This window comes from Microtus pennsylvanicus, chromosome 10 (assembly GCF_037038515.1).
Source record: "Microtus pennsylvanicus isolate mMicPen1 chromosome 10, mMicPen1.hap1, whole genome shotgun sequence".
Lineage (NCBI taxonomy): Eukaryota > Metazoa > Chordata > Mammalia > Rodentia > Cricetidae > Microtus > Microtus pennsylvanicus.
Genome location: NC_134588.1, coordinates 5,127,356 through 5,408,736, shown reverse-complemented (window position 1 = coordinate 5,408,736; position 281,381 = coordinate 5,127,356). Strand labels below are relative to the sequence as shown.

General features: G+C 44.7%; 1 protein-coding gene across 2 annotated transcripts; it reads right to left on the bottom strand.

Moving 5' to 3' along the window:
- Positions 1-83,883: 83,883 nt before the first annotated feature.
- Bcl2 (BCL2 apoptosis regulator) lies at positions 83,884-269,191 on the bottom strand. 2 transcript variants are annotated; one of them, XR_012912026.1, is made up of 3 exons: positions 266,557-269,191; positions 126,816-126,881; positions 83,884-84,133 (listed from the first exon to the last, which is right to left on the bottom strand). XR_012912026.1 is itself a non-coding variant. In XM_075987626.1 (2 exons), exons 1-2 carry the CDS (start codon positions 267,130-267,132, stop codon positions 83,999-84,001), a joined length of 711 nt encoding a protein of 236 aa, XP_075843741.1. In that variant the 5' UTR covers positions 267,133-268,978; the 3' UTR covers positions 83,884-83,998. The 2 variants fall into 2 exon arrangements, 1 of the variants encoding a protein (XP_075843741.1); XM_075987626.1 differs by lacking the exon at positions 126,816-126,881 and having other exon boundaries at positions 266,557-268,978.
- Positions 269,192-281,381: the final 12,190 nt, after the last annotated feature.

Here is a 281,381-nt window from a genome sequence, read left to right as displayed (position 1 = left end):
AAGGGGAGAAAAACCCAGTGTAAGAAGAAGGATCACACCAAACTAGAAATAAAGGTTAGCAAAGACAGGAGAATTACAAAAGATCAACAGACACATCGGGGAAAATACACCCCACCCCAGCTGCCACACTGGTGGGCACCAGAGCCACCAGAAAAGGCCTCTTCAAGGAGAAAGGAGGAGCTGGGACCGTCCATCTTGATCAAGGGTCAATGTCTTGACACTCACAACACCAACAGGAGGAAAGCCATGGGCCATGTGGTCCACATGGTCGTCTGTCACCTCTCCTTTCTCACACATGATAGAATAGCAGTAAAAAGCATATATATGAGAAAGGGTGTTAGCACAGAGTTCAGTGAATGTGTGCAGGGTGTTGGCCAAGCGGGACTGAGAGGCCATGCCTGAGGCACACAAGGAGTGTGGCCGCTGTCTTTTGAGGATTCTACTCCCTTGAACTCTGACAAGCTGACACTTGGGTGGTCTCAAGCAGCTCATACACATGCAGGCTCCTAGCCAGTCTTCTGAGACTCGTGGCACTGAGTCACTGACACCCGAGCATCTCTGACCACACAAGAACCTCCAGCTTGAGGAAGTCCAAAGAGCAACTATCAGGTAGAACTAATACAGGGAAGAGAAAAATTAAGTTTCAAAACAGGGCTAAAATGCTATAAAATAAAATGAGTTGGGATAAGAATGACTCCTGGGAAATTTAAACATTTATTTGTTTATTAATTTTATGTGTAGGCAGGTGCATGTGTGCATGCGGAGGGAGGAACTGGGCTCAGAACTGGTTCTCTCCTGCCACTTTGCCAGGGAACTCAGGCTCAGGCCTGTACACAGTTGTTTGTGCCTCTGCCTGCTGAGCCACCTCACTGGATATGAAATTCTTAAATAAATACAGTACCCAGAATGAAAACATTCAATGTAGGGATCAGAACATCTGGCTAGATAAGTTAATATGAATGATAAAACGAAGGTATGGGAGGAAAGAGGAAAGAGGCATGGGAGGTGATGGGCACAGGCCCAGCATCTCAGCGGCAGTAGTTTCTGGAGGAGAACATGGAGAAGATGGAAGAAGCAGCAATGAAACTCGCTAGAACTGAGACAGAGATCTGCATGCTGAAGCCGCAGAGTGAAGGGTGAGTACTACAAGGGTGAGGGCCCCACTCGGTTACTGTGTGCTGAAGATAAGTGGTGTACTTAAAGAAAGGGGAAGGACAGACAGAAACAATAGCCTGGCATCTGGCTCTTCCTAACAGACTGGTGAATGTGGGGATAATTGCCTTCTAGATCTTGAGAAAACTGAATTTCCTCTGATTTTGGCACACTACTAAATCCACTCATCTCTGAAGCAGAACAGATTTTCAGACATGATGGGACTCAAGATCTCTACTGGTTTTGTGTCATCTTGACACAAGCTAGAGTCACCAGGGAAGAAGTGCCTTCACGAGATCCAGCTGGATGGTAGTTTTTCAGTTAGTGACCAACGGGAAAGGGCCCAGCCTGTGGGGAATGGTGCCAACCCTGGGCTGCTGATAATAAAGCAGGCTGATAAAGCCATGGGGAACAAGCCAGTAAGCAGCACTCCTCCATTGCCTCTGCATCAGCTCCTGCCTCCAGGATCCTGCCCTGTTTGAGTTCTGTGCTGCAGAAGTATAAGCTGAATAAATCCTTTCCTCCACAACTTGCTTTTTGGTGACAGTGATTCATCATAGCAATAAAAACCCTAACTGAGACATCTACCTCTCATTTATTCTGTTGAGTGGAGCTTGTGCAATAGAAAGGTCCAAAAGCTGCTCAGGGCTGAGAGGTGGCTTACAGCCCTCAGCCGATTCCTGGGGCAGGAATATCAAATAAAGGAAAATAAAGGGAACTGTAAAAAAAAAATAACCTAAGGGAAAACAAGCATTCGAGTTGAGGGAAGAGTTGGTGCAGCCTGAGAAAGATGTGAGAGGTTCTGGAGACTCAGAAAGAAGCAAGCCAAATGGGAGTAGGGATGGCTATGGGGATTTAAATGAGGCAGCCACCATATTCTCTGGCATTTGGCTACCAGGGGTGGTTGTGTTTGTGGAGGCTTTGGAGGTGACCTTGCTGGAAGCGCATCCCTGGGTGGGCCTTAAGGCTTCAAAGCCTCATGCCATCTCCAGGGAGTTCTCAGCTGCTCCAGTCGCCATGCCTGCCTGCTGCCACACTTGCTTCTTTCCCTGAAACTGTAAACCTTCTCTAAGGTGTCCTGGACATGACATTTTATAACAGCAATAGAAAAATAGCAAATACACTGGGAGATATAGCAAAAAAGCTTCCTAATTATCAAGATAAAAGACAAAGAACGCCACCAGGATGTTCGAAACAAAATAAGTAATTTTTTATTGTCATGGCACTTTAAAATAGCGATCCATCAAAAGTGTACAATGCTATCTTAAAGGGATAAACAAAGCACAACCACACAAGCTCATTATTTGATGATGTCAAGGTGGTTGCCAGAGCAACAGCTTAAGAAGTCCCAAGTGGTCACTCTGACCAGAGAGGTAACATGGGAAGGGTGGCTGAGACTGTCCAGTTTTGCAAAAAGGTTGACTTTTTAAACTCTCTCTTTCTGTCTTTGTCTCTCTTTCAGTGTGTGTGTGTGTGTGCATGCGTGTGTGTGTGCACGCGTGTGCGCGCAGGTGCCCATGGAAACTAGAGGGGCCAGATGTCCTGGAGCTGTAGTTAGTACCCAAACTTAGTTTGTCTGCAAAAGACATCTCTCTGGTCCATATTTGACTTTTAACTCTGCATGTGACTTTGACTAAAAGGGATGTCTTACTAAAAGTCGGTCATGAGCATGTGACCTCATAGTTTAGCCTTCTGCTTTATTTACTAGTTCATTTATTCACTCATTCACTCATCTACCAAGTTCCAACTGTTATTAAGTATGAAGTGTGAGACTCAGTGGTTAGACGCTAAGACTATCTGCCATCCCAGCCACCCAAGAAAAAGTTGTCCTTCCTGATATCCAAAATATATAAAGAACTCAAGAAACTAGACATCAAATTACCAAATAATCCAATCAAAAAAACAGTTCTAAACAGAATTCTCAACAGAAGAATTACAATGGCTGAAAGACACTTAAGGAAATGCTCAACATCCTTAGTCAACAGGGAAATGCAAATCAAATGACTCTGAGATCTTATACCAGTCAGAATGGCTAAGATCAAAAACACTAAAGATAAATTATGGTGGAGAGGATGTGGAGTACAGGGAACACTTCTCCAGTGCTAGTGGGAGTGCAAACTTGTACAGCCACTTTGGAAATCAGTGTGACAGTTTCTCATAAAATTGGGAATCAGTCTACCTCAATACCCAGCAATACCACTCTTGGGCATATATGCAAAGGAAGAACACTCATACCGCAAGAACGTTTGCTCAACTATATTCATAGAAGCATTATTCATAATAGTTAGACTCTAGAAACAACCTAGGTGCCCCTCAACTGAAAAATGGATAAAGAAAACATGGTACATAGTACTCAGTGGTATAAAATGATGACATCTTGAAATCTGCATGAAAGTGGATGGAACTAGAAAAAAAAAGTCATCCTGAGTGAGGTAACCCAGACCCAGAGAGACAAACATGGTAAGTACTCACTCGTAAGTGGATATTAGATGTAAAGCAAATGATAACCAGCCTATAGGCCATAATCCCAGAGAAACTAGTAACAAGGAGAACCCTAAGAGAGACATATATGGATCCCCTGGGAAGGGGAAACAGACAAGATCTCCTGAAAATATTGGTAGTATTGGGGGGGGGGATAAGGGAGAGTGGAAGGGGACGGAGGAGAAGAACATGAGGGAACTGGAAAGGAACATAGAGTGAAGGGGGAAGGCTAGAGTGAGCAAGGAAAGAGGTATCTTGATTGAGGGAGCCATCAAAGGGCTAGGAAGAAACCTGGCACTAGAAAAATTCCCAAGAATCCAGAAGGATGACCCCAGCAAAGACGCTAAGCAACAGTGGAGAGGGTGCCTAAACTGGCCTTCCTCTGTAATCAGATTGATGACTACCTTAACTGTCATCATAGAACCTTCATCCAGCAATTCAGTACAGTGAAGCACTGGGCCAACCTTCTGGAGACCAATTCAAAGAGGGAGGAGCGATAATATAAGCAAAGGGGTCAAGACCATGATGGCATGATGGTGATACCCACAGAAACAGCTGACCTGAGCTAGTGAGAACTCACTGACTCTGGACTGATAGCACGGAACGTGCATAGGACCAAACTAGGCCCACTGACTGTGGGGGACAGTTGTGAGGTGTGGGCAATCTGTGGGGTCACTGCCAGTAGGACTAGGATTTATCCCTAATGTTTGAACTGACATCTTGGAGCAAATTCTCCTTGGAGGGATACCTTGCTCAGCCTAGATATAGGGGGAGGGCGTGGTCTTGCCTCAAAGTGATGTGCCAGACTTTTTACTGATTCCCCATGGGAAGCCTTATACTTTCTGAGGAGTGAATGGGAGGGTAGAGGAGAAGGGCTGGGCAGGAGGAAGGAAGGGAGTGGGAACAGGGATAACTATGTAAAATGAGAAAATATTATACTAAACAATTCTTTAAAAAAAGAAAAAGTTGTCCTTCATATCCCCACAGAGCAGTTTTTAAATATTTATTTATTTTTCTTCTAAGTGTATAAGAGTTTTGTCTATATGCCTGTATGTGATGCCTGCTTCTCACAGAAGTATGAAGAATGTGTTGGATACCCTGAAACTGGAGTTACCCAAAGTTGTGAGCCACCATTTATTGGGAATTAAAACTGGGCCATCTGGAAGAGCAGCAAGTGCCCATGACCACTGGGCTATCTCCCCAGCTCATAACTTGTGTCACTTCTTCCAACCCCTAACAGTGTCTAGGTGTGTACCTCAGACTGACCTTGAACTCATGGTCATCCTGACTCCATTTCTTGTCTGCTAGGACTACTGTCATGGGCCACTGCCTCTCCCCCAGAGCATTGTGAACAATGCTGTATTACAGACTGGTCCTGCTGAAATGAATGAATGAATGTGTAGCCATAAACCCTGTTGCTATCCAAATAAACCAACAGGTGAAGGTAGAGAGAACTTTCTGAGTTCTCAGTAGAACAGTTTTCTTCTAATCAAATGGAAATAAGTTCAGGTAAGCTCAGAAATGTGACATGCAAGTGGAAATAGCTCAGCTCAGTAGTGATGCAGCTTGGGATATTTACTCCTTTTTCTCACCCCTATAGTGAGAGCGATGATAATGTGTCACATTACAGCAATGAGATCCAATGAGGTAGTGGATGAGGCATTGTTAACGTCTGTGCCACGCGTGCTGGACTCCTTCCTTTAAGGCAGCTTGTGATGGTTTGAGTGATAATGGCCCCCACAGGCTCATATATGAATCCTTGATTTCCAGTTGATGGAACTGTTTGGGGAGGATTGGGAGGTGTGGTCTTGTTGAAGGACTTGTATCACTGGGGTTGGGCATTGAAGGTTCAGAAACCCATGCCATTCCCTGTTAGTTGTCTGCCTTGTGGTTATATCTCTTCAGAGCCGTGCCTGCCTGCTTACATGTTCACTGCCATGGTGGGCATGGACTCTAACCCTTTGAAACAGTAAGTACCAAATTAAATATTTTTTAAAATAAACTGCCTTGGTTATGGTGTTTATTACTCCAATAGAAAATAAAGACACAGCTCAACCCAGTTTTTCCTGTTTGGGCTCAGAGATTTGAATTCAAAATCAGTTGAAAGTGAAATGCTGTACTTTGAAAATAAAAAGAGAACTAGTCAAGTACGAAAGAGTTAAAAAATACAAAAGACAAAAACTGCAACAAACAGCCAAGCACAAACAAACACCTGCAAAAGTCAGAGAGCTTAAAAAAATACAAAAGACAAAAATTGCAACAAACAGCCAAGCACAAACAAACACCTGCAAAAGTCAGAGAGCTTGAATGGGAATGGGAATGGGTCATGGAAAGCAGGCTGTTGAGGTCAGGAGCCTTGAGTCCCATATCAAGTGATTGCCAAAAGCAGAGCAGACCCCAAAATGTAGATGCTTCGTGGATGAGCAACAGTCTGGAAAGCTCAGAGCTCTGGCTTCACCAGACTGTGTGTGTGTGTGTGTGTGTGTGTGTGTGTGTGTGTGTGTGTGTGTGAGAGAGAGAGAGAGAGAGAGAGAGAGAGAGAGAGAGAGAGAAAGAAAGCCCCAACATGGTGCTTAAACTATTAAAAATGAATGACATCAGATAACCCTGTGGAAACATCATTCAAAGAACTCTACTCCCAAAGCAGCATGTGACTTTAAAGAATAACAGCAACACAGAGCAGCGTCGTGTGCTCCATGGTTCTTCAGTGCCAACAGCCTTACCCACACTAGCCAGCCCACGTAGTCATTTCAGCTTTAAAGTGAGGAAAACAAGAGTTCCAGCTTCATTTCTGTTGCTGCAACACCCAATGAAAGCAGCTCATGGAGAGAGGGTTTATTTGGCTTATGATTCCAGGTGGTGACTTTGTCAAGTTAGCAGATTGGTACCAGGATGGGGCTTAACTAAAGACATGTTGACCTAAGATGTTCACGGAGGCCTGGCTCACATATGTGCATGAGCTGCTGGACCACACATGTGCACTCAGCCACTGATTCACACATGCACACTGAACTGCTGACTCACACATGTGCAATGAGCCACTGGCTCACATATGAGCACCACACCACTGGCTCACATATTGCACTGAACTGCTGACTCACATATGTGCACTGTGGCTCACACGTGTGCACTGAGTCACCGGCTCACTTATGAGCACCATGCTGCTGGCATGTGCACCAAGCCGCTGGCCCACACACATGACCGAGCCGCTGGCCTACACACATGCACCGAGCCGCTGGCCCTCACATGTGCACCGAGCCGCTGGCCCACACACATGCACCGAGCCGCTGGCCCACACACATGCACCGAGCCGCTGGCCCACACACATGTGCACCGAGCCGCTGGCCCTCACATGTGCACCGAGCCGCTGGCCCACACACATGCACCGAGCCGCTGGCCCACACACATGTGCACCGAGCCGCTGGCCCTCACATGTGCACCGAGCCGCTGGCCCAAACACATGCACACAGAGCCGCTGGCCCACACATGTGCACCGAGCCGCTGGCCCCCACACAAGCACACAGAGCCGCTGGCCCACACACATGTGCACCGAGCCGCTGGCCCACACACATGCACACAGAGCCGCTGGCCCTCACATGTGCACCGAGCCGCTGGCCCAAACACATGCACACAGAGCCGCTGGCCCACACATGTGCACCGAGCCGCTGGCCCACACACATGTGCACCGAGCCGCTGGCCCTCACATGTGCACCGAGCCGCTGGCCCACACACATGCACCGAGCCGCTGGCCCACACACATGCACACAGAGCCGCTGGCCTACACACATGTGCACCGAGCCGCTGGCCCACACACATGCACACAGAGCCGCTGGCCCACACACATGCACACAGAGCTGCTGGCCGACACACATGTGCACCGAGCCGCTGGCCCACACACATGCACACAGAGCCGCTGGCCCACACATGTGCACCGAGCCGCTGGCCTACACACTTGCACCACGCTGATGGCCCACACATGTGCACTGAGCTGTTTGCAGAATCATAGGAACCTGACAAGGGCTTGATGATGAAGTTGAGAGAAAACTCAGGGTGTCAGGATATTGCAGACTCAAACTAATTACCCAAAATGGTAGGGCAGATATGATTTTGTTTTTAAAAGTATTATGTTATTTGTCTTTTTGTTAAGCAGGATTGTGCATCTCTAAGAGAACATTCTATGTTAGCTATGAAAATATTAACCAAAGACTTGGAGAAGGCCTTAGAAGCCAGTGGGAGAGTTCCCTTGCTCACAGGAAGGTGGGAGAGGGAAACTGCTCTTACAGAAACGAGAAAGGGAGTAACACACAAAAACCCAAGGCCTGGGCTCCAGCAGGGGTAGATAGAGTAGCCCCTCCAAACTTCCTTCCCATACCACTGTCAGACACATGCATGTGTTTGCTATGCCCTGAAGGCTTTAAGTGAGCATCCAGAGCAATCTCACCCCAGTAGCTGTCATCTACCTACCTACCTATCTATCTATCTATCTATCTATCTCTATCTATCATCATCTATCATCTTTTTTATTATACATCTAACCATCTACCTGTCTGTATATCTACTTATAAGATATATAAAATGTAGTACATTTTTACTCATATATAGTGTACAAAATTTTTAAATGAATGTTATATCATATTTAGGGCTTGTGTATGTGTAAATGTGTGAGATTCACAGCAGCCTGGTTGCAGATGATACAATGGAAATCTATAGAGATTCTAAGCCAAAGGAACCTATTCTTAGGATATTGGGAAGGAAAGTCAGTCCTCACACTCTGAGTGGTGTGGTAGCGTGGATGCTTTATTCAATTCACTTACTACACAAACCATGTAGTGCTTCTAGCTAGGCCCAGGCACTGTGCCAGGCACCTTAAGCAAGTTTGAGATGCTTTTGTTCTGAGCTGCGTCGAGTTGCTAAGCTGGAAAATTCCATTTGGTGACCTCTTTCTCTGAGATGCCTTCTTGGAATCCCTTAGACCTGTAAGATATGCATCTGTTCAGGCCATAGGTAACAACCATATTTTGTGTGCCTCCTACTGGGGTCCTTGGGTCTCTGAGGGTTCAGGATGTGATGAAGCCCATGAGTTTCCACAATATTTGTTTTTAAATGTCGTACTTTTCATCTGACAATAATAGGAATGAATTCAGGCTCATCTGTGAACCACTTTAACACTGTCTCCCATCAGAGGTGATGGGCATGAATGCTTACAACCCTTTCATCTTCCTTCATCCTGAGCAACTGAGAGTGAGGTCTGGTAAGGAGAGACACACTAGTGAAGCCCAGTGACATCCTACCTGCCAAGGAAGTGATCTAACCATCTTATACAGCGCCACCAGAATACAAATATATCCGCTTAAAACAAAACCAGCTTCCCAGTACTCAGTGCTCGTATGCACACAGAACAACAGTCTCATTAGAAAACAACAGGGACCGGTGAGATGGCTTAGCAGGCGAGGGTGCTTGCTTCAATTTTATCTCACAGCACGCATGGTAGAAAGAGAGAATCAGCTCTTGCAAGCTGCCCCTGGCCTCCACTTATGTGCTGTGCTATGTAAGTATGCACACAGGCAGCAGAATAAAGAAATAAGAAAGTTCTCATTAATGTGTGCAAGAGGGCTCAGCAGGTTAAAGGACTTGCTGCTGGTCCTGACAATAAATAAATTACTGTGGGAATTCATTCAGCCAATAGCCTTTTGGGTACCGGCCCATTAAAGTGTGGTCTGAGGTGCTATGCGTGGACTGAAAGAGCAGGCCCTGCACCTTGCCTGGGCAAAACAGTAGAGCTGGCCCTACTGGTGTGGGTGTAGGGGACTGGCCCTGGGGGAGGAGAATGGGCCTCACTCCTTGCTGCCTGCTGCAGTGGGTGAGCTAACAGGAAATGATGGAGGGCTTGCCCTGGTGGTGTCAATGAGGGAAAACTAGCAGACTGACCACCCAGTTGCCACCCAGGCCCAGAACCAGGGATGTGAATTCACCCAATCCAACATCTACTCCATCTATGAATGGCTGGAACATGTGAAGGGGCTGGTCCTGCAGATCCAAAGCTGCAGGACCTCCATGACCCAGGACAGCAACAGGATATCCAAGAGTAGTCCCAGTGAGGGTACAGAAGAAGTCAGAGGCTTTGAACAAGACCAATGGCTCATTACAAAGAACACACAAGTCAGAATGCATGTCCTAGGGGACACTGTGTGACTCATGATGCCACACTACAGATTCCATGCTGAGGCTTGTTTGTTTGTTCTCAGTACAGGGTTTCTCTGTGTTGCTTTGGAGCCTGTCCTGAAACTAGCTTTGTAGACCAAGCTGGCCTTCAATTCACAGAGATCCACTTGCCTCTGCCTCTCAAGTGCTGGGATTAAAGGTGTGTGCCACAACCACCTGGTGAGACATTTTTTTCTCTTTTGTGTGTTAGTTTTTGGTTTTCTTTTAAATTTTATTTATTTTGGGAGGGAAGGTTGCAAGGACAGAGGACAGATGTGAAGAGATGGGGAGGTGGATGGGATCAGTATGCATGATGTGAAATCCACAGAGAATACAACAAAAGTGGGGAAAAATCAAGACAGATGCCCCAAACCAAAACCAGTATGTGCTAAATAATTACACAAAAGAGAATGTCACATCACCAATGCTGAAAAAATCATTTGTTTTAGAGAACTTTTAATTTTTTAATATTTAAAAATACACTTATTTTTGTGAGCATGCATGTGAATGTGTGTGTGCACATGTGCACACATTATGTGGATGCGTGTGCCACAGTGTACGTGTGTCAGAGGACAATTTGCAGGAGTGAGTTTCTTCCTTCCACCATGTGGGTCTCAGGGACAGAATTCAGGTCACCACTTTTAGCAGCACCTTTCCCTTCAGAGCCATCTTGCCATATTTGTCAAATTTTGATTTCTAAATTTGTTTTCATAAGTTGGTGTATAAAGGCTATGAATATGAAGAATTAAATATGGAACTTTATGGTCTTAAATAGCATTTTCTTTTGCTTTGTCGATGCATGTACTCACGTTGGAGCCAAGGTGGGGTTCGCACCTGTTGTCTTTCTGTCTATAGTTCTGCATTTGGGGACTGCAGGGAGTACAATGGCACCTGGCTTTAGGTGATTTCTCCAGAGAAAGAATTTAACCCAGCAATTGGTCCACAAGGTACGTCCATTTATAGAGGACCATTTGCTCAAAGAGGAAAGCTTATGTGTTGCCATAGTTTCCCCCCCTTCCTGGGGACACCCATGGACATATACACAAGAGGTAGGAGACCCTCCTCGTACAAGCAAAGCTCAGTACCAAACCTCAAGTTTGCTCCTGTAGCTATAGAACAATTAAAACAACAACACCCGACACCTGCCCACACATTTCTACAAATAATCTACTTTCCAGAGTGATAACAATATTGACATTAAAATATAAGTGTTATGGAGCTTTGAAAGTACTAACGATGAAGTCTAAACCCCATGAGTGGAAACCACCACAGTGGTTCATATATAAAGGATATGGAGCACTCCTACTTAATGCCTGGGGCTTCGGATTCACTCCATTTCATCTGTAACTCACACCTGTGTTCTGCATCTCCCATAGACTTATTCCACTATAATATCTGCACACAAAGTGTTCAGTGATCTCCCTTTGTGCTTCTCTGCCAGAAACAAAGCATACATAGAATAGGAGTTTAAAACTAGTTAGATGTTCAGTGACCACTGGGGGCTCAGTGCTGGATGAATTTATCACTGTAATTATTATGAGTTAACAGTAGACTCCACAGTGCAGTATTTCAAATGTTTGCTTTTTTAGGAAAAATCTTAAGATGAGCACCTCTGCCAGTGCAAAGAAATCCAGTCAGACCAGATAAGCCTAATTACATGCTCATGTTTAATAGTGGCATATTCCCGGGTGGTAGGGAGAGCATGGCGAGGGAAAGACACAGGGAGTGGTGTAGTTCTGTCTATGTGTTGCTTTCATTGGTTAATAAAGGAACTGCTTTGGGCCTATAGCAGAGGATTGGGGAACAGAGCTAGGCAGGAAAAAGTAAACGAAATGCTGGAAAGAAGAGGAGTCAGAGGGAACCACAGAGATAGGACGCTGTGAACTTTGCCAGTAAGCCATTGCCACATGGCAATACACAGATTAATAGAAATGGGTTAAATTAAGATGTAAGAGTTAGCCAATAAGAAGTTAGAGCAAATGGGCCAAGCAGTGATTTAATGAATACAGTTTCTGTGTGGTTATTTAGGGGCTAAGTTAGCCAGGAGGCTGGGAATGAGCAAGCAGCTCTCTCCTTCCTTGCAACAAGGGAGCACACATACAAACCCCAAACCACGTGTTCCTTGTTCCAGCATTACCCTAAATACCCTGTGGGAGTGGTCAGTGCTTGGCAGGCTGGGAGTGACACTTCCAAGTCAATATTACATTGCAGCCTCTTTGGATATAGGGGTGGTAGAGGACTGGGGGTCCACTTTTGACCAAGCATCCCAGAGTCCTTGGATATAGGGGTGTTGGCTCAAGTCTGGCTACTTCCTGCAGACTTGGGGCAACATGGGAGAGGGGAGAGCTTCGAGTTGGGGTCCATGCTCAGTGAGAGGAGTGGCTGTCATCCTGGAGTCCTCAGGTAGCAGATTTTTGAGGGAGATGAGAAGGCAGGTGGCTAGGAAAAAAATTATTGTTATTACTGGTCCTATGCATTAACTGACAGAAAGAATGGAACAGGGAAGTGCCCTGGTTGGACAGGTGAGGCTCGGTATATCAGATACAACCAGATTGTAGTCAGTATGTGTCCTTCATCTAGGAGAGTTGGTACCAATGGTGATGTCCCAGGAGCTGGTGCAGGTTCTTGCTGTTATAGAGCACGTTGTGAGTTGGTCTTGGCCCAGGCAGCACGAGTGACCTGTAAAATATGCTTGAAACTGGCTGGGGTTAGCAAAAGGCTCTGGAGACGGTTAGTTTTTTACCAGACCTGATTATGATTAGCAGTAGAACTTTCCCAGGAACCTGTAAGAAAACTGGAACAGATTTATATCATAGAAAGTAAATTGGGAACTCTGAGCCTGTGAAGATACACCTGAAACCTGTTAATCCTGGACTATAAAGCCTATTAAATAACAGTACCTTAAGTTGTCAAATGCCCTTAGACAGATCTGGGAGGGGAAAATGAGCAAAATGGGACAGCATTTTAGCTACACAGGCAACCTCAAAGCCTCTTCCTGGTCCTTGGAGAACACCAGTCTTAGAAGCAGTGCTTGCCGTTAGCTGCTGAGATTTTTCCTGTGTGGGAAAGATTAAGTCTACCTGGATTGGCAGGATGAGCAGATTGATTTCTGGGTGAAGCATCCAGAAAGCTGGAGAGGCAAAATGCCAAGTCTATTACAGCTGCAAAAGCTCTTGGGCCAGAACGGGGCTGTGAAAATTGAATGTTAGGCATCCCTAAACAAACAAAAAAGCGAAAAGTCTCAGCTTTTGCCGCTTGGATCAGACTTTTGTCGTGGAACGCATCTTCCACAAAGGCCTGATAATCTACAAAACTAAACACAAATGAATCCCCAAGCCCTAGTAGCATGGAAAAGAAAAAGGGACTCATCAAGATGCAGCCATCTAGCCTGGGAGCCAGTTTTAGCCTGGTGCAGAGAGCTGGAGGGGAGATAAGGTTGCTTCCAACACGGGGCTGTGGGCCCGCGGGAAAGGCTGCCCCCCCCCCCCCACCATGAGATCTGTTAGGAAAAAAATCTTAAGACGAGCATGTCTGCCAGCGCATCAAGAAGTCCAATCAGACCAGATAAGCCAAATTAAATGCCCGCATTTAATAGCGGCACACTCCCAGGTGGCCAGGAGCATGGCAGGGGAAAGACAGAGGGAGTGCACACGCAAACCCAAAACCATGTGTTCCTTGTTCCAGGGCAACCCTAAATACTTGCAGGCTGGGAGTTGGAGTCCTTGGCATGCTGGGAGTGACACTTCCAACTCAATATTACATTGCAGCCTCTTTGGATATAGGGGTGGTAGAGGGCTGGGGTCTCACTTTTGACCAAACAACTCTTTAATTTTATTAAAAGCCTGTTATCCCTGCTGAAAGAGTAAGCAACATGATTTACAAAAGATTCAAATGATTCCTTTATTCTGTTACTAGAGTCATTAAGTTATTTGACTTTGGGGAAACACAGCCCAAAAGGCTCCACTAAGACTTAGCATGACGGTGATGGTTCCCGCTGATTCCGTAAGCAGCCATGTGGGATTGCTTGCATGGACTCTTCTGTTTGCAGGCCGCCGATGCTGCTGTGACAGCTAGGAAGCCTCTGAAAACTGGGGCCTGCCTGGTGGAAGAAAGGCGCCAGGCTTTGGAAGGTTCTAGTTGCTGGGGTCTGCCTGGTGTAAGAAAAGTGCCACGCTTTGGAAGGTTCTAGCTGCCTTAGTTCTGTTCTCTCTACTTCCTGTCTGTCACATGTGAACAAGCTGCCTCTAGAGGCCATAGATGAAGCCAAGCTACCATGCCTTCTTGTTAAAATGGATTGAAATCCTTGGAACTGGCGAGTTAAAAATAAATCTTTCTTTCCATGGTTGTTGGGATAGGTATTCTGTCTCAGTAGTGAGAGAGGCCACCTTGTAGCATGCTATTCCACCAGCTTTACCAGAAGATTTAGGAAAATATAAACACTTCATTTCAGCATGCCTCTGCCAGTAGAGCTTTTTGATAAATCCCTTTGCTATTTTAAGGGCTCAATTAATTTATATAAAGTATGTGTCACATTTTAAAAAACTAGTAAAATCAGTCTTCATGGTCCACCAATCAGCTAAATTAGACTTTCTGCTGGATGAAAAAATGCTCAGCTAAGAGAGACGTAACACTTCTTTCCCTAGTCAGTTCTCCGGGAGACAAGGAGTTGGAAAGCAAAGGAGGTGAAGCCTTTGAACTTGTCCCTAAACCTACCTCAAGGTCTGACAACTTCAGCCCTGAAGGTGTGCTTCTCGTTCATGGAGACAGTGTCCAATGGCCCAGCGAGTTTCAGCCGGGGGTTGCCACCCCATGCTGCTGTGCTCACACAGGGTGCACTTCCCCTTCTAAGAACAGAGAAGGGCAGGGCTGGAAGGAGGAGACCAGCAAGACAGCATTAGACAGGCTCTCAAAGAAGCCTGGACATCTGCTAGCTTGGGTTAGACCTGCAGTGCCCACAGCAAGGACCAACTGATGTCCAGGGAGGATGCAGAAATGGATTTATGAAATACATTCTCAACTCTGGACTTCCTTGGGAATCTTGTCTGGTACTATTGTGCCTGACAGAGCTCCTTACCACACCCAGAAGGCACCAAAGTAGTAGGCGTTTTTTTTGTCCATCCCATGAGGACTGTGTGGCTCAGGCCTTCTTTCTAATTTCCCTCCCAACACCAGCTGAGGATGGGAAAAAATCAAAAAATGGTGCATGGTGTATTACTATTTGTTTGTTTTGCTTTGGTGTTTGGGGATTTTTGTTGTTATTATTTGTTTCTGAGACAGGACACCTTGTACTTGAGACTGGCTTCCACCTGAATGTTTAGCTGATACCAGCCTTGAATTTCTGACCTTCCTGCCTCCACCTTCTGCCACATTCGGTTGTACCTCTGAAGATGTGACTATAGATGTTCAAGTCAGGGCTAAATTGATTTGCAATGTGGTTCTGATCCTAGAAGACGATGGGTTTATAGAAATAGCCTTGTATATTTGACTAGTCTTAAAATTTCAAACTAATTATTAGTCAAGGTTATAATTCAAATATTGGGAACTGGGCTCAGCTCCTCTGCAGAGCAACAGTGTTGATGACTACTGAGCCATGTCTCCCGTTCACCAGTGAGCAGTGAGCAGGAGAATGAACCCCAGTGAAGTGAGACCAGGGATCCTTTCTCAGCCCCATCCAGCAGTCTATAAACAGATACAGGAGGTCTCCTTTGGGAAAGACCCGAGAGTTTTTACTAAGCTGGGTTTCTCTGGAGGTTTGTTTGGAAGAAGAAAAAAGGCCCAGGAACCAATCTCTGCGGGTTCTTTGAGTCCCAAACTGAGGGGATATGGAGTCATTTTGGGTGCTGACATAAAGGGTAGGGTGGTGAAAATCTGTAGGAGAGGGAAAAAATTTGTTTATCAAGTTTCTGTGTCCCAGAACTTCTGAACAAGGTGGAAGTTACACCTTGGATCCCTTTACTGTGGGAATATCTGGAATCTGAACATTTCTGGGCATTATAAGAAGACTATTTATAGTAGCGCCAATGTTAGGGAAGGCGATTATATGAAGTGCACAGTACCATTAGGTGTTTAAGATGTACCGGGCATGCAATACCATTTTTAAATATCTAAAAGTAAGTCAATCTATTCGGGATCTATTTACTCCAGCTCAGCCTGTTTTCCCAAAGCATCCAGATGACAAGTCTTTCCTGATGGACCAAGTGATATCATCATGTGACTCGGTCTTGCCCAAGTAGGCAGAGCCACCTGGGAACAGGAGACCAAGTTACTTGTGGCGTGTAGAGGCATAGCTGTTCAAAGTGAGTGGATGAAGAACCGCAGACACCAGATTTACCTAGCATCTCCATGCTGAGAAACTTCAGAAGAGTATTGGAAACTCTCTGTCTCTGAAACCTCTGCTTCCCTTTCAACACCAGCAGTATCTCAAACACTTAATGGCTGTTTTAAATTTCTAGACCGATTTTTGTGGCCGATTGAGTGTGTTAACTTAAGGCAGCAGCATTAAAACTACCAACACTGGTGAAAGGTCAGTATTTGGTTAACTCTATCAGCAATTTGGGTTAGTTCGCTGTGGTGTCTTTTTACCTTCTAAGAGCTGATAGGAGGAGACCCTGAGGAGTGCTTTGACACATTAGTGCGTCTCAGCCCTCTCCAGAGAAGCTTCTTCTTGCGGTAGATAGTGATAAGTGCGGAAACTCACATCCAGTCAATGTGCAGAGTAAGGGACTGCAGAGAGCTCAGATCTAAGCGAGACATCTATACTATATAGCCTTGCCTGTGATACAAGTGAGCAACGCTTTCCTCGCTATGCTTCTGACTCAGCTAGAAGCCTTTCAGTGAATGATGAGCCTTTGGCCATGCCACATTACAGCAATGTGATGAGATCCACACAAAACTATGGTGAGTTTCTTAACTAAAAGTGGAATTATAAATTATATTTAATTCTCCTTCAATTACAGTGTGTACCTGTATTTGTGTACGCTTTGCTTATGCAGAATTTAGAAAATGTTCCAGGGGTGATGGAGTAGGATGGGGTACCAGACGTGCGGAGTTCCAATCTGTGCCTTGGATTCACTATCTATGAGAATTGTTACAAGTATGCTGGCTTTTGTAGGCCTCACTTGCATCCATAAAGTAGGTGACTTCAGTATGTGGCATTCCTCTGACTACTTCTGAGCCCAAACTACTTATTGGTGAAAAATCATTGCTGGTTTATCCAAGCAACACCTCTAGAGGGAAGTGATTTCTTATTAAGGTAAAAATCGGAAAGACAAGAATCATGGTTCATATGTAGTATATACATCACAGAGCTGTTTAAAACAGGAAAGAGTGGAAATGCTAATGGAACGAAGCAAATGATGGACCACCCATAGATGGCATGATGTAGAACTCTGAAGGTGTCAGAAAGGCCTCCAACTACATGCAGAAACACTCGTAGTATATTCTTGGTTTAAGAGAAATGTAGCCATTTGGTTACTCTGTAGAACTTGCTAGTGAGACCCTATTGATCAAGACTTTACATACTTGAGTCATAGGACATGAGAAAATAAAGCTAATACCAAAATGGAAGCTTCATTGCTACTGGCTAGTTTTTATATTGCTGGAAGGTTCTATGCATGCTGCTGGGGGCGGGGGAGTCATCATGACTTTTATCCAGCATCTAACCCTGTGAGCTACAGCGCTGACTAGCCTGCCAAGACTTACCTGCTGACGCAATAGTGGCATGAATACTGTGGGAGTGAAGAACCACTTCTGGTTGGAACTGAACCCCACGGCACAAGATGGAACCTCTGCCTGGTACCGTGAGCTGGGCCAGAAACCTGTGGCTGGCTAGGTCATAAGCTGAGGGAACAATCTGCTACCATTATTCTGCTAAGTAGACACAGCAATAAACTATCCATAAGTTCTTTTCTTCTTTTTGCAGTGGACAGTGGTTAATGCAGAGACTCACACCCAGCCCACATACAAAGAATGAAAGACTGGAATGCTCAGCTCTAAATGGGCTATCTGTGTCATCCACCCAGCTCTAAATGGGCTATCTGTGTCATCCTCCCAGCTCTAAATGGGCTATCTGTGTCATCCTCCCAGCTCTAAATGGGCTATCTGTGCCATCCACCCAGCTCTAAATGGGCTATCTGTGTCATCCTCCCAGCTCTAAATGGGCTATCTGTGTCATCCTCCCAGCTCTAAATGGGCTATCTGTGTCATCCACCCAGCTCTAAATGGGCTATCTGTGTCATCCACCCAGCTCTAAATGGGCTATCTGTGTCATCCTCCCAGCTCTAAATGGGCTCTGTGTCATCCTCCCAGCTCTAAATGGGCTATCTGTGTCATCCACCCAGCTCTAAATGGGCTATCTGTGTCATCCTCCCAGCTCTAAATGGGCTATCTGTGTCATCCTCCTAGCTCTAAATGGGCTATCTGTGTCATCCTCCCAGCTCTAAATGGGCTATCTGTGTCATCCTCCCAGCTCTAAATGGGCTATCTGTGTCATCCACCCAGCTCTAAATGGGCTATCTGTGTCATCCACCCAGCTCTAAATGGGCTATCTGTGTCATCCTCCCAGCTCTAAATGGGCTATCTGTGTCATCCACCCAGCTCTAAATGGGCTATCTGTGTCATCCACCCAGCTCTAAATGGGCTATCTGTGTCATCCACCCAGCTCTAAATGGGCTATCTGTGTCATCCACCCAGCTCTAAATGGGCTATCTGTGTCATCCTCCCAGCTCTAAATGGGCTCTGTGTCATCCTCCCAGCTCTAAATGGGCTATCTGTGTCATCCTCCTAGCTCTAAATGGGCTATCTGTGTCATCCACCCAGCTCTAAATGGGCTATCTGTGTCATCCTCCCAGCTCTAAATGGGCTATCTGTGTCATCCACCCAGCTCTAAATGGGCTATCTGTGTCATCCACCCAGCTCTAAATGGGCTATCTGTGTCATCCACCCAGCTCTAAATGGGCTATCTGTGTCATCCTCCCAGCTCTAAATGGGCTATCTGTGTCATCCTCCCAGCTCTAAATGGGCTATCTGTGTCATCCTCCCAGCTCTAAATGGGCTATCTGTGTCATCCACCCAGCTCTAAATGGGCTATCTGTGTCATCCTCCCAGGACTCGGGGATCATTGGGAAGGAGGGACTAGAAAGACTGTGAGAGCCAGAGGGAGCTGATATTATTTACCAGAGGGGCAGTACAATTGCACACATGAGCTCATAGTGGGACTGGGACTGCATGCACGAGACTAGCACAAGTTCAAGGCCAGCATGGATTGGAAAATGACACGGAGTTCCAAGCCTAGCAATCGACAGCTATTTAGAAGGGTTCAATCAGTTCCTTCAAAGATGAAGGCTGAAAGGCCACCCATTCTCCAGTAGATAGTCTCACATCCTTAAGCATGCGGGCCTCACTAAGTGGACTCAATGGGGATTATATTTGAGAGAGGGGGAAGAGGAGAGAGAGAAAGTTAGGAAAGCAATGTGGTAGGAAGAAGGGGAGGAGCTGGGGCGAAAGAATATGGGGTAGATTGGGTTCAAACACATTACATGCATGGAATGAACAGCCCCACTAAGTCTCTGCTGGTTTAGAAGGTACGAACACTCAATCTGAATGTGAACCATAATCTAAAGAACATGGGTGAGCAGCCACACAGCCCTCTCTCTGTTCCTGCTCTTTACCTTTAATATTACATAACGAGAGGGAAATAAATTCAGAAGGGAGACAGGAGAGCCATGGGAAGGGAAAGGAGGTGAGTGGCTGTAAATCTTGTTTACTTTCAACGAGGTAGAACACAATGGGGGTGGGGTAGAAGGGTTAAGGAGCAGTTGGGAGAGGGCTGTCACAGTGGCCATGAAGCCAGAGGTGACCAATGGGGAAAGGGCTTACCTCTCTGTAGAAGGAAATTCTCAGCTGGAGGTCGCTGGCAATGCAGCCTACCCGAGCATGTGATTTCATTTCATTTCGGCCACCCAAATCCTCCCTTGAATATTAAATTCCACTGAAAGGCATTGTTTGTGGGATTCTTATCTCCATCCATGAAAGAGGAACAAAATTACAAAGACTAAAAGTAATTACATTTTCAATAAGCCTAAACCACCAATTTCTAAATGGGTTTTCTTAATTTCAATATAAAGTTTTATAAATATTTCACATTTCCCCTGAGCCCCGACCCCCTCCTCTTAGAGCCTGGAGACAAAGTTACTGATTAGTTATTTCTATTTTTGCAAATTGGAAATATGTAAAGGTTTAAAATATAGCCATATTCTGAATCAAACAAAAGTACATGCTAAATGTCCCAAAGAAACGATGTTTAAAAGCCACCACTTCAAGCGGAAGCTGAGTGCCGGGGTCTGAGCTGTCCCTGCTTCAGAGCATCGGAGGAAGCCGCGGTGGCTGAAGAGGGCTCCTGGCTTACCCAGAAGAAAGACGGTCTGTGTCCTCTGTGTGCTGTTGCCTTGTGTTCCCTGGAAGCAGATAATGCCTTCCCTCTGCCAGCAGCACCGCAACTGACCTCCGACCTTCCAAACCTGGCCCTCTTTCCCTTTCAGACAGATAAACAAATAATGAGCCAGGCGGGCAGAAAATAGGGAAGTGCTTACTGCCAGATGATGAACCCGAGTCTCCAGCGAGAGGAGGATTCCCTAAGAAAAAGGCACTTTAAGGGTCCCACTTAATAATAAATTACTGTTTTGGTGTATTCGATTGCACCCTAGAGGCCTAAAAGAGTTATGGAAAACTGCCTGCTTTACTTTTACAAAGTGATTTGTACACTGGGGTGCAATCTATCTCAATAAATCTGAGCCGCTGCAAAACAAGCCTCTCGGAAGACAGCACAAAGCAGGGAGACTTCCATTCCGTCATTATTTCCCCTCCCACCAGTTTCCTCATTCAATTCCGTCATTACTTCCTCTCCCACCAGCTTTCCTCATTCAATTCCGTCATTACTTCCTCTCCCACCAGCTTTCCTCATTCAATTCCGTCATTACTTCCTCTCCCACCAGCTTTCCTCATTCAATTCCGTCATTATTTCCCCCTCCCACCAGCTTTCCTCATTCAATTCCGTCATTACTTCCTCTCCCACCAGCTTTCCTCATTCAATTCCGTCATTACTTCCTCTCCCACCAGCTTTCCTCATTCAATTCCGTCATTATTTACCCCTCCCACCAGCTTTCCTCATTCAATTCCGTCATTATTTACCCCTCCCACCAGCTTTCCTCAGAGCCAGAGCCAAAGGAAATAGCACAGGCCTTCTCGTTAACTCATCCTGACGCCAGACTGTTTTCTCACCCAGTGTCACCCCCTGCTCCGTGCTCCTGTTTCCCCGGGCACAGCCCGAAGTGGCACACGCTTGGGCATTTCCAGAGGACTGACAGTGATTGTGCAGTTCTCACTCCCACAGTGAGGGGTGAAGCCTGCCTCCCGGGTAACGCGACTGCTCATCGTTTCCCATTACCTGCCTGTCCTTCACTTGCGCACATAATCAGAAGGCAACTCTCAAGTTCAATTAACGAGGCCATTCATTACCTGAAACACAGAGATGGCAGCCGAAACCAGAGCTTCATTAGATCAATCTTCTGTGACTCTGTGTTGAGTCTTGAGTTCACTAGACTCTTTCAAATTTAATATTTATTGGGGTATTTCCCCAAAGGACAATTGCTCAAAAGACACTGCCCGAAGCTGAATCATCGTTCATTCCAGAGCAGCGTTGTTTATGTAACTTTGCTTATTTGTGTGTGCGCATGCTAGTGTGGACATGTATAAATGCGTGGGTTGCCGCGGCCTGTGTGTAGAGGTCAGAAGACAACTTGTGGGAGTTGGTTCTCTCCTTCCACCATGTGGGTGCTGGGAAGCCAGCTCAGGTCATCAGGTTTGCTGTCAAATGCAGTTATTTACCGAGCTATCTCTCTGCTCCCAACTCGTATCTGTTTTTTAATAAAATGTATGTGTGTTTTGCCTGCATGTACTTCTGTGTACCATGTTGGATCCCCTGGAACTGGAGTTACAGATTGTAGTTGCTTTGTGGGTGCTGAGACTCCAATCCTGGGGTCCTCAGGAGGAGTGGCCCTCGTGCCAGCCCCAGGCGGCTTTGTTATCAGCAGTGCATCCTGCCCTTGGGAGAAGCGGTGTTAAGCAGGCATTTGTATCACCCATCAAGTTGTACAGCACTGGGTCCCTGTGTAGGAACTGCTACTGCTGGCTAGCAACGGTGGCCAGCAGAAACGGTCTCGCCCATATACGTAATATAGTAACATGGATCAGACTCCTCTGCATGAAGTGGATACACATCTAGGTTTATTCAAACAAATCAACCTGAAAGTCTGAAAATCCAACAAGCACAAAACTTTCAAAGGTCTGTTGGCAAGATCTCCTTTCTTGTTTCAATCCCCTAGTTCTTTCTAACACACAGTTGAAAACCCAGTCAGCCTTCTCCTGCCCACGAGGTTCCTTCTGTTTGTGTGTGTGTTCCTCCAAATGGCAGCCTCCACTTACGGGTTATCCATGCGATTTATAACCTATGAGCAGCCGCTGTGCTCAGGGGATGTCTGGGTGAGCAGCGGCTGCGCTCCGGGGCATCCGGGGGAGCAGTCGCTGCACGGGCCTGACTTGCAGTAGGTTCCAGGGCTTCTCATATGAGTGTCATGTATCTGGGCCAGGTGACCAAGGACCTCTGAACAAGGACAGATGCCACTGCTGCCCCCAAGCAACCTGTGTCGGTCTGGATCTAGATGAGAGTTATGAAGATTGAGTTTTTAGGTTTGCAAGGTTGTTTGGTTTCTAAGGAGGCTTTTGAAACATCTTCTCAGTGGCAGAGAAAGGAATGCTGCCCCTTACTGGATAATAATAGAGGACCAGCAGCAACAATACACCGCTAAAGGGCTGTCCAAATGAACTACATTGAGTAGCTGGGACACACTGGGCTCTCATCACACAGAGGGAGACAACTAGAAAGTACAGATTGGTTCATTGTGTGGTTGTATGTCTTTATGTTTTTAAAAATAAGTTGTTTGCTTAGTTATCAAATCTAGGTGCTTGGTTGTCTATAACACCTTGCCTCCAACACAATGCTAGAAGCATTCTCCATTCCCTGTGTGACACTGTGGTCCAAAGTGCTCAACCAGAGCCAGTCATAGGAAGCGACAAACCTAAAACAAGGGAAGTGTGAGGATTAAAGACAACCTGAGGAACGGTAAACTAGAGCAGTGGGTAAGGATCAGGGATGCAAGCTGGTGACCTGAGTTCCATCCCTGAAACCCACCTAATGGTGGAGGGAAAGCAGTGAACCCATGAAGCTGTTCTCTGATCTCTACATGTGTGTCACGGCATATGTGCTCCCACATGCACACACACACACACACACACATGCACACACACACACACACATGCACACACATTGACACACACACAAATATTAAAATAAAAAACAGTTGGTACAGACTTGAAAATCCTAAGTATTTGATTTGTATGTGGCATGTCCCACACAGTGCCCAGTTGGCTTTGGGTTAGGAACGAGACTGTAGTGGCATTTCATTTTTATTTTAATAAATAAAGCTTGCCTGAAGTTCAGAGAGAAAGAACAGCCACACTGGCCAGCCTTACAGACCAGGCCAGAATAACATATACCTTTAATGCCAGTTGCCACACTCGTTTGCCAGAGAAACCAGGTGGTGCACGCCTTTAATCCCAGTGGTGCACGCCTTTAATCCCAGAATTAGAGAGGATTATAAAATGGGAGGAGACAGCTCTAAGTCTCAGTCTCATTTTGAGGTTTCCTGGAGGCAGGATCAACATTTATGGTCTGCGGTCAAGGTAAGAGTCAGTGGCTGGCTGCTTTGCTTTTCAGGTCTTCAGATTGAACCCCAATTCCTCTCTTTGAGTTTTTATTAATCTTACTTCAGGAGAGAAACTCTGGGGACACAGTGTGTACCTGGCAGAAGTAAGTCCCTAGCTATTGTCTTCTCTGAGTGGTCTGTGCTCCTTTTCCTGGTCGGTCACCATGGCTGTCTGAGTCTTGGCCACCGTGAGCTCCACTGTGTCTTTCCCACCACCACAACAAACTGAGATCCTCTCAAATCTCTCTCTCTCTCTCTCTCTCTCTCTCTCTCTCTCTCTCTCTCTCTCTCTCTCTTTCTCTCTCCCTCTCTCAGTTTTTCTCTGTAACTTTGGAGCCTGTCCTGGAACTAGCTCCTGTAGACCAGGCTGGCTTTGAACTCACAGAGACCTGCCTGCCTCTGCCTCCCGAGTGCTGAGATTAAAGGTGTGCGCCACCACAGCCCAGCTTTTCTCAAAACTCTTAGGTGGACTTTCCCTTCTTTCCTAAGTTATTTCTCTCAAGTATTTTGGTTACAGGGATGAGAACAGCAACTAACACACCAAGTAATGGTAAAACAAGCAGAATAAAATGGACAGGGCTACTTTCCTAAGTTAAAAGACACTAAAAAGGATGTCAAAATCAAAGGCAATACAGGAAACTGAATTGCATATTAACATTTTCTATAAAAGGCAGTGTGCATGTGTGTGTGCATGTGGAGTCCAGATGACGATGTTAGGCATTCAGCTCAATCACTCTCTACTTTATCTTTGAGAGAGAATCTCTCACTGAACTTGGAGTTATCCTGGTGGCCAGCAAGCCCAGCAATGCTCCCATCATTGGCCCTTCCCTCCAGTGCTGAGGCTACAGGCACATGTGTGACCATGCGTAGCATTTTATGTGTTCTGGGGATCTGAACCCAGGTTCTTATGCTTGAACCTGCCGAGGCATATCTTGGTGCTGCTGTTTTATTTTTATGATTTTTTAAAAAGAGTGATTTTGTTTTATGTGTATAAGTGTTCCCCCTGCTTGTACACATGTGCACCATGTGTATGCCTGGTGTCTACAGAAGAAGGCATCTGACCTCCTGGAACTGGAGTTATGAATAGCTGTGAGCCACCATGTGGGTAGCAAGAATGAAACCAGCTCTTACTCAAGAACAGCAAGTGCTCTTAACTGCTGAGCCATCTCAGCATCTCTGACATTTTAGTTTTTGAAATAGGGTGTTGATGGTCTGTAATGGTCCTTAACTCACAATCCTTCTGCCTCAGCTTCCAAGCACTGGGACTATGGGTTGCACCACTCTGCCATCTACAAAAGACACGCAGGAGATGCTTTTAGAAACCTGAATATGGACTCTACATCAGATGCTGACTTTCTTAGGTATGGTCACAGTGCTGGGGTCGAGTGGGTGTCCTTTAAGGTGAACGCTTACCGATGAAGTCTCACAATGTTTAAATCCTACTTGGACTGAGGTATCCTGGCACAAAAGGTCCAGTCAAAGATACATATGTGAAGGAAACAATGGCATCTATGGGAAGAATAACATGGGCTGCACTTCTCTTACAGAATAGAGCACATTGCCCGGGGCTGGGTTCTCACCTCTGTTCCTATTGGAAGACACAAGGAATGCTTGAGGTTGTAGTTATACCTGGGGGATGAATCTAATGTTGTTACTCTAAAGAACCCGAAGAGCAGCTTTAGGTGCCAGAACAGAGTTTGCTCTCCTTGGAAAGCAGCCTTATAACAGACACACTGGGTCTTGTTTTCATTTCTAGATATGAGGCAGGACTGATCACACTTCAGAGACCAGGAGAAGTTGGCTTCAACCTAATCACAGGAAGAAGCAAGGTGGCAGATGCTTTGACAAGGACCTTGGCTACTGAGACTCATAGTCACTTAAAACTATGAAGAGTTCTCTCATTGTTCGGTGGCTAGGCTTGGAGAGGGAGGAAATGAATTGGTTTTGAAGTGTCTTTTCATTTCTCTTATGTGCCAGGCACTTGGTGTTGGCAGAACCCAGATAATTCCTGACTATCTCTTTGCAAGGAAGTATGGGACTCAGGCTCACCCTGGAGGTGAGATAGGAGGCGGCCAGTCAGGTAGTGACCACAACTCCTCCCTGTGAACCAATGCCCTGTTAGTGCATGACTGGGGAGGGACAGCAGGCGTTCATTAGCTTTAGCGCCGTACCTGAGCTTTGAGAGAAGGGCATTCTACATAGTTTTTAAGATGATGGGGCTGGAGAGATGGCTCCTTGCAAGCAGGAGGACCCGAGTTTGAACCTTGGAACCCACCTTTTAAAACACCCAGACAGGGAGTTGGGGAGAGTTCAGTTAGTAAAACTGCTGGCTCTGAAAGTATGATGATCCAAGTCTGGGTTCCCAGCCTGTGTGATAAACCAGGTGTGTGATGTCACCTGAATCCCTGCACAGCTGGCCAGTCTAGTCAATCACTAAGCTCCAGGTTCAGTGAGAGACACTGTCTCAAAAGATGATGTGAAAAAGGAACTGGGCATTGACCTCTGTATACATGTGCATGCACATGTATGCATGTGATCCTTTGCCACACAAACACCTTGTATAGAGCCAAGTACACACATACACATAGTACTAGGAGGTTGAAACAGCCAGATCCCTAGGGCTCACTGGCTACCACCCTAGTCTTCTTGCTGAGTTCCATGCTGGTGAGAAATTCTGTCTTAAAAACAAAACAGAAAAAGGTGGATGGTTCCCAAGAAATCAATTCTAGAGGTTGTCTTCAGTGTGAGTGTATATATACACTCATACATGTGTAAGCACATCTGTACACATGTGCATCTAAACACACCTAAACATGCCCAAGACAAGGCAAACATGCAGTTTACTTCATTGGATACTCACTTGCTGCTCACATGCAGCACAGCAGGGGACATGCACAGGAGTCTGTTAAAAAAATTGAGTGATTAATAACTAATTTCCGAAGGCAAAAGCAATCATGTGGTTGAAAATGAATAATCTCTACCCATCACATATTTTCAAATATTAGCAATTTTCTTTTCTTTTCTTTCTCTTTTTTTACCTTGGGGATTAAAAAAAAACCTTTTTATTTATTACAGAAATTTTGTTTATTTTGGAAGCATCTCCCCATTTGTTTGCCCCCTGTGTTCCATAGCCAGGACTTGTAGTTTGTTTCCATCCCCCTATCCTGACTCTGCTGTGTGGTTTCACACACCCTGCTGATGTGGGTGCTCTAGAGCCAACCTGGACGCAATCAAAATGTTTGGTTAGAAACAACTCCAAAAGCATAAACATAAACATAAAGCATTCGTTAAATTATAAAGAGTGTTTACACTATGCACAAAACCTTGAAAATCTGAACTAGTGATGTGTGACATTTGTTGCTGAAATATCATGAATACATTTACAGCTTAGGGTGTTGCAAGATGGGCCCACTTATTCATGCCGGCCACCTGAATAGCTTAGCCCCAAAATAACCACACAGAAAATGTATTAATTAAATCATTTCTTGGCCCATTTGTTCTAGTTTCTTATTGGCTAATTCTTACATCTTAATTTAACCCATTTCTATTAATTTGTGTATCGCCAATGTGGCAGTGGCTTACTAGGTAAAATTCCCAGTGTCTGTCTCTGGAGGATCTATGGTGTCTCTCAATTCCACCCTTTTTTCTCCCAGCATTCAGTTCTGTCACCCCACCTACCTACGTTCTGCCCTATCAACAGGCCAAGGCAGTTTCTTTATTTTTTAACCAAGAAAAGTAACACAGAGACAAAAGTACCTCCTACACCATTAGGGGGCAGAGCAGGTGAAAATTAGACAGAAAGTAAAAAGTCAACGTTTTTCTTACCTTGGCAATTATGCGTTGAGGGGATATGATTTTATTTTCATTAAGGCCACCATGTATTCATCCCATTAACAAGCACACAGCTGGAATCACTCAAGGACTAGGAGTCCTTGCTGATTTGGTAGAGGGCCAACAAAATGCCTCACAATTGTCCTTAACTGCAACTCCAGGACTCTGACCTTCTGACATCTGTGGGCACCAGACATATATACAGTGCACATACCTATATACAAGGTCATCCGTGACTCTGCTTGGCTTATCTACCAGACACAGATCATGTTCTCCCCTTGGACCCTCCTTGGAACATGTTCTTCTCCAAGAGTGCAGGATCCTCCTCCTCTGTAGCTCCTTCATGTTTTCCGTGATTCAACCTTCATCATTCTCACGTCTCTACCTTGAGAACAGAGGTTAAGGGATGCTCCCTCTGCCCTCTTCACTCTCTTGATACAACACTCCCTCCTTTGTCCTCACATGCTGGCTCTTACTTCATGAACCCCTGCATTGGTTCAACAAGTATCAGGTGAGAATCTGAGAAAATGCCCAGCACTGTTCTCGTCAATGATTTAAAGAAAAAAAAATCCCCCATGCTTTTATTCTTTTTATTCTTTTATTCTCTCTCTCTCTCTCTCTCTCTCTCTCTCTCTCTCTCTCTCTCTCCCCTTTCTCCCTCTCTCTCTCCCTTTCCCTCTCCATCTCTCTTCCTCTCTCTCTTCATCTCCCTACCAGTATGCTTTGAGCATGTGTATACACATGCTTTTATGTGTGTGGACACAAGAGTATGGGCGCACAGCACCTTTGAATGGGGAGGCTTACATTGAGAATTGTCTTCAGTTTGCTCTTTCACCTTATTCACTGAGGCAGGGTTTCTAAATCAAACCCAGATGTGGCTAGTCTTAGATGCCAGCCTTTTGAGGCTAAGATTATAAGTAGGCCATCATATCCATCAGGCATTTTGGTTTCTAGGCATCCAAACTTCAGTCTTCATGCTTACTCAGTAAATTCCTTAACAGCCAACCAAGCCTTTTCCCCAGCTTTTATTCGGCAAGCATTGGGATAAATTAAAATCACAGTATATGTGTCTGTGCTTCTATGTAAAAATAGACAAAGCATCACTTCTGGGAATAGAAGCAGAGTCTTTGGGGCAGAAGGACCAAGAGGAAGCTTCCTGGAATGATGGAGCTCTCTAGCCCTGTTTTGATTGATGTGGTGCATTTGTGCATGGCTTCTTTTGATTATACCTGAAGATGAGCATATTCAAGAAAATCCACATGAAGAGGGATTGAGTTCATGTCTTCTGTATTAGTCGGGGTTCTCTAGAGTCACATAATTTATAGTATGAATGTCTCTCTCTCTTTTGTATATGTATATCTATAAATATAGATACATATATTATATACATACATACACACATATATTCCCTCCATTCCATTCCTTCTTCCATTGTCCTTACATAAACTTCCAGCAGGTGGTGTGGCCCAGATTAAAGTTGTGCCTTCCAGACTCAAGGTCCAGATCATAAGGATACCCTCCTTTTCTGGATTGTAGATCATTCTAGATATAGTCAAGTTGTGTAAGCAATGCCATCCTATCTCTGGTGCAGTGTGAGGGCAGGGCCATCCTATCTCCAGTGCAGTGTGTGAGCAATTCCATCCTATCTCCAGTGCAGGGTGTGGGCAGTGCCATCCTATCTCCAGTGCAGTGTGTGAGCAATTCCATCCTATCTCCAGTGCAGGGTGTGGGCAGGGCAGTTCCATCCTATCTCCAGTGCAGTGTGTGGGCAGTGCCATCCTATCTCCAGTGCAGTGTGTGGGCAGTGCCATCCTATCTCCAGTGCAGGGTGTGGGCAGTGCCATCCTATCTCCAGTGCAGTGTGTGAGCAATTCCATCCTATCTCCAGTGCAGGGTGTGGGCAGTGCCATCCTATCTCCAGTGCAGTGTGTGAGCAATTCCATCCTATCTCCAGTGCAGGGTGTGGGCAGTGCCATCCTATCTCCAGTGCAGTGTGTGGGCAGGGCAGTTCCATCCTATCTCCAGTGCAGTGTGTGAGCAATTCCATCCTATCTCCAGTGCAGGGTGTGGGCAGTGCCATCCTATCTCCAGTGCAGTGTGTGAGCAATTCCATCCTATCTCCAGTGCAGGGTGTGGGCAGTGCCATCCTATCTCCAGTGCAGTGTGTGGGCAGGGCAATTCCATCCTATCTCCAGTGCGGTGTGTGGGCAGTGCCATCCTATCTCCAGTGCAGTGTGTGGGCAGGGCAGTTCCATCCTATCTCCAGTGCAGTGTGTGGGCAGGGCAATTCCATCCTATCTCCAGTGCGGTGTGTGGGCAGTGCCATCCTATCTCCAGTGCGGTGTGTGGGCAGTGCCATCCTATCTCCAGTGCAGGGTGTGGGCAGTGCCATCCTATCTCCAGTGCGGTGTGTGGGCAATTCCATCCTATCTCCAGTGCGGTGTGTGGGCAGTGCCATCCTATCTCCAGTGCAGTGTGTGAGCAATTCCATCCTATCTCCAGTGCAGTATGTGGGCAATTCCATCCTATCTCCAGTGCAGTATGTGGGCAGTGCCATCCTATCTCCAGTGCAGTGTGTGAGCAATTCCATCCTATCTCCAGTGCGGTGTGTGGGCAGGGCAGTGCCATCCTATCTCCAGTGCGGTGTGTGGGCAGGGCAATTCCATCCTATCTCCAGTGCGGTGTGTGGGCAGGGCAATTCCATCCTATCTCCAGTGCGGTGTGTGGGCAGGGCAGTGCCATCCTATCTCCAGTGCGGTGTGTGGGCAGTGCCATCCTATCTCCAGTGCGGTGTGTGGGCAGGGCAATTCCATCCTATCTCCAGTGCGGTGTGTGGGCAGTGCCATCCTATCTCCATTACTCCACCTGAGACTTCAAAGAGAAAAGGATGATGAGTAGGAGAATGTAAAGGAAAGCAATACTTCTGGGTGGAAAGAACTTTCATGGGGAACAAAAGAAAGATAGTAAAAGAAATAGAGCTAAAGGGAGGAGGGAGGGAGGGAGGGACGGAGGGACCGAGGGACGGAGGGACGGAGGGACGGAGGGAGAGAGGGAAGCCAAGAGAAAGAGGGAAGTCACATGCATGAGCAAATGGATGTATGACAGAGACATTCAATGCAGACAGTGCTTGAAAATTCATCAGAGACTGAATACAGCCCCAAGTTTCTTTTTTCTTTTTGTGTTAATTTTTAAAATTTGTTTTGCATACCGACCACAGTTTCCCCTCCCTCCTCTTCTTCCATTCTCTACCCCACCTCCTTTCTATCCCCACTCCATACACTCCTCAGAAATGGTAAAGCCTCCCAAGGGAGTCCACAATGCATGGCATATCAAGTTGAGGCAGGACCAAGCTCCTCCCATCTGCATCAAGGTTGATCAAGGCATCCTGGCGTGGGGAGTAAATTCCAAAAAGCCTGCTCATGTGCCAGGGACACATGTGGTCCCAGTTGTTGGAGCCCATGAGACTGTACAGTAAAAGTACAGCTGACATAAAGGCAGACCCACGAGTGGACAACTTATGGGACACCCATTTTGCAGAGCTGCAGGAACAGTTGTCTTTTGGGAAAGTCACTGTCATATCTGTGAAACCCTTGAGAAGCCACGATTCTTCCCTTCGAAATGGGATTCATTCCCAAAACACCTCAGCAATGTATCTTCTGCATCAGCAGTGGGATGACTTTGCTCGTTCCCCCACACCAGGAGGCCTTGGAGCTATGGCATTCACTCTTTACATAGAATCCATCCCACAAAGTTACCTGCTAACAGACCACACAGAAATTTCTATAGAAGACAGGCACCGAGCAGGAAGGCAGCATGCCCTACCTTTGCTAACAAACAAACCTTGGCGTCCCCACAGCTGGTTATCACGGAAGAGATTAGATGAGGAGAATGGGTGGATCCAGGATTCAGGGATCTTTTGTAACTTTATCCAATGGTTTGGAATGTCAGGTATCTCTCCTTGAATGCTGGCTCTTTCCTGGATCATGTCACCTGTTCTGGAGTACTGCTTTTGTCCGGTCTGCCTGCCCTTTTTGTGATTTTGATATGCATATCATCATTGTCTTTGCCTAGGAAATTTTCCAACTATGTCTGTAAAAACTAGAAACCTCATGGAGATCTCCCCTTCTTCTTCTTCTTCTTCTTCTTCCCCTTCCCAGTCACCTTCCCTTTTTCTCCTCCTCCTCCTCCTCCTCCTCCTCCTCCCCTCCTCCTCCTCCTCCTCCTCTTCTCCTCACTACTTCTACTTCTTTCCCTTATTCTCCTTTTTTCTCCTTGTTTCTTCCCCTTCTTCTTTTTCCTCCTCCTCCTCCTTCTTCTCCACGCCCCTTCACTTTACTTTTCTCCTCACACAAAAAATAAAGAACATGCAGAGGTAACGTACTTGAGTTAATTATTTTTAACCCTCAGATACTTGCCTGCTGTAGACATCCAATTGTGAGCCCTGAGGTGGTACTGAAACTGGTACTCAAGGCCCCTGATACCTGGTCCTCCTGCTAGGGGCCCCACAAACAGACTAAGTGTTACCCATAAGCAGAGAGACTAGATTGGTCCATGGAAGCTCCCTAACTATTGGTCCAGAGTCCACATCCTCCCAAGAACTCAGGTCAGCTGTCGCTGTGGGTTCCCCTGTCATGATCTTGACCTCCCACCCCCTTGCTCCCACAATCCTTCCTCCTCTCTTCAACTGGACTCCTGGAGCTTGGCCCAGTGCTTGGTTGTGGATCTCTATGCCTGCTTCCCTCAGTTACTGGATGAAGACTCCCTGTTGACAATTAGTGTAGTCACCAATCTGATTACGGAAGAAGACTAATTCAGGCACCCTCTCTGCTATTGCTATAAGTCTTAGCTGGGGTCATCTTTGTGAATTCCTGGAAATTTCCCTAGCATCAGGTTTTTCCTTAACCCCAAAATGGCCCCCCTCTATCAAGATATCCCTTTTGTTACTGGCCTACTCTGTCCCCCAACTCAATCAACCCTATCCCTCATGTTCATATCCCCCATCCCCACCCCTCCACCATCACCCTCAGCCCAAAGTTCCTAACAACTCACACCCCATTGTTATAAGTGTTAACAAGTTAACAAAACTCGTTTTTTTTTCTTTTTTTTTTTTGGAGCACTTTTTATTTCTTTTTTTTTAATACCTAAGCATATCAACTTTTTATTTATTTATTTATTAAGGATTTCTGCCTCCCCCCCTCATCCGCCTCCCATTTCCCTCCCCCTCCCCCGATCAAGTCACCCTCCCTCATCTGCTCGAAGAGCAATCTGGGTTCCCTGACCTGTGGGAAGCCCAAGGACCGCCCACCTCTATCCATGTCTCCAAAGGTGAGCATCCAAACTGCCTAGGCTCCCCCAAAGCCAGTACGTGCAGTAGGATCAAAAACCCACTACGATTGTTCCTGAGTTCTCAGTATTCCTCATTGTCCTCTATGTTCAGCTAATCCGGATTTATCCCATGCTTTTTCAGACCCAGGCCAGCTGGCCTTGGTGAGTTCCCGATAGAACATCCCCATTGTCTCAGTGTGTGGGTGCACCCCTTGCGGTCCTGAGGTCCTTGCTCGTGCTCCGTCTCCTTCTGCTCCTGATTTGGACCTTGAGATTTCTGTCCCGTGCTCCTCTGTCTCTGTCTCCTTTCATCACCTGATGAAGGTTAATATTCATGAGGATGACTATGTGTTTGTCTTTGGGTTCACCTTCTTACTTAGCTTCTCTAGGAACATGCATTATAAGCTCATTGTCCTTTATTTATGGCTAGAAACCAAATATGAGTGAGTACATCCCATGTTCCTCTTTTTGGGTCTGGCTTACCTCACTCAGGATAGTGTTTTCTATTTCCATCCATTTGTATGCAAAATTCAAGAAGTCCTTGTTTTTTACTGCTGAGTAATACTCTAATATATATATATATTCCATACTTTCTTCATCCATTCTTCCGTTGAAGGGCATCTAGGTTGTTTCCAGGTTCTGGCTATTACAAACAATGCTGCCATGAACATAGTTGAACATATACTTTTGTTGTATGATAGGGCCTCTCTTGGGTATATTCCCAAGAGTGGTATTGCTGGATCCAGGGGTAGGTTGATTCCGAATTTCCTGAGAAACCGAAACACTGCTTTCCAGAGTGGTTGCACCAGTTTGCATTCCCACCAGCAATGGGTGAGTGTCCCCCTTTCTCCACAACCTCTCCAGCAAAGGCTATCATTGGTCAAAACTCGTTTTTTGAAATGTTATAAATCTGGGTTCTGGAGAAATGGCTCGGTGGTTAAAAGCACTTGCTGCTGGAACACAGAAAGATTCCCAGCTCACAACCACTAGGGCTGCAGTTGGGAATCTACCTGTATACATGTGGAGATCTGCACACAGATCTGCATGTATAACTAAAAGAAATATTTAAAAAGAATATGCATTAATATATATTTTTTTAAAAGTTTGTTCCTTGTTCAGATATTTTTGCTCATCCCAACAGCTAGCTAATAGTTTTCTGTGCAAGCGTGTGAGTATATGTGTGTATTAGGGATTCAGCCCAAGGCATGGCATTTGATAAATGCTCTATCATTGAGCTTCATCCCAAAGCCCATTTTTATTTATTTATTTTTTATTATTTTGAGGCAGAGTCTACCTAAGTTTACCAGGCTGGCCTTGAAATTACCTTTTAAATCAAATATGCATTAAACTTGCAATTCCTCTGCCTCAGCCTCCTAAGTAGCCAGAATTTATGCCACCAGGACCAGTCTCTTAATGGCTTTTTGTTTTCTTTAAGTGATAGCAGGACCTGTTCTGCAGAGCATCCAGGGTGTGTCAGCCCAAGTTAGAGGCCAGCACTGTCAGAGCTGAGCTGAGCCCAGGAGGCACAGCTTCCGTTTTCCAGAATGTCTGAGGTGAGGGCCACAGTCTTCTTGGACCTTGGACTTTGCTTGAGCCACTCTGTTTTCTTCTGATACAAACTTGGTACTTTTTCCATGTTGAACTGTTTGGCAGCCAACAGCAAGGGTGATAATTCCCTATTGTAAAACAGTAACCACTCTGTTTGGATAAGGCCTACCATAATTTATTGTGGTTTTAACCTCCCTGTTGCCTAGGCAACCAATATCTTGAATTGAGTTAAGCTTACAAATTTATTACCTGATAGCACTCATCCCACCCCAGTCTCGTGAGTCACACTGACCCTCTTAGAGCGGCTCCTGCTTTAGATGAACTGTGTGACCTATGACTCCAGGCTGTGTGAAGAGCTGGGACAAAGGCCACATGTCTCACAGGCAACAGCAGCTTGGCCTCTTGCTGGGTGCACCAGGCAGAATGGGCTGTGGGAACCCCTTGTCCCTCTCTCTATGACCCTGCCCTCTCTTACCCATCTCTGTTTGCTGGAGAATGGGGCAGCCGGGCTGGCACATGATTGATTCTGTAGCACAAAGAGTGCCAGGGTCAAGGGTTCTTAGTTATTCAGTCAGTATCAAGCCCTCTGTAGGTTCCTAAGCCCTTCTAGACTGTAACTAAACAAAACATGACCAAATCGTGTTAGTGGTGCCTCTTAACAGCCGGAAGCTATCTCTTCAGGCCTGGAGGCTGTCAAGCTCAGGATTACTGAGACCGAGTCCCTCTTTCCTTGCTGTATCGTCAAGTGATAAAAGGGACAAGGTAGCCTTGGGAGTCTCTTTCACAAGGCCCTTAATCCCATTAATGAGTGTTTCCATGGAACCCATGCCCTTCTAGGAGCCCCACCTCCTATGACTGTCACACTGGGGGTTAGCTTTGCCATCTTTTTGGGATGTGTTGGGGGACAGAAGCATTCTTCTCACTGGTCAGGGTTTTGTAAGGATACAAATTCAGTGGATGAAGCCAAGCTTGGGGCTGTTTGGGGCCTGGACCTCTCCCTGACTTCTGGCAGGAATAAAATGTCTACTTGGTCTTTCATCTTCTTCCTGGTGTCTTAGTCAGTGTTCTGTTGCTATGAAGAGACACCATGACCAAGGCTACTCTTATAAAGGAAAGCATTGGGGGCTTGCTACTGTTTCAAAGACTTAGTCCATTATTATCATGGTAGGGAGAGTGGTGGCAGCAGACAGGCATAGAGCTGGAACAGTAGCTGGGAGCTTACATTCTGATCCAGAGAGAGAGAGAGAGAGACAGACAGACAGACAGACAGAGAGAGACAGAGAGAGAGAGAGAGAGAGAGAGAGAGAGAGAGAGAGAGAGAGAGAGAGAGAGAGAATAGGGCCTGGTATGAACTTTTGAAACCACAAAGCCTACCCCCAGTGGCACCTCTTCCAACAAGGCCACACCTCATAGTCCTTCCCAAACAATTCCACTATCGGAGGACATATTCAATTTTTGTTCAAACTGCCTTACACTGAGCATGTCTTCTCTCTCACCACAAGTCCAGCTTCCTATTCTTAGCTCCAAGCACTTCTTGACTTAAGAAGTGTGCTAACTTCTGGCCCTCGTGGGGTAGCTCTCCCTGGAGAGTCTTTATTCATGCAACTAGTATTCACAGTCTGTCCAAATGTGTGTTCTGAGGTGATAAGTAGTTCACTTTCCTGTAGGAGAAGAGATGGGTGAGCATATAGCTGCAATGCAGCTCAGGTTGGTCTTGTTCTGTGACACTGGTTTGCTGATGAGCACAAGTTGCCTTACTGTGACTAATAATCTGGCAGAGCAATTTGAAAGTTTACAGTTTGATTGAATGCGAGACCCCAGCCCTCTAACACCCCTATATCCAGGATTTTAAGTTAGTTAGCTAACATAAGTTTCTGAAAGTGCTTTGTTTGTCTGTCTGTTAGAATATGCTTATGCAGTATGTCTGTGTAACTTTGTGGCTATGTTCTCAAATCATGTGGGTTTATGTTTCTATGTGCATGTGTACTCATTTTAAGATAACTTCAGACTAAAACAGCTCTAGAAAATACAAACACGTGGGTAACCCCACCACCACTTTCTTGGATAAGAGCACCCACATGTGCTAGTGTTCTTTGACTTATTAAAATATTCCTTTTAATCTTCTTACATTACTAGCATTGGTAAGCTGTGATTAATTGGATAAAATACACATCTACATTTAGCTTATATGCCCAGTTTAAAATAACAGGTTATGGTATCCAATACTCAAGTACCTTTACAGATCTGAGGGTATGGAATTTAACAAAAGAGCTTCTAACCCAGAGACATGCAGCACCTAAACTTTTTTTTTTGTTTGAGTTCTTTCTTAGTTAAATATCTATTCTCTATGACAATAATTTTTTTATCAGTTCTTTTGTTATAGATCTTGTAGCTATGGCCTCAAAACCAGTTTGTTTGTCTCTAACACGAATGGAGTGTGATTTCTAGCACACTGTGCTCCATTCTGAGCTTGGAGGCCATCTCCTGCTGCTGCAAGTAACAGTCTTCTCAGATTCACTTAAGGCGAAAGGAGATGATAAGATGGAGGGGAGACACTCAGTGTTTAGGACAGATGGGAAGAGTCAGGAGTTGCAGTGAAGGAGACATTCCTGGAGCCAAATGGTTCTTTCAGGAAGGTTCCAGTTACCCCAGACCCACATCGTTCTGGGAAAATAAGAGCATTTAGAGAGATTGGGCAGCCAGCTCTCACCCACCTGGGTCTTCCCAGTCAGTAAAGGAGACTGGGGATCTGTTAGTTAAAGTCGTGCTCAGGAAAGCAAGACTCGAAGGGTAGGAACAAGCAGTGTTGACCGGATCCACAGAGTTTGGCAGATTCCCAGGGAGCAGGGATCTCTCTCCTCGGCATCCCAGCGTTCACGGTGCGAGTCTTTAATAGCGAGTCTTCGATTCTTCTCAGATTTGACCGTGTCATTGACCTACTTGGATTTTTTTATGTGAAAGGCCAGTATGTCCATCCTCACTTACTAAATAGACTGATCTATGAAGTCATCTCTGCCTATTGCTTTCCTGGCTTTCTTGTCATAAGACAAGGTTTTGTGCAGTTCAGGCTAGGCTCTGGTTTGCTGTGTATCCAAGGATGATCCTGAGCTTTTGGTCCTCCTGCTCCACCTCCTGAATGACAGGATTACAGGTGTGCACCCTCACAGCCAATTTACACCGTGCTGAAGGTTGACTCGCACTGTGGTTGCGACCAGCACTGTCTCAGCTGAGCTCCACCCTCCCCCGAGCCTGGCTGGTGTCCCTGGTTTGATTTCTGTACCTTTCTAGGATGCTTTCCCTGCCCACCCCTTCTCTCTCTCCGCACTATGTTGGCAATGACAATTTACTTTTCCACATAAATTTTAGAGTTGGTTTAGAAACCACCCCAGTTCTGCAGGGTTTTGTTTCAGACTGAAATTCCTTTATAGACAGTGGAGGCAGTACTGACGTGTTTATTTTTTGAGTCTCCTTGCCCATTATTTGGTTCTACCTTTTATCCTTAATAAAGTTTTATATTTTTTTCCATAAAGCTTTTAAATGTCCTATGTGTATATGCTGTAGGTCTTCTGTGCGTTTTTTCTGTTGTGAGTAAAGTGATGTTTTGTTTTTCCTGTTCATTATGGTTGCCAGGTAGAAAAAGGATCTACTGTTTCGGTTCTTATGTTAATCGGGCAGCCAGAGACTTGCTGTTTTCTTTTATCAACTGCAATGGCTTGTCTGTGATGTCTGTACCTTTGCATTTAAAAAACTAGTTTTGAGAATTTCATATAAATCCTGTATTTACATTATGTCTACACAACCCTATCCAACCCTTTTGTTTGTCCCCAATCCCTCTCAATTAATTTCCTCTTCTTTAATTATTATTGTTACATGCACACAGACAGTCATATATAACCTGCTCAGTGTATTGAGTGCTACTTGTGTGTACATGTGTTTCGGACTGACCACTTAGATCTGATTACCCAGTCAGGGGACTCGTCCCTGGAGAAAGCTGATTCTCCCTCTGTCAACAGCTCGTGACTGTCAGGAGCTCCTCATCTAGAGGTGGGGTCCTCTGAGGTCCCCATCCATGCTGGCATGCCAATGGGGTGGCCATTATGTGCGCTGCTTAGGTGACCATACAGTTGAGATCTCATGGGTTCAGCTTCCTCGTCATGTCTAGATGGCACTGTCTCTAGCAGGAACCCTCTTCCTCTGGCTCTTACAACTTTTCCACCTCATCTTCAGGGATGGACTCTGAGCCTTACACACATAAGGGATTGTGTTATAGATGTATCAGCTGGGCTTGGACATCCTATAATTACCTATTCTCTGAATTTTGACTAGTTGTGGACCAATGTAACAATATCCATCTGTTGTAAAACGAAGTTTCTTTGCTGAGGAGTAAGAGCTACACTTACCCGTGTGTGTGTGAGGACAAGTATTTACAATACAGCTACAAATGATGCTGGTTGCTCAGGATCCATGAGCTCTCCAGCCATGGGCAGTTGACTATGTTTGCAGTACAAGGCATGAATTCCCTAATATAGAGTAGGCCCTGAGTCCAATTAGACAGTTTTGGTTATCCCCTAGGTAATAGTGCCATTGCTGTGCTACTGGGCTGTCTCGTGACCAGGTACTACTGTGGTTCCTGGGTTTCACGGTTCTTGACTGTTTTTCTCCTTTGGAATCTTAGGGCCTTACTTTTATCTTCTGAGACAACCAACGGAAAGGGCAATAGCCTGTGTTGGTTTCTGAGTCTTCTGGGCCCTTCTGACCTCCAAGGGGAGGAGGTTTCCCATGCTTGGCACTGGAGTTTCTTCAGATACTATCTAATCCTAAGGGAGCATCATCTCCCTATATTGAGTAACTCCATCTAAACTACACACACACACACACACACACACACACACACACACACACACACACATTCATACATACCCAAATATGCATACATATATACACATCACACATTACACACATATATACATATATTTGCTTGCGCGCATACACACACATACACACACCACACACGAACACACACACACTCTATCATCTGTCTGTCTATTCCTAAGCAAACCTACAAGATAGTTTGTCTTTCTCAAACTTCTCTAGGGCCATTCATTCCTCCCTGTGTGTTAGACTCCCTCCCAGCCAAATCCCTGCCCCCAGTGTTTTCACCAGTCCCTCTTCCTTATCACCTGTGTCCTACCTTGCCTTCTCTAGCGCTCCCTCTCTCCTCTCCCCATGTGGTCCCTTTCTGCATCCTGCTTTCTGCAGTAGTCCAGAGTACGGACTCACATCTAAAGATCCAGAGCTGGGATGCACAGAATAGAGAGGACATGTGGCATTTCCCTTTCTGGGTCTGGTCACCTCACTCAGTATATGTTCCACTTCCATCCTTTTATCTGCAAATTCCATTCTTCTTTGCTGAATGGGGCTATTTCCTTCTCTGTGGAATGTATTGTTGGTATTCTGAGAAGGTTGAACTGTGCTGTGCACAGTTAGCATCTTTGCTACCTGAGCTCTGTTCTCCATGGGAGTGTGTTAGAGCACTGTGGTATACTGCTCTAGGTGTTTGAATAAAGACAGACCTCCTTTTGAGATTGAAGAGGTCACTTCTGTTTCTGGTTCTTAAGAGTTTCTCTTTAAAGAAGAGTGCTGGGGTCACAGCTGAGCTGATAGCACGCTTGTCTTGCAAACCTAAGGCCCTGGATTTAATCCCAAGTACTACCACTCCCTCCCACAAATAAAAATGAAAATACAGCTGGGGCTGGAGAGATGGTTCAGTGGTTAAGAGCACTAGCTGCTCTTCCAGAGGACCTGGGTTCAATTCCCAGCACCCACATAGTGGCTCAAAACTGTCTGCCACTCCAGTCCCAGGTGATTCAATATCTTCTTTTAGCCTCTGTGGGTGCCAGGCATGCATGTGGTACATAGAATTACATGTGGGCAAAATACTCCTATAAAATAAATAAACTAAATTAATTAAATAAAAGATGGGGTTAGCTAGTGTCCTATTTTTTTTAAAGTGAAATGGATGTTCAACTTGTAGAATCAAATCAAATATATCATTATTCTACTTCTTTTAAATTTACAAGCATGGAAAGCTTTGACTGATGGATTTTTCTTATTTTTTTGTTTTTATTTGTTTCGTGTGGAGTTCTTTGTCTGCATGTACACCTGCACACCAGAAGAGGGCATCAGATTCCATTACAGATGGTTGTGAATCACCATGTTTTTAGTGGGAATTGAACTCAGGACCTTTGGAAGAGCAGCCATTGCTCTTAACTGCTGAGCCATCTCTTCACCCTGGAGTTTTCTGATAGTCTCACTTTCTTGGTATAAATCCAAAACTAGCTGTCATTGAGAAACAGAATAGCTGCATTTAGCCTACTAAAGTTTGCTGAGAAGTATTTTGTTGCTTTTCAGACAGGTTCTCTCTCTCTCTCTCTCTCTCTCTCTCTCTCTCTCTCTCTCTCTCTCTCTCTCTCTCTCAAGTGCAAGGCTGTCCTTGAACTCAGCATGTAGATCAGGCTTCCTGGAACACAGAGATCCACCTGCCTCTGCCTCCCCTGTGCCCCCATTCCTAGCACTTTTAAATATCTTTTACATTTACGTGTATAGGTGTTTTACCTGAGCGTGTATCTGTGTGGTATACCGCGTGTATGATGATGCCTGCCGAGGCTGGAACCCCAGGAGTAGAGGTACAAACCATTGTGAGCCACCATGTGAGTGCTGGGACTCAAACCCAGGTCCTCAGTGCTATCACCACTGAACCACCTCCAGCCCCTGCCAAGGACCTCATCAGCATTTACAGAGAGAACCTTCTTCTTGCTGCCCCCTTTCCATCTTGGTGCCTTGCTTGTGCTCTGCAAGCCTGCTGCCCCTCCCACTCCTGGAGTACGCTCAGGATGGGCTGATCAGCGCGCAGGCGCATTGAGTAGAATCCCCAGCAAAGGTCTGACTCGGTGGAGTTGCAGGGAAGGAGATTTCCATGGTCTAATCGCTTTCTTAGTGCTGTTTGAGTACTATTTTAGTGAATTTCAGAAAGTTTTTGGTTTTGTTTTTTGAGAACTGTATTTGTCAAGTTCTTGATATAAAACTGCACAGCAGGTCCTTTTTTCTTTTCTTTCTCTGGCATCTATGGTCCTGCCATGGAGTTTCCATCCCTGGTACTGCCTGTTCATTCTGTTCCTTTTGTTTTTGTGATTAGCTCTTCCAGAAGTTTATTTTATAGGTGCCTCTCTTTGCTCTTTTCTCCCCAAAACTGGCTTTCAGTTTACTGACCACTTCATTCTACTTTTGTTTATTCCGTTTTTATTTTTGTATTTATTATGTTTTTATACCCATCACTTTTTATGCTTAACTCTGTTCTATCTTGAGATGCCTCAAGCTCGTGTGTAATTTTTTTTTGTGTCCTATGAACATTTTAGAGCTCCACACTTCTAACTATATACCTAAGTGCTGGTTTATGTTACAATTTCTTTATGATTTTCTTCTAATTTCATTGTTGGTCAATAGCTTTACTGAGCTGTAGCTTTCTATAGATCTGTTTTCCTGGTGTGTGGGGAATATGTGTGTGCCTGTGGTGCACACGCGCCATGCACACATGTGGAGATTAAGGGAGAAAAGTGGGCATTGCTTCTCACTTCTCCTGCTTCTCCCTGCTCTGCACACCCTGCCGGCCGGCCTGCGAGCTTGAGGGGAGGTGTTCTGGGATGACAGACATGTGCTCTCATGTCCAGTTTTTTCTCTCTTTTTTAATATAGATTTTTATTGAGCTCTTCATTTTTCTCTGCTCCCCTCTCTGCCTCTCCCATCCCCTTCAACACTCTTCCAAGGTCCCCATGCTCCCAATTTACTCAGGAGATCTTGCCTTTTTCTACACATCCAGTTTTTATGTGAGTTCTGAGGATTTGAGCTCAGGTTCTCATGCTTTCATGAAAATCTCTTTATACACCAAGCCATCGCCCTGAGGCCTCCATTTAAGTGTATGGTTTTGTAAGTCTTAATGTATTCAGACCCTTCAAGCTACCAGGACACCACCACTTTCAGCTGGCATCACCTCACTCGTCCCCTGCTTCCCACCATACATATCTACAAGTCCGCTTCCCCCCCCCCCCCGCTTCCCACCATACATATCTACAAGTCCGCTTCCCCCCCCCCCCGCTTCCCACCATACATATCTACAAGTCCGCTTCCCCCCCCCCGCTTCCCACCATACATATCTACAAGTCCGCTTCCCCCCCCCCCCGCTTCCCACCATACATATCTACAAGTCCGCTTCCCCCCCCCCCCGCTTCCCACCATACATATCTACAAGTCCGCTTCCCACCATACATATCTACAAGTCCGCTTCCCCCCCCCCCCCCCGCTTCCCACCATACATATCTACATACCCCCCCCCATGGATTTGCCGCCCCAAAGGCACCGTGTAATATGTACTCTCTGGAAACTGGCTCTTCACATGTAACGTGTACTCTCTGGAGACTGGCTCTTCACATGTAATGTGTACTCTCTGGAGACTGGCTCCTCACATGTAATACGGCTCTTCACATGTAACGTGTACTCTCTGGAGACTGGCTCCTCACATGTAATACGGCTCTTCACATGTAACGTGTACTCTCTGGAGACTGGCTCTTCACATGTAACGTGTACTCTCTGGAGACTGGCTCCTCACATGTAATACGGCTCTTCACATGTAATGTGTACTCTCTGGAGACTGGCTCTTTTCACTTAGCCTGCATTCCTTTTGGCTGCTGAATAATATTTCATCGTGTGGATATACAGCATTTTATTTATTTTTATTGAACTCATATATCAGTTTACAGGTATTTGGGGTTGTATCAGTTTGAGGCTATTGTAAACAGCACTGCTCTGAGCATCGGCACACAGTAAAAGTTATTATAGACATATATTTCATTTTGAGAAACACATCTTGGGAGCTGGAGTTGTTGTTCTCATGTTAACTCTACATTTAAGCCTCTGAGGAAATGATAGGCTGTTTTCAGCTGCTCAGTGAAAGAAACCAGACACAAAGGCCACATTCATAAAACTCCATTTCTGTGATATACAGACCCCCATTCTACTATAAGATTCCACAATGTGCCACAGTTACTTACTTTGTTGCAGTGACGAAGCAACTTCAGGAAGAAATGACATCTGGTTCAGAGTTCTCGCTTACAGTCCACAATTACAGGAGTCTTGGTGGCAAGAACTTGAGCAGTGATCGCCTTGCATGGATAATCGGGAAGCAGCGAGCAGCACGTGCTTGGGCTCAGCCTGCTTCCTCCTTCCTGTGCACACTGAGCTCAGGCCATGCAGTGGTGCCGCCTCTCTTTAGTTAGTCTTGATAATCCCTCTGAGCCACGCCCAGTGGCTCACCTCGTCTCAGTAACCCCTCACAGGCATGCCTAGAAGCCTGTCTCCTGGGTGAGGCTACTAGCTGTCAAATCCACAGTCAAAATCAGCCATCAGACAGAGGCTAGTCAAGCATGTCTCAACTCGTCATCCGTAGCCAGATCCTCATGCGGTTGGGTCAGGTGAAGTCTCACAGTTCAGCCTGGAAGACTTCTCTGAGGGCTTACATCCTTAAGTGACTTTTAGTGTTCATGTTTCTGGTTCATTTTCCTGTAAGTCATCAAAACAAGACTGTGGGGGACTTATTGGACCTAGCAGGGCTTATTCGTGAGGAACATGAGGCCATTACTTCCCGAAGACTGAGCTTCCCCAGGAGTCTGGGAGAGGAACAGTGTAATGTTTAAGCCTCACTGGAGGCACCTGATCCTTAACACCCATGTTCGGCTCACAAAGGCCTCCTGCCCGCACCCAGCCTAACAGAGCTGTCAGGCCAGAAACTGGGCATGGTGGTGCAATCTGTAATCTACAATCCTATTACTCAGTGAGTAGAGGCAGGAAGTCAGACAGTCAAGGTCATTTTCAGCTATATAGAGCTGAAGGCATGTCTCGGATGCGTGAGAATCAGCCTCAAAACACCACACACAAGCCTGAAACATTACAAAGTTCCATGAATGCATGGTAGCTTGTGATTCAAATACAAGAGGGAGAGTGATGTCATCACTTAGCTTACTCTGAGTTGACTCTGCCTTTCTATTATTTATTGATTCATATAGATTCTAGGGCTTATTCCAAGTCACTGATGTCAAAAGCCGAAACTGAGCAGGGCCAAAGACAAGTGTATCCACAAGTTGACAATGAGCCACTGGTCCGAGTGCCTACAAATTCCTGCAGTACAGGGTCCTTCAAAACGTGTCAGGTGGGGGACTAGTACGCTAGGGAGAAGATTTACTTTAAGGAAATAAAACTAGTTCTGAGTCTAATAAAGATGCAACAAGTAATGAACCACATTACTTATCAATGAAACGTTTTTTGGGGGAGGGTGCAGACGGCCTTCAGAGGACAGGGGCACTATACTTGTCCTGTTAAGTCAGCGACATTGTCACCGGAGACCATGTCTTCAATGAAACTTTTTAATAATACTGTTGATTAAGTTTATTAACACTGAGCAATATTTTCAAATGAATACTAAATTGTGCTCAGTGAGTCCCCAAGAACAGAACACCACCGATGTGAGTCTGGCATGTTCAGACCATCCTTTTGTCTTATACCCTCCCTCAGGGAAACCCGGATCAATTCTATTTCATGCTGTGTGTAAGTTTCCCACCAGATCCACTGTCATTTCAACAAGGGACTTTCCCAAGTGTTATGCTTTGATCAGAGCCACTGTGGCTCATCTGCCTAGTCCTCCTGACCCTTTAGCTCTATGAAGGCAGGAAGTGGGAGGCTGCTAACTAAGGGGTCAGGAGACCGCAGCTCTTGAAGTACCCAGAACGTATGTAGAATAAAAGTCAAGGATGGAATCACCTGGGCTGGGAGACAGAGCTCGTTCTCCAGGGAGGATCTGTAGGAAACTAGTCCAGGTCAGGATGAGTGGCTGAGGCGATCCCATCCCAGGAACATCTGCATCTGAGCCTGCTGTCAGGGGACCGCCAGATGTTGCTGAGTGGTGCTAGCGCTGTTTCCAGCAGTCATACAGTTCAGATGCCTCCTTCTCTCTGCCAACATGGTGCTGCCACCCCTGTAGATGAAAAGGATGAAAGTCACAGGGATTTTGTTTTGTTTTGTTTTTGTTTTATTTTGGTTGTTGTTGTTTGCACGATTTCACACAGGCCTTTGGGCTCTTCTCTCTTTTCTGTCACACGTTGGCTTTCTGTCCTGATATATTTCTGTGCTTTTTGCCTCTTGCAGCTTCTGTACATACTTTGTTAGCCACTGCTGATAGTGTGATTCATTTGGGAAGTGATTGTATTACCGTAAAAAGCATTTCAATGCTGGAGAGATGTTCAGTAGTTAAGAGCACTCACTATTCTTCCAGCGCTCTTGAGTTCACTTCCCAGCATCCACATGGTGGCTCATACGGATGCTCAGTGCCCTCTTTCAGTGTGCAGGTGTGCATGCAGACAAAACACGCATGTGCATAAACAAGTACATTTGGGGCTGGAGAGATGGCTCCGTGGTTAATGCTCACCAGTCCTCTTCCAGATGGCCTGGGTTTGATTACCAACACCCACATGGCAGCTCAGAACTGTCTTGTGCATCTTTGAGTACCACACATACACGATGCATGTCATACATGTAGACAAAATTCCTGTACACATAAAATAAAAATAAGTGTTTCTTAAAAGCTTTAAAAAAGCATTTCAGCAAAGTACAGCCCCTTTGGATGTCAATGTGGTGATTTCTCAGAAAATTAGGAAACAACCTTCCTCAAGACCCAGTAATACCACTTTGGGTATATATCCAAAGGATGCTCAATCGTGCCACAAGGACATGTGCTTAGCTATGTTTATAGTAACATTGTTTTTCATAGCCAGAACATGGAAACAACCTAAATGCCCCTCGACCAAAGAATGGATAAGGAAGATGTGGTACATTTACACAATGAAGTATTACACAGCAGAAAAAAATAACGACAACTTGAATTTTGCAGGCAAATTGATGGAGCTAGAAAACATCATTTTGAGTGAGGTAACCCAGATCCAGAACGACAATTATCACATGTACTCACTCATAGGTGGTTTTTAAACATAAAACAAAGAAAGCCAGTGTACAAATCACAATCCCAGAGAACTTAGACAAGAATGAGAACACTAAGAGAGACTTACATAGATCTAGTCTACATGGGAAGTAGAAAAAGACAAGATCTTTTGAGTAAATTGGGAGCAGGGGCACCTTGGGAGAGGGCTGAAGGGGAGGGGAGAGGCAGGGAGCTCAGTAAAAATCCATTTATAAATGCATTTCTACAAGTTGATTTTATCTCAACATGCAGGAGAGCCTTGAGTTGATGGGCACTCATCTGGCTCCTTCCCTGTACACTGAAGATGCTTCTGTAGGTCAGACAAGCTCTAATTGGCCTATTTTCTAAGTCCGTAGAGTTAGTCTTTGTAAATCATAGCTAAGGTCATCAGCAAACACGGCTTTCTGAAAGTTCCCAGGAAGCACAGGGCTGACAAGTGGCTGGAATACATTGATATGATTTCAAGACTGAGTTCACCACTGCAGTATGATTTAAGGTTGGCACTTAGTAAATGAAATGAGATCATTTTATAACTACTAATCGGACAAGTCTGACTCATGTGTGTAACACATCACATAATAATGGTCCGAGGTAGCTCGGATGGTGCTTCCTGTTGTTGCTCTTAGCATCATTTATTCACACACCCATCACTAGAATATTTGAATATTCTAATGTTAGATTATTAGAATATTCTGGAAACTGATAATACAAACACTCCTGGCTTCTCACAATTACTTAGAGTAATCCACAGCCAAGTACCCAAACCTAAATGGCTGCCAATGTGTGAATTACAAATTAGATGGGAATTAGCATCATCCAAGGAACTGAGCAGGCTTAGAGACATTCTGGACTCAAGCTAGGACGAAGTACAAATGCAATCTGGCTGATGCATAGTCTGGGGACCTGAGTTTGATCCCAGGCCCCACATTATGAAAGGGGAGAAGCAATCCCTTCAAGTTGTCTGCTGACCACAACATGTTTTGCTATGACCCTTGAACACACAAGGGAACACACATACACACAAAACAAATGTCTTAGATGTTAAAAAAGATAAATACAACTGGGAAATCCACAGCTGTTGGAGTCTACCTCCCCTTGTAAATGAAAAGGCTAAAGAAACTTGCCATGAGTATATGGGACATTTGCAAAGTTTGGTCCAGTTTGGGTCACGTTTTGGCAGCAAATGGCTAAAAGAATAGATAATGTTTGCTGTTTGTTTTGAATCAGCTAGTCCTTATCACGCCTTTATTGTGTGAATTCAATGTGTCCTGTACATGGCTATACTGTATGAAAACGAGGGGTGTGGAGGCAGAGCCTAGAGCCCTTGTCTTGGTGGCCTCAGGATGAAGTGAGGTGACAGTGGGTGCACAGCCTCGTGGCTCTCTGTAAATGTTGGATAAAATGAGATACCATCAAGTACTGTAGCAAACCACCAGTGTCAGAATCTCTGGCTTTCATCCACACAGATGGTCATGATTTACCTTGTAATAACTTAATCACATGATTTATACACGCCATCTCCTGTTGGAACTTGCTTCTGATGTGCAATGAAATAAATATTTTAGAAATTCAAGTGACTCATAAGAAAATGTATTTTATCTTATGAATAATAATAGACAGATTGACTACCTCAGACCAGGGGCCTTTGTGGACTCTTAGTTCAGGGTTTCCCTGCACCCTGTTCTTCTCCCATTGCACATATGGTCATCTTTCTCTGCATGGCCCGATGTCGGGATGACAAGCTGGGGGTAAGTAGTCACAGCTGGGTGCACATGAGAAGGGATCTATAAAAAGTGACTCATTAACGTAGGAGACCCCTTAGAGCTAAAACCTATCAAAACTGGGGATATCTTCCCAAAACACAAATCTAGGCCCTCTTGCCTGGTATGAGCCAATAAAAGCCAGCTTGAGCCAGAGCCAGGAAGTCCCTACAGTCTAAAAAACTTGGAAGTATGACCGAGTCATTACCTGACACTGGAAAGCCCTGGCTGGCTCTAGCAGGTGGACACCCAAGAGAAAGGGATATTCTGAGGAGACCTGTGCCTGGGGTGGGCTTTACCCATGATGGACACACTGAAATAAGAGGAAAACTCTGATCTGACCCATTGGGGAACCCACTGTTTATGTAGTTAGATCTTCATGGGCAACCTGGATGGGAGAGGCCAAGACTCAACAACCCAATTAAGATGGGGAGTACCAGAGGGCCACTGAGAGACGGGCCAGGACACCACAGCTGGGCACTGCCTTAAATACCAGAGGACCACTGAGAGACAGGCCAGGACACTCACGGCTGGCACTGCCTTAAATACCAGAGGACCACTGAGAGACGGGCCAGGACTCTCACAGCTGGGCACTGCCTTAAATACCAGAGGACCACTGAGAGACGGGCCAGGACTCTCACAGCTGGGCACTGCCTTAAATACCAGAGGACCACTGAGAGACGGGCCAGGACTCTCACAGCTGGGCACTGCCTTAAATACCAGAGGACCACTGAGAGACGGGCCAGGACTCTCACAGCTGGGCACTGCCTTAAATACCAGAGGACCACTGAGAGACAGGCCAGGACACTCACGGCTGGGCACTGCCTTAAATACCAGAGGACCACTGAGAGACGGGCCAGGACTCTCACAGCTGGGCACTGCCTTAAATACCAGAGGACCACTGAGAGACGGGCCAGGACTCTCACAGCTGGGCACTGCCTTAAATACCAGAGGACCACTGAGAGACGGGCCAGGACTCTCACAGCTGGGCACTGCCTTAAATACCAGAGGACCACTGAGAGACGGGCCAGGACTCTCACAGCTGGGCACTGCCTTAAATACCAGAGGACCACTGAGAGACGGGCCAGGACTCTCACAGCTGGGCACTGCCTTAAATACCAGAGGACCACTGAGAGACGGGCCAGGACACTCACGGCTGGGCACTGCCTTAAATACCAGAGGACCACTGAGAGACGGGCCAGGACTCTCACAGCTGGGCACTGCCTTAAATACCAGAGGACCACTGAGAGACGGGCCAGGACTCTCACAGCTGGGCACTGCCTTAAATACCAGAGGACCACTGAGAGACGGGCCAGGACTCTCACAGCTGGGCACTGCCTTAAATACCAGAGGACCACTGAGAGACGGGCCAGGACTCTCACAGCTGGGCACTGCCTTAAATACTAGAGGACCACTGAGAGACGGGCCAGGACTCTCACGGCTGGCACTGCCTTAAATACCAGAGGACCACTGAGAGACGGGCCAGGACTCTCACAGCTGGGCACTGCCTTAAATACTAGAGGACCACTGAGAGACGGGCCAGGACACTCACGGCTGGCACTGCCTTAAATACCAGAGGACCACTGAGAGACGGGCCAGGACACTCACGGCTGGCACTGCCTTAAATACCAGAGGACCACTGAGAGACGGGCCAGGACTCTCACAGCTGGGCACTGCCTTAAATACCAGAGGACCACTGAGAGACGGGCCAGGACTCTCACAGCTGGGCACTGCCTTAAATACCAGAGGACCACTGAGAGACAGGCCAGGACACTCACGGCTGGCACTGCCTTAAATACCAGAGGACCACTGAGAGACAGGCCAGGACACCACAGCTGGCACTGCCTTAAACCCTGTGTAGTCTTCCCACGTGTACTGAGTTCCCACTGGATGGGCCTGTTTTTTAAATACTGTTTTTATTCTAATACGATATAATTTCTCCTCCTCCCTTTCTCTACCCCACTCTAAACGTATGACCCCTTTTCTTTAACTACTGGTGTGCGTGCGTGTGTGTGCGTGTGTGTGTGTGTGTGTGTGCGCACACATGCACACGTGTGTGTTCCTAAATATAGAAATACAGCCTGCTCAGCCTGTTACTGCACATGTTTTAGGCTGACCATTTGGTATAGGACATCAAATTGGTGTGCTCTTTTCTAGGAAAGACCATTTCTCTCATCCTCTGCATTCCTTAGTTGCCAGTAGCTGTTTCTCAAGGGAGACCTTATGAGCCTCTTTCTCCACTCTCCAGTCCGCAAGAACATAGGCGATAGTGGTGAATCAAAGATCATGAATCCCTCTTACACCCCAGTAAATATTCTCAGTCAACACTTGAGGTCATCTCTTGTCCTAGGCACTGTATTCTGGGTTGGTGATGCAGAAACTTGTAGACCTCTGGGAGACCTTGAGCTCGGTAAAGGGATGGGACTTGTGCCTGACTCGTTGGGGAGGTATTCTGAGTTACATGGCTGCACACAGGGAGGTTTGGAGGGCAGTGGACCTTGCTGAGACCAGGAGATTTCCTAGTACAGGTGCCAGCAGGGGCTTCTGTGGCTATCTTTCCTGCCAGGTTTTCTCTCCATGGTCCAGTTCAGGGCATATCCACCGGGAAGGCTCTTTCCCCCCAGCTCTCACCTCTCGCCCTTCTCCGGGCTTTGCCACAGCTGGAGATTGCTTGTGGTGTGGAGTAAGTTATTATCCCTGGCTGGACTGGAAATACTCGAACGTAGTGGTTTCACTACCTGCAGTAGTGCTTTCTACATGGCATGTGCAGGACACTTGGTTCCACCACAAGAGAAAGAAATGTTCCTTCTCTCCCTCCTTCTCTCTCTCTCTCTCTCTCTCTCTCTCTCTCTCTCTCTCTCTCTCTCTCTCTCCCTCCCTCCCTCCCTCCCTCCCTCTCTCTCTCCCTCCCTCCCTCCCTCCCTCCCTCTCCCTCCCTCCCTCCCTCCCTCCCCCCCCCCCTCCCTCCCTCCCTCCCTCCCTCCCTCCCTCTCTCTCTCTCTCTCTCTCTCTCTCTCTCTCTCTCTCTCTCTCTCTCTCTCACACACACACACACCCTCTCAGCCTTCTTCCCGGTCTCTCCCTCCTCCTTCTCTCCTCTCCTCTCCTCTCCTCACCTCTCCTCTCCTCTCCTCTCCTCTCCTCTCCTCACCTCTCTTCTCCTCTCCTCTCCTCACCTCCTCACCTCTCCTCTCCTCTCTCTCCTCTCTTCTCTATCTTCCCTTCCCTCCCCTCCCTTTCCCTCCTTTCCTCTCCTCTCCTCTCCTCTCCTCACCTCTCTTCTCCTCTCCTCTCCTCACCTCCTCACCTCTCCTCTCCTCTCTCTCCTCTCTTCTCTATCTTCCCTTCCCTCCCCTCCCTTTCCCTCCTTTCCTCTCCTCTCCTCTCCTCTCCTCACCTCTCTTCTCCTCTCCTCTCCTCACCTCCTCACCTCTCCTCTCCTCTCTCTCCTCTCTTCTCTATCTTCCCTTCCCTCCCCTCCCTTTCCCTCCTCTCCTCTCCTCTCCTCTCCTCTCCTCACCTCTCTTCTCCTCTCCTCTCCTCACCTCCTCACCTCTCCTCTCCTCTCTCTCCTCTCTTCTCTATCTTCCCTTCCCTCCCCTCCCTTTCCCTCCTTTCCTCTCCTCTCCTCTCCTCTCCTCACCTCTCTTCTCCTCTCCTCTCCTCACCTCCTCACCTCTCCTCTCCTCTCTCTCCTCTCTTCTCTATCTTCCCTTCCCTCCCCTCCCTTTCCCTCCTTTCCTCTCCTTTCCTCTCCTTTCCTCTCCTTTCCTCTCCTTTCCTCTCCTCTCCTCTCCTCTCCTCTCCTCTCCTCTCTCTCCCCTCTTCTCTATCTTCCCTTCCTTCCCCTCCCTTTCCCTCCTTTCCTCTCCTCTCCTCTCCTCTCTCTCCTCTCCGCTGCTCTTCTCTCCCCTCCTCTCCCCTCTTCTCTCCCCTCCTCTCCCCTCCTCTCCTCTCCTCTCTTCTCTATCTTCCATCCCCTCCCCTCCCTTTCCCTCCTTTCCTCTCCTCTCCTCTCCTCTCCCCTCCCCTCCCCTCCTCTCCTCTCCTCTCTCTCTCCTCTCTCCTTTCTTCTCTATCTTCCCTCCCCTCCCCTCCCTTTCCCTCCTTTCCTCTCCTCTCCTCTCCCCTCCCCTCTCCTCCCCTCCCCTCCTCTCCTCTTCTCTTCTCTCCCTCTTCTCTCCCTGCCCCTTCCCCTCCATTCTTACTGGCTGTCAGGCTTGGCATCTAACTGACCATCTTTGTCTCGTTTTCATGTCCAGAGATGCTCTCGGGAAAGTTCCTGCAAGTGGAAGAATGCGTTTTGCAGATGGAGAACAGAAAGCCTGTTGTAGGTTTTTGGTGGAGGTGAAATTATACTCTGCATTGCTCTGTGGAGTAAGAACTCTGTAATTTAGGATTTTCCTAATTGGTGTTTAGAGTTTCCAGGGACTTCTGCTCCCCTGGAATTTCTGGCTGGGTTAGAGGAGTTGACTATGAATGGCTTGAAGCTTCTGACTGCCTTAAAGGTGAGATGAGTCAGGCCAGCTGGGAGGCAGGCCAGTCCACGAGTCCTGCTGCCACTGCACACAGTCCAGACTGGATAGCGAACAACGTGAAGGAGCTGGTGGCGCTGGGGCTTCCGGCGCACATCTGTCAGCTGAGAGGCTGGTAGACAGAGAGCAGGTGCCACATCTGTGTGTTCCCTCAGCGCCTCAGGCTAGGAGTCCCCTGCTTCTCATTCGTGCTGTGGACACTTGGAATATTCCATACTTCCTCTGAAAATCATTTTCAAGTGTTCTAAGAGGAAGCAGGAATGATGCGCGGGTTTCCTGCATTGGGGGCAGATGTTGCTTCTGCTTTTTCAGGGGTTCCAGGCGGATGCAGGCACAGCCAAACTCAACAGACACTCTCTGCTCCGGGGGCTTGTTACCTCCTACCCTCCTTCCTCTCCTCTTCTGCCCATTTGTCCTTTCTTTCTCAGCTCAGAAAAGGAGCAGAAAATCTGTCCATTTTGTATCTAGCAGTAACAAACACATTAGCAAATGAAAAGTAAGTGTTCACTTTATCCTGTTGTTCTAGACTGGTAGCTTCTTGTGGTTTGAAGACTGGAGATGTTAAAGCCACAGGATAAATACTTTCATGTGGAGCAGGGCCAATCTAGAAGACAGTCACCTTTCTCCCAGGGCCATCGCAAGATTTGGATTCCTCATATATTCCCAAACTATTTACCATTGATGTCTGGCTGAAAGACATCCTGGAAGTTCTATGGAACAGGGGTGCATCACCTTTTGCTACCATGTGGTAGAGTTTTCTATAAAAAAGGAGCCTCTCTCTGTGCGTGTGTGTGTGTGTGTGGTGTGTATAGTGTATGTGTATGGTGTGTATATGCGTGTGTTGTACTCTCTAGATGTGGGTGGGTCATGAGTGTGGTGTATTTGTGATATATAGGATGTTTGGTATATATCATATATGGTGTAGTGTGGTATGTATGATGTGGGGTACTATGCATTGTGTAGTATGTGCGTGTATGTAAAATGTGGAATGTGTGTGCGTGTGTGTGTAACATGTGTATGATGTGCATCTAGCACGTGTGATTGATGGGCCTGAAGTATGGATTTGTAATATGGTACATAGAGCACATGCATTGTATGGAATGATATGTTGTGATGTGTTGATGGAAGTTTCTGTCCCACCTGGTCCTGCACCATTCAGTCCCAAAGAAACACAGAGGCTTATATTAATTATAAACTGGCCTATTACCTCAGGATTACTATTATCTAGCTCTTACAACTTAAATTAACCCATAATTCTTACCTATGTTTAGCCATGTGGCTTGGTACTTTTTCTCAGGCATTCTCATCTTGCTTCCACTGCATCTGGTTGGTGACTGCATCTCTGCCTTTCCTCTTCCCAGAATTCTCTGTCTGGCAGCCCCACCTATACTTCCTACCTGGCTACTGGCCAATCAGCATTTTATTAAACTAATACAAGTGACAAATCTTTACAGTCTACAAGAGCATTATCCCACAGCAGTGAGATAAGTGTGTGTGTGTGAGAGAGAGAGAGAGAGACAGAGACAGAGAGACAGAGAGAGATGCCTGTGGTATGGTATGCATAGTGTGGTATGTGATATGGTATGTGTGATATGTATGGTATATGTATGTAAAGAGTGTGTTCTATGTTTGATATAGTGTGGTGTGTTCTCTGTATGTGGTTTGTTGATATGCCTGGTGCTTGTATGTAATTTTTGTGTGGTGTATATATGTGGTATATTTGACATATGAACATTGTGTGTGTGTGTGATGTATCTGGCATATGTGTGCATGGTGTGTAACGAAGCAGGCATCATGGCCAGGAAGGGAGTGCTGTGGAGAAGCAGCTCCCTCATTTGAGGAGGGTGTTGGGGCAGTCTACATCCCATTTGCCTTGACCCACGAGAAAGACTTTGCATCTATCACTGATTTTACCCTTCAGATCATCCCTTGACATGTCAGAAATGACCTTCTTGGTTTATTCCTTGTAACTGTGACTGTCTGTCCTCCTTGATGTCTGCTTCTGTCACAACATGCACTGTATTTTCCTATCTACAATTCCCTTCTTAGCCCCAGTTCCTGATTCCCACAAGAAGCAGACAAATAGAAGGGTTCTGGCTGAGGATCTGAGGAGCTTGGAGATGGTGTCTTCATCAGGGTCTAGTGTATGTATGTATGATGTATACACACAGATGCGGGTGCCTGTGGAGGCCAAAAAGGGCTGTCAGATTCCCTGCAACTGTGTGTGAATACAGGCAGTTGTGAGTTCCCCAGTGTGGGAGCTGGAAACTGAACTCGAGTCTTTTGGAAGAGCATAAAGAGCTCTTGACCACTGAGCCACCTTTCCAGACCTCTACTAAGTATTTTAAACAAAAATATTAAATACATAAGATAGTTATAGAAGCATCCACAAGGCAAAAGAAGCAAGAGAAGAGGAAATGGCAAGAACAGTGACGGAGGGGGGAGAGAGGGAGAGAGACTGTGACAGGAAACCATGCGTGGGCAACATGGCAGCTGAGACAGTTGTGGCTGCTTCTGTACAGCCTAGGAGGCTGGGGCAAAGAGGAAGAAAGGGAGATTGTTATAGTCCCAAGGGGTACAGGAGAGAGATACCCAAGCCACTGTTCATTCCACAGACATTTGCCATTCACATTGGCCTTGACCCTTGGTTCTTAAGAGACTGGGCTCCCAGGGCAGGAGATAAATCAGGGACACAACATGAACCATCAGATCAGGGACTCCTACACAGCCCAAGGCCCCTGGAGAGTGCTTTTCTTGAGCTAGAAAATAATACCAGAAAAACTGTTAAAGTACTTCCTTGTCTAGTTCTTAGCTCAGCTTAAAACAACAAAACAAAAACAAAAACAACCCTAAAAGGAGTTTCTGAAGGACCCCACACATCCCAAGTCCTTCATGATAGGGTTTGTATGCTTCCTTTTGTCCTGGTGTTTCCTGAGGGCTGAAGGTGTTTACCTACATGTAGTAAGAAGAAACCTCTTCTTTTATATGTTTTTCTTAATAAGAAAGAATATCAAGATGTTTTTGTTTGCTTAAGACAGGAGCATGATTCCTTAAAGGAGGCATATGCTGTCCACCTAGCTCTGCTTCCAATAGCTGAAGAGAAGCCCAGTTGGGAAATAAACCTCAAGTCCCACGCAGCATCTAGCTCCAGCCATTCGCCTTTGAACAGATACCTGAGTCCCTGTTTTGATGTCCGGAGTTCCGTCCTCTAATGCTGGCCAGTTTCACTGAGCATTTCCTGGGAGGGAGCTGAGCCCTGGAGTCGTGCTTCCCAGTGGCTTCCTGTAAGGGGCACTGCTGTACTAAAAGCAAGGCATCCTGCAGTAGGCAGTGTGAAGTCATCCAGTTCCTGCTTCCAATAGCATCACAGCTTCAGTTTAGTGGCTTCCAGCTTCCACCAGGCTCTTAAATTGATCACTTGGAATCGGGCTGTTAATATAATTTTCTATTTACATATTGTGTCACCCAGACTAAATGTGCTTTCAGACACGATATTAACTCCAATGAAGGACGCACTGTGTCTAAAGTCTGGGTGTGCTGGCAGTCTCTCTCCTAGGCAGGAAATTCATTTGCAGCCAGATTTGCTCAGGAACCAGATGTCTTTTCTGTATCTAGACACAGAATGGCTTTACAGCTGACCTCCATGTCCCCAAACATCCGGCAGATGAACTAAAAGACCTTGTACATTTAGCTCAGCTCCTAACTTTAACAAATCACCTGCTGTCTTAAAAAAATGGTTTCTTAATAACTATAAGCTAATCATGTGCTTCAGAGACAGTGGATGATATAAGGCCCTGCACTCTGGGGTTGCCTATTTCTTAATAACTATAAGTGGGTGGTGTAAGGCCCTACACTCTGGGGTTGCCTATTTCAGAGACAGTGGATGGTGTAGACCCTGCACTCTGGGGTTGCCTATTTCAGAGACAGTGGATGGTGTAGACCCTGCACTCTGGGGTTGCCTATTTCAGGGACAGTGGATGGTGTAGACCCTGCACTCTGGGGTTGCCTATTTCAGAGACAGTGGATGGTGTAAGCCCTGCACTCTGGGCCTATTTTAGTTTTGTTCTTGTTTTGCTTGTTTGCATTTTTAAACATTTTAAATTTTAATAATTTTTAAAAATTAATTAAATGTATTTCTTGATATACATATGTATTTATTTTCTGTACTGGAATTAAGCCTAGGTACTTTCACATACTAAGCACAAATTTGCTACCACTGAACTCTGCCTCCAAGCCCTTGTTTTACTTTTGAAAATTCTGAGCTACAATTGTACTAAACTACCCAACTCTGTCTGCTGTGCAGGCTGACCTTGAATTTTCCATCTTGCTGTCTCAGCCTCTTGAGCAGCTGGGATACAGGCTTGTGCCTCCAGGTCGGCCTTACCCATTTTACTGTTTTCTGGGGGATGGCGGACTTCTACCTGCCCAACTTAGCTAAGAATAATGGAATATTGATGACTTGGCTGCAAGGATGGAGAAGACATTTGAAGGGCGACATCTCCCAACACCCAGGACTTCCAGCCCACACGCTCCTGGGTGTGATGGCTTCAAGGAAGCTACTTGCTATTTTTAGGGGGAAATAAACACATGCTCTGAAAAGCAGATAGACCCTAAGACTGACAACCATCTGTCTAAATTCTAACAAAAGTAGTTACTAGCCCTTTCTCCCCCTTTACGGCTCAGAACATGGATGTAAAATTCTGTGTAATCCCCCAGGAAATTCTGCAGTGCAGTTTATGTTACTCCAGCAAGGTTCGGGTCTCAGGTGACATTAAAGGTGGCTGTGGAGATATATGTACAATGAAGTCATCTTATAATTAATTCGTTAGACTTAAGCAAACTGCAAAGAACTTCCAAGTTTCTCTAAGACAAAAAAAAATGATGCCATAAGCAAGAAGAAACGTGGTATATGATATGCCAGAGGCAAAGTGCTAATTCCTTCCTATACAAAGAGCTCTTAAAGAAAATAAACAGCAAAGAGCCCAGGGGAATAAGTCTAAACTAGCCTGACTCTGCCCTTGGATTTTATTCATTTGTGATTTTCATGCACTTTTATTTTATATGATCAAATTCCTGTGCTTTCTATTACTTTATGGTTAGATAACCCAGTTCACCAAAAATTCAAGTACAGAATTCTCTGAGCAACCATGAGGTCTACGGGAGGTTCTGTCCTGCCTTCTTAAGCTGTTGGATGAAGAGGTTTCTGCATTTCCTGGAAGGGAGGCAGGCTGGTGTGAAAAGATGGGAATTAGATGATTAGCCACTGGCCACCAGCGGTCCACATTTCCTGTAACTGCAGAGACAGCTGAGCTTCGTCCCTTTACATCCCAGGCCACACCCACGGACAATCACAGCTTCTCTTTATGAAGCCTATAGATTTAATGGAGTACTTTCTGATCCATCTGTGAGATTTGGAGTGTAGGATAAATGTTAGGTTTTGTTGGTTGGTTGGTTGTAGAATCATATTTTTCTAAATAATTAGCTAGTTAACCCGGTTCCATTTCTTGAGAGGTCCTTCCTTCCCCGCTGATGTGTGGTATAAACTCTTTATGCACTAAATTCTCATGGATGCTAAAAATTAAAAGCCATCTCAGCTCGGTGCTGCACCTTGCTCCGAGGCACCAAGAGGCAGTGTTTGTGAAAATGGATGTCCTTCCTCCCCTGGCCTCCCCAGAGACAGAAAACAGAGGGAAGGAAGCCAGGCAAACATTAAACAAAGTTGGCTATGCTGGATCATGTTTATGCCAGGAAACAAAAAGGATAGGATTGCATGATTTAAAGATGCTTATGCTGCTGGAAGAGCCTTAAAAAACTGAGCTGCTTCCTCTCAGGTGCTTCCTTCATACCCAGCTCTGTGTAGCAGTTTCACCAATGATGTCATCTCATGTCTACCCATGGTGATGGGTTTTGCATCATCACCTGGATTTGACCTGAGGATGCTGGGGCCCAGATATACCATGTGGCTTCTCCCAAGTCAGTCAGAAGGCATTCTACCCAAGATGCAGCAAAGCCAGCCAGTCATTTGGGACAGCAGGATGGTTCTTCATCTAATCTATTCTTCTCAACAAAAATGTCAGTTGATGACCAACACACCAAGGACAGTCCTGGTAGAGGCAACACAGGACAGCTGTATTGACACAAATCAACAAGCACACTAGTAGACTCACAGATGCTCACATTGCTTAGAAATCATTGTTCATTTATCTGTTATTTGCTGTCTCTGTAGGCCAGCCAGAAGTTATGCTGTGGGGGCACATGGAAGGCCCTCATGTCACCCTGGGATACAGAGACAGGTCCCAATCAAGGCTGGGGTGAGTGTTATGATGCCAGAGTGGAGCTGGACTGTCTTTGGCCAGATTTGTTCTAAGTTTGGGGTTCTGTTTGTAGTTCAGAAGAAGCATTTAATGGCTTTGGGTCAAGCATCAGGAATCTCAAGATTCTGGCACCTGCTTTGTTACTTCCTTCCATCCAAACATTCGTCAGGCCCAGTCCCACTCAGATCTGAGACCAGCATGCACTAGACAATTTCCTCACCCTCTAAGATCACAACCATAGTCCTAGTTAAAATTTTTAGCTGAATCTATGACTGTGAACACAGCTCTTTAGGCTGCTTTGAAAACAAATATACACAAAAATTTGTTGAGTGTTTGGCACTATTTTGATACAAAGGGTTTTCTGTCACTTTGCTGTTGTCTTTCGGTGATTGAGTGTGTGATGGTTGTTGATGTTGGTGCTATGAAGAAGGTGTATGAAGAAGGTAGCTGGCTGCTCTAGACTTAGAATGGCCATCTGGATGTATAGCCTCTCCCAACCCCCAGTATCCCTGACAAGCACCAGAGATGAGTGATTTGCTCCACTTTTGTCAGTTCAAACCACATCCTGCCCATTTCCACTTTCCACAATCGGCTCATGACACTGGTGGCTCTAAGATGTGGCAGGCTTCTGGACCAAGAAGTGAAAATCATCCAGCGGTCACCCATCAGGTAGGCTCCCCTCCCCAACTGGAGCCAGCTCCCCCATCTGCAGAAGAGGCTGATACTCGCTCGTGCTGTGGTCACCAACTTAACCTACAGGAAAATCAAGCCTGAGACAGGAAGGTCAGTGGTGCGCGCATGAAGGGGGCTGTTCTCATATAGTTTGGAGCCTGAAGCCAACTGGTGCCAGGGATGTAGCCTCCCATAGGTGGTAAGAACAGAGAGGAGACATAGCTCAGAGGTAGCCAGGCTGCAACCTCAGTCAGGATGACTCTAGACACACAGTTGAACCCCGGTCTATAATATTTCACTGAACTGAGCAATTAGTCTTAGTGACTAAGTTTGGTCCTGGTGATGAAAGGATGAATCTTACAGCTAGACACTGTTTGCAAAAAGCCAGAACAAAGCCAACACTGGGTTAGAAAACAGCACAGAAGTTACCCTTAAGGTGTCAGGTGAGCAAGAACACTGTAAGTATTTAAGAGTGGGTATGGTTACACACACCTGGGTATCCTAGCAATGGGAAAGTGGAGGCAGGAGGATCAAGAGTTCAAAGCCAAACTGGGCTATCTAGAAATACTGTACCTCTAAAAACAGAACAAAAATAAAAATAGAAGACAGAATAAACAGGTTGAAGGAATTTGATACTAAAAGTGGAAGAGAAAGGAGGGGGAAGGGAAGGCAGAGAGGCAGCAGAGAATAGAGAGAAGGAGATGACAGGAACACACACATGCATGCAATTTAAAATTGTTTAAATTAAAAAAATTTAAAAGAAGTCATCATAAAAAACAGTCATTTAGGAATTCTTAATCTTCTGATTTGGAAAGGATATGAGCTAGGAATGAAACCCAAGACCTTGAGGGCTCTACCACTGAGCTGTTTCCTCAAGCCCTGACTTCAATTATCAGATGCATTCCAGCACGCACTGACATCTTCTCAATGTTCAAGGGAAGGAAGCCAATAAAGAGTTGGAAGGGCTGTAGCCTCAACCAAGCTTGGGATGCTGGAATCCATGAGAAGGAGCAGGGACAGCCTGCATACCCAAATAACCTCCAGTGTACAGCCACGACCCCTCATCGAGGGGCAGGCCAGGCCAGTGGACACAGGCCTGCTTCTCTGCACCCGACCACAATAAGCATTGATTTTCAAACACATCTCCAGATTTCTGACCAAGGATGGTGCTTGTCACTAGCTGCTAGCTCTCCTTATCTTTCAAGGGTGTGATAAGGTCCTTAACTTATTAACTTGACTTTCCATTCTCACTGGAGAGCAGAGGACTAAAGGGAATTGTAAGGTGTGAGAATGTGTGTGTGTGTGTATGTGTGTGAGTGTGTGTGTGCATGTGTGTGTGCATGAGTGTGTGTGTGAGTGCATGCGTGTGTGTGTGCACATGCATGTGTGTGTGTGCATGAGTGTGTGTGCGAGTGCATGTGTGTGTGCGTGTGTGCTTGCGCATGTGTGAGTTTGTGTGTGCACGTGCATGTGTGAGTGTGTGTGTATGTGAGTGTGTGCATAGTCACGGCTGCCACTATGATATAGTTCCAGGACCTCTTAATCTGGCTAGGAAAGTGTCTTCAGCAAGGACCTACTGCAGGAGCGGTTCCTTCTAAGTATATAACCTGCAAACACCCTATCCCACGCCAGGGCTGGCCCTGTGCCTGGGTTATTTCAGCCTCATTGTGGGGAGACCTTCTCCGCTGTCGGTTTAACTGTCAGCCCAGATAAGAAGCACAGTGCTAAGGCCCGCAGGTTGCACAACCAACCACTCTGGTCAACCTAGGGAAGAGACAAGACTTTGCAGCCCCTATGGTCAAAAACGGATTTCATTTCTGCCTCCCCCCCCCCTCCCTATCCTATTTTTAGTGCTCAGGTTGGTTTTAATTAGGCTGTGGTTTCTAGTGGGGGGTGTGGCTGATGCTCCCTGTTAGTCATGCGGGCTCCAGCCTGGTATCTGGCCCTTGCCTTCCTTTCACGACTCAGGATGTGCAGAGTGGTCACACACTCTTGTTAGGGCTCAGTGGCCACGAAGTCAAGGCCAGTCCCATTTGTGATGAGCGGGTGAGCTGTGGGGCACTGAAGTCAGAGCGTGACCAATAGGTTCCTGAAGCCTTCTGCTCAGAGAAGGAAAACAGAGTTCCCCTGACAGCTATGTCCCTAAAGTCGCAATGTGCCAGCCTCCAGTCAGGTCTCCAGCCTGGCTGTGAAAGTCCCCTTATTAACACCTGTCTACCTTCCCTCCTGTGCCGCCACCCCAGTCTCCAAGGCAGAGCTGCTCTGCCCTGGGCACCACTGGACTTGTGTTTAATCTCTGCTACAGTCTCTTAACCAGTTCAGCCTTTTGACCTTGAGAATTAGGAGCCCTATTCCTTCAGCCTCTCCTAAGGATGAGAATATTTGAGAGATCCCAGGGTAGCAGTAGAAGCATCCAGTATAGGTAGTAATAGTTTCTTCTTTAAATTTGCACATCCAGGACGTCAGAACTGTGGACACAAGGATAGGCCCAATGCAAGAACAAAGACAATGGGCTACAAAGGTAAGCAAAGCAATGAGTGGTCAAGAGAGGCTGAGCACTCAGGGCAGAGAAGACAGACCCAGGAGAGGAAGCCACGTGCCACGCTTCATGCTTCATTTGCACATGTGCCACCAGTACCATGGGCCATTGGACACGGTGCTGCAATGTGACAATGCTGCTCTTGCATCTCTGGGCTTGAGGGCACGAGAGGGTGAGGATGAGCATCTTGAAGGCTTCATGGCATCTCGCTGTCTGATCCTTGATTCTCAGATATGGGGGCAGATGGAAAGAAAGGTAAGGACTCCATAGATAAGGTCCTGAAGGGCAGGGGGTCCTGGGCCTGAGCTTGTGGTAGTCTTATGAGACCTCTCAAACAACAGGGGTTTAGTGCACATTCTAATAATAAAAACCAGGAGTCAGATATCGGCGTAGGTGCTGAAAGATCAGAGAAGCAGAGCAGCCAGTTACTAGTTCTTACCTCTACTGAATCCTCAGATCCAATGGCGATCCTGTCTCTATGAATCCTCAGACTGAATGGTCTGAGCTCCTGTCTCCTCCCACCTTATATTCCTCTCTCCGCTCAGCCATATCACTCCTGTCTCCACCTCCCTAGTGCTGGGATAAAAGACTCCGAGTCCCAAGTGCTGGGACCAAAGTTGTGAGCTCTCTTTTTATTTTAGACTGCTCATTTAGCCCAAGGTGACCTTGAACTGACAGAGATCTGCCTGTCTCCTGAATGCTGGGATTAAAGGTGTGTGCCACCACTGCCTGGCCTCTAGATAAAGAACCAAGATCCTAACATAATAGGATTTGGGAGATCCTGAGGCTTGCCCAAGGATGTTAAAGTCCTAGCCTCCCAGACTGAATAAAACCTTGGAGTCTGGAATGCTGTCAAGCAAACCTCTGCAGAGCACCTGAACTGACCCTGAACTCATACTCTCCAGGCTGTCACAAACCCAGCTGAGAGCCTCCGGTCTCCTCTGCCTAATTTGGTGTTTTCCACTTCACCTACAGCCCCTCTGTGGGTGCTCTGCTTTCTAACGTGGGCTCTGCCGTGAGGCTGGGGCTTCAGGGATTCACTTCTACCCATCCGGTGGGGACAGCCTTTCAGATGTGCTGCCTGTGCTGAATTTGGAAGGGCCCAGGATGGAACTCGCAGGATGAGCCCTTGGGCTCTGCTCTTCATGTCTAATCCCCAGACCCCTTCAAGTGATCATCTCTTTGTCTTACCATCTCTTCTTTCTTCTCAGCCACCAGCAGTTGCTTATCAATGATTTGAAGTTGTCTTTTGTGACAGAAGAAAACTGTCTTTTGGGTCAGCAGTTTATCTGCTGTTAATGATTCCAAGAACTAAACCTGAGAAACAAACAAAAGCAAGAGTGAGCATTGAGAACAGAGATTTTCACTAGTCACTTGTATGAGATTCTTGTAAACCCATCTCTGTGATGGAACCGTGCAGAAAACAAACGTCTCTCACTGTCCCATCCCCCTCGTCCACTCCTCTTGCTTGGCTTTTCCATTCCACACCAAGACCCCCAGGGTTCCAAGGTCACAGACTGGAGCTTTCCCAACAGGGTCCATTTGGGCCATCGCAGTACCTTGTCACGACCAAGTAGATGAACAGTTGTTGACTAAGAGGAGCCTCCAGTGACAGGGAGGAGAGAGGCAAAGGCAGTCTTATTTCAAATTAGTTTAGGCAGAATGAAGAGGTGCTGACAGACAGGTGAGAAAGCCCAGCCTCAATTCCCCAGCATTTTAGTGTAAACCGTGAGGTTGTCTGCACCCAAGAACAGGACTGGAGGGAGGATGGTGTCGCAGATTGAAACGGGCAAGTGATGAAAACTGTTGAGAGACAGTGGAGAGGAGAAGATGGAGAGACTAGGAGACCTGGAGCAGAAAGCAAGGCCCGACAGATTACTTTAAAGGATTAAAGGGGTCGTTGCGAACATACAGTCCTGGGAAGCAGAGGTGGAGGACTCAGAACCTGGAAGAGAACAGGAAACAAGCCTCTTGTACTGAGTGAACAGGGCCTGGCCCGGGAATGCTCTTGGGATTCTCAGGCATCGTGATCACGTAGACCAGTCTTTTTGATAAAATAGAAATTAAACAAAAGATGGTTTTAAAAAAAAAACTAGCTGGGCGATGGTGGCGCACGCCTTTAATCCCAGCACTCGGAGGGCAGAGGCAGGTGGATCTCTATGAGTTCAAGACCAGCCTGGTCTACAGAGCTAGTTCCAGGACAGGCTCCAAAGCCACAGAGAAACCCTGTCTCGAAAAAGCAAAAAAAAAAAAAAAAAAAAAAACTTGGTCTATGTGGGTTTCTGTAAAAAAAAAAAAAAAAGGTCATAAAAGCAATAACAACTTACTCCTCCTGGTTCTGGGGTCTGAGAAGGCCAAGGTGGAGGCAGCAGTGGCTCTCCACCTGGCTGCAGGTTTTCCGGTCCCTAGAGGCATCTTCTCATTATGGCCTTCCTGGAGGATGGGTAGGCAGCTCTCTGGAGGCTCTCCTTTATTAGCCTTTCTCCTCTTCCTGCCTGCCTTTCTTTGTTTCCTTCTCTCACAGAACAGGAGGTTTGACCAAGAGCCTCCCTCATGATAGGCAAGTGCTAAAAATGCCAAGTCATTGGACTGTCAGCTATCTTTCCAATGGTTTTGTTTTGTTTTTCAAGACACGGTTTCTTTTTGTAGTACTGGCTGTCCTAAAACTCACTCTGTAGACCAGGCTGGCCTCGAACTCACAGAGACCTGCCTGCCTCTGCCTCCCAAATGCTGGAATGGAAGGAGTGTGTTACACACGCGCACACACACAAGTGCACATATAAACAACAAATTTATGTAAAAACTAACCCATGGGCAGTAATCTGAATTATAAGAGTATCATCCTTATGTTCCAGTCACTACCCAAAGTCTTCGACTCCTGCCCTCCCTACCTTGGGATTTTAGCATATAGAAACCTGAATTCTCATTCAGACATTGGCAAATTTCAGACCATAGGAATTCTATTAAATAGAAAGAGTCAGAAGGTCGGAGACTTCTTCCCGTGGTAGTGACCCCAGGCCCCCAGAAACATTGTATCAGGTTTGGGAGAACTCTGGCCAAAGAAGGAGCTCATGTGGGGAAGGAGGCTGGGAGTCTCTGGGGACTCCTGAAATGATTTAAACATTTTACTGAGGCGATGTTATTATTATCAAATGAGACATGAATCAAAGGGAAAACATACATCCAAAGAGACCAGGTACCTACGATATTGTCCTGCTGTTTCCATAGCCCCTCTTCTTCCTGTGCCCCAGGGGATGCACTCGATTGAGACTAGGGGTTCTTTATTGTGAACCTTCTATGACCTGAGCTCTGTCCATGTAATTGTGAAAGAAAGAAATGTAATCTATGGAGTTCTCGCATCTACTTGACAGACTATTCTCTGCTGGGCGCTCACAGGGCTGCTGGTACCCCACAGGGCTCTTGGTGCAACATCGCTATGACCTGTTCTGTGTACGGGTGTAACAGACTAGCTCAGAAATGTGAGGTGCAACTCACCTCTTATTTTACTGGCATGGTAAGTTTTCTTTGTTTTTCTGTTCTTGCTTGGCATACCCCCACTCCCAGGCAGCTGCGTTCTCTCTCCAGTACCTGACACTGCAGGACCTTCCGGAAGACGCATCTCTACTTATCGGCAGGGCCTTCAGGCAAGAAGGACTGGCCTCAGCAATAGCCCTGCTCTGACCACCGTGAGCACAGTGTGGAACTGACCCTGGGACTGAGGAGTGCTCCTTACAACTCTCTACTACGTACACAGTCCCACGGATACAAGAGAGCTGCTCTCTGTGCGGAGAACATGCTGCCCTGGGAAGACACCAACGGGGCCTGTGTCAGAGCCCACGGAGCACGGCTAGATCACAGCAAAAATAATGCTGTGACTCATTTGTCTCCAAAGACACCTCGGAGCACGAAGGATCTTGGACTCCATCCAAGGGGGGTATTGGTTACAATGGGACCGAAAGGACCTCCTTTCAAAGTCCCAGTGGCGGTGAGGCAGCTGGTGCCACAGGGACTCTGCCTAGGGCAACAGGGAGTATTAGGGAGAAAGGCTGTCTGTCGGCATAGTTACCAGGTACACAGTGCCTCTCGGGTGTCTCCAGGGAGAGCTCGAGGACCCAGCTCCAGGGACAGTTCAGTAGAGTGGACAGCTAGAGACCAGAACCTCTAGCCCCAGCCCAGCACTAACAGGCTGGCTGACCCCAGAGCAAATCACTTTGTGTGGTTTCTGCCTTTGGAAAGGTGGAGGAGGGAGATAAAATCTGATCTACCTCTTAGAGACTCAGGTGGTTTCTGTTTTGCTTTTTGTGAAAAGCAATAATAAAAATGATACCAAACTCTGCTGAAAATCAATACAGGCTCTATGCATTTCTAGCAATAACAGTGAGAATTCTCTTCGGGATTGTGGCTTACTTTACCATGATAAAATCACTAGTAAAATTCTAAAAAGTTACCCCTTTGTGCATTTGCCTTCTCTGTAGAAAATGGTTTTCTATTAGGGAAGAGGTACTTTGAGACGTTCATCTGGGCCTCTGTGTATTCCACTCCCCCAGCTGAATGGCGTTCTCTTTCTCTGGGTTTCCATTTTGGTCATATTTCAGAAATGGCTGAATGCTGGATTCTGAACTCTCACTGAGAAGTGAATTTAAGGAAAATAATGAGATTAGCAGATAAGTAAACAAACATTTTAATTGAGACTCGATCTACACAAGTATTGGAGCAGTATAGAATTGCACGGCTCCATACTCTTTCTTGGCCTGTATAAAAGCAAAACCTACAAGGTTATATGCAGCATGCTCACCTTGCTCCACAGGGCCTCAGGGAAGTGTTTGACTATGGCAGTCTGAAGGCATGTGATTGTACAAAACACAATGGCACAAATGAGTGTTGTTCTTGCTTTTTACAGAGAGGAAATTTGTTCAGGGGGGCATTGAAATGAGTACCAAATTTTAGGCCTTTCCCATCACTCTCCCACAACAGGGCCCTCACTCAAAGGGTCTCATTGGTCCCTTAGGTAGATGTGTGTTTGTCTCCCTGGGGTGAGGCTTTAAAGCAGCCCTTATGAGAGAGGCTGGACTTTCTTCCCTGGAGTGCTTCTAAGTTGAATACTTCATTGCATTCTTTTTTTCTTTTCTTTTTTTTTTTGTATTTAATACATATTTCATACACTTCCATCTTAAAAGCTTCCTGATTGATTGGCGGCAGGCGGCCAGCACTCTTATCTGACTGGACTGAGTTCCCGCTTTCCACAGCTGCTGAGTCGTTGGTGTCTGCAGCTGTCTGGAGTGTGACCAAGAACATCCAGGAGAGCCAAGGCTGCATGGAAGGGGCCGCTCTGTTTTCTCCTCAGCTGAGCTCTGGATGTGTTCACTAGACCTGAGAGGCATTCTCTTGTCTACTCCCATCTCTTTTGGATTATAAGCAATCCTTCCTGCTAGGGATGCGGATACAGCAGAGGTGGCAAAGTGCTTGCTAGGACCTGAGCTCTACTTAGAAAAAAAAAAAAAGCTGGGTATGGCAGCATAAGTTTGTATCCCAGCGCTGGGAAGAAGGGCTAGACAGGTTGCCAAGGTTCACTAGCTAGCCAGCCTAGCCCACTCCGTGAGTTCTAAGGCATCAAAAGACCCTGTCTCAAAAAAAAAAAAAGAAGAAGATAATCCATAGCTGAGGACTGTCCTCCATTTGCTCATGTATACATGTGTATACCCACCTGCATCCACATACACCTGATAATACAGAAACACACACGCATGCATGCACAACCCCTATATTCATAAAGCAAGTGTGCCTTCCCCAGCCCCAAAAGTTCCTTGTCTTCTCAGCTGAAGTGCCTATGAGTGCACACACCTCTGTCTTTCTTCCCATCTCTTTCGGAAAGGGCCTGGTTGGACTAGTTCACCTTGACAAACACATTGTCATCTCTAACTAATCACATGGGACGGAAGCCCTGCTTCCCCAGGCTACCTTTGTCCCATTACAAGGTCCACTCATTCTTCCACCTGCTTCTGCCTCTCTTCCTCAGTGAAAGCAGGCAGTGAATTTCCTCACTGTGTACTGTAAGTCTTGAACCAGCATCCTCTCTCAACCGGGTGGCTTGCCTTTATTTCTATATATGCAGCTAGCAAGAGTAGATTCGGAGACAAGAATAGTTTTTACGCTATTTGACCCAGGCAGTATTTGTCTTGTGTGACAAAGTCAGAGTAACATTTGTACCCTGTCAAAACCTAGGGCCCGCTCCTTGACTCTGTCTCGATGGAGTATATGGCTTCTTGTGGAGTAGGGCCGAGTGTGATGAGAGGAAGGTTGCCTGTGTTCTAACTGAACTTGAAGTTGGTATGGCGTACCTGGTGGAACATAAAGGAAGCAATTAGTGGAGGCAGATGGGATTCTGTTTTCAGGGAACACTTGGGAGAAAATGATTTAAGGATGAAGATAACACACTTCTCAATTCCCATGCCCTCAAACCTCATTTTAAAGAAGGTAAGCTTTAAGTGGTGTCCTAGGGAATGCTAGGAGCTAATGTCACTAATCTAAAAGCTATTAGTGCAAGGAAATAGCCCAGTGGTTACCAGGCGGTGATATTGCAGGAGCTCTCTGTGGATGCCTCACACTGTTGGACTTGGAAAATAAGGTCCACATGGAAAGCTCTCTGCAGAGCCATTGTCAAGATCGCAGTAAGTTTATTGCTGGGTAAAATCAAGCCACATTCCTGTGATGTGTACCTGGCTCCAAGGAGAGCAGTTGTTTATTAGCCTGGGGGCTTGCTTGTCATTCTCACCTCCTCTCCTCTCTTCCTTGTAAATAAAAATGACAAGTCAAGGTTTGGTTAAGAAAATGTTGACACTGGAACGTTACAGAAATCTGTTCTTCTCTATTTGAATCCTTGCTCTATCTGTGTAGCTGTTGTGTGTTGATTGCTTTCTGGGGTTGCACAGCTTCTAATGGTTTGGAATAGTAAATAATGTTGGTTTGCATTTTAGGTGTTACCCTAATACCCTTAACAGTCATGACTTTTATCTCCTCTACATTATCATCCCATGAGGCTGGTTAGGCACAGTATGATAGCCAACACACACCATTGAACTAGTGAGAGAGGAGGAATTAAGGAAGTACATGCTTTGACTTAAGTTACACACTTAGCAGGTTCCCACCAAACCCTGACCTGATATTAGGTGTTTACTGGATGCAGTTTAGACAAATAATCCAGCCATTAGGTAGAATCAGACTTAGTTTCCATTTAGAACTAACAGCAAATTATTATAGTAAGCTTGGCAACACGGAGTGGAGAGAGGTAAGATGTTGTATTCCTGCCTTAGCATTCTAACTAGCCAGGATTTACCTGAGTAGCATGGCCGTGTTGCTCACTGTGAACTGGAAACTATCCACCTTGTGATCCAGCACTCTGCTTTCCAAGATGGCAGCCACCAACTGCATGAGGTCAGTGGGCTCTTGAAGGGCCCACACTCTTGGGTCCACAGCAATTACAAAGACATTATGAGGGAAGACTATAAGTCATCACAGTAGTGTTTAGATTTTCTACAGGTGGATGTGATACAGTGGATTAAATAAGATACATCATTATGCTTAGTTTTGTGGGATTATGTTTAAAAATTTAATGTGACTGCTACAAAGTTAAAACTCACACGTGAGGTTCACATGTTATTTTTGTTGGGCAGTGCTGTCCCAGAGCTGTCTCTTTGAGTTGGGATGACACAATCACTCGGTAGATGAGGCTAAGTGACACCAAGCACCCAGCTGTGTCCCCATAAAATGGGGACTCTTTGGGAGGTGCCAAAGGGGAGATGTTTGGCTTACTCTGCCCTGGGTTAGGAACCTTGTTCTGCAAGAACACTGAAGAAGCCCTAGGAGCAATTTCAATGGAAGCATTTTCTCTTCTGAGACCAAATTTCTTTCCTAAACACCACCCAAGGCAACAATGGATTATTGCTTCCTGGAAATCAAACCAGGGCCTCTTTTTTAAAAAGTGTTTCATATTAAAAACAGAAAGACCCAAGAAGAAGACAATAATTATATTTCTAAAAGCTTTTTAGAACAAATGTCTGCTTGTGAGAAATAATTTTTCTATAAATATTTTATCCGTCCTTTATTTTTTTTCTTGTTCTTCAGCTAAGAGGTTCCACATGGTTTGAGCAATGATAATTCTCTTGGGGGAGAGGATCAAAACCCACACTGTTTCACTCCCATGTTTTCTACTTCCACAGCTCTGCTTGTGGCTCTGAGATGGAGAGGGCTGATTCTCTGGACAACAAAGTCTGCTGGGAAAGCTACAAGCACATGGTGGTGAGACCATTGTTCAAGGCTCAGCTAGAGGGATACATGAGTATGAGTATGGTTTACCTGTAGACAGTTGAAAGTTTTAGTATTCAACCTTCTGTCCTGGCCTGCCCTTAGGGTCCTGACAGGATATGTCCTCAGCTGCAGCCACTAAGAGCACTTCCTACGCACATTCGTTATGTTCCCTTTTAAAAGACTCCCTCTCCCTCGCTCCCTCTTTCCCTCCCTCCCTCCCTCCCTCCCTCCCTTCCCCTCCCCTCGCCCCTTCCCCTTCCACCCTACCCTCACCATCATTCTCTGCCCACTTCTCTGTCTCTTCTCTCTCCTCTTCCAATAAACATCCTATGTGAGCCCTATTGTATAGCATGACTTCTCTTTGCAGCATTTCTTGTCAATTTTTAAATAAATTATAATATTGGTGCTACGAGACTTTGAAGACCCTCCTGGTGCTTCCTCCTGCCCACCTGAGACCCTGGAATGCAGTCCACATACGACAGCCTTGCTTCTCCAACTATTGGATCACTGGGCCCCTCCATCCATCACCGGCATGATTGATAAGGCCCCTCTTCTCCACCTCTAGCCAATTCCCATGAGTGAGGACTTGTCTCTCGAGTGTGGTTTCTCGCCTTTTGGCCTCTTCAAGTCCTGGTACTGGGCAACCACGGCTCTCTTGGGCTTGGAACCCATTGCCCGTTCTTTGCATGATGATGCATGGGACAGCCTGTGCCTACTAATCCAATCCTCTTTGTATCCCTGGGATGCTAGGAATTGCAGACTCTTGGCTCTTGTTTTTCTGCCTCACTCATGGGAACTGCATCTACCTTTGCAGTCAGACCTGGTCTCAATACCCCTTAGATATCAATCCAAATGGCTACTTTCCAGCACTCTATATCTTGATATTTTACGGTACTTTTGTAACATTTTGCCAGCAAGATGGAAGGAGATACCGCCCTTTCACTCTTTCGCTCTCCCCCTCCCCCAATAAACCTCTTTTCTTACACCAACTCTGTGGCATACAGCATGTATGCTTAGTAGCACGGCCCACTGAAAAGTAACCACTTTACACGGGGACCCTACCCACCTGCTCCACCCTCCGCAGGTCCGCTCTCTTCCACCTGCAACATATCTGTTTTCTCGTTCTCTGCGGCTTTTCCTTCCATTCAACACTGGCAATTGGGTCTCTGGCGGGGCTACCTGCCTCTGACCATTCCCCTAGATGTGAGGCTTCTTTCTCGACCACAGTCCTCTCCTCACCTTCTGGCTTTTCTCAAAGTCCTGGTACCAGGCAACCATGTCTTTGTCGGGCTCAAAGCCCCTGTTTTAGTGTGACGATGCACAGGACAGCCCTTGCCTACTTAACCTGACCTCTGAATTCCTAGGATGCTAGGCATTGCAGAGTCTTGGGTCTTCTCTGCCTCACTCATGAGAACTGTGTCATTTCTGTGCCTTCTCACTCCCATTAAGTTGTCTTTTGGGGATGCACTGACCATTCATTTCAAATCAAATCTGGCCTGTTTTGATTTGGATTTGCTTGGATCAGGCAGTTTGAAAACCAAGAAGGAATTCTCCACTTTCTTTTTATCTGTCTGTTGTCCTTCTCCCTTCTCTAAATGTGCTGTCTGTTTGCTGCATCATGCAGGTCAGATGGAGAAGTCCACTTCCTCTTGCTCAGCACACACCAGCTTTCCTTTTCTTTTTATTTATTCAACTCCTGTTTAATTCTTCATTTCTTGTGAGCTCCAAGGAGTTGACTTGGATCCACCTTGAACAGCATTTTCCCATGTCCAAGAGGAGCCTGATGTTTCCACAGAGCCTGGACAGGGAAGTGAAACAGCCAGATACCCCAGGATGTGGCCAGCACCTCAGCTTTCTCAGGTCCCCCAAAGATGGCTGATGCTATTCAGGTCAGCAAGAAGTAGTCTTAAGAATATGGCATCCTCATCCCTGCCTCACCTGCTACCCCTTTCTTTCTTTCTTTCTTTCTTTCTTTCTTTCTTTCTTTCTTTCTTTCTTCCCCACCACCACCTCCCATTTCCCTCCCCCTCCCCCAGTCAAGTCCCCCTCCCTCATCAGCCCAAAGAGCAATCAGGGTTCCCTGCCCTGTGGGAAGTCCAAGGACCACCCACCTCCATCCAGGTCTAGTAAGGTGAGCATCCAAACTGCCTAGGCTCCCACAAAGCCAGTACGTGCAGTAGGATCAAAAACCCATTGCCATTGTTCTTGAGTTCTCAGTAGTCCTCATTGTCTGCTATGTTCAGCAAGTCTGGTTTTATCCCAGGCTTTTTCAGACCCAGGCCAGCTGGCCTTGGTGAGTTCCCAATAGAACATCCCCATTGTCTCAGTGTGTGGGTGCACCCCTCGTGGTCCTGAGTTCCTTGCTCGTGCTCTCTCTCCTTCTGCTCCCGATTTGGACCTTGCTCCAATGTGGGTCTCTGTCTCTGTCTCCTTTCATCGCCTGATGAGGGTTAATATTTAGGAGGGTGCCTATATGTTTTTCTTTGGATTCTCGTTCTTATTTAGCTTCTCTAGGATCACCAATTATAGGCTCAATGTCCTTTATTTATGGCTAGAAACCAAATATGAGTGAGTACATCCCATGTTCTTCTTTTTGGGTCTGGCTTACCTCACTCAGGATAGTGTTTTCTATTTCCATCCATTTGCATGCAAAATTCAAGAAGTTCTTGTTTTTTACTGCTCAGTAGTACTCTAATATGTATATATCTAACTCCCTGCTTTTTTACAATAAGAAAAGGGAGGGATTTTAGTATTTAGGCATTTGCACTGGCCTGCCCTTGGGGTGCTGACATCCTTCGCGACTTTGCACCTCCCGTGCACACTCGCTACTTTCCCTTTTAAAAGGTGGGCCTTTGCCCACCTCCCATCTCTGTCTGTCTGTCTGTCTGTCTGTCTGTTTCTCTCTCTCTCTCTCTCTCTCTCTCTCTCTCTCTCTCTCTCTCTCTCTCTCCCTTTCTTTCTTGCCCTCCATTCTTGTCCCCAGAGACTGGTCTCTGCCTCCTTCTCTGGCCCCTTTTCTGCCCCTTCTCTCTCCTCTTCCAGCAAACCTCCTATGTGAGCCCTGTTGTATGGTGTGACTCTTTCCTGTATTTTTAAAACTATAACAGAAATCTAAGTGGGGACTTCTTCCTCAGCACCAGGAATCCATTAAATGGTTCGAGAAATATTCTCTGAAGGTGCCAGGGACTAGCGTGGGCGCTCCTGTGTGGACGGAATGCTCTTCACAGATCCTGGTGCCTGCAGACCGTCAGTAGAACAACACTGACAAATGTGTTTTGAATGGCAGACTTCATTTATCAACCCACAAACGAGCAGAGGGTACATGGTTTGACCCCAGTATTTAATACGGAAAACCGGGGGAGTGATGGAAAGGAGGAGCTGAGGTAGGCCCTGGTCGTGGATGTCAGTTATATGTTGACACTGACCCCTGATTGGCCATAGCCGAGTTGTTAGCACACATTCAGGTGCTTGGATTGGTGGATGAACAGAGTAAGAGTCAAGGTTATCTGTGGTGATCAGCTGCCCCCAGGCTGCTCTTTACCTGGGGATTAGGATCATAGCTGGTATGATCCTTTTAAAGAGATAGAGATTGTTTACTATACTTACAAAAGTAGGTTGAGTCCTAGACACTAGGATTTTTTTTTTTAGATAGCTCATGATGACTTTGAACTTGTTGTGTAGCTGATGGTGACCTTGAACTTCTGACACTCTTGCCTATACATCTTTAGTGCTGGGATTACAGACATGTACCATGATTCCTTGTTTGCGTGATGCTGGGGATTGAACCAAGGGTCTTATGCATAGCAGCCAAGAACTCTACCACACTGAGTTACACACCCAGTTTCTGGAAAACCCTGAAGTAAACACACTTAGCCTTGGAACCCTCAGTTTAGTGCCTTGACATTAAAAAGTGTGTGTGTATATACGTGCGTGTGCATGTGTGTGTGTGCATGTGCGTGTGTGTGTAAGTACATACATACATTGGAGTAATGGACTCATATTAGTGTCCATGTATCAGGGATTGGGACTTGTCAATTACAGACAGAGTCACTGGATGACACGTCTGAGACTGTAGCTGGGACATTTAATTTTGGGGGAAAAGTCCATGGGGTGTATTTTTCTATCTGAAGCATTTGGTGACCCGACATTCTTATTCTGTGTCACAAATTCTCTGTGCATCCCTCTGTTCCTGTTCGTGCTGCAAGCAAAGCACTGACTGCCTTTGGCCTCACACTGTGGTTTCAAGAATGTGTGTCCAGGGAATAGCCTCAGAGGGACACTTCTCCTTCAAACAGGCCAGTCAAGCTTGTCGTCCAAGGGAAGATCACAGTTCCTGTCCTGTGGAACAATTGTGTCCTTGGGTGCCACATACCTGCCTTGACATTGACCTGTAAAAATGGGGATGTATGGATCCTGCTTAACAAGGCAAATCCCGCTGGCACCTGCGAGCACTGAGGACAGCAAGCTCTCCTTCATCTCTCAGGTTCCGTGTTCTTACACAGCATCTGTAAAACTTTGCAGAGGGACTTGCCAGTGTGCAAGGAAGGAAAAGCAAGACATCCTGGGTCTAGCAATGTTTGTCTGTCTGCTTTTGAGACAGGGTCTCGCTGTGTGTGCAGCCCTCAGTGCTCTGGAAGTCCTTATGTAGATCAAACAGGCCTCGAACTCACACAGCTCTCCTCGCCTGGGTTAAAGGTGTACACCTCAACACCTGGCTAGGCTTTCAGAGGTCCTCCTGGGCCCCCTTCAGATTCATTCTCAGGATTTATGGAGGAGCTGTAGCAGAATCTGAAAGGATTCTGTCATTAAAATCATGTCAGAGAGCCATTGCCCCGTGAGTAAGAAAAGACAAAACACGCAAACAAGCAAAACACTGCATTAAGTCAGGTCTTCCCGGGACAGTGAAGGCTGAGATGGTAAAGTATAGCTTAAGGATGATATTTTCATGGATTCATATTATTGATAAATAAGGTAAGAAAGGGAATTGGCTGCACATTAAAAGATAGCAAACAACAAAATGGTGTTCTGAAACATATTTGCAAGAGTACACACACAAGCACATATACATAAACACATACTAACACAGAGAGACACAGTAATAAACATACACTATCACACACACACCAACATGGGAGATGAGAATTTACAGAAAACATAGGAAGGGAGAAACTGTGAGACCAAAACAGGAACAAAAACAATACACCTTGCAGGTTAATGGGAGACCAAAACAGGAAAAATACACTTTGCAGGTTGAGATTCTGTTTGCAGTTAAACAGTTAAGAATAAGTTCCTGTTTGTCCTATGGATGTGTGCAGAAGGTATGTGGGTAGGAAATACGTCAGGATGGATGTTTGTCCCTTCATTGCCTATATGACAGGAAGTACATCAAGATATATGCTTGCCCTTGATTGGACCTGACAGAAGACATGGTGGTCTTATGGGTGCGCCTTTAGAAGCCTTCACAAATGTGGCTCATTGCCATTTCCTGGTAGCCCTGGGATGGGCATGGTCAAAGTTGACTAACTTGGTCAGGATTTAATTAATTAAAGCTGGCTTTAAATTGTGGTAGTGATCTTATTCTCAACAGGTGGGATTAACAAAACCTCAACTCTTTTGCCTTTATACTGCAGATTATAAAGCAAGAAACATAAAAAGAAGGAATCAGGGCCCACTTCCACAGGAAAGAGAATCAGAGAGTAGCAAGTGTTGTCTGGCCTAGTCTGTAACTTTACCGAAGACACACACAAAAGTCTGGCCAGTCCTTCAGATGGCACCCACATGGCCAAAGAGATAGAAACAAGAAGACCTCACAAGCTAAGGTATTTTGTTGTTTTTGTTTTTTATTTTTTAATAAAGTGCATCTTAATGAAGCTTTATCTTTTTAATGTGAAGGAACAAAAGCCAGTAGAAGATATTCTACTATCTTCATATTTGGGATCAGACACTGGGAAGGGAAGAAGACTTTTCTCTACGATGTTTAGAAGCCTTGAATGGCTACAAGCTTGTGTGTGAGTCTCTGTTGAAAATGATGAACCTCATGATAGAAAGGGGCTAGACTTGATCACTGATAGCAAATAGAGGTTCATAAGGTCCACTTGCATCCACACTGCACATTGGCCACTAAGGAGGCAGGCAGCTTTGGAAACAAACACATGTATCTTTGAAATATCTTTTCATTTTTTAGGTAAGGAGAAAGTTAAAAAGACCCAAAGGTGCTCCTCTCTGCCATCTTGATGACTCAGTTTATGCACTCGAATATTCCTATCTGTCATTTTAGTCTTTTGAATCTATGCTCAGTGGTCTTTATTTGGTTATGCCTCGGCATATTTTGGCCATCTTCCCTTCTTGAACTGTGACCTTCAGTTGAGCATGCTCAGGAACACATCATCCCTAAAGGACTTTCTATATAAGCATGTGGAGTCTCCTTGATTTGATTTCTTTATTGAGGTCCATAGTGGTTTGAAAGAAAATGGCCCCACATAGGGAAAGAGACTATTAGGAAGTGTGGCCTTGTTGAGGAAGTGTGTCACTGTGGGTGTGGGGTTTGAGGTCTCCTATGTACAGGTTACACCAAGTGACACAGTTCATTTCCTGTTGACTATGGATCAAGTTCTAGAACTCTCAGTCCCTCCTCCAGTACCATATCTGCCTGTATGCTGCCACGATCTGCCATGATGATAATGGACTAAACCTCTGAAACTGTAAACCAGACCATTATATATTTTCCTTTATAAGAGTTGTCATGGCTTCCTTTTCTATCTCCCTCTTGAAGAGGCAGCTTCTGTCTCTCCCCACTTCTTCCCTTTCCCCCGTTTCTCTCTCTCTCTCTCTCTCTCTCTCTCTCTCTCTCTCTCTCTCTCTCTACCTCTCTCTACCTCTCTGTGCTCTTCTTCCCTTCTCCCCCTCCCTTCCATATCCCACTAAATAAATATCCAACCTCAAAAACAAATAGCAACAAAGAAAAGTTGCCCTGGTCATGGTATCTCTTCATAGCAATAGAAACTCTAATTGAGATGAGGTCTAAGATGGCATTGCTTTCATGGTAACTTCTGAGCTCCTCTTACCTGCTGCAGGTAATCTGTTTCCTCTAATCTTAGTTTTTGGCTGTACTGTGGGTTTTACTCACCATAATGAGAACCAATTGCATTTGGTTGTGCATACATCTTATTATTTTCAAAGTTTCTTGTTGTTGTATCTTGTCTTCATCTACCTTAGCTTATAGACCTCTTTAGCTTCAATATTGTAAATATTGATTTATACCAATAAAAATGGGTGATAATAACATCTACTTTATGGATTATTATGAGGTTTAAAGAGGATGACATTATAATCATCATAATAAAACACCACAACAAGCCTCTAAGCATACTTTTTCCTTTTTCTCTGTCTCTTTTTTAAAATTTCCATTTATCACAAAACTACCTTCATTGCTGGTCCTCTATCCTGCTGGCTTAGATCAGAATTCTTCTTGGGCCATATTAAAACTGATACATTTACAGATTAACAAAGAGGAAATGCTGAATATTTAGTTGGATACCTAAGTTTGAAGTTCAAGAGGAAGATGCAGGATGGAGTTATCAACCTATAGAAAATTTGTCAAAAGGCAGAGACTTTGTGGAGTTGAATCTTAGGCTATTAGGACCGAAGCATAAATAAGAAACACTGAATCTCTTGTAACTACAGAGTTTATACACTCTCAAGCAAGTGTTGGTGTTGGTTGTCTTATAATATTAACGTCAGAATGTAGCTTTCAGCTTCTCACCTTTTCATATAGCATTTCATATTGTGGAATGATGATGGTTAGCTTTAATTGCCAACTTGTAGACACTATCCAGAATTAACTTGAAAGAGTCTCTAGGAGGGATTGTCTACATTGGGTTGGTCTATGGGGGATTCTCTTAAGTTATTTGATGTTGGAAGCTCCAGCCCACTGTGGGCAGCACCATTCCCTAGGCAGAAGGTCTTGATCTGTCTGAGTAAAGAAATTGAACTGAGCACAAGTATGCACATATGTAGTCTTCTGCTCTTGACCATCAGTATGAAGGGATTAGCTGTTTAAAGTTCTTATGGCCTTGACTTTTCTGCTATTATCAACTATAACTTGGAATTGTGATCTCAAATAAATCCTTTCTCTCCTAAATTGCTTTTTGTCAGAATATTTTATCACACCAATAGTAATGAAAATAGGTAGGTATAGAGGCTGGAATCCTCACCCATGTGAAAGAACTCATCAAACAGAAACATGAATTCTCTCGGGCAATAGAATTCCCAGTTGTTCTATCCCGAGCCAGCCCAGGTGACTAGCAACCAAAAAAGAAAGAGCATTCTTTCTAAGGTAATTTTGCTGGTAAGGCAATCCCACAGCCTTGTCTCCAAAGACTTCATTAGAATGTGTTCATGATGGTCCTAGTGGCTTGTTAAGAAGGATTTCCAAAGTCTTCTTCAATAATGATGAATGATAGGCACGGCCATGTTAGCATGTTATAAATAGTTCAAGAGACAACTGATGCTGCACACTGTTCTTTATTTTTCCTCAGACAGATAAGGGGAGTTAATGGCAATGTAACATTTTCCAGTAACACAAAGTGCCATTATATTTAATGGTAGCCAACTGGAGACTTACTTTACCTTAACTATGCAAAGTACACTTTTATAATTTCTTGTATGTACAGTACAGGTTAAAAGTATCAACCTTAAAAGCAGCCCGTGGATAAAAGTAAGAAAATCTTGGTAAGAAAGCTTTCAATACAAAAACACTTATTTGTACATTTACTTTACTTAAAATAACCCCAATATAACTGAAGCCCAAGCAAAGCTTGGTTGAAAACTTAAGAAGATATTATAATAAACAACCCCTCTCTCCAAAGGAAAGTGTCTCCTAAAAGAAACTGAATCTCCTATCAATCCTTCAGATGTTATCTTGGAGGGAAGAATTTAATGAAGTGAGCCAGCTGGAGGGCCCGCTGCAGGCTTCCCAAGTGGGTAGGTGCAGGCATTGCTGCATAGCCACATGGACCACACATTAACATACCCAGGATTTCTGGTAAGCTGGCTTTTCCATCTTCCATGACTGATCTTTTTTTTGTCTCTTGTACTGAACTCAGAGGATGAAACACTGCTTTCAGGTTATTTTTCTTGGCTATCCATGATGAAGTGCTAACGTACCATTCACCCTCCACCTGTTTTGGTTTTTTGGTGTTCTTTTTTTGTGCCTGGTGAGATGCACACTGCACAAGTGTCTATAGATGGAGGATTGAATGAGTCCCTGGTAAGGCTAAGGGACAGACAGGTACAATCATTTACCTAGTTCAGTCTCATAATATTTTACTTAATTCAATCTTACCTAATTTTTTTCCTTATTGTATATAATAAACATTGAGAAACAGATGTCCCTACCAACTGGAAAGCTGTTGTTTAAATATCCCATTGGTTAAAATATCAAACTTACTGTTTAAACATTCATTAGCCATATCCAACTTGAAACACATGTTATTGCATGGCCATATTAAGTCAGACTTTGAACTATGTCAGTGTCTCTGGAATCTAAATGTACCACACAGTTTTAAAACGATCCCCACTTCTTGCAAAAGGTCTTTAGAGGAACATAACATTGGCCCCTGTAAAAGTCCCTCGTTCCCCATAGTTCTGGTTTCGCAGAAGACGATCACGCCCTGGTCCAAGCAGGAAAATGTTCTGCTCATATAAGAATTTTCCCTCCCTCCTACCTCATAACAAATGTCCTTTGTCCCTTTAATAATAATGACATAGGAAAATCCCTGAAAGATTCAAATTGGGCAACAATACAGATCTGATTAGAGCCGTCATGAGTCTGACAATGTAGAATTGTATTTCTTAAGAAGTGTGTAACCATATTTGTCTAGGCTGCAATAGACACCATAGAGTACGATCAGACTAGCACCTCAGCGGCTCCCTAATCTCCTTTGACTGGCTTCTATTTCAGCCTTCCCTGTTGTTTCTCCTGACAGAGCAGGCATGCATTTCTGAGCATAAGTGACAAGAAGTCTAAAGAACCCACTACCTTCAGAGCACAGCTCGAGCTGGAACTCCCATTTAGGAGTTGTGTTAGTCTACTCACAATCCCACCCATTCTATTCAGTGTGGAGGCTGCATGTGTGGCATTGTCCCCATTATCTACATTCACTTCTGATTATTTTAATCCTTCTGGGTTTATTCGTATTTTCCAAACCCAGATATCCCCTCCCAAAGACACAGCAAGGTTCTTAGATGTAAGAAATAAGTATTTGCCAGAGAAGAAGAAAGTATGTATGAGTGAAGGCCACACCCAAACATGCAGAGACAAGCGAGATGGGCAGGATGGAGGGTTTTAGTTGAACTACATGAAAATGCTTCCTCAACTGTGGTTGTCATGGAAATCTCAAGCTTGCACACATGCTCAGGCCCTGAAAATTCTTCGGTGATGAGTGTCTGCATTTCCCATCTCTCTTTCAGAGCGCCTGGGTGAGGCTCCTGGAGCAGTGGAAGGTGTCAGGATGCTCTTCTCAGGAGCCTTCTATGAGCCTCTCAGCCCAGGTTGGGGAGTGTGTATGTTCTATGTCTTCTTGGCTCTGACATAGAGGAGATTCCAAATCTTACAGAGAAGTTGAAATTGGGGTGTGAAACCCTTCTTAATATGAAATGAATGGGGATGACTCTCTGTTGCCTTATTGCAAAATAATTGATACTATTTTTTAAAAGGAGGAAGAAAAAGGTCAGTCAAGGGTTCTATGTACACTCTTTTCTTCTAACACGTTTTTAACAAGAAAAAAATGCACCATCCACAATACTGTGGCTGGGGTTAAAACACTAGGGTCCAGTGACTGGGTGAATTTGCCATTCAAATCAGAAAACAAAATCCCACACCTGAAGGAATCCAATGACCTTTTTCTTTCTTTCAATATGTGTGTGTGTATATACATATACATTTTTCCCAAATGCTCTGCAAATCCCAGTCTGAAGAATAACAACAAAACCAAAAGAGAAACAGTTTTATATTAAAATGTCTGTGTTCTTCATCACTACTTCTAAAGCAGCTTGAAGGAGCCCGCCACTTGGCGTGTACTGTAAGCTGACTCCATGACGAAGCTCTTGGCAGGATAGCAGCACAGGTTTCTCATTCCATAGTCATCACGTGGAGAATGTAAACCTTTCAGAGGATAAGATTTTGCTTAAAAATGAAAATAACTTGAAAAGTTCTGACCATCCTGTTCTCCCAGACCTCCTGGGGAGCTTTGCTTTCCTGCCTCAGAGTGATGCTATCCGCCTCTGCATTTCAGGGAGACAGGCCCAGGGCAAGGGGTGGGAGGATTCCTGGTGCATCTGTGTTGGAGCAGGCCACACAAAGCACCTCTCTGAAGGCCAACTGCCATAGCCAGGTTCTAGCTCTTTGCTCTCTTTCCCACCTGGCTTTCCAACTGAATGAACCTCGTGGGTTTAACCAAACACGCATGTAATCCTAGGTAACTTGAGTGAGTAAACCTTGAAGAAATAAGGTCAAATGAATGAGTTGTATCCATCAGAGTAAGTATGGGGGGAGCAGCTGAGGGGACAGTGAAACCCAGGCTCTCTCAGGCCCCTCGTGTCTCTCAGGCTTAGCCTACATTTTCAGAAATGCTTTTGAAGAATCAAGAGACAAATATCTCAAATGGAAAAATTATCTTTCTTGTTTGTCTTGCTAACAAAAATTCTAGAGGTCACGACTAAACACAATTTAAACAATGCTGAGATGCACCTATTCTTCTGAAAGCAGCTTCTGAAATATCAACCACAGCAATAAACACTGTATGAATACATTCTAAAGTTAATCCAGATGAATGATACAGAGAGCGGTAGTGACACAAAGTCCCTCCACAAAGGTCTCCACGCTAATCCTAAACTCGGGAGAAAAGATGTTCCCCCTTTCATTAGCTGGAGATTTTACTTCTTCTTTCTCTATAACTTCCCAACTTTTTTTTTTTGCCCCAGGATGTACAGATAATCTTCACATTCCATACATACCTGAAATCTTTTTCCCCCTTCCCTCTGTCAGGTTTTCAAATAAAACCAAACTATAAAGACAGATAATGTTTTACATGTAACTCCATAGACATAGGCCATTGAATCCTTAGGCCTTGCTGCAGGGCTTCCTTTAGGATCTATGGCCTCCCCACAGTATTTCAGACCCTTTCCTTAAACAGGACAGACCAGGCTAGCAGGTACCCGTGGCTGCCTGGAGGGCCACAGGCTTCTTTTCTGCTGTGGTGGTGTCCCTGCCTCACTACACCCTCTGGCAGGAGAGGCGTGGAGCCTGCCTTCTCTCTACCTTGGCAAATGTCGTAGGAAGAGTTGTGGATCTCATGCTCCAGATGAGGCAGGGCCCACAGTGAGTCTCACTATTGCTCTTTCTTACTGTGCAATTCCGAGCTCTTCCGGCTTCCAGACATCTGTTCCAGCACCCAAGCGGAGGCTGAGGAGGGCCCAGGCTCAGTCAGGTCAAGGCCTCACTGGGCCAGGGAGTAGGTTCTGCAGGTGCCGGTCTCCTAAAAGCAGGCACTTGTGGCCGCCTGATGTTCTGGGTGACCCCATTCTTCCTGATGCTGAAGAAGTCACCACATGTCCACTTCCTCGAATCTAGAAGCTTCTGTTTCCTACTCAGAGTGAGTATAGGAGGATGGGTGGGTGTATCCAAAATATATGAATATCTACAATCAGGGCTTAAGGTACTGGATGATATTGTATAAACTGCTAAAATGCTTCTCGGCACAATTGGTAGCTAAAAAAATAATTTCCTATGGTTTGAGGGAATTCTCCCATCTCTGTCTTTCAGTGGGGACGTCTCAGTAGGTACCAAGTCCATCTGAAGTCCCCAGTCTTTGTCCTCTGACTGGGTATGTACCATGTGAATCATATACAAAATCTGCTCTGCAGTCCAAGGAAGATCAGACTTCCTTGGAGGCAACTACCCCTACGGTAGGTATCCTAGCCCCCAGGGCCAGTTTATACAGATCACGTGGAGACTTTATCTCCAGCTTCCAGCAGTTACACTGCAGGCTTCCCCAGCAGTCAGGGTCCTGGGACATTTGTTTTTTAGATGACCAGTCCGGCCAATATGGAAAACAGATTGGTGTCCATAGGCACAGGCCAGCAAGTGGAGCCACAAAGTGGTGCTTGGCAATTCCTGGCAGGGTTTCCAAAGCTTGAAGTTTCAATGGAACTGTCTTAAATAAATAAATCTTTTTTTTTCTAAATAATGTAAAAATTAAATGATATTTCCCTTTGGCAGTAAATAGCTGATTCGACCATTTGCCTGAATGTGTGTGTGTGTGTTTAAGAAAAAAAAAAGATCCCAACTTTGACTCATGGTTCATCGTTGATAATGCATATTGTTTCTACTGCTTTTGTGAACCTTTTGCATATTTGTTTGGGGCAGGTGTGTGGACCTCACTTGTGGCCCAGGTAGGCACCCAGAGTGATACAGGCCCCCACCAGGGCCAGGCTGAGCAGGGTCTTCAGAGACAGCCAGGAGAAATCAAACAGGGGCCGCATGCTGGGACCGTACAGTTCCACAAAGGCATCCTGCAGCAGGGGAGAGAAAAAGGACAAAGAAAGAGCTTTAGCCACCAGGAGAGCTAGAAGGCCTTCCCACCAGCAACTGTGAGGGATGAGAAGGGCTTGGCATAGTTGCCAAGACTACAGGCTGCAGCCAGAACTACATAGTCAACCTAGCTCACTTCTAGGAATTTACTTTGGAAAGTCTTCCTGAGGGAGCGGTGGGATAAGGCCCCAGGACTCATAGATGTTACAGAATGAGTGCAGTAAGTGGTAGAGCCAGGACTGGAACCCAGATCCAAGCAGATCCATCCAGATCCTGGCATGGGTTCTGGACGTGCGCCATCACACCTAGCTTTGCACAGAGTGCTGGAGATGAAAAGCAGTTCTTCACGACGGGGCAGCAAGTGCGTTACCAGCTGGGCCACTTCCTCAGTTCTCACGTTGTTTTGAGTCTGACCTACTTTACCCATACGCTATGAGTCTCCTTCTCTATGCATCCAGCTCTGAGGATTCTGAAGTAGTCTTCAAGGGCAGGCTAAGATCGTGGTTAGGGAACTGCTTACATTGCTAAATACATACTTACATAAATGATCCTCATGAGTGCATGGTATCCTACTTTATAAAAAGACTTTTAGTGTTTCAAACTTTAGGAATTATAAGCAATGCTATGGTATACTTTCGTACACAGGTGTTTAGCCATTCACTTTAAAGATAATAAGTTCCTAGAACTCTATTGACAACATCAAAGTTGTCACCAGGAATCATGACGAGTTTGTGCTGAACTGTTCTTGCCACCTCATAGTGGCCTTTTGACCAATGACACGGTTAAAGCTGGCTGTGGTTTAGGACAGTGGTTCATACGAAGGACATATGAACTGTCCTCCAGGGGACAGTTAGGGATGTCTATTTGGTCCTCTTTATTTGGGGCAAAGAAGCTCCTGGAGGGTGTCAAGGATGTCAACATCCCATGGACAGCCTTAACTCGCTCAGAAGAGCAACTCAGAGCCAAATACCAATGGTTCTAGTTTACAGGATGCTCAGACCAAGGACTACAGAACAATCAGCCCCAGGCGAACATCAATGGTGCCAGCCACATTAGCGGGCCCCAAGCAAACGCGGAGCATCTCTGGGGTGGCGAGATTAATTTTTGCCAGGAGGGGGCGCAAACGGTTTCCTTTGGTTATTCACTGTTGGGTTTTAGAAAAGGGCAAGGGCACAAAGGAAGTGTACGTACACAGGTCTCTCTGTCACAGCTCAGCTCCCACCCGATGACTCACAGAGAAGCAGCCTTCCCTGTGCATGAGGAGGTAGCACCGATGGTGGAGGAAGAAGAAAGACAGCCGCCACGCTCAGCGGTCAGCTTCCATCTCTTTCCTAGCCATACGTGTGTGAGCCCTAACGCCTCAGCAGAGACATCCTACTTCTTCAAGGCATCGTTCCTGGGCTGTTTGTTAACTCAGTTTTCTACTGAGAGGGCCAGGCTGCTCCTTGAATTCCATCAGTTTTCTGTGCCAAAAATCTAAAACAAATCAAACTATTGGTTTATGTGACCTTCCTGGTCATACAAACAGCCATCCTGGGACCCCTGGACCCCTCCCTTTCTGGATCTGGGTAAGCCCTTCATGACTCCACCCCTTCTTGCCAACAGCCACAGGCAGCATCCTTCTGAGGGTGAGGTGAGCTAAATTAGTCCCTCCTGGCCCAAGGGGGAGGGGGGCTTTGAAGAGCTAAGGTCTAGGAAGGCCTCTGAATGTGCAGAAGATCTAGGCGACTCCCCCAGCCCCGAAAAATCTGTCAGTTCCTGGCCTTATTTACCTCACCCACAGCCACATCATTGGTGGCTGTGAAGAGGGACATGTCACTTCAGTTTACCTGTCAGTAACAACAGTGTGTCCTGGTGTCTGCCCTCCATGCTGGGCACTGACGGCTCTGCGCCAGCTCCACCTGCCCATGCTCTCCTGTGCTTATGCCTACTTGCTCTTGCATGGAAGCTGCTGTACCGCTCCCCAAGGAACCATCCTCAGCTCTGAAGACGGAAGTGACAGTAGCAATGTCTCCTTGTCCCCTATATATTACTAACTAGTTCATCAGATTGCAGGACAGGGTGGCTGGTGAATCATTTAATCCCTGCAGCTTGCATGTGGCCCCTAATCCCCGCCCTCTGTAGTTCAAGCATGCAAGGCGACCCTGTAGGCTCAGGAGAGGCATTTTTAGAAAGACTCTTGCTTTCTCGAGCATCCCGATTGGGGAGATTTTTGAAGTCTGTTTAAACAGCCTGTCATTATTTGTTTAAGTCTGAAAACCATTTTTAAGCTACATATTTTTTCATTTTATGTAAAATGTTTTTTATATAAAAAAACAAAGGTGCTGGACAGATGGCTCAGAGGTTGACCTTATGTTGCTTTTGCAGAGGACCCAAGCTCCATTCCTAACACTCAGATTGGGCAACTCACAACTGACTGCAAATCCAGTTCCGGGAGAGCGATGCCTTTGACCTCTGTGGGGACCTGTACTCAGGTGCACATCCCCACCCCCAAATACACATAATTTAAAATAAAATAAATGTGTGTGTGTGTGTTTTTAAAAAAAAAAGAAGTAGAAAAGGAAACCCAGTCTTTGAATGTGACTCTGGCTATATCCCTGCCAACAGATCCAGTGTCAAGAGTGGCAAAGCTTCCTGCACTACATCTGTAGAAATGAGGGATGCTCACAGGCCCAGAAAGGTCTTTGCCCTCTGCTGGTCCCCATCTCCGCCAAGGGTGGAAAGGCCCAGTCTGGTTCTGTGCAAATTTCAGACTCAGAGGCCTTAGGCTGCATCCACCCAGGGTGAGCCACAGGGCAGAGAGTCACACTCAGGGTAGGAGTGCACAGAACAGCCAGGCCTACGAGTGTCTGCATTGCTCTACAGTGCACAATGGGTGTATCTCAGCCTCTCTAGGTCTCCACTCTCAGTCTCTCTCAAACACACCCCTGGAGGCTACTCACCCTTCAAAGCCTCTCTCCTCTACTCGAGTCTTCTAAGAAACAGCATTTAGGCTAAGAAAAAATAAGCTTGGAAAACTCAAACTGAGCTGGTTGGCCAAAATGTACATTATTTAAATAAAATCAAGAGCCAAAAGTGGCTGGGCTGGCTGTGACCCCAGGCAAGGGTAAAGAGACCCTGGAATCTGGGAATGCTAATCAAAGGACTTAAAATGATACCTTTTCCTTAATGTTTACATTTATATCTATTAGCTTGAGAAATAAACAAAACCCACAAATTGTGTTTTAACAGAATGACCCCCAAATAATTTAAATGCCTGAAAATAAGATCAGCACATCCACGTATGGAGCCACAAAATGGAAGCACACTTTGGACATGCTAGGGTACTGTAACCGTCACCTACACATGTCTGGGCACACGTGAAGACACATTTGTTCATGCACACCTGTGCTTTTCCCTCTGAGGTTGTACAGCATCCACACTGTGCCTCAGCTGAGCATCCAGGTATTGCTGAGTCCACAGCTTCCAAGTCACTTGGGAATTCTCCACCCATTGTCAGACCTGTCTTTGCCATGACTGCCCCAGCAGCCACCACTTTTCCTATGTGCACCGCTGCTCTTCCAGCAGTGAATGACACCCCTTTCTGAGTAAACTGGGACCAATGAACACAAAGTACAAGAACTTATTTGGGGTCACTAATCTCCACCCTTGATCCTGATTCTACTGTCTTCTATGGCTTCTGGAACTTTCCTCCACCAACTATTCCCATTCTGGACCCTCTCTTCCGCCTCTTTTCCTTAGCATGTAAACATGCCGGTTCTTCTCACACTTCTGTTCTGATGCATGGTCCACATGACAGCCAACTGCCTACCCCTTTCTCTGGTTGTCTTTTCACCTTAATTTCCCTATTTCCTACTTATTCCTCTCTTCCGCTTCTGAGACCACCTCACGGCAGTCACTCCTGTTGTGTGGTAACTATAGCATGCCAGGCAGGCAGCATTGCATAAGGACCTTTGGTCATTGCAAGTCATCCATGCACTCTTTGGGCTCCTCTGGCTTCCTGGAGAATTTCTGTGCTGTACCTTTCATGGGTACCTCCTCCTCTGATGGTCCAGAATGTGCTTGATGCATCTGACTTCTGTGTGGATCACTGTCTCTCTCTTCGTCAATCTCCTTCCCTGTCCCCATCTTAAATACCACCCTTGTGATGAAGTCTCTAAAGTTATTATATTCATTCCTATTCTCATCCAAACTGCAAGATTCGTATTCCAGCTGTGTGTTGTATGTATATGTTCATATAGGGTGTGCATGTACGCATGTGAATGCATACACACACACACTTGTTTTTTATGTGTATATGTTCGCATGGGGTGTGTATGTATGCATTCAGGTGCCCACACATGTGAAAGACAGAAGTTAACACTGGGCATCTTCTTCAGTTGTTTTCTGCCTTATTTTTTGAGATGCTGAACCTAAAGCCCAACAATTTGGTGCGCTGGATGGCTGTGAGCTCAAGGAAGTCTCCAGTCTCTGTTTCCCTAGTCCTGGGATTACAAGTACCTGATGTCATCCTAGGTTTTATGTGGGTGCTAGTGATTCAATTTAGAGCTTCCTGCTGTGCAGCAGGCACTTTGCAAACTGAGTCATTTCTAACTCTCCAATCACATTCTAACGTATCCTGTGGGAATTACAGAAAACTCACCCGGTGTGAAGGCACCACTACCGAGCCCTTCCTCACAGTGTATGTGAAACTAGCAATACAATTGAGAGAATTGTACTGTTAGATTGGTTCCCCTCACAAACAAACCCAAAGACAGACTGATCCCAAGACACTGTAGCTGAGGACTGGAGGTGGGAGAAAGAAGAGTGGCCAAGCTAGAATTGTCTTGTCCAGCAAGAAAGGCTCCATCCTTTTGGAGATTAACCCTGATGGAGAATCCTATGAACCATTGAGGAACAGTGAGCTGGGAAATTTCAACAAAAGCTCCCGGTACACAGAGCCTGAAGTTGTGCCTACACAGATACCAGTACCGTAGTGCTTTGGTTGTGTGCACGGGTGAAGGGGACTTTGGAGCAGAAACACGGGTTTCATGTAACCTGGAGCTGGAGGTGAATCTAGTTAACTCTGCAGAGGGAAAGTAGGAAGGTCAGGAGGGTGATAGCCACAGCACTGATGCCCACCCATGCAGGTCTGTCTCTATTGCAACATCTCACAATACCTGTATGTTTTCCCATCCATGCTCTCTTCCTCCATCTTGTGCCCTGACATTAGATATTTCCTATTGTAGACAGAATGATCCATCTAGTTACGAACCTGTCACCTCCAAGCCTAGTCTCTAAGACCAGATTCTTCAAGTCCAAGGCTTCCTGGCTCCGGCCCAGCCTGGTTCTTTTCCATTTCTTCTGCTCTCCATGGAAAGGCTCCTGAAAGGCTGTCTTCTACAGTCAGCTTTCCTCAACACTAAGTTAAATAAGTCCCTTGTCACCTACGCATGGATATCACCTGTTTCCGTGCTTGTCTCCTCTAACCCTTAGCACCTGGAGCTGCAGGTCCATATTTTATTTCTCTCTGGATCACTGGGGCAAGTATCTGTCACCTACTAGCCATTAGACAAATACACATGGAAGGGGAGAAGTTGATTTCTTTCATTATATAGCACGATTTCCAAACATAATCTAATGGAGATTTTTAAGAGAAGGGATGCTTGAAGACCAAATAAAAGACTAAAGAAAACTTGCAGTTCTTTGCAGCAGCCTGCAGTTCCTTCCCACAGACCCTGACGCAGAGACCCAAGGAAGCAGCACATCACCTACACGGGGCCTTGCGGGTCAACTTCCACGCTGCTCTCACCTACACCCCCTGTAAACATCCATGAGGGGGGTACCCCGGGCAGCCTCTGACCGCTTACTCTCTGTGGGGGACACCTATAGTGTTGTACCCACACTGGGAAGACACACTTATAAAATGCTCTCTAGAGGTAAGGGCACAACCATTCAGGGCATTGAATTTGGCTATATTCGTGTTTGTTACATAAAACAAGGGAAAGGAGCAAGGCCAAGGACTACTTCTGGACATTCAGAAGACATAACGATGCTGGGTGGTCATAAACTGTAGATGCTTCTAAGGGGACAGTAGGTCCACTCCCAACATCATCGATTTGCTGATATTAAACCATTGGGCCTAAGAGGGTGCCAGTGAGAGAAGGCAGTTAAGGCGAACGGAGGCAAGAACACAAGTCATCGGCAGAGTCCGGAAGCTCTCTGCATAGATGAGGAAGCGGTGATTGTCTTGACACCAGACTTGGCTCTGAGCAAAAGCAGAAGCATGCACTCATGAGGAAGCGAGGGCTGTTTCTACCTGAGTGAAGCAGCTGGTAAGGAAGTGACTCTATTTCCTCCTTATCGTTTGGCTGGGCAGGATTTCCTTTGTAGCCACTTTGCGCTGAATGGGCCCTGAGGGTCCCCTCCACAGCAAAGGCCGGCATTGTCAGAGGCACGCTGGCACCTGTTCCCTGTGCCTCCTGAGCCGCCCCTATCCTTCCCAAACACCGAGTTCAGGTTTGAGGGAAAAAAAATGGAAAAAGAGCCTATGAACATCTAGCTGAAGGCCATACCACTGCCTGACCTCAGGGAGGTAAAGGAAACCCCTGGCGAGGTCCGTCACTCTGTCAGTGCGGGCCAATCTTGGGGAGGCTCTGGGCCCAGAGGGCAGGACTCTTTGAAGCAAAGGCCAAGGACATACATGCAACGAAACCTAATCTAAGCGTCATTTGGTTGTAACTAGAAACCTGCTGGATAAATGGCAGGCAATGAGAAGCCCCAGTACAACAAAAATAAAACTTGCCGGACTGCAGTTGGTTGGGCTAGGGAAGTCTGGGGTATATTTTGTTATGAAAATGTAGCTAGGATGCAAATGAGGTGGTAGGTCTCAGGAGCTAAAGACGGTGCGAGATGAGAAATCTGAAGGCTTCGTTTCTTGAGCAGAACAGTTTGAAAGTAATTTCCAAAGGTACATTTGTAAATGCCCTAGAGATTATGTAGCCAGAAGGACAGCCAAAGGGTAATCAGCCATATCCAGCTGCTACAGGAGACCCACACCTAGATGTGGCCAAAGTCCTGGGTAGGAACTTGGAGGGCTCCTTGGCCCACTTGCCACCTGCCCTGCGGAGAGATTGTGTGCTGGAAAGAAGCAGATTCGAGCCCCTGGCGCACACCAGCTATGCAAATCCTGCAAGGAGGGCTGCCTAGCCACCTGTGGCTCAGGCCCCTCCTGCACGGGGAGCTGTGGTCAGTCCCATACTTCAAAAAGAATGCATGGGAATGGGTATCTGTCAGCAGCTATGCCCTTCCATTCACCAGGCTCACAGACAGAGATCTGAGGCTTGAGCAGCAACCAGTCCTGGCACCTCGGCTTCGGCTTGCTTGTCCGTTTAGTCACCAAACATGACTTTGTGGACCTGTCTCTGTCCTATAATTTATTAATAATACTCTGAAAACAGACAGTAGCTTTAGTGGGCATGACTTTTCTCATTTCATTGAAAGCATTTTGTGAATGCAGGCATACTGACCCTGCAGTGTACTGGCCGGCAGAGAACACACTCTGGGGCACTCTTTTATAGTTCGCCTGCAAACACTCAGCAGGAGGCACTGGTGTCCATAGTTTTCTTGTTAATGTGCTAGTACCTGGTTACAGAGAGGACGGATTTATTGTGAGTCCTGATTTGAGGATGCTGTCCATCATGATGAACAAGACATAGTGAAGTGTGCAGCTGCTTGAATAACATCCTGATAGACCAGGAAGCAGAGAGATAGGTCGGGGAGTGGGGCTGGGTCCACCCCCAGGCACTCAGTCCTAGAGGAACCACCTCTTAAAGGCTCTACAACCTCCCCAAACAGCGCCACCAGCTGGGGACCATGTGTGCAAATGGATGAGTTTGTGGGGGCTGTTTTACGCTTAACCCAGAGCAGCGTTTTCCTTGGGAGATTCACCGCTGGCCTCAGCAACCTGCCTATAAAACTTTGGCCTTGGAAGAATTTTTCCACTTCACTTTCTGCATTCCACTTTCTCCCTCTGGCCAGAGCTCTTCCTGCTACTCAATCATTTCTGGCTTTGGATTTATAACGTTATTTTTTGGAGGGGGTAAGAATATCAATTTATGATATTCTATTATTTAAGAAAATATGTTGTGTAAAAATCTTACTACAACCAGGTAATAAAAAGATAGCTGGCCAAACTTAAAAATAGGCAAAGAATTTGAATGGACATTTTGCTAAATGATCCTAATGTGACCAATAAGTCGATGAAAATAAACTGAAGATTATTAGTTATCAATGAAATGCAATTGAAACTCTAAGGAGCTGGCGCTTCAGACTCACTGAGGCAGTTGGACCAAGTGTTGGTAAGGATGCAGAGAACCGGCACCTTCCCACGGTGGCAGTGGGATGCTAAAGGGTCCAGGCACAATGCTTCTTTGAAGGGGAAAGTGCAGCTACCGCATGGGACAACAGTTTAACTCCTGGTATATAAGCAACATAGTTGAAAGCATATGCTCACGTAAGAGCTGATGCAGGGATTTTCACACCCGTACTACTGGCATCAGCCAGAGCAGAGACAACCTGACTGCCTGCTGACTGATAAACAGACAGAATGTGGCACACCCATACAGTGGAGTAGTATTCATCCACAGAAGGGATGAGGTGCTGGCTTGTGTGACAGACTGGGTGAACCCTGCAGCTCTTCCGTTCTTTTCTCTGCAAACTGTTTGGGCATGGGCTGTTATGGTCTTGTTCTGTTTCTCATGCGTCCTTGGGGATATGCCTTGGGATGTGCTGGTGCATGCCAAAATACATGTTAGCCTAACTGTTGCAGATGGCGACCTCCGCAGGCCCCAGCAGGCCTTAACTCCCAGAGCACGGGTCCCTCTGTCCCTCTTCTCTCCAGCATAGGAGAAACGCCTGGGCACTGGTTTCTCTCTGTGCTTCCAATCGCTCTGCTTCCCCGGGCTCCCATATCTTGAGTTTCTACCTAGCACCTAGCGTACCACTGTTTTATTCCCTAGGTTGGTCTCAAGCCTGTTCTGAGTGACTCTCCCACCTCAGCTCTCCAGTGTCCGGCTTTCATGCCAATTTTCATGCCGGTGTGCCTCGGATTGGGAGAAGAGTGTGAAGCTCAGCTTGTCCTGGGTGCCAGATAGGATTCTTCATGCTTCCCGTGGACTCAGCATTTAGATAGATGCACCACTGTCGTTCTTGGGATCGGGGGCTACTGTGTGGTCACTCAGCTCCACCTGCCCCAGTGTCCTGCTCATGCTGTATATGAGTATGGACATAAGCACCCAGGCTCCCAGGACCAGTGCAGCTGATCAACTCACCCTGCACGCCATTACTTGGGCTATACACACAGCGTTCCACTATGCCTGCCATGAGGCCTGTACACGCGGTATGGCCCAGCATGTCACTGCAAGAGTTAATTCATGAAAACATGCCAAAAATGGGAACTGAAAGCGCATGCCTATAAAGTTCTGCTAATCGCTGTCATCAGTGCAGTGCTGCTGGGTGGGGGTGGGGTAGGGAGGGTGCGGCTCTTCATCAATTAAACAGGGAAGACCAGAGCTGGGAGCCAAATGCTTGATTTGTTTAAATCAGTAAGTGTTGGCTGAGGATGATGGGAGGAGGGGACAGAGAACCTGGGTCTCCTCATGGGGATTGGCTGAAAATGAGACTGACCCTGGGGGTATGTTGAAGTAAGGAACACAAAGGGGAAGATATTCCCATGGGTGACACGTGCCGGGCATTGGCAGCTTCCAGCCACGCCTGGCCTGACAAGTACCTTCTGAGACTCAGCATCTTTCCTGGAAGCTCCATGCTATATTGGCTCACGAGTGCCTGCCCGATGCCCTACAGCAAACTCTAGCGTCTGTCAGAGAGGAGCTTTGGCCTCCACAGGGTGGGTCCCTCCTACTGTTTTTGGTCAGGGACAAATAAGTCCCACACGCTACTGAAAGCTCATAGTCTACTAATATCCCACCCCAAAACACCTCTAAGACATAACAAGTCTCAACCTGCTCCTAGCCCCCTACTTTGAAACCCAAGGAGCCATTAGGGAATTCTGCCACAGTCAAAATGACAGAGACGGTCCTTGGAGCAACTGTAGAAGAGGAGAGGCTTCCTATCCACACCGTCAGTCCAGCCATCAGTAAAAAATGATTACATCTTCCTTCTCTGTCTCCAGCAGAGCCTAGTACAAGGTGGTAAACTCGATGTGTTCCATGTGGGTGTGCTCAGGGAAATCTGCTTTCGTTTTGTAGTTTATGGTTTAGCTCACCTCACCTGGAAAGACTGAGCATGAACAAAACCAGATGCATTTCAAGGCACACTGGCTGGCTCTTTGACAACCTCCTCCTTTCTCAGATGGTCTTCCTGAGCCCAGAGAGGACAGCCAGCTCTACCTCAAGGAAAATGAGGGCTCCATCCCTGACAACGGCTGTTAGTAATGGAGCATGTGAATGCTGAGCAGGGTCAAGGCTAGCATTCTGGATTCAACCTCATTAACGCAGGGATGAGCTATGCTGGCGTGATGAAACTGAGAGATCCCAGTCAGTGTGTGTCTGGTGCCAGAACTAGATGGCCATATATGGAGAGGGAGAGAGAGGGACGGAGGGACCGAGAGGGCGGCTAAAATGTCATCCATCGGCAGAGTCTCAGGGCGCGTTGACGGCTGGCTGACTTGACTTAAAGCCACTGTCCTACAGTGAAGTGAGTCTGCTTTGGACAGGAACAAAGCCAGGAAGCCATATGAGTCCACCTACTATCTAAAGCCCACCAATGTTCTTGGTGCTTAACTTCCAAGGTGACTGTCTGCCCGACTGTCATCTTGTAGCTTGTATCATGGAGCCTGCTAGGCAATGCCTGCCAAAGGTCTGTGTATACTTGCTTATTGGACTGAGAACGAGAGTTGAGTCATGTCTCTGGGCCCACGTGCACTGGAGATTCCTGAGGCAGGGAGCATGTCTGAAGTTCTTGAGCTGGAATGGCATGTCAGAGGGCAACACCAAGTCTCTAGCTGTGACTTTCCAGCAACCCGTGCACTGAACCCGTGATGTGGGGCTGTGGAGGCAGAAGCCAAGGAAGCAATGTGTGCTAGCCGCCTGTGTGTGCACAGCCCCGCATCACTGCTCCAGGGAGCCAGTGACCCAGCTTTGTAGACAATGAGCCTACAACAACGCTACCCTCATCACACAAATCAAGTATTCCACAAATGCCAGTTCAAGAGAGCTTCTCCTAAGGGCATAAGAAGTTCAAATTTGGGTAGGTAAAGGCTTTAGTGGGGGACACTAGGAACTTCCTATTTTTCCCAAGGAACACCTTGGCTAATTTTAGATCCCTGTGCAACATAAATTTCCTAACAAAACTGGTGCAAACTTCATGAATTCCTGTTTTGTGGAGTCTTTTCTACTCCCTTTGATCTATCTTTGGAGTCTGAGTCAAGCTACCCAAAGGGAGTGAGACCACTCATCAAAGCATTTATGTAGTGTCTACTTCTGGCCAGATGCTAACGCTGGGCTGAGGAGTGAGAGCTAACTGCGCCAGGCCCCGTAGGTTAGCTTTCCTAAACAATACGAGACAAGAGACTAACATCGGAAAGGCCCCTCAGCTTGGCCCAAGTTCTGATGAAATTTGAATTTAAGGCCACAAAAGCCTACACATGCGCTTCTTCAACTACACTTTGCTTCTCCTGTTGGAGATAAAAATTACATATAAAACCCAGTCCTTAGGGAGACACATAACAACAAAGCCATGAAACTAGAGGTGCTCAAGACTGCCCAAAGAAGACAGAGTGAGTGTAATTCAGGAGATTTTAAGATGAACCGAGAAGGGGTAAATAGGAGGTTAAGGACACGAACCATAAGGATTTCAAAGAGAGTTGGGTAAGCAGCTTAGTGCTCATGCCTAGAATGCATGAGGCTCGGGGTTCAAAGCCCAGTACTGAAGGAAAAAAAATTCAACTGGAGAAAGCTGAGGATGGATTTTCAAAGCATGGGATTAATTGAGGGTTTGGGATTTCCCTGGGGCAGATCCCCAAGCCAGCTGGTGAATGCAGGCAGGGGTCCATCAATCCTTGAGACTCTATTGTCAGATAAAGGACCCTGTGAGCACGGGAAATCACAAGTCACAAGGTGGCCCATACAGGGTACAGAACTAGATCTCAGGGGCGTGTGTGTAGTGCACTTTGGACTCCTCTGAGTCTGTGGTCTGGCCCTGCGGGCTGACACGGCATGTGCCATCTCTCCAACTCACGAGTGTTATGCTGTGTGATAGACTCCAATCCCAAAGGAGACATTTTCCCTGAAATTCAGGGAAAGCCCTCCCTGTCACAGGGCTGCTTCACAGGGACTTCTGGAATGTGAAAGAGAATAAAATTTCCCTGAGTCACAAAAACAAATCCCACCTGAGACTTGTTTAGAATATTAAAACAACAGGCCCAAGGGCCTCCAAAGTGACAACTGGACTTTGTTCCTTTCTGGAGATCTCTTCAGCCATTCTGCAGAACGAAAAGGAATTTGCCCACAATATGAGTGGAGAGTGACAACTTTCACACTGTAGGGCTCACGGGGGCAGGTGGGGGCTGCAGTGAGCCACAGTCCTGACACTCTCCTGCTCATTGGCCTGTAACTCAGCCAGCAGCCTTCCTTCTGCAGTGGTAGCCCCAGATGGGGAAGCCTGCTGTGCTACTCTGTATTTTTCATTGTTACACAAAGACCTTTAAATTGCTAAGACCTTAGGCACAGACCTACTTCTCACAGACCCATCCATACCAATGCATTTGGCCTAGGCACAGAGCTTCTCACAGACCCATCCATACCAATGCATTTGGCCTAGGCACAGAGCTTCTCACAGACCCATCCATACCAATGCATTTGGCCTAGGCACAGAGCTTCTCACAGACCCATCCATACCCATGGATTGGCCTGGGTACACAGCTTCTCACAGACCCATCCATACCCATGGATTGGCCTAGGCACACAGCTTCTCACAGACCCATCCATACCCATGGATTGGCCTGGGTACACAGCTTCTCACAGACCCATCCATACCCATGGATTGGCCTGGGTACACAGCTTCTCACAGACCCATCCATACCCATGGATTGGCCTAGGCACACAGCTTCTCACAGACCCATCCATCCATATCCATGGATTGACCTAGGCACAGAGCTTCTCACAGACCCATCCATACCCATGGATTGGCCTGGGTACACAGCTTCTCACAGACCCATCCATACCCATGGATTGGCCTAGGCACACAGCTTCTCACAGACCCATCCATACCCATGGATTGGCCTGGGTACACAGCTTCTCACAGACCCATCCATACCCATGGATTGGCCTGGGTACACAGCTTCTCACAGACCCATCCATACCCATGGATTGACCTAGGCACACAGCTTCTCACAGACCCATCCATACCCATGGATTGGCCTGGGTACACAGCTTCTCACAGACCCATCCATACCCATGGATTGGCCTGGGTACACAGCTTCTCACAGACCCATCCATACCCATGGATTGACCTAGGCACACAGCTTCTCACAGACCCATCCATACCCATGGATTGGCCTGGGTACACAGCTTCTCACAGACTCATCCATACCAATGCATTTGGCCTAGGCACACAGGTTCTCACAGACCCATCCATACCCATGGATTGGCCTGGGTACACAGCTTCTCACAGACCCATCCATACCCATGGATTGGCCTGGGTACACAGCTTCTCACAGACCCATCCATACCCATGGATTGACCTAGGCACACAGCTTCTCACAGACCCATCCATACCCATGGATTGACCTAGGCACACAGCTTCTCACAGACTCATCCATACCAATGCATTTGGCCTAGGCACACAGCTTCTCACAGACCCATCCATACCCATGGATTGACCTAGGCACACAGCTTCTCACAGACCCATCCATACTCATGGATTGACCTAGGCACACAGCTTCTCACAGACTCATCCATACCCATGGATTGACCTAGGCATACCTCTGCTCCTGGGCAGAAGGCAGAATCAGGCTTAGGCAGGCGGAAGAGCATGGCGGATTCCTGCTGCCATACAGAGACGTGTTTTTAGACTGCGCAGTGCTCTGCGTGTCAGATTTGGATGTTACTTGGATGAAAAGAATTTCTGTGCTGCACGCTCAGTCTCAGAATTAAAGTGCTGAGTGTCGCTCCTACCTGGTAGCCCCAAGAGGCTTCCTGACTCAGCTTCAGCTGCAAAACCCTGCAGCTCATTAAGAGGTCCTGCCACGAAACACTTAAACGGTGTTGACGAAAAGCTGAACGCATGCTTTTCGGTTTACAGCCGTAGCAGGAAAAAAGCTGCGCCGTTTTAAAATGCCGGCTTTCTGGGCCATCCTGCCAGGGCAAACTCTGACTGTTTGAGGCAGGAGGGCCGGCTACCGAGAGAGGACTTGAGTGTTGTCTGTTGTAGCTAGCTGGCTGGCAGGGACCTTGAAATGCTATAAATATGTCTGCAGCCTGTATTTCCGCCATGAGGCTGGAAAGCTAAGGATCCAGCCGTCAAAGCCACGCCTTTAGTCCTACTGAGATTGCTTGGTAAATTAGACTCATGTGGTCAGAAAAACAGAGAGAGATACAGTAAAGAGAGCGTCAAAGACAAAGAAAAATTTTAAATGATTTACAGTGTTAAAAATATATACAGACTAAAAGTTAAAATTCTTAAAGTAAACCTCTGTGACTTCAAGGTGTAGTAGCACACGCCTTTAATCCCAGTGCCTAGAAGGCAGAGACGAACAGATCTCTGTGAGTTCAAGGTGTGGTAGCACACGCCTTTAATCCCAATGCCTGGGAGGCAGAGACAGGCGGATCTCTGAGAGTTCAAAGACAGCCTGGTCTACAGGGTTATTCCAGGTCAAAGATGTATGCTCAAAAAGCAAAAAGTTAATCTAGGAATGTCTCAGATTAGATTCTTAAGCGCCTAGTGATTTAAAGGCGTAAATCAAAAGTGCTCCTGGATAGTAAAAAATTGCAGATTCACAATAGGACAGATTCAGACCACTGAATGAGTCACACTGTTGGATGAATGTACGTTGGCTTGGGAGAGAGAAGAAAAAGAATATAGAGAATAAAGTTAATGGTTTTTTTTTAAAAAAAAAAAGTAAAGTCTTTAAAGAGACAGAATAAAGTAAAGTGATAGAGTAAAAATAAGCCGCGTAAAGATGAAAAATTCACAGAGAGTCTGGATTCTTTGTATTATTGTGTTTTCTTTAAAATTTTTGACTGTGAAGGAGCTAAGTACAGAGAGACATTTCATTACATGGGCTGCCAAGCTAAACCAGAATGGATATAAGGGTATTACGATTTCAGAATTTGGGTCTAAGGATATGATGCTTTGGAGAGAGTCTTCTTTTGTTTTCACAGAGGACCAGACCCTGTGGATTGCATCTATTCCGATTTGGTATGATGGACCATGTCCTCCTGAAGGGTTGCTGTGAATATCTTCAGAAAATTGCTCTGCTCAACTGCCAACTGAGATAAACCTGGCACACAGGTTACACCCTAAATAATCTGATTAACGACGCCCCCATTCAGCAGGAAGCAGTTTGGAGAGAAAAAACTGCGCCCATGTTCCCAAATATAGTTTATAAATGTTCTTTTACATTTAAAGGGGGATATGATATAGGTATGAATAATTTGCATTAGTATAGATTTTGCTTTATTGATAGAGATTTACTGTCAATTTTGATATATGTATAAATGTTTCTGATGTAACTTTTACTTGATAACTGTTTTGTTATATGTAATTTTGCTATGTTAAAGTTAAAGCCTTTCTTTTTTGTTTAAACAGAAAAAGGGGAAGTGATGTGGGAGTGTCATATCAATCTGTTGATTTCATTGGTTAAGCAATAAAGAAACTGCTTGGCTCATTGGTTAGGAGATAGGTGGGAGGAGCAAACAGAACAAAACGCTGGGAGGAAGAGGAAGTGAGGTCAGACTCCACAGCTCTCCTCTCCGGAGCAGACGCCTCAGAAGAGACGCCATGCTACCCGCTCCAGGGAAGACGCACGCCATGCCCCAGCTCCGACCCAGGATGGACTTAGGCTAGAATCTTCCCGGTAAGCGCACCTAGGGGCGCTACACAGATGATTAGAAATGGGCCAGAGCAGTGTTTAAAAGAATACAGTGTCCGTGTAATTATTTGGAGCATAAGCTAGCCGGGCAGGGCAGGCGGCTTGGGGTGTTGGGGACGCAGTCCTGCCGCCGCTTCTTATTACTACAGTACACAGCTTCTCACAGACCCATCCATACCCATGGATTGGCCTGGGTACACAGCTTCTCACAGACCCATCCATACCCATGGATTGACCTAGGCACACAGCTTCTCACAGACCCATCCATACCCATGGATTGGCCTGGGTACACAGCTTCTCACAGACTCATCCATACCAATGCATTTGGCCTAGGCACACAGGTTCTCACAGACCCATCCATACCCATGGATTGGCCTGGGTACACAGCTTCTCACAGACCCATCCATACCCATGGATTGGCCTGGGTACACAGCTTCTCACAGACCCATCCATACCCATGGATTGACCTAGGCACACAGCTTCTCACAGACCCATCCATACCCATGGATTGACCTAGGCACACAGCTTCTCACAGACTCATCCATACCAATGCATTTGGCCTAGGCACACAGCTTCTCACAGACCCATCCATACCCATGGATTGACCTAGGCACACAGCCTCTCACAGACCCATCCATACTCATGGATTGACCTAGGCACACAGCTTCTCACAGACTCATCCATACCCATGGATTGACCTAGGCACACAGCTTCTCACAGACTCATCCATACCCATGGATTGGCCTGGGTACACAGCTTCTCACAGACCCATCCATACCCATGGATTGGCCTGGGTACACAGCTTCTCACAGACCCATCCATACCCATGGATTGACCTAGGCACACAGCTTCTCACAGACCCATCCATACTCATGGATTGACCTAGGCACACAGCTTCTCACAGACTCATCCATACCCATGGATTGACCTAGGCACACAGCTTCTCACAGACTCATCCATACCCATGGATTGGCCTGGGTACACAGCTTCTCACAGACCCATCCATACCCATGGATTGGCCTGGGTACACAGCTTCTCACAGACCCATCCATACCCATGGATTGACCTAGGCACACAGCTTCTCACAGACCCATCCATCCATACCCATGGATTGACCTAGGCACACAGCATTTCACAAGGCCCACCTATGCACATGGATTAGTCCTTTTGCTTTGTTTCTGGAAGGCTGAAATCTTGCGGATCCAATCTGTGATTCAAGCAATGAGACCTAACAAGCCATTTCCACAGCCGCATGTGTGAGAGAACATGTCAGCCCAAGCTCTCTAATACACCCAATTGAGGAGAAGAATGGAGAGCTGAGTTTGGGTCCAGCACAGACATTGGCCATGAGATCCACTTCACCTCTGTACATGGGGCCTCAGTCCTCCGCTGTGGGTTGCTCTCATCCCAACAGCCAGGGGGCACCAGGAGGCTGGACCTCTGAGGTTCCCTGACAGGGCCGTCCCAGTCCATCAGCACTCAGATCCGACTTTACAACCCATCTCTCTCCACTTAGTCCCTTTCTAATCTCCTCCTCTGGCTCCACCTTGCCTTGTTTTTCCATTCCCTCCATGCCTCAAGTTTTATCAGCAAATGTTTGTTTCTCCACTTAATTTTCCTATCTATTTTCTATTTGGATCTTCTCTGGCATTAGCAGGTAGCAATACGCTGCCCCTTACTCATTTAAAAGAATACAATGCTGGCTACTTGGAAGGACTAAGATCACTTTAGACCCAAGAAATGCGGAGTCCTACCTTCCTAGGACGCCATCCCTCTTTCAGATAAATCATCTACATCAGACTCTGGAGGTGGGAACTGATGTAGAACTTGGGCTGTGCTTGATGCCTCCACTCCTGACAGCCCAGAAAATGGTGCCCTGTAATGTATGTCGTGCTAGGCATCATGGGAACCATCTGACAATAGAAGTCTGACATGATGCTGAGGCTGTGATTTGAGTTTAGTCCACTAGAGGCTTATTCTGTAACCCCTTCAGCCCTCACAGAGCTAAATATTACTGCTGTTATTATCCAGCAATGGATAACGAATTGTGTTGGATAAAGAAGAGTAACAAAAAGTGCTAAATCTCATGTTTTCTTAGTATGTTTTCATTCCTGTTATATTTTTGAAATTGTAAATCTTATAATTTTATATGCTTTTTATTTCTGTTTGAACCTACAGCATAATTTAAATATCTTTGGAAACAATTCTAACCTTCTGAAATACGTGGAAACTAATGAATGTGTATGTGCATGTGTGTGTGAGTGTGTGTGTGATATGGTTCCAAATGATAGTTTCACACACACACACACACACACACACACACACACACCTACCTTTGGGCATAAGACCGTGGCTGATGATTACAGGCTTAAACCTGTCTTCATTAACTTGGTAAGTCATTTGGAAAAGGTAATTATTTTCCTAAAAGTTATTCTAAATGTTAAAAACCTATAATTCCACTGCCGTTGTGTCTATAGTGCATTTTGTTGGGAAAGCAAGAAACCCAAAGTTTCAATGTCTTTCTCTTCTAACTTTTGATTAATCAGTTAAGCTTTTTAGACAGGGTTTACCTGTGTGTCCTGTTCTGGCAACAGTCCTCCTGCCTCAGCCTCCTGAGTATTGAAATTACAGGTTTGAGCCACCACACCCATCCCTCTCCAAAGGCTCTCCACAGTGCTGTACCCCTGGTGTGCAATTCTTTAAACTATCCCAGGTAGAAGATTTTAGTTGCCAACCTGATGCCCTGGCTATTCTGTACCCCATGTAATGACTCCACTAATATGACTGGAGATCACTGCCTTTTCGGCTGCTCTAAAGACCGTAATTAATTCTCAGAGAACGTAGTTTCAAGGGACCCTTGCAGGGCAGGCAGAGTACCCCCCCGCCGCCTACTTCTGCACGAGAATCCACACCACAGCTACATAAGGCCCCCGTTCAAATGGAAGGAAAGGAGTATTCAACAACTCTCAGGTGAGTTCATGAAAACCTGAAGGACCATCCCATGATGTTCATATCAGGCATAAATAAGTTCATTGCTGGGAACTTCTGGTGGCAAATCCCTGCACCAACCAGAGATGCTGTCTGGATTCTTCCTCAGCAGCAGAACTAGACAATGTCAAGATCTCTGATCCCTCCCCCCTCCGGAGTCCTTTTGTGGCCTCTCCAGGAAGGGTCGTTCTTAAGTCCACTAGAACACCCTGTTCTGCCGGGACTGCACACATGCAGTTTTCTCAATGGACTGCCCATGTCTGCCCTGCCCCACCTTAGCATGCCGAGAAAATCCATCTGTTGTCTTTGGGTTTTCAGACTCGGGAACAATTTGCTTTTTCAGGCTTCAGAAGATTGTTGGCCTGCCTTTTGTTCCAGTTCAGATAACTCAGAACTGTTTGTGATTCATTACATCAGCCTTGGCCAGTGTGTAGAACAAGCAAACCAGGCATCCCTAGTTTGGACCCAGAAAAGGATGATCCACACCCCCTTCCATTTCTATTAAGACAGTTATTTTTTTTTTCTGGTTGGATGATATGCACTTTTAACATTCCGGGGGGAAAAGTGTCTGTGATATGAAAGTCATAATAAAAGAAAATGAAAAGAGAAATACAATATATTATAATATTATACAATATTATAAAGGATGAGAAACCGCATCGTTTTTAGTGTGAAATGCCCAGGGGAAAATCTACTTTTAAGATGATCAGTACTACATAAATGAAAAGAGAATGTAATAAAAGACTTGCTACTTTAGAAATTAGCTTGTTCTTTAATCTTTCTGGCTACTGGACTTTCATCCTAAATTTTATTTTTATTTTTTTAGATAGGATTTTACTATATAGTCCTGACTGGCTTGGAACTAAATATGTAGACCAGAATGGTCTTAAACTCACAAAGATCTACCTGATCTTGAGTCTGCAGTGCTGGGGTTAAGGGTGTGCACCACCATACCTGATCTATGGATTTTACTGCTCCAAATCGACATTTGGCACTGGACAAACTCGGCGACAATGCCATGCTTTCCTACTAGGTGACCACGGAGCTCCTGGGCCTCAGGCCTGTTGCCTAGAACATAGGACTCCAAAATAACCATTAAACAAACGTGATCAGACTCCTTCATGCGGGTATAGAGCACTTATTATAAATAGAAAGAGACACAAGCCATGCTGGTCAGATCTATCAGCAGAGCGACCATCCTTCTCAAAAACCATGTTAATAGGGGACTCAGAACTGAACTCAAAGTCTTGACATAATCTCTGTTCTGTAAGTCACTCTGTCACATGGCCTTCCTAAACATACCTTCCAGGTAAATGTCTGGAGCCAAGGGATTGTGGATACCTTGAATGCAGAGGTATTAATGCATGTAACATCTCTGTTTGATAAGCCTGAATCATGAAGAAAAAGAAAACTCACTTCTAAATGCCGGACGCTATTGCAGATTTTACACTTGTTTCTGCCTACGTCATTCTTCTGGCTCGCTCTCAGGTCATCTGCTGCCTCAAGCCGCGTGGAAAGGAACTGGAATCCTTTATAGACAACACTGAGTGTCCAAACAACAGCATGTTGATAACTCAGCCTTCTCTTAAAAGCCTTTTCTTGATGGGATCTCCAATTTTCCTTCCAGGCATGAGAAATCACAGTTACAACCATGACCTGGCGTTCGGATGGTAAGGAGGGACGAACCGGCACTTCTAGCTTCAGCCTTTGATCTAGTTTCTCTTTGGAACACGGCCCAGTGTTAGTTACTACTGCTAAATGTTGTCTGTGGAAAGGGCTGCGGTCACATAGGATTTCAGCTTTAGGGAGAGAGGTTCCCTGTGTGCAGATCTGGTCGACCCTGAAAGGGGGGGGGGGGTGGAGATGTGAGGGGACCGCATCAAGAATGACCTCTCACCAGGCAGTGGTGGTGCAGGTCTTTAATCCCCTCATCCCCCACAATTGGCAGGCAGAGGCAGGTGGATGTCTGTGAATTCTAGGCCAGCCTGGTCTACAGAGCTAGTTCCAAGACAAGCTAGGGCTGTTACACAGAGAAACCTTGTCTCAAAAAAACCAAAACTAAAACTAAAACCAAAACCAAACCAAAAAAAAAAAAAGCCAAACAAACAAGAATGCCCTCTCAGAAAGCAGTGTGTTCTCATTTCTCAACACTTGTAGAGGGAAAGAAGGAAAAATTAAAAGACAAAGGCAAAAAAAGGAACGCTGTATAGCCAGTAAGGCCCAAGGCAGGAGAAAATTCAATTTTCTGCCCATTGGGCAATGTGGTAATTTTTTCTCTTTTATTGCAATGTCTATCTTTGTTGTTTAGATCATTATTTCTCTGAATTGCATTCCTTCCTCTTAGCATTCCTCCTTGTTCCTGTCTCTCATTTCTGGAGTTAGATTTTTCCCTAACCCATGAAACCATCACTACCAGGTAGGCCTTCACACCTTCTGTTTGCCCCCACCCCAAAGTCGGCCAGGAATTCTAAAACCAAACTCCTGTTCGGCCTTCTTGTGAGCTGTCAGTCTCATGCACCCACAGTTTCCATGAGAGGTTAAAAAATAGATTAAACTAAAAATTCCTAAAAGAAGTTGAATCTGGGCCCAGCAAGATGGCTCAGCAGGCGTGCCTGCTTATCACGATGCCCGAGGCCTGTGTATGATGCCTGGGGCCCCGCTGCTCTGACCTCCACTGTGGCCTCTGAGCGACAACCCTGTTCTAACACACACAGAAAAGTAAATGCAATCAAAAGGGCTGTGAAGCTCAGGTAACACATTTTTAGAAAGTGCTTCAGGCAGAGACTGAAACTCAAAATGCAGTGCTTCTTTGGAGGAGTTATCCAGGCGGGGGTAGGAGGGGCACTGGCTCCCAGCCTGCCCTGGGGAACGCTGGTCCTCTTTTCATCCTGACACACCAAGCCCTCACTGCAGTTTCCATAAATGACTTCTTCAGTCATCTTGGTTTCCCTTCTGCAAGGCAGCTGGGGCAGTCCCTGCTTCTCTTCCTTCTCTCGAATTGCCAAGAAGGCTTTCCCCCATGTGAGTGCATTTTCTATAAATTAGCTACATATATTAGTCAAATTAAACTGCCTATATTTCCCCCTCAAAACTCCCATCACCACCCTGATGGGGAATATGTTTCCCTAAGCTACGTTCTTCTCCACCATTCCACACCATCCAGTCTTCACTGACTGACCCACGTCTGATGGACACGGCGTATACAGACCAGTCTCCAGGGAGGACACAGGAGGGAAATAACCATTCCTCCTCTGTGGGAAGTCAGTACGGCAACGGAAGGAAGAGCGACCTGCCATGTATGTGCTCCAGACACACAACTGTAAGGGTTGGGAGAAGGGTCAGGCCATTCAGCAGGGGAGTTGTGTAGAGGGGCAGGGATACCTGTGTGTGAGGGAGTGCTGATGACCTGACCTGGCTTCATGAGTTTCTAAACAAATTCTCATGGAAAAGATAATTGAAATGAAAGTTGGCACTTATTAAATTTCTGTCAGTCCACCCCAGTTTCTCATAGCTCCTAGTCATGTGGATACATGCTAATTTCCTTGGCAGCCCCAGATAAAGCTCTTAATGTGATTTGAGTCCCTGGGAGATTAGCACTATTATAAATATAAATGTTCAAACACAAATAAGCTGAAACCGAATGCCCACTGAACACTGGCTTTCTGTTAGATGGAGGCTTTCAGTGGAGCACCAAGTCCTTGGGTGAGTGAGTTAGAAAAGGGCTAAATGACTGGCTAATGTCAAGGCAGGGCTCTTTCCCACAGGAAGCAGCAAACACGGTTGTTGTTTAGATATGGAATTTACAGAAGTTGGCAGGGCAGTTTGGATGACAATCAGAGAAATACTAATTCAGAACTCCAAGCAGGAGCTTGGGTAGGGAACCCTGAGACTGTAATCAAAACAGGCTCTGTTTGCAGCCAATCTGCAAAACCTCATCTTCATGTTCTGGTTACTTTGTATTACTTGCAAGTGACAGTTCCCCCTACCCCTAACCAATAGTTATAAATAGATTTCAGGTTGGTTGTTTGTCTAGGAGAAAATAGGGTTGAGTGCTTAGAAACATCATTTGACATGGAACCAGCACATCTCTTCTGAGCATAGAATCTGTACACCTCACCCAATAGGTGTGTTGATGTGGTCATTGCTCACTGGTAACACTTTTTTGCCCAATTTGAGGCACTCAAAAATTTAAAAACATTCCTGTTTTAAGAAAATTCTAAAATAAAAGATTGTTTTGTTAACTCCCCAAGACACAGTGCAAAGATCCACTGCCTGCTTGTTCCTTCTCAATGAGAAACTATTTCACTTGACCATTGACAGTGTATTTCTACCTTCCTACTCTACAGAGGGAAGGAAGGAGGGAGAGGAGAGGTGTGGAAGGAGAGAAGGAGGAAGAGAGGGACAGAGAGGCAAAAAGAGAAACAGAGAACAAGATTAGAACCAGTCACATTTGATCTTGAACTTGGCATTCCTAGCTAGACTTGCCGCTTGTATTCTTGGCTGAAGGTACGATTATCAAAGAGAAGGAAACGAATTGAAGAAAAAAATAGTGGCTCATTATCACTTGGCCAGCCTGTCCCGAGGACAGCTGAAATGGGTGTCACCCACTGTGCCAAGCTCTGGCTGCCCCGTGAGTAATCCTCTGTCTCGGTTTTCCGAGTGTGGGATTACAGGCGTGGGATTATGCTTAGCCTTGTGTGTGCCTTACATTCAGTATGACCACCGGGTCACCTGCTGAGGTCGTCCTCCAGCTGAGTCGCCTCCTTTCCCTTCAGGACACTTCTGCTACGAAGCCCTTTCTGACCAAGGCCTGCCTGCCATCACACTGAGTCATGGTCTTTTCCTGCTCGGCCTCAAACTCACTGTCTTCAATGAGCATGCATGCACAGCTGCCTGCCTGTCCCCTCCTCAGGGCAGGGTCTGAATTTGATGATTGTCTGCTTTTCTGGGTTCTAACAGGGCCTGGCACCTGGTAAGGCCTTGTGTTTGCACTATGGGTGAATGAATACAGATGAAAACTTCTTAACTAGGTCCATACCAAGTGTGCTGTGCTCAAGGAAAATGAGTATGATACACAGTTTAAATGAAGCTCAATACTTCCCGGGACTTTAAGTCTGGGGTGCTGAGCTGAGTTCCAAATTCACCACAGCACAGCTTCACCTAGGCCAAGCTACGGAACACCCCTGACCCTCAGTACACGCTACAAAGATAAGAGGATGACATACAGGTAAAAGGTAAGAATGCCACGAGTTGAGCATCCCAAGTGAGCCAGCACAGATGAGACAGAAGCCAAGTGGCACTGTGGTTACTCCATCAATGACAACAGTAAATTAAATAGATTCTGAGAAAGGTACTAGAGTAGGGCACAGTATAACTCCTGTCTCAGTGACAGCGAACTGCCTCAGCCACAGAGCTGAGAAACAGTGCAATAGGTGTGTCGTGTTTGAGGCCTCAAGGGAGTCAAACAGGATTTCCATATAAGCATGCTGCACACTGAGTGATGGTGAGTTGGGTGGAAAGGGAGGTATTTAGGGATCAGCCTGCTAGGGTCAGGGAGACAATGGCTAAAAGGTGGTTAGCATGTCTGAGAATAGCCTACTGCTCTCTGCTGCCCCCTTTTGGTGAGGAGGGGGGAGAGCAGTGATAGGTAAGGGAGTGAGGGCCAGAAAAATCAGGGGACCAAGTAAGTGGTGGAGGCTAGAAAGAGAAGGCTAGTTTAGTCAGACTCCGAGCACTCTGTAAATTGCAAGCCATTGTCCTGAGCTCAGGGTCTTATTGCCCTAAGCACTAGGTATAATTGACACTCTTCTATTTATTGCTTGAAGACATTTCTCAAGTAAGATCCGAAGCTACTTTAGCCTCCAGGACCCAGTCAATATCCACAGGTTTGTTGAGAAGCAAGCAACAACAGCAAAGCTGAGAAGGCATCAAACTGGGAAGGATAGAGAGGTGAAGAGGGCAGGAGTTGACACTGAGTCTTTTCCAGCCATGCAGGAGCAGCATAAGTATCAGCAGAATGTCCCAAAAGGAAAATGCAAGTCACTTCCCCATGTGTGTTAGTCAGTGATCCTGCCAGACTAAGGGCTTCCATCAGTGCTTTTCGGAGTAGGTGAGTCTTCAACAGGGAGAGGAGCTGTCCTGTGTGGCCAGCGGTGGTCTTGGTTTCAACCTACTTAAATGCCAATACAAACTCTTGTCTAGCAGTGGCAGCTAAAAATGATGGCACCATCAGTGAAGCGCTTGTTATGCAAGCACAATGATTTGAGTTTGTTTCCTAGACTTCATATTTTCAAGAGCTGGAGCATGAGGGCACAGGCTCATAACAGGCGAGTCAGAGGCAGGCCCATCCCAGGGGCCAACCTATCTAGCCTATTTGGTGAGCTCCAGGAAACTGATAGACCCTGTCCTTAAAAGGTAGATAGCTACTAAGAAACACATCTACAGTGCATGCCTGTGCATGTGTACCCACTGTGTGTGCACACGTATGCACACACACACACACACACACACACACACACAATTCCAAATGTCTCCCAGGAGGCAAAGTCATACCCACTGAGACTGGCAAGACTTCTACAAAAGCTCAAAGTTGTTCCATCCCTTTCTCATCTGCCTTTGTTTGTCCCTACAATACCATGAGCCAGACCCACACACAACCAGTAGACGTTCACATAGACAGCAACACTAGTGTCTTCAGAACCCCAAGTTTCTCTTCCAAAGTCTAGGTTTGAGGGCTATCTCCTGCTCTGGCCCAAAACTACAACCTAGTGAAGCCACAACTACAAAGGGGACTCCACACTCAAAGTCTGACCTCTCAGACAAGCAGGGGTCCAGGGAGAACTCTTCACCATGCACAGCATACAGCGGACACATAAACACCTCAGAACTGTCTTCCGTTTTCTCTCCTCTCCCTGCCCCTCCATTTTGCCCCTGCTAAGCTGCTATGCAGTAAGAGCCGGAACACGAGCACAGCCCTGGAGCCACCTCCTTCATGTCCTGGTGCTAAACAAGACAGCCTCTGCACAAATAAACAATTAAGTTAATTGTGGGCTTGACAAATACTTTCCCCCTGAGGAATTAAGTATCATTTGGGGTTAGGTTTCCAGGCTGAACACCAGAAGGCAAGAAAATGAAGGAATATGGTCAGTCTCCCAGGCCTTTAACCCCAAAGAAGTGGCATGCAGCGACCAAATCTGGCACAATACCTTAATCTAAATGTTTCTTTCACTTAGCATTCCCCTCCATTCAGCCAGGGACCAGGGACAGGCTCCTGGGAGGGGTGCAGTGGACGGATATCCTTCAAGGATTTGTCACTGGGCATTGCTGTGCCTCGAACAACGGCTTCCTCCAGGCAAGCCCTTCACACAAAGCTACACCAGAGGCTACTCAGGGTCCCAGGGAGGGTACCCACGCCTCCCTTCTCTTGACATTGTTTTTAGTAGAAGTCAATATTGGCTGTTTTCGGCTTCAACTTTAAGCTCCAGCTGGCTTCTTCTAAATGTGGCACAGCACATCGTGTAGAAGCCACACCTGTGTGTATGTCATATGCCATCAAAATACCGTGAAAGGAGCACGGTGCGGTCCCCATTAGAAGATCAAAGAAGAATGGTGAGAAGCCTTTGCTCCTGAACTCGGGCCTCTCGACCCCCCTGGAACCCTGAGAAAGGCCTAGGCACCCTGCTCTACCTGGCTGAGGTCAAGTCGAGACCGGCCAGGTACTGTTTATTGAGAGAGAAACAAATACTCTCAGCCTGTCCGGTTTCAGAGCAACTGGGGAGTTTCCAGTCTGGATACGAGAAAACTTTTACACTGTACCCAAATATTCTTTTTTCTTTTTCTTTTCTTAAGCCAAAATTAGAACAAAAACAAACATTTATAGGGCTCATTGCAGGGAGAAGAAGAAACTCAAAAGCCAAAACATTTCTTATGAAAAACTTTGTCTAGCTCTAAACTCACCTGGCCCATCCCCACCCTGGCCTGGAGGCCACACTGCTCCTGGTTGGGTCTCCAGCTAGATTTCCCAGGCTAGACTGATGATGTTGGAGCAATGAGGAGATAGTGGGGGTGCAGAGTCCATGAAGGAAGTGTTTTTCTTGTCTAACCTGATGCCTGGAGGTGCAGTTAATAAGATACTGCCCAGAGCAGCCCCTCAGTGAGAGCGTTTAGCCTGGCCCTGCTGCCCACTCAGAAAGAACCTGCTACTGGCAACCTGGCCTACCTAACCCAAGCAGAGACGTCACTAATTAGCACAGCCCTCAGCCTCCGGGCTGGTGACTGCGTCACGAGCTCTCCTACGTTCCCACCCGCAGCCTGCACTAAGACCCCAGGCAGCCATCCAGGCTGTGAGCTGTGTGAGAGGCCTGCTCAGACAGTACCGTCTCCCAGATCCACTCTGGAATCCCAGACTGTGTCCATCCTCAGCATGGCAGTTTAATTTAAAACATTCTCATTCTGTTGACTGAAGACAGTGTCAGTTAAGCTGTCTGTTACTGGAACTGACTGTGTGTATTAACACATAAAATGCCAATAGAAATGTACAGAAATTCCTGTCTGTCCACACATTTAATTCAAGGTAGGTCATTAATCCATGTGAGATTTATCTTACAAATTCAGCTTATAAAAGATACTATATAAATAACTTAGCTGCTGAAAACCATGTGAGCATGGATTGGCGCCTGGGTTATGTTCTTTAGAACAATGACAAAAGACATCAAAACAAACAAACAAACAAAAAGCCCTTGTCCTGGGTCTTTTCTCCTAAAAAGTCATTCAAGCTACCATTCTTCCCATCTCCAGCCAGCATCCTAAAGACAGCCGGTAATGTGCTCGCATAAACAGGGTCATTAGAAGTAGGGCCGCTGCTCACGGAGATCGTTACCCAAATCACAGGAACACAGCTGAAAGAGAGCTATTCTTACAGCCTGGTGTACCACAAAGGGGGGTTTCCAGGCCTGATATTAGCAATTCAGTCCCTTCCTCTCTAGTTTCAAGATGAGACCATGACAGAGACCGACTTGTCAGAAACAATAACATCCAACCACAGAACAGCAGGTACCGGCATCTAAATGTGCACAAGTGCACACCTCCCTGCAGCTTGCAGCCATTTCCACGCCCGGTGTTCTGGTTTGTCTCAGGCGGTGGGGGGAGAAAAGGAGGAGGGAAGAGAAGTAGAGAAGGCATGAGGAAGAGAGGAAGAGGAAGGGAAGAGGAGAGAGAGAGAGAGAGAGAGAGAGAGAGAGAGAGAGAGAGAGAGAGAGAGAACAGCTTTCACCGTCATTACTGCTTCCCATGTTTCCATAGTCTTTGGTGTTATCTTCATATTTTAAAACAAACAACTGGATTTTGATTGCATATTTTACTTTTCCAAAGTAAATGTTGTGAAATGAAAAGATTTCTTTTAGAAGCAGAGATATCTGAGAATTTTCCCAAAATGGATGAAAGGACACGTCTCCTTTCTCTTTCTGCGTTTATAGATTCATGCCAAGCCAATGTGCGATGCCTAATTTCCATAGAATATTCCAGAGAGAAAGGAATCAGTTCATTCTTATGGCAAATGGGACATATATTGGGCATTCACTGTTTACAGGCCTGGGATGCTAAGAACTGTGGGGAATTGTACTAACAAAATGGGAAAAGAAATCCAACTGAATGAGGAAATGAGCCGAATGAAAACAGGACAAAAAGAACCCCACAAGCCTGCGCGAGTGCGCATGCGCAGCTGCTGCTAGGTCGTACTGCTGCCGCGCACCTTCCAAGAGACTTCCTATGCAACCGGCACTGTCTGCACATTAAAAAGTATCATTATTCAGCGTTTGCTGGCCAATTTTTATGCTTTTAAATCCCTTTAAATGGGGCTGTTTACCTCCTGTCTACTTTTTCTATTTTCCAAACTCTAACCACTTCTTAAAAATTTTCACTTAGGTATAATATGCCTTGAGCAAAATAAAAACAACCTATGTTATATTTTCACAAATACTGACAAACATGTACAATCCAAAAACTCACTCTCCTCCCAACACTTCCAGAAGAAAGGAAGTAAGAAAAGAAGAAAGAAAGAAGAAAGGAAGGAAGAAGGAGGGAAGAAAAGCAGGGAAGCAGGCAGGCAGGCAAAAGAAATCTCTCAAAGCCATTGTGTCCTAAAATTATTTACATCCAAATATTTGAGTGGAGATTATCAAAGCCAAGTGTGCATGCAGAGGTAGGCGGAAAGGGAGGAGGTGACCAGCTAGTCAACCACACTCGGTATAATAAAAGGCCGTAGAGATGTGTGTAAACAAAGCTGCAGGGATCCAGTCCCTTCCCAGCAGCCCTGCTGACACCTGGCCACTACACTGCAATGGGTGAGCATTGGGGTTTCCATGTCTAGAAAGAAGGAAGTTGAGGCTGAACAGTCAGATTTGCCATGTTCTCACAGGAGCGAAGGCCATGTGCCTAGGACAGCTAAGCACAACTCTGCGACTCTTCCAAAAGTCTTTTGCAACACTGAACACTGAAAGATGAGCTCACATGACCAGGCACACAGGAACTTTTCTTAGCCTTTCCTGTTTTCCAGATTTCAGAGGATCCCTTCAGGGGATGTCTGGCCCAGGGTAGCCGGGAAAATGGGCACCTTCAGGCTACACCCACCACCGGCATTTCTTTGTTTTGGCAGGATGCTGCTGTCCTTGTGGTCTGTCAGCAGCATGGGGCAGGGCTGGGAGGATATATACTTCCTTCGGGGTACAGTGAGGGCCTTCTGGTGCTAGTGGCCATACTTGCTGTCCTCTTGTCATCACTAAACTGCTATGAAAGTGGGAGCTAGGTACCTCTAGACTCTGTGACATTCATTTCTCATAAAGGTTGTGAGATTAATCACAGACATGTGACGTGTATGTCTTTGAAGCCAAACCCAAATGGAATATGTCACCAAATATTCTGCAGGAAGTAGTTCAATCCTTTCACCCAGGAACCAAAACAATGTGCTTGAAAAGTTTACAGCTTTCAACCCTCGAAAAGGTCACCTGCCTGCCTCACACCCTCCCCAGCTCAGAGCACAACGGTTATTTTCAGAGAACATATATTGTTCTCTGTTCATTTGCATTTGGTGAAATCCCTCCCTTGGACCACTTTGGTAAGCACCGCCTTGGGCTTGTTGGTCGTCTCCTGTAGTCTAGATATGTGCAGACATTTGCTGCCAACTTTAGTGTCCAACAGATTGAATGCTGTTGCTGCCTTTGGTTTTTATGCTTTCTTTTGCTTAGGTGGTGGCTTTTCCATCTTTCCTAGGATCTTGCTGGTCTTGAACTCCAAATCCCCCTACCTCAGATTCCTGAGTGTGGGGATTATAGTCATGGGCCTACTGGCCCAGAGACAGCATTCTCTCCTCTTTGTAATAGACTAAGTCTTAGGCTTAAGCAAAGTCCTTGCTTCTAGATGCTTCCAGAGCTCTTGCTCCGTCTCTTCTCTCTCTGTCTCTGTCTCTGTCTTTCTCTGTGCCCCTCCTTGAACCTAATCTCCTGGTCAACTGACACATGCCATGTTTTAGGTGCAGAAGGTCTACTGGACTGCTATAAGAAGTTGTCCCCAGCACCCACTATCACTGGGGGGCACAACTGTCTTGCAGATTGAAGCCCATACACTGAACGCTATTGCTCAGTGTACGGATAGATGCCCGTTCTCCCCACCTGAAATACGGTACATACAGCCGGCAGGGGAGGCTCCAAGTGTTAGCTAACAGTGCTGGATTTCAGAGACATGCTTGTCTATGAGTAATTGAAAGTGACTCATGCTGTTTCCCTGGCTGGTACATGTGACCCGCAGCACTGCTTGAGTGTAGTGTGACCAGAGCAATTCTTAGAACACAGATTCCCCTTCACACATGTTGTTTATCTCCTTTTGCTGAACAGGAGGGAGCAATGACCGAGACGAGCTGCCCAGGGCTGCCACTCTACAGTGAGATCTTGGAAAGTTCCCAGGAGAAGAAGCAAAGGACATCACCCAACGACAGAAAATAAGAAAGACATTTAGCTTTCGTAATCATTGGATACCTTAGAAAATGCCCCCAAATCTAGCAGGATAAGGATCCAAGAACATAAAATTAAGTAGTTCCCATTTCCACATTAGTAAAAATGTATATCTAATGGGATAGAGTTGGTATGCAACCCCATACCCAAAACAGACCCACCCAAGAATGCGCCTTCACTTTAATGCAAAGCCCACTCCTGGGATCTGCTGTCATTTGGGCAGTTCAGGTGTATTCCAGTGATTCTATCTCCCAACTTGACTTAGTCTCCCTTTACTAGAGCTTGGTGTCAGAACCAAGTCAGGGGACTCACTGAGGACACGCAAGGACACAGCTGCCAAGCACTCTCGAGAGTACTTCCTACCTCTTTCTCAGTTCCTATTTTCTGCTGAAGCAGATCCTACCTCATTTGCCTGCTTCATGAAGACCGCCACTCTCTGGCCCCTCTCTCCTTATCTTCTAGGTTAGTCCTGCAGTTTCTCTCAAGTGGACGTCAGAGCGGCATCTTCACCTGAACCTTTAATGAGGACAAGGGGACTTCAGCCCCACCCCAGCTCCCTGACACCCCACCCCTGCTCCCTCAACCGCAACTCCCACTTCTTTACTAATCTCTATATCTTCACTCTCCTGGTTCCCCGTGCCACTCAGAACCTAATTCTTAACCCACCTCCTCAGCGCAGGCAGCCTGGTACTCGACCTGAAAGCCCACCATGAAGCTCTCCTGATCCAACTCTTCACGCTGTCCTTAACACCTGTCTCTGCTCACCCTCCCAGTTTTTACTGCATCTCTTCTTGTTTGGTCGCTACATGATATGATCATGTTGGATTGCAGGGTACTCGGCTGCTGTTTGACAGCATGGGGACCCCATACTTTATTCCTCTCTAGACTCATAGCCAAGGTCAAATCAAGCTCCAGATGAAGATAGGTACTTGATTTTTGCCTGAAGGGTATAATACGCAAGGTTTTTGTGAAATGTTAGCCCTCGGTTAAGTCTGGTTGCCTGTCATCTAAACGCAATCTTTACTTTTTAATCCCAGCAGAAACTAAGTGAAGGAATAAATGCAGTGAATATTCAACCAATGACAAATAAGAGTCATTTAAGTAGCATGGCAAGCAGACATTTTGGGAATATCAACCCATTAATCTTCATCCTGACCCAGGTAATTACGGCTACTGTAGTTACCCCTACTCTATGCAGGAGGAAACTGAGGCACAGGAAGTAAATGATCTAAAGTCACAAGGAAGAAAGTGCCCTGTGGAGACTGGACTCAGGGGATCTGGACCCCACTGTGGGCTTGTTGCAGCCATGTTATGCTACTGGTTACAAGGAGTATGTCCTGCTCTCGCTCACCACAGCAAAGAAGAGCCCGTGTTCCACACAAACACCCAAGAGCTGTCATCCCTCGAACTCCAGGCCAGTGATAAGAAACTCAGAGATCTCCATCTTCACAAAGAAGTAAGGCATCGTGAGATCCCAGTTCGTAGAATTTCCTTTGAAATATACAAGGTTTAAAAAGAATCTGCTTGTCTGCCCTGGGAATCCAGATGCCAAATTCATAATCTGAGCAAGTCTTTAGAAGTTCTCTTTCAATGACTACACATCTAATATCTGATGTGGGAGTGTCATATATCAATCTGTTGATTTCATTGGCTAAGCAATAAAGAAACTGCTAGGCCCATTGGATAGGCCCACCCTTAGGTGGGTGGAGTAAACAGAACAGAATGCTGGGAGGAAGAGGAAGTGAGGTCAGACTCCACAGCTCTCCTCTCCGGAGCAGACACCTCAGAGAGACGCCATGCTACCTGCTCCAGGGAAGACGCACGCTATGAAGCTCCGACCCAGGATGGACTTAGGCTAGAATCTTCCCGGTAAGACCGGTGCTACACAGATGATAAGAAATGAGTTAGTCCAGGTGCGAGAGATAGCCTAGAAGAGGCTAGATAGGAATGGGCCAGAGCAGTGATTAAATGAATACAGTGTCTGTGTAATTATTTCGGGGCATAAGCTAGCCGGGCAGGCGGCTGGGGTTTTGGGGACACAGCCCTGCAGCGCCCTTATTACTACAAATATCTTTCCAAATTTTTAATTTCTCAATATAAAAAAACTGAATGCAACTCAAATCATGACCGCAGTTAGATCTTTTGGTTATTCTTAGAAAATGGTTATATTCATCTACACATATAGAACTCCAGATTATGAACAAGGGAAAAAAAACAGAAAACAAAGCAACCTTCTCCTGGTGGTAAAGTCTCGGCAGGAAATAATGCCACCAACAATCACTCATGCATTAGCAGTTGCTTAAGCTAACCATAAGGCTTTTAGAGGGAAAGACTGGGAGGCAGTGGTTGGAAACGAAGCCCCATTATTAATGTACTCAAGCTATTCAGCTGGATTCAATAAAATAAAAAGCTCTGCCCAGACCAGTGTCTGTAGTAGAAGATGCTAAGAACTGTTTTGAAAAATCTGGTTTCATTGAATCCAGGCTCTGGATGCAGCATTCCTTCTTCCTGTGACTGAAAAGCCACCTCATGCATTAGAAAACTTTTGAGAAGCAGTCAAACTGTGTCAAGACAGCACTGTTGGTTCTGGGGTAGGCAACTTTATAATGTCCAAGGTGATCCAAACCTTCTTAGCCCATTCGCTACATTGTCAAGAGAGGCTACAGGGCCTGCTTCCAACAATTCAGTTGGGTTAGACACCATTATCAGGAAGAGAGAGTGGGCCTGAGGATACAAAGATGGACAACATGTACCTCTTCTGGGGAGTGGGTTACATGCAACCCTGAGGAGGGGGCCACCATCAGTGGAGTGTTTGGTTCAGATGAACATCACTTGGTGTAACTCTGGGTATCTGTATCTCTTCCCCAGCTGGAAGCTCTCCCCTTCCATGGATCTGTTTTCATTGTCTTCAGATGGCTTCATCTCCATCTCCCGGATACCTCACAGAAGACCTCCCACCTTCCAGGCAAAGGACCTCCTGTTTTCATCTTTCCAACACTATCCTCACTGGCACCTGTTCCTGTCCCCGTTGCCCTGTTCAGCATTTAATCCACATGTCAGTGAGGTAGAGAGATTGCTCTGATCTCAGATCTCTCCTATGCTACATTTGAAGAAGACCCAGGGAAGAGTTAGGATCAAGGCAAAGGGCTGTGGGGAGTGCAGGGAGTCCTGAGTGAATGTGTGTCATTTAACATAAGCACAGCCATGCTGAGGACCCCAATGCTTCAGACCCTGGGTCATGCGCAGATGTTGTCAGCATATGAACAAAATGTCCACCTTACCTTCCTCCTCGCAGATCTTTCAGCCTAAAATGCTATCCCACAGAGACCCCTGCCGAAGTTAGTGAAACCACCTCCCTGTCAGCTCTATATAGTAGTTCCATCTCTCCGAAGCAGACATTGAAAATAAAGTCACTGATTTTCTAATCTGCTGCTGTGTGCCTCCATCAGAGCACACACCCACCAGGTCCCAGCTTTTCTCTGTGTATCCTCAGCACTCCAGTCAGGGTCAAGTCCAAAACATTGCAGGTTTGGTTAACAGCCCAGCCATCAGCGCTCACCTGTTCAAAAAGCATTTACTGAATGACAGTGACCCAGATATGGAGTAGGTGACAGAGAAGAATAAGTAAAGAGTGTCCTCAAAGGCCTTGTACTCTAGAGAACAACCAACCACGCTTCATGGCAGTGTTGAAAATAGGCAGTAATAGAAGCAGTCCAGCATGGGGTTGAAATCAGAGCCCCAGAAGGCCACAAGGCTTGGCCACAGCACTTTCAGCTGTGCTCTTTACCGTAGACAAGTCCATTGAGGCCTTGTTAAACCAGGTGAGACCCACATTTGCTGCAGGGCCCTGGATTCATGGTCAGGAGGTGTTTGCTGGCTGTGGACAGTGAAAGTCCTCAGGACTTCATACGTGTATAAGATCCCAGTTTTAAAAAGCCAGGAAAAAGAGAGAGATGGGGGTGGGGGAGGGGAGGAAGGCCTCACTGAAGCCAAGGACAGGATATACTGTGGAAGGGAGGAACCTGATCTTCAAGGGTTTGCACTTGGGGTGTAGTGTGAAGTATTCTGGCTGAGGTGAGTGGGCAGGGCCTCTGAGAGTGGGGGATAATGATGCATGTTCCTATAACAATAATATTAACATTAACAGTAACTTGCAAAGGAAGGTGTTTAAGTAAGACAATAGTGAAAGTGAGGGAGTGAGCCCCTACAGGTCACGGCAGCAGACTGGGGCCACACAACAGCCTACAGGACATGGAAGCTGTACTCAGTGTATGTGTCACCCTGAACAGCAGTATCTTTATGAGTTTATTGTTCCTTCTTCCCTCCCACCGTCTTTCCTTCTGTCCTTCCTGCTAGGGAGCACTTACAAACACTGTACAGTGGGCAGTGTTGGAACTACACGAAAGGAAAAGAGATAATCCTTGCCTTCTCACACTTAAACTGGGGACACCAACAGCTACAGATTTGGACAAGGCAACACAATGAGGCGTTAGAGCTGTGGAATGTGTGTAAAATTTGTGGGAGGGGAAGGTGATGGATGTGGTATCTGTTTTGAATGGCTCTTAGAGCTTCAATAAATAGGCCACATTGAAAAGCGTTCAACCGGCTCTCACGGCCATCCTCCCTCTGTTTGCTATTGTCTAATCCATTTAAATCTATTTAATCTATCTATCTATCTATCTATCTATCTATCTATCTATCTATCTATCTATCTACCTAACCTATCATCCACACATCCATCTATCTACCTACCTATCTGTCCTTAAATACATAACTTCTTTTTAAAGACAGACTCTCTTCTACCAAATGACATTCACCAAGTTAAAAGATTATCGGGGCACCAGAGTTCCTTCCTGGGGTCTTTGATAACAAGACTGTCCACACCTGCATGGGATGACTGGGTGGCTCTATTGAAGAGTGGGGGGTGGGGGTCTACCCAAGACATTTCAAGGGAGCCCATGTGTCTTTTTCCCATTGCATTGCCAAGAACAGTTAAATCCTCTTGAGCCATGGGCAAACTGATTCCCTTTTAATACTGGACCTGACTTCCCATGTCACAAGCTGGCATAGCAGTCTTAGAGGGTTCATTTCTGTGGTTACATGTCACTACTGCCACTGCTACAATCCTATTAGAGAAGCCAACTTTTGTACCAAGAGTTATATCACCCATAACCGGCATCAAGAGCCCCAAATCAATAAAATTCTTCATTATATAGCTTGCAATTTCTTTTGTGGTAGCAGTGGGTGGGGTGGGGTGGGGTGTTGAGACAGGATTTCTTTGTATATCCTTGGATGTCCTGGAACTCACTCTGTAGCCCAGGCTGAGATTGAACTCACAGAGATCTGTCTGTCCTGCAACTATCTCTGTAGCCCAGGATGACCTTGAACTCACAGAAATCCACCTACATTTGTTTCCCAAGTGCTGGGATAGAAGGCATGCACCATCACTGCCTGGCTGTATCTGATTTTTTTTTTAATTTAGGGAGAAGAAATGAGATGTTCCACGTATGTAGTTTTGTGTTTTTTTAAAATTGTAATAAAACAACTAGACTGATAGTATCAGCATCTCCATGAGGACCACTGCATCTGAGTGGCTCCTGCATGAGAGGACATCTGGCTCCAAGACCAAGCCATTCGACCTTGGTTTGGTCACTTACCACTGTGTGATAATGGACAATTTGCTTGATATTTCTGAGCCTTAATTTCTTCATTGATAAAATGGGATAGTGATAGCATATGCCACAGTTGGTTCTTACAAGGGCTAAATGAATTACTAAATGTGATATGCTTAACAGAGTGAATGCTCATGGTCAATACTCTGCCAGCTTTCGTAACAATAAATGAATAAATCATTAGTTCACACCATGCAGACAAGGCAGCCTCTGGGAACTTCAGGTTTACACGGACACAGCAGAGATGTCTGAATGTTTTCTGGTTCATAACAAGTGTTCATTGCTAGCAAGTAATAACTGGGATGCCAGTTTTTAACTGACCTTGACTTCTTCACTTTTGTCAGGCAGGAAAAAAAGACCCAATACCTGTCTCCATGGTAGTTCGCAGGTCGTTTGGACACATGGCTAGTAGGTTGCTCACATTTAAGTTTTCCCATTCAACTTCCCTTTCTTATTTACCTTCTCCATTTCTCTTTATAGTTGAATGTTTAAATTTTGGGGTCATATATAACCCTTAGAATGTCATCCCCTAGTACAAGTTGAAAGTGTGAAGACCTCAAGTCTAAACTACCCTGAATCCAAGAGCATCTGAGCATCAACAAGACACCACTAGTACTGACCTCATGGGATGGCTCATAGTCAACACATGATATTAACTTCAACTCAGATGTATAAGCTGTGTATGAAACCATGATGAATTTTATCTTCAGAATTATGTCAGATACCCAAGATATGTAATTTTTATGAGTATGCAAACATTTCGAAAATCAAACACATCTAAAATGTTTTTAATCCTAGGAATTACTTCAGAGCACACATGAGGTAGGACGAGGGTGTAAATAGCGAGACAATGACGGCATTAACTGGCTGCTCATTGGCAGTTGCAGAGCTCATGGCACAGGCCTTCCTCCTGCTGTTTTGGTAACTGGCTGCCAACTACCAACAAGGCAATTATAGCAAGGTGAGGCCTTCTGCCAGAGACGCTAGGAAAACATCCTTTCACTAGGACGCTTAGTAAGTAGACACTTTTCGAAGACTGGAAAGAGTCATATTTGAAATTATGTTAGTGGAATATTATAAACTGGGTTTGAGTGGAGTTTTCTCATAATAATTATTAATATTTTATTCTACACTGAATAAGATAAGCATTTCCCTAAGTACTCGCAAGCCATATGTAATGTGCGTTTCTCATCTGGTGATGTCAGAGTTTACTGTAAATCCCTGAAGTTTGAAACAAGCTTGGTAGGTAAAAAGAGGAGATTCCAAGCCTTCTCTTCTACTCTCTGACCCTAAACCTTTTAGGAAATGAGAGGATTTACATAGCCAATAGTCACATCCCAAGTGTCTACCGTTTGGCTTCTACTAGCACAGAGTGAATAAAGGCAGTTCTCTTTGGGAAGCAGAGAGGCTAGGAGATCCTAATAAATTCACATGAAGCATAAATAAAATGCTTAGACTGATAGCCTAAGGGTGCAGGAGGCTTGAGAGCACAGAGTACTTGCAGGTAGAAGATGAGAAGGGATGTAAGTGATGATAACCAACCAAGTGATAACATTTGGTCTTCTAAGATTCTGTTAAGTGAAACTACGAGACAGCCTTGCCACACCAAGGGTAAAGTGAAACTGGAGAGCCTTGAGGAAGAAAACTGGCCGATTCTGTATGGTAAACATGCCTCACGCCATAGTAGATAAAGGCATTATTTGTTAGGGATGAAGCATCCACTTGATACATGCCTGGCTTAATAATAAACAGAAGGTACAGGCTGTTCAAGCTGATTTCCAAAATGCAGTGCACACTGGAATCCTGAAGTCAGCGAGGCAGAAGCCCAGTGAAGGAAAGCGTTGCCGGAGGCTGGAGAACAATTCCAGAGATGGGTAGAGCAGTAGCGTGGCATTGCTTCTGGGTCCTACCAGCATTAACTCACGCATCAGATGGCAATTCCCTCCTAACACTCCCCACCTGTGAGCAAGAATAATGCACGCTTGGCCCTGAAGAACTCATGAGATAAATCTTGCTTCTAAATCAAAATCTATTTCCCCACCTTGGATCTTTGAGGAATCAAAGATCAAAAAAGGAAGCAATGCACTTAAAATGACCAAATTCAATCTAAAATGGTCTTGAGAGTAGGAAAACCCTCATGCCTAAGGGAACTACCGAGTCTCTAGTCAGGATTCATTCCCCTTCACAGCCGACCTTTCTGCCCTGGACTATGCTGTATGCACTTTTTCTGAAGAGCCACGAACAAACGTCTGTTCACCCGTAGGGCGACAGTAGGTCAACATAGCATTCCACTGAAGTCCAGATTGGCAAACCAAGCTTCTCGGGGTTACTTGTACAGCTCGTGCTTGAGGGGTTACTTACAGGAGCGTGGGTGACACCAAACAGTTACATCACCACAAAGCCTTATTCCATCATGGAGTTCCCATTCAAGCTCACCTTCCATGTCTTATATTCCTTCTAGCACCTACTAAGATCACTGTGGCTTTGCAGGGGATAGGAGGTAGTGGCCCAAATCCCAGGTGTGGATTCTATGACCATTTCCTCTTCCTTTTACCATAGGCGCGACCATCAGAGTGGTTAATAGCTACAGCCGCTGGGCCAAGGCACTCACTGCTTGAGTGAAAGTGTTGTGCAGAGACAAAGAGACCACGCTATAACAAACTGCTATCGGCATTTCCACAGACTCTGCACAGCATGTCTAGGAGCAGCGGTTAGAAACAGCAGTAGCACTACCTTGCCTACTTTGGGATAACCTCAGAGACTAGCAAAAAAACTCTGGTGTAGAAGCTGTGTTCTTTGAACATCTTTGTTTTATTCCAGAAAGACTGAAACAGTGAAGATGAAGAAAAAGAATCTGTTTCCGGGGTGCATATTCCTGGACCATGTCAGAAAACCCCAACTCTACCTGAACATTTTGAATGTTATTTGTTTAAACATGTTTGTTTTCTCAGTGAGGCTAAAAATGTTTTCCCCTGGTGCTTTTGAAGGGGACATTTAAACTAAAATAAAAAATAAATGATATGTTTAACAAGTTAGAGTCCTGGGATCCAAAGCAGAGCCCAGAAAATGGAAGGAGGAGTGTGTCTCAGAACCCATGTAGTCGGTTGTTCTAAATAGAGTTAGGCGAGCAAAGTGGAAGAGAAAGGTACATTTTTAGTCCACACAAGTGAGGAGTAGCAAGTTACTCCCCATGAGGAGCTAAGCTTAGAAATGAGTTAATATGATCACATAGCCATTTCCAACTGTTATGGGCCCAATTCCATTACTGAGAGTTATAATAATCATATAAGACCCCCTGTTTGCAGCAGGCTTCTCATCAGGCATATTCCTGACATGACTGAGCTTAGAAGTCTTAGGGACTGGTAAGTATTAAGAGCCATTTACTGTAGAATACTGAATGTGGCTAAATTTGGCTTTCAGTTCTTTTAAAGGAAAAACATAAGCATAATATTTTGTCATAGAAAGGGTTTTCCTCTTGAATAAAAAAATTCTGTATTTGGTTTGGGTAATTCATAAATTCTCTAACAATATTAGGCTAGGTATATTATGCTTATGAATTTTTCTGGGATGGAGGTATGCCATTTTCATTCCCCAAAGACATACTATATGTTTGTTAATCTTATATGTTAATATAGATTATATATGTTAATATAGATCATATATGTACATAGATGTGTATTTTTGTACAATCATGTAGTTCTTGTAATTCATATGTAATCAAATAAATCTTTGAAATAAGGATTATTTTGATTCCCATTTTATACTTTGAGGTCTAAAAGGGATATATGTCATTCAGTAGCTAGGGATCAAGTCACTTATTTCCTAGGTCAGCAATTATTTACTAAATGCTGAGGACCAAGCTGAGACCATGAAGCTCACTGAGAAACGGAAGTGGAACTCCCAGCAGGCGATGTGAGGATGTCTGGACTTGCTTTTGGTTTTAGCCTCCCTACTCTTCCGCATGTGTCTGGATTTCCTGTCATTTCATAGCCTCCGGCTTTTCTTTCCCCAGGTTCTACTTAAGAATGAGGACACTCATGCTCCCATCACAAAAAGCTTAGAGAGGCTCTGTGGTCCTTCCTCAGCACAAATGCATCTCTGCTGTCTGCACCCAAACACTGGTGTTGGTGAACCTCTCTAAGAGCATACAGCACACCCTTTAGAAACACTGATGAGTGCTGTCACCTAGGCTGTCCTTTCACGCATCCCACAAAGAAGTTGAAGGACATCTGCCATGAGATTAATATTTTGCTAAAAGTTACCTTCCTTAAATATTATCTTCCTTAACAAGGCCACCATGTGTGGTCCTTTAGTCATTTTGTAAGGTCCAGATATAGTTCATTCTCCAGAAACTCAGGGTGCTAAATATCAGTGATGGTGAGACACAATTTGGGACTATCTATCCTTTGCTGAACTTTGAACATATAAGTATATTTGAGAACTAACTTCACTTATTAGTTGATAAAAAATATATATAAGAAACATACTTTCAGTCTGACGTGGGGGTTGCAGTTACTCAAATGTCTAATGGTGTGTTGTTTCATCAGCAAACGCCTTATATTATTTCCAAGAGTCATACTCAAAATATTTAAAACCAGCATGGCATGCCTCCAGGCCAAGCAGACTATATTTGTACTGCAGTAAAAGCTGGCACAGCAAGTGTGCTAGCCAGCAGTAGGTTGGTGGCCTTGTGTCACCCATGGACAGAAGCAGCAATTCTAAGGTGAGGAAGCTTGATAGGTGGTCTGGTCTAGGAAACTGGTGTTGGCGAGGTGTGAGATTCAGGTTTTCTAATCCCTCTGGCTCTTCTTCCCACTACCCTGGTATCCAAAATGCAACTCAGAGCCCCTACTTACATCAGGCAGTAAAGCTATTAGGATCCCAGAGTTAATCTGAGACCTGTCTAAAAGTACAGCAACCTTGAGGCTAGAGAGACGGCTCAGCCATTAAAAGAACTTGATGTTCTTGCAAAAGACCAATGTTCAGTTCCTGGCACCCATATGCTGACTTATGGCCCTCTGTAAATTTGGTTCCAGAGATCTGGTGACATCTTCTGGCCTCCACAGGCACCAGACATGCATACAGCGCACTTACATACATGCAAGCAAGAAAAAAAAAAGATTCAAGGCAACCTGTAGGATGGACGCTTCTGGCACCAAGCTAAATCCAAGAAATGGTCTCAACTCAAGCTCCTACCCATGCAATTGGTTGTGCATTACCTAGAAGATCACCAGTCAGTATTCTGCATAGGCTACTGACAGGCTAGGATTTTATTAAGTCAGGGAGTAAGGGCAGGGTGGAAATTAGCGTTTGGGAACCCATGGGATAAGTTCATTTGCAGACTAGCCAAGCGTTTTCTACAATGATGAGACCTGGCCCGAGAAACTAGTCTCTCTCTCTCTCTCTCTCTCTCTCTCTCTCTCTCTCTCTCTCTCTCTCTCTCTCTCTCTTCCTCTCCCTCTCCCCCTCCCTCCCTTTCCCTCCCTCTCCCTCCCTCTTCCTCCCTCTCCCTCCCTCTTCCTCTCCCTCTCCCCCTCCCTCCCTCCCTCCCTCCCTCCCTCCCTCCCTCCCTCCCTCCCTCTCTCTCTCTCTCTCCCTCCCTCTCTCCTCGGTTTGGAGTCTAGGGATGCACTGGGCAGGAGGCAACAAGCACAGGAAAGTCAATGCATGTGGTCAGGTTCCTGGGCAGCACTGGGGAACCACACCCTCTTGCTGTGCATTCAAGACAGATGCTCAGCTGCTTGGCGCTCTCCAGTGGACCATCAGCGCTTGTTGATAAACCCTTCCCTAGTTGATGAGTGAATGGATGAAGAAATAAAGCAATGACTGAACAAGTTAGTGGATAAGGGAGATGAGTGAGCGAGGAGCAGGAGTGTGATGAGGTAGACATGAGCAATTACAATCATCTTACCTTTCCTAAGACCAGGGGAAGGGCAAACTATGCAACCAAGCCTCTGTGCAGGCTATGAAGTTAACTCTACAAAAGGAAAACAACAGAAGGAATTCTTAAAACACAAAACATCTGGCTAAAGAGACAAGTCTTCTACAGGGTGCTCCATCAAGGGTTTCACTGTAGCACTCTGTATGCCTGCCATGAGATTAACTTCAGCCAAATCTAGGCTGATCTGGGAGGATGTTCCTCTTGGGTCACTGATGTGGGATTCCCCTCTGTATGCTGTGAATACCATTGGTTAATGAAGAAACTGTGTTAGGCCTGCACAGGGCAGAATATAGGTTGCGGGGGACTAACCCAAATGCTGGAAGAAAAAAGGTGGAGTCAGTGAGATGCCACATAGCCCCGCCAAAGACAGATGCCAGAACTTTACCCAGTAAGTCACAGCCTCGTGGTGATACACAGATTAATGGAGATGGGTTAATTTAAGATATGAGTTAGCCAGAAATACACTTAAGCTATCTTAAGCTATTGGCCAAACAGTATTGCAAATAATATGGTTTCTGTGTGATTATTTCGGGGCTGAGCAGCCGGGAACAGACAAGCGGCCTCCTACGACAGGTCACCTGGGTGCTGTTCACAACCCTATCACTGTTTTCTGCTGCTAAGATGAAGGCTCCTCGAAGGGCCAGGTTCTGAGGTTAAAACTCCATGACATGGGCATTCTTTTCAGTTTGGCCTCCAGTGACGAGGGTATGGTGGGTGTCGGGACATTGGTAGTGTCACATTTGAGAGTGGGATAACATGGCAAAGAGGAAGTCACTTTCTGTTTTTATAATAACCCACTCTCATGAGAACTAGCTCACTTCTAGAGGCAAGGCTTCCAGTGGTACAATGGCCTTCCATGCACCCTTCATCTTAAAGACCCTTCCCCTTCATACTGTCGCTCCAGAGACCACCCCACAGACTCCTGGGAGACCCACTCACACCTCAGTAGCCACCCCCATATTTAATGACAACTGATGCCTTTAATCGGAATCTTTGTCCATGTTTAAATTGACAGTTACTTTTCCAGAGTCAGGGAACCTAGCATAAGTATTAATAAATTAGTATTGTTGATGTAGAACAAAGACATTTTAGCAAGTTAGACTTTTTCCCTTTAAATGTCTGGGCTTTAGTATTTTTAGGGACCACCAGAAAATACAGAACCCCAAATCTGGAGCAAGAAGAAAGTAATGAGGGTCTTTTAAGGAGGTTTAGTTAGGGCCTTGTTGGCTTCTAAGCCAATCTCTGAGATTCACTTCAATAACTTGGGAAAGTATTGGGAAAGTGCTCCTTGTATATTCTCATCTTCATATCAAAGAATGAATTCAACCACACTCTCTCCAAGACAGTCAGCATGGGACTGTAAAATAGGCACAACAGGAAAAGACACTTGCTCATCAGCCACTTCCCTAAATGCAAAGTCCCAGTGAGCCAACAACACCCAGGCCAAGATCCCTTGTGAGAAAAAATCAAAGGCCAGGAGTCACACAAGCTTGGTTGTGAGCAAAATTATTAGCTAGTTACAGTTCAAGTTCACAACTGTCAGTAAATTCCAGTCCCAGGAGTCCTGGCCTCCATGGCCCTGAGCATGGACATAATCTAGCTACACACACACAGGCGAAACACACATACACATAAAAATAAATAAAATAATGAATAAATAATGGCACTGAATAAGAGGCCTTGCCAATTGTCATCATCAAAACATTAGCCACTACCTGGTCATGGCCAGTCACATGACAGGAAGCCGTTCCATGGTGCTAAAAGACCAAAGGTCTATAAGGGCTGTTGAGAAGTGAAAGTGACCTTGAATTGTAACTGGAGTTGGAAATGTGTCTGGGAGGAGGGGGAAATTCTGCAGTCACATCTCCAATGTGCAAGGTGGAAACAGTTTATGGACGTGGGCAAATGTTCTCAAAGCAAAGAATGGCCATTTGCATCAGATTAAAGTAGAGTTTGGGGAAGAACATTACCTGCCTGGGATCCTGGGGAAAAAAACTTCCTGGTTTCTCTGCCAGGAAGAAAAGACATAAAACAAGGGCTGAGAATCTTCTAAACAAGACTGTAGAGTTTTCTTCAAACAGCTGCAATTCACCTTTGAGGGCCCCAGAATCATTGCATCGGATAGATGTTGCAACTCTAAGTTCGAGGTCTCCCCAGCCTGGTGCCAAGACTTGGCCCTGGGGGACAAGGAGAGAACAGTTGCTCTCTTAATCAGAGCAGAAAACAAAACTCCCCCCCTTCCCTGCTTTGTTGTGAAATTGTCACTGTGCCTTTGAGAAGCGATTAAAATCCCAGCCATGTCAAATTTAAAGGGCAGGTTCCCAGGCAGGGGAGATGAGGGGGCTTTAGAGGGTGGGATCAGGGAGCCAGTTGCAGAGACTTTATGGAGGATTTGGGAATCACAGAAGCCATGGGATCTGATTCAATTAAAGTGGAAAGGCACCAGCGCAGTTTTAAATCATCTTAGAATGCAGCGGGATACTCCATTCGTGAGCCTGTTTTGTAATCTGTGCAGACTTCCCAAAGCCCGGCACAGATGTCATGGCTGTGTTACCTAGTCTCCAGCTCTTAACACAAAAAAGTTTTGCCTCAGAGAGCAGGCAAGGGTGACCGAGTCCTGAAAGCCCAGCGGTGCCCACAAGGGCTCTGAAGTACGGGTAAGAGGGTAGGAAGAATCGCAAAGCATGGGCAGAAAATCCACAGTTTGCACTGCGTCACATGCAGGCTGCTGTGGTTATAGCATTCCCAGGTTCTCAGACCCACAGAGCACCCCAGTTTTCAAAAAGGCAGCCTGGGCCCCTCTGGAATCACAGGCTGCTTGTTTGTTCCAGCTCGTTGGTGCTGTCTATGCCTGAACAAGCAGAAACCCCTCCCATGCTTTCCTGGAAAGAGGGAGACCCTGGCAGTTCTAATTCATGATGCGGTGCCCACAGAAGCACACGCTGGGGTGCTTCAGCACAGGTCCCAGATCACACACCACATGACTATCAACAGTGGTCTTTGGGTGGGCTAAAGAACTAGTCTATTTTTTTTAACTTTCTTTTTCCTTTTTCCTTTCTTTTTATTTATTCATTGTGTCTTTCATATCATGCATCTTGATCCCATTCATTTCTCATCCCTTCGCATCCACCATCCACCCCTGCAAACTGCCTCTCCAAATAAAACAAAATTTAAGAAAAAAATGAAAAAATTAAAAACCTCGTTATGGAAGCTGTAATATGATATAGTGAGTCACACAGTAAACCCCTTTGTCTATGTGTCTTTACTTGCAAGTGTTCATTGCAAAGGGTCATTGGTTTGGTTCCGGGAGAAAGAGAGATGGAGTGGTTTCTGTCCTGTGGACAGAGACATGGCTGAAGAGGCAAGAGAAGAGGGAGCGGGTTGAGGTGAGTAGCTTGATTGCCATCCAGGGCCAGGATGTTGTCTGGGCCTGGGCTGCTGTTGAGACCCACATCTGGGTTCCTGGCTTGACACAACCATGGTCTCTGTTGGTGTCCCCGGACCCTGAAACCACCAAAAGAGGAGACAACAGGGCTGTACAGAATCAGTCCTGCCCCTCACTGGCTCAAGCACTCAGGAGCAAAGAACAAGTATTTAGTCAACAGAGTCCCATCAAGACAGGTCTAGCACATTTCTAGAATGGGAGACAACCACAGGCCCTGGCTCCTCAGCAAGGAATCTAGTGAAGAAGAGTGGACAACATAGATGGTGTTCAGTGCATAAAGGAGCGCACAGTGAAGGAGATGCTACCTCTCATCACCGTCCTTACGCTCTGGTTGGCCAATCACTTAGTTTCTTCTTTCCTTTCTCACTGAGACTTCTGTATGTCAGCATGTGTCAAAAAGGTGCTGGGATGAATTCTATTCATTCATGAAAGACTGCGGGCCCCAGTTAAATAAGGCTGGAGAAGTCTGTGCCATCATTTAGGCATACTCCCTTTTTCTTCTCCCCTTTCTTCTCTCCAAATTCCTTAAGATTCATGGCAGATATTTTTGGAACCATAGATAGGCTATGAAAAAGGAGTCTTAATATTATGAAGATAAATACCACTTGGTAAAGTTGCTTTCTGAATCGATCACAGCATGGTACCCCAGTCACACAGCTAAGAGCAGGGAAGAGAAAGAGAGGTTCAAATTCCATAATCAAGAGAAGCTCTTGGTGTTGCTAGGAATTCTGGTTCTTAAGCAAAAATTGCAGCAGGAATTCTCCTACTCCTTTGTGAAGTGGGAAATAAAGGGCTTCAGCTCTCTGACTCCACAGGGCCTCCTGTGGCCACACTGATCTCCCTAGAGAGAGGAGGAGGCAAGGACTGTCTGCCCACTGCACCCCAGGCTTACTCTCCATGGTGTTTTCTACTTTCCCAGGCCCACCACCGCAACAGGAGTGGTTCCCTGCCAGGCAACAGGGGCTGTCCTTGGTGGGAACTTTGCCAGGAGCAGCATGAGGACTCAAGCTACACTGCTGGGTGAGTGTATCTCCAATAACACTCCTTGCCCTCTACTAGTGATGGAGTTCCCTGACTCTCAACTCCGGCGGCTCCTGCTGTAGATACAGGCAGTTTCGTCTTTTTTCTTATTATAAGTATAGCAAAAAGAAGAAGCAAAAGACCCACTTTTGGATCTGTGGGCTCCTGCAGGCCAGCATTCCCACAGCACCCAGTGGAAATATGTCCATGAGCAGTCCTTTTGGCTCACTGATTTCCAAGGGACTTTTCATGTTTTCCAACACAAACAGAAGCTGAGAAGGTGTTGTTCCATTAGGTGCCCCAGAGCCGTTAACTCTGGGCTTTCAGAGTGAGTATGGTAAGGGAGGGAACACCTCATTTCTGCCTCTACACTCAGAAGTGCAAACACTGTCGCCTCCTTTGGTGGAGTTACTAAATTAGAAGATGCCATGTTTAGAATTCGTCTCAGTTTGACTTGTAAATGAAAAGTGGAACCTTGTTAAAATTATGTTACTGGGTGGTTGCTGTCCCCAGCCCATCTTGCTCAACACTCCTTGTCATGCTGAGGTAGACCAGATGGCTGAAGTCATTAGAAAGAGAAGAAGAAGCACAGAGAGGATAGAGTATGGGGAAGCAAAGTGTGTGCTGGGCTCTGTGGTCCACAGCCCTTGAGTCCTTATCAGTAGACACAGCCTCAAGCACTGGCGGTCTCAGAACTACAGGGAGCTTGGAGAAATAACAGACATAAATCAAGATTTTTTAAAAAGTTATTCTCCCAAAAACAAAACAAACAAAACAAAACCAAAAAAGGTTATTCTCCTAAATCAGTGTCTCAAAATTGCTTTTGGGAAAGCAGAAACAACTAAGGAGAGTGGAGGGTTTCTACTGAAACAGAAGTGTGGATTCCTACTAATGCTCATGATTAGTAAGCGACCATTGCAGAATGCCTGCCTCCTTCTCACCTTCATTACCCTTCTACCAAATCCTCATGATAAACTGGCTTTTCTTCTTCTTCTTCTTCTTCTTCTTCTTCTTCTTCTTCTTCTTCTTCTTCTTCTTCTTCTTCTTCTTCTTCCTCTTCCTCTTCCTCTTCCTCTTCTTTTTTTTTTTTGAGAAACCAACATTGGAGAGAAATTCAAATGGACCCTATATTAGGGGTCCTCAGCTAAAAAGTAGTCCCTGTGATGTTTCAAAAGATCAAGTGCTGCACTCAGAAGATTCTGCAAGGATCCTAATCTTCCTCCAGAGCCACCCTGGATTCTGAGTCAGGGCAGGAATGAGGCGGCTGGTGGGTGACTGTTTTCCAGGGTACACCAACCATCTCCCTTATGTATCTCCTCCAGCTCTGGCCTTTGTTCTCTGTTTTCTGAGTATTCTTTTCTCTTACCATGCTTTGCTCCCTAACTTCTCTCCTATAGAGCAGTCATACCTGGTATTGCTAACTGTGAAGTCACTCAGTGGGGTCTGAGTCATATGCATAGGGAGAGTGGCAACTGGTTTGGGCTATGGCTTGGGCATTAGGAATGTTTTTTGGAACTCTGGAACATTTTTATTGTACAACTGAAGTTGGGAGCTGTCATACCAACACTGATCAGCTACAGCCTGCAGAAGGAGATTCACCAGGTGAATTACCAAATTAACAAGGAGGCTGGCCACCAGCATACTCATATAATCTGGATTCAAAAAGATGCACATAGTGCCAGAGATAGCCCAGCCACATCATCCACATGCAGGGAAAAGTGCAAAACCAACCAACCAACCAACCAGCTACCACAATCTGACTGCAGGGAGCAAGAGTTCCTAACAGCTGGTAGGTAGAGCATGCCATTATAGGCTGGCCTTGCTAAGGGACTTGGGAGAACATACACTGCTCTCTTGGGATCATAGGAATACCCAGGGTGGGTTCCAGAAAGGGGAGCAGCTACTACAGCTGCCCTATACATTGAATGGTCTGAAACAAGGAGTGGCTGTGCAAACAGCACTCTCCCAGGGAGATCCGTACTATAAACCAGACTATAAACCAGCTTCATTGGCTCATTCTGCACCAGCTCCCCGGTTTTATTACTCACACAATGCTCATACCCTGAGAAGGACAGAAAAGTTTGCATAGAACTCTGCTTCACACTGGTCTCCTTAAGGAAATATTGCAGAGTGCAATACAATACAACTCATGTGCCTACCTGGGGCAATTGCCTGTAGACAAGAACAACTCACTGCAAAACCATCCCTTATATGATGCAGACCATGGGTTTCAGGGGAGATGGGACTTGAGAGCAGGCGTCCTAAGCTCCTAGAGGCATCTATGGCTGGAATGGTGATGTTTCCTGGAGTGTGAAACTCTGCTGGTCCTTAAATGAGCAAACACCCATCACACTGAAGGTGGGGTCTGACCTTTGACCTGCTACTTGCCATGGGCCATGAACAATTTAAGACAGATAAAAACATGGCAGATTGCAGTGTGGAAGGTAGAATTCACTTACTCCCAGGGTAAGCCATTAGAGAAATCAGGAACTAAACTTTCCAGACCAGAACCTACCCCTGGCCAAGAACAAGGAAAAGAAGGACAGAGGCAATGTGTCTGCCCCTCGCAGACCCTCCTACTGGGGCCTTGTTGAAGGATTTGTCCTAGACTGCTTCTAAACCACTGAATGCAGGACAAGAAGTCACGGCAGCACCCTCTGCAAGGCGTGGGGGCCGTGGACAAACGTGTCTGTGAAAGGCATTTGGACGTCTGTAATCACACAGTCTCCGGAGTAAACACTTGCCTGGAGAGGAGGCTCTGCTCTCTCTGTGTCCCATCTCTTGTGTACATTACCCAGCACAGTTTATTTTAGATGGATAACCATGCGCCTCTCAAGGTCAGCTTTTTCTGGAGACAGTTTGCTGTAGAGCACCAACACGCCATGCCACACAGCAAGGAGCTATGGCCCTGCCCCTACAAGGACCGACTGCTCCAGAACCACACAGATGCAGACATGTGCCAGTCAGTCAGAACCAAGAAAAGGACACCTTGGAGAAACAGTAGCTACCCATATTCACTGCTTTTACACGACTGTGGCCAATAACCTGATAGGAGGAATTATTTGTTGTGGTTCACTATTTCAAAGGCGTCAACCCCTCATAGGAATCACGGGTGTGCCACAGGCCAGTAGTTCATGTCGAGGTGGCTAGGAAGCTAAGAAAGGGGAGAGAGAAATACCAGCATGTGATTGGAGTTTTCCCGAACTCCCCCTACCCCATTAGACCTGAACCACAGTCTGAGTACTCCCCACAGTGGGTCAGTCCTCTCTAGAAATGCTCTTATACTTAAACCCTTCACTTCATCCATCTTCTGGTTGACTCTAACTCTAACCAACATGACAGATATAAGTGTCACCTCACCTAACCACAGTGGTTTGGGGAGCATGTATGTGACATAATCTTCACTCTGGTCCACTCTCTTCAGGCCTTTGCTCTGATTCTCTGAGTCTATGCTATCAGCAAAATTAAAAATGGCTAGGTAACTGACCTAGTCACTTCCCAGGCCTGTGTGCTATCTCGGCAGTTAGTGCTTGCCCGGGTTTTTTCAGGTCTAGGCCACATCACTCTGAACGCACCCCATCTCACTTACATACGGTCTCAAATGAATTCATTTCATCTCCACACCAACTGTAAGAGGTAGGTGAACTCACTAATGCCACTGACTATGGCTTAGGGACCAGCCTAGCTAGTAAGCCGGAATCTCAATCCAGAGTCTCGACCTTCAGTTTGGCTTCTAAACCACTTAGCCATCTTTTTCTGTAACATATGCCACACCACCTCTTTCTGAACCATACTGATTAATAGACAAAAATTGTCAAAACAGCTTGGGCTTTTAAAGATGAATATTTTAAATATTATAAATCCATTTCTCGTGGGGAGTGGTTGTTTGGTGCAGCTTCTGCTGATGGCTCAGTAATCTATCCAAGACTGTGATGTGCACAGACTATTTTGGTCTCAGTTAATATATAGCACTGCATAAAGACTGACTCAACAGGAGAGGCTGCACAATAAATTATCACTGGCCCGAGTGCTAAAATAGCGCTTGGTTTCTCTCCGCCTGAGCATGCTAGCTATTTATGCTTTGCTTACTTCTCTGGAGTTCAAAGTCTTTATACACATTTCATCACAGCTATACTTGTGCAGATTTATCATCTTTATTATACACATGTGTCTAATACACTCTGCCCTGCCTACCGTTTACCATGGGACGCTCAGTTTCCATCAAGCTTTTGAATCTACGGCACAGACTGCCTTTAGTCTCTAATTGGCGGGAGCGGGCTGACGATGAAGAGTTGGACTCCACTGTTTAGCTTTAGCTGTGATATGATTATTACTCCCACTACTGAACATTAATCATATGTGATTCTGTTTGCATATACATTGTATACATATGTGTACATGTATGTGTGTGGGTATATTTTCTTATGTGTGAAGGCCGGGGGTCTACATCTCTTTCTTCCTATCTCCCTCCATCTTGTTTTGTGAGATAAAGTATCTCACTGAACCTGAAGTGAGGAACCAGCTGGATGGCCAGAGAGCCCCCATAGCCATCTGTTTCTGGCCCCCAACACGGGGTTTATAAATACATGCTGCCACACCCCATTTTTACCAAGTGCTGGGGACCAAAACTTGGGCCCTCATGCTTGTGTTGCAAGTGTTCTTCCACACAGAATGATCTCCTCAGTCCTCATACATGTTTGTTGACCTGTTATTTTACTTTATAAAAGTCTGAAACATTGGCTTTTTTCCTTCCTTCTTTCCTTTCTTCCTTCCTTCCTTCCTTCCTTCCTTCCTTCCTTCCTTCCTTCCTTCCTTCCTTCTTTTCCGCAGAGACCTATGTTCTAGGACATATAGGTCTCCAAAGTCCATCTTTACCATTTCAGTTTTCACAGGCAAAAAGTACATCTAGAGAAAGATCCTTTCAAAAACAACAACAACCTGTCTTGTGCAGCTAGAGGATACACGGTGCCCCTGAAATGTGTGTTCATAAACTGGAAAACTAAGTTTACCCTGTCAAGAGCTAACACAACCCAAGATTCAGTTGAATGCCTTAGGAGACAGAAAGAGGATGAAAGGAATATTTGTCAATTGGGGTTTCTGTTGGTGACAAATAAAAACAGCCAAACTGTTTAGCCTATGGCAGGGGCCTTCTGTCTTCCTTTGTCTTCTCCTATGAATATCCCTTTTCATTACTGAAAACAGAAACTCTAGCCCTAAGCATTTTCCTGTTTTTGCAAAATGGGCATTGCACTAACAGTCTGCTTCAAGCCTAGTAGTTAGCACTGTATTTTACACAAGCCTCTAAAGATGTCCTCGTGCTCAGGTGTGAACTTAGGAGAAAGGGGCAGGTACAGGTACTGAAGGAGAAGGGAGATCTTCAAAAGGGTTCACACACAGTAGCATTAACACATTGGAGGGTGTTTGGGAGCAAAACCATTTGTTCTAGAAATGTTTTTGTTCTGGCACACATAAAAGGATGAGCCGCTAGGCTGTTTGTGGTCAATATCCCCAAGAAAGAGAAAGGCCACACCAGAGACTCTGAGTTCCACAGAACTGCCTTGCTCTGTATGTCCACCCCTACTCATTGTCCCCACTGTAGGGAGCCAGGTACCTTTGTCACTTCTGCTCTAAGGCTCAGATTAGTTATTATTTTCTGCGAAAAGCCACTGCTAAGCCTGGGGTGGAGACCTACTTTATGCTTGTGTCCCCTTGGCCCCGCCTGCTTAACCTCCTCAGGCGAGAAGACCAGGAGGAGCTCGGACAGAGTCCGGCCTCCATAGACAGTATAAGGAGTATGCCAACAGAAAAGAAAGACGAGGCATGGAATGGCTTCTTCGGATCATTTTTGTAACTCCTCCCCAACCTCCCTGGGTGTGCCCACCCTATCGAACAATAGAAATCTCTTAAATCAAAACCAGGCCACATCGAGCATTAGTTCTACTAATAAAAATTACATCACTTGACTGTTTCTGAAAGCAGACTTTGCTCTTTTGTTTGTCTTTGTTCTTTATATCAGGAAAATAAACAACAGTTCAGCATCGCTCGGCTGGACCCAGTCCTGCCCTGAAGGCCTGCACAGTTGTCAGACGGCAAGCTCCACCTGGCCCCACAAATAAAGCTGGTGTTCACACCATGGGAACTCCAACAGAGATAAATCAATATATCCAGGAAGTGTCTGGAAACTTTTCTATGTATGTGATCAAACATTTAGATGAGTATCAAGTATGAGACAGTTAACAATAATGACAGGAAGATTCCAAAAGCAACAACAATAGTAAAGAATCCCAAGAGTATTTTCTGGTAACTCTTCATGCTGAAATGATCTGTCTTAATCAAAAAAGCAGACTCTAAAAAACTGACTAGGGCCTTATCTCAGGCGGATGACGTATGGAAATAGAACCCATATGGGAACTAGTTCCAGACACTTCCGGCCGTGTAGCTTTGGTGAGCTCCGGAAGATGGTGGAAAACTCTCTTTCCTGTTCTTCTTTCAGGATTTGTGAGATTCAGAGAAAGTAGGACAAAGCAGGGCAGGGCTGGAGTGTACAGCGACCAGGTGATCACTGCTATGGTCAGTACTGTTGGCAAAACAATGCATTCGTTTAGAAATTACTGAATGGCTAAGACAGACCGATGTTTAGCTGTATGGGTGATGGGAATAAATGTTTGAATAAGCAAATGAAGGTGTAAACTGGCAACTATTTAGCTAATCTGACAGTCCAAACTTACCTAATTTAATCAGGTGCACTTTACTGTAAGCAATATGTACATGATCATAATTTTCATTAATTGTTAAGTATTATTTTTAATTTATAATACTCAGAATCTATATAACCAGAGAGTATACTATACATCTTTCCAGAAGATGCTAGTTGTAGACCTGCATCTAATTTTTTTCATATCACAAATCACAGACATTATTCTGTGTGAGTTTACACACATGATTATGTAAGTGCATATATGTATTCCTCTCTCTATATGGGTGTATGTATACATAATAGATCCTAATATTGCATTTTATTTTATATCAATTTACCAACTGAACAGTCTTCCACATAGATATTTTCAGTTTTCCTAGTTTGTTTTGTCTTTGCTGAGAGAGAAAAATCAATAACGGACAGCTTTACATAGGCACAGGACGACTTCTTGGATGTCAAAAATATGTGGAGTTTGTATTTTCAAAATTGGGATCAAAATGCATCACAAAAGCATTTTAAGTACTCCCACTCATTACTAGTGTGGAGGGAAGTCACCGAGGGCTTTCAAATCTGCTTCTGATTGTCTGTCTTCCCAGACTTGTCCCAGCGGGTATGCTGTGCAGTGTGACATTAACTCTTTGTTAGCAATAGTTGCTTGCCATTATCTCCTGTGGATGCTCAACTTAAAACATAAGCAAGGGCTGAGGAGGTGGTGCAGTGGGTGACAACACTTGCCATGCAAGCCTGCCAAGCTTGAGCCAAGGTTCCCTCGTGAAAGCTGAGCACAGAGGTGTACGATTACAATCTCAGCGCCCTTCTGGGGGGAGTGGGCATGAAGACAGAAGTGTTCAAGGACAAGCTGAGTACACAGCACAGCGGTGAACAAGAGACACAGGTAGAAGGTAAAGACAGATACCTGAGGATGTCCTAAGACCTCTTCACAAGTGTTGGGCATGATCCCCGACACAAACATGTGCATGCAAGTCATATACATCCATCAAAGCAAATATATCAAAATTGTAAGCACTGCCAAAAGTCAAAAGTTTCTACTTGTCCTGAGTTAGAGACAACAGGTTTCTGTCACTGAGACACCGAGGGCTGTAGGAAGTCCCTACTCCAAAAAGAAAAGAAAACGTGGGACTAAGCCAAGCTGATCTCAGACGAGTAAATGGGAGTTACTATATTTAACAAATCGTTTCCCCGTTGGGCCCAGCTCTCAGAGCTCTGTGTGGTGATGGCCTGCTGGTACCTGGGAAAGAAGACCTGGCATCCCACCCCACCACCACCACACATACACACATACTCCCACACCCAGCAAAGTGCCACTTTCAGTCAGCAACTCAGTCAATCTGTGATCAGTCCCTGTCCCCGATCAACAGCCATTTCTTGGATGTCTGATATTCTTCATGATGGCCCAGGAACTTGGTGAGATCAACAAAGATCTTTTACATCAGTGGTTCTCACCCTTCCTAATGCTGTGACCCTTTAATACAGTTCATCATGTTTTTTTTGATCCCAATACAAAATTATTTTTGCCGCTACTTATAACTGCTTTTGCAACTGTTATGAATCGTAATACAATATTCATGTTTTCTGATGGTCTAAGGTGACCCTAGTAAAAGGATTGTTTGAACCCCCCCCATGGCACACAGGTTGAGAGCACTGCTTCACACTGATAAAAGATGTGTTGAGTATAGTATAGTACAGTATAGTATAGTATTGTATAGTATAGTATAGTACATAGTCAACTATATTTATAGTGTTTGAGTTCTATAAAGATTGGTCATAGAGAAGTGGTCTGCTGGATAGCTAAGATTAAACAATATTGAACTGGACAGAACACCCCAGTCTTCATTAAAGTGAGTACTAACTGGATTGCAGTTAAATTGGGGCTCTGCTGTATGTTAGCTTGGTTCTCACACCATAGGTCCTCATGCTAAGTTCAGTCTTACTGAGGAGCTGGGCAAAGGCACAGCTGTTTTCTCCCCAGTTAATATGTGAAAAGGAGCTATTTCTCAACATTCACCCTAAAAGGAGTCAAGTGTAAGACTGTTAATGCCACTCTTCATAATAATTTCCAAATTAGCAATTGCATCAACAAGATTAAAGCAAGTTTGGAATGCAAACTTAATCAGTGATTTTATACCATGATTTATTCTCTGTGATTTACTAATATGGAACCAGTCTCTCCTCTATTGTAACAGGTAGGTTTTGGAGCACAGTCTACACCACCCACCCTAATTAGTTAGAGGAGAACGCCCCGCCCACACGCATGCTCCGCACAGCGCCCACAGCTGCGTTATTGAGACACTTATCAAAGTCTATATCTATATTCCAGAGACCACGAACACAACCCTGTAAAGAGGGAAAGATCCTCCCTTCTTTTCTGAAGGTTAAACCCCAGGATACTGTCCTGCACCCTGGAAGCCATAGGGCTGCCCAAGTAAACAAAACAAACCACCCTGGAGAATCTGTACCTTAGTAAGGCTACATCACCCTGGGCTGCAAGGACAGATCTATTGTCAAGCACACCCCATTTTCTAGCCAGAGTTTCCCTTGTGTGTCTTTTCAAGGGCAGAATATTTGCACTCAACACGGAGCCCAACCTCCTCAAATGAAAATGTCTTCTTACATATGTGAACTGCCATTCGGTCCACGTGAACCATGAGAAGGGTGTTCTGGTGCGCACACTCGTTGTGGGTATCAGCATGAGCAGTGTTTGCTGAGGAATTAAAGCTGCCTGTGGTTCAGGACACATTCTGAAGGTTCCTGATGCATTCTGTGGAGCCTCTGAAACGTTGCCAGCAAATAAGATGTGGGCATCAAAGCACACTGGAAAGGAGCAGCACGGTGGGTTCATTTAGCTCCGCTGCTGCCCATGATTGACTTTTGGCCAATGAGAAATACCTAACTGCCTCAAAGGAAAATGTGGAATAAAAATTTTTAAAATGTCCTGGTTTTCATTTCTTTTGCATTATTAAAAATAATCCAGACATGTACTAGAGGCGTTTAACTTCTTGTCATTCAAGCGCTTCGCCCTCTCACGGCCCTGCATTCAGTGTCCAGGCGCTCCAGGCTTATCTGGGTCCCCGAGGAAAGTCAGATTGAAGGCTCTCTGCTTTCACGGGGCTAAATGAACAACACAAAGCAGTGACCTCATAACACCTGTGAGGGTCAATCTTGAGAGCTGACTTGACTGGACGTGGAGGCACCCAGGAGATTTAGTAAGCACACCTCTTCACTGAGAAGAATTTGAGGAATTTCCAGGAAGGATTAACTAAGTGTGGAAGACCCACTTTAAATATAAATGACTATTCCATAGGCTGAGGACCCTCAAGGAAGAAAAAAGAGAAAGACTAGGAACTTCCCTATGCTCTGCAGCACGCCCCCTGGCTGTCGTGGAGTACTAAACACTGAGGGAACAGCAAAACAAGCCCTTTGCCCTTTCAGTTTCTGTAAGGTATTTTGACATAGGATACAAAAGTCTTACTAATATAGTATAAAAATGGCCAAAAACTGGTACATTTGTTAATACAACTATGACTTTGTTTATTTGTTGTTGTTGTTGTTGTTGTTCACTGAAGTGAGTATCTTTGACAGCCAGAAGAGTGCCCTTCACACACAGCCTGTACTCAGGAAATAGTCACGCCTTAGCCTTAGGTGCTGGCGCACTCGCTCTAAAGCCCAGTGATCTGAGTTCACTCCCTGGAATTCACATGGTAGAAGGTGACAGCTGACTCCCACAGCTTGTCCTCAAACCTCCACTTGCATGTTATGGCACACACATATGTGCACATGCAGGTAAATAAATGTTAAAACAAAACAAAAATATTCATTGAATGAACAGTTGGATAGGGAAATGAAGTTGAATTTGGAGGTTACTTGAATGGATAACCTGGTATATATTTTCTTAAGACTGGTTTTTATTTTAACTTGTGTGTGTGTGTGTGTGCACATGGAGGCCTGAAGAGGGTGTCAGATGATGAGACTACATGTGGTTGTTAGCTGCCTGCTTTGGGTGTTGGAAGCAGAACTCCAGAAAAGCACAAAGCTGCCGACCCCCCAGCACTGCAGCCCCCACCTGGTATGCTTTAGTAGAAGGAGTACGTTCAGAAAGTGTATGCAGATCAGCAGTTCATAAATGCAGCCCTCTTGAAAGATAAATGATGGCTATTGTCTACTAAAAAGTGTAATGTATCAACTCTATACTATGATAAAAGTCTGGTTCCAAGAAGTGGTCCTAGGACAGAAGGAAGCATAATGTACTTAAGACTTTCCTTGAATTCAAGCCTCGCTAAGAGTCAGTTCAGTGAGTAAGCTGCCTCACTGAAGAGTCATTGGTTGAAGACATCAGCTTTTCAAACTTTTCAATTTGGGCTGGTCCAGTCATCAAGCACAGGCTTTAGAATGACGTAATCACACTGCGCTGCTGTCCCAAACTTCAGTGTTGGGGATACACTGGGATGACTCTGGGCAAGAGGACAGCCCTCACAGTTTGGGAAAGGGGACTGTGTCATCCAGGAAGCTTGCTCACCAAGACAGTGTGGCTTTGGGTAAGTCACTTAGTGTCTGGTCAAGCAGGCTCTGACCTCAGCATCTTTAAACTGTCAACACTAGCCTGTTTTATGCTCTTACTCCCCCAGTTCAGGAACTCCTGCCTAGGCTATAGCAATCTGGCCAGTATCCATCCCCATGACCTTGATGGTCTGAAGAAACTACACGTGTAGAAAGCACAGATGATAGTACGGGGAGAAAATAAGGAAGAAAAAGTCACTCCTTCCCCTCTTTTCAAGAGTGGCTGTTCACAACTGTTCACATCTGGCATGCTTCAATGGCAATCACTTGCATGGCTCAAAAAACTTTGAACCTTGAAAGTAAAATAGGGAACTTTTATCTTCAAAAGGAAAATTAAAGGCCTGGAGTAAACCCCTTGGGACCCTTTTACCCCAGCTGGATAATGGTGGGTGTTATTACTCTACGAAGTGCTATGTTTTGTTATGTTTTATGAATAGGCTAACACATACCTTAAGGCTATAAAATAGTGCTTTAGGATAGAATGTGTTGATTCAGATACAAAATAAAATACTGTGTGCATTCTAGGCTTTAAATGAAAAGTCTAAAAACATGCCTATTTAACGGATCTCTACTTTAAATGAAAAGTCTAAAAACATGCCTATTTAACGGACCTCTACTTTTATGGGGCCTGCCTGAAAACGCCCACTTTACAAAGCTGAACTATGGGTGGTCTCACACCTAGAAGTGGCACAAGAACCCTTTGTCAGGCCATGGGTTTTAATTTTTGGTATGGAAAAATTCAGTCACCATAATTATAACCCTAGAAAGTAAAGACCTTTTCTAATTCTATGCGGGAGAGCGGTGAGAGTTCATTTGCGTTCAATAAAACTGTAATCTAACCAGCTTAGAGGTAGACAGGAGTCAGCACTGTGTAATTTTCTCTTTGGTCTATTTGTTGGAGTGTCTTATATCCTTTAGGGAAACTGAAATCCTTGAGAAAAAAACACCATGGTACCTAGATCCCTATAGCCTCGACTCACTCGGGACAGGGTTTGTTTTTATGTTCAATGAACCGAAAACATCTTTCAGGAAAATCACTCAAGAAATATGTTGGAGTCAGAGGAAATCAATGCACAAGCTGTTTTAAAACTGCTCTCTGAGGCTTAAAGATATTTCAAACACATACTTTAAAAGGCTCATCTGTGAAGGTTCTGAGATGAGACGAAGCTAAGCAAAGAATCAATATTAATTAACTATTGATGAAGGGGTGGGGAGCCTGGTTGTCTTATTTAGTCACTGGGGTACCCAGAGGAGCTTCCTGACAAAAAGGCTGCCCACACTGGGGAAAAGGACACACAGTGTGATCATTTCTCTCCCTGGACGGTCTTCTTGGCTTTGAAATGGGAAGATCAAAGCCAAGCGATGTGTGGAAATTAATGAGAGCGGCTCACTGCGTGCAGTGAATACGCTGAGTTAACTCAGGCAGCCCCTTATTGCACGGGACGAAATATGAAAGACTCTATGCATGATTTTTATTTGTTACTTAAAAATAAATTAAAATTTAAAATATATTTAATTTTTAATTAAAAAAGAAGCCTAGCATGCAGGCCCAGGGCTAAGAGCTACTTGGGGGTTTCCAGACCTGAGAGCATCCTGGCTGTGTGGACTCCTAGGCTTGAATTTCTCTTATTTTTTGTATCTCAGTTTTGCACTGAATCTTACTTTCCCTTTAGAATTATAAATATGTATCAGGATTTTAGCATCAAGACCGTATGTCTTTGATTGCATTTAGCCACCAGAAGTGGCAAGTTTTCTTCAAATTTATCTTCTACCCATATTTTGATTTCTTAGAATGGGAAAATGACTTATGCATGGGAGACAAAAATCATGTTTTCCTGAAGCAGTAGAAAGCCATAGCTTGTTGACAAATGGCCGTCAAACACTCACAGGTTGAGATGGATTCTGATATTTACAAAAGGACTGGAGAACCTGTGAGATTGCTAAAATACTAGAACCTGGCTTTAGAATCCTTCCCGGCTCATGCCACCTTCTCAATCAGGATGTTCTCAGCTAGTCCTCCTGAGCTGGGCATTCTCAGCGATCACTGGTTCTCAGCCTTCCAGATTCTGTCTTCGGGTTTGAACAGAGGGAAATGAACTCCTGGTTAGAGAGAATTTTAGGACTGAGCTCAGGTGGCTCTTTTGTCACCTGCTGTGGTTACCTGCAGCCCGATGCAAACCAGAGTTTTCAAAAGTAAAATTCCAGGCTTGGCAGATTCTTCAACGGAATAGCATCTGGAGGTGTTAGGCAGGGCTACAGCTGGAATGACATCTGGAGGTGTTAGACAGGGCTACAGCTGGAATGACATCTGGAGGTGTTAGACAGGGCTACAGCTAAAATAACATCTGGAGGTGTTAGACAGGACTACAGCTGGAATGACATCTGGAGGTGTTAGATAGGGCTACAACTAAAATAACATCTGGAGGTGTTAGGGCTACAGCTGGAATGACATCTGGAGGTGTTAGATAGGGCTACAGCTAAAATAACATCTGGAGGTGTTAGGGCTACAGCTGGAATGACATCTGGAGGTGTTAGATAGGGCTACAGCTAGAATGATATCTGGAGGTGATAGACAGGACCACAGCTGGAATGACATCTGGAGGTGTTAGGACTACAGCTGGAATGACATCTGGAGGTGTTAGGACTACAGCTGGAATGACATCTGGAGCTGATGGATGAGGCTACAGCTGGAATAATGTCTGGAGGTGATAGACAGGACCACAGCTGGAATGACATCTGGAGGTGTTAGGGTTACAGCTGGAATAACATCTGGAGGTGTTAGACAGGGCTACAGCTGGAATGACATCTGGAGCTCTTAGACAGGACGACAGCTAAAATAACATCTAGAGGTGTTAGACAGGGCTACAGTTGGAATGACATCTGGAGGTGTTAGACAGGACTACAGCTGGAAAGACATCTGGAGGTGTTAGGGTTACAGCTGACTTTTCGTATCTTCACAGGAAGAATATCAGAGAGGAAAAGAGGAGGGAAGGAAGAAGGGGTAAAAAGAGCAGAAGAAAACCTTGTATAAGATAATGCAGTATTCAATCTCCTATCCTATCCTTGTCAAGCTATCACCAAGTATTTTAAATGCAATGGGAAAACCAGTTAGCTATACGTGGAGAGGTGAGGTATACAGCTAGAGAAAGTATTCTTTTGTTGGTAAAAGCGGGTGGAAGGTAGAAAACTATCAAACCAGCCAAAGTCTCTGGTTAAGCAGAGCTGTATTCCTTAGTCTGGGGTGGAATAATCTATGGAAAATTTTATGTATTTAATATTGTTATAATATTGCTCTAAAAGTAGATTCCATTTGATCTTTGTAGGTTATCTGGTCCTTATTTTATGGAAAGTTATATTTGCTTTTGTAGCTCAACAAAGTAGCAGCAGGTTTAAGAAAAGAAGTGGGGTGCTGCAAGTAGAGTTTATAGACATGGCCACCTCAGGAAGCCTTGTGCAACGATAAAAGACCAAACAAGACAAAACAGTCACACATTCATATCCATTACACTCTACGCACACACGCACGCACGCACACACACACACACACACACACACTCACATACACTTCACACACTTTTCCTCCACGTGCACTCCATACTTCACATACACCTACACACACATGCACACACTCACACAGGCACACACTTTCATACTCTACATACATACACATAACAACACACTCCATATACACACTCTACATTACATACACACACTCTCTCCACACATGCCCTCTATGTGTGCTCCACACTCCACACACACACTCCCCATAGATAAGCTTCACATGTACCCCACACTGCAACACACACACATACATACACACACATACTCCTCCACACTCCACAACCCCTAGACTACACACATCCACTCTGCACATACACAAACCCCACACTTCACAACCTGACAATCTATATACATGCCCTCATACTGGACACACACACACACACACACACACACACCAACCCCACACTTCACACCCTGACAATCTACATACATGCCCTCATACTGGACACACACACACACACACCAACCCCACACTTCACACCCTGACAATCTACATACATGCCCTCTTACTGCACGCACACACACACACACACACACACACACACACACACACACACACACCTTTGAAGCAGGCAGAAATGCACCTAAGCTTCAAAGGTCCTCAGTGTCTGAGGAGCACACACCTTGTGTTTTCAGACGCTTCCTGTTTTGTTTGTTTGAGTTTATTTTTGTCTTTGCTCTGCAGAAGCCTCACAGATATGTTGGGTGATTTCACTCTGTAGAAACCTCGCCTCCTTCAATTCTTAGAATGTAGGCAGACACCACTACCGGTATTCTTAGAGCTAGAGCTGGGGTAACACAGCTCCTCACACCAAACAATTAAACTGAACCCACATCGCATTAGAATCCCTGCTTTTAGTTCATGCAGGTTTTTCTTTATGACACAGGAAACCAAACAGGGAGCCCCAGTGAAGGTCCCAATAAATGGACTTCTAAAGTCTTCTCTGTGACAAGTAGAACAGTAATTGATTTCTGTCCCCAAAGGGATGATATTATCTGACCCTTGATACCTTGTAGAGGAAAGTAAGATCATAGATGCACTTGTCGTGAGTCGAAACTGATTCAGGACAATAAATACATTCTGAAGGGGCTCATGACGATGCATCCTCACCCTCCTAGGCAGTAGGAGAGTCAACGGCTGAAATGGCAGAGATGGGATAGCAGGTCACCGAATGGCATCGTACGAGGCTGTGGAGCCTGCTGTGAGGTGTACCTGGACAGTCTGGGCCACTCAGGACAGGTGTGCCACCAAGGAGAAGCAATCTTGAGAAGTACAAAGTGTTTTTTCTTTGTGGTTACTGCCCCTCTGGTACACTGATACCCAGCTGAGTACAGCATACTAAAAGACCACTGACAGCCCCATGCCTCCCCAGGCTACTTACATCTTAAGCATATGACACATTGTTCTAAGAAAAGCCCACATTTGCATCCAATGCTGACATTTAAGACTTTCTGTAATAGGGCCAGAATGTCTTGAAACTTAGTCAGATTCTCAAAAGTCTTTCAAAAGATCAATTCATCCTCACAAATGCCCTGCCCGTTGACCCCAAAGGTATACCTGGGGTGAATGATGACAATACATAGCTAAATTCAACAGACTCTCACAATACTGTTACAGAATGCATAGCTTTAAGTAAGTCTCATTACACAGAAAATTAAAGGTCAACTGTGGTGACACACACCTTTAATCCCAGGACTCTGGAGGCAGAGGCAGGTGGATCTCTGTGAGTTCAAGGTCAGCTAGAGCTACATAACAAAAAAGAAAAGAAGCTACTTTATTTATTAGTCAGCTTTCTGCTACTGTGGAAATACCCGAAATAAACGAACTTAGTAGGAGGGAAGGTTTATTTTGGCTCCTAGCGCTTGGCCCGTTTCTGTGGGACTGTGGCATCGCAATATGCCATGTGAGGGAAGGTCTGTTCACCTATGGGGACCAGGAAACAAAGAAATGGAGAGGATGCCTTGGGGCCCAATATCCTATTCAAGGACAAACCTCCAGTGACCTCACTTCCTCCTACTGTGCCCCAAATTAAAGGTTCTACCATCTCCTGACAGTGCCACAGGCTGGCGACCAAGCCTTGAATATGGGCCTTTGGGGGGCACCAAAACCCACAGCTCATTCATTCACTCAACCATTCAAATACTGACATCGCTGGCCTATGAAAGGTAACTTCACTGGGGTTCAAAGCCCGTTGTGCCTTGAGAAAACGCCTGAGACTGTCACTAAACTGTCCTAGCCTCCACTTACTTATGTATGGAATAGTGAGACCTGACCAAAATAATTTCTTAATTAGTTTCAGCCCCATCATTTTATGACTAAATATTAACGTGGGCTCTACCCTGTAAAAGGCACCCTGCTAGATGCCATGCCGTAAGTGAGCAAGCAGAGACACGACCGGATCCATGCCTCTTCCTGTTTATGGTGTCATTGCTTGGCTGTGTTTCCAAACTTCCATCATAGCTGCTTTGATTCAGTCTTGAGTTTCTCTTTAAGTGTTTGCCTCTCTTTGATGTTTAGAGATTCCTAGTCAAATAGGGCTTATGCCTATTCGCACAGGCTCTGCCCACGCATCCCTGTCTTCACCTTTCCTTTGCATTTCTTCTGTAGCTAGGGTTTTCTGGGCACCAAACACCAGTAAGCAGCTGATGAAGAGTGGGCATGCCGAGCTGCCTTTGCAGTGAGGAGTGGGCATGCCTGGGTTGATTTTTTTCTAGGTCCAGATTCATAGTTTCTTCTGCTCCCCAAACTGAGTCCCCCTTTTTTCTCCCCCAAGAACCAGCATCTTGGCCCACAGCCTGCAGCCTGGACGAGCGACCTGTTTTAAAATCTGTGCATGTCGGACCTGTCAACATCCAGGCTCAGGAAAACAGGCTGCCCTTGAGCAGAACAGCTTTGCTAATCAATCATGCTTCAGAGAGTGGGCGGTTTGTACACGGGACGCCTATGAAAACGTCGAGGGGAAACAGTACTTTCCATGTCTGCTGCAGGAAAGCCAGGACGTTTCCCTCCTGAAGGCTCAAAGCAAGCACACCAACAGATAGAATTCCGCTCAAGGTTTACTGCTGACAGAGATGAAGTCTCATCTTAGACACCACATGCAAGGGACACAGTACAGAAACTGCCGACATGGTCACTCTGCTGTATGGTTAAGATTTTCATTGTGAATAAGAGAGATCAAAGAGAAAAAGAAGCAAGCTGGACATGGCCAGGGCTATCTTCGAGAAAACGGGGAAGAGCAGAGAAGAGGGCGATCACAGAGGACAGCAAGAGAGCAAGCGACAGAACGGAAAGAGCATCGGGTTCTAGGGAGGGCCTGTAGGGAAGCGGAGGGAAGTCCACGAATTGGAGGGATATTAGGGTAGCCCAGGAGGTGAGAGGGCTAGGGTGCTGCCAGGACTTTGAAGTGTATCATAAATATTTGTGACTAGGGCCTGACAGAGTCTGGAAGCAACGAAGCCCTGTGTCTCTTCTGCCAGAGGTAAGAAAATTGGCTGGTTTGGCAGGTGGGAACTGGTTTCACCAGTTCCTGAGGAATGCTGGCATTTATCTGTTAGGAATCTTCTTATAATCCAGATTGAGCTCATTTCTGGATATTTGGACAGCCTAAGACCTAGCAGACATGAGGTTGTATGAAAAACAAACAAACAAACAAATAAAAAACCCTCCAGGATATGCTCCAGTATTCAGAAATCAGAAATAAACTACATTCAATCAAAAGCAAATAGAGTCGCTTGAGGAACAGTCCCACGGGGCTACCAGTAATGCGCGAATGTGCCAGTGAACGAGTCAAGCAAATGGACACCATCTGAAGCTACGCCAGAAACAACACAAACTTCCACACAGTTTGTTAGGTGTATGTCCTGGATATAGCATGTTATCTGGGACAGTCATGGTGATCATCAAGCCTCCAAATGCACACACACACTCACTCACTAAAGATAAGTTTTTAATTAAATAATTTAAAACTTTTCTAATGGTTTCAAAGTTCCTAAATTAGTGACAGAAAACACATCACCACATAAGTGGAATACACAGATAAGTCTCAATGTATTTGCCCTTTAACCCAGCAGACCCATTCCTGTGATTGGTCATGCTCACATACGAACTGAATTATGGACAAAGCTGTCTACTGAGCAGCACTTGCAACACCAAGAGACTGAAATAGCCAGGTGTCCGTGAGGACTGGTTAAGCATCCCCGCTTGCTTCCGGGGAATTGCTCATTCTGCAGTTCTGTTGCCTCTGACTCCGAGGTTAGTTCTGTTTTTACTAAACTAATGAGATGTTAGCAAATCTAAGGTATGCAGAAACTTGCTCAGCATGTCCACGTAGAGCACAGCCTGTTTTTGTTTCTGGGACCACATGAAGTGTTCCATGTGAATTTGCTGAGAGAATTGATTGCAGGTGCTGGAAGAGTCCACTGGTAACCATGGAATGAGGCTGTAGGGTTACATAGCCTTATGACTGTATCTACACAAGTAAACTTCGGCAAGGCCTGCAGAAAAACCACTGGATGACCCCAATCGAACAGATGACCCACAGAACTAGGAAGCAATGAAACAGCTGTTGCTGAAGCCACCATACTATGGAGTTAACTGACACAAGTGATATCTCTCAGCAGTCCCATACAATGAAGGCAACATACTAAACATGAAGAGAAGAAGGGACATCCTATAACAAGAATACAGTGCTAAATTAACAGACTATGTGAATAACAAACAGAGCACAAAGAGACACTGGACATGTACTTAAGAAAGTACATGTTACTATCTCTATCAATGGAGAAAGAAGACAACAAATTGGATAACTGAGGATGGGTGGATAAACTTACCAATAAATATCTAATAAATATCTAAATTATTACAGTGTGTAAAGCATGAGAATTCATTACCCATCCAGAAACAGTGTTTAAAAGTGAATGCCATACCATGAAAGGCAGAATTCCAACCAACAAGCACAATTCCACAGAGAAGCTATTCCTTCTCTCATGGCCTTCCTGTGAAGCAGACCACATTCCCTCATACCACGTGTGCTATTTGAATGCTTCTTCTCCGCTATGCAAGGTTATGAGCATATTTTGGAGCAGGGACCACTTCTCAGACATCTCGGTCGCTTCAGCAATCCACGAGCGCTATGCAGAGCAAGTGGCTGCTCACTAAAGGGCTCTGAGGAGAAACTTTCAAAATCTTTTGGGTCTGTGAGACAGCTCAGAGGGAATGCCAACCCGTGTCCAATCTCTAGGACCCACAGGATAGGAGAGATCAGCACATGTGTGCAGTATGCACATATATGTGTGTGTATGTTGCCATACACATAAGAGAAGAAATGTCCTCGGAACGCTGGTAAGTCCTAGAAAATTGACAGCTTGATTTCTTCTGCAATACTCAGGCTGCAAATGCACACAATCTTCCAGGAACAAAGGTATGCCTTCCTCCTGGGTTGAGACACACCTCTCAACTGTCAAATGTATTCTGAACTACCAGGGGAGGGTGAACTATACAACAGTTAAATTTGAATGCCACAAAAGGCAAAATTCAAAACAGCTCTTATATTTTAAAAATTAACAAAAAGGAAGTTTAGAAAAATGGAAAAAGATATATCTGTCTTATTATTTCTCATAAGTCACAAACTGACTCCTGTGGACTGACTGTGTCAAACTCAAGCAATAGTGGAATGTTGAATGCCGAGCTGCAAGGCTCCGCCCCACCTCTACAGAAGGCACCACTCAACCACTGTGGAGAGCCTATTGACTTTAATGCTTCTAGGAAAGGGGAGACCACAGCTTTCTCTGTAAACCTTTTCAAGGGTTGACAACTCTCACTGGAAACCTCTACTTCCTTTGAAGATGTACCTTTCCTAGTAGGTCTTAGAGTTTCTCTTCTATCAGAGTCCACTGCTATGTGTCCTAAGCCCATGAAGGTAGAAGACACTCCTTTGAGAAGGAAGTCTGGGGCACCTACATGCTTGAAATTACACTTTTCTCTTGATTATGGTCTCAACCCTTACACAATGTGACCACACCAAGAAATAGCACCATGTAGCATTGATACTATATCTGGACAGTGATGGGCAATTGCCAAGTATTATAGATACGCTAGAGATGTATGTATAAAAAAGAGTAGGAACTAACGCTGTGTTTCCAATTGTCTCAAGAGAGATGGGTCATTTGTCTTCTCCATATAAGCTTCATAAATGCTTGTTGGAGAAAACATAAATGCAGCAATCTGAGCAATGGGAAGAAAGCAAACATCAGAGTCATTGTGCACAAGCCTGAGGAAGAGAAAACTTCAAAGATGGTCAGGGGTTAGTGCTGTAGTACCGAGACATGCTTCTCTCGTGGTTGCTGGTCACAATAGTTCCTGAAGGCCTAAATGGCTCTGAACTGTCTAGACCACCTAGGGCAGAGGGCTGCAGAGGCTGGACCACCTGGGGCAGAGGGCTGCAGGGGCTGCACCACCTGGGGCAGAGGGCTGCAGGGGCTGGACCACCTGGGGCAGAGGGCAGCAGGGGCTGGACCACCTGTGGCAGAGGTCTGCAGGGGCTTGACCACCTGGGGCAGAGGGCTGCAGGGGCTGGACCACCTGGGGCAGAGGTCTGCAGGGGCTTGACCACCTGGGGCAGAGGGCTGCAGGGGCTGGACCACCTGCTGCAGAGGGCAGCTTGACCACCTGGGACAGAGATCTGCAGGGGCCTGAGAAGCTGATGATGAAGTTCTGACTTTACTGTACCAGGTTCACACCTTCATATTTTGTATAGAAAAAAATCCTGGGACTCATGCTAGTTTCAATTTAATTTTTATGCTATTTTAATTTTGACTGTGAAATTGGGAAACTTCAAAGAAAAATCTGGAAGGAGACTTGGAATGTTTAAGCTAGCCCAGACTTCACACACTATGGGCACAATATGGTTTTTCTACCCCTGACTTTGGAAAAAGGAGAAAGCCGGTGTAGAAATATACTTTTGCAGTTAAAGTCTATTCAAAGACATGGAGGTTTACTTGATCTCTGAAGGAAAGTATTTGATCAGGGGGACACTTAGCAAGAAAAAAACATGAAGCTCTAAGTAAATATTGCCCATCTGCTCCTGGCCTCACCACCTGGCTCCTATTCTTTCTCTGATAGGTTCGAGCCAAGCAATTTTGTTTTATTTGTGCGCTTTGAGAGGCCACCTGTCGGGGAATAGACTTATACATTAAACAAAGTGAACATTTCATATTTCTGTGTTTCCCATATGATTTCCTTAAACAAAAAGCACTTATTTCTCCTTAAGCAGATTTAAGAAATGCTGACTCTAACAAAAGGTATAAACAAGGCATTCTTCTGTTTATGAAGTCTGTTAATGGCCTATCCATAGAAAGACACCCTCTCCCTCCCCAACAGTGGGGAATTAATCCATACACACATTTCGGTCATTTCCCTGGCTGTTAGAGGCTGCAGTGGAGGAAAAACACTTTACAAGGGAACATGGTATATTTGTGCTAAAAACAGGCACCACAGAAAACCAGAGAAGGGATCCAAAAATAAATACCAGGCACAAGGAAGCATGGGCACAAGCAAAAATAAGGCGGAGAATGTGCCTGTCTGGGGATGGTACTGTGAGGGAGGGGACGAGTGCCGAGTGAGGATTTGAAGCCAGGAAGGCTGGAAAGAGGGAAGGCCACTCTGAGGAGTCTACAGTATGCAGGCTGAGGAAAGTGGGCGTTTTCCTTTCACCTGTAGTGTGGAAGCTCTCAGGCAGGGAATTTTTAAGTTGCAGAGAAGTTTGGCTGAATAACACGTAAGAAACCTCTTGGCTCTGTGGACCTGCAGCATCTATGGGAATAGACACAAAAGGGAAGTAAACTCCAACAGCCACTTGATCTCCAAAGGGACTTGATTCGCTTAGTGTGACTCCATCAGAGCCTTCGTCTCACTGGGATGACTCCCACAAGGCCTTGCTCTGTCAGGTGACTCTATCATGGCTGCCCTCTGAGTGGGATGACTCCCACAAGGCCTTGCTCTGTCAGGTGACTCTATCATGGCTGTCCTCAACTGGAATGACTCCCACAAGGCCTTGCTCTGTCAGCTGTGTTACAGGAATGTTTTGGATCTCCTAGAATTAGTGTCAACTCAAGCCAGTGTGTGATTACTTACATTATTCCAGTTCAGCGTTACCATGGTAAATTATAATAGATCACTTGGAGGACGCTAGAAGAGGAGAGAGCAACAGCATACAATGTGGGCAATGCTGTGGGGTTGTTTCTGCCTCCCCTTCACTCAAGGAGCACCATGTCTATGAATTAGATTAGGTTTAGGGATGGATGGAGATACTCACTTTTAATACTCATGTTAGACTTTCATGCTCCTGGCCCAGGGGCTTCTGCTCCCACAGGCAAAGTGAGTGTTCTGTAGATTACCCATCTATTTAACTTCTGCGACACCATGGGAATAAATTTTGAAATGGAAGAAATACAGTGAGAAAATATTTGCATCTCCATTAATCTGTGCATCACCATGAGGTCATGACCTACCTGCAAAGCTTCAGTGGACTCTGAGAGGCATCTGTCTCCTGTGGCAGCTACATGGCTGCTCACAGATTCCACCTACTTTCTCCCAGCATTCATTTGTTTTCCCACCTCACTCTATCCTACCCAATCACAGGTCAAAGCGGTTTCGTTATTCATTAACCAATAAAAGCAACACATAGACAGAAGGACTTGCATGCCTTGCATGAAACAATTATAGGAGAAAATGAACTACCTAAAAGAAAAAAAACAGAGGAGTGTACAAAGGCCTGGGTCGAGGCAAACACTCTAATTTCTCCAACTGAGACAAAGGAGAGCAGGACCGTTGCAGAGGTGGCTGCTCAGTAGGTAGGGGGATGCACTGTGGTAGCAGTAAGAAGGTGCAGCACAGAAGACTTTCCCCGGCGTCCAGCTACTTTGGAGAAGAAGAGGGGCATACTGGATGTCAGCTCAAAAAGCCCCATATCTCCCTTCCCAGACAAGAGCTTCACTGGCATGCTTGGCACAGATCTGGAGAGGTCAACAGGCATGGAGAAAGTGGACCAGATATGTCAAGCTGTAGACTCAGAACATTATGCTACAGCTTGAGAAACTTTACAAATATAAGGAGGAGCACATTGCTGGACAAAGAAAAGAGGCCTGAGGAGACAGCTTAGCAGTTGAAGAACTTGCTTCATGTGCTAGAAAGCATTTAATTTGTGGTTTATTGTTTCAGGGGACTATAGTCCATGACCATCCTAGCGGAGAGCATACCAGCAGGCGTGATATTGGAGCAGCAGCTGAGATCTTACATCTTGGTCAGCAAGGAGGAAGCCGAGAGACCTAACGGGAAATGGCATGAGCTTGTGAAACCTCAAAGCCCGCCCCCAGTGACACACCTCCTCCAACAAGGCTACACCTCCTAATCCTTTTCAAACAGTTCCACCAACTGGCGATCAAGCATTCAAACAGATGAGCCAGCAGGATCCTTTCTCATTCAAACCATCACACCCTGCAAACAGGAGGATCAGAACTTGGCCAGCTGGCCTGGATCTGAAAAAGCATGGGATAAATTTGGACTAGCTGAACATAGCGGACAATAAGGAAGAATGGGAACTCAAGAACAATCGCAGTGGGTTTTTGATCCTACTGCACGTACCGGCTTTGGGGGAACCTAGGCAGTTTGGATGCTCACCTTATGAGACCTGGAAAGAGGTGGGCGGTCCTTGGGCTTCCCACAGGTCAGGGAACCCTGATTGCTCTTCGAGCAAATGAGGGAGGGTGACTTGATCGGGGGAGGGGGAGGGAAATGGGAGGCGGTGGCGGGGAGGAGGCAGAAATCCTTAATAAATAAATAAATTAAAAAAAAAAGAACTTGGATCTGCAGAAATCCACTTAAATACCAGGAGGGCTTGGGGGTTACCTGTAACCTCAGCCTTGGAAGGCAGACACAGGGATCCCCATGTCAAGCTGGCTAGCAGGCATAGGCACATGGCTAAGCTTTGATTTTGATTGAGCAACTGCTTCAATAATTAAGGTAGAAAAGCAACCACGGATGATTCCTGACACCATCCTCAGGCCTCCACAGGCACAGTCACAGAATGCATGTGTTTGCATACTCATGCATGCAAAAAAAAACATGTATACACACACATGCACACACCATATACACATGAAAGAAATGAATAAAGGGACAGTTTTAAGACCACTGTTCTCCAGAACTGGGGAGCTGTTGGGCACTCACAGGCAGTAAAGGGGACAGAGATAACGTGCTAGGATGTCCTGGACTGTTTGAACAGCAGCTAGGAGAAGCAGGAAGCAGGAAGTGAATGTTCTAGGGCCTTGAAGGGCTAGGATCGGGGTGACGTGGGTGGTGATGGCACCAGGCCTGACTAAGGGGAGCTGCCATTCTTTGGAAAACGGTGAGCGCTGCATTAGCACTGAGATAATCTTATCAGTGTCTTAAAATGTTAGCCCTGTATTACATGCTCCACATATGTTTTACTGAAATCTTTGATCTGAAGTAGTCTAATCAGCCATGAGTCTGTATCTAAACCTCTGTGAGGAAATTTATTAATTTAAATCTGTATTGCTTTGATGAATGAGGTTTAAAGGAGCTGAACTTCTGCCTACTGAAAGACTGTGGATTAAGAGATAACATTTTTTCATGTGTTCAGTTCGGTCACATGCCTTAGAATGAGCTTATGCTGCCTATGAGTCTGCTTTCCTTCCATCTTCTGCAGAGCAACCACGCAGTTCTTCAGTCTTCTTGGGTCTCCTCTGCAGGGCTCTACTCAGCAGGGTGAGCTCCATGCTCTGCCCTGCTCCAGCACAGTTCCTCCTGCAGGCTCCATCCCGTCCTTCGATTGTTTTCGAACCCATTTCTATGCTCTGGCACCTTTCCTTTCATTCCTCCTGGTACCAAGGACTAAGCCTATTCTCTCTGGCTGTCCTTAATCTATCCAGTCACCATTTCTTCATCGCTGATGACAGCTGGCCTCATTGTCTCCTGACCCAACTCTCTATTTTATGAGCCCAGTGTTGATATCTATATTTTAAGTTTTCACCTTTCAACCTTGACCAGAATTCCTTGGAGGAACAGTGAGGTTTGGGTAGCAATCAATAACCATTTACATTTGATTTTTGTGGGGCAGTCCTTCCTATTTCTCTTCCTTCAGAATGCTACACGGCATGGTATCTGGCCCTGTGCTAGCCTGGATGCAGCCTCTCTTTTCACACAGCTGGTAACCTCCTTGCCAACATCTTGGAGCTACACTGTGCCACTGTAACTTGATGGCAGTGCTGGAGTGAGATTGTCTCATCCCGAAAGCCAAGTTCTCCATGACCTTCCTGTCTGGCTTTATCAGACTGCAATCTACTGGGCTAGAAATGCCAACCTGTGACCCCTCTCTTTGTTCTTTGGGGAGAGGGCTCTTAATGGATAGGGGTACATGACATTTCTAGAGATCTTCTGTTAGCAGAGAGAACTTCCAATGCCTAACACTGCATTTAATTTAAAAAACAAACAAAAAATAACCCTAAGTTTCTCCAAAAGAATAAAGAAGTGATGATGCCCCCCAAAAGTCACATGAAACAGGGTGTCGCACTTTAGAAAGTCTAAAATCATGATCCTCCTGGTCACTGATCACAAACTTCCTGGGACCCCAGTCTCAGTATCTTTGGTCAGAATTCAAACCTTTTTTAAATAAAGGTTTCTACTCTTTGCATGAGAATGAACTGCAGGAAGGAAGTGGGAGAAAGAAAGGACACAGAGAAAGGTCAACTTTGTGAATCCATTTGCTTTCTCTCAGTTAGGAGTAAATGCTGAAGCTGGAAGTGGCAGGAATGCCAAGATAGGGAAAGCAAACAACAGGCCAACTGGCCAAGTATCTGCATATGCCATTTCTCTGCCATACTGCCAAGGTTGGTCTCAGATTCTCAAACAAAAACATGACAACAGGCAAATTTCTTAAAGTAAAAGGGAGTGGCAGCCACACGGGTGCTTTTATTGGCTAATATCCCAATATCTCCTAGCATTGTGTGCTCAATACAACTGCAGTCAATCACTGGTGACCAAATCACCTGGGCTGGAAGACAGTAAGTCCCACACATACCCACTGCTGATAAACTCACAAGAACGACCTTAGTGCAGGAGCCTAACCTTTTCTTAGAAAAGGAAGAAAAAAGAAGCAATTCTCGGTAAAAGATAAACCACAAGGCTACTGTGTTCAAGGCGGGTTGTACACATTAAACCACATTCATACCAAAATGATGCTTAGACTGTCTCATCCAAGACGTCAGTCAACTCAGAACTAAGGAGCAAGACTTTTACACTAAGTCTGATGCTTCCTGAAGGCGTTTCAACATTCCCATCGGCTATCCTTTCTGCTCTGGGGCCGGCTGCCACCCAGGGATTCCATCTGCTAAGCCATGACTGTAGGCGTTCTTTCACAGGATGGATCACTGAGATGCCTCTCAGTGACAGAATCTATGTGACCTATCTCACAGTGCGAGGGGCCTCTCACCCTCAGGGACCTCAAGGTCTCAGAATGATATCAGAGAAAAATACTAAGGGGAGGCAGGGGCAAAGCAGTTCTGTTAGGCAGAAAGTCTATCAACAGAAAAAGCAACCGTGAAAAGATCTGCGATCAGCCATGGAGGATGCTTCTAGAAGGATGTGGACAGGTGGGTCAGCAACCAAAGCCTGTGATCTCAGAGGTAACGATTGAAGACCCACACTTGGCAGTGTTGGAAAGCTGAGGGATACGGGAAGAGGGAGAGCAGTCAGAGAAACAAGGAAGAAGAGGAGCGATCAGGTTGATGGCAGTAAAGGAGGACCCGACAGCTGGAGACATGGACAAGAACAGTGCATTACAGAGACGAGCATCCCAGCAGCTCAAGAGTCCTCCGTGAGCTCTGACCTCCCCCCCCCCCATTTCTGGGTTTTTCTCTGTCATATGCAAGGTTTCAAAGCTTTGAAAGAGCAAATGGAGCTGACTCTCACCTGGACATCTTGGTGGTTCAAGTCAGAGTTGCATATTCCAGAGATGTCAGGAAAAAAACCAAAGCTTTGTGACAAGAACTGCAAAGGAGCAAACTAAAGTTCAGACGGAAATTTCTAGTACCCCTGTATCCAAACAATGCCAGGGTTTTTTTTGTTTGTTTGTTTTGTTTCTTTTTTTTTTAATCCCACTAAAAATAAAATTATACTTTAGGCTCTAGGGTACATTCCTATAAATAACATTCCCCAGAAGTCACATAGTAAACTGTAGTCATCTCTTAGTGACTTCTCGCACATAAGGCATTGGGAGGGTCTGGTGTGGCTCCTCGTCTGTCTAGATGTCTGTATTTCCAAGGGACCTGAGAGACCTCCTTTCCTATAATCTAGGGGCTTCTGCTCCTGGTAGGAACCAGGAAGAGGAACAGCCACATTCTGCTGGAGGAACTGTCAATTGGTGTCCCATTCAGAACACAGCCTGGGAATATCTACACCTGTTCAGAAAAATGTGCTGTCATTGATCAAGCCACACACACACACACACACACACACACACATTTATGGGCACAGGTACGTTTACCACAAAACTGCAGTTCAACAAATCATGCTACATTTTACATTTGAGATTATTTGAAAAATATTTTCTAATAGAGAGGGTAAATTTATTTCTTGTTTCACTTGATCTATATTATTGTTCTCATTGGTGAGTTGAAGGGATATCTAAAATTTACTTATAAGTCAACATTTATGACTCTTTTTAAAAGTAATTTGGTCAACTATTTGATCAGAGTCCTAGTTAGTCTTCCCAATTTATATGGTTCAATCATACACACACACACACACACACACACACAGAAGAGTTTTAGTGTTTATATATACACACTATATATATACATACATATACATATATATATATATATATATATATATATATATATATATATATATACATGTGTGTGCATGTGGCTGAGAGTATATGTATGTAGACTACATGCAGGCAGGTACGCACAAAGCCCAGAAGAGAGTATTGTGTCCCCTGGAACTGGAGTATAGGCAGTTGTAAGTGATTTGATGTGGGTGCCGAGAAACAAAGCCAAATCTTCTGCAAGAGCAGCTGGGGCTGGGCCACCTCTTCATCACTCCCGCAATATATTTTAACCTTAGAAAGTTCACTAAAATTTAGAGGACAAATAAGCACACATAGTGTGTTTGTGATGCATTTGTATATATGCATGTGTGCATGGATGTGTACACACATGTGCTGTGGGATAATGCTTTTGTACTCTGTAAAGATTTGTTGCTTGTATTGATTCAAGCCAGACAGGAAGTATAGGAGGGGTGACCAGACTAGGAGAATTCTGGGAAGAGGAAAGGCTCAGTCTGTAGTCACCAGCCAGATGAAGAGGAAGCAAGACGAGAATGACATATGGCTAAACATAGATAAGAATCATGGGCTAATTTAAGTTGTAAGAGCTAGTTGATCATGTTCGACTCCTACTTCTCCCCATAACCCCTCCCATATCTACCCCTACTCCCCTGAAATATTTATTTATTTATTTAAGATTTCCGTCTCTTCCCCGCCACCTCCTCCCATTTCCCTCCCCCCATGATCCAAATATCCTGTATGTGTGAAGAAATTCTTCTAAAGATTAATAAAAGCCTTATATTTAAAAAAAATAATAAACCTGAGCTAACAGGCCAACCAGTTTATAATCAATATAAGCATCTGTGTGTGTTGTTGGGACTGAACATCTGTGGGATCAGGCAGGACAGAAACTTCCATCTACACGTGTGCATGAATGTGCATATACATGGACCTGGAGGCCAGAGGCTGACATACAGAATCTTCCTCAATTATTCTTCACCTCAAGTTTTGTGACAGGGTCTGTCTAAACCTGAAGTGCGTCATTTGAATAGACTGCCAGGCCAGCAAGCGTTGTGATCCACCAATCTCTTTCTGAGAACTGTATCCTGTTAGCAACTCTGTGCCTAGCTTCTGTGTGGCTGCTGGGCATCAGAACTCTGGTCTTTGTGCTTTACCAACTGAGCCATGTCTCCAACCCTTAAATAAATTCACATTGGTATTGAATAAAAACAAATATTGGTGACATCCAGGAATCAAATATAACAATATAAAAACCAGCAGGGGCATTTCAATATTGTCTTGTAGAGCGAGAAGGAGAAAAGGTATATTTTCAATCTGATTTTTATAAGATGACAACAAAATTTATGATATGTTTGCATGGATCCAAAATTGTTCAGTGTGGTTGTGTGAGCTGAGTAACACATGGAAGGATGTGGACACATCTCAAACACGAGCGCTCAGGACAGAGAGAGAAAAGGAGGAATACAGAGGAGGAGGAGAGAAGTGGAAAATGAAAGATGGTGACTAGGAAACATGCTTGTGAGCTGGGAGGCCCCTTGAGGGAAACAATGTGTGTAAGGGAAACACAGGTGGCTGGGCGAGAGCCATGGGCCTCCACGATGTCCGTGCTTTTCTTTTCAGCAGGTGAGATGCCTTTGAAGAATTTGTGTGTTATTCTTGTACGTGTATTGAAGTACTTATAGCCCCATCAACTATGAGTGAAAAAAAAAGACTTATTAAGGGCAAAATGCAAAAGTTATATGTGGGGCAATATAGTTTCCAAAGAAGAAGGTAGCAAGGTGAGCTTGTAAAGCCAAGTTATATGACTAACATAAGACTGTAAGTTTCAGGCAATGTCAATGAGACAGCTATACAAAGTGCTGCTCAATAGCAGTAGGTTGTGCTTTGTTTGTTTGTTGGCAAACTACCAATGATATTTCTTATTTATTTTCTATATTTTCAGATTTTTCTATAAAATCCTATTTTGCTTATCCTGTCAAACATACTGCAGTGCATACTCCTGAGTAGAACCTTGAACCATCAAAGTGATGCCTTCGGATATTAACCATGGTGGCTCTCAAAAAGTGGGGTTTAAGCCCCACGTGCAGCGGGGGCACCAATGTAGTTGATGAGGGCTCTGGTAGAGATGGTACAAAGAGCTTACAAGAGCGGGCTCTTGTAAGCCTGAAATGTCCTCTAAGGAACTGAATACATGAGTGGTGTATGGTTGAAGAACTGGCAAGCGGCCCTAGTGAAGTTTCGCTGGTGCCTACAGAAACTTTGACATTCAGAAAATGTCAAAGCCGTGTGATTAAATACAAAAGTGTATTTAGTCTCTAAATGTATCCCCATCTTGAAACCCACATAGAAGGTAAGCATAAGCCAACAGGAAGGATGATGTGTGACAGAAACTCCAGAAGCCCACACTTAGGACCTGAGATACTTTGTCCCCACACACAGTTGTGGAAAGCATTGCCTGGGACAAACAAAGGGACTCACAGATCACATAAAAACGGTTCCTGGGTAACTTTGGCCTTGGCTCACTTTCTGTTCAAGTCAACACAGCAGGTTTCTCATCAGCATAAGGAGAAATCAGCAGAGACACTTTGATGCAGTTGTGGTCTGCTCGTTTCTAACAGTTTGCACATTCTGGGAACCCTCTGCCCTTTCCTTAGAAGTCGTCAGAGAAAGGATCACAGGGCTGTACTGAAGATGGTGGAAGGAGATGGCTTCAAAGAGCCTCCCACCTTCCGGATTCTGACTCAAGATGAAATGCCATGCCAGCCATCAGCCCTTCTGCCTTCTTTCTCTCAGATGCATCAACCACAGTGGTCACTAAATGAACTGTGTCTGTTTCCTGACAGCCTTGAAGCTGATGAAACACAACAGAGGCAGATCATTTCAGCAATGCAACCCTTCCCAACAGCATGCCATCATGAAACTGAAACATTCACTAAATAATCAAAGGCTGAGACAAAGAAAACAAGAGGCATGTTTGCAAGACAAGTTCTGAGCAGTTTCCAATAAAAGAATGGACTAAAATTACTTGATGAATTTTGAGGTGGCTCAGAGGGTAAAAGCATTTGTCACTGAGACTGAGACCTTGAGTTTGAGCTAAGATATCCCATGTTGGAAGAAGAAGCTAGACTCATACAAGTTGTTTTACACACACACACACACACACACACGTAATGAAATTGTTTAAATGAGTTGGTTTGTGGGTATCCCTCAGGAAAATGTGATGTGACTTGGCTTCTCCCAAGAAAGGATCACTTAGCTGCCATTTTCAACACCTGGAAAAGAATGAAAGAGCATTCTTCATGAGAAACGGGATTCTCTGTGTAGTCTGGTGAGGAATGGGATTCTCTATGTAGACTGGTGAGGAATGGGATTCTCTGTGTAGTCTGGTGAGGAATGGGATTCTCTGTGTAGTCTGGTGAGGAATGGGATTCTCTATGTAGACTGGTGAGGAATGGGATTCTCTATGTAGACTGGTGAGGAATGGGATTCTCTGTGTAGACTGGTGAGGAATGGGATTCTCTGTGTAGACTGGTGAGGAATGGGATTCTCTATGTAGACTGGTGAGGAATGGGATTCTCTATGTAGACTGGTGAGGAATGGGATTCTCTATGTAGACTGGTGAGGAATGGGATTCTCTATGTAGACTGGTGAGGAATGGGATTCTCTATGTAGACTGGTGAGGAATGGGATTCTCTGTGTAGTCTAGTGAGGAATGGGATTCTCTGTGTAGACTGGTGAGGAATGGGATTCTCTGTGTAGTCTGGTGAGGAATGGGATTCTCTGTGTAGTCTGGTGAGGAATGGGATTCTCTGTGTAGTCTGGTAAGGAATGGGATTCTCTGTGTAGACTGGTGAGGAATGGGATTCTCTGTGTAGTCTGGTGAGGAATGGGATTCTCTGTGTAGTCTGGTGAGGAATGGGATTCTCTATGTAGACTGGTAAGGAGGTAGGCATTGTGTTCTTGGTGATGGCCTGAGGACCCCAAGCAGGACATTTCTCCTCACGCAGGAACACTTCCCCTAGCAAGAAGCTCCTCTTTTTTCTCTTTGATGAAATGTCTGTTCCTGCTATGGAAGGGCACTCCTACTGTTTAGGTCCAGCCTCCTCACCAACCCATCTCTCCCTCTTCCTTCTCATGTAGCCTAAAGCTTTTTTTTTTCTGCAAAGCTCTGCCCCCAGCTGTAGAAGAGGAACAGAAGGTGAAGCTCCACCTCCTTTTTCCTACTTTTCTTCCCTTTCCTTCCTTTCCCTCACTGTTCACCAAGGACCTTCTTTGCAAAGCCATGCTGAGGTTTTTCTACAAGCCTCCAGAGACATTATGTCAGTGGCACTCATCTCTTCTTCATTGCCCCCCACTCAGCCCCTAGAGTCCCATTACTGTCGTGTCTGCTTGTGACCTCCATCCAATCAGCTGCAGCTCTGAATCTCCTATCTGGCTCATCTTTTCTACTCTTGTTTTTCCATCTCTCCTTACATCAAGACTTTTTCAGACCTGGTCTCCCTGCTCTGGTCTCATGGCAACTGACTGCCATTCTAAATCATGAGCCATTTGATGTGACTCCACTCAACTGAATCTTATCCAATATCCATGTCTGTATAATATAAACTGACTTACTTCACTCACCACTGAGAGATGTCTATCTTCTATGCACACAAGACTCTCCTACGTCTTCGACACAATTTCACTCGAGGTTTGTCTTTATGCCATTCTTACTGTGTGAGATGATCTTCTGCCACATCGACCACAGAGAAAAAGCCTACCTTTCGAACCCAGACCAAATGCCAGCATCTCAGCCAAGTCAAGTTGGTCATTGCTCCTCTGGAACTGCCATGCCTTAGTCACCTGCCATCCTGGAGCTACTCCTGGACCATCAATTCCTGTCCACTTTCCTTTGCATTCCAACACTGTGTTCCAACCATGCCAGCTCTCCACAAACACAATCAAACACCAAGGGAGCTGTCAGCCTCATGATGATTTTACCAGCCAGTATTGTCTGCCACAGAATTTACAGCCAACAAGTATCTGTGATGATCACATCAGAACATGCCAGCCGGGGTTCCAGGGGCAAGGGAGTTAGGAGGCGATGGGTTTGTCTACTGAAAGCCTATCACAGTGTTAATCCAGCACCAGAGATCCACAGCTATGAAAACATAGTACTGTCTGTCCATCACCATTCACAGGCCTGCCCGCCTTGCTGAGCACGTTGGGAGTAGGACCGCTGTGCTGCAAAAACACCGGAGAATTCTAGAAGACAAGGATATGTGTCGCCTCTGGGATGCAGTGGGTTTACACAAAATGAAGACATTTGTCACTCGCCAGTCCTAATCCCCAGATCTTCCACCTACTTTAACCCACTTACAACAAGAGATCAGAGCCACAAATGTAGCTGAAAAAAAAAAACAAGAATGTCTAAAAATAATGAAAAATAAAAAAATAAAAACTCACCATTTTATTACCTGTGAAGTTAATCTGGTGGAAGAAAGTCTTTGTATGGGACGATAATTTTGTTTCAAAGATCAGTATCTCAAGAGCAGCTGTGCAAATTTCCCTGAAGCACTCAAGGTGATCTATGACATAAGGTGGCCATATGTCCTGGCTTGTCAGGGAGAGTCCCAGTGCACACCTGTTGTTCCTGCAAAGCTATTAATAGTGCCCCTTTCACTCTCAGAACAGGCCCAGTTTGAGTGGCAGACTGCATGAGCCCACATCTTTGAGGCCATCAGACATGCAAGGGACAGTGGTCTGCTCAGGACACACAGCAGCAAAGGGCCAGGATCCCCGCTTCCTCACACCAAGCTGGTGCTATCTGAGAGAACATATTTCCTTTGGGCTGTTTCTTCACCAACTAGTCTGCTAGAACACACTGGGGAAGTGGTAATGCTAACAAACCGTGGCCTGCAGGCCTGGCCCTTTCAGTTTCAGGGTGCAGCTAAAACACAAGCACGCTAGTGAAGAAGGTTGGGATAGCAGAGGAGCTAAAGGCAGAAAGAAGGTGATTGGTTCCAGTCTTTAGAGAATGATTTGGAAGGTGATGGGCCCTAAACTGGAAGGGAAAGAGAAAAAGGAAGGAGAAAGAAAGGAAGGGAAAGGGAGGGGAGGGGAAGGAAGGAAAGAGTGTTTGTCTCCCAGGCAGGGAGTGGAGGTTTTATGGAGATGGCTCCGCAGGTAACATGCTTGCTGGGCAAACAGGAGAACCTACCTTCTGATCCCAGAACCCATGTGAAAACCAGGCACAACACTGTGAGCCAGTACCCAGGACTTGGGGAAACGGCCACAGGGTGGGATGAGACTTGCTGACCAGTTAATCTATCCCAAATATCAGCTTCCAGGTTCAGTTAGAGATTGTCTCAAATAGAAAAAAAAAAAAAAAAGGTGGGGGGAGGAGGGAGAAAAGGAAGGAAAAAGACAAGCAGGTCTCTATGTGGACATGTGCACTCACCCACCCACCCACCCACCCACCCACCCACACACACACACACACACGGCCTACACAAACACGTACACTGCCTACACACACACACTGCCTACACACACACACCACTGACACACACACACACTGCCTACACACACACACTCCGCCTACCCCCCCCCACTGCCTACACACACACACACCACTGACACACACACACACCACTTACACACACACACACCACTTACACACACACACTGCCTACACACACACACTCCGCCTACCCCACACACACACTGCCTACACACACACACACACTACTGACACACACACACCTACCACTTACACACACACACCACTTACACACACACACTCCGCCTACCCCCCCACACTGCCTACACACACACACACCACTGACACACACACACACCACTTACACACACACACACACTGCCTACACACACACACACACACCGCCTACCCACCCACACACACACACCACTGACACACACTTACACACACACACCACTTACACACACACACTGCCTACACACACACACACACACTCTGCCTACCCCCCCACACTGCCTACACACACACACACACCACTGACACACACACACACCAATTACACACACACACCACTTACACACACACACACACACTGCCTACACACACACACTCTACCTACCCCCCCCACAATATTCCAACACATCATCCCCATCCACCCCTAAGCCCCACCCACCCCCACACCCTACCCCATCCTACTTAAAAAGAGAAAAAAATGGATTGTCATAAATTACCTAAATGATCCCATAAGTATCATTACCATATACGGCAAAAGAGAAAAATAAAAACAAAATACAAACAGTTTGTGGTTTTCCCAAAATGTCACAGTGATTTAGGCTCCACAACCGTCAGATCCAAGCAACTGGACAGCCAGCCAAGAGCTGGTGGCTATACAACAGTGTTCCTGTGGTATGCTAAGAAAACAGCGGCCATCTTTCTAATTCTTCCCAGCTTCCTGCTAACTGGCTGTGGAGGGGTGGGATGGTAAGAGAGATGTTCTCTCTCTCTCACTCTCTCCCTCCCCCTCTCTCTCCCTCCCCCCCCCTCTCTCTGTGTGCACATGCATGTACACTCATGTTTGCATGGTGGTGGCAGTGGAGGGGATTTCAGAGGTTGACATCAGGAGTCTTTCTCTACCTTTCTCTTTGTTTTTGAGATAGGCTTTTCACTAATTTGGTCCCAACAAACTCCAGAGCTTTTCTTTCTCTATTCCCTTAGCCCTGGGGTTTCATGAGTGTGATGTCACCATATTTGCATTTTATGTGAATGTTGAGAATTCAAATTTAGGTTCTCATAATTACAAAGCGAGCACTTTAACCGTGATCCATCTCTCCAGCCCCTAAAGAACCCTTTGACCTCTAACCGTCCATATTCTTGAGGCTTGGAATGGTGCTCGCATTCTGATGCCCAAGAAGCAACGTCATAAATACGGTTGCAGTTTTACATTGGGCTGCATTCATAGCCATCCTGAGATTCAGGCAGTAAATGTGGCCCACATGCTACAAGCAGACGTATCTGGGTCCATTGAGGAGTGATAATATTCTAGAAGATAGAAGAGATGGATAAGTGATCATACTGCCAACAGACCAAAAGAAGCAGAGTCTTGAGACAGGAGTGAGGTTGTTGGGAAGGGCTGGCAGGTACCAGGCTCAGAAGCATCACTAGTCACCTCTGCAGCTGCAGCTGAGAGAAGAGCAGGGAGCCACCAGAAGAAGAGAAGAATGTTGTTTAAGGACCAGTTAGATCCCTAGTCTGTAGATTTTATTCTTATCCTCATCTACTCATCCCACTTGGTGATGTCAGAGGTTTGGCCCATGAAGAGAAAGTTCCTAGACACTGAGATGTTCCTACTTCACCTGTAGAGTATTCTCGAGGACCCCTCACAAAGAGTCTCTAGGGCTAACATCATGAGTTACCTGAGCAAATGGCAACAATGTGTCATTCTACAGCAATGCTCAAAGTTGACATTCTCCTTGTGCAGCCCCATAGTTTCCAATACATTCAATAATTATCCCTTCCTAATAGTGACCAGGTAGCATAGCCAAGATGGTCAGACATACCAGAAAGACTTCTAGACAAGAGCTAGAACTCAAGACACAGACAGACAGCAAAACAGAAGAAGAAAAAAAACTTCTGAAATGAAAACTAATTGCAGAAAGCTCACATGTTCTGAAAACAGAACAGAATGCGTTAAAAACCTATTTATAGATGAAAAGAGGAAATTTAAGATTACAGAAATGAAAACCAAATAGGTGGGTTAGAAATTGAAATTAGAGAGATTATCTAAAAACACTGCAAAATGACAAATAGATGGAAAACAGGAGGGGAAAACATGAGAAGATTAGAGACAATACCTAAATGAAGACATTAGGAAGGAGAGTAGAGACCACAGGGAGAAGAGAGTATGGGACAGAGCAGAAAAACTCAGCGATTGCTCAGCAAAGGAGGTGAAAACTGACCCACACGTGAGAAAAGTCAATGTGAAATTGAGAACACAAGGGAAATGTGTAGGCTGTGCAGTTTTAGGCTGAGAGTAAAGGAGTGCAATGCAAGGCGTGAGGCATCAGCAGGGACCGCCCTCCGAACAGCAGCAATGCAAGGCATGAGGCATCAGGGTGGACCACCCTCCGAGCAGCAGCCCCAGCAGACAGCACCTAGAGCCATGTCTTCAAGCCTCAGGACAGTGGACTCTCGGCATACATTTTAAAGCCATCATGTGAGGTGGCAGAGAAAACGCCCTTTTCAAGCAACCAAACTGGGAATGTGTCTCTTATGGATTCAGTTTTGATAGGCTTGTGCTCCAAAAATGAGCGTAAAAAAACAATAGAATTTTATAGACCAACTGTAAGATTAAAGTAGAGGGATGCCTGGGGCGAGAGCAGGGCCAGGATAGCAGCAGGACCAAGGCACAGACAGCCGGCTGTCTGGAAAACCCTGCACTAAAAGCCTACAATGCACTGAAGGAACAGCCACTGTAGAGTCAGGAACTACACAAACATGGCCTCTCTCCTACCACCCCATTGTCACCGTCTGAGACACATCAGCAGTGCAATCCATTAGAGAGGGAATAAGAGACACCAGGACGAGGAGTGGAGGACAAATGGCACTGTCCACAGGTGGTTGTCCACGTAGAGAGCCATGATAAACTACACACGGTTACAGGAGTTTGGCCACAATTCTGGGAAGAAGATCAATACATCCTTATATGTTAGTATGAACATTTTAGAAAATGCAATTTTCATGAAGTTCCATCAGCAATAGCAAGAAACTATCAAGTGCCTACTAGTAAACATATAGAAAAAGATGCAATACATATGAAATATTGCGCATGTATGATTGATTACACATGGCTTGGCTGAGAGTTTTGAGGCCTAAACAAATGGAGGTCCGTCATCCTCAGAAGCGGCAGGGTCAACACCAGCATGAATAGCCCCAGGCTAATGCACAAGCCAAATAAAATTCATACTCAAATCCCAGAAAGGGGTTTTTTTTTTATGGTCATGCTTAGTTGATTTGAATATACAGAAAAGGTGAAAATCCAAAATAGTGAAGATAGTTGGAAAAGAATAAGATACGGACTAAGATATTGATAGATGCATATATTTTCTAATTAAGACGATATAGTTCAGACAAAGATGACTAAACCTATGAGAGAGATCTTCACATGTGAGAGATAATAACACAAAACTGAAAAAGGGGGAGACTGATTTTTTTAACAGATATGTAGAGAAAACCATCTTTAATTTACATTATCTCCCAAATAAGCTTCAAATACCAGAGCCAGTGGACTTTTAAAACATCTAGAAAAAAATGTTTTCAACTTAAATTTAGGTTAGAGATTTACATGAATATATAAACCATAAAGCAAAAAAAATGGCATAACTGATTTCAAACTTCCTTACATGACAAAAGATGCTGAAAATCAAAAATGGCACTTAAAAGCAAGACACAGAAAGGAGGTAGACATTTCTTGTAAGCACCCATAATGGATAGTGAACAGTTAGTCAACTATAAGAAAACAAAAAATAATCCAGTCCTCGTCCCACAGTGAATCCACAAATAGGTACTACAAAGAAAAAGACTACAAGGAAGACAGTCCATGGTCAGGAATAACCAAAAATTAGAACTATGGCAAGATGCCCCTTAACCCATTGGATCCGGAAACCTGAAAACCTGGCCCTGCGAAGACCTGCAGAAGATGCAAGCAGTCAGGCCCTCCCATGACTGCAGCAGGATGAGCTGGGAACGCTATGGCAGCTCCAGTTGTTGGCATCTCCCCATTACCTTCTATGTCTGAAAATTCAACATGCCCACTTGGAAATGCATCCAGAAAAACTCATGACAGTCACGACTTAGCAAAAGCAAACTCCAGAAACCCTCTAAGGCCCCATGATGAGGGAATGGGTGCACGGTGGTGCATTCGTGGGAAAAGTGTTTGGAGAGCCTACTATAAAACAATAGCGATTAATTTCTCAGTTCTGGTGGCTGAGAACCCAACACCAAGGTGCTGGATTGGCTTTCCCACTCACAGCCTCCCTCATAAGGCACCTCCGTGCTAAAAGGAGTGAGCAAGAGCACAAGAGCATTCCTTATAAAGTCACGAACCCTGTTCATCAGACCCTCCTCCTCATGACGCCACCGTGGAGTTAGGACTCAACATCTGGATCTGAGAACAATATAAATATTCAGTTCACAGCAGCCAAGCAGCTAAAGGAACGAGATAGCATAACTTAGGATAAGTTACAAAAATAACATTTCAAGTAATAATACAAGTTGCAAAAAGATTATCTGGAAAGACTATAACTGCGTATTTTAAAGTAAAAAAACAATACTAGGCATCACTTACACTACGGAACTGCGTAACAGAATCCATCATCAACACACACGACCACCATGAGGGCTGAACGGATCCTATCTGAGGGTACTGGGGTAGGACACCATTACAGGCAGCACTGAGGAGTAGTGAAGAGGTAGTTTCTTTTTAAGTCTTTTCTAAACTGTGGCTGAAACTTGGTGTAGTGGGCATACAACTGTAATCCCAGTACAAGGGGGGCTGAGGCAGGAGGACTTCTGTGAGTTTGAGGTCACTCTGAACTACTAGTGATTTCCATGCCAGACTGGGCTACATAAAAACAAAAGAAATAATGGTTATTAAATGAACTGTGGGTGCCCAATATTTACATCATTCTCTGTACTGCTTTGCATTTTTACATTCATAGTTTTGAAGGTAACGCCTTTCTGCTTGGTTTTTTTGTTTGTTTGTTTTTTATTGTTTTTTAGTTTGGTTTGGCTTCGTTTTCTGAGACAGAGTTTCTCTGTGTAGCCCTGGCTATCCTGGAACTCCCTCTGTAGACCAGGCTGGCCTTGAACTCAGAGGTCAGCCTGCCTCTGCCTCCCGAGTGCTGGAGTCGAAGGTTAGGTTTTAAGAGGCTGTGTGTATATGATATTCACATGCCATCTGAGACTACTCACACTGTTGAGGGACACAGGACAGTCTCATGCTGAGCATTGTCATCAGGAGACAGGTGATGACGCTGGAGGCGGTGGCCCCACCGTGGCTATGTGGCTGACTGTTTCAGCGGGCAGAGCCTCACTCATCACACAAGGAACACCATGCCACTCAATGAGTCATTCATTTAGCACAAGGAACTGGGCGGAGGAGACAAACCTCTGCCTAAGGAGAGGCAATGACATCAATCTGATAAAAGGGAACTAGGCAGCCGCTCAGTCATCTGATGTCTTCTCAGTGGGCCTGTAACTCACTATGGAGAAGCTGAGTCTTCACTACATCCGCTGAGGAGGAGCGGAGGATGCAGGAAGTGAGAGAAGAGCACCATTCAGTAGAGCCAAAGTCAGGAGTACCCCACAACCATCTGGGCAGATCTTACTTTTAGTTCTTACTTATTTCTTTTGTTTAGACTTTATCTGTACCTGCATGTATGAGTGTGAGTTACACGTGTGTGGTGCTTGCAAGGGCCAGACAAGGGTATCAGGCCCCGGGTCTAGAGGTACAAGTAGTTTGAGTTCTTACACAGATGCTGGGAACTGGGAGTGCACCCCAAACCCGCTGAGCCCTCTACAGCCCCCTTGTTTGGATTCTTTGCATCACTGGCTACTCTCAAACTCGCTATGTAGCCGAAGATGACCTTGAATTTACGGTTCTCCTACCTTTTCCTTGCAAATGCTAGGATTAGAAGAAGCATACAGCGCACTCAGTTTACTGGTGAGTGAAGCCAGGGCCTTGTCATAGTAGGGCAAGCACACCAGCTCAGTCCCATCTTCGACCTGGTCAGGTGAAATCCCAGCCTCTATGTTTGGGGGGCTTCTAGGTTATTTTTTGTTTTTTATGTGCATTAGTGTTTTGCCTGCATGTATGTCTGGGTGAGAGCGTCAGGACTCCTGGAACGAGTTACAGACAGCTGTGAGTGACCAGGCAGGTGCTGGGAATTGAACCTGGGTCCTCTGGAAGAGCAGTAGCGTTTTTAAGCACTGAGCCATCTCCGCTCAAGTGGGGATTCTTTTCCCTTTTCTTTTATAATCTGCAGCAGGAGCTTCAGATGTGCATATGTCTAACACTCGTTCTCTGGTCTCGTAATTTTGTTCTTTAGTTCGGTAAACAGACAAAACGGCCAGGAGTGTCCATTGCCTGTTAGATCCTCTTCAACGTCATTCCTCACCCTCCAGTCTACCCTCAACCCTGTTCCATCTTGGGTCCTCTATACGCTCAGCCCCTGCAGTTTTAAAGGAGACGCCAGTAATGGGCTCCATCCCCTCGAGGAGTAAACACGCTGTGGGTGTGGTCTGGACCCGGATCTTCTCCACAGAGCAGTACCACATGCACATTTGAGGCTGCAAATCAGAAAGAATTTCCTGGCTGGAAGAACTGCTAAATAGCAGGGTGGGTAACCAAGGGAGGTTCCGGAATCTCCTCTCAAGATCTGTGAAACTACGATACAATCTCCCATGTCTGCGCTAATTTTTTGCAGTCCTGACTAGAGACAGATGGACGAGGTGCCTCATGGAGGCTCCTCCCCAGATCTGAGAGCTACTCTTCACTTTGGGCTAAGCTCCTGTGGTTCTCTTCCCCCTGAGACGCTCTGAGGCGGCCTAGCAGGCTTGTTTACATCAGTCTGTCCTCCTCACACCTCTCTCCTTGTTCTCATATGGAAGGAAAGCTGGTCAAAGGTCAGGGTTACCCAACTGCCCACACATAGTTTGGTCGTAGCATCAGACACTGGGGCAAAACAGAGGGTTGATTCTAATGTCAGTGCATCCACTACGAGCTCAAACCCTGGGTGAGAACAGAGACTATTAGCTTTTGCTAACAATCCACTGTAAATGAAAATAGGATTCCACTAATTGATTTTTCAAAGATTTTTAAAAAGAATCCTTGGCCACATTTCATCCTGAATAGAGTTTCAAGTGTTCATTCCAAGGTTGGTCCCCCCCCCTTTTCTTCTGGCTTAAACCCCAAATGGCCAAGATCCCAGTCTGGATAAACAGTGTGGGTGGTGACTGTTCCGTGGGGCCCAGTAGAGGATGCAATCACTTTCCTACTCCGCTCAGCATTAAATCATGTGAAACTAAGTGGGGCTCACAGACTCCTGACCAAGGAACCAGGGGACAGCAGAATGTGTATTCTTTGCCCAAGGAGAGAGGCAGCAAAAAAAAAAAAAAAAAAAAAAAAAAAAAAGGATTTCTCCTGCCTGTGAGAGTTTAGTTCTGTATCAAGTTAGTTGACCTCGCAGGGCTGTCAGATGATCTGCTAAGGCCTGCGAATGGCATCCCAGGAATGCAGTGATGTGGGCAGAAACCCAGGGAGTTCATGCCACCAAAGGTTTAACATGGGACAAATCAGTGGCTGTCCAGAATGCCTTCAGTGGGAACAGAACCTGAGGGTAATCAGTAATTCAATATCACCTAAGCATTGCTGGATCTTCAGAAGTGATCCCTGGAAACCAGAAACTCAGAACAGCTCCCACAGGGACTCAGTGTGTGTGTGGAGCTGGGGTGGTAATGGGAGGGTGAGCAAGGAAGCCAGTCAGTGTGTGTGTATGTGTGTGTGTGTGTGTGTGTGTGTGTGTGTGTATGTGGAGCGGGGGTGGTAATGGGAGGGTGAACAAGGAAGCCAGTCAGTGTGTGTGTATGTGTGTGTGTGTATGTGTGTGTGTGTGTGTGTGTGTGTATGTGGAGCGGGGGTGGTAATGGGAGGGTGAACAAGGAAGCCAGTCAGTGTGTGTGTGTGTGTGTGTGTGTGTGTGTAGGGGGTGGCAATGGGAGGGTGAACAAGGAAACCAGTCAGTGTGTGTGTGTGTGGGGGGGGAGGTGAGAGAGAAATCCAGTCAGTGTGTGTGTGTGTGTGTGTGTGTCTGTGTGTGTAGACGGGGTGGCAATGGGAGGGTGAGCAAGGAAACCAGTCAGTGTGTGTGTGTGTGTGTGTGTGTGTGTAGGGGGTGGCAATGGGAGGGTGAGCGAGAAAGCCAGTCAGTGTGTGTGTGTGTGTGTGTGTGTAGGGGGTGGCAACGAGAGGGTGAGCAAGGAAGCCAGTCAGTGTGTGTGTGTGGGGGGGGGGTGAGAGAGAAATCCAGTCAGTGTGTGTGTGTGTGTGTGTGTGTGTGTGTGTATGTAGGGGGTGGCAATGGGAGGGTGAGCAAGGAAACCAGTCAGTGTGTGTGTGTGGGGGGGGGGGAGGTGAGAGAGAAATCCAGTCAGTGTGTGTGTGTGTGTGTGTGTGTAGGGGGTGGCAATGGGAGGGTGAGCGAGAAAGCCAGTCAGTGTGTGTGTGTGTGTGTGTGTGTAGACGGGGTGGCAATGGGAGGGTGAGGGAGGAAGCCAGCCAGTGTGTGTGTGTGGGGGGGGGGGGGGGGTGAGCCAGAAGGCCAGTCAGTGTGTGTGTGGGGGGGCGGGGTGGCAATGGGAGGGTGATCCAGAAAGCCAACCTGCAGGATTACTGCTGCAGCTGGCTGCAGATATGCGCATTTGGGAGGCAATGCTTTCTGACTTCCCTGCTACTGACATGGGAGGAAAATGAGGAAGCAATCCCACTGAGAAATGCGCAGTGGGGCTTGCAGGAGACAGTGGAGTCTCTGTTTATTTAGACAGTTTTGATATCCTGCAGCCCTCATGTGCGCATGCTGTCAGTAAATACCCAGAAATGCGCTTCCTCCTCTGCACCCGACCTGAGCAGCTTCTGCTCCCCTGGCAACCAGGTTCTGGAGAGTATGGGAAAGCACTGGGGCCAAGAGGGGCTCCCAGTCAGCCTGTTAGATGGCTAACTGCAGGGGTCTCGGATGGGGCTAGGAGGAATTTGAACTTTGTAGGCTTGGTGCTTTTTAAAACATTTCTGTTACCTTACTGAGTGTCTGAGAGTTTCTTTCAGCAGATTTCTCACTAAAGACGTTCACTTTTCCTGTGAAAATATGTTTTGCACCGTAGTACTTCCCAGCTCTATCCTAAGTCAAGACTGCATTGCATTAGCTCTGGTTCCCTTGGTGCTCAGAATATAAAGAATGAGTGGCAGGGATTTAACCAACAATCTTGATACCCTGCTGGAAGCAGAACTGAAGGAATCTCACTTTTAAAGAAACCTGAAATTCTAGAATCCTTTGAAAGCATGGTGTCTCTCTATATCCATGTCACTGTCATAAGCGTTTCCAAAGCACACAGTGCGAGCCAGCGGTGTAGCTCAGTTGGAAGAATGTTGGCAGCATACACAAAGTCTTGGGTTTGATACTCGGTACCAATCATATAAACTGAGTAGTGTTATATACCAGCAACCCCAGCATTTTGGAGGCAGGAAGATCAAAAGTTCACCATCCTCAACTTTACAGTGAGTTATGGACGGTTGGGACGTGTGTCCCCTGTTTCAAGAAAGGGAGGAACAGGCTGAATCAGACAAACAGCATTACACACAAATAAGAAAAGCACAAATCCTGGAGCAGGTGTTCAGGGAAAAGGTAGACGAATCTCAACAGTCTCAATCTTGACAGGGCTCATTTCATGCGGGGCTCTCCCCAGAAGGAGGTAGCTGAATCCTTAAAGGGTGTCAACAAGCCAGTAAGGGTTTACCAAAAGCTCACTTACACTTAGACACAAGCACACTCTGCAGAAGGAAGAGGAGCAATCGCCAGTGAGCAACAGGATTACGTGACTACTATTCTATAATTGTATCTTGTTTTCAAAACTTTCTTGGATGTCTGAATGGCTCTCCTTTAAAATTTTTTGCAATTGATAGCATTTATTTTTATTTTGTTGAGTGAACAGTCAGTAAAAAGTGAAAATGGATTCCTTCTATCTGCAGCCTTCCTTCAAACCTTCAACATTTTTATAAGTATGATCATCCCCAGACAGGAAGCTTGCATCCAGATAAAGACATTTGCACACAATGTAATATCTGAAATCATTTCCATCCTTTGAATACTACAATTTATAAAATTCCATAAAAGAAATGACTTTTATTTCTTGGGAAGTTCCTATTGGGAAATGACTGAAAGTCGCAGTTATGGAAGCAATATCTGTACATAGCTCAATTTCCTCTCTTCATCAGGAGCCCTCGCCATCTCTGAGCTACCACGACAACTTAGTTATTTCTCTTTGATAGTACCTGCTACACTCTGCCTTGTCAGATGATGGCCGATCTGACCATGTTAGAGTGTAAGTCCTTGGTATCAGGGATAGCTACATTCATCTTTACACTCCCCGGTCTCATTAGCAGAGTCAGAGACTCATAAAATACTGGATAAATGAATGAGGGAGTAATTTCATGAAACTGTTGGATCTTTTAATAAAGGACCAGAGAATAGATGTTTCAAGCCATATGGTCTCTATCATGATTATTCATCACTGCAGTTACAGTGAGAAGGAAGACATAAATAAATGAGCATAGCTATGTTCTAATAAAGCTTTATTTACAAGAACAACTGCTGAATCTTAGTCAATGAAAACCCTGCATACTATAATGATGTGGGAGTGTCATATATCAATCTGTTGATTTCATTGGCTAAGCAATAAAGAAACTGCTAGGCCCATTGGATAGGCCCACCCTTAGGTGGGTGGAGTAAACAGAACAGAACGCTGGGAGGAAGAGGAAGTGAGGTCAGACTCGACAGCTCTCCTCTCCGGAGCAGACGCCTTCAGAGAGACGCCATGCCCAGCTCCCAGGCAGACGCACGTGATGAAGCTCCGACCCAGGATGGACTTAGGCTAGAATCTTCCCGGTAAGCGCACCTAGGGGCGCTACACAGATGATTAGAAATGGGCTAAATTAATATGTGAGAATTAGCCTAGAAGAGGCTAGATAGGAATGGGCCAAAGCAGTGTTTAAATGAATACAGTGTCTGTGTAATTATTTCGGGGCATAAGCTAGCCGAGCCAGGCAGGTGGCTGGGGTTTTGGGGACATAGCCCCGCCGCCGCTCCCCTTATTACTACACTATAATACCAATATGCCAGGGAAAATGTGTTCACTGGTACAATAGTGGCAAGCTTGTTGGGAGGGATGGTGACAACTGCCCTCCAGTTGGCTTGGAGGCCTACTCTACAGGACGGAACTTAACATCTGTTATTATAATGGTCAAACGCCTATGGCTCTGGAGGGCAGAGGTATTTGTGGATAAACTATGCTGTTGTTTTGCCAAGTAGACATGAGAATTTACCTATCAAGGTTCCTTCTAAATCAGTGGTTCTCAACCTGTGGGTCACAACCCCTTTGGAAATTGAGAGGGGTCACATATCAGATATCCTGCATAGCAGATATTTACATTACCATTCATAACAGTAGCAAAATTACAGTTATGAAGTAGCAATGAAAATAAACTTGTGGTTGGGGGTCCCCACAACATGAGGAACTTTGGTAAAGGGTTGTGGTATTGGGAAGGTTGAGAACCACGGCCCCATGTGTCTATTTATGTGGATGGATTATTGTTTTGGATTTGATCAAGGAAGATTCTTTTTGCTGTGGGCAGCAGTACTATCAGAGGCTCCCAACTGATAGAGAGCTGAGAATAAGTGAGTGTTGACCACCAATCCATAAGTATGACATGTTTTTCATTCCCTTCAATGGTCAGGGTCCATCAAGAAGGTGGGAGCCGAAGGAAGAGGAAGTTGCTGTGGAATGCTGTCTTCTAGGAACAACACAGTCATGTCCAACTTGAGTTCACAGGACCATCTCAGGACCATCAGCATCCTGTCCTGAGGTAGGAAGGGATCGTAAAGCCCCCACCTCTCCCCGAGGGCAACAGGTGGTTAATATTGGCTGGCAGAGAGTTCTCTTCCACTGGTAAGAGGCTCATGCTCCTGTAAACAGCACTCACCCCTGCGTCTGGAAGCAGCCCCGATTAAATGCATTACCTTCCATACAAAAAAGACATGAGGGGAAAGGGGGAAATATCCAGAAGAGGAAGAGGATCAGGAGGAGTAGAGAGCCAAGAGAAGACAATGGGGGTGAATACGATTCAAATATAATGTTCATAATTCTGAAAATATCATAATGAGATCTGAAACTGTGTGTTTTTAAAAAAAAAAAACAAAAACAAAAGCTGGTGAGCAACATTTGGGCAAAACACCAGTTTTCTGACTCTGATCCACTCTCTTTTCACAGTCCCAGAATACTGGATTTTTAGGGTTCAGAATATATAAATGGCAAATAGTTGTTTTGAAATAGCAATAAATTCAGTAAAACAAAACACACATAGAAATTAGTTACCCAATCAAACATCTTTCATGTTTGACTAATTTGTGTACTATATGCTTAAAAAATAACTCTCACCTCAAAAAGTAAAGGTAGCAGTTCACCTTCTACACCATCATTCTTGAGACAGTGGGGTTGACTGGACCTCACAGTTACTGCATTTGGGGCTAGTTCATGGATAATTTGACACTTCCCCAGAAAATTCTTCCATTCTACCCTCCAGCAGGTCATCTTGTCTCTGGTTTGACTGTTAACCCCTTCCCAAGGTCCTTAACGAAGAAACTCTCTCATTTGATAACCCAATGGAAAACTCTTGCCATGATAACCCATGAAAAACACCTGCCACAAAGAAGATTTGAGCACCCCAATGTCCCACAAATGCAGATTACTAAAAGGAGCTATGAGCATCTCCAATGCTCCCCAAACACGGACTATTAAAGGATGCCATGGGCACTTGGGAAAGGCAAGATGTCCACCAGGTCACCACCTAGACAGGTGGGAGAAATCTGGCCTAACATGTATCTTTGTTTCACTATCAGGTCATTTTTTTGTGAAAAAAAAATTTGAAAAGGGAGTTGAATTTTAATTGTGTGTATACTAAAATGAGGCAAAGTCATTAGGCCAACTATTTGTTTTAAGAAGATACAACTAGTCTCTTTTGTGATATAAGGAGACATATCAGCAATCTACAAACAAGTGAGCACCCAGAGTATACTTTTTCTATCTGATGATTCTCAGGTAGTCAAACTAAAATCCATTTGCCTTTTCCAGATTGTGATCAAGCAGTTTTAGATAGTTCTTCTAAGAAAGAATGATATAATTTGAGCCCTTCCTTTGCAGCAAGTTTCTCTTCAACACCAGACAATATTTAAAAAGTTAGAAAGAATCTGTCTTAAGAAAATGGAAGTGGTTGGGTATGTTTGCAAATATTGGTGATTCCAGCACCTGAAAGGACGGAGGAGGCAGGAGAATCATAAATTGGGAATTGAGAGGAGGAAGGCAAGGAGGGAAAGAAACAGAAAGAAGAGAAAGGGATGAGGGATGAGGGAGAGGAGAGGGGGACAGAAGGGGAGACATAGTATACAACACCTGAGCTCACATCTAGCACATTTACCTGTGTGACTTGAAGGGATAACTGACTTTGATATGACCCAACACCTCTACATTACAAGAAAAGGAAATACAGCCAGTGGCAATGGTGGCATACACCTTCAATCACAGCACTTGGGAGGCAGAGGCCAGTGGTCTACACACTGAGTTCCAGGACAGCCAGGGTATATTAAAAAAAAAACCCCTGTCTTGTTAAGAGAAGAAGAACACCATGAAGACAAAGAAGAAAGGAAGGGAAGGAAAGGGGAGGGGAGAGGATGGATGGAAGGAAGGAAGGAAGGAAGGAAGGAAGGAAGGAAGGAAGGAAGGAAGGAAGGAGATGAAAATAAATCAGGCACATGATTTAGGTCCCAGCTGACTAGAGTCTCTCCAGTGGCCATTGTGAGAGGACTGAGCCACAGACTGTGAGCAGAGACTAGATGGACGTTTTCTCAGTGGGTCGACCCACACTGCTTTCCCGAGCGGTCCAGGGTTTAACCACCCTTTGCTCCCTTTTGCTGAATTTTCTACCTGTCTAGTCGTACTACAGTTCCTGATTACCCAGGATCCCTTATTTAAACACCTTTCCTCCCCACAAAACAAGGGCATTGTCACCATTATTCAACCAGATCCTGTAGCCAAAGCACTATCATTTATAGAGGGCTAGTTTATATTGGGTAAAATTTCAAACTGCTCAAATGTATGTGATCATGCACATAAGATTCTTATTGTAGTATGGGCTGCAAAACAGAGATGAGTTAGAAAGAGGAATTTTATGGAGTGGAGAATGAAAAGGAGTAAGAAGGACAGAATGGAGTTCCTCAAGGGATTATTTCCAGTCCCCTAGGCCAAGTTTCACACCAGTCATGGCAGCCTTCAGGTGACACGACCAAGTCACTGGAGAAGAACCGGAAGTATCCACAGCACACTGTAAAGACCGTGGGGAGGAAGGAGGATGCCAAGGGTGGCAGGTGAGCTCTACTCTTTATTCTCTTCGGTTTCTACTAAAAGAAATAGAGCACTGACGTAACTACAACACACTTGATCCGCTTCCTTTAATCAGCCTCTTACAATACATGCCAGGTTTTGAACTGAAGGCATAAAGAGGAAACACACTTGCGCTAGGACTGCAACAGATGCTTGCCATTTCCTTGCGACTTTATGAGAACCTGACCTACTTTTAGCTTACAAGTTACACACACACGTGCAAATACACGTGCGTGCGTGCGTGCGTGTGTGTGTGTGTGTGTGTGTGTGTGTGTGTGCAGGCACACATGTGGAGGTCACAGAACAATCTCAGGTATCAGTCTTCACCTTGAGTCAGGGTCTCTTACTTATTCCTTTGTAGGCCAGGCTAGCCCAGGCTTTCAGGAAGTCTTCGTTCCCTTCAGCTCACCCTAGGAGTACTAGAATTACAGACACACGCTCCTGTGCCCAGGATTAGACATTTCTAGGGTAGAAACTCACATCCTCGTACTCAGGTGCCAAGCGTGTTATCCACTTAACTAATTCCCCAGCCCTAACACGTGTCTGAAATAGGAGATGTTTGAAGAGTCTATCTTGAGATTTCCAGAAGTTTCATTTGACAAAGCAAACATCTCCTATGACAAGTGGGGTTTTGTCTTGTTTTTTTTTTAGAACAAAACAGGTGAAACACCTTTTCCACACATCATTCTAAAGTTAACTTTTGAGTCCTGTTACTTCAGAAACAGGACAATATGAGTTTGTTCCACCAGTCCCTGGCAGCATTCTGGGCAGAACACACAGAGAATCTCTCGAGGAAACAAAAGTGAGAAATTTTCAGAGCCTGCAAGGGGCCTCGCAGAGCCTGCACCGGGTCTCACAGAGCCTGCACGGGGTCTCACAGAGCCTGCACCGGGCCACTCCACTTTCCTCTTTTAAGCATTGCAAGATTGATCCCAGGCCACAGGTGTGGCTTTTGGATGTCAGATCCCGAGACAGATGTTTTCCTTAAGTCTGCTGTCTCCTCGGTCTGTTTATTGCATGTTTCCATTTCAGCCTGCACCTTGGGTTCTCACTGCTTGCTGCATGTCCAGAGGGTTTCCTGCTTCCACGCACAAAGGGGGGTTTATCATTTGTTCTGATTTCTGTAAGAGATACACCCACTCTTCAAGTGACCCATTAACCTCTTCCAAACATGCTTGCTTTCTCATTCACCTTCAGAAGGTGCTATAGCAAATGCCCCATCGAAATCGCAAAGCCTTCACGTTCTATATACCATAGCGCTTGGTTCCTCTCAAGAGTCACCTATTAAGGTCACAGAACTGGTACTGTTAGCATCTTGAACCAACTGGGTAGCAGCTGATGGGCCCCCATAGCCAGTCAGGGTGACAGACTCAAACTTGTTTGGTTTGGGGGTGGATGCACATATATGCAGGTGAATGCACATGTGTGTGTGTTTGCAGGTGTACACGTGTGCAAGTGTAGGTATATGTGAGGTATGTATGTGTGCATTCATGTGCGGACAGAGAACAACTGAATCACTCCTCAGGTGCTATCCACCTTGTCCTTTTGCTACAGAGCCTATCATCGGTCTGGAACTCAGCAATTAGCCCAGGGAGACTGACCACTGAGCTTCGAGGATCACCACTCTCGGGCTCCCCAACGCTGGACTACCTGGTGACCTTGATGCACTATTCAGAACAAGCCATCTCCTCAGCCCAAATCCATGTTTTTCCTTTGTTTCTTTTTTTGTTCTGGGCTCACACGTATCTCTGTATAAATTACAGCAAGGAATTGCACTTGTATATCAGCTAAGTAGAGTCCATGGCAGCCAAATGCCTCAGGAAAGTTCGGAATCCTTTCCCTACAGATTGCCTCACAACAGTCCAGACTAAAAGGAAGCTGACATCTGCTGCTATTGCTCATACACAGAGCTACCACTAGCCAAGGAAACTCTGTCGGTGATGAAAGAGCTCTCTATCCTGGGGGCCGTGTGGCTATAGGAGACTAGACCTGAAGAAACACCACACACACACACAGCACGTGCTGAACCAACTGGAGTTTAGGTAAGGTTTAGAGATCATGCTATCAGTTTCCTGATGTTGGTATGATAGTACATGTGTTACATACATGATCCTATCTATACATTCCAGTTCACCAAGATGTTAGCACAGGGGAAACAGAAAAGGAGAGACATGGGACTCTCTATATCATCTTTGCAGCTTCCCATGGGTTTCAATTATTTAAAAATGAAAGATATTTTAAGTATCTGAAAAATCTGTGGAGATGGTGTCATGTGTCTGGCAGGAACTTGCTCAGCCTGCCTTAGCTGCATCTGAAGCTGTATACTGCTTTCTACTAGTCATGTGAGTTTTAGAAAAATTTTTCAAATGTATTTATTTTGATTACTTTAATTCAAGTGTGTCAGTATGTGTGTACATGTGAATGTTTGCACGAGTGAAGATGTCCAAGGAGGCTAGGGATGTCTGATCGCCTGGATCTAGAGTTACAGACAGTTGTGAGCCACGTGATTGTAGTACAAGGAACTGAAGAGCAGCAGGTGCTTTTAACTGCTGAGTCACCTCTTCAGTCTGTCACATCAAGTGTTTTCTAAGGTATTTCTCTAAGAAATAAAGTCAAGTTACGTTTGGACTCACAAAATGTATGCTCTTTGAACATGAGAGTTATGGAGATAGAGTAACAAGCCATAATTGGGTTTCAGAAAGGTCCATCTTGGGCTCGCCAGCATCCCTGCCTCTCTACCCGCATGCTAACTACAGTATCTTTTGCTGCGAGAATGTTCTCAATAACGATGTTCTTCAGTGGCTGAAGGAATAATCAAATCAAAACCCCAAGTGGAAAACATATAGAGCGACAGGGAGGAAAAGTACCCTAAAATAGTCAAGGCTTTGTTCTTCCTCCTGTGCCCAAGCTTATCCCAGAGACTGCTCATGGCTGCATCCTCTGAGTGCCAGTTTATAGACTGCAATCTAAGTTGGTCTTTCCCTTCCCTGTGTTTCCCCCATTACCTATTCTGTCTACCAAGACCTTATTTTTCATTTTATGTAGTATTGTCTGTATTTCTGTATTCTGATGTGAGAACCATGAGAATTTTGTCATTGCCTCATAACTGCCCTCCCACATTGACAAAAGACTGGCATTTGTTGGTTCAATGATGTAAAAGAGGAAAAGAAGTCCTCCAAAGCCATGGTCCATTATCAGATAATGGTAATTCTCAAAAACACTGATGATTATGAATTCACACATAGCACTAATTATCATCAAGTTTGAAGTGTTGCTAATTTTGTTTGGCTAAGAGAATGAACATGACAATCTGAGTGGTGTCTTCAAGGTGAGTAGCTGAGTTTACCTCCTGTAAGGTTCCCAGCAAAAAGAAGTGATTCCTGTTGAATGTTTCTGTCTCAACGAGAAAGACAGTAATCAGTAAAGACAGTGTAGGTACATAGAAAAGTGGAGATGGGGAGGCAGACAGCTCCAAGACATACATGGGGCTCAGTTTTCATCCTCAAAGATGAAATCCAATCTTGGTGCTTCTTTACCTTATAAGTCAACTTGTAATGGGCAAGAAGGGGACACTGTGCCCTGTAAAGGAGACAAAGAAAATAGATAATGGGAAAGAAATGGCTTCTAAGGTACCATCATGGCCTGTTGGACCTATCTTGTCATCACTCCATCCACCTAGACTCAGGGGGTTGGGAGTGAGGACAGCGTGATCACTGAGCTGTCCAGGGCTCAGCTATCCATCCCAGAACACACATGTCAGTCACTGCTTACAAAAGGTGAGACGTGGATAAGCAACCATGTTGTATAGCATCCTAACAGCTTGCAGGGGCTAAATTTAGTGAAGTGGCCTAAAGAATTACTGCCTTACATGCTCTGCTTTAGTGAAGAAAACAAATTCTCTGGAAAACTCCATAAAAATCCTAAGACTAAGAAACAAGGAGGCCAGTGACCCCAAGACTTTAAAAGGGTGCATAAGCCAAGCAGCCTGCAAGAAGTCTTCTAACACCAGAGTCAGTGCGTTCTGACTGACTCCCCTTCATTTCACGCTCCTCTAAAGAGAAAACAGGGTGGACTGTTTCAGTAAATAACAAAAGGTCAGAGAAATGCTACTTACAACAAGAGCAAAATCACTGCTCAACCTGCCAGAATGTTTCTGAAGGCTTACCAGGCAGAAAGACCGGATGGGAGAAGTCCAAAGTCTGAGCAGAGAAGGAGGAGGCATTTCCCAGTGAAGTCTGCCACTAGGCCTCTAGCCCTTACGACATCAACAAGAAACAAACATGAAGATGAGCTTTAACCAGTGCCAGGGTGCCACATCCTTCATAAAGAAGGTCGCCTGTGACTGTAGTTAAATTTTCCAGGTTCTTTCCTTCAGTTTTATTTTGACTTCAAGAGTGAAGGCAGTGGGCAGACGACTGTGGGCTCAAAGAACCTACAGAGAGTTCAACGGAAGCACCCACAGCTGGATACCACACATTTCTTTTATCTACAGAGCTTTGCCCAAGAGAATGGGATCCTGAATACAAGAGCTTTTCAGCAAGACAGAGACTGAGCATATCTATGGCAAAAACTGGGACTTGTGCCTTCAGGACTTGTACCCCAGCCCTCAGTCACTGAGACAGTGTAACACTTGACGGCAAGTTCCCAGACTTGTTGAAAATATGACTTTCTCTTATTCATCTCTGGCTTCCTAATTTGGGTTGAATCAAATGGCATCCATGTTCTACTAAATTTCTTGTTTCTGACAACAGGGAAGAATTTTGCATACTATTCTCATGAACTAGTCCGACAAGTCCAGCAAGATGCTAGCTGGGGACAAACTCATGCTCTCTCCCTACAAAGTGTGCTACATTTTGGAAACATCTCAGGCTATCACTATATTCATCTCATAATCAGTGTACACAGGAGCATGTCATTGACTTGGAAATGCAGCCACGAAACCTGTCAGACAAGCATTTCCCAAGAGGTTTTCAGAAATCTTCGGCACTGAATGCCTGCAGAGTCCTCGGGAGCTAGTGTGTTATGAAGGATGTACTTAGCATTAGAAGTTAGAACAGCTCTGCCTTTGTGTCTAACCATCTTATTGAATGCGTCACTAAGTTCCGTTGATCCTCCCTTCATATAACTGTGAGGGACACTTCCCACGAGGCTTCATAACATCACAGATTCTCAGAAGGTCAGACCTCAAAGTGCTCTTAGAAATAATCACACACTAAAGGTCAACACCACGTTCAACAGAGGGTAGTTAACCAAAGCCTACAGTGGAGGAACAGGCCTCCACAAAGCAATGTTTGGCTCACTGTGTACAATGGTAATTTCAAGGACCTGCTGTTTCTCTGAAGGCAGGAATTGCAGCAGGGGTCCCAGAAGGGAAAAAGATGAGGAAACCAAGGTTACCAAAGCATCCATCAATTATGAACATTCCCATACTTAACACATTAACAGCTCTTCATGTCAAACCACAGAACAACTAAGTAGCTGGGCCAGGACTTGAACCAAGAGCCATTTGACCCTAAGCAAATACTCTCGCTGGTGTGTATACTTCCTCTCACCACAGAAGGACTTGACAAAAGCAGGCTTAATTGGGTTAAGTTAGGAGTCGACATATTTGAAGTTGGTAGCAGTGTACGAGTCCACTGCAAGGAAGGTCAAAGCATTCTGTCACTCCTGGATGTGGGGATGGTACCGAATTTGTACTGGTAATGAAAACTGAATCATCCATGCAGTAGTGGGAGCTAAACGATGGTACTGCTGACGATCATAAATGATACATCTGCAAAGTTATTCAAGACATTTAGTGTAAGAGATTATTGACTTCTCTGATTAAATGTAAATTCTTTTGGTTATTTATACAATGGGAGAAATGTAGTGAGTGTTAGGATGTTGACAGTGGCTATAGTGTATTTTTATCCTATGCAAATATAGATCTCAAAAGTATAGTCTTACCGGATGTGCTGATATTTTGTTTATGCTTTAACAAATAAAGCTGGCCTGAGGATCAGAGTGTGGAGCTAGCCACACTAGTTAACCATAGAGGCCAGGCAGTGATGGCGCACACCTTTAATCCCAGCTAGGGAGACAGAGGCAGATGGATCTCTGTGAGTTCAAGGCCATCCTAGGCTACACGAGATTCAATCAGTCTAAAAGAGAAACAAAGTCAAGCTGTGGTGGCACACACCTTCAATCCCAGCACTAGGGAGGGGGAGACAGGAAGTGATATGGCTGGACAGAGAGAAGCATATAAGGCAGGAGGAGACAGGAGCTCAGGATTCAGTCTGAGGTTTTGTAGGGATGGCATTCAGTCTGAGAACTTGTAGAGACAGGATACCCCATTTGGTCTGAGGATTTCATAGAGGTAAGAACCAGTGGCTGACTGCTCTGCTTCTCTGATCTTCTAGCTTTTACCCCCTAATATCCGATTCCTGGTTTTTATTATTAAGACCAATTAAAAATCGTGCTACAACCAAGGAATGAAAATGTCACCTAGGATAGTCAGTTGATTAACTATGTGAATATTCTTTTTCATATCAGTCTTTCCATACTGCAAACCTAAAAGCTCAGATGTCTTTAGGTACTCTGAGCATGACTATGAGGGGAATGCCTAACTCTGAAGCGTAAAAGGATTGCATACTGCTCATTGCAGTAATTAACGTGAAGGTAAATTACATTACCATGAACTAAAGATACCATGCACTTTCAGTATCTGTAGAGGGAAAGTTTTAAAATTCCATCATTTAAAAGTCAGCCATTTACAACCTAAGGTAGTAAAGAATGATTGGTTCTGAAAGGGTGTTAGAAATTTTGTGCTCTGTGAGCCTTGGAGCATGGACTGCAGGGTCAGCCTTCCTGTCCAGAAGTTACCACAGCGAGTCACAAGGACATGTTGTCTGCATCAGCCTTTCGCTAAGAAACACAAGATGCTGTGTTCCGAGTGTCTCAAAAATATCACTGAGATTTTAACACAAAGATTATTAGGTATAATGGAGGAGAGAATATTCTCACACAACTTATTAAATCTGAAATACGTCATTATTTATTGGACATAGAATTTGCTTTCAAGTTAGCTGAAAACACACCAACAGCCAGCATTGCTTGGTTTAGTGCTTGCTTATTAATATAAATTTTTCCTTTACTTACTCACTTTCTGCATATATCTTCATGTCTCAGAGTCAGAAAATTCTTATACAAATGGTGTCATGATGGTGCAGCCTATAATGCCAGTATTTGGGAGGTGGAAGCAGGAAGTTCTGATGGACATTCGTGGCTACATAGCAAGTTCAAGGTTAGCCTGAACTAAAGAGGATGCTGTCTTCAAAAAGGGATTTTTTTAAAAAAAAAAAAACCACTCATGGTGTTTTACGTTTGCATGCAAGTAAATATTATAGAGTCAGTTGTGTGCTGGTTCTGGGTCTCTATGTGGGAGACATTCTGTAGAGATACAAATGTCAGGTTCTGGATCTGGAATAGGAGCAGTCCCAGAAAGTAAAGAGGATCAGGAAGTCAGTAGCATCCCACCACCTGCCTTGTCACCCCTGATTGCTGTAAGGGAATGGACCCACACAGACACCAACCCTAGACAAGGACACAGCTCAATGGCAGCTAAAATTATTTCCAGGATGCAGTCAGTTTGGGTGTTTAGGGGCCCTTTGACCCCTGGTACATTTATTATGTACCAGGTACTACTCCAAGCTCTGAACAACTGCACGAGGAAGACACTGTTTCACCTGAGAGTGTGCAAGTGAGAAAGGGGGCCACCGCAAACCTCAGGTAGCAAAGAGCAAAGCTGGGGTTTGAGTTCAGACAACGGCTCAGTCCACACCAATGCCTGACACTGATGAGCACCTGCTGTGCTGGGCTACAATGCATATTCAAAGCACTCCATCATCCTTCTGTATCCTCCCAGAAGGACGCATTGCAACATTCCAGAAAAGAATTCTCACAATCTGTGATCCTAAAACATCCTTATCAGGGAGTCTTTACAAGGTTTCTGAATCCTGACTTCAAACATCAGGGCAAAAATCTCTCCATGAAAACTTGAAATATTGGCAATATTGAGTAAAGGGAAACTATTTTAGATGAACATTATAAACTTTTTTAGTTCCTCTTACAATGTAAATAAGAATGATTTAATTGCTAGAGTTAAAAAATCTTGTTTGCTTTTAGGAAAACAAAATTTTTTTAAATTTGGGATTCCCTAGCATATTAGAAAGATAATTCTCAGTAAACTGTGGGCAAGATGGAAATAATGTACATGCTTGGGGCTGTGAGGACCTAACCGGGAAGAAGGGAAAGACACGCTTAAGATTTCATGTTCCAAAAGCTGCTGTTGCTTTCTTTTCTGCCTGGTTCTCTCCTGTCAGGGTCAGTCTCCACCAGCGCCTCACGGGCCTTCGGGAAGTACATACAAAGTCACTGTTTATCCCCACCCACTGAGAGCTCACCAGAGCTTTCTCATATGGCTCTTCCTTTCAGGAGTCTCAGCTCCCCTGACAGCCTTGGCCTGACAGAAAGGCTTTAATGTACAGTAAACTCCCAACAATGGAGCACGTTTGCTCGGGGAGATAAAGGGATGCCTGCCTGCTGGCTTTTCTGGTTTACAACAATGGCCATGTAGAACAGGACTGAACAAAGGCCAGGGCATGCTTCGATGGAAACCAGCTTCCTCTGAAGGAAGCTCCTTGGAACTGGGTCGTGATCACCATTGCTGGCTCTTTAAAGTCCAGTGTTGGTGAAACTTCTAAATGTTTGTGTTCTGAATTAATACATGTATCCAAACTCTGAGCACAGGGAAGGTACTGACTGTGTGTGTGTCGGGGGGAGGGTTGTCCTGCCCTTGTTTGTCACACCAAGTATTGGATTTCAACTAACATAAAGACCAGATCTTCAGGAGAGTGTCACAGACACTGTCCTGGCAGTCCACGGGCAGCATGCTCCCCAGATCCCTGCAATACTGATCTGGAAGAAACATAAAGACCAAGGAGTGAAGACATCCAAGGTCCTGTGGGAATGAGGCAGAGGTGAAATGTAAAGAGAGTTAGAAACACAGGCTCTGCCTGGACCTGAGGCTGGGCGTCTGGTGGAACCCAATTGTTGGGTACAATGACTTCAAGGTCATGGGGTTGCAGGCTTACTCCTAGCAAAGTCATATGGAAGACAACACATAGAGGGAAGAGCCTGGAAGCTCATATCACGATTTCACCTTTACTGACAGAAGGGTTGAGACCCCCAAAGAACTGAACAGATCAGTATGGCTTAGCACTGGCCAATTTTCCACCTTCAGGAACTCTGACCAGACCTTTGCTGTGCTGTATGTTACCAGTCACCAATGAAAAGTGATAGAGAAGCAGCTGACAGAATAACAGAGCTTGGTGATACCACAGCCCAGCGCCTCCTTCTTGCTTGACAGGAACAGGCCTGTGTCCCGAGATCCAAATGCTGTCACTACCAATACCCTACAGACCAGACTTCTAAATGTTCCTTATTAGAAAGCCGCTTGAAGTCATTCAACACCATGTCTTAAAAAACAAACACACAAAGAAAAGAAAAGCTGAAAGGCTTCAGTTTCCACTTTTCAAAGCAGAGAGCATAAACTGAGAGACACCGTTTGTCAGTCTGAGCGGGGGCTACAGCTCGTATGAAGGAGTCTTGACTTCCATTTCTCACTTTGGAAAGTTCACTAGCCTGGGTCTCTCCTGCGTGAAGAACATGGTAAGAACACAGTTAACTACCTCTTAGAGATGCTGTGGCAATTACCTCAATAATGTGCTAAAGTCCATGTCGTACAAAAGCTCAGTTGCTAGAGGACACCATCACTACAGCCCCCTTCGGCAGCAGGCACCCATCAACATTTCCTGCTGCTGCCCCCACAAAAGTAGGAAATTAACTTTCTTCTTATTTGGGGCTGGTTCACAAATGTCACAGTTAAAAACATTGACTTTCTAAAACTAAATTTAACTGAAAGTGTCAATGGAATACATTAAGCCTTAGTAATGGTATTGTCCCAATCTAAGCATTAAGGAAAGGAGCTGCCCTACTGGCTGATTAATCATCAGATGCCCTCAGTAGACTCATTCTGCTTTTTGAGTCTGGAGAGTCTATAAAATGGCTGCCACTGTGCACAGGTTGAACACTTACATTTTATTATCCACATCAACTTAAGATACAAAAATGACTCTGGTAAGATATGCCCAAGCTTATCATTTTACGGAAAAAGAAAAAAGAAATACACACTGGCAAGTGTGACTCATTGAAGGGCTCACATGTAGGGTGGCTGATACCCCCATCGGGAGATGCTGAGTCAACCTTCGACAGGGTGTGTATAAGGCTCTACCAGTGTTTTTAATTTTGGGTGAGGCATAAAATAATATGATCCAAGCTTACCCTTGTCCTGTGCATTCTCAACATTAGGGCCTAAAGAAGAACTTTCTTTTTTATTTTTTTATTGTTTTTATTGAGCTATATATTTTTCTCTGCTCTCCTCCCTGCTTCTTCCCTCCCCTTCTACCCTCTCCCATGCACCCTATGGTCCCCAATTTACTCAGGAGATCTTGTCTTTTTCTACTTCCTATGTAGATTAGATCGATGTATGACTCTCTTAGGGTCCTCTTTGCTGTCTAGGTTCTCTAGGATTGTGAATTGTAGGTTGTTTTTTCTTTGTTTTATGTCTAAAGCCACTTATTAGTGAGTACATATGATACTTGTCTCTCTGGGTCTGGGTTACCTGACTCAATATGATGTTTTCTAGATCATCCATTTGTCCACAAATTTCAAGATGTCATTACTTTTTCTGCTGTGTAGTACTCCATTGTGTAAATGTACCACATTTTCCTGATCCATTCTTCGGCCAAGGGGCATTTAGGTTGTTTCCAGGAAGAACCAACTCTCAATGCACAGAAGAGGGGAAGTAGTTAACAATTATGCTCTGCATCTACTAAAATAAGATGCATGTCCAGTGTAAATTTGCATGAGGAACAGAATAGGAAAGGAGGTTCCAAGGAATCACGGGTGGTCTTCGAGACTCTACCAGTCTATCCCAAATGGAAAAACTTGAGGAAAAGAAAAGGATTTTTTTTTTTTTTTTGGTTTTTCGAGACAGAGTTTCTCTGTGGCTTTGGAGCCTGTCCTGGAACTAGCTCTGTAGACCAGGCTGGTCTCGAACTCACAGAGATCCGCCTACCTCTGCCTCCCGAGTGCTGGGATTAAAGGCGTGCGCCACCATCGCCCGGCCAGAAAAGGATTTTTTAAAAGTTAAATTCATTCAGTTTTAAAATTATAGAACATATTCCAAGATAAGCGATTTCCATTTGGTGGAGATGTTAAGTATTCCTTATTTGTTAGTGAAAGTGAGTAATTGCTGATCTATTAATTTCCCAACTGGGCAACATAAGAATTCAGTATCTCTATATTCGAATTTTTAAAAGGAGTTTTGAAATCTAAAAGTTTGGTTCCCACTATCTATTTCAGTCACCTGATGCTAGACCCTCACAAAGATACAAACACCCGAGGTCCACGTGGCTGCGATCCTATGTGACCACATGTTTCATACGATGACAGTCTCTTTTCAGTTTGTACTACAGGAAGATCTCAACGTACTAATAAATGATGCTTCCAAATCCCAGCTAGAGAACTATGCCACCATCTAACATCAAATAAAATGTAGTCTAAAGTACAATGCAAACAGAAATTATGTTGTCACTCTGCAAACAGTACTAAGTGTTTCAACTAAAACTCAGCACCCATAGCCATACCGCTGAGGAACAAAACCTTATTGGTCTTCAAATTCTATATGTTATCCACATCAGTGCTGGGCAACAGTGAGTGATTCTGCACTGAACAGCAGATGACAGAGGAGGGAACCATACATGTGAGGAAAGTAACAGGCGTTACCCACTGTGGCATTGCCTGCCAGGGACTGGCGGGGGTGGGCGCAGGAGACAGAGAAACAAATGCTTATGTGCTTTTAATGGATTATGCTCTACATGGGCCACAGAATAAGAAGTGAGGCTTCAAGGATTTGGGTGAAGCAATGGACGGCTTGGAAAGATGGGACAGAATAAGGGAGAGAGATCCATTTACCTTACATGGAAGACAGCACAGTCAAATGGCTGTGGGGTGATAAACAGTGGTGTCACGGTTTGATTATGAACCCTGGGAACTAAGCTCTTGACTTGATTTGGAAGAAAAGCCCTTGCAGATGTTAACTACAATGTTCTAATTTAGGATCACGGAGTCCTTACAAGAGGAGGAAAACAGCATTTCAAGAATAACACACGGGGAAGCAGTAAAGTGCCCGCCTCGCAAGCATGAGGCACTGAGTTCTGATCCCTAGCATCCCTGTGGAAACTGGGCTAACTCTAGTGCTTGGGGGGTGGAGACAGGCTACTAAGTGACCCTGTCTCAAAAATAATGTGAAGAACAATTGAGAGAGAGAGAGACATGATCTTGACCTCTGACCTCCACATGCATGTACACACACACATACCTGTGCAACGACACACACATACAAACATGGACACAGACACACAATTTTTATCATTTAACTAAATTTGTTTATTTTTTTAAACAATCTTTTCTCTTTTTACATACAAATCCCATTTCCTACTCCCTTCTCCACCTCTCCCACCTTCTACACCCCTCACCCCCCATCCACTCCTCAGAGATGATAAGGCTTCCTATGAGGGAGTCAACAAAGTCTAGCACATCACTTAGAGGCAGGACCAAGGTTCTCTCCACTGTCTCTAGGCTGAGCAAGGTATCCCTCCAAAGAGAATGGACTCCAGAAAGCCAGTTCAAGCCCTAGAGATAAATCCTGGTCCCACTGCCAGAGGCCCTGCAGTCTGCCTCAACCATACAACTGTCACCCACACTCAGAGGGCCTAGTTTGGTCCAATTTTTTAACTTAAGATGACAGAGACTTGAAGGGCAAGCAAGTGAAATGTGACAGATAAAGAGGTCACCAGCAGGGGCTGAGAGAGGCATCGGAGAGTCCTTTCTGGAACCTTCAGCCAGCACGGCCTCGCTCACCCATGACTCTGGACTCCCAGCCTTCAGGATAGGAGACCAAACACCTGTTTTTTTGTGCTGTGCACCCATTTTACTTAGTTATGGCATCTCCGGGAGATGAGAGTGAAGGACAGTCTTGTGCCATTTACAGAGATGAAGGAAGGCAACTCCCCGAAGAACTATAAACAGGCACAGCAAGGTAAAGGGTATCTGAGGGAAGTAAGCTTGGAGCAGCAGGGCGAGGCACAGTGATTTGTTTTATTCAAAGTCTTCCAGGTTGTTGTTTTAATCACACACAGGTATTACTCTGATCTTTAAAGAAGCACCCATAAATGCCTGTGTGATATTACCAGGATGAAGCTGGCCAGTTATTTCCACACCTAAGTACACCGTGAGGGTTGATTGTCACTTCTTCCACCTGCTACCCTGGTCCCCACCTGTGCCTGCAGCTGCACCATAAATGTATCAGTTCCTCAGACCCTGTCCCTGTCCTCATGAAGAAAGGAAGCAGGAGGGAGAGCATCAGCTGGACCTCACAGTAGACTAATGTTTGTGTCTGTGGATGCTCACATGCCTGCTGGCTCCAGGTCAAAATCAAATACAAATTATCTTGGGACCTTTTCTAAGTTTGTATCACGGATGATTTTCTCTACTGACTTGGATGACTAAGAATCGACTATAACGAACACAGAACAGCAGAGGACTCATCGGTGAATTCCTTTAATAGATTAATAATGGAAAACATGGCCCAGCCAAAAGCTCAATCATTTAGCATCCATTATCAGAAAACCTCACAAACAGGCTTCCTCACAGACATTTGCTCATCATATTTATCAAATCCACAAGACGAAATTCTAATGGTCTTTCATGGCCAGGGCGAAGGGTCTTCACTGTGTAATACAGAGAGGCTATGACTTTCTGGCTGTCAACAGTCTCTTGCCCATTATGCCTCTAAGAAGAATGCTCACATTGAACCCAGCCACTCAGAATGTTGTGGCAAAATGTTGTCACCTTCCACAGACTGTGGATGACTGTGCAAGGGTGGCTTAGCACAGGGACAGCCTGCTATTGTGTGGCCTGGAGAGAGAGCCAGCTGCCTGAGACAAATACACAGAGTGGGCTCTGCTGAGAACTGTTTGCACATAGCCTTGGGACAGATGGGGTGCCCCTTGCCAGCTCCTGGCACTGACGCATTGCCAGGTGGGTGAAACCTGAATGAAACGCCTTGGGGAATCACATAGGAACATGCAGGAAATGGAACAAAGGGTGACATTTATCAGCTGTAGACTCCCAGCTTCTGCCTTCACCTGGTGCAACTGTCTGCTTTTTTTTTTTTTTTTTTTTTTTTTTTTTTTTTTTTTTTTTTTTTGTGCTCTGGCCTCCACTTCCCCAATCCCTTCCAGCCATCCGCCAGGCTGGTGATTATCCTCCTTGTTTAGCAGTGGACCAGACTCAGCCAGAGTTTTCCACTCCAGCTGCAGGGGCTAGGTCACCCTGACAAAGACGCCCAAGGCAGGTGGCACTTAGACCAATAGAGTCACAGTTTAAAATTCACTGTCTATATGAAGCTCTACTCAGTTTGGTTGTGCGACCTTTAGCAGACTGTTCTATCTCGTCTCTCACTAGGAGAGATTGTACTCCCAGTTAAAGTTGTATTCAGTCACACAATCTGGGAGCAAGTTGTCTGTTACCCTGCTATACAGGGGCCTTCTCACGTCTATTAGAAAAATTTACCTCTCAGAGTATTGTGATGAAAACCAAACCTTTGAACTCAGATGTTTCAGAAACCTGTTGTGTTAGTTGTGCTTTGTACATGCCTGGCTATTACTCATCTGGTTTTTGGTCTTTGGTTTTTGGTTTTTGGGTTTTTTTGGTCCTATTACACCACCATAAACAAAGTATGCTCAGTTAAGTTGTCCACTGGATAAATCTACTAAGCCCTTTACTATGGTCCCAAACGTGAAAGAGCTCATTTGTCTTCAGAGGGTAAGCAATAGAAATATATCATTTGAAGTCTGAGGCAGAGTTGCCTAGCAACAAAACCCAAAACATTCTAATACTCCTTGAATCTCCAAATTCTTCATCTATTATGTAAATTGTTTGAGGCATATAATTTAAGACTTCAAGGCATTATTTTACCCAAGGAGATCTGAGTAGCTGCTAATCTGTAGAGCTTTGGACACAGTAGGGCACCGATGTCCGGGGATGCCTGTTCGGGTCACATTGATCAGCAGGGCTGGATGTCAGCCTAAGTCAGTAACAGACAGCGGGGTGGGACAGTTCCTTTGAACTCAGGAATAGAACAGAACTCAACTTCTCAAGACTTGGGTTAGAGTGAGAACTCTGGTAGCCTAACAAACTAGGAAAAGGTGCAGCCAGTTGATCCAAAATGTCCTTCTCCTGCAAACAGGAACTCAGGAGAGAAATAAGAAAAAAAAATGCCTAAGCAAGAAACAAAGTTCCGAATAAAACCAAACATGACAGGGTGGGTGGGGAGGACAGAACCAGGCAGAAACGCCCCTCTGATGAGACTTGTACTGTCTAGTCATGCACAAGTGCGAGCACACACGCAAAGGGCGATCGAGGAAGCCCAGAGGGGGCTCATCGGGTTCCTCAGCTCCAGGCACCAGCTGACTCAGGCTCTTCTACAGAAAACAGTCCAAGCCACCCCAGTGCCCAGCCCTCACTGAAACTCCTGCTAGCCCGTTAGCTGCCCAGGAGTCCAGGGCCAGTGACGTCGAGAACCTGATGATCAGGTGTAGGAGACAGATAATTGTCCCCTCTGCCAGAGAGACATCATAGCGAGCACAGCTGGAAGAGCCAGGACAGCTCTGGGCACAGATGGACCCAATGTGAATGCTTGCCCAGGACCAAGGAAAAGAAGTAGCTAATCCAAGGGATGGGTTCCCGCCTTCTCGCTGGTCAAAAGACAGCTGGGTGGGCACCTCTGCCTCTTAGAACAACTCAGCTGTGCGCATCTGATAAGTGAATAGCAAAGAGGAAACAAAAATAGTCTCAGAGGATCAATTATATTTACTACATTATATAGTATAATATTGCATTATTATACTATAGATTATACTACCTATGTCTTAGAGGATCAATTATATTTACTACAGTATATAGTATAATATTGATTATTATACTATAGATTATACTACCTATGTCTCAGAGGATCAATTATATTTACTACAGTATATAGTATAATATTGATTATTATACTACCTATGTCTTAGAGGATCAATTATATTTACTACATTATATAGTATAATATTGCATTATTATACTATAGATTATACTACCTATGTCTTAGAGGATCAATTATATTTACTACAGTATATAGTATAATATTGATTATTATACTATAGATTATACTACCTATGTCTTAGAGGATCAATTATATTTACTACAGTATATAGTATAATATTGATTATTATACTATAGATTATACTACCTATGTCTCAGAGGATCAATTATATTTACTACAGTATATAGTATAATATTGCATTATTATACTATAGATTATACTACCTATGTCTCAGAGGATCAATTATATTTACTACAGTATATAGTATAATATTGTATTATTATACTATAGATTATACTACCTATATCTTTGAAGGAAAGGACTTATGAGTTTTTTGAAAAATAAAAATGTTCTATTTTGTCATACAGAATTGGATTTTCATAATAATGCATTTGCTGACACGAGAGTGCATTCATTTGCTTTCCTTGTAATAAAACTCCACATTAAAACAATTATGAGCAAGAAGGGATTTCGGCATAAGGGTATTCGCTACCAAGTTAGTGGTCACCTGTGACTGACCTGTCTGCAGCCCCACGATGTGTAAACGTGACTGCTAAGAAATGCAAAAGCCAGAAGGCTGGAGCTCGTTCCAGGGCCAGGATTCCACTCTGCTGGAGTCAGTGCTCATTTTCCCACCCAATTAGGTCTTCTTGGACCTCTGTGCAGCCCTCTGCCTTTCCAGAAAGGAGGTAGGTGGTCTGTCTGTCCATGTTTTCTCTTTGTGGCTAGCTAGTTCAGCCACTCAGCTCACAATAAGTCAGTAGATTAGGTACTCTGGCTCTGACTGGCTGGTCACCCCACTGTAATGGAAGCCACTAACTATAGCCTAAGGAATCCAAGAAGTTCCCAAAGGGAAGGGGCAGCCCACACCCATAGCACATGGACAGTCTCGGGCTAACGGTATCGTTGTTATCAAAGAAAGTACATCTGAATTCAATAGAAAAGCAAGGACTGTTGTCCTCAAATAAAAAAAGTAAAATAAAAACAATCTCAAGAGGAAATATAAAAATGTTATTTAGAACTTCTGTTTTCAGATGTTTAATAGAAAGAAAAAATTGCTACGCCAGCGAACAAAACTACCCAATCCCCACAAAGCCAGAATTCACCCACTGCACACTTTGCTTTCAAAACATTAAGGAATACAACAAGATTTCAAGTTGGGCAAAGCAGTTCCTTCTAGAAACAAATGAGAGGGAGAGCTAAAATCTTTCACAGAGGGGCTGACATGCCTTGGAGAAAACCTACTGCTCCTGACTGAATGTCTGGTAATGGGCAGAGAGTGGGGAGTGAGCACACACATTTCCCCATCTGAAGAATACTATGAGCAGCAGGAAACCAAGCTGAAGAGGCTTTGGAGCTGCAGATTGTTCTAGTAATCCACCATGGGATTTCAGGAGCTGTGGGCACTTTGAAACAGCCAAGCCCTTGGGCTCATGACTCCGGTGCGGTCTTCTATCCACTGTGCTTTTGCCAGCATTGAGAAAGCATCTTTCCTTCACAAGGAACTCCTCAAACTGTTCCAGAGCTGTATGGCCCTGTCCTAAGACGGGATCTTTCATCTAGTAGAGCCGGGTGTGTGTGTACAGGGCTAGAAACTATTCTCTCTTCTCTCTTCCCTTTCCCCCTCCCTCTCACCCTCTCATCCACCATATTGACCTGTGTAGAACACAGAACCAAAACTCTCAACCAGAGAGAAAATTCAAGAGTGTTAATATCTTTCTCTTTCTAATATGTTCATCATTTGTCTCTTTTCACTGAAAACAGTTGTGTCTCTTTTCCTCACCTGCTCCCTTTATGGACTGGAAGTATCTAGAAGGTGAGCAATTCAGCTGGAGACTCCATGTTCTCAAACAAGGTTCATGCCATCAAATCCTAGCAGCACTGCGAACAATGTCTAACCTCTCCACTTCTCTTCAACTCAATTTTATCATTATGAGTACACAACAAAGATGCATTTATGATTCTCACAAATGACATGACATAATACAAGTGAAATGCTTGACACCCAGTATGTCCTTCCTTTGTGTTCAACAGACCTTGCCTTATTCTTTCTGCTTTTTAGTCTACTTGCCTCTAGGAAAGATGCGTCAAGTTAACAAAATAAAAGAATTTCATCTGTCTAGGTTTTTAATTGTTTGAGAATTTCATATAAGCATGTAATGTGTGTTGACCAAATCTACCTCCAGCCCGCTCTTGTCCAATTCCTCTCCTTTCTCCCACTTCTCCCTTCAGACTTCATGTGCTCTACCTTTTAAACCAAGGAGTCTACTTAGTGCTAGCCATATGTGTAGGCAGCCCCTCAGTCACCACTGCCCGAAGGAACAGACTCTCCCTTCCCCAGCCATCAACTGGCTGTAGCTTCTCATAATGGTGGAACTTCATTAGCCCCTCCCCCATCAATGTTCTGATTTTGGCTGGCTCCATCTTGTGTAGGTTTTGAGCATGCAGTCACAGCTGCTGTGCATTGACCTAGTCAGGGGCCCTGTTATGTTGAGCAAGTAAAGTTTTAGTGAAGATGTCCACTCCTGGATCTTATAATATTTCTGTCTTCCCTTCTGTAAGGATCCTTGAACCTTGGTGTAGGAGGGACAGGCGGTGGTGTATGATATGTATGTCCCTGTTAGAGCTGATCACTCCACAGTCATGTCCTCTGGACACTGACCAATTGTGGGCCCATTAATTACCATCTACGACAAAATTATCTCTCCAATGATATGTCCTTTTTTTATCCCTAAATGCTCTGCCTTGCACTAGACTAGCATGCTTTAGATAAGTCACAATTGACGTGATAGCTACCTATAAACAAGACATTCATGCCCCAAGCATTATTTTAATTAATGGTCAGGTAGTGGCAAAGTTAAATCCGAAGTGACCTTTTGCATAACACTACTGTATCTCCTACCTCTGGGATTTCAAAGTGCTTTTGTTAAGAAAGAGGAGGTGAGAGAGATAGAGAGAAAGAATAAAACAGAAATAAAATAGTTAAAGAGGACTGGAGAACAGAAGAGAGCACCCAGGACAGAAACAAAGGTCACATTCTCAGCTGGCTTCAGATTTCCACTGTTTCTAAATTGTGTAGTTACTATGAAACATTTTGAAGGAGTTCAAATCATGGCACCCAAAACTTTAATAAGTCTCAACAGATGGCTCAGAAGAAATTTTCAGGGCAATCATCTACTAAAAAGCATCACTATGAATAATTCTTTTCAACATAGTCAACAAGAACGAGGCAAGAGCCAAGCAATCTGGGGCTCTTACAGTCAACACAACAAACAATCCTCTTCTCCCAGTTCATCTTTGGAAGGGAGCATACTGGGCATCCACAGGAAAGGGAACAGGCAGAGACGCAGCAGGAAAGCAAGGGCAGCACTCTGCATGACAGGAGTAGCAACATGCACAGAGCAGGATGCTCGGAGGCAGGGGAAAGACGAAACAGAGGTCAGGATGCTTCAAGACACCAGGGTCCTCGAGAGGCTGGGACACAGCTGTGGGGAGAGAAACACCTGTGGCACTCCAGGTGGCTCCAGCCAGACTCCGGCCTTTTCCTTTCCACTCAACATAAGCAGCGAAGCAAACCAAATGAGCAGTCAAGCGCTACCTGCAGGGTACCTTACCAAGGGCTCCTCTAGAGGACGTGGAGGTCAGCCAAGGTATCAGGGGCAAAAGAAGAAACTGCTCTGTTCTCCTGAAGCAATGAGTGCAGAGAGGGATCCTAACACAAGTAGGTACCAGCCATTTCCCTACATTGCCATGTTTGATCTCCATAGAAACCTGCATCCCTAGAATATAACTATTACCAACTGATGGTCGAATTCTCCAAGATTACAGAATGAGTTCAAGATGAACCCAGGGCAGCTGGGTCAGTCTGACTCCACAGTGTGTTTTCTGAGCTACAACACTCGGCTGATTCTCTTCTTGAAACTACCTCACACAGCCAGGCAAGCAGAGAGAGCAGGATTTTATAGTCTAGGAGTGGGGAAGGTCAGTTACAATGACTCAAACCCTAGAGGCCATAAAATGAGAAACCTGATAAATCCAATTACATGAACATAACAATTTTCTGCATGGGAAACACCATAAACAAAGACAAAAGGCCAATGACAAATCTGGAAACTATTTGGAACATAAATCACAGACAACAGGCAAATTTCCTTAATCTGTAAAGAATGCCTATAAATCAATACCAAAAAGAAGCCAACAAAGCCCAAAGGACAATCAGCTAATAGAGAAAGAATCCAAATACTTCAGAAACAAATTGAGAGGCACCGTGGTCGTAAGAGAACTATATATTACACGCATCCGAACAACAGACATGAAATATTTTCATATACAGACAATACATGGGTATGCAGGACAAGGCACTCTCCTGAGTTCCTCTGGGAAGAAGAAATGCATGCATCCTCTATGAAGGACAAATCATCAATATGTATAAAAATCATAAGCATATACTCGCTTGAATGCAAAACTCTAATTCCAGTACTTTATCCTGCAAGTAAACTCATGTGTGTACAATTATGTCTGAAGGAAACCTGCTGTTTGAACATTGTTTGTACCAGCAAAAGTTCGATAGCAATTTAAGTTTCTAACAAAAAGGTGCTAATAAATAAATTATAGTGTATCACTATCATGGCCTATTATTTAGGCATGAAAGAAAAGAGGAAGCTCTCGGTACATTGACATGGAATAAGCCCCAAGGCATACCGTTAAGGAAACAAAGCCAATGAGAGATGGAAATGGGAAATGTCATTACAAATGGAAAAAGAAAATTCTATATGCTTGTATGCACCCACAAAAAGAAAGATACACAAAGGATTAGCAAGAATTAGCTGGGAGGTAAAGTTATGAGGGAAATGTTCTCATTTTCTGTGTCTTTTACATTTTATAATATATGCTTATTTAAAAATAGATTATATATATACACATGCATGTAATGTGTTTATGTGCATATATATGCATACACATATACACACACAACTGCAGATAAACATCAAGTGACAAGTAGAAAGTGACTTCTGGTCCTCAGGCTGTGGGGCCTTAGATTGCAGCTCTCCTGTGCGTCCAATCAGGATAATGGTCCTCCCTTCTCCTCGGGGTTTTGAAGGGTGAGAGGGGCGGTATTGAGCATCCTAGAATAAAGCACAGAGTGACCAAAGCACATGCTTGTTAAGTGGTCAGCGGGGAAGCTGACCCTGCGAGGCTAAGTCGGAATTGAAAGAGAAAAGAGGGTAAGGAAGCAGAACTGGCAGCTGCAGAAGTCAGGGAATGGGCAGCCATCCTGGACCCAGTGACACCCTGGGGATAAAGAAGTGAGAAAAAATAACCCTCAATATACAGCAAGCCAACAGCCAACATCAAACTAAATGGAGAGAAACTCACAGCGATCCCACTGAAATTAAGAATAAGAAAAAACTTTCACTCTCCCCATAGCTATTCAGTATAGTACTTGAGGTCCTACCTAGAGCAATAAGACAACAAAAGGAAATAAAGGGATACAAATCAGAAAAGAAGTCAAACTCTCACTATTTGCTGATGATATGATAGTTTACTTAAGCGATCCCAAAAATTCTAGCAAGGAACTTCTACAACTCATAAACACCTTCAGTAATGTAGCAGGATATGAGATTGACTCAAAAAATATAAGCCCTCCTTTACACAGATGATAAATGAGCTAAGAAAGAAATCATAGATACATCACCCTTCACAGTAGCCACAAATAGCATAAAATATCTTGAAGTAACTATATCCAAACAAGCGGAAAGCTTGTATGACAAGAACTTTAAATCTTTGAAGAAAGAAATTGAAGAAGACACCAGAAAGTGAAAAGATCTCCCATGCTCTTGGGTAGGTAGAATTAACATAGTAAAAATGGCAATCTTACCAAAGGAATCTACAGATTCAATGCAATGCCCAGGAAAAACTCAGCAAAATTCTTCACAGACCTCGAAAGAACAATACTCAACTTCATATAGAAAAGCAAAAACCCAGGATATCCAAAACAATCCTGTACAATAAAAGAACTTCTGAAGGCATCATAATCCCTGACTTCAAACTCCATTACAGAGCTGCAGTACTTAAAACAGCCTGGTACTGGCATAAAAACAGACAGGAGGACCAACAGAACTGAATTGAAGACCCAGATATTAATCCACATACCTACGAACACCTGATTTTTGACAAAGAAGCAAAAAATATAAAATGGAAAGAAGAACGCATATTTAATAAATGGTCCTGGCATAACTGGATATCAACATGTAGCAGAATAAAATAGTCTATATCTATCCACGTGCACAAAACTCAAGTCCAAATGGATCAAAGACCTCAACAAAAAGCCAGCCACACTGAACCTCATAGAAGAGAAAGTGGGAAGTACACTTGAACACATTGGCACAGGAGACCACTTCCTAAATATAACCCCAGTAGCACAGACACTCAGAGAAAAAATTAATAAATGGGACCTCCTGAAACTAAAAAGCTTCTGTAAAGCAAGGGACATGGTCAACAAGACAAAATGACAGCCTACAGAATGGAAAAGATCTTCACCAACCCCACATCAGACAGAGGTCTGAGCTCCAAAATAGACAAAGAACTCAAGAACTTGGTCATCAAGAGAACAAATAACTCAATTTAAAAAAATGGAGTACAGACCTAAACAGAGAACTCTCAACAGAGGAATCTAAAATGTCTGAAAGACACTTAAGGAAATTCTCAACATCCTTAGTCATCAGAGAAATGCAAATCAAAACAACTCTGAGATTCCATCTTACATCTGTAAGAATGGCCAAGATCAAAAACACTGATGACAACTTATGCTGGAGAAGTTGTGGGGTAAAGGGAACACTCCTGCATTGCTGGTGGGAATGCAAGCTGGTACAGCCCCTTTGATTATCTGTATGGCAACTTCTCAGAAAATTAAGAAACAATTCCAGTAAGACCCAGTAATACCATCTTTGGGTATATATCCAAAGATGCTCAATTGTACCATAAGGACATGTGCTCAACTACATTCATAGCAGCATTGTTTGTCATAGCCAGAACCTGGAAACAACCTAAATGCCCCTCAACCAAAAAATGGATAAGGGTATATTTACATGTGGTACATTTACACAATGGAGTACTACACAGCAGAAAAAAATGACACCTTGAAATTTGCAGGCAAATGGATGAATCTAGAAAACATCACATTGAGTGAGGTAACCTAGACCCAGAATGACAAATATCATGTGTACTCACTCATAAGTGGATTTAGACATAAAACAAAGAAAACCAGCCTACAAATCACAATCCTAGAGAACCTAGACAATGATGAGGATACTAAGAGAGACATACATGGATCTAATCTACATGGGAAGTAGTAAAAGACAAGATCTCCTGAGTAAATTGGGAGCATGGCGACCATGGGAGAGGGTTGAGGGGGAGGGGAGGGGTAGAGAGGGGGCAGAGACAAATGTATAACTCAATAAAATCAATTTAAAAAATGGGGAAAATGCATATATAAGCCAGGTGGTGGTGTCACACGCCTTTAATCCCAGCACTCAGGAGGCAGAGGCAGAGGGATCTCTGTGAGTTCAAGGCCAGCCTGGTCTACAAGAGCTAGTTCCAGGACAGGCTCCAAAGTTACAGAAAAACCCTGTCTCGAAAAACGAAACAAAACAAACAAACAAAAAGAATACATACACAAGACCTCTACAAAACCAATCCAGACAAAGTCCCAGCATGGAGAAAGGAAAGTAGACACAATGTCTGCTCCCAGCCAAGCTATTTGCAATGACAGCTGCTGGGAGCGGGCAAGTCACTTGTCTTGGGTGGAGTGAACTGCATGAAGACAGATGGGTAGAGAAGGAGGATTTGGGAGGAGTCGGAAGAGGGGAAATATATTCTAAAAAAAATCTTCAAAAATTAAAACATTAAAAATATAAATAAGTAAAAAAAATCAGCCTAGCAGTTTCTGTTATGGGTGGACAATTTAGGCAAGGAGGACTCTGAGATTGGACATACTTTTCTCGAACAATTCATCTGGCTAGTGTGGAGGGCAAGTTGGGAAAATAAAAGTAGGTGGTGGAGAGGCTACTTGGAGATGATTGTAGCTTTAGCTCAGCACTGGTGGTGCTGGAAGCCCTTACATTAGAAAGGGGTTAACTTAGAACAGTTAAATACAGAAGGAAGCGCTTGCCTGCACAGATTGTTGAAGTTTTTCTCAGGTTTGTGCAGTTTCCTGAGAATTGTCAACAAACCAATTTTTCACTAAGAATGAACTGCCAAGGAGGGCTTTAAGACCCCAGAACTTGACTTCCTAAAAGAACATACAATTTTCCCTTCTAGAATTAAAAACAAACAAAATCATATGTAAGCAAGATCTCTGAAAGAATTTTAACAAAAGACCAGCTCTCTTCCTCATGACAACGGCTCTCTCATCTTCAGTTTCTCACCTATAAAATCAGGATTAACTGCTAACAGGCTCATCTCCAAATCTTCTGGCACTAAAGTTGTTTAAGATCAGTTTTAGGAAAGAATAGTTCAAAGATTTAAAACTATCTTTGGCAATACAGGGCAATTTCCTTTTGGAAATTGGTGACTATTTTAACTAGACAATAGAAATGGAATCCATGTATCAGTCACAAACTTGTTACTATGATAAGTATATTTAGCATTAAAGGAAATATCTACTATTACAATGTAGCAGATTCTCAGTTTTCCAATTTCATATCTGCCAAGGAGTCCCCCTTTTGTTCATGGCGTGAAGAAATTATAGGTGGAGGTCCATAGGGGGAAGAAATGTCAATCGAGTCCCGGAGCCGTCACTCTGCCTTTCAGGATGCAAGTGACAGGCTTATGTTTAAAGAGTAGGAGATAGAAAGTTCAGTCTCCCACAACATGAACAATACATTTTCCCGCTTCTAGAGACTCATGTGACTGCTGCCAGAGCAGGCAAAGAATATGAACAAAGATACCCAATCAATATATGCAAGACATCCTCTGCTACCCATTTCTAACAGGGCCATGAGATCACTCAGATGAAGGATAAGAGGCGTATAGAGATGGCTCAGTGGTTAACGTGTTTGCTATGCAGGTGTGCAGAGGAGAGTTCTGAGGCCTCCAAGGCCCACAGAAGAGCTAGGTGAGAAAAGTGAACACTCAAAAGACGGACTCTGAGTCCAGGAGCAAGCCTCCGACGCACACTCACTGTTTCTGGGAGTCTCTGCTGAACAGGCAGGGATCTACTGAGGAAAACCCCCCCTGCTCATGTCAGCCTCTACATGCACAAGAACATACACCACACACAGCAAAACAGAAAACACAACCAGTCACCAATAACGCTCATCTAATGCTCAACGCAAAGATAAATGGCCGGAAGATAGTTATTTTATCTAACTTCTGTCCATCATCTTAGTCAAAATGTGATTTCCGTGTACTTTTTTTTTAAAGGCAACATATGTCAGAGTGTAATTGACTTATCGTCTCTCAGAACATATCATGTGATGCACCCTTACAAATCAAAACCTGATTAGGTCAATCTGAAATGCATTATTTCAAAAAACTTCAGTTGAAATCAGATTTCAGCAGTCTGTTTGGTCAGCATGTGACAGGGCTCCCAGCATCTGAAGCCAACTTACTTTAGTGAAACAGCCATATAGAAACTAGCTATCCAGTTTTCTAGAAGGCAGATGGAATTGCCAGTATTTTGAAGAAGTAGAGGGCAACACAAATAGAAAAAGCTTTGAAATATAGCTATATTTTTGTCTCTAACTATAAGAATATATCTTTACACTTTAAATTGTTTGTTATATTCAGCATAACTTGGAATAAAGAATGGGCAAACTACCCATAAGCTGAGGCCGACACCTCAGTTGTTATTTTCACAAGTATGAAAGGACAGGTATCGTGCTGCTGGTGGAACTGGGAGTTGTTAACTTCTAGTCAGGGCAACTTGACAGAGTCAATCAAAATAATGAATGGACTCATTTTTGGCTTCAGTGATCTTTTTCCTGGAGTTATACAAAATAAGGAAACACAGTGCTGTTCGTCACACTGATTTTCATCCTGGCACAGGGTGGAAACAGCCTAAATGTCAGTCAGGAAGGTATAAGCCATAGAATAGCTGACACAGTTTCTCCTTAGAAAGAGAGAGGAAGCTGGAGTGAAGTGTACTATGACATGAATTTAAGGACACTATGTTCTGCACAAAAGTGGACCGCTGTATACATACATACAGCCCTATGTATACATGTGCATATATTCAGCTGTATCGATCATCTCTATATAAAGTGTGTGTGTGTGTGTGTGCGTGCGCTTGCGCGCGTGCATGTGTGCATGTGTGTGGTGTGCCACAGGATCCTGATTGCACAGATCCTGGTGGGGGCCTAGGTCTGGAAACCATATTAGGCAAAAGGCCTTACTACATGTTCTGTGGGTCCTCTTGAATTTTTTATCATTGTTTATTGAAACAAGCTGCCCTCAAACTCTTAATGCCTCTGCCTCAGCTTTGTGAGCACAGGGGTCACAGGTGTGCATCACCACACTCAAGGGTTACAGGTGTGCATCACCACACTCAGGGGTTACAGGTGTGCATCAGCACACTTAGGGGTTACAGGTGTGCATCACCACACTCAGGGTTACAGGTGTGCATCACCACACTCAAGGGTTACAGGTGTGCATCACCACACTCAGGGGTTACAGGTGTGCATCACCACACTCAAGGGTTACAGGTGTGCATCACCACACTCAAGGGTTACAGATGTGCATCACCACACTCAGGGGTCACAGGTGTGCATCACCACACTCAGGGGTTACAGGTGTCCATCACCACACTCAGGGGTCACAGGTGTGCATCACCACACTCAGGGGTTACAGGTGTGCATCACCACACTCAGGGGTTACAGGTGTGCATCACCACACTCAGGGGTCACAGGTGTGCATCACCACACTCAGGGGTTACAGGTGTGCATCACCACACTCAAGGGTTACAGGTGTGCATCACCACACTCAGGGGTTACAGGTGTGCATCACCACACTCAAGGGTTACAGGTGTGCATCACCACACTCAGGGGTCACAGGTGTGCATCACCACACTCAGGGGTTACAGGTGTGCATCACCACACTCAAGGGTTACAGGTGTGCATCACCACACTCAGGGGTTACAGGTGTGCATCACCACACTCAGGGGTTACAGGTGTGCATCACCACACTCAGGGGTTACAGGTGTGCATCACCACACTCAGGGGTTACAGGTGTGCATCACCACACTCAAGGGTTACAGGTGTGCATCACCACAATCAGGGGTTACAGGTGTGCATCACCACACTCAAGGGTTACAGGTGTGCATCACCACACTCAGGGGTTACAGGTGTGCATCACCACACTCAGGGGTCACAGGTGTGCATCACCACACTCAGGGGTTACAGGTGTGCATCACCACACTCAGGGGTTACAGGTGTGCATCACCACACTCAAGGGTTACAGATGTGCATCACCACACTCAGGGGTCACAGGTGTGCATCACCACACTCAGGGGTCACAGGTGTGCATCACCACACTCAAGGGTTACAGGTGTGCATCACCACAATCAGGGGTTACAGGTGTGCATCACCACACTCAGGGGTTACAGGTGTGCATCACCACACTCAGGGGTTACAGGTGTGCATCACCACACTCAGGGGTTACAGGTGTGCATCACCACACTCAGGGGTTACAGGTGTGCATCACCACACTCAGGGGTTACAGGTGTGCATCACCACACTCAAGGGTTACAGGTGTGCATCACCACAATCAGGGGTTACAGGTCTGCATCACCACACTCAGGGGTCACAGGTGTGCATCACCACACTCAGGGGTCACAGGTGTGCATCACCACACTCAGGGGTTACAGGTGTGCATCACCACACTCAGGGGTTACAGGTGTGCATCACCACACTCAGGGGTTACAGGTGTGCATCACCACACTCAGGGGTCACAGGTGTGCATCACCACACTCAGGGGTCACAGGTGTGCATCACCACAATCAGGGGTTACAGGTCTGCATCACCACACTCAGGGGTCACAGGTGTGCATCACCACACTCAGGGGTCACAGGTGTGCATCACCACACTCAGGGGTTACAGGTGTGCATCACCACACTCAGGGGTTACAGGTGTGCATCACCACACTCAGGGGTTACAGGTCTGCATCACCACACTCAGGGGTTACAGGTGTGCATCACCACACTCAGGGGTCACAGGTGTGCATCACCACACTCAAGGGTTACAGGTGTGCATCACCACACTCAGGGGTTACAGGTGTGCATCACCACACTCAGGGGTTACAGGTGTGCATCACCACACTCAGGGGTTACAGGTGTGCATCACCACACTCAGGGGTTACAGGTGTGCATCACCACACTCAGGGGTCACAGGTGTGCATCACCACACTCAGGGGTCACAGGTGTGCATCACCACACTCAGGGGTTACAGGTGTGCATCACCACACTCAGGGGTTACAGGTGTGCATCACCACACTCAGGGGTTACAGGTGTGCATCACCACACTCAGGGTTACAGGTGTGCATCACCACACTCAGGGGTTACAGGTGTGCATCACCACACTCAGGGGTTACAGGTGTGCATCACCACACTCAAGGGTTACAGGTGTGCATCACCACACTCAAGGGTTACAGGTGTGCATCACCACACTCAGGGTTACAGGTGTGCATCACCACACTCAGGGGTTACAGGTGTGCATCACCACACTCAGGGGTTACAGGTGTGCATCACCACACTCAAGGGTTACAGGTGTGCATCACCACACTCAAGGGTTACAGGTGTGCATCACCACACTCAGGGGTTACAGGTGTGCATCACCACACTCAGGGGTCACAGGTGTGCATCAGCACACTCAGGGGTCACAGGTGTGCATCACCACACTCAGGGGTTACAGGTGTGCATCAGCACACTCAGGGGTTACAGGTGTGCATCACCACACTCAGGGGTTACAGGTGTGCATCACCACACTCAGGGGTCACAGGTGTGCATCACCACACTCATGTTGAAACTTTTTGCATACTGAACTCAGAAACATATCACTTATTAAAAAGTAACTACAGTAACTAATGAATTGTTTTTTAATAGTAAGCTCATTTCAAATGTATTGCTTTTACAGATAAATTGAAAGAATAATATCTTAAACATTTAAAGTGAGTTTTACTTTAAAGCAATACAGTTAAGTAAAAGTATAAAGAATAAGAACAAGCCTTTACTTCTTTCCAAGTCTCTTGGAGTTCTTGTAAATAAAATGAAGGAGCTGGAGAGATAGATCAGTGGTTAAGAGCACTGGCTGCTCTTGCAAAGGACCCGGATTCAATTCTAAGCACCCACATGGTAACATCCAACCATCAGTAACTCCAGTTCCAGGGATCTGATGCCTCCTGTGCCTCTGTGGACACCAGGCACACAGGTAGCACACAGACACACAATTTTTAAAATAGTAATAATAAATCTTTAAAAGTGGGGTGGTAGTGAGATTGCTCAGCAGTTAAGAGCACTGCATGACTTTCCAGAGGACCCAGCACCTACATGATGGTTTATGACTGTCTATAACTCTAGTTCCAATGCCTCCTTAGGTGCCAAAAATGTACACAGTTCACAAACACATAAATAAATAAATAAAATAAATAAATAATGAATAAATCTTTGAAAATAGTGATTATAAATGAAATATAGCCATCTGGAGGGAAACCAGTTAAAAGGACATAAATCACCATTAGCCTCTTCCCCAGATGAATGACAGAGAGACACACACCCTAATTTACACTGAGTTGCTGGTAAGCAACAGTCAGCAATGGAAACGAGCACATGGCCAACAAGAGTAAGGTATTGGGGTACAAGGAACAAAACTTGATCTGGCTCAGCAAGCTTCAAGTGGGTGGATAAAATGGCTTCTCCATGGGGTGATCTGAAGAGCATAGGTAAGCTGGCCTGTGTAACTTTTTTAGTCTTAGGTGCTTTGGTATCTCTGTTTTCTTTGTTCTGCCCCCACAACACAAATGCTGTTCTAAATCCATCCCACTTTTCCAAGTAAACAAATGTACCCATACACCACAAACCACCTCTGGACAACAGAAAGTTTTCCTATCCTAGGCCACAAATAGCTCAGTTATTTCAAACCAAACCAAACTAGCATTTCAGTTCAACAAAAGGTTTTGGCCATGATCTTGGAACATGCCGAAGCAAAGCGGATCTGCAGGTTTATGATTTAACAACAGTCTCTTTTCATTACTTGTGAAATAGAGACTGAGAAGAGGAGGCAGAGAACCTGGACAAGGTTGTAGAGTCAATGAAGCCACGTATGATCTGCAGTGCAGGCATGGGGCTCCTTCTCATGAGTCTGCTTCCCTCAAGGATGGAGGAAAAAGCTGAGGGAGGAACCCATTTGCTCTGATCTTCAGGTTCATCCTATTTTTAGCTTTTCTCTGCAAACAAGGATGTAAGAGGACAGCAGTCTTGACAGTTGAACCCTAAGCACAAACCCAGTAACTGAATCCAGAAGTAGAGACTTCGGAACAGCTGACAGATGCTTTTCCTCTTTGTCCTCAAAGACCCAAATTGGGCAGACAGCACATCTCAAACAGGATGCCCTCCCAAGAGTGGCTACACAACCCCTATCCTCCGAAAGACCCCTCAAGATCTAAGACCACCACCTGGTCTCTGCCTGTTGAGAACGATAGACTGAGAGCTAGAAGCTGGCTGTCAGAGATAATGCTCTTGTGCCCTTGTCTTCCCTACACCGAGATTTTAAATACACAATTATGGTGAATGAACTTCATCAAAACATAAGGGCTAGTTACAGTTGTTGCTTTCCACATAAGAGGGTATGAAGTTCTTGTTTAATTTTTGAACTCCAAATAACTACTGAAAGAAAAAAGGGCAGATATAGGGCCAATTGAATTATTTTTATGTCAATAACACGTAAGCCAGGGAATGCTAAGAATACAGGATTAGAACAATCTGAGCTGTTGAACTTGAATTGGCACTTTAATTCACATACATGTCATGTGCATGCATATTTTCTGTGATTTTACACATAGATTTATGTGTATGATCTATACAGAGCTAGCGGTTGCCACTAAGTTATTTGAAATTATTCAAGGTCCTGGGATTCAGAATTAATGCCATTCTCTACTGGACACAGCAGAGTTCTCTGGATGGAGGATATTTTTAAATATAAAAACTAATTATCCTACCTAGCTGCCTATAAATTCAATTTCTCTTTCCAAGGCAGCTTCTGTTGTACATCGCTTTGCATTAAAGCTTATTTACAACCCAGCCTAAAAGCACAGGAAAGACAGGAAACAAATAAGAGTATGCTTTCACCCGTTTGGGTTTGATAATGTAGTAACAGTGCCATTGAGGCTGTTCTGCATGACAGAAGAGCTCCGAAGGGGCAATATGGATAGAATGTGGATAGTACCTGATGAAGTTTACTTCAGAATATATATTTCTGTTAGAAAACTAATCGGTCAATGCACATGGAAATTACATGATGTGAACTTTTCAAATACAAAGCCTGTTTCAGTCAACTGAGAATTTCCAAGAATTTCAAGACTTCTTGGATTGAGTCTTGGAGTACAAAAAATGCTCCTACCTCCTAAAAACCCCACTGACTCCTTTATAAAAAAAAAAGCCCTTTACAACGTGTCAAGAAAAGCAAATTATCATCTAAGATTTATGCTCTCCAGCTGGGGTGGTGAAGGTCAAAGGCAAGTAAAAATAAACTGACCTTGATAAATATTTGCAAGTCATATACCTGATGAGGGACTGCTTTAAGAATGCACCAGCAACCCAAATAACTCAATAGCAAGAAAACAACCCCATTTTTAAAAACATGCAAAGGATCTCCATGGTCATTTCTGAAGAGGCGAGATGCAATAGATGCATGGCAATAATGTTCAGCATCTCTAATCATTAAATGAACAATGAGATAGCCGTGCAAACATTTTAGAGGGTTCCTGCCTGAAAGACAAATGGCAGCAAGTGCCTGTGAGGGAACGGAGAAAAGGAACCTCTGCACGCTGATGGTGACAACACACACTGGAATGGCCACTTTGGAAAAGAAAACCTAAGCATATATTCAACACAAATGAAATCCATATGTCAAAGAGATGCTTGCACTCCTATGTTCTTTCCAGTACCTTCATCTTAATTAAGGTATGGAATAACCCAAGATACATGCATAGACAGATAACAAAAGCACAGTGTGTGTGCACACAGCAGAATTTCACATGACTTTATAAAAAGGAAATTACACTAAGTGACACAAGTCAGACACATAATATCCACTATTCTGTAACAAGCACAATTATATGTAGCTTAAGCTGTCCCTCCAGCTATGGAAAGTAAAACCATGATGACCAAGGTCAAGGAGGAAAGGGGGCCAGGAAGATGATAATGGAACAGCCCAAAGTCTCAGCCTGGATGGATATGTTTTAGATACCACTGCACTGGATGGTGACCACCTTTACAGTGTTGTGTTGTATATCTCAAAATTACTGAAGGATTACACAAAGAACTTTTGTCTATTAGTTATTTTCTGTTGATGTGGCAAAACACCATGATCAAATCAGCTTATAAAATAAGGTATTTAATTGGGTTTATGGTTTCTGAGTATTAGAGTCCATTGCAGCAGAACAAAGGCTTGGCAACTGGAGTTGCTGGGAGTGCATATCCACTCCACAAACAGAAAGTAAAGAGAGGTACGTTGACAATGGTTGAATGTTTGAAACCTTGATCACCCCCCAGTGACCCTCCTCCTTCAACAAAGCCACACCTCCTACTCCTTCCCAAGCAATGCCAGCAACTGGGGACCAAACATCTGAGCCTATGGGGGCTATTCTCATCCAGACCACCATAATGCCTACATATGTGTCTATACACCATTGCATGCCTGATGCCCATGGAAGCCAGAAGAAGACATTGGATCTTCCAGAACTGGAACAGCCATGTGGGTACTGGGTATTCACCCAAGTGCCCTAGAAGTCAGAGTAGCCACAGCTTTGTTCATAAACCATGGGTACTTAGAGCTGGAAGTAACCACACAGTCCCTTAGTCAATTCTCACTTCATAGCTGATAAAACTCTGGTCAAAGTGCCAAACGAGATGACTAAGGTTCTTCAGTTATCTGGAGGATGAGAAGCAACAGAGAGGTTTTGATGAAGGATTTTTAAATACACTCATGTAACTCATTATTAGAGAGAAGAGAGAAGTTCAAGGTTTTATCTCTAAAGAATAGGGTATTCTAATTTTATTTGTATTTTTATATATTTTATTTGTCAAACAATTATGTCTCTTTTTAAGGTAAATGCAATACTTTGGTCTACTTGTACACTATAGAACGATTCAGTTCAGTCAAGCTAATTAATTTTACCCATTATCTTATCAAGCGCTGCATGTGTGTATAAGATGAGAAGGCGGAAGAGGTGCACAGTTGGTGATACAGGCACTGTTCCTGCAGAAGACCGGAATTGGAGTCCCATCACTCACGTTGAGTGACTTACAACCACCTGGAACTCCAGCCCCTAGGGTTTTCTGATACTTTCATTCACACAAACCCCCACACATATTACACATATATACATAATTTAAAATAATAAAAATAAATTTTTTGTTTGTTTTTTTTAATAAAAATAAATTTTACAAAAGACACAAGACCTGCATTGGATGTTTCCTGGTAATTCTAGAACATCTCAGGCAATGAGGAGAAAGACAGGAAGAGAAGAATGAACCTGCACTGCTAGATGGGATTCCTCTCTCTGGACATCTTACACAGGATCCAATGAAGTCTGCACTCCACTCTCGCCACCCTCATTCCTGCATGGTCTTTCCCCATCCTCCTGGATACTGTAAAGGAGTGAAGGGCTTCCTCTCTAGCCTCTAATGCTGATCACTCCTACAGTGATGCAGAGACTAGCGTTTGAGACTTCCTGGGAAGCAAGGTACGTCCATGTACCTTAGGAGTTGACCTGAAGTAACACTTTCCCCACACCAGCTGCACAAAGATCTTCTGAGCTCCTCTCACTCACTCTTAAGCAAAAGACACAATGTGGTGCGACATGGTTTTCTTCCCCTTTGCCACACAGGAGCAAAGCATCGAGATGTGCTTGTAGGACCTTTTGCCTCCTGCCCGTGTCCCCAAAGGACAAGCCCTTTAGCCATAATCTACATTGGGAAATACAGATGAAAATTTAATTTTTAAAACATAAAATTCTGTCTTGCTATGCTCGTGTTGTAACTTCAGGCCACATGCACCTCAGGATAACTAAGAAAGTGAGCCAACATGTTTGCAATGACAATATTAACTTTCAGTGCAAAAGATCAGACACTCTCGCAAGAACAGTACTTTGGCTGCGGTGCTATAGTTGAATATCACATTGAGCACATGAGGTCAGAAACAGATTCCACCTTCACTGCGTTGTGTGTGGCTCCTCAGTCCCTACTCATCACTTAGTGAACCTTGGGCCTGCTGGTCAGCTAGAACTGGCTGACTGTAAGTCCCCGAGCAACCCTCCTGTCTTGTCTCCCCAGTACCGGGATCACAGCATGTAGTTGGTGCTTTTATGTCAATGCTTGGGAATACACACTCGGGCACTCACCCTTCTTGGTGAGCACCCACTGAGCCACCTCCCCAGCCCTGGGTGGGGAATTAGTGACAGGAGGGAGGACAATAAAATCACCACTGCAACTCTAACACTCTCCCTCCTGCGGCGAGCCACGGTGCACTACAGCTGCACCCCCACCCCCAACGGTCTTCTCTCCTAAACTTATTGGTGGCTACAGGGTAGGAGATCTTGGAATCCGAATTCTCATTTTGCATTGAAACACACATCAGGCCTTACCCTTCCCTGAAGCCATTCTGACCATGAGCTTCACCCGCTGTCATAAACTAAGGGACAAGCTGCAGTGCCTTTATCGATGTGCTGCGTGACTGGGGAGCAGCAAGCATTCCTCACTGTGTGAGGCCGAGGCTTCATCCACTTATCTGTCGATGTCTGGAAGGCGAGGCACAGAAGATCCCAGTTACAGGAAATACTTGTAACCTGTAGGCCCTGCAGGCCCCAGCAGAGCCTGGAGCAGATGACAGCCGATCCAACAGGGCTATGTTCTAGGGGGAGGCCTCTTGGCAAAATATCCAAAGTGTGAAGTTTAACTGTGAAACTGCTTCTAGCCATTTTACATAAATCTGTCATTTATTACAGGAAGGGGAGTCAAAACAGATTGGGAGTATGTCCTGGGGGGGGGGAGATGGTGGCTGAAACCTGCTTGAGGTGACAGCTAACACCTGTCTTGTGACAGATACGGGGCACAGTAAAAGGACACCAAAGGGATGTCCTACCATTTAGAGGCACTTTGGTGGGTGATCCAACCAACCTCTGATCCTCCTTCCACCACCCGCCTCCTGCTCTGAGACCTCCTGCTCGCCCTCTGTCTTCGAGACATCCACACACTTCCTTCCTTGTTTCCCTTCCGCATCTCTGGTTCTCCATTTTCTTATATTGAATGTATCATTGTCTAGGATTCATTATACTTTAGTTACTAGCTTCATGATGTAGGATTCCCCTCTGTATGCTATGAATATGTTTTATTGCCTTTGGTTAATAAAGAAGCTGCTTTCAGTCAATGGCTGAACAGAGTAAAGCCAGGCTGGAAAAGATATAGAAGATAGAGTAGACAGAGCCACAGAGATGCCATGGAGCCAGCCACCAGAGGAGAAAGACATGAGCCGCCAGCCAGAACTTTCCTGGTAAACCACAACCCTCGTCGTAGAATATAAAATAATAGAAATGGGTTAGTTTAAGATATAAGAGCTAGCTAGCAATATGCTTCAGCCAAACAGTATGGCAATTAATATAGTTTCCTTGCGATTATCTCAGGTCTGGGCTGCCAGGAAACGAACAAGTGCCCTCCGACTACAACTTCCTGACTAGAGTCATGTTGCATAAGGACTGGATCTTCCTGTTTTCCTAGCACCAGGAAAGAGTCTCACACACAAAGGTGTTTACCAACATTTAGTGCTGAATAAAGGTACAGTCAAAGAGACACACTACTCTTTGGTCCTTCGAAAGAGTCCAGCTTCCCAGGGAACCAACATCTCCACCCTCTTCCTGTGAGGCCTGCAGCAGAGTGGGCTTTCCTCGGGTCACAGTTTGCCATCTCTTCTGATCACCACCTTTTCTTCCATCTCCCTTCCCAGGTAACAAGACAGTTACCTAAGAAGGAGAGACTCATGAAGGGCAGAGGTACATGTGAAAAGGAGTGTGTCCTCAGAACCAGCTGTGTGGACACTCAGCAGTATTCTGGTTTTGGTCCAGCTTCACTCTTTTTGTTCTTTCTGCCCCATTAGCAAAGGCTGTGGCTTGAATCTGGAAGGTACAGTCCCTTAGAAAAAAGCCAGCTTCAATAATTTCATGTTCAGTTAGGACCACACATATTTAGAAATCACTAAACACTGGCTGCTGTTGACAGAAGTGTGTCTTTACTATCATTTCCTATTGTTTTAAATTACGCCATTGCCTCTCTTCCTCAAAATAAATTTTATGCACAAGTCAGGAGGAAGAAATGCTATTCAAATGCACATCTCAAGAAACACTATTTGTCAGTTTTGATAAACTAACTCAAAAAGTGACATGGAGACCCAGAAGGCCAAGTCCAGCTAAGCCATATTTAAAAGGACATATTAACAAAGGACATATTAACAAAGATGCTCTCTCTGGGCCGAAATGGAATCAGACTCCATGTTTGAAATGAAGATGCAATGAAGGACTCACTCCATATTAACAAAGATGCTCTCTCTGGGCCGAAATAGAATCAGACTCCTCTGATTCTTCTGGGCCGAAATAGAATCAGACTCCTCTGATTCTTCTTTCTGAGTAGTTACTGCCTTCTGCTTCCTTCTCGGTCCTAGAGAATCCAGTTTGAGCAAGAATTCCACTAAATCACTTGAATCCAAACCTCCTGCCCTTATCTGGTCCCCCACATATTCATTATCTTATCATCTTGGCATGCCTTTGACAAGAATTCTCCTGAATGGATTTAACAAGAACTCTGATGTCTCTTATTTATTTTTTGTCCACTGACTCCACCCTGCTCCCTGGCCATGAATCACCGTTTACCCTTGGAGTCAGAATCTAGCTAATTTTCTCTCCCTCATTGCAAGGTTCTTTTGTGGTTGTCCTTGGACCTACTACAATCAATGGCCTCTCACTGAACAGACCCTTCCCTAACATCTTTAGCACACATAATAAGTTACTCTTTGTTTAGCAATATAACAATACTTATTATAAAGCCATTGTAGAGAGTGGCGCTGTGACAGGTAGACTTAGAAATTAATGGAGCAGAAAAGAGAATCTGTGAGAAGAGCCCCCTCCCCATGCCTGCCACCACACACACACACACACACACACACACACACACACACACACACACACACACACAGAGAGAGAGAGAGAGAGAGAGAGAGACTTAATTTCTTTTAAATCTAACATGTCAGAACCTTAGAAAAAAAGACATTTCCCCCCAAGAGATGTGGCTGAGTCAACAGAATATCCATACATGAAAAAGGAAAATGTGACCTGACCTCAGTTCACAACATTCACCTAACTCAAGCCCAGGTGCATTTCATGGACATAAACATGACAGGCCAACGGTACAGCTTTCAGGAGTTAACATAGGAGAAAAGTAACGACCTTAGGGCAGGAAATGAGACAGGGATTAAATGAGAAGGTGACAAATCAGACTACACTCAAATTAAATCTTTTTCATCAAAAGGTTCCTCTCCAAAGGGTAACAAAGGCAAAATACAGACAGGCAAAAGATGCTTGCAAAACACTGGATTCATGAAGCTCTTATAGATAAAAAACATAAATAACTCTTATGAATCCATAAAGAAAAAGACAGCTGTCTAAAAACCATGACAGAGACGTGAATAGGCCATCAAAGAAGACAACCAATAAATAACTAAAGGAGGCCAGTGTGGTAATTAGAAACAGGAAAATACAAGTTAACCCCACAATAAACTCAAAACAATGACTAAAATGAAAGAAATTTATAATTCTTAATCTGGAATATATACAAAACAACCAACGTGCGCATGCCAGTGTGCGTGTAAATGGACACAACCATTTTAGATGGTGGTGACATATCTATAACAGCGACCTAACATAAATACATGCATTAGGTACAGGAGGACAGCAATAATAACGTTCCCACAAGCATTATACATGGTAGCGAGAACAGGATGAAGTCACAACAGAATTCAAGAAGGAAAGTGGAAAAATTCGTCCACACCAGTACTTACAAACTTACCCGTGAACAAAAGAATCCAAACACACAAAATATAAATACTTATGTCATGTATTTAAGGTGAGATATAAGCACAACTCTTTAGGTCACTTAACAATGTCACGTTTAGGAGGCAAAAGTATAAGGAAAGGAACCGGCTGCCCATGAAAGCACTGGAATTTTTCCCTTTGGTGAGAGGCTGTGATTGTCAAGGGACATGTGGGTGGGTTCGTGAAGCTGCTGATGCTCTTTCTTTCACAGAGATAATGCTTGCAAGGTGTTTTCTTTAAAATCATATTCTGGGGGAACAAGAAAGAGACTATGGAGTGTTCATCCTTAAATGTGGCACTTATATCACACCTTCTTTCCAGGCTCAGGGATCGTCACAGAAGAGCAGAAAGAACGGTCCTAAGGACGAGAGTGAAGTCTGCAGCAGACAGCACTGGCTGGACACGACAGGACCCGGATACACATGCACTTACAATGGCTACACTAGATGCACAGGACCCGCACGAGGCTGAGCCAGCCAAGATCTCGTGTGGATGAGGAAGGCTTTCACTGAAGAGCCACCTCTAGTGAGTAGCTGTTGACAATGAATGGCTGTAGTGTGTGTACGGGAGGGCTATGATCCCTGGCAGTGGCCTCAGTGGGTTTAAAACCAGAGCACAGGATGGTCGGAGGGAGGTAAGAAAGGAAGTAGAAGAGAAGGAATAGGGAGGATTCGATGAAAACACATTATATTCATGTATAAAATTCTCAAACAAAAATAATAACTTGATGGAGTGATTATTTTTTATAATATCATGTCAATTTATTATACTTCTAATTTTAAAAATGTTAGTGATGGAGAACTATATCTAAAATGCGGAATAGCCACACTGAATTGCAAGAGATTACAGGCTTTGCAATAAAGCCCATCTTAGTTTCCAGCCCTGCCTTGATCTTGAGTACGTTACTTAAACTCCAAAGCCTTGTTTTCCACACATGTTGACTAAGGTGGTAATACCTACCTATCAGAGCTATGGAAAGGACTGAAGGCCTGTACACAAAGCACTTAGTGGAACACCTGGCCTGTCATGCCTTAAGAAATGGCAGAATCTGCAAACCGCATTGCTGGTAAGGGCTTAACACCCAAGAACATAAAGAACTCCTATTATATGGCAAAATAAAGAACCTGGTTTTTAAAAGTGAACAAAGCCTGAGTAACAATTTCTCAAAAAAATGGTAAACAAAAGACCAAAAATCATGTTAAAAGGTGTTTGAATGTGAATTGGGCATAATTATGTCACCCATACCCAATAGGAAACTCAGTATTAAAAAAAATAAGAAGTGGCATTCTCAGCATTAACACATCAAAAATATCAAAAAATTTGAAAATTTTTGAAGGTGTTGTGTCCTTCTTACCAAATACTGAATCAAAATTTAATTCTTTATGTAAGGACAAACACATTCATCCCATCAGTATGTAAATTTGCTTCCATCATTAATAAATTGGAAAATTTAGGTATATAAAAGAACTCTTTTCAACTAAACATATTATTTGAAATCTAAAATAAACTTAAAAAACAGGAAGCAGTGAGAGTTAGTGTGGAGGTGAAGAAGCTGACACTCTTGAGACCCATTGGAGACATAAATGGTGCAGCTGCTGTGAGAAACAGAATGGTGTTCCTCAAAAAGGTTAAAAAAATAGCCCCACTTCTGGGTACAGATCCTGAAGACCTGGAAGTCGGGGCTTGGTAAGATTCTGAGCACCTTCACCAAAGCCTATTTCCAATAACAAAAAGTTACAAGTAGTCCAGGTGAAGGACTCATTGGCAGTCTGAGACATACGCATACAGAGGAATATGGCTTGGTTTTAAGGAAGGAAATGCTGACACATGCCACAACATGAATGAACCTTGAGACATCCACAGTGTGGCTTGGCTTACATGGGTCACTTAGACTAGTCAGATTCACAGAGACAGCATGGGGGTTGCCAGCAGCTCGCAGCTGCGGTAGGGGAATGGGAACAGTGCTGAGCTCCTGTATGGAAAGATGAAAAGCAATCTGAAGATAGATTGTGCAGCACTGACTGCCACTGAGCACCTGAAAATGCTCACAGCAGTAAACTGGATGTTACTTAATTTTATCACAATTTAAAAATACTTTATAATATATCAGTAATAAGCCAGGCAGTGGTGGCGCATGCCTTTAAATCTAGCATTCAGGAGGCAGAGGCAGGTGGATCTCTGTGAGTTCAAGGCCAGCCTTGTCTACAAGAGTTAGTTCCAGGACAGGCTCCAATGCTACAGAGAAATCTTGTTTGGAAAAAACAAACAAGCAAATAACAAAAAATATAGCAGTGATCAATATTTTAAGGTGCTTTTACAGACTTAATTATAGCGTGCTTAGAATACAGGGAAGACAATGTGTCCACTGTAGACTGATAATTTGTTTGGCTGTTTGTAGTTTAATTATTATTGATATTTTTGTTATTGTCATGGAATCATATTTCTGATATTCCATGAGTAATTTCCCTTAGTTATTTCATCTTTCAAAAATACATACCAATAGTAATATTGTACAGTAAAATTAGCTATAATTATCTCATAGTAGTTAACCAGTACTATCAAACTTGTAGGTGTTTTGACAATAGCCCATAGTCTTGCAAATCAAAACAAGCTTTAAGGCTGATCAGGTAGAGACTATAACTGATTAACAAGGCACTGATATTACCTGACTCAATCACTCATTTTAGTCAGGACTGACTGTCTTCTGAAGTTCTTGACCTACACAATTAAGAAAGTTAAGCTACAGGTCGCCCTTTGATGCCTTAGCACTACTTCAGATTGTGTTTTTTCAACATCAACTCCAATGCATGAACTAACTGCAGCTAGTAATTACCTCTCTCATTTACCAAAGGATCAAATTTACCCTCATCAGAAATTCTACCCTGTTTCAAAAATGCTTATTTGTAGGCAATATACTTTCTGTCCACTCACTAACTTAGCCACAGTTTCAGCAACAAGGGAAGTTGATTTCGTTTACTTTTCTTCCCCCCCCCCCCCACTGAATCCAATTTTTAAGTAATCTCAATGGAATGGAAATCTTATCTTCAAGGTTGGCTGGTGTGGGACAATTGTCTCTATTCTGTCAATTATATTTTAAATAAATGCTGGTTGACCAGTAGCCAGGCAGAAAGTATAGGCGGGACAACCAGACAGGAAGTAGAAGCAGGTCAATGAGAACAGGAGAATTCTAGGGAGAGGATGCAGTCCTGATCCAGCCACAGAAGAAGCAAAATGTGACTGCCTCACTGAATAAGGTACCAAGCCATATGGCTAGCATAGACAAGAATAATGGGTTAATATAAGTTATAAGAGTTAATAAGAAGCCTGAGCTAATGGGCAAATCAGTTTATCATTAATGTAGATCTCTGTGTGATTTCTTTGGGACTTAACAACTGCTGGAACCAGGAAGGACAGAAAACCTCAGTCAACAGTTGACTTTAAAATATGTCTCAATAATGTTTCAAGTGCTATTACAAGTCCTTCCCTCCTTGAAACAGTAGTCGGCACCAGGCTCTCCCATAACATCCTAGCAATTTCAGTAAAAGCTTCAAATCCTTGTCATTATCCAAAGCTATATTATGGATGTCAAAAACCTGGGCCCATGATTACAGAAAAAGGCTTAATACATGGTACTAAAAAGTCTAACAATAGACAATTGAATAGACATGGCTTATGGAATACAGAGTATAACAATAGACAAGTTGAATAGACATGTCTTATGGAATACTGCGTATAACAATAGACAAGTTGAATAGACATGGCTTATGGAATACAGAGTATAACAATAGACAATTGAATAGACATGGCTTATGGAATACAGAGTATAACAATAGACAATTGAATAGACATGGCTTATGGAATACAGAGTATAACAATAGACAAGTTGAATAGACATGGCTTATGGAATACAGAGTATAACAATAGACAATTGAATAGACATGGCTTATGGAATACTGAGTATAACAATAGACAATTGAATAGACATGGCTTATGGAATACAGAGTCTAACAATAGACAAGTTGAATAGACATGGCTTATGGAATACAGAGTATAACAATAGACAATTGAATAGACATGTCTTATGGAATACTGCGTATAACAATAGACAAGTTGAATAGACATGGCTTATGGAATACAGAGTATAACAATAGACAATTGAATAGACATGGCTTATGGAATACTGAGTATAACAATAGACAATTGAATAGACATGGCTTATGGAATACAGAGTATAACAATAGACAATTGAATAGACATGGCTTATGGAATACTGAGTATAACAATAGACAATTGAATAGACATGGCTTATGGAATACAGAGTCTAACAATAGACAAGTTGAATAGACATGGCTTATGGAATACAGAGTATAACAATAGACAATTGAATAGACATGGCTTATGGAATACAGAGTCTAACAATAGACAATTGAATAGACATGGCTTATGGAATACTGAGTATAACAATAGACAAGTTGAATAGACATGGCTTATGGAATACAGAGTATAACAATAGACAAGTTGAATAGACATGGCTTATGGAATACAGAGTATAACAATAGACAATTGAATAGACATGGCTTATGGAATACAGAGTATAACAATAGACAAGTTGAATAGACATGGCTTATGGAATACTGAGTCTAACAATAGACAAGTTGAATAGACATGGCTTATGGAATACTGAGTATAACAATAGACAAGTTGAATAGACAGTGGAATACTGAGTATAACAATAGACAAGTTGAATAGACATGGCTTATGGAATACAGAGTATAACAATAGACAAGTTGAATAGACATGGCTTATGGAATACTGAGTATAACAATAGACAATTGAATAGACATGGCTTATGGAATACTGAGTATAACAATAGACAATTGAATAGACATGGCTTATGGAATACTGAACTTACTGTTGCATTTCAGCTAAACAGAGTTTTAGACGACTCAGTGATTCCATCCCACTTTGTAAGTTACTAAGAAGGACCAACTCAAAAATTCTTTTGCAGCTCAGCTCCCCAAGCATTTGTTGTTGTTCCTGGGATCCCCTTAGGTTTTGGAGCCCAGCTTTGACCACTCCTTCCTGAGGATGACTATTGGTTCCGAGAAGTACTTTTATTGAATGTTCCATTTAGCATCATTTTGCAATTAATGACACTTTCAAGACACATTTTCTCTCTCCCCTTTAGTTTTAAATTCAACTCGTTTTTTTCTTCTTGCCTTTTGGCTAATTAGGAGCAGGCACACACTCCCACCAGGAACTAGCAGTAATAAATGTGACAAAAAAGGGACCGAATGCCAAAACAAATATCATCTGTCCAGTCCTGGGAGCCCCGCCCTCAGAGTCAAAGCTACGCCATGTCACCTCTAGGGGTCTTTGGTCACTCCATCAAATGGAGCTTTCCAATCTCAGACGAGGTTTCTGAGTTTTTAAACTTTCTCGATAAACACTTAACTCTTTCCTGTGTGGGAGACAGACACTTCCCTGGCTGTGAGACTCTGCCATTCTGACAATAAAGCAAACATAACTTAGCTGTTTATCTCCTAACCTAAAATGTTTGCATGGCTCGCTGAGTTCAAAACTGTTATAGCTGCTTTTCCCATTTCAAGTCCTAAACAAATCACCACCTAACAAATCAGCGGGGACTCTCCCCTCAGAGCACTAAAGCCTAGCGAGATCCAGCCCTTGTCCAAATCACTATTTCCCATGTTGCTACAACTGGTTAAACCCCTTCCCATACATGACCACAGAATTTTAAATTCAGATATCGTCCTAATAAGTCAGTGGGGCACCTTTATATCATGGGATTAGTTCCAATTCGCTTTCCATTGCTGTAATAAACACTGGATGAAAGAAACTAAGAGAAGAAAGGGTTTATTTTGTCTTATATGCTCAGTTAACATCCATTATTGAGGGAAGCCATGGAAGACACTCAAGGCAGGACTGAAACAGAGACCATGGAGGAGTACTGCTTAGTAGCCTGATCAGCTTGCTTTCTTGTTCAATCCAGTTCTAGCTGCCCAGGGGTGGCACTGTCCACATCAGTTGATCAAGAAAATGCTCCCCAGACATGCCCACAGGCCAATCTGATAAAGGCAATTTCTCAACTGAGGCTCACTCAACACAGATGTCTCCAGTTTCTGTCAAATGGAGGCGGAGGACCTAAGAGACACAGATTCAAACTAAAGGTTTATTTTGAAGGAAGCAAGGACACATTATATTGTGAGAGTATGTTACCCTCAAAGGATTCTTCATGACCCCTAGTTTTAGGTAGACCAAGAACACTTTTAAAATAAACTTGGCATTTGCTTCCTGTTCCAAGGGAAAATCTGACCTCAGACTCCAAGTTCCAGTCTGACTCTTCTGGACAAACAGAATCTAGTATTGACTGCCTAACTTCACTGGGACCACACAAGAGTTCTCTGATAAACACGGTACTGGTATCCCATGACCTGGAGGACATTTTATGGGTCTCCCTCTTCCTGGATATCTTGATTAAATTGTTCTGGATATGGGATTTATAACATGGCTTCAGTGGATTTAATAGAAACCCTTGGAGACAGCACAAGGAAGGCTGAGTGGGAGCACAAATAACCTTCCTCCCCTTCAAAGGGATTTCCAGGGGTGGAGTGGGGAGTGAAGCAATCAAACCTCCAGGATCGTTTTTTAAATGCATAAGGGTACTGGGGACTTCACTCAGGTAGTGGGGAGCTGCTACACATCATGAGAGGACCTGAGTTCTAATTGCTAACACCTACCCAAAACCCAAGTGTGGTGGCACACACCTGTAATTCTAGCACTGGGGAGGCAGATACAAGAGTCCAGGGCTTGCTGCCCTTCCGAATTGGTGAACTTCATGTTCAATGAGCAGCCCTGTTTCAAATACTAAAGTGTAGAGCAATGGCCCCTGGCTCCACATATGCATGCAAACATACGCGTGTGGACAGACACACACATGCTCGGGCATGTGCACATGCATGCACACACAGTGGTAGGAGAACATTTTGAATACATTTTTGGATGCAATAAATATATTGAGGGGTTGTTGGTGCTTTACTCAAAGCTAACTTCTCCCCAGGACCAGGTTGGACCCACATAACTCTGTCCCCAGAAGAGAGCCCTGTAGTGCCACAGGGCCTGGCTCTCATTGGTTTTTCTCAAGTATGGGTGTCAGAAAGTGAGCCAGACAAGTAAGGTGTCAGATTCGTTGGCCAGAGGGTCAGAGCATCTCAGGGAGCAGAGATCAAGCCATCGGGGTCCCATCCACAGCTCTTCACCCACATGGACAAGGATTGGGGGACGGGTTTGTGTGAAGCACAGGATGAAAGCGGAACTGTAGGAAGGAGTCCACCAAAAAGGAGAACAAAGCTCATGAAAGAGTCAGCTGTGTGCGCTTGCTCTGTCCATACAGAATGAGGAGATGCCATTCCCACTCAGAACCGTTACCCTGGAGACCAGATACATGGGAAGAAATCATCAATGGGAGCCTTGTTTGGTCCTTACTGGTCCTTTCTCTGTCTGACCCATGGCCCCATGCTTGCAGGGGGTGGAAGGAGCCCGTGGGTTTTTCTGACACCTCCACAAGAATGTGTGGCCTGTGAAGGAGCTGTATTTGAGGCAGCTGGGACTGCAACCCCTCAGCCTGAGAAAGGGGAACATATGCAAATACAAGATGAGTAAACACTGCTGAGATATTGCACCGGACATGTTCTGAGTGGCCACAGATCGAACATATGTCAGCCACGTGGCACACTTCTTACACAAGAATGGAATGCCAAGTTTGAGTTTCACAAACACACCCAGCTGCTCTCATCTCAGGATTTGCGTGGGACATGCTGATTGAAGGCGGGAAGGTGGGGGCGCAGGGGAGGGGCGCTCTGTATCACAGAGCAGGTGGGGAAACCTTGGAAGTGATGTCCACTCAGCTTAGTGAGCATGGCTTCAGGTTCCAGCCTTGTTGGCAGCACCCATCCTGTGACGATGATGGAGTTCCCCGCCTGAAGATGCAGGTGGCCTCTCTCGCCTCTCACTCTCTGCCTTAGCAGTCAACCAGGCTTCCCGTGCCCTCCCTCCATGTCTTGCCTGGCTTCTAATCCTGTGTTCATCAAAACACCACCAAGGGAATTTTGATCATGTGACAGTTATCTGGGAACACTCACAAGTGGAGGAAACCTGTAGAGTGAAAACTATATGCACATACAAGGGCAAGCACCACCTAAGAGAAATGCCTTTTCCCTCTCACTGTCCTCAAAATTGCCATGATGACTTAGGAAGTTCACGTCATCAGATATAAATTAAGCACCCTTTTCACTAGTCAGCGGACATTAGAGACATGTATAAATAGTTACAGTACAAACCTATTTTGTGGGCCTGGGGGTGTAGTCCAATTGGTAGAGTATAGAAGCTAACTTCATTCGGGAAATAACCAGGCTAGCTAAAAGATAAACAAATTATATTTTTATTTATTATAAGGGGAAAACTCACGAAAATGGAACGAGAAGTCCATGCTCAGCTGTGCAGTGAGGGAACCACAGACAGAATACACCTGGGCCATGACCTTGGTTTTTTCTCTGGGTCCCAGAACGCCACACCCTAACTTGGTCCCACCTCTTAAAGATAATTGGTTAACAAGGCTTCCCCATCAGTAGAGTCCTTGCCTAGCATGCAGAAGTCTGTGAGTTTGATTTGAGCACTGAACCAGGGACAGTGGCACATCCCTGTAATCCCAGCACATGGAGGCAGAGACCGGAGGATCAGAAGTTCAAATTTGCCCTAGGCTATATAATGAGTTTTGAGTCCAGCTTTGGCTACCTGAGCCTCTGTCTCAAAAACAATAATAAACAATTTTAAAACCCATTGCACTTCTTAAAAGTGCACAAAGAATGTTGACAGAAGTTAATTCTGATTGAAGGAGAGCTGAATGCATTTGAAAGGAGACTGTGCCGGGATACTGTGGGGCAGGGGCAGGATGAGAAGGGGACAGAGCCTACTAGAGGTGCCAAGAGGACTAGAAGAGATCAACCTGAAGAGTCAGGGCAGCTTGAGCAAGAAGTCAACATGTCCTTTGTTCCCAAACTCCACCAGGCACACCAGGAGTTAGCAATGCCTCATAGTATCTGTGTGATAGGCGGCACAAATGGCGTTACTATCCCCCTCTCAGGCCTGGCTTCTCTGACATCCTTCTCAACACGGAGGATTATTCAAAAGACACTGTCCTGAGGCCACTGATAAGGATGACAGACAATTGCATACCATCACCCCACAGCATCTTCACAGATTCTTTCCTTTTCTTTTTTCTCTCCTACCCATTTCTGGATCTTTTTCCTTCACAATAATTCCAAGCCACTGTTTTCCCTCAGAGTGACTGCTTTTCTGGTCACTCTATCAGTCACCTCAACTAGCAAGAAAAGGTGTTCTTCCTCAAGAACCAACCTCCCTTACAAGGTGTCAGAATTCTTTATGTTCTTAGTTTTATAGTCTTGCTAGGTTACATAATACTAAGGAGACACTGTACATGTCCCAATGCACGCAATAGAGATGTGTTAATAGCATTCTACAGTACTGATAAAGAGGCTATGTGGGTGGGAGACAGATATTCCAAGACAAGGAGGCCAGTTTATGACACAGTGGTAAATACAAACAGTCGTGGCTGAGAGGAGACCAGCACTCACAGGACAAGGCAGCACAGGAGCACAGAACAACCAGAGGAATTTAAGAAGTGGCAGATAAGACTCTCCTGAGTCTGCTCATGGTTATTTCTCAAACCCACAAAAATGGTGCATTTGACTGTATATCAATTTTAAAATAATTTTTAGAAGCTGGGGCTGGTGTTAGGAAGATAGTTCGGCTGGTAAATACTTCTTTACAGACACAAGTGCCTAGATTGATGTAGAGCTCACATTCAAAAGCCTAGCATTGCAGTGTGTACTTGTTTTCTTAGTGCTGGGGAGGTGCAGACAGGTCAACTCCATTCATTAGTCAGCTCAGCCAAATCAGCAGTCTCCAGGTTGAGAGGGCCTGTCTTAACAAACAAGCCTTTATGTGTGCATGCATAGAGCATGAGTGTGTGTGCACGCACATGTGCACACACACTGTGCAGGCAGGCATGCGTGCACACATACACATATAAACATGCTCACACACACATGCATGCACGTACATACACTGTGCAGGCATGCATGCACACACACACATATAAACACACACTCTCTAGTGCGCACACACACACACGCATGTGTACACACAATGTGCAGGCATACATACACATATAAACACACGCTTGCACACACATGCATGCATGTGCACGCACACACATAGATCAATGAATAAATAGGGGGAGAGAGGAGCTAGGGATCTACACAATAGTCAAGAACAAATGAGAAGTTAATGCCATAACAGTTAAAAAATAGTAAGAAACAGGGATCAGGTGAGTTTCTGGCCGCGGCGCCAGCCAGGGACAGGGATCTCGGGGGTCCCTTGGCCTCCTGTCTTTCTTGGGCTCTCTGCAGGACCTCTATTCCCTGGTTACTGCCTCTTTCTTCCTGGCCCACCCAGCTTCCATCCAGAGCCCTCCCCACTTGCCCCCCCCCCCCGCCCTCTTTTGGCGCGTGGCATTGGGAGCTGGATCCCAGTCCTCCGGGCGCCCGGGCGGGCTGCTCTTCCTTTGTTTCTGTGGCCTGCCTGCACCAAGGAGGGTAGGCGCTTTGTTTGCGAGCTGCCCAACCAACACGGAGGCCTGATCTCTCGGCCCCAGGAGAACCAGTGTTGGGGTGAGTTTCTGGCCGCAGCGCCAGCCAGGGACAGGGATCTCGGGGGTCCCTTGGCCTCCTGTCTTTCTTGGGCTCTCTGCAGGACCTCTATTCCCTGGGTACTGCCTCTTTCTTCCTGGCCCACCCAGCTTCCGTCCAGAGCCCTCCCCACTTGCCCCCCCCCTCTTTTGGCGCGTGGCATTGGGAGCTGGATCCCAGTCCTCCGGGCGCCCGGGCGGGCTGCACTTCCTTTGTTTCTGTGGCCTGCCTGCACCAAGGAGGGTAGGCGCTTTGAGCTGCCCAACCAGCACGGAGGCCTGATCTCTCGGCCCCAGGAGAACCAGCGTTGGGGCAAGGAGACCTGATCTGGTAAAAGAAGATCCATAAGGGAGTATTTGGAAGAAGAGATGGGCAGACGCCAAGGCAAGAATTCGCCCAACAAACTGAAAAGCAACATGAAGCCACCAGAAACCAGCGACCTCACAACGGAAGGACATGAACACCTTAATCAAGAAGGAGAAAAGATCGACTTCATGAAAGTTATTGACGCCCTTAAACAGCATGTAAAAAACGCCCTTATAGAAATGGATGAGAAATATGACAGAAAGTTTGAAGAATTGAATAAATCAGTGAATGATACCCTAGAAAACCAAGGAAAAACAATCAAACAGATAATGGAAACAGTTCAAGACTTGAAAACTGAAATAGAGGCAAAGAAGAAAACACAAACAGAGGGCCGGCTGGACATGGAAAATCTAGGTAAACGAATAGAGACTACAGAAACAAGCATAACCAGCAGAATACAAGAGATAGAAGAAAGACTCTCAGATTCTGAAGATACCATAGAGAAAATAAACACACTGATCAAAGAAAACAGCAAGTCCAACAAACTCTCATCACAAAACATTCAGGAAATATGGGACACAATAAAAAGACCAAACCTAAGAATAATAGGAGTAGAAGAAGGAGAAGAAGTGCAGCTCAATGGTCCAGAAAATATATTTAATAAAATTATAGAAGAAAACTTTCCCAAACTAAAGAAAGATATACCTATGAAGGTGCAAGAAGCATACAGAACACCAAATAGGCTGGATCAAAAAAAAACATCCCCTCGACATATAATTATCAAAACACAAAGCATTCAGAATAAGGAAAAAATATTAAGAGCGGCAAAGGAAAAAGGCCAAATTACTTACAAAGGTAAACCTATCAGACTTACACCTGACTTTTCCATGGAAACCATGAAAGCCAGAAGGTCCTGGATAGATGTACTGCAGAAACTGAGAGACCATGGATGCAAGCCCAGATTACTATACCCAGCCAAGCTTTCGTTCACTATAAATGGAGAAAATAAAATTTTCCAGGATAAAAACAAATTCAAACAATATGCAGCCACAAATCCAGCCTTACAGAAAGTAATAGAAGGAAAATCACTAACCAAGGAGTCCAATAATGACCACAATAACTCAGGCATCTAGAGACCCTTCATCAACACAAACCAAGGAAGGGATACACACAAACTCTACGAATAAAAAAAATGACCGGAGTTAACAACCACTGGTCATTAATATCACTTAATGTCAATGGTCTCAACTCACCTATAAAAAGGCACAGGCTAAGAGATTGGATAAGAAAACAGGATCCAACATTCTGCTGTTTACAAGAAACACACCTCAACCACAAAGACAGGCACCTACTCAGAGTAAAGGGTTGGGAAAAGGCCTATCAAGCAAATGGACCTAAGAAACAAGCAGGTGTGGCCATACTAATCTCTAACAAAGTTGACTTCAAACTTAAATCAATCAGAAGAGATGGAGAGGGGCATTTTATATTCATAACAGGAACAGTTCATCAGGATGAAGTCTCAATCCTGAACATCTATGCCCCTAATATAAAAGCACCCACGTACATAAAAGAAACATTGCTAAAATTCAAGGCAGCCATCAAAGCGCACACACTAATAGTAGGAGACTTCAACACTCCTCTCTCACCAATGGACAGGTCAATCAGACAGAAACCTAGCAGAGAAATAAGACAATTAATGGAGGTAATGAAACAAATGGACTTAACAGACATCTATAGAACATTCCACCCAAATAGGAAAGAATACACCTTCTTCTCTGCAGCTCATGGAACCTTCTCGAAAATCGACCACATAGTCGGTAACAAAGCAAACATCCACAGTTACAAAAAAGTATTACTAACCACCTGTGTCTTATCAGATCACCATGGATTAAAGTTAGAATTCAACAACAAGGCTACCCCCGGAAAGCCCACAAAGTCATGGAAACTGAACAGCCAACTACTGAACCATACCTGGATTAAGGAAGAAATAAAGAAAGAAATTAAAGTCTTCCTGGAATTCAATGAAAATAAAGAAACAACATACTCAAATTTATGGGACACTATGAAAGCAGTCCTAAGAGGAAAGTTCATAGCACTTAGTGCCCACTTAAAGAAAACAGAGAAAGCTCACATTGGAGACTTAACAGCCCACCTGAAAGCTCTAGAAAAAAAAGAAGCAGACTCACCTAGGAGGAGTAGGAGACTGGAAATAATCAAACTGAGGGCTGAAATCAATAAAATAGAAACACAGAGAACAATCCAAAGAATCAATGAAACAAAAAGCTGGTTCCTGGAGAAAATCAATAAGATTGACAAACCCCTATCCAAACTAATCAAACGTCAGAGAGAGAATTTGCAAATTAATAAGATCAGAAATGAAAAGGGGGACATAACCACAGACACAGAGGAAATTCAGAGAATCATTAGATCTTACTACAAAAGCCTATATGCCACAAAACTGGAAAATGTAAAGGAAATGGATACTTTCTTAGATAAATATCATTTACCAAAGTTAAATCAGGACCAGGTGAACAATCTAAATAGACCTGTTAGTCGCGAAGAATTAGAAGAGGTCATCAAAAACCTCCCTACCAAAAAAAGCCCAGGACCAGATGGTTTCAACGCGGAATTCTACCAGAACTTCCAAGAAGACCTAATACCTATACTCCTTAATGTATTTCACAATATAGAAACAGAAGGGTCATTACCAAATTCCTTTTATGAAGCTACAGTTACTCTGATACCAAAACCACACAAAGACTCAACCAGGAAAGAGAATTACAGGCCTATCTCACTCATGAATATCGATGCAAAAATCCTCAACAAAATACTGGCAAACCGAATCCAAGAACACATCCGAAAAATTATCCACTATGATCAAGTAGGCTTCATTCCTGAGATGCAGGGCTGGTTCAACATACGAAAATCTATCAATGTAATCCAGCATATAAATAAACTGAAAGAAAAAAACCATATGATCATTTCATTAGATGCTGAAAAAGCATTCGACAAAATTCAACATCCATTTATGTTAAAAGTCTTGGAGAGATTAGGGATACAAGGGTCATACCTAAATATAATAAAAGCTATATACAGCAAGCCGACAGCTAACATCAAATTAAACGGAGAGAAACTCAAAGCCATCCCGCTTAACTCAGGAACACGACAAGGCTGTCCACTTTCGCCATACCTCTTCAATATAGTGCTGGAAGTTCTAGCAATAGCAATAAGACAGCATAATGGGATCAAGGGGATTCGAATTGGAAATGAAGAAGTTAAACTTTCGTTATTCGCAGATGATATGATAGTGTACATAAGCGACCCCCAAAACTCCACCAAAGAACTTTTACAGCTGATAAACAGCTTTAGTAATGTGGCAGGATACAAGATCAACTCCAAAAAATCAGTCGCCCTCTTATACACAAAGGATATGGAAGCAGAGAGGGAAATCAGAGAAGCTTCTCCATTCACGATAGCCACAAACAGCATAAAATATCTTGGGGTAAACCTAACCAAGGAAGTGAAAGATCTATTTGACAAGAACTTTAAGGCATTGAAGAAAGAAATTGAAGAGGATACCAAAAAATGGATGGACATCCCTTGCTCTTGGATTGGGAGGATCAACATAGTAAAAATGGCAATTCTACCTAAGGCAATTTATAGATTCAATGCAATCCCCATCAAGATCCCATCAAAATTCTTTACAGATCTGGAGAGGACAATAATCAACTTTATATGGAAAAACAAAAAACCCAGGATAGCCAAAACAATCCTATACAATAAAGGATCTTCTGGAGGCATTACCATCCCTGACTTCAAACTCTATTACAGAGCTACAGTAATGAAAACAGGGTGGTACTGGCATAAAAACAGAGAAGTCGACCAATGGAATCGTATAGAAGACCCGGATTTTACCCCACAAACCTATGAACACCTCATTTTCGATAAAGGAGCTAAAAGTATACAATGGAAGAAAGAAAGCATCTTCAACAAATGGTGCTGGCACAACTGGATGTCAACCTGTAGAAGAATGAAAATAGACCCATATCTATCACCGTGCACAAAACTCAAGTCCAAGTGGATTAAAGACCTCATTATCAGCACGAAAACACTGAACCTGATAGAAGAGAAAGTGGGAAATACCCTACAACAGATGGGCACAGGTGATCGCTTCTTAGGTATAACCCCAGAAGCACAGGCATTAAGGGCAACATTGAATAAATGGGACCTACTAAAACTGAGAAGCTTCTGTAAAGCAAAGGACACTGTCACTAAGACACAAAGGGAACCTACTGACTGGGAGAAGATCTTCACCAACCCCGCAACAGACAAAGGTCTGATCTCCAAAATATATAGAGAACTCAAGAAACTAGACTTTAAAATGCTAATTAACCCAATTAAAAAATGGGGCACTGAACTGAACAGAGAATTCTCAACAGAAGAACTTCAAATGGCCAAAAGATACTTAAGGTCGTGCTCAATTTCCTTAGCAATCAGGGAAATGCAAATCAAAACAACTTTGAGATACCATCTTACACCTGTCAGAATGGCTAAAGTCAACAACAACAAGGATAGCCTTTGCTGGAGAGGCTGTGGAGGAAGGGGTACCCTCATCCATTGCTGGTGGGAATGCAATCTTGTGCAACCACTGTGGAAGTCAGTGTTTCGGTTTCTCAGGAAATTCGGGATCAACCTACCCCTGGACCCAGCAATACCACTCTTGGGAATTTACCCAAGAGATGCTCTATCACATGTCAAAAGCATTTGTTCAACTATGTTCATAGCAGCATTGTTTGTAATAGCCAGAACCTGGAAACAACCTAGATGCCCTTCAATGGAAGAATGGATGAAGAAAGTATGGAATATATACACACTAGAGTACTATGCTGCGGTAAAAAACAATGACTTCTCGAATTTTGCATGCAAATGGATGGAAATAGAAAACACTATCCTGAGTGAGGTATCCCAGACCCAAAAAGAAGAACATGGGATGTACTCACTCATAATTGGTTTCTAGCCATAAATAGGGGTCACAGAATCTACAATTGGCGAACCTAAAGAAGCTAAGTAAGAAGGTGAACACAAGGAAAAACATATCGTTATCCTCTTGGATAAGGGAAGTAGACAAAATTGCCGGGGAGAAGAGTGGGATCTTGGGGGTGGGGTGGGAAGGGGGTAAGGGGAGATGGGGAGAGAAAAGGTAGAAGGCAAGGAGGGGGGACTTGGGGAAATAGGAGGATCGGGATAAAGGAAGGTTGGATAGGGGAGCACGGAACCACAATCCTTAGTTAAGGGACCCACTTTAGGGTGGGCAGGAGAATTGACCCTAGAGGGGCTCCCAGGTGCCCAAGCTGAGGTCCCCAGTTAGTTCCTTGGGCAGCTGAGGATAGGGAACCTGAAATGACCCCATCCTAGCGCAATACTGACGAATATCTTGCATATCATCTTAGAACTTTCATCTGGCGAGGGATGGAGATAGAGACAGAGACCCACACTGGAGCACTGGACTGAGCTCCCAAGGTCCCAATGAGGAGCAGAAGGAGGGAGAACATGAGCAAAGAAGTCGGGACCACGAGGGGTGCACCCACCCACTGAGACAGTGGAGCTGATCTACTGGGAGCTCACCAAGGCCAGCTGGACTATTACCAAAAAAAGCAGGGGATAAAACTGAACTCTCTGAGCATGTCGAACAATGAGGGCTGATGAGACGCCAAGGACAATGGCACGCAGTTTTGATCCTACGCAATCTGCTGGCTTGGTGGGAGCCTAGCCAGTTTGGATGTTCACCTTCCTAGATATGGACGGAGGGGGGAGGACCTAGGACTTACCACAGGGCAGGGAACCCTGACTGCTCTTTGGACTGGAGAGAGAGGGGGAGAGGAGTGGGGGAAAGGGGAGAGGGGTGGGAGGAGGGGGAGAAGAGTGGGAGGAGAGGGAGAAGAGTGGGAGGAGGGGGAGGGAAAGGGGAGGCTGGGAGGAGGTGGAAATTTGTTTTTTTTTCTTTATTCTTCTTTTATCAATAAAAAATGTTAAAAAAAAAAAAGAATATAGTGGCTGGCATGGGGCTTGGGAACTGGGGAAATATCATGATGAATCATGATGTTCTGATTTCAAAGAATCTTTATACTTCTTGTGAACTGTTTTACCCAGATAATAAATGATTAACCTGTGACAAGAAAAAAAAAAAAAAAGAAACAGGGATCAAGCTTGGACGTTTTGGAAGTGGGGTTGAAATGAGGAGCAAGGGTGAAGGACTGAGCAATCAGAAGCTTGGTGTCAAACAGGACTGTACAATTCATCCAGGAATGCTTCATCTGGCAGCAAAAACCAGTGGAAAACAGTGGCTTTGTCCCTGGATGATGATGTCATTAGCCAGACAGACAGACAAGGAGGAGCAGGCTCAAACAGGAAGTTGATGAGTTCACTTCTGGATATTTTGAATTTGGAACATTTATGTCATCAAAGGTTTCTTATTTTAGTTTTGAGGAATTTGAAAACAAAATTGTTGGGTTTTGGCATTGAAAGAGGCCTCTTTCCATAGACATGGGCTCTCTGGGGCTGCAGTGAACAGTCCTGCATGAGGATGGCACACGAGACTACTCTATGTTGTCTCTGTTTTGTGACTGACAGCCACCCAAAGCTGCAAGGATGCTGTGGAGACTGATGCTGAGCCAGGAGCGACCCCCATGTGCTCTCCACTGATGCCCTCGCCACCAACTCTCCCAGACTTCACGTATCTATACAAAAGATTTTCCTCCTTGTCAATATCCAACTTTGAAAAATAATTGCTTTCTGTTCTTATTGATGGCAGTTACAACCCACTGCTGTTTTTTCTGTGATTTTATTTTATAATAAAGCAATCATCAAAGGAATACAGACATTGATTTGCTAGCTGTTAATTGATGTTTCTATGTTGCATTTTGGGTTGGAATCAGGAGACCGTCTATATTTCAGAGAAACTTGGAAAGCTGGTTCATTTAGTAGTCATTAACACAAAAGCAGAGTACAGTCTCCCATATCCTCCAGCTACTCACTGGATATGTAAGCAAAGTTAATCACAGATATAAGATACAGAGCTACAACACAGACAGCATTTAAAATAACTGCCTATTATTTCTTTAAGAGCTGAGCAGAGTCTGTGGAAAATACAGAGAGTCTTCAGATGATTAAAAAAAAAGTCAGCGTGCAAATGGATAGATTCACATGCTCAGCAGAGTACAAGACACATGCAGGATTATAGTGTATAACTACATAAGGGAGCAAGGGAAGGAAGGAGGGAGGGAGATAGGGAGAGAAAAAAGGGAGGGAGGGAAGAAGGAAGGAAAGAAGAAGGGACACAAAGGGAAAGTTGGAAGTCTCTGTACTTCACTCGGCAGACACCCCTGAGCACTTAGTGTCCAGATCTGTATTTTAAGCATGGTAACAGATGTGCAAACACATAAGACACAGCATCCAACACTTTCACACCTAGAGGAGGTGGAAGGAAAAGTATAGAAAGCATTTGCATATATCACTCAGCATGTGACCGCACTTGGCAGGGTAACATGAAAAGGTTGGAAGTCCCTGATTTTGAGACCTATCCCACGTTTTCGTGTGCCAAGTCAGAAGGGTTGGGAATTTTAGAACATCTAGACAGAAGCAGAGTGTTCTCGAATAAAAAAAAAAATAGGAGATAAAATCTCCCGAGTTGACAAGGCGGGTTCAAGAAAGGGCCACCTGGCTCAGGAGTAGGGAACGGCGTGTTAAAATGAGAGGCAGGAAGAAGGCAGGCTTGAGCAGCACACTACAGGTGATGCAGTTTTGACACTGTAGGTGAGAGCTTCCTCCAAACCACAGAAGAATGTTTAACAAATCAGCACAGAATAACGGAATGTAAGTGGAGTGGCTTATGAAGATACAAGCACAAGCTAGGAGTGGTGGCAGCCAGACAGCGAGGAAGGAGTGCCAAGGGATGCCAGTGAGCATCCCTTCCTGACTCACGTAAGCCTTAGAAAAACGCATGGGTCATTGTTGAGTGTGGGAAATTAGGAACATGGCAGTAATGTGAAGAGAAGGTGCTGAGTCCAAGAAAGGCTTTGGGGAGAAAAGGATGAGTTTAGGGCTGGGCTGAGGAGGTCGGTAGCATGCTTAACTCCAGTTGCCAAAAAGAACTCCAGATGGGAAGAATCACCAGGAAAGAGTATGAACTAGAGTTTGCAATATCAGCTGCAAACAGGGGACAATGAAGCTGTGGAAGTGGAGGAGGTCGTTCACAAGAGAATCAGGGGGAAAATGTGGGCAGCAGGGAGAACGAGTCCAAATAAGCACTATGCAGGAAACTTCCAAATCATTTACTCAACTTATATAAAAATGGAAATGATGGGGCCAGTGAGATGTTGAGTCAGCTTGATGGCCTGATTTCAATCCCAGAACCCGTATAAAGGGAGGAGATAACAGATTCCACAAAACCTTCATCTGATCTCCACATGCATGCCATGATACGGCCACTTCCTGCCCCATGTGTGGTCTCCCCCACCTCTTAACAATAAGAAAAATAATGACATATATTTTTCAAATAGAAAGAAGGCGAGTCTCTTTCCCATATTTTTTCATGCAAAAGAGAATGCCTAAGGCACAGCTTTGGGTCACCCACAATAAAGACAGTGGCAGTAAAGGTGTGTGGGCGCCATCCCACTGTGAGAACGTCCTGTGAGAGCCAGCAGCATCCAGAAAGGGAACATGGCCTGTAGGCACGGCTCTCCTTTCCTAAATCCAGGTTGTGCTTCACTGAGCAGAGAAAAACAACCAAGGGCTTCAAGGTGAGCCTGTTTCATAGAAGGCAACAGAAGAAAGTAACCCAAGTCAGCACAGACACAAACAAGAGCCAAGCATGGTTCTGGGTAAGTGGGGGCTTCCTCCTCCCACCCTCACCCCGACAGCTCTTTTCCCAGTTCATTAGAGACACGGTTCAAATGCTCTGAGGTGCAGATGAAGTTCCTCACATCCGCAAACCGAACACACAGCAGAGAGGTCTCAACACCCCCCTTCCCACCTCTGCATGGAACAAAAGCTTCACTTTTGCACCCAGCACCCACAGCTGTTTGCCAGGAGCAGAAAGAACACAGCCAGTCTTTGAAGGTACACAATCCTTTTCCTGTGGCCTAATTCAGTTTCAATTGAAAAGTGCAAAATAGCAAAAATGGATAAGGTTTTCACAAGAGTTGCTTAGCTAGAGGAAGCTAAGCTAATTTTCTTCTAATATCAAGTCGTCGAGACAAGCAGGCATGTTTGGTTTGCACTGTTGTATGTCTGTAAATTTCTAAAATATTTCCAGAATGGATTGTTCTTTTGACTGGGGGCGATTCAAGTTCAAGGTTGAAGTAAAAACAAACAACTTTTTAAGAAAAGCTGCATTTTTCTTTTTCAAAAGTTATCAGTCTTCTTGCTAATGTGGAGTACATGGGAACATTATCTACTGGGTCTGCCCTCACCGATCGCACCTTTTGCTCTCCAAGAGAAAAACACCATGAGCGCTGAAAGCTAGGAGGCAGCAAGCATCCACCCTTGAACGGTGCAGAGAAAGTCAACAGAGCAGAGCTGTCACTGGGGTTTGCTGGTTAGAGGAAGAAGCACTGATCTGATCGAGAAGTAGACCCTGGACTGCTCCTGGGCATTCAGAGGTAAAGCTACATGGAACTACTTATCCAGTTACAACTGGCTACCTGTCACACCACCAAACATGGCCCTGTGTGCCCAGGAGTGTTCTCTGGGGTTTTGTTGGTTTGTTTTTCTCAATAAAATGGAAATACTTGCAGAAAGAATATTTTCAATGCATTCCTTTCTTTCGTCAGGAAGGTGGAGACAGGACCAGCACTGAGTTGTGCCTTTTCCCCGAGACATTACATTCTTAGACAAAAACGTGTTTAGAAGATGGCTTGTGAGGATGTTGGAGAGATGGCTCAGCAGGTAAGACTAAGCACCTTGCAGAAGACCCAAGTTCAGTCTCCAGCACTCACAGCAGGTAGCTCAGAGCTCCTGTAACTGCAGAGCCAGAGGCATCCCAAGCTTCTGGCCCCCATGCACACTGCACTCACATGTACACACACACACACACACACACACACACGCATGTACTCACACATACAGACACACACACATGCATGTACTCACACACACATGCATGTACTCACACATACAGACACACACATGCATGTACTCACACATACAGACACACACATGCACGTACTCACACATACAGACACACACATGCATGTACTCACACGTACAGACACACACATGTACAGACACACACATGTACATACCCACACATACAGACACACACATGCACATACCCACACATACAGACATGTACATATATATTCACACATACAGACACACACATACACGTATCCACACATACAGACACACATGCATATATCCACGCACACAGACACACATATACATACCCACACATACAGACACACACATATACATACCCACACGTACAGACACACACATATACATACCCACACGTACAGACACACACACATGCACATACCCACACATACAGACACACACATACACATACCCACACATAAAATTATACTTAAAAGATGATAGCCTAGAGCAATAGACACTTGTTAGAAAGGAAGCTCTGACAGAGTCCAAGAAGGCTAGGAACTTCTGAGCAGGCTTAGGCTCACAGTCCATTCTACATGGTAAAATACACAATCATTCTGGTAACAAAGATGGTCAATCTAATAGATTAAGGGAAATATCAATCAAAACATTGTCAGAAGAGCTTCCATTGTGAGTAGCTTAGATTAGGAGTTGCATTGTGATAACAAAGAGGAGGGGCTTCCACACCTAGGGTAAAGAGTAAGTAGTGTGTGACCCCAACCGGGTGCTCTCTAAATGAACCCACATCTGGCAGAGAGGTTTCTTCAGCTATGAGATACAACATAGAGGACTGGAGAGATGCCTCCGCAGATAAAGGCTATGCTCACAACCAACAACAGAAGAGGAAAAGTATACAGCATTTCACCTTAAGTGTGCAGGGGCAACAGGCGTGGGGGCAGGGCTGTTGGGAAGGGTAACTGATGCCTAGAGCTCACTAACTGAAGCATCTTCATACTCCTAGCATTGAGGAAGGCATTTAGAGAAGCATCTGGGCACTCCAGCCAGAGCCCCGGAGTAAACAGTGACAGGGACTGAGGCCGAACAGCGAGTCAAACTCTCCTCCAGCAGGGAACGCCTGTCCAGAATGAAATTTTCTCTGAGTCATTAAACATTTTAAAACAAAATTTCCTCAGCTCAAATCCTGCACAGTAGCAGCAAGCAGCAATACTTCTTCTTTTCAGCCTTGTGAAGGAAGGGTGGAGCAGCACAGAATTGCAACGTCGAGGGCAGGAGAATCCCTAGGGGCTGACATCAAGGGCAGGAGAATCCCTAGGGGCTGACATCTGCTTCATCTATTTTCCCAAGCAAGTCAAGTAAACACACAGAATTCTTTCGGGACCACCCTATACAGATGAAAAGAGATAGAAGGAGTGGCCAGGAAGAAAAGGCATTATACTGGGTGATATATGACATGACTGTGGGCTGTGAAGAGTGTACACAGTTGAGAGGAAGAACAACAGGCTCCAGGGAAAGGCAACAAGAAGAATCTGGAATGCCCAGGACACTTGGAGGCCATCTTTATCGGGGGCTATGGAAAAAACACACATACATGACCAGAAGAATCAATTTTTCTCTAATATACATCCTAACACAAAAGGGAAGGAAATCAAATGTTAGTGGGCAACTCGACATTTAATTTCAAACTAGAAATTAGATTTCCAAATGGAAATATATGGAAATATGGACTATGGAAATTTCTATAAATATTTCCTTGCCCTAAATCTGATCTTTCCAGGCTCCAGTCATGAAACAGTTCACCTCTAGATTCTTTTAAAGAGCCAGCTGACTACCAGAGATCTTTGCTTAGATGCCTTGCATTTATTTATTTATTTATTTATTTTTCTGAACTCTGGCTTCTCTGTTCCATGTGATGGAGTGTGTACAGAGACGGCAAAGCAAACACCTGTCATTCTTACACCACAGAGAGCATAATTCAGCGCCTTTTCTGTGATCACAGAATGCAATTAATACTCTGGCTGCCTTGGTATGTAGACCAAACCTTCTGCCACAGTGTTTTGCGGTGCTGTTGTCTAGGGTGGTTCTGCCAATCTCTTCATTCCAACAGAAAGCACACCAGGGCTCTCAGTGCTAAGCAAAGTATAATGAGGCAGAAGAGGTAACTGGGGCCCTCACTGAGGGAATGTGCTCCAGAGATGACTCTCTCTCCGCAGCACAAAACTACTCTACAATCCAAGGGCTTTTGTTGGCCCAAACACAGGAAAAGCAGTTAAAATACTGTAATTAAGAAGGAAGAGTAGTTAAAAAAAACTTCTGCTGTTCATCTCTGGTTGGGAAACTCTTTAATCTGTAGGAAGTAGAGGGTAGGAAAAATGGTTTTAGACAAAGAACAGCAGTGATTTCCTAAAGCTTATGATCAATGTGCATCGTGGGGAGGGTTAGAACCTGCTTTACAGCAGACTAATGAGATGCGGAAGAAGTAACGAGAACTTAGAAAGAGCCAGGATAAGAAAGATCAGAGTGAGTTCAGAAAGACAGGCAGGGAAACATGCTTTTAGGTCTCACCTACAACTGCTATGTTTGGGTCACAGCCATAAAGTAATTCTACATACGCTTGTGGTCCGTTGGGTCATGTGCACAGTCTGAGCCTATGGTCACATGACACACCTCTCTGTTAGATGGCAGAAAGGAGGGAGGTAAAAGCCAGAAGCTCTCTGCTGTGATTGACAGCTTGTTAGAACTCTCCTTGTGAATTCTCTAACCTTCAAAAATCATGCACCTAAAACGATAATGAGAGACTCTAACCCAAGTCTGTGACATGCTTCCATAGCATGGACTTGCTGAGGATAGGAAGACATCCCAATCTCCTGGCCCGTGGTACCCTCACCAACTACACGCATCTCCCCTGCCACATTCACCTGCCCTACCTACAGCCTTTGTCTTCCCCAGGCCACACCTTTCCATGTTTAAGCCACACCTCCCATGTCAAATGACTTTCTGGTTACAACACTCTACCCTGAAGTTTCAGACAACTTGCTTTGTTGTTCTATCTCATGGATGACTGAATCCTGATCGGAACTTCTCAGTTTTGCTTTATAATGGCAAGAACTTGACACAAGAGTCATAATTTCCAACAGAAGCAAATGCCTGTTAATAGTAACAATAACTCTGCTCACCTGACCTGCTAACCTTCCCACGCTGATAATAACAGTGACCCTGCTAACCTGCCTTTGCTCTTCCCCGATGGGCCCAAAAACCCAACACGAGTTGTACCTTGACACTGGGCATCAGCTACAACCTTGATGAATATGTCATATCAGCTATCAGTAGACAAGTTTACATATACATATACATGTTTATACATGTGTGTATGTATCCATATATATGTATATATATGGTGTCTGATATATGTTAGCTAAATGTGAACTGGCATACACTCTTCAGAATGGACTGTGTTTTATTGTCTTTGGTAGAGAAATAAAAATATCCATATGGAGAAGTTTTGGGATAATTCCAACCATCTTCTATCCAACAGAGATAGTGGTTTAAAGGCTGGAATTCTATTCCCAACTCAGCTCTAATCTTACAGATTGGCAAGTCATCCGTATGCCACATCTTCCTCTATAAAGGTAAGGCAGAGCTTGCCTGATTACTTCCGTGGACAGTGGGATAAATAAAGATAGAACATAGTCTACTGTGGGTTATACAGGATGCTACAAAATATCTAAACTAGCACATCTGTGGGGAAAAGAAAGGGTTTCTTTTACCTTTCTCTGTAACTCCTAACACAAAATGAAAAGGTGATATCATGCTAGACTCCTCCACCAGGGCTGCCCACCAGAAACTCAGTGGGAGCCATGCTTGCCACTGCAATCCTTCTAGTGGTCCCATGGAATGCAATGCAGTCTCCAAAATATCATCTTTTAAAAATGCAGTTAATAAGAAAATTACTGAGAAAACATTTCTGAATTCATTTATTGATACCAAGAGCCTTTGAATCATGGCATATGGTTTATATCCTCAACACATCTGCAATGAGACTCCAAACTTTCACACACCCTGTAACATGTACAGGGGTCAGTTACCACGCTGGCCAGTGGAGGAGCTACAGAGTGTAACAACTTCACAGTTAGGAAGACACATGAATTTCTTTCCAGTATCTACTGCACTGCTTAGAGCAGATAAATAGTCATTGCGTATGTGATGAATAAGCGACATACTCGTGGCACTGAGACATGTTGGGGCTAGGAGCAGAAATAAAGGACTTTGAAAATGCATTACTCTGTGTTGACCTTGTCCTGTTCCCCAGTCATGTGGGGCATGACCTGTGGCCACCGATGGAGAAGCTGCTGCTCCAGGATGCATTCCCAGACATGGTATCTGCTGGGGGGGGGGGTACGGGGGCACGCAGATCCTCCCAGCCTCCTTTAACATGCTTCACAGCATGTGCCTCCTGCCTCCAAAGTAGCTGCACTCAAACCCAGAAAGACAGCTGAAAACAGATGAGCATGGGTTCCTGGGTCCCGAATTACTGAGAAATCATTTGCATTCTGTTAGAAAAATTTGCATAGAATTGGAGCCAAGAGAGCTTGACTGGGTTTGCAAGCCTCGCTCTTTCCTGCACGATGCTATGGCCACCACTGTTTATTACCATCTACCAGGGTAGTGAAGCAAAAAATGGAATCCTCCCATGCCCACTTAGAAATTGGCAATGGAGTGGGGGCACAGCCATGTCATCTGGCTGCTGCATCCTTTGTTATGACAAGAGTTTATTTACAAGACTCTGACCTACGGCAAGAAAACACAACTTCAGCTAAGGTGTTAATGACCCATGACTGTACACACACCTGAGTGCATGAGTGCTTACCGTGGGAAACCAAGGCCACTACCCCCATTCCACAAAACCCTTGGCTTCCATTCCCAAGTCAACATTTACCCTAAGAGACACTTTCCCTCTTTGCCAGGTGTATGGAGGTGAAGATTCAAGGTAACACTCCACTAAAGTCCTCTGAACCCAGACATTTATCTTTCTTCCTTTGAACCAAGGGACACATGAGTAAATGAGGTGACTCTCAACATGACAGCTGCAAGAAGTAAATCACTCATGGCCAAGTGTGCAAGAGAACAGAACACAATCAGCTGCTTGTTTATCTTTTGTTATTTTTATCTCACCCGCCCATTTCTCTCTAAGGCTATTCCCAGGGAAATCCCATTTCATGACAGAACTGGTTTCTTGTGCCGGGGAAAAGGCTGTGCTGTTGCTATCACTACCATTGTTAATTCTGCTAAGGTCATCTCAGATGTTCTGTCTATGTGAGATAAATGGTTTCCTAACAACCTTCCCAACATCCTGAGGCTGTTCATGTTTGCCCGAGTCATCACATCCAGGACCTTGAGAGAAGCAGCTGCCTGGAAACTCCAAAACTGGGGAGGCAGTTGAGCTGTCTTCAAGAACGCCAACTATTCTGATACTGGCTGAGTTCAAACCCAGCTTTACCACACGATCAGCACTGCTAGTCCCTTCTCCACGCCTCAGGACTGTCATCACTGCCAGGCAGATATATGACCCACTCCAACGTGCCCAGACTGCTGCGAGAAAGAAATGCAGTAATGGGGACCGAAGATGTATCAAGAGCATCTACTCTGTCACTGCCACATAGGCAGCTGGGGGTGTCCCTATGACACTTGCATATAGACCTGCAATGTCTACACAGCCAGCTGCCTTTCGATGTTTATTGGGCATCTGCTCTAAATGTGCCTGTGCTAAACATGTCCGCCCAGTGCTGGTCATGCATGCCCACTTCCCTCAAATGCCGTGCGCAACCTTTGTGAGCATGCCTTGGAAACACCTTTTAGGCTATTTGCTATGAACAGCTGTTCTTAATTCCTCACACTGGTCAGGCTGTTCAGCACCTGAATCTGGACACTTGTCCCCCTTCTGTGTCCTTCCTGCTTTCCTTTACCCACCAAACAGTGAAGTCAGCAATACTGTCCTCAGGGAAGTGTGGCTGGTGGCTCCCTACCTCGCTGTCCATGGTGCGCAGCAAGAACTTAGTGTGACAGTTATTTGGGTCATCTTGTTTTTAATTTTGTGACCTTTCAGTTCCACCATATTCTGGTCACTCTGACTGTTTGCCCTTCCTAAGCTTGACAGGAACCTCCAAATGTCTATCTACATGTGGTGTCTTTTTGCATTCTTACATGGCAAACTCCATTTATTAAAAAAAAAAATATTTACCCACCAAACCCCAGGTCATATGGCCGTTCTGTTCATACCAACTCTCCACTCTCCAGAGTGAGGTAGGAAAGAGGAAGACTAGATCTGGCCAGCCAGCGCTGCCTTAACCCTGTTATTGCTTTCCTTCTTTTTCATGGAGAGTTGGAATCATTTTACTAAGTGAATTTTTCAGATGGCTGAAGTCTAAACTTTCAAAAAATGCTAACCATTGAGAATGGAGCTTTCTGCAAATCATTACCCACTTCTCCTGGATTCTCTAAGTGTCCCCTGTCTGGGACAAAAAGGACCCCTGAGGCCCTGGAGTCTGCTCCACACAGAGAGCTGCAGAAGACCATGCTGTTCAGGTCCAGTTTGCTCTTCACAGCACAGAGATATCTGATGTGGGGTTCCTCTCTGTATGCCATGAATATGTTTTATTGCCATTGGTTAATAAAAAAGCTGCTTTCGGCCAATGGCTGAACAGAGTAAAGCCAGATAGGAAGTCCAAACAGAGATGTCGAGAGAGGTGGGGGAGGGGGAAGAGAGAGAGAGAGAGAAAGAGAAAGAGAGAGAGTAGGTGGAGTCAGGTGACGCCATGTAATTTATGCCGAAGGAGACCGACGTGCCAGAACCTTGCCGGCAAACCATGAGTCTCATGGTAAAATATAAAATAATAAAAATGGGTTAATTAAAATGTAAGAGCTAGCTAGAAATACACTTAAGCTTTTGGCCAAACAGCATTGTATAGTTTCTGTGTGATTATTTCAAGTCTGGACAGTCAGGAATGAATGAGCAGCCCCTGCCTACAGACATAAGTCTTGATTGACAACTTGCTTGTGTTGAGAAGTGCCTAGGTGTTTATTAAAGCTCACCTCTAGCATTTCCACAAACAATCTTAGCATGAGGGTTCTGACCTCACCAGTGTTTATATCCATTGATGGGTTCAAGCCTTGAACATGCTGTTGGAAGGTAGTGAAAGGTTGGTTTGGCTAAAGGAAGCAGATCACTAAGGGCATGTCTTTGAAAGGATAGCTTGCCAGAACCTCTTCGTGTTTCTATTCTGCTTCCTGTCACATGGTAAATAGCTTTATCCTCCTCTCTCCTGCTGCCATGATGTCCTATCTCTCCATCAACCCAGAACCAGAGGGGTTAAGAACAAGAACCTCAATTCTCTGAACCTGACAAATAAAACTATCTACCCCTCCACCTTTAGTTATTTCTGTTAGACAGCTGGCCACACTGACGGAAAAAACACCATCAGATTTTAGAACAACTGTTCTAATAATTTTCAGGCCTCCATTATTTAACTCAGTTTTAATGTGATATATTTGCTGTCATAATTCGCTAATGGAAAAAAATCAACACTTAATCTTGAAAGAAATGTCTTTTAAGTACAAATCGGTTAAAACATTATTCTGCCTTGGCAAGAACTGGTATTCTGATATGTGCTGCATTATGGGTAAGCAAAACATGTTGTGCATAGAAGGACAAGGGTTGTGTGATTCCACTGTGTACAGAGCTGGAAGAGTAGCCCCTGAGAGGGAGGGAAGGAAGGAGGGGTCATCTGGGGACCATGGAGGTTCTAGTGATGGATAATGGTGACAACTATGCACCACTGAAAACACTACTGTTAAAATGGGCAGGGGATACAGCTCAGCGGGAGGGCCTTGCTCAGTGTGGTGCTTTGGATGAGAACATTTCCCAGTGGTTCATTAGCTACCAGGGAGTGGAACTATTTGAGAAGGATTAGAAGGATTCGGCGGTATGGTCTAGCTGTAGTAGGTGTGGCCTTGTTGGAGGATCCAGATGTAAGCTCCCAGCTACTGCTCCAGCTCTATGCCTGTCTGCTGCCGCTACACTCCCTGCCATGATGATAATGGACTCTCTAGAAGTGTAAGCAAGATTCCATTTAAATTATTTCATTTCTAAGGGTTGCTGTGTAGTGGTGTCGATCACAACAGTACAACAGTCACCAAGACACTTCGTGTACTTGAAGCTTCTGGTTCAATATGCATGACCACACAAACAAGTAAAATATGATTTTAGCTAGGCATGGTGAGTCATGCCTGTTACCTGAAGTACATGAAGCACAGTCTTGAATACCAGGTAAGTTCTAGAACAGCCTAAGGTACAGAGTAAAAACCTGTCTCCAAACAACAAAAAGTGGTGAAATTGGTAAATGTTGTGTACACACACGCCTATTTCTTAGCAAGTTGACTGGGAAATAGTGGCTGAGTCCTTGGTAGCCCGAGCCATAAATGTTAGCAACAAACCCCACTGTCGTGTGGAATGGCCGCCAGTCAGCAGAGATCGTGGACGCGTTTTGTAGTTGGGAAAGTCTTGTACTCACAAATTACATTTTGTGACCAAAAGCTGCTACTTCTCGGGGTCATTAGGAAGAACCCCGAGAATTGAGGTCAAAGGGGCAGGGCTTCTCTTTCTCACACAAAAACTAAACTCTTCCTCTGTCTTAAAGCTACACTTGTTACACAAAATCTCCTAAAAGCACAAAGATACTGATGGTGTGAATTCACTAGGATATTAGGGGTTAAAAATACAGCAGCCTTTTCAACTACAGTGTTGGGTTGTTCCTCATAAATTAAGCGCTGGTCAGTAAACAAGAATAAACAGTTGGCTTGTTCAGTCGTTTACCCCAGAGGTCGCGCTGAGCTGTCTTGCCTAATGAAAGGTTACTATTTTCCCTGGACCTGAGAAACGCTTTCTCTTCCCCATTTTTTTTACTTCTTATGAAATAGAAGTATGCTGTCTGCTCTCAAAGGTTGTTAATATGTTATACCTGGAAAAATATGTAAGTTTGTATTCATCTATTCTTTTCTAAAATGCTCAACACATGTGATTCTTCCCTGTGACTCGAGTTTTACAATCTGCATGTGAGCTTGAAGTTGTTTAAATATTTCACTCATCTATGCTCAATAATGAAGAAATATATCAACTAATAAAAATAGAGAAGAAAAGAGACATTTGGCCAGGTATGGTGGCTCATACCTTTAATCCCAGTACCTTGGAGGCAGAGGCAGGCAGATCTCTGTGAGTCTGAGGCCAGCCTGGTCTACATGACAAGGTTCAGACTAACAGCTGTACATCAAGACCTCATCTCAAACAAAACAAACAATAGCAAAAACATTTAATAAGGAAGTAGGAAGAGTTTCCTTTCTAGTCAGAATTTGTTGTCTACATTTCTTTGAAGAAAGGAGTTTCCTGACTCATGTTGGATCCCCCTTAGCCCTGTAAGTCAACACACACCGCGTATCCTGCTCAAGAGTTACTATGGAAAACTGTCCTGTTCTGGGCTGAAACACCCACATTAAAAAGAGATACAACATCATCCTGTAAACTTGAGCAATGTATCATTCCATCCCTGAACTCTGGAAAAAACTACAAAGGTCAGGCCTAAAATAGGAACGACCGGGGAGTCAGGAGCACAGTGGATGTGCGGCCACAGACTTTCCCACCTTTCTATTAAAGGCATTAGGCAGGTTACAATGGGCTGGTGAGTCACTGCCTGGATCAGGAACAGTACTGGGGGCGTTCTCATTTTGAATACGCTACCTTGGAAGCATGCAGCAGTCAAAGCAATGGGGACCACACATTTTTCCAAAAGCTACACAGATACTGGAGCCAGAGGAGAAACAGGAAAGATTCCTTTAAAAGCTTCAATTTTCTTAGCTATGAAAGACTGTTTAGAACCCAGAATGTGAGAAAGATTACATCTTCTTGTAACTGAGTGGCTTCCTAAAGAAAATAAAACACAAACAAAACCCTACATGTATCAATCTTTCATTTTAATTGGTCTCTGTTTAAACGTCTAAATTTTTCTTTATGTTCCAGGACATTAATTACCAGTGGGGTTGCCTAAATGTAAGAGCTGGGCTTGCTGAGAAGTAGGAGAAGTCACTTGGCTTTCTGTGGGTATGATGCTGCTTCCCACTCTGGGGGGTGTCTGAAGTTAAACCTGGAGTCTGGCACTTAAGGGGGTTCAATAAATGCTTGTCTCCTTCCTTCCTGCTTCTGAAAGTCCAGGCCATTGGCCAGTGTTGCAACAAATACAAAGGGGAGAGAGGAATCGGAGATTCCTAAGTGGAGAGGTGCTAGAAGTACCTGACCCAAAAATAGTATCTCTAATTAATGCCGCAGAGCAACTGGCTTCAAACTGACGGTAGATGTACGGACAGCGCACTAAATCTGGTGCTGGTGAACAAAAGCCTTCCTCCTTTGCTGTGTGCGCTGCAGCAACGCCCCACGACACCCGAGTTCACCCTCACACAGCCTCTGTCCTCTGCAGCCCTCCGTCTGTTCTGCTAGCTCCCCAGTTACTGCTCGGATGGCCCCACGCGCTAGGACTACTGTGTTTTCTGTGACAGCTCTGCCTGGTACACAATTTGTTTTGCTTTGTCGTTTGAGACCAAGGTCTCACTGTGTGACTCCCTGGCTGTTCTGGGCTGGCCAACCTCAAATCAAAAGAGACCTGTATGCCTTTGCTTCTCTCAAGTACTGGGATTAAAGATCTGTACCACAAGACCAGGCTGACCTTTAACTGCCTTCAATCCTCCAGTCCCAGGCTCTTGGGTGCTGGGATTGCAGACATGAGTTACCACACCCAGCAGTAAGAACTGTTTGCCACACTCTGGCGAGAACCCTCAAGTCACTGGGCAAGCACTCCCGTCCTACACTAAGCCCATGCATGCTTGCTGAGTGAGCGGTCAGCGTGCACTTCAGCGTGACCCTAAGGATAAAAGCGCCACCAATTTTTTTTGTAATTTAATGAATGTTTGCCCATTTTTTACTATTTACCTAGAAGGAGCCCATTTTTAAAAGTAAATAAAAGAGCACAATTGCTGGTTATGTAGTGACAACCAGGAGCTGTCATCTTAGTAATCACCGGGTTCCACTCTGTGTCCACAGGGTGGGTAGTTTACAGTATTGTATCATGGGGTATTGTTGACAGGGTGGGTGGTTTACAGTATTGTATCATGGGGTATTGTTGACAGGGTGGGTGGGTGGTTTACAGTATTGTATCATGGGGTATTGTTGACAGGGTGGGTAGTTTACAGTATTGTATCATGGGGTATTGTTGACAGGGTGGGTGGTTTACAGTATTGTATCATGGAGTATTGCAGATGTCTCCAATTAGTCTTTTAGGACTGTTCTTTTTGTTTTTGTTTTGAGACAGGGTTTCTCTGTAGCTTTGGAGCTTGTCCTGGATCTAGCTCTGCAGACCAGGCTGGCTTCCACTTCACAGAGATCCACCTGCCTCTGCCTTCTGAGGTGGGGATTAAAGGCGTGCGCCACCACTGCCCGGCAGGACTGTTCTTTTAGGAGCTACATGTCCAAGACCGCCTGGCTCATAAGTCCTCACAGGGTCTTGAGTTCATGTATGAATATCAAATGGGAAACACATAGCTTTCCTTCTGCAGCAAGCACAAAACATACTTTACAAGCACAGAATCATGGGAGGGGAAATAACCAGAAGCAAGAGACTGAATTTTATTGTGTGCTTGTGTGTGTGTGTGTGTGTGTGTTTGGCATACATGATATCATTAAGCCACATTTTAATTTTTTTAAATTTTTCTCAATAGAGAGCAGTAGAGAATACAAAATTTCAGAATTAAATAGGTTTGACCTAATTCCTGTTGAGCAATCTGGTGTCTTAGGAGGCAGGTGGATCTCCTGGATGCCAAGAGCTCCATCCACCTCCCTAGCTTCCTGCTTCTAAAGCACTACTGGAAGGTATCTGTGGAGATGCAGGAAGTGTGGGTCTGGAATCCACAGGGAAGGCAGTCTGCTGTACCTGCCTTTCTCAGGCCCACACAAGGACTCTACAGAACAGTTTTGGTCCCTGTTTCACCTGAGGAAAGATTCTATGACAGCTGCCTCTCATAACTGAACTTTCTTCAAAGAAAAGTTTATTAACTGGCGTTTTAAGGGTTATTCCATTGTGAATTGTAGTCATAGAAGACAATTTCGGTTTAAGAGAGTGAGCTGGGGGGCGGGTGAACTCATAAACAACTAACTCACCACAGTGTTCTGGAAATAGTTACGGGGGAAGCCACAACAGCGCAAAAAGAAAATGAGTGATACTTGAAATGTTTAGCACACCACCACATCTTCCTAGATAACCCCTGCCTCCTATCCCACTCCTAACACAAAACAGTCCGTTCCTGGCATCCACACTGCCGTTCCCTAGGTCTCTCACTGCCCATTCATTCCTGCCCGGTCTCAGCAGCACCAGCTGCCGGAAGGTCTCAGACTGGCCAGTGTGGCGCGTTCCCAGCATTCTCCCTGATCGCACTGACTGGTGTTCTCTGCTCCAGCCAGGCTGTACTCTTGAGTCCCCACACCCTGTGTCAGCTGCTCACACACTGCCCTCTTCATCAGGCTAACTATGCTTTTCCTTCAGGCTGGGAACCTTTTCCTGGCCTAACAAATGCCTCTGCCGTGCCGGCCCTCTCCTCCCTCAGCTCTGGCAGATTCTGGAGCCCTACAAGACGCGACTGAACTTCAGACCACCTTGCTCCAGACCCGGCCTATATATTCGTGCTATCATTTACATCAATATGACACATTCCCCATAGGCCCACATTTTTTACTTTATTATTTGATGTGTGTATGAATGCTTTGCCTGTCTGTATGTTTGTGTACCACCTGCATGCCTAGTTCTGAAGGAAGCCCAGAGAGCCATCAGACCGACTGGAACTGGAAATACAGACAGTTGTTGGCCACCATGTGGGTGCTAAGAATCAAGCCAAGTTCTTCTGGAAGAGTAAGCTAGTGCTCTTAACCACAAAGTCGTCTCTTCAGTCTCAGGCTCACATTTTAAAGGCTTAGTCCCTATCTGAAAACTTGAGCAGGTGGACCCTAGTTAGAGGAAGTCGACAATATGGGCCAGCTCTTGGGGTTAGCTCATCCCTGCCCACACCCCCATTGGTTAAGACTAGCATCCACCACATACTCTCCACACCATGATGCTCTACCCAAGCACCTGGGGCCAAGCAATCACAAACCAAACCCTCTCAAACCATGAGCTCCAAAAATCTGCCTCCCTGTATCATTTCTGTTATACAAACATAATTAATACAGTACATTGTGAAGAAGTCATATAAATTAATAGTCAATTTACTGTTCTGTGTTCCAGTAATTGTATGACCAATTAAAAATTGTTCACTTATGTTGCGGGAGGTCCTCCCACTCCTCCAGCCTATCGCCGCTGAGATACCAGCCCCTTGGGGCGTGATCTCTCTCCCTTTAAAAAAGCGGCCACTTCCCTCTCCTCTCTCTCTTTTCACTTCCTGCTCCGCCGGCGACTAGACTCCTGGTCGCGTAGAGGGCTGGCCTCGAACTCGTGGAGAGAGACGCCATGCTACCTGCTCCAGGGAAGACGCACACCATGCCCCAGCTCCGACCCAGGATGGACTTAGGCTAGAATCTTCCCGGTAAGCGCACCTAGGGGCGCTACACAGATGATTAGAAATGGGCCAGAGCAGTGTTTAAAAGAATACAGTGTCCGTGTAATTATTTCGGGGCGTAAGCTAGCCGGGCAGGGCAGGCGGCTTGGGGTGTTGGGGACGCAGTCCTGCCGCCGCTCCCCTTATTACTACAGATGACGCCCAGACGTGTGGCCAACTGAATCCACAGAAAGCCTGAAAAAGCTTGGGAAAGAGTAAAGCATGTTTTATTGATAGTAGCGATTTCTTGGGTCTACTCTGCTTGCTAGAGGCAAGCAAGTGCTCTCATATAAGAGAGGCTTCCTGACTCAGCTTTAGCTGCAAAGCCTGCAGCTCATTAAGAGGTCCTGCCACAAAACACTTAAACAGTGTTGATGAAAAGCTGAACAAATGCTTTTCGGTTTACAGCCGTAGCAGGAAAAAAGCTGTGCCGTTTAAAAATGCCGGCTTTCTGGGCCATCCTGCCAGGGCAAACTCTGACTGTTTGAGGCAGGAGGGCCGGCTACCGAGAGAGGACTTGAGTATTGTCTGTTGTAGCTCGCTGGCTGGCAGGGACCTTGAAATGCCAGGTGTGGCTATAAACATGGCTGCAGCCTGTATATCCGCCATGAGGCTGGAAAGCTAAGGAATGGACTGGATCTAGCTGGCAAAGCCACGCCTTTAGTCCTACTGATATTGCTTGGTAAAGTAAAGGCTCTTGTGGTCAGAAAAAGAGAGATATACAGTAAAGAGAGATTCAAAGACAGATAAAATTTCTGAATGGTTTAAAGTGTGTTAAAAATATATGCAAGCTGAAAGTTGAAGTTCTTAAAGCAAAAAACAGAAAAAGGAAGAGAGTTGTTGTGTGTCCTAGTACACACCTTTAATCCCAACACTTGGGAGGCAGAGGGAGATAGACCTCTGTGACTTCAAGGTATGGTAGCACACGCCTTTAATCCCAATGCCTGGGAGGCAGAGACAGGCAGATCTCTGAGAGTTCAAAGACAGCCTGGTCTACAGGTCAAAGATATACACTCAAAAAGCAAAAAGTTAATCTAGAAATGTCGCAGCTTAGATTCTTAAGCGCCTAGTGATTTAAAGGCGCAAATCAAAAGTGCTCCTGGATAGTAAAAAATTGCAGATTCACAATAGGACAGATTCAGACCACTAAACGAGTAACACTGTTGGATGAATGTACGTAGGCTTGGGAGAGAGAAGAAAAAGAATATGGAGAATAAAGTTAATGGTTTAAAAAGAAAAAAGTAAAAGTAAAGTCTTTAAAGAGACAGAGTACAGATAGTTATAGATATAAATAAAAATAAGCCGCGTAAAGATGGAAAATTCACAGAGAGTCTGGATTATGTACATTGTGTTTTCTTTAAAATTTTTGACTGTGAAGGAGCTAAGTACAGAGAGACATTTCATTATATGGGCTGCCAAGTGGAACCAGAATGGATATCATGAGGGTATGATTTCAAAATTTGGATCTAAGGACATGATACTTTGGAAAAGAGATTCTGCTTTTGTTTTCACAGAGGATCAGACCTTGTGGATTGCATTTATCCCGATTTGGTATGATGGACCACGTCCTCCTGAAGGGTTGCTGTGAACATCTTCAGAAAATTGCTTTGCTCAACTGCCAACTGAGATGAAACTAGCAAACAGGTTATACCAAGAAAGACCTAATTAACGACGCCCCCATTCAGCAGGAAGCAGTTTGGAGAGAAAAAACTGCGCCCATGTTCCCAAATATGGTTTATAAATGTTCTTTTACATTTAAAGGGGGATATGATATAGGTATGAATAATTTGCATTAGTATAGATTTTGCTTTATTTATAGAGATTTAAGGTCAATTTTGTTATATGTATAAATGTTTCTGATGTAACTTTTACTTGATAACTGTTTTGTTATATTAAGGTTAAAGCCTTCCTTTTTTTGTTTAAACAGAAAAAGGGGAAGTGATGTGGGAGTGTCATATATCAATCTGTTGATTTCATTGTTTAAGCAATAAAGAAACTGCTAGGCCCATTTGATAGGCCCACCCTTAGGTGGGTGGAGTAAACAGAAGGGAAGGCTGGGAGGAAGAGGAAGTGAGGTCAGACTCCACAGCTCTCCTCTCGGGAGCAGACGCAAGAGAGAGACGCCATGCTACCTGCTCCAGGGAAGACGCACACCATGCCCCAGCTCCGACCCAGGATGGACTTAGGCTAGAATCTTCCCGGTAAGCGCACCTAGGGGCGCTACACAGATGATTAGAAATGAGCCAGAGCAGTGTTTAAAAGAATACAGTGTCCGTGTAATTATTTCGGGGCGTAAGCTAGCCGGGCAGGGCAGGCGGCTTGGGGTGTTGGGGACGCAGTCCTGCCGCCGCTCCCCTTATTACTACACACTTACAGCCAAATGTAAAACTGCAAGTTGGTCCTTAACAACAACAACCATGGCAGTCCTTTCCAACATTTTGCCGTACCAAACATGCAGAGGTTTTAAAACAAAGTCAGATGTTTCCATCCACATTACCCCTCCCCTCAATTCCCCATGTTTTAAATGTAATTTACTCATTGGTCATGCCCTTGAAATATTCCTTACAAAAGGCATTTTCAGATTCCAATGACACGGACTTTTATCAGTTAATTTTTAATCAAGCCAAATATTAAACACTCACATTAACCAGATAAAGCTACTGATTTGCAGTGACAGCTTGTGTTATTCTCACACACAGGCCAAGCATGAAACAGAAAACTAATAACCCTTAACTGTATTCTCAAAGTATCATTTATGGGAAAGAAAACTACATTCAAAGAGAACTTTTGCAATGGCTGTCATTGCTTCCCCTGTGCTGCAAGCTGTTGCAGAGCAGGGGAGCTCATTTTCTCACGGATGTGGGCAAGCTCCACATCTCTCTGTCAGTGGATGTATTCATTAAGAAGGAATCTGGCAGCTGTTCAGGGGACAGATAGTTTGGAGACCAGGCCAATTATCTGGGTGTCCTTTATAATTTGAAGTTTCTGAATTCACTCAAAGATAAGCCACTTGAAGAGGGGCTGGCAATGAAAACGAGGCACAGATGGACATAGAAGAAGGCAGGGAGGGAGTGGGGAGACAGAAGAGAATTTGTTTGTGGTTTCATTCATGGGGACAAATCTGCAAGTTGACACATCCATCGCTTTAAAAGCCCTTGGAGGAGCATGGTCAACCTTCATTACAAGTAAACAAATCATATGATCTTTCTCAAACGGACGACACACCATGAGCAGCAAGGCTTTACGCTGGCATTATACCAGAGATGAGGGCTCTCAGAACCACAGATAGGCTGTGAGACTGTTGGAACCAGAACACAAATGTAGCCAAAGCTACTGGGCTAACCGTGTTATTAGTGACTGCCCTGTTGCTCTTCCTATTGGTCAGTGTCTTTAGAAATGAAATCTTAAGTCTCTCATCTTCCTTGACCTGAACTGACTTCCAGCTTCAGCATGCTGCTTGATTTTATCGGAGAAGATCATTTATCTTCATGGCTTCGTTCCAATTCTCTTAATATCTGAGCTACACACTGATAGAGCTAAAATCCACCTTGCTCCTTCTGTGAGAACCTTGCTCAATCCTTGCTTCCTTTAATGATAAGGTGATGAATAATCTCATACATCAAGAGCTTCAAGTCTGGGGTAGATCTGAAACATGAGAGGACAAGGAAAGAAGGTACAGGCCTGTATTCTGTGTGCACAACACTTTGTATAAACAGAATGTGACCACCAGCAACATATAATGCAAAATCAAGAAATTCTATCTTTATGATATACTCTCTTAATTTGAAGAAAAAATAACAAGGAAACCATTAGTATGCTTTCTTCTTTTGTGTCTAATAAATATTAATTAACAAGTAGAATGTGACAGTTGGGCATAGATCACTCATTAAGAGGCTAAGACAACACTATCTGATTAGAATAACTTAAACACCCAAAGTGCCCTTAACATATAATTTTATTAATTCATTCATTTCATAAACCGACTCTTTATTAGAAAACACATTGCTTATATATGCAAGATTCCATCTTGAATTTAATAGGATAAATCAGATCACACAGGAGTTCCAGAGACTCCCAAAGTCCCTTGAATTTAGATCACAAATGGAGGCCTACGCAGCCAGCAGGCAACACTAGTTAAGCTCATGTTCAATTACTGTTTGTGAGTGGGAAGGCAAACTCAGAAAAGCAAACCTTTGGGCTGATCCTGAAGACTGCTGGGAAAAGCTGGTGTGTGAGCACCAGTAACCAAAGATGGTGGATGCAGCGTAGTACTCAGGGCCACTTTGGTGAATGAGGGAAGCAATGGGGCTCCCTTAAACCACATAGCTTAGGCATAAAGGCAGGTAATTTTTCCATTGAGTGTCTGATCCTTAGGTCTCTCTGCTTACTTGGCTCTTCCACTTGAACAGCCTCATGAGGGCCCAAGATAAAAGAGGCTAAAATCAAACTCATTACATTTACCTGTCATGACAAGCAGGCTGCTATTCATTAGAAGACTGGCTTTTGTTTTGTTTTGTTTTAGCCAGGGGTATACACCTCAAGTCCCCTAATTCTTTCTGTCCTTCATTCTTCACAGAATCCCAAGTTTTTGTCCTGTCTTCACAATTCCCATCTACTCAGCCTTTTACACACCCCCATTCCCATTAATGTGGTTCATACTCCTACCTGGTCTCTCTGGTCTAGCCTCAACCATCATCAGTCTTTTCAACATACACATCCTGCTCTGTCTCAGGATCCTTTCAACATCTGTCAAGTTAACTACAACTCTCTTCGTTTGGGAAGATAAGCTCTTCCTGCGATGCTCGTGATGCTTGAATCGAGCCAGGTCTCCCAGTTCTCTAGAGGCCTCACACATCCACCCACTTGACAGCTCCGGGTCCCACTGCCTTAAACATTCCTTCCCCATCTCTCTGTTTCAAAACTGTCCCCCACATGGAACCCTCTATGTCCCATGAGGTTCCTTCTAACTCTGTCAGCTAAAATGGCAAGGAATGCGGCTACTTCAGATTTGCCCCAGCCTGAATGTCTGTTCTTTAAAACACTTACTAAACAGACACCTAGCACTGAGCTTTTTTATATTTAGAGTCCAATAAATGTTTTCTCTGTGAAAACAAAGAGGTTAGTATGCATGTTCTTCTAAATAACAGCATCCTTTAAATCCTTGAACGCCCACCATTATCCCAGATACCGGGAACGTAACATTACAGTTCATGGGCAGCCATTCATTGCTCTTAATGTTTTCTCAGGTAAGTACTCTTGTGCTGTTGGCATTTCAATGTTCAGTAAGTGTCTCTTTTTCGCTGAAAACACAGAGAAGAGGTTTGAAAGTATTTTATAACAAAATTATAAGTATATAGAAGCAGAGACACTTACTGAACAAAGAAGAAGAAGAAGAAGAAGAAGAAGAAGAAGAAGAAGAAGAAGAAGAAGAAGAAGAAGAAGAAGAAGAAGAAGAAGAAGAAGAAGAAGAAGAAGAAGAAGAAATGCCGGCAAGAATCCAGAAAGGAAATACCTAGAGATAGCTCTGGAGCTTTAAACTTAGAAGTGCCAAAGCTACCATCCTGTATGGAACTATTTGCCCCACCACTAAGTGATAAATCAGCATGTACGTTGATGATACAATACTCAGTTGACATTATTTCTGTCCTAATGGTAATAAGGATGTGTATTATATACTAGATAAGTACGGAATTAAGAGAACTAACAATTTCTCCCATCTTCCTTTGAAAATTTCAGATGTAGCTGAGAGGGGAAGGGTTGGCTGCAATTCAATTTCAGACTTCATAACATAGATATAAAATTCACCATGCTGCAAAGCGCAAGTCTTGGCTGTCTATTATGAAAGCTGGACAGAGACAACAAAACACACTGCAGCGCAGACCTGTGTGGGGCACTATCCGTTAACACCTGGAAACTTTCCAGCATTCTTTACAGCCTAACTGCGTTTTTGATAGCTTAAAATAGAGAAATATAGTAATTGGAACCATCACAAGAAAAGACATATTGGCCTCAATGGGAAAAAATCCCCCTTTGAAGAATTAAAGCTGCTCCTGACACAGTGGGCTCTCCAGTTGTTTTCAGGAGACGTAATAAAGAGCGGAGGGAGTCAGTCATAAGCTTCTGACTCATGTGCTGAAACCCCAGAGAGCAGATTATTAACTAAAAAGGGAATACTTTCTAGTCCCAGAATCTAAAAGGCAAAACAAACAGCAGAAGAGAAATGCAACGCTTCCTCATCATTCGCTGTTGAAGTCTGTGCTCCACATGCGATGTGCAAAGGCAGTGGGGCTCACTTCCATGGTCAACATCCTCAGGGAATGTGCCAGATCACCCAAGCACAGCACCCACGGAGCCAACCAAGTGGCTATGGCAGCACGGCAGCGAGGTTCCCTTTCAAACACATTGGAGGGTGGGTTTGAGGAAGTAGTCTTTACAATAGGTAACCTACTTTGGGTAGTCAAGGCATATGAAAAGCTCAATAGTCCACTGGAATTGCCCACAACAATCCCAGCAAGTTAGAACTATGGCAGCTGATGCTCTTCTCTGCTTGGAGGTGGATGTCATGATCTCTGGAGGGGAGGAACAGCACTGTCAAACAGAATCCTTGCCTGCCTCGCTGCCTGTGGCAAGATCAGGCTCTGGTGAACTGTACAGTGGCTTTAGGAAAATTTTACTACTTCTACCTCCTGGAAGACTCTAGATGCAATGCCATATTCTCCATGTGATTCTACCCTTCAACCCTTGGTGACAAGAAGCTATACCCGGGGTCCCTGTGAGAAGACACAGAACCCCACTGGAGGTCAGTGCTGGTACTATACACAACTGGCCCCTTCAGAAGCGTCACCTACAGAAGACCTTATGAGAAGGAAAAGAACCATTTCATGTTAAAACTTTCCCCATATGCATTTAAAGAAAGAGGCCCACGGGTACCATTTGTTGTTGCTAAGGAACGCAGTGAGAGTGGAGTACAAATTCCTGTAAACTGCACATCACGTTTCAGAAGAGAAACATCTGATAACAGCATAGTACTAGGACTGAAACCAAAGCAAAAAGGCTGGGGTTGGGGGTGGGAGGGAGTCTCTAGTCTGGTTCAAAATGTTCTTCTATCTTTCTGTGTATGAGAAAGAATTATTGAAGACATCTCTTCAAAATACTGTGTTCTAATTAGAGCAATCTTTGATTGTCTTTTCCTTAAAACACTTTAATGAAATTCTTTAACGCTGTAGTCTACTCAATGTTCATAAACAGTGTTTAGTGGATTACTGCTTAAAAAGGGACCTCCCTAACCTTTCAGTTCTCTTAATCCTATATCTATGTGGAATAGTTTCTTTAATTATCTGCATTTGGTCCCTTATTTAAATCAGCCCAAAGCACACATGAACAAGCATGTAACTAGAAACAACTTTAAGTTCAAGCTGAAGCACATGAAAAACAACATATTTGTCTTTTTCTTTCTAAGTCCAGGTTCTTGCTCCTGGTCACTACACGTTCACTAAGACACAGAAATACCTAGCCTGTGATTTATACAGGTTAGGTTAGCTTCCCTTCCCCGATGCCCAACCTAATCTAGGGCCTGGCATACATGAAACTTGACATCTTGTCTGCTGGAAACCCAGTCCTTGAACAGTTTTTCACCTGCTTAGCCGTTAAGTACACATGTTTGAATTACGCTAAGACTAATGTAATTACGAAAGACACACTTCATAGGGATCTGAACTCACTGAGTGGTCTCACTGAGTCGTCTGAGGAGCCAGGGTGACCAGATTGGAAGGTCACTGCCATACCTGAAAAAGGTAATATATCAGATTACCTTAAAAAGGCTGAGCAGAATCTTTGACTCCCAAGAAACCTCTGGGGTGGGGGGACTTCATACTTGTATACAACAAAGACAGTCTTGCTTTCCTGTACAAATGCACCTGCTAAGTGAGGTGCTGCACCGTGGGGGAGACCCTCTGCAGTGACAACTCAAAGACCCACCCGTGCATTTCTTGTGTGGATTCATCATCCCTCCAAGACACAAAACAGGACAAGGACAAGAAGAAGAGGAAAAATTAAAAAAAGAACGACAAGAATTGGGTTTGCTTCACCCCACCCCGTCTGTGGATTTCTGTTATGTGATAGCTAACTATGGCCTATGGAGTTTAAACAATATGACATGTACCAGTTCAATCAAGGGTTGTTAAAATGAACAATCTGCTCCTTTTAGAAAGCACAACTAAAAGAACAGGACACACAGAAGAAATGTTTTCAGTGGATACTGAATAGCAACAAAAACTCCAACACAGAAAAGAGAACTGAGTGAACTCTTGTGTATGAAGTTCCAGAAACAGCACATGACCCAAAACTCTAAGACCAATAACATGAGGGTTTTTTTTTGTACAAAATAAATTATTGAAAGTGGTCATGGGATTCCTAGCAGTCAGAGATACACAGTTTCCCAAGGAAAGTTCATCAGGGAATGTATTATTTAAGACTGGATCATCACAATGCTATTTTTAATCCTATTATTTTGCTGCCAAAATTGGCCATGGCAGTTGATAGTGGCCACGAGAAAAATGGTGTTCTTTCATGTAGTTCACCCACTGTCATGAGAAAGGCAATGCTTTCAGTTAGTCAAATGTTTTGGTAGATGTGAACTGTATTCAGAAAGGGGAAACTTCTTACTAACTACCTAATAAAAAGGAAGCTGATACCTACTGGGTACATAGAAATGAGTTTCCCTTTAGTTGGCAAAGAAAAGCTACCTCACTTTAACGAGGCCAATGCAAATGCCAACGCAAACTCATTGCGTTCATCACCGTGATGAACATTCTTGAGAGCAGCAGAGCTGCCATTTTTTAACCCCCACCCCCATTCTCTGCTTCTTCTGGGGGTCAGACTGCTGCAGTGGGCATCTGGGAAACAAGATTCCAGGCAACACTCTGCACGTGGACCACGGGAAAGAGGTCTACAGAATCTGTCACAAGATTGATCCTTCAAAAAACAAAACAAAAACAAACAAAGAAACAAAAAACCCACCCACATCTGGAAAGCATCAGGCATGGCAGCCAGCAGCTCTGACTTTAATGCACAGAGAAACCCAAGGTTCTGACTCAGTGGCCCTAGGCTGGAGCCCGAGAGTCTCCACCAAGAAGGTCCCAGGTCTCATTTTCTAGAATAGTTGCCAGCTCCTTTTTCTAACTTTCTTGCCTTTCTCTGGACAGCATGCAAGCCTTATTCAGACCTGGGTATAAGCCATATTCTGACTTATATCCAATTATTTCTTTACTCTTTACTTAATTTGCAGGTTCTGGGATTCTCTAGCAGGAGCTGGTCCTTCCAAGGACTGTTTTCTCTGTAATGGAACATGAAACACAGTCTTCCCCAGCATTGGAGCACTCTGTCTTTGAAGCAGAAGACAAAAAGTAATTTCAAGTCTAAAGTGTCTGTAAATGACCACGGGAAGTTATTCCCACCATTCCCATCATTTTCTCATATCAACAGGCTGTCTGCTGAAACTTAGCTATTGTTATTAAAACATCACCGCAATGTGCAACATACTAGAGATACAATCCTAGCTTAAGGTAAAAGGGAAATCTATATGCTAAATGCCTAAAACAAAAATTCAAGTTAATAAGACACATTTGAAACCATAGGCTGATAGACCAATCACTAAAAACTCTCAATTGCTACCACTTTTATTCCAAAATGTTTACATATGATTCTATTTTCTGATACACAGTCTTTTCTTGCCAATTCCGTTCTTTTCCAGCATAGTCATCCATTTATGGTTGCTCTGGAAACTATTAGACATTTTCTTTTACCATCAGCCATTTGTGGTTCTTTGTGACTTATGTTTGCTATAAGAGGCTTTGTCAAAAAAAGTTTTTATCATCTCTTCCAGTATGCCATTGTGGTTTGGCTTCATAACATGAAGTCTATGCATTTATCAACCCCAGATACCTGTGGACCACAAAGATAGGCCCTACAACAAAAACTTGATGATGAACACAGAAAAAGGAGATGCTTCATTTAAAAAGAAACCTCAGTCGTCTGCCTCATCAACACACTGCAACCTGACAACAGAGGTCAGGCTGCATCTGAAGCTCCCCCAGAAGCAGACGGTCCTGCTTCCCACATCTTTCTGATAGTCAAGACCACACACTTACTGCCTTGAGTTTCCTTCAAGAAGAGAGAAACAGATTGATTTTTTTTCATAAAAATATGAAATAACAAAACCATTAAATTGTTTTACTTTGGCTTTAGAAGGCTTCTTCTGGAGCCTGAAGTCCCCATTACAGAGGCTGAACTACCAGCCACCTACTTAACTAAACATCTAACAAGCTCAGTTTCCATCCTTCAGCCAACAATCTGATCACGTGGGATGCCAACAAACGAGCGATTCACAAAGGACATGTGAATTTCAGGCACGTAAACTTGGATATTTCAGTTAATTTTACTTTTAAATCTTGAACCGTGCCAACAATATTTTGTCAACTTTGGCCAAATAAGGTCAGATGTTCACATCAATTATCTATTTTTCTTGGCTTTTTCTGTTTGGAGCCCATAAATATTAGCACACCTTGCAAACTGTAGTAAAAACATAATGTATTTCTAGATATTTGATTCACCTGTAGTCAATTATAGACTTTTTGCTCCTGTTAGGTGCTATAAAAAGTTAGTCGTTCTCCTGAGACTATCCAAGGCAAGACTAAAATGAAAATCTTTTTCATTAAAACAAAGTCTTTAAAAAATGTCAGACAATGATTGCTGACTTTTTTTGTAACTTAATTATTTTAGGTATAACAAGCCTGAGTCTGCTCCCTTTGCCCCTGTCCGGAACCAGGAAAAAGCTTAAATCTCATGGTAAAATAATGGAAGTTTGATTTCCCAAGATATCAGAAAATTATCACTCCATAGATGCTCATCAAAGCTATGGATACTAATAATTTCAACTTAAGTCAGGGCCAGACACTCCACAGCTAGGTGTTATTATTTCTTCCGCAGACACCCTAGATGCAAGTCCACTAAGCAGTGGAGATCACAAAACAATGTAGATTGTATGTAGAGATAAGTAAAGGATATTAAAATGGATGTTAGCTTCCGAATCATGTGTGAGTTACAGCGCGCAGTCTGGAGCCCCTGCAGACTAGCCGATGGAAAGAACACCCACAGCCTGTCCTCCAGGGAGCACACACACCATGCCCAGTGGGACTCTGGCGCAGACTGGAGTCCACAAACATCCATGCATGCCAGCTTACCTTGTTACAAGCTTAGTTATAATTTCCAGGAAAGGGGGCTGTATTGTTTTTCTTTGGGAAAATGTTCCCAAGTGAGTCAGAAAAGGTATGCCTGCGTCCTCTGGTGGAGCCTGTTTGACTAGTTGGACCCTCTCAGTCATTAGTTCGCCAGAGGAGCTAAGGATATGCAGGTCAAGGGAGAAGGCCGGAGGTCTGGTTCCTACACAGGACCCCACACATCTGCAACAAGCTACTCCGACTTTAAGTAACACTGGGAGTCAGTGAAGGGGTACCCTTTAGCTCCAAATCCTAGGGGATCAAAAAAGCTGGACCTTTGCTCTTTCACAGCCTGCGAGCAGGAGCTAGCATAGTGTTGGCAGGGTGGGATCTAACCAGAGGCAGGGGCTCGAGGAGCAAAGCTACAAACTTGATTTTATTTCATTCGCTCCATAGCTTACTTTGACCCAGGATCCACTCACCCCCAACCTCCACATCTCAGTCTTAAGAGAAGCCCCGACTAGTTTCAGCCAGACATGCACCTACCCAGCCTCCGTTATCCTGGATCCAGTTGTGCAGATGCCGGTTCAGGTACTCAGTCATCCACAGGGCGATGTTGTCCACCAGGGGTGACATCTCCCTGTTGACGCTCTCCACACACATGACCCCACCGAACTCAAAGAAGGCCACAATCCTCCCCCAGTTCACCCCATCCCTGAAGAGTTCCTCCACCACCGTAGCAAAGCGTCCCCTCGCGGTGAAGGGCGTCAGGTGCAGCTGACTGGACATCTCCGCGAAGTCGCGACGGTAGCGACGGGAGAAGTCATCCCCAGCCTGGCGGAGGGTCAGGTGGACCACAGGTGGCACCGGGCTGAGCGCAGGCCCAGCGGTGGCGACTATGGGCCTTAGTGGCGACGTCCTGGCAGCCATGTCCCGGTGCACAGCGGGCGTGGGGTTGCTCTCAGGCTGAAAGGAGAAGATGCCAGCGGTGGGGGCGGTCCCCGGGGGCATGGCGTCCACATCTCCCGCATCCCACTCGTAGCCCCTCTGTGACAGTTTATAATGGATATACTTCATCACGATCTCCCGGTTATCATACCCTGTTCTCCCGGCTTGCGCCATCCTTTCCCCAAAAAAGCTGCAGGTACCAACAGCACTTCTAGTCCCGACTCCCGCCCCACGGCCCCTAAAGAAAAAAAGGATAGTTATAATCCAGTTCTTTTATTGGATGTGCTTTTGCATTCCTGGATGAGGGGGTGTCTTCAGTCACGCGGAACACTTGATTCTGGTGTTTCCCCCTTGGCATGAGATGCAGGAAATTTTTATTCAAATTCCTTTTGGCTCTTTATTTCATGAGGCACATTATTTATTAAGCTGCGTTAATATCCTTCTACTTCCTCCGCAATGCTGAAAGGTGAGGGGCGGGACGACCTAGCAAGTTAAAATCAGGTGTGTTCTCCTTTATATTCTCAGGGGAGGAAGGGCATATCCGCTACAAGTTACACGCTAAAGAGAACGAATTAAACTGTCTGGAAACTGAATTTATTCGAATGCATTTAAAGTAAAAAAAAGAAAAAGAAAGAAAAGAAAAATTGAAATTCGTCCGTTGAAAGTTACATTAAACCAAATTCCTGTGCAAAAAAACTTACTGTATTTTTTAAGGACGGCATGATCTTCTGTCAAGTTTTTTTTTTTTTTTGGTAAAACCCAAACAAATACATAAGGCAACGACACCATTGATCTTCAAAAGTCTCCTTGTATAAGCTTCTTTGAAACTTGCAATGAATCAGTAGTTGGAGGTGGGGGGCTAGGTGGAGTAAAAATCAAGAGGGTTTCCAGATTGCGTCCCCACACTTCAGCTTCACTGAAAATGTTAACCCGTAGGAATTCCAACCGGAGATTTCAAGAGCACGACAGCGTTGCCAAAAAAGCAGCAGCGGCAGCAGATGAATTACAATTTTCAGTCCAGCATTTGCAGAAGTCCTGTGATTTCCCCCTCTTCTCGGCAATTTACACTCGCACACACACGCTCCAGCGCAGGCATGGATCGGTAGCCACCGGATTGCTTCAGCCCTCCACGACAGAGACACGCGAGGGGGACGATGGAAGAGCGGGGAGGAACGGGGACGAGAATCCTCTTCTGATTAAACTCCGAAAGGCCAATACGTTTTCCGAAAAATGGGGTGGGGGGTGGGAGCAGCTTGATAAATACAAGCAGGGACGCGCCGGGCCGCCGTTGCCGAGTGAGCAGCCCGCGCGCTGTGTGTGGTGCGCTGCGGGAGAAGAGGTAGTGGGGGAGGGTTTGCCCCCCCCTCTTTTTCCTAAAAAGGATGACTGCTACGAAGTTCCCCCCCCCGCCCCTTCTTCCGCTGCACCCCACCGGCGCACCCCGCCTCCGGGTTGCGCACCCTTTCTCCTCTGCTCCGTGCGGCGCTGGCGGCTGCGTCCTCGCGCTCACTCGGCGAACCCGGCTCTGCGGTGACTGCTGCGGCCGGGGAGGGCCCGGGAACCTCGGTGGCGGCCGCGGCCGCTCGGCGGGGACCCGGACGCTGGGCGGGAGGGCGGTCCGGGGAGGAAGGGGGCGGGCGCGGGGCTGGGGGCCCGGCCTCTTACTTCATTCTCCGCTGGAGCGCTTGGTTTCCTGTAGTACGTCATGTTCATTCAAAAAAAGAAGAAAGAAAGAGCCCTCCTCTGAGCGCCCGCCCGCCGCCTCCGCCCGCCTCCCGGGTTAAAGGCGCCGCGGCCGCCCGGGGGAGCGCGCGCCAGGCGCGGACACTAGCCTAGGTGGCGGCCACCCGCGGGCTACGCTGGATTCGGGACAGTGGGTGGTGCGGGCCTCCCGTGCTGCCGGCTTGGTGGGTGTGCGAGGGGCCTCTTCGGGTCTGTGGGACTGACTGCTGGGTGGGCGCGCCCATAGCAAGGGCCGGGCAAGTGGCAACTCGTGTGGACCCTTTCTAACCCAATGTGGGGTGTGCACAATTGGATGAATCTTTTCTAATGTGGACTGTGTGCACAACTGCTTGGACCTTTTGTGAATGCATGTGTAATGCAAGTCACATGGCCCCCTTTCTGTGTGTGGTGAGTGTACAGTCCAACGGACCTTTCTGTGTGCAGTCCCAGGAACCCTTTCTAATCATCTGTGTACATGTGCACAATCAAATAGACCTTTTCTAACTGCCTGTGTAATATGTGCAGTCACATGGCCCTTTTCTGTGTGTGATGTGTAGGCAGCCCCAATAGTGTGCACACACTATACCGGACCCTTTCTAACTGCATAAGCTCTATGGGCACAAATGCATGGACCCTTGTGTGTGCACAGGTGCCAACTCTAAGCGTGTGTGTAGTGTATTTACAATTAAACTATTTATAGTGTACACAACTATGTGTAGTATGTGTATAAAATCATCCAGACCCTCAGCTAACCATGGGTGTAGTGTACACAAACAAAAACATCAGCTCTCAATGGTCAGAGATTACTGGTCCCAGAACAGTGGTACCTACCAGTGTGCTGCCCTCGGGCGAAGAGAGGTGATCCCTAGTACAATCTCCCATATATTAATTGCAAATGAAATAATCAGAATAATCAAAGTTAGATTGTTTCCTAGAGCTTCTGTGTCCAGGTACCAAAAGCAGTGTAATTTCTGCCTGAGTATCTCAGACCCATTGGAGGGCAGAAGTCCAGAACCAGCAGGGCATGCTCCTCAGAGGCTGAAGTCTACCGGTAGCAGATGGTCACTGGTGCTTCTTGGCTCAGACAGCCCAGGTGGGCCTTGCATTTGCTACGTCACAAAGGATAAATCTGAACTTAACAATTTCCCTGCCTCCACCTACAGGTGTTAAGATTACAGGTACGTACAATGACCCATTTGTGTGATGTTGGGGTGAAAATTTGGGCTTCATGTACGTTAGGCAAGCACTGTACCTTAGCCCCCAAAGCCGCGCGCACGCGCACGTGTGTGTGTGTGTGTGTATTTTATATATAGTCCATCACATTTTGGGGGGGGTCACTTGTCTCACCCTGTTAGCCACCAGACACCCTCTGTCCTGTGAGAACAGGCGCCCTCACGTGTCTGTTCCTCAGGGATGAAGGGGGATTTGGAGCAGCACGGCGGAAAACGAGGCGTGTGCTGGAGTGAGGCACTGAGGTATGTTTTCTCACCGAAACAGGAGAAATGGTGCTATTCTATGAAAATAGTTCAGGGGGCCTCACGCCTTAACCCCCCAAATTACTTAAGAGGAATCGAAAGCGTTTGCACTCTTCCTACCTCACGCTGGAGTGAGGAATCGAGAGGACACGGCTCAGGGCGTGGGGGCTGTACTTCTGCAGAGGGGACAGCCAGGACAAAGGGATCTCTATTCCCAGAGAAAGAAACTTTCACCTAAGGGTTTCCCCAGACTGGGTCCTTCTATGGCATCTTGGCCTTGACCAACACCTGGGGACAAGTGACTGAGACATTCTAGACGAATGTATCATGGCTTTTTTACTTCTCAAGGTGGATTCTACCTCCTAGGAGTTCAGGGACCAACCTTTACCATGTCTGCCTGGTTGCATCTTACCAGAAGGAAAAGGGACCAAGACAGAGAATGGGGCTGTAGCAAGCGTCTAATTTCCCTTCGCCATTCTCTGCACTGCCAGGCTCACCACCTGCTGCTTGGCGCTTCACCGCATTGCCCAGGAAGGTCTCTTGAGGATCAATGTGAAAGTTCCCCAAGTGTATGAAACTGAAAAAGAACATTCTAGAATGGATATAACACTGATTAATGTAAGTCTATATCAAATCTTTCCAGCTATGCAACCTTTAATTGACAGTGAGGGGAGAGACCCTTCACTGAGAGAATAATTAAAAATAGAAAGATGAATTTTTAAAAGTAATCATTTGGGATATTTCAGGTTAAAAACTATAACCACAAGTGGAGTAGAAATAAATCTGTAAACAAAATGAATGAATGAGGAAGACAGAGACAGAGAGAGGCGAAGACCGGTTGGTACTCCATAGAACCTAAATAAAATGATCTACTTAAAAAACTACCATTTCTCAGGCCTGGAATGAAGGTTGAAGTGCAGCTTTTAATTTCACAGGCATCGCGGACTCTTGTGCAGAGCGTGCAATGGCATGGGTGTGCAAGCATTGCACGCTCCGGTGGTGGTGTTTCCAGACCTTTCTTCCCATAGCCATGTGTTTGTGTGTTCTCTGCTGGCCAGTCATTCTTGTCACTTTTATGAGATCTAAACAAATTAGACTTAACCAAGAAACTCACCTCTCTAGGCATGGTGGCCCCCAAGTGTTACGGGAGGTCCTCCCACTCCTCCAGCCTATCCCCGCTGAGATACCAGCCCATTGGGGCGTGGTCTCTCTCCCTTTAAAAAAGCGGCCTCTTCCCTCTCCTCTCTCTCTTCACTTCCTGCTCCGGCGACTAGACTTCCTTCCTGGTTATGCAGAGGGCTGACAGTGATCTGTAAGTTTTTTCCCCTTTAAATAAATACCACCCTATTAATCATAATTCCAAACTGGTGTGGCATTGTTTATGACTTACGTCTTCAATTGGCACCCAACGTTTGGTTTTAGAACCTCTCCTTTCCCCGCTCGGCTGCTGGCCACGGCTTGGCAGGAGCCCTCCCTTCCTCAGTCGCCGCCTGTGCCTTGCTGCGGCAGCCTTGGCCTCCCCACGTGGATTTAAACTCCACAGGCCCGCGTAGTCTCTGCCCGCGTGGTTTGCTCTTTTCTGAGTCGTTTTTAAATCTCCCTTGCAAGCACAGCTCTTAAGTGGCGTGAACCAGAACACACGGTTGCTGAAAGCTGCAACCCCTCAGGGTGACTCTGTCACATGGAGGCATAAGCGGCTTCCAGGTTGCTCTTCTCTACCCCTGGATTCTGGTTTCTGGTTCCATCTCTGGAATTGATTTAATTACATCTACTTTGTTGAGCAACTTACATTTTCCAGTTTTTAACAAATACTAGGCGGACTCTGAAACAGGACCTTGTTTTCGTCGAGACTTGGCAACAGTGCCACCTGCTGGATAATAGGTAATATGGCAGTTCTCGTTTCCAACGCGAATTTTACTGTTCTGGTTACCAATACAATGGGTTATATCATGCAAGTTTTATATGACTATGGGGATAACTTAATTTACTGGGTACTAGGTTTCAGTATTCTTTTGAATATTCTATCATTTAGGAAGATCATGGCACTCCTAAGAACCATACAATCTTTACTAGAAACTCATGCAGGTCAGGAGATTCAGGATTCAAAAGAGACAATAATAAAGACAATAATAAGAAGACTTGAAATGATTGAAGAAATGATTGGAGCTGGTGAACAGAGTAATAAGGCACAAGGACAGGATACAATGCCAACACCAGCTATTAGAACTGGCTTACCCAAGGTTTTAGCGGCATACCCTATACTTAATTCTGACAAAGCGTCAACTTCTAAAGGCTCAAAGGGAGTCAGAGAAGCTAGATGGACGCCAATAGCAATGAATGATCTAAAAGAAATTAAGCAAGCTATTGTTAATTTTGGCTTGCACTCTGCATACTTAAAAGAAATGATAAGGACTTGGGCTTCTAATGCTAGAGCTACCCCCATGATTTCCATCAGTTAGTGTCTGCAGTTTTAGATAATGGACCTTCCTTGATGTTTGGAATTTATTTCAGAGAAGAATCCAAACATATGGAACAGCAAGGAAGAGCAAAAGGTATTGAGGTTTCCCAAGATCAAATTCTTGGTGCAGGAGAATATGCTGATCCACAGGTCCAAGCTCTTTATGATGATGAAGTACTGTGTCTATGTCACCAAGCAGCTTTAAATGCTTGGAATAGGATACAAGATCCAGCAAAAAGGGTTGAATCATATACCAGAATTAGGCAGGGACAGAGAACCCTTTATTGACTTTTTGCAAAGATTAATTAAGGCTCTGGACATAGGGGTAACAGACCTAGAAGCTAAACGAATACTTCTTGAATCTCTAGCTTTTGAGAATGCAAACATAGAATGCAAAAAGATAATTGGGCCTTTAAAGTCTAGATCAGCACCTATGGATGAATGGATTCAGCATACGATGAATGTTGAGACGTTTAGCTATAACGATGAATCTTGGGTAGGAGAAGCGATTTCCACAGCAATGAGGAGACATCAAACTGCCAGGTGTTTTAATTGTGGTAAATTAGGACATCTGAAAAGGGATTGCAGGCAAAGAATTTCTAGGAATAATATCTCCTCTGGGAATGACAAAAGTAGGAGACCTAAGCCGTCAGGTATATGTAGGAGATGCGGTAAAGGCCGACATTGGTCCAATGAATGCAGGTCAACAACAAACAAGGCAACCCGATACCGTCGGGAAACTCCTTGAGGGGCCTCTCGCAGGCCCCCAAGCCAACAGTGGCCCAGCCATTCCCAGTCACAGTGGAGAACGTGCCTCACCAAGAAAATTAAAAGCTCCAATTTCTGCTGTAAAAAGCAATACTGGTCTAAATGATGAAATCCGTGTGGAGGATGAGTCAAAAAACCCAGTTGGACAGAGTAAACGTATATTTTGGCAGACTTCTATTAATGATCAAAGACCAAAGCTAAGAGTCTGTATAAATGGCACTTTTATTGAAGGCTTATTAGACACAGGTGTGGATGTAAGTATCATTACGCCAGAATCTTGGCATCCGAATTGGCCTCTTCAAGAGGTAGATGTTCAGTTCCTGGGAATTGGAACCCTATCTCGTGTAAAACAAAGCACAAGATGGGTTGAATGCATAGGGCTTGAAGGGCAAATAGGAAGACTAAGGCCATATATAGCCAATATTGCCATAAATTTATGGGGCCGTGACCTGCTACAACAATGGAATACCCAGATTAACATTCCTGTAGTTCCAGGAACTCATAATTCTGGGAAGGATATGATGAGGTATTATGGAAAAAGGTCACTAGCCATTCAGGCTGTACAAGAACATACAGCAAATACCAAACCTTTAGTAGTACCAACAGCCCTACCTTTAAAATGGCTAACTGAGAAGCCAATATGGATCAAACAGTGGCCTCTAGCTGAAGATAAACTACAGGCATTGGAACAGCTGGTGCAGGAGCAACTAGATGCTCACCACATTGAAGAATCAACCAGCCCTTGGAATTCTCCTGTGTTTGTTGTAAAAAAGAAATCTGGTAAATGGAGAATGGTGACAGATCTAAGAGCTGTCAACAAAGTAATTCAACCTATGGGCCCACTACAGTCTGGAATTCCTTTGCCTTCTCTGTTACCAAAAGGATGGCCTCTTATAGTTATTGATTTGAAAGATTGTTTTTTCACTATATCGTTACAAGAAAAGGATAGAGAAAAATTTGCCTTCACGGTGCCTACTTATAATAATTCTCAGCCTAATAGGAGATATCAATGGACTGTCCTCCCACAGGGTATGCTCAATAGTCCTACATTGTGCCAATATTTTGTAAGTAAGCCATTGGAAATAATTCGTAAACAATTCCCCAAGTCCATAATTTATCATTACATGGATGACATCTTGTTATCTGATTCAAATAAAGATACTTTAGAAAGGATGTTTGAAGAAGTAAAGAAAGTCTTGCCTAGGTGGGGATTACAAATTGCCCCTGAAAAGATTCAAAGAGGAAATTCTATTAATTACCTAGGTTACAGAATAGGATTAGAGAAAATTAAAACGCAAAAGGCACAAATTAGGAGAGACCGGTTAAAGACTCTTAATGACTTCCAAAGATTATTAGGAGACATTTCCAGTGTACGACCAGCTGTTGGGATAACACCTGATCTAATAGTTCATTTAAACAAAACCTTAGATGGTGATAAAGATTTGAATAGTCCAAGAAAACTGACAGCTGAAGCAGAAAAGGAACTGACAATGATTGAGGAAAAATTACAGGAGGCACATGTGGATAGGGTGAACCCAAATCTTAGCTGCATCCTAGTCATATTGCCTTCCAGAATTTCTCCTACAGGGATTCTAATGCAGAGGGAAGATATTATTTTAGAGTGGATATTTATACCTAATAAACCAAGTAAAAAATTAAAAACTTATGTGGAAAAAGTCTCTGAATTAATTATAAAAGGTAAGCTGAGACTTCATCAACTAGCAGGTATAGACCCAGCAGAAATTATAGTGCCTTTTACTACTGAAGAAATAAAAAAGTTATGGGAAGACAATGAACCGTGGCAAAGAGCTTGTGCTAATTTTTTGGGAGAAATTAATAGCAACTATCCTAAAAGTGGTAGACTTAACCTCATAAAAAGAACTTCTTGGATTCTTCCTAGAATTGTACGTGATGCTCCAATAACTGGAGCCCGTACGTTCTATACTGATGCAAATAAATCAGGGAAAGCAGATTACAAGTCAGATGAATTGAGTAAGGTGGAACAAAGCCCTTATAATTCTGTCCAGAAGGCAGAATTATATGCCATTCTTATGGTGCTAAGGGATTTTAAAGAACCTCTTAATATAGTTACAGATTCACAATATGCAGAAAGAGTTATCTTGCATATTGAAACCGCTGAATTTATACCAGATGACACAGAGTTGACTTCATTGTCTATCCAGGTACAAGACATAATCAGGAACAGGCTTTGTCCAATGTACATAAGACACATCCGTTCCCATACAGGTCTGCCTGGTCCTCTAGCCCAAGGCAACGCTGAGGTTGATCAATTATTGGTTGGAAGTGTGTTGCAGGCCTCGGAATTTCATAAGAAGCATCATGTCAATAGTAAAGGCCTAAAGAAAGAATTTTCCATTACTTGGCAACAAGCTAAGGACATTATAAAGAGATGTCCTACTTGTTCTTTCTATAATCAAACACTGTTGCCTGCAGGGAGTAACCCAATGGGTACTAAGAGAAATGAAATCTGGCAGATGGATGTGTTCCACTTTATGGAATTTGGTAAATTAAAATATGTACACCACACCATAGACACGTATTCAGGTTTTCAATGGGCTACTGCCCTGAGCTCAGAAAAGGCTGATTCAGTAATCACACATTTATTGGAAGTTATGGCCATCATCGGTATACCTGCGCAAATAAAGACAGATAATGGTCCAGCATATATATCTAAGAAAATGAAACGCTTTTTTGATTATTATAATATAAAACACATTACAGGTATACCAAATAATCCTACAGGTCAGGCAGTTATAGAAAGATCAAATCGTACTATAAAGGATATGCTGAACAAACAGAAAGGGACCCAAAAATACCCCCAGAAATAGATTACATAATGCTTTATTAACCTTGAATTTTCTTAACGCTAATGAGAAAGGAACGACAGCAGCAGAAAGACATTGGATAATGGAAAAGTCTGCTGAACTAAATCAACCGATTTATTTCAAAGATGTGCTGACCTCTCAATGGAAGCCAGGAGATGTGCTACGTTGGGGAAGGGGTTTTGCTCTTGTTTCCACAGGAGAAGAAAAATTGTGGATACCATCAAAATTAATAAAGTTTTGATTTGAAGAGGAGAAACCTCTTGGAAAGGAGAAATGACAACTCATCCACAATGATGATATTCATACAGGTGGTAAGAAAAACATATAGAATGGGGGCAGGGTTCTGTTCTTATCTCCACAGGAAAACACTCATCTTTGAAAAATTCAAGGGACCCTGGATATTTGGATACTGACAGATGGAAAAATACCTGCCCAATAGGAAATATCAAGAAAACTGAAAGGGTTGTGTAAGTAATATTAAACCATATTTCTAAATTTATAAAGCTGGTTTTGAAGTTGGACTCTGGCTCAGTCCCTCTCCAATTCCAAGCCTGTTAGTAAGAGAAAAACCCAGAGTTTCTGGAGTTTCTGTCTCATGTCAAGAGCCTTGATGTGGGACAGAAAGAAATATGAGTTTATAAAACATCTTTGCTTTTCTTCATATCTATCATACTTTTCATTGAATATATCTATCATGTCTTTCATTGAATATATATATATATGTCTATATATGTCTATATGATTAATGTTTAAGTTTTTCATAATGAACAATGAGTTTTTCCTGAAGTGACATTTGAAGTTTCCAGGAAGAAGATGGGGCCCCATAACAACAACTCCACCTGGTTGATATGACGTCATGATACTGATAGCGCTACTACAAGACCTGCTTTGGGTACCAGCTGCATAAGACAGTTCCAACTTGGTTAGCTGAAATGGTGCACATCTTATACAACATTTTGGTCAGACCTGCACAAAATACTCAGAGACTATTGGCAATATTAAAAGACATTGATCTTGAAATTTAACCATCATTTTACTTTCACAGGATCCCCCAGAAAGAACGTCACCCCCATGACAGCTGGAAGTAATTCTAGAGGACAACATCCCCTCTCCCAGTAAAGTTTGCCCTTGGGTTTAGGGACATCATTTAGGGGTTGATTATAATTAGTATATGATTGAGGGTTGGGGGAGGAATTTTATAAGCTCAGGGATCATTTTGAAAAAAAAAAGAGGGATGATGGGATAATAGATTTGTAATTGTGAGTTACTGTTTTTAGACAAATATATTGTTATAGGTTCTTGTATATTGATACAAAGTTAAATTATATTGACTATTGTATGCATGCATGTTTCTACCTCTGTTTAAAACATTCTTATGTATTGACATATATTGTATTGATATATTTATTGTATATATTTACCATATTGCAGTGTACATTTCTACCTCTGATTAAGATACTTATATAATGTTTGTGTATTGATATATATTTACCTACTGCAATGTATATTTGTACATTGTTTATATTTGGAGGTCATTGTCCTCATTTGTTCCAGACTCGTTTATTGTCTTAGTCTTTAAGTTAGATAGATATTGAGAATTATATAGAATAATAGTCATCTAAGTTTGTCATTTATAATTAGACTAATCAGGTTCTTTAGATATATAGAAATTATACTCAGTATAGATAGATAATATTCAACTTCTTCAAAGAGCTGTAGAAAATAGCCTTTAATCTAACTCAGAGTTTTGTGGTAGTGAGACACAATTGCTCCTGGCAACACCACTCTGTTCCCGAGAGAATGTTGAGCACCAAAGACACTCCACCTGGAGCCTTTCTTTTTGGCAGAACTGGCCTTGGGGCAAAGAAATGCCCATACCTCAACCACTGAGAAAGATACAGAGCGTGCATCAATGGATAAAACAGGGCTGTCTTATCCTGCCAAGACAGGGTAAGATAGTTTTGAAAAGTTGCTTGCCTTTGAAAATGGTGTGTCAGTTATGTTAGGCCTTAGCCAAAGTTGGTTGCTTCAACGCTGCTAATGTGACTTTGGGTGATTGCCTAGGTAGCTAGTTGTCTCTATGATTTGTTGCATGTTTTGGAAGTTGTTTTACTGAACTTCCTAATTAACCAGGTAACATTATTTCCCTTCTCAGATCTTCGATGGGGTTGAAGACTATATAAATGTAGTTACTTTCTCTCATGACTTGGCCAAGTTATTTATTATACAAGACCTAAGCTAGTTAGAATAGGATATTTGTACTTATTGTATATAATTTCATAGTAGGTTTAGAGCTCTCTTATTTAAACAAAAGGGGGAGGTGTTATGGGAGGTCCTCCCACTCCTCCAGCCTATCCCCGCTGAGATACCAGCCCATTGGGGCGTGGTCTCTCTCCCTTTAAAAAAGCGGCCTCTTCCCTCTCCTCTCTCTCTTCACTTCCTGCTCCGGCGACTAGACTTCCTTCCTGGTTATGCAGAGGGCTGACAGTGATCTGTAAGTTTTTTCCCCTTTAAATAAATACCACCCTATTAATCATAATTCCAAACTGGTGTCACATTGTTTATGACTTACGTCTTCACCCAAGCCTCAAAAACACATTACAATATGAAGCCACAACCTCCACAACTAGGCACGAACTAGAAATAAGTCACAGTGGAGTGCAAAGTTAACAGTGAGCAAGGGCCTGGGGTGAGAGGGCCTTGACTTGGCGAGGCTCTGGGTTCAGTGCCCAGCTCCAGAGCAGCAATGTAGAAACAGGGGCCAAAGGGTCTCACTTTTGGTTTACAAAAGAAAGAAAAGAGAACTGCCTTTTCCTTGGCTTCCGAATGGAGGCAGGCCGAGGAGAGGAGCTAGTCTTGACACTTTCAAAGCCTGCTTACTTTTTGGATAGAAACTGCCACAGTTGAACAAACAAGTGGGAACTCACCATTCATACCGAGGGGTGAGAAGAATTTATATTCCTGCATGCAATTACAAACTACACTGCTTAGCAGAGCTCACAGTGTCTCCAGGATATTAACTGCAAATGAAAGTAATCAGACTATCCAGAGTTAGAATGCTTGTGTCCCAGGGCTTCTGTGTCCAGACGCCGCAAGCGGTGTGACTTAGCTCTGAGTATTCCTGTGGTCTGGAAGGCGGAAGTCCAGACAGCAAGGCCTGCCCTCAGTCTGCCGTGGCCCACAGTCCCTGACGCTCCTAGACTTGAGCTGCTGCTCCTCCATCTCTGCCATCTGTGCGGTACCCTTCCCTCCTATCCAGACAAGGTCATGGGTCATCCTGGTCTTACCTTCACGACACCAATACAACCCTATTTCCCAAAGCCAAGCACTTCAAAATCCTTTGAAGTGACATTTCTGCCAGTATGTCTAACCGGGTACCTGATGTGCTAACCGGGTACCTGATTCGCTAACCAGGTACCCGATTTGCTAACCGGGTACCCGATTCGCTAACGGGGTACCCGATTCGCTAACGGGGTACCTGATTTACTAACCGGGTACCTGATTCGCTAACGGGGTACCTGATTTGCTAATTTGGGGAGATTATTTGCTGCAATCTCCAAGGTCTGGGGCAACATTAAAACTGAATTCCAAGAGATACCACACCTTTCTGAAATTTAAATCTTACTATTTCATGGGAATCCAAAGGCCAGACACTCATTCCTGACACAATCTGGCCAAGCCCTGCCCAGCCCTTCCACTTGCTCTTATCACAGCTGCATTGCCTTCTGGTGCCTCCCTTGGTCTCTTTGCTCCTCTCCCACTGCGCTGTGTCTGGACCGGGTTTCTTAACATCTTTTGCCCTCACATTCTGTTCCTTTCTCTAAAACATAACCACCTTTCCATCCAGGCAATTCCTAGTTGTTCTTTCTGTAAGACCTGCCCCTACTTCTCCAGGAAGCCTTCAGATTCCATTGTACTCCTTAGACGTGGCTTGTTTTGAAGGCTAAGAGATGAAAAACCGGAAGCCTGAGTAGAATCCTGACTCCATTAATTTGACAGCTGTGTGACCTTGAGCTGGTTAATAACCTCTCTGTGCCTGTTCCCTTATCCGTCAGGTATAAAGACTGATGTTCACAGTATGCATGTTTGGTTTCATTGAGTTAAAACATGTGAAATGCCCAGCGGTGCCTTGAACCAATCAGCCCTGTATTCGTCAACATGGCTCATTCACACCTCTTGTCAATCCCAGTACACTTACACTTTCTGGCTATTTCCCACCAGATTAAAAACCATGTGAGCAACGAGACTACATTTGTCTTGGGTCCTTGCCTACAAAGGCACTTGGCATTCAGATCTTTGTGTCAGAGAAGTGAGTGGATGCAGGGGGATAGGAGTGGTGGCGACTTCTCTTTCTCCAGGAAGATGGGTAGGATGTATAGCAAACATAGCAGAAGGGTGGAGGGGTGAGGGCTGGGAAGGAAGAAGACAGGGATGAAGTCACCAGGAGGGAGAGGAAACGTACACAAGTCTTTATCTCTGGAGCAAGTTAACCGTTATATGCAAAAAGAGGGAAAAAATGGGGGTTTACATAAAATCATTAGTAATATAGAAATCAAGTAATAACTTTCTTTTAAACATCCAAAATACAAATTATATGCTATTTGAATATGAATTTTTCAAATATAAAGAAAAGTTCAGCTTGCAATTCAATATGTCCCCAAAATATTATACTTAGTGAAATGTATTTATAAAACTCATCATTATCATGAAGGGATGCTGTATTTTGTTGAAGGCTTTTTCAGCATCTAATGAGAAGACCATGTAGTTTTTATTTTTCAGTTTGTTTATAGATATCAAGATGTAGAAGAATGAAAATAGATCCATATCTATCCACATGCACAAAACTCAAATCCAAATGGATCAAACATAAAACCAACCACACTGAACCTCACAGAAGAGAAAGTGGGAAGTACATTTGAATGCACTGGCACAGGAGACCACTTCCTAAATATAGCCACAGCAAAGGACACGGTCAACAAGACGAAACGACAGCCTACAGAATGGGAAAAGATCTTCACTAACCCCACATCAGAAAGAGGTCTGATCTCCAAAATATAAAAAGAACTCAAGAAACTGGTCATCAGAAGAACAAATAATCCAATAAAAAAAAAAGTGAGGTACAGACCTAAACAGAGGAATCTGAAAGACACTTAA

Coding starts and splice junctions, on each gene's coding strand:
- Bcl2 (XM_075987626.1), bottom strand. CDS start 267,132: ATGGCGCAAGCCGGGAGAACAGGGTATGATAACCGGGAGATCGTGATG. Junction 84,134..266,556: donor TCCAGGATAACGGAGGCTGG/GTAGGTGCATGT, acceptor CCCCTGCTGCAG/GATGCCTTTGTGGAACTGTA.